Here is a 270,979-nt window from a genome sequence, read left to right as displayed (position 1 = left end):
GCTGGCCAGGAGCGGTGGCTCACGCCTATAATCCCAGCACTTTGGGAGGCCGAGGCAGGTGAACCACAAGGTCAGGAGTTTGAGACCAATCTGGCCAACATGGTGAAATCCTATCTCTACTAAAAATACAAAAACTTAGCTGGGCATGGTGGTGGACACCTGTAATTCCAGCTACTCGGGAGGCTGAGGCAGAAGAATTGCTTGAACCCGAGAGGTGAAGATTGCAGTGAGCCGAGATCACGCCACTGCATTCCAACTCAAGCGACAGTGCGAGACTCCATCTCAAAATAAAAATTGAAATTAAAAAAAAATTTTTTAATTAATGAATGCCTACTTCTCTCTATGCCAAGCCCTGTACCATGTGTTTCTCAGCCTACTTATTTTAAATTAAATTAGGCTGCACATAGGCTGGGCGTGGTAGCTCACACTTACTTGTACTCCCAGCACTTTGGGAGGTCCAGGCGGATGGATCACTTGGGGTCAGGAGTTCAAGATTAGCCTGGCCAACATGGTGAAACCCCATCTCTACCAAAAATACAAAAATCAGCCGAGCATGGTGGCGTGTGCCTGTAATCCCAGCTACTTGGAAGGCTGAAGCAGGAGAACTGCTTGAACCCAGGAGGTGGAGGCTGCAGTGAGCCGAGATGGTGCCACTGCACTCCAGCCTGGGCGACAGAGCAAGACTTCATCTCAAAACCAACAACAACAAAAATGAATCTGCATGTGAAACCCATAGGGAAGGTATATTATTTTCCTTATCTTAGGGATAAGGAAACTCAGTCTCAGAGAAGAAAAATTGTCTTAAGTTGATGCTGCAGGTCACAGGGGAAAGCAGAAGACCAGGGTGCCACTGCCTCGCATCAGGAATGAGAACAGGTGTTCCACATTGACGGCTGATCCCACAGTCAGCCTGTAAAAAGAAGTCCATCATCAAACACGTTTTTAAGAAACAGTATATAATGGTCCCAGGTTGGCAACTCTTCTCAATGATGAACAAATTAAAAACCCTCGCCCTGCCAAAGTACTACAGCAAACAATCCTATAATGGTGTTTCCCAAACTTACTTGGCCATAGAATTCTTTTTTGAACAATTTCTATTAATATTTTTTGTCATAGATTGAATTTGATCTCCCAAAAAAGAAGTCCTAACCCGCAGCACCTCAGGATGCATCCTTATTTGGAAATAGGGTCATTACAGATATAATTAGTTAAGATGAGGTCATACTGGAGCAAGTGGGCCCTTACTCCAATGTGACTGCTGTCCTTATAAGAAAAGGGCATACAGAAAACAGCCATGTGACAACAGAGTGATGCGTTTACAAGCCAAGGAATGCCAAGGATGGCCAACAGCCCCCAGAAGCTGGAAGAGGCATGCAATGATTCTCCCCTAGAGCTGCAATAGAGAACATGTCACTGCCAACACTGTGATTTCAGACTTACAGCCTCCAGAACTCTGAGACAATACATTTCTGTTGTTTTACGACACCAGTTTGTGGTACTTTGTTATGGCAGCCCCAGGAAACCAATACAATTCTGAAAAGCTACTATTTCATAAAACAAATTTTGAGACACATTAATCTGGCCATGTGAAAATGAGCAAGTTTGTTAATTACTTTGTGCCTCTGTTTTCTCATCTGTAAAATGGGAATAACACCTCTCCAATGAGGTCATTCTGAAGATTAAATAAGATACATGCGGAAGTATTTAGAAGAGTGTCTGAAACATAACAAGTGTCCATAAATAACAGTTATTCCTCATCTTCAAGGCAAGTCTCCATTATCCTAGAGCTGATCTTTTTCAATGATAAGTTCAACAGAGATGATAAAAGTAATCGTAGGGCCAGATTTTCCTCATTACACCAGTCAGTGTTCTTTCACTGCTATCAACAGATAACAACTCTGGCTAATAGAGGCAAATAGGAATTTACTGGAAGAGAATGGGGTGAACCACGGACTGAAGGAAAAATGAAGACTGGGGTCTTTGAAAGAACAAGAATCAAGGCAGTTGTGGGGCTCCAGGAAGCAAGACACCAAGATGAAAGTTTTGGACTCTGTGGTAGTCTCCAGGGATCAGGCCTCTGATTGGCATAACTTGGCCTAGTGCTCCTCTCTCAGGTGTCTGAAGGGAGAAGATGTGAACCGACAGCCCCAGGAGGACCATGCTCAATTTGGGAAGGGAGGTGTCCTCTAAAGTAAAACCAAGTTGCTAATAACAGTAGAAGAGATATGGCCCCTAGGAAGGCAAAACTGACAGACATCCACAACAGCATCTGAGGAGTCAGAAAAGTTAGGGGAAAGAAGAAGTTCTGTTCTTGGGGTTTTCTGAGAGCTTCCTGATTACCTCTCCTCTTCCCGCCAGCTGTTTCTAGCCAACAGTCACTGCCCCTGTATTTCCCACTTTTCATTTTACGCTAACATACATTACACAAACTTGTTGATGGCTTCTCATCAGTTTCTTATTGCACCAAAATTAATTAGAAATTATTATAAAATATTGGGGGCTGAGAGTACAGGAATCAACATTTGATGGCACCTGAGCAAAACAGGAAGAAATAAAAGGGTAATTTTCTGTATCTGCATTCAAACAAGTATTTTGCTATGTCTGTACAGTCAATGGAAACCACTCATAGATTTGCCAAGTCTGATTTCATACCTATCTCCCTTTGTTTAACTGACCAAGTGACTTCTAATTTGGAACGTTTTCATTTTCTCCATTTTTCTTATCCTGTCATGATAGGAAGGCTTTAAAGAATCCTCATTCAGAAACCTCATATTATTTTTGAATGCATACCGTGTAAAAGCACCCCCTGCGTTCTGAATAATTCATTTCAAGAAAAATAGTATTAAGTGCTTAATATATGCCAGGCGCCGAAATAGGTGGAGGGGTAAAAACGTCTTGCCACCAAGGAACCTCCCGCATTTGTGAATCTGCTGAACGGCACCATTGATGGATTCGATGTTGCCGCCTTTACCCCTTTTCCTCCTGCCACGTGTCATGGCGCCTGCTTAGCGACACCTAGTGGTCAGGAAAGAGAACTGTCTGAATCAATGACGCCGGTTAGGACTTCCTCTCAACAGTTTCAGCAAGTGTTTTTCTGCTGTGTCAGATCCTCCTCCCAGATCAGATCATTAGAAGCTCTTCCAATATCTTTCTTATATATGTGTGTCTAGAATTACCTTTTTTTTTTTTGAGACAGAGTCTTGCTCGGTTGCCCAGGTTGGAGTGCAGTTGTGCTATCTCCACTCACTGCAACCTCCGCCTCCCAGGTTCAAGCGATCCTCCCACCTCAGCCTCCTGAGTAGCTGGGATTACATGGACGCGCCAGCACACCCGACTAATTTTTGTACTTTTAGTGGTTTCACTATGTTGGCCAGCTGGTCTTGAACTCCTGATCTCAAGTGATCTGCTGCCTTGGCCTCCTAAAGTTCTGAGATTATAAGTATAAGCCATCGCACCGAGCCTAGAATGACTTTTTAAAAATCTCTTTCTGTACACATTTGATCAATAACCTTGGAAACATTATACTTGTAGTACATTTTATTGCTGTAAGGGAAAGTTAAGACTTTTGAATTAGCAAAAATGATTACTGAGCATCTCCAGTGGAAAACTATACATTTTTTTACAGCACACCTTTCTAACTTATTTGTTTCTATGGAGTTTGTGTCTTTTCTTGTCTTGGAGTTATTTCAGAACTCTGTAGATTTTAGATAAATACAAATAATTCTTGTCTATAAACATGCAAATAAATCTGACTTATGGAAGTTCAGTAGACTCCACCTCACCCCACACCCTCACTCCACCCCACCTTCCATGGAAAAAGCCAATTTTGTGTCCATTGGTAAATTAAGTTCAAAGTTACCTTACTCTATATAAATTGGTCTTTGACCTTTCCTTTGAACCAGTTGTGACCTTTGGCTAGTTTCCCCTCTAATTCATGACTTAAATAAAATTTTGAGATGTTTTCATTCTATTATATATGAGTCATAGTTTTATCTTTTTAAAATTTATTCTTTAGCATTGGTAACACAAAAGAGACATTAAATTTAGCTGAGAAATATCAGAACATCTCTAGTGCTAAATATAAATTAAGTAAAAGGTATCAAAACCTGTGAGAACAGTCTGAGATGTTACCCTACTTGCAAGCTAACAAGTCAGACTGCCAGTTTCATGGATGCTCACAGAAGACGCAAGACTTCTGGAGTTTTGGATGAGACAAAGAACTTTGCTACTCACAGCACTGTGTAGTTTGTTTGTTAACAGTGATGGCCATGAAGGCAATTGAAGGCTGGGATCCAAGCTGTGTCTAGCAAGTCCCCAGTGCTGCACTCCAGCACAAGTCAAGGCTGCCCTGGGGAAGAGGTACCTTTTTCTTGTGTACAATAGTACCCTCCTCCAGTTAAACCCTGTGCTCATGGAGTTGCACCCACCCAGATATAATGAATCTAAAATTTACTCTACTTTTTATTAGGACTCAAATGATAGTGGGACAGTGAAAAAAAGGTCTCCCAGGAGAATCTCTGATCAGCCTATGCACTGGGAGGACAGGGTGGGGCCGTGGGAACTTCACGCCATTTGCAGCAGAAAGAAGCCTGGTCTCCCCTATTTCTGGGTGGTAACCTGGGATTCAATCTATGAGATGGGGGCCTGTTAACAGGAACCCCTCTTGCTTTGCTGAGAGAGTCTTTTTCCTTTTTTGCCCAATAATTTCTGTAGCCCCTCACCCTTCAAAGTGTCTGCATACCTAATCTTTCCTGGTTGTGTGACAAGAATCTAGTTTTTTCCTACAACAATAGGAACAGGAACAGACGTTAACGTCAATTCTAACATTGAAATATAGAGATCTGCCTCTTGAAGGACAAAGAGTAAACAACAACAAAACTAGCCCTATGAAAAGCTGACAGCTGCAAATGCAACACATTCATAAAGGAGCTGGACCCCATATGGAACAATCATAACATCATATTTTTTTCTCAATAATCCCCATTCTGACAATCAGGTTTTTCTTCTGTCCCTTGGATGAAATCTTAGGCAGGTTTCCCAGATTTCCTAATTCCTCTTAGCCTTAATAGAATCCAGATCAGTCTAATTTCTATAGAACTCTAGTTATAACACTGACCAGCCTCCAGAGAAATCCTCTCCTCAGTCTTCCCAATCTCAGTATGCAGCAGTAGCCCAGCAGTTGGCTTACCTAGTAGAACCTTTTTACCCCATTAGCAAGTCCTACGTGAATGGTGAATGGTTTAACACAGGGGTCAGCAAATCACAGCCTGCAGATGATATTCCCCTCTACCCTTTCTTTCTTGTTCATTCTTTGTCCATGAGCAAAGACTTGTTTTTCCATTATTAAATGGTTTTAAAAATCAAAAGAAGAATAACATTTTGTGACACATGAAAATTATATGAAAATCACATTTTAGTGCCATAAATAAAGTGTTCTTGGCCGAGTATAGTGGACCATATCTGGAATCCCAGCACTTTAGGAGGTCAAGGCAGGCGGATCACTTGAGGTCAGGAGATCAAGACCAGCCTGGCCAACATGGTGAAACCTCATCTTTACTAAAAATACAAAAATTTGTCAGACATGGTGGCACACACCTGTAATCCCAGCTACTTGGGAGGCCAAGGCAGGAGAATCACTTGGGAGGCCAAGGCAGGAGAATCACTTGAGCCCATGAGGCAGAGGCTGCAATGAGCTGAAATCACATCACTGCAGTTTAGCCTGGGCAACAGGGCAAGACCTTGTCTCTAAATAAATAAATAAGAAGTGTTCGTGGAACACGGCTGTGCTTATTTGTCTCCATATTGTCTATGGCCATTTTCACACTACAAAAGCAGAGTTGAGTAGTGTGAGTTGTGACAGCAATTATACGACCCACAAAGTCTAAAATACTTACTATTGTGCCTTTCATAGAAAAACTGTGCTGACCCCTGGTCTAGAAACTCATTCAGAATGTAAAAGTATTTGACACTAGTGAGTTCCTTTCTGGCCTGGAGCTTCCGGCAAAACTCCAAGATCTGGTCTGACATATGGCTACAAATTCAGTAGTTCAGAAGGAGAGCAGAATGGAGCTGCAGAAAACCAAACTGACAAATCGGAAAACTAGCAACAAAATTTTCCCGGACTCACAGTCAATCTATCATATATGTTTGAAGACTTTTCAAAAAGACATTTTCATGTGTTTAAGGGCTTGGAAAGTATACACACATATACCTTTTTCACTTTTTAGAAAAAGAATTTGATGAACTATATGAGCTAACCAAAAAATTAAGTACTCAAATTAACCCTAATCATTTGCAGGAAGAAACATCAGTAAGAAGCCTGTTCCCTCACACCCAGAGAATGGGATCTGGCAAAATAAATATATATATATATATATTTGAAAGTCCGTTTACGGAAGAGTTAAGTTGATTCCTACTCTCTCACGACCAGCACAGCCCAATGACTGGCCCACTCCTGCTGTAATAAAAGAGGAAAGGTTTAATTTATAGAGCAATGGTTCTCAAATTCAAACATTATTGGTCTCAGGACCCTTTTATACTCTTTTTATTTTTATTTATTTATTACTTTTTTTTCTTTGAGGCAGGGTCTCCCTCTGTCCCCCAGGCTGGAGTGCAGTGGTGTGAGCTCAGCTCACTGCAACCTCTGCTTCCCAGGTTCAAGCGATTCTCCTGCCTCAGCCTCCTGAATAGCTGGGATTACAGGAGCCCACCACGATTCCCAGCTAATTTTTGTATTTTTAGTAGAGACGGGGTTGGTCTCAAACTCTTGACCTCAGGCAATTGGCCTGCCTCAGCCTCCCAAAATTCTGGGATCACAGGCATAAGCCACCGTGCCCAGCCTATACTATTAAAAATTGTTGAGGACTCCCAAGGAGCTTTGGTTTACATGACTTCTACTTATTGACATTTACCAAGTAGAAATTTAAAACTGAGAAATTTAAAAATATTCACTTACTCATTTAAAAATAACAATAATAGCCCATTACAAGTTAACACAAATAACATTTCTTGATCAAAAATGTTTTGTTTTCTAAAATAAAAGTAATCGATGAGTTATACTGTCTTACATTTTTTTAAAGCATGTTAATGTCTGGCTCAATAAATCATAGCTGGATTCTCATAGCTGCTTCTGTGTTTGAACAGTTGTAATGTGTTGCTATGGTTGAAGTAAATGAAGAAAATATGACCTCACACAGATACGAAAAAGTAAACAATATTTTAATAGTCTTTTGAGATAATTGTGTATATTCTTACAAACACACCAAAACTCAACATTTCTAAAGGTTAGTCATGATGTAAAATTTAAAGTTATATCAATAAACTTTTGGTATGCTATTATCTAAATTATTGACCTGCCTTGCACTTCAAATAGATTTATGTTATCTTTGCACCATTTAGTAGGATCATGCATTGATCATTTGAAAAATATTGGCTCACCAAGTTACACGGATCTTCTAAATATTGATGGCTTATTCCACAACATTTTTTAATCACATTTTTGAAAACATCATCCCCAATATCATAACAATAATATTAAATTATTGGGAAACTGCCAAGATTATGGTAGCAAATACAAGTTTTTCAAAATTCTAATTTTCACTTGAAAGTTTGAATCATATCATTGGCAACCAACACCATTTGGCTGAATTGATGGGGTCATTTTATTCATTTTCAAGAAAATGTCTACCAAATACCCAAGTCTGAATAGCTAGATTGCCATTTCTTTCAAGCAAAAATTGTGTTTCTACAAAAAAAAAAAGTGGCTAGTTCAGCTCACAGCTCCAAGAATCACACATGTATGTTTTTCCTTTGGATGTTATAATAACACAGAGTATTATAAAGACATGCACCCAAGGGTAAAGATTTCATAAAACTAATAACTTTTACTGCATCTTCAAGGACATTTCAAAGTTTACTTGCTTTTTTTTTTCCTCTCTGACTGAATCGCAGTGAAAATTACACAATTTCTGCCTTGATTTGTGCTAAGGTGTCAGCAATTTTACTCACCATTTTTTTTGCACTGTTGGTGCAAATGTTGACATCATTAAAAAATCAAATAACATCTTGGTATTATTTATGATAATAGTTTTGACCTCTCAGACTCTTGAGTCTCAGAGCCCCTGAGGATACTTTGAGAACTGCTCATTTCAGAGATACTGAATAAGAAAGACAAGAGAGGATTCTGAGGAAACCACCACAGCTAAAAATGGAGATAAAGCACATATAAAAAAAGAGGAAGTTTGCACACCGGACAGTGAGATGGTCAGCTCACCTCCTCTTCTTGGGTGGGGCATGTTGGCAGCCAGGCCAACACCCATCCAGCAGATGATTGGGGTATACCTTCCTTGGGAAACAACTATCAGATATGAACATTGAGAAGGTCTCCAACAAACGATCAGGTTTCTGCCCAGTCAGCCACTGGGAGCAAGATAAGTTGAAAAATACCAACCACCCGAGCACAAGTAAGACTTTTAGTACCTTATTTCTGAACATGAATGGCATCAAGAGATAACTAGGCACGAGAAGAAAACCATTAAGATGAAGCTAGAAATGAAAACAAACAAGCAAATCACAAAGAACCGTGTGAGAAGAACATTGCAAGGAGCAAAAGAAAAACATCTATTTATTATAATTAATAACCTCAGAGAGTTAACAGCATTTATTGCACGAGAACTGGAAACATAATATTATATACATTCTTCTGTAATTTTTTTTTGTTACCCAATATTACATTCCTAAAGTTCAAATATCACAGGCATTATGTTGGTACATATAGCTGTATATGTATTCACTCATTTACACCTCTGTATAACATTCTGTTCTGTGAATATACCCAAAATTATTCATAGTTCTCCTATGAATAGACGTTTGAGTTATTTCCAGTTCTTTGTTTTTACAAATGTTCATCCTATGAGCATTGCCCTCTTGTGCCTATTTGCTCTCATTTATGTTGGGGATATAGTGAGGACTGGAATCACAGTGTCTTTTTTTTTTTGCCCAGGCTGGAGTACAAATGACATGATCTCAGCTCACTGCAACCTCCACCTGACAGGTTCAAGTGATTCTCCTGCCTCAGCCTTTCCAGTAGCTGGGATTACAGCTGGCTGCCACCATGCCTGGCTAATTTTTTGTATTTTTAGTGGAGATAGGTTTTTACCATGTTGGCCAGGTTGGTCTTGAACTCCTGACTTCAGGTCATCCACCTGCCTCGGCCTCCCAAAGTGCTGGGATTACAGTTGGGAGCCATTGCGCCCAGACCACAGCATCATATTTTACAAGGTAACAACCACCAAATTGTTCTACAAAATTAACACATTTATTCTCACATTAGTAGGATTCTTGTTGTTCCACATTTCTAACAATTAGTATTGTCAGACTTATAAATTTGTGCCAATCTAGCGGAGATAAAATGGTATCTCGTGGTTTTAATTTGTCTTTTCTCTAATTACCAAAAATTATTTGCTTATTAGCTGTCTCAGCATGAAAGTGGGTATTTGTGAAATAAAACACAAGCTTATCCAAAATACGTATATTCCTCTCTCATGTGACAAACCTCTAAGGCCAGAACCACTGTACAATCTGTGGAGCCAGATCCCCTCAATCTGGATGCCTGGTTCCCACCATAAGGTAAATTTTCTTGAAGGGTGCCCATGGTACAGAGCCTGAAATCTCTTTTCACAGAGATGATGTATTCTAGCAGCACCTTCCCCCACGTTCTCATGTTTTCCAAAGTAGAAGTGGGTAGGGGGCAAGCTGTGGTGGAGAGCAAAGGAAAAGAGGTTCTGTTAGATGCAAGTGACTTACAGACTCAAATCTCCCATTAGACGCTGACCAGTGCAGTGATGGCATATTGTACTAGGATGCTCGTTCAGGTTTAGGACAGAGAAAGGGAGCATTCTAAACTAAACCACCGCAGTCAGAAAACTGGGCAGGTCTGTAAAGGAGCCTATAAGTCCTGAGCAAAAAGCTCTGTGACTCCATCAGTTCCTAGCAAGGTCTTCCCAAGCCCACCTTGACTTTTACCTTTCTTTTATCTTTCAAGAGAGGCCCTCAAGATAAAAGAAAGATGCCTTGGAATTGTAACATGGAGAAACATCAAGGGCTTTGGACTCAGACAGACTTGCATTCAAATTCCAGCCCTACCTCTTATCCTGGGCAAAGGACTTTCACCTCTTTGAGCCTCAGTTTCCTCATCTGTGAAATGGTATCTATTGCAGAGAGCAATCATCACTACCTCTAGGGTCATTGTGAGGATTAAATGAGATCTTGAGTAATGCCTGTGATGGGGGCAGTATGGAGGACTGGTGAATATCTTGCCTGGGTTCTAACCCCAGCTCTGATATTTCCTAGCCATGTGACCTTGGGCAAGTTACTTGGCTTTTTTGTGACTCAGTTTTCTTGTAACACCAGGGTAATAATAGTTCCCCTCCTCATAAATTTACAATGAGAAGTATATGAGGTAGGCTGGGTGTGGTGGCTCATATCTGTAATCCAAGCACTTCGGAAGCAGAGGCAGGAGAATCACCTGAGGTCAGGAGTTTGAGATTAGCCTGGCCAACATGGTAAAACCCCGTCTCTATCAAAAATACAAATATTAGCTGGGTGTGGTGGCACATACCTGTAATTCTATCTACCCAGGAGGCTGAGTGAGGCAAGACAATCGCTTGAACCCAGGAGGCAGTGGTTGCAGTGAGCTGAGATTGCACCACTGAGCTCCAGCCTGGGCAACAGAGTGAGACTCTGTCCCCCGCACCCAAAAAAAAAAAAAGAACAAGAAGAAGTAAATGAGGTAGTACGTGTACAACTCTTAGCTGAATGTCTGGTAGATAGTAAGTATTTTGTTAATATTAGCTATTTTTTTAAGTTAAAACACAAATGACAGCCTAGAAAAATATTTAAAATAAGTATAAAATACAAAAAGTTACTATTTATAACACAGGAAAAATTCCTACTACAAGTGATACATGGAAAGAAAATCTAAGAGAAAAAAGTGGACAAAAGACAAGAAAACTTATTTTACGAAAGACATATAGATGGCCAATAATGATGAAAAAATGTCCATCTAACTAGTGATTTTTTTTTTTTTTAACTTTAAGTTCCGAGATACATGTGCAGAACATGCAGGTTTGTTGCATAGGTATACAAGTGCCATGGTGGTTTGCTGCACCTATTGACTCGTTCTCTAAGTTCCCTCCCCTCGTCCCCCACTCCCAACAGGCCCTGGTGTGTGTTGCTCCCCTCCCTGTGTCTGTATGTTTTCATTGTTCATCTCCCACTTATGAATGAGAATATGCAGTGTTCAGTTTTCCATTCCTGTGTTAGTTTGCTAAGGATGATGGCTTTCAGCTTCATCCATGTCCCTACAAAGGACATGATCTCTTTCTTTTTATGTCTGTGTAGTATTCCATGTTGCATATGTACCACATTTTCTTTATCCAGTCTCTCATTGATGGGCATTTGAGTTGGTTCCATGACTTTGCTATTGTAAACAGTGCGGCAATAAACATATGTGTGCATGTGTCTTTATAGGAGAATGATTTATATTCCCTCGTAGACTCTGGATATTAGACCTTTGTCAGATGGATAGATTGCAAAAAATGTCTCCCATTCTGTAGGTTGCCTGTTTACTCTAACGATAGTTTCTTTTGCTGTACAGAAGCTCTTTAGTTTAATTAGATCCCATTTGTCAATTCTGATTTTGTTGCAATTGCTTTTGGCATTTTTGTCATGAAGTCTTTGCCCATGCCTATGTCCTGAATGGTATTTCCTAGGGTTTTTATGGTTTGGAGTTTTACATTTAAGTCTTTAATCCTTCTTGAGTTAATTTTTCTATAAGGTGTAAGGAAGGGTTCCAGTTTCAGTTTTCTGCATATGGCTAGCCAGTTTCCCCAACATCATTTATTGAATAGGAAATCCTTTCCCCATTGCTTGTTTTTGCCAGGTTTGTCCAAGAGCAGATGGTTGTAGATGTGTGGTGTTATTTCTGAGGTCTCTGTTCTGTTCCATTGGTTTATATGTCTGTTTTGGTACCAGTACCATGCTGTTTTGGTACTGTAGCCTTGTAGTATAGTTTGAAGTCAGGTAGCATGATGCCTCCAGCTTTGCTGTTTTTGCTTAGGATTGTCTTGGTTATACAGGGTCTTCTTTGATGCTATAAAGTGTTTTGTTTTTCCTAATTCTGTGAAACATGTCAATGGTAGTTTGATGGGGATAGCACTGAATCTACAAATTAAATTACTTTGGGCAGTATGGCCATTTTCATGATATTGATTCTTCCTATCTATTAGGATGGAATGTTTTTCCATTTGTTTGTATGCTTTTTTATTTCCTTGAGCAGTGTTTTGCAGTTCTCCTTGAAGAGGTTCTTCACATCCCTTGTTAGCTGTATTTCTAGGTATTTTATTCTCTTTCTAGCAATTGTAAATGGGAATTAATTTATGATTTGGCTCTCTGCTTGTATATTGTTGACGTAAAGGAATGTTTGTGATTTTTGCACACTGATTTTGTATCCTGAGACTTTGCTGAAGTTGCTTATCAGCTTAAGGAGTTTTGGGGCTGAGATGATGGGGTTTTCGAAATACAGAACCATGTTGTTTGCAAACAAAGGCAATTTGACTTCCTCTCTTCCTATTAGAATACACTTTATTTCTTTCTCTTGCCTGACTGCCCTAGCCAGAACTTCCAATACTATATTGAATAGGAGTGGTGAGAGAGGGCATATTTGTCTTATACCAGTTTTCAAAGGCAGTGCTTCAAGCTTTTGCCCATTCAGTATTATATTCACTGTGGGCTTGTCATAAAGAGCTCTTATTATTTTGAGATATGTTCCATCAACACCTGCTTTATTGAGAGTCTTTAACATGAAGCGATGTTGAATTTTATCAAAGGTCTTTTCTGCATCTATTGAGATAATCGTGTGTTTTTTTCTTTGGTTCTGTTTATGTGACGGATTACATTTATTGATTTGCATATGTTGAACCAGCCTTGGATTCCAGGGATGAAGCTGACTTATCTTGGTAGATAAGTTTTTTGATGTGCTGCTGGATTCAGTATGCCAGTATTTTATTGAGTACTTTTGCATCAATATTCACCACAGATATTGGCCTGAAGTTTTCTTTTTCTTTTTTTTTTTTTTTTTTTTTTTTGTTGTTGTTGTTGTGTCACTGCCAGGTTTTGGTATCGGGATGATCCTGGCTTCACAAAATGAGTTAGGGAGGAGTGCCTCCTTTTAAATTGTTTGGCATAGTTTCAGAAGGAATGGTATCAGTTCCTCTTTGTACCTCTGGTAGAATTCGGCTGTGAATCTGTCTAGTCCTGGGCTTTTTTTTGGTAGGTAGGCTATTAATTACTGCCTCAAATTCAGAACCTGTTATTGGTCTATTCAGGGATTTGACTTCTTCCTGGTTTAGTCTTAGGAGAGTGTATATGTCCAGGAATTTATCCATTTCTTCTAGATTTTCTAGTTTATGGGCATGCAGTTGTTTACAGTATTCTCTGATGGTAGTTTGTATTTCTATGGGGTCAGTGGTGATATCCCCTTTATCATTTTTTATTGGGTCTATTTGATTGTTCTCTTTTCTTCTTCATTAGTCTAGCCAGCAGTCTATTTTGTTAATTTTTTCAAAAAACCAGTTCCTGAATTCATTGATTTTTTTGCAGGGTATCTCTATCTCCTTCAGTTCTGCTCTGATCTTAGTTATTTCTTGTCTTCTACCAGGTTTTGGGTTAGTTTGCTCTTGCCGCTCTAGCTCTTCTAACTGTGATGTTAGGGTGTCAACTTGAGATCTTTCTACCTTTCTGATGTGGGCATTTAGTGCTGTAAATTTCCCTCTTAACACCATTTCAGCTGTCCCAGAGATTCTGGTATGTTGTCTTTTTGTTCTCGTTGGTTTCAAAACACTTCTTGATTTTTGTCTCTATTTCATTATTAACCCAGGAGTCATTCAGGATCAGGTTGTTCAATTTTCATGTAATTGTGTGGTTTTGAGTGAATCTTAATCCTGAGTTCTAATTTGATTGCACTGTGGTCTCAGAGACTGCTATGATTTCACTAACTAGTAATTTTTTAATGCAACTTAAAACAACAAGGATGTGTTATTTGTCGCTCTTCAGACTTGGAAATTTTTTCATATTGGTAAGAGCCTACAGACACTCTAATATATTATAGTGAGAATATGAATTAGTAAAAATCTCTTTGGAAAACAATGTGTTAGTACCTTTCAAAATTTTAAATGCATGCTGTGAGACAGATCAACTATATGTCTTAAGAGTCATATACTTCCCAAATTTGCTTATCCCTGAAAGAACAACTGCAATGATTCTTCTAACAAAAGTCCACTTGTTCTTCAAGATTTCACTTGTGATCTGCACTTCAAATGTAATACTCTAACTCCCTTCAAAATCCACCATGGGATTATTCATCTTCTTTAAATTTATGTTCAATAGTGGAACTTAATCTATTTTTTCATTTGAAAATCTAAATCAAGGGTTGGAGGATTACTTACCCATCCATCTTCCCTCAACATGTTCCTTTGCCCTTTATCTCTCTTCCATTTGGCTGTTCCTGAGTTATACCCTTTACAATAAACTGGTAAATAGGTAGTATTTTGCTGAGTTCAAAAAATTATTAATAAAAATAAAGGGTTGGTACACCTTTTCTGTAAAAAGCCAGATAGTAAGGCTGGTCATGGAGGCTCACACCTGTAATCTCAGCACTTTGGGAGGCCAAGGCAGGTGGATCACTTCAGGTCAGAAGTTCCAGACCAGCCTGACCAACATGGCAAAACCCCATCTCTAATAAAAATATAAAAATAGCCAGATGTGGTGGCATGTGTCTGTAATCCCAGCTACTCAGGATGTTGAGGCATGAGAATCACTTGAACCTGGAAGGTGGAGGTTGCAGTGAGCTGAGATCATGCCACTGCACTCCAGCCTGGGCGACAGAGTGTGACTCCATCAAAAAAAAAAAAAAAAAAAAAAAAAAGACAGTAAATATTTCAGGTGCTAAGAGCCACAGGTCTCTGTTGATACAACTTAGCTCTATTGTGGCATAAAAGCCACCATAGACAATACATAAATGAGTGAGTGTGACTCTGTTCCAATAAACATTATTTATAGACACCAAAATTGAGTGTCCTATAATTTTCATGAGTCACAAAACACTATTTTCTTTTGATTTTTCAACTATTAAAAAATGTAAAAGACATTCTTAGCTCACAGGCCATACAAAAAGAGGTGGCAGGCTAGGTTTAGTCAATGGCCCATAGTTTGTCCACCTCTAATCTAATGGTTGGAATTCCTGCTTTGATCAAATTAAACAAATGGGGTATAGAACGATCCTTCATTTTCAACTCTAGACAGCAACAGAAAAATCCTCAACTAAATTTCTAACCATTTTCTCAGTATTTCATGTGCAATATGCATATATTACAATAAATACAACAAATGTTGTTTTGTGGTTTAGGGAAACAGCTGGCATCCCTTAGAGGTTAATCCAATTCTAATATATTTGTAAGTATATTTGTATATTTTGGAGTGGTTTTGGATTATCAAAATGATACAAACGTGTGAACGTTTCAAATAGTACAAAAATGAATAAAGTTAATATGGAAATGAAATAGGGTGAATTAATGTCTTCTGTTAAAAATGGTGATTTTATATTTCAAGAGGGTAATTTTCATCATATCAGAAGAGGTAAATGCCAAAATATTAGAATTACCTCCTTCCATCTGCATGTGCACAGAAGTTTGCCTGGAAGGACGCACACAAAGCCATTACCCTGATACCAAATGTTTCAAGATATGGGAGGAGAAGGGAGGGTAAGGCTTTCACTTTATACTTAAATCACTTCTATATTGTTTGAATGTCTTACAACATGTATCACTTCAATAATTTTTTTAATTTAATAAACATTCATTTTAGTGATTCACCCCAACTTGTCAAGTACGTGGTAGGAATGCAAATTCATCCCACCATTTCAGAGGGCAACTAAAACAGTACATACCAAATGCCTTAAAAACTACAAACCCTTTTGCGAAGCAATCAGGACTTTGCCTCCTAAGGAAATAATTGTTGCTGTGAAAACAAAATAGCCATGAGGATGTTCATCACAGTATAGTTTATAATAACAAGAAGCTGGAGGGAAAATCTAAATATACAAGAACAGATGATTGGTAAATGAATTATTATGTATCTAGAATAAAATAAAAGGCATTCAGTAGAAGTGGAAAAATAGGACATGAGCCCATTGATGGCTTTAATGTGCTGATTTTTACAAAGCAAACTCATAACTTGTATTATGCTGAAAAGGTGTTTCTAGTCCTGTGATGATTTAGGTGCTGTGGAATAAATGGTCAAATTTTTAATAAGAGCATGTTTAATAATGGACCATAAGCATTTCAATAGTAACACTATACAATGTGGGTGATTTTGTGGCATAGCTTTGGTGTCCAATTAACAGACTGTCGAACTAATAAGAAAGTGTCCTCTGCTTTGGTGCGGCTTCAACACACTGAAGGCTCCAGAGGACCAAAAAAACTTTGTAGGAGCTTGGCCCATCAACACTTCTGCTGGAGGCAGCACCATCAACCTGGACTCCAACTTGCAGTTGGAAGATGTGCTCTCGGGGCAGACATCAGCACCCAAGAGCATCAGCCATCTGGCATCTGCAGCCTGGATGCAGCAGAATCCAGGCATCACTGGCTGCAGTGGCCACACGGCTGCAGGAGAGAATCATAAGGAAGGGCAATAGGGGAAACACATAGAGACTGACAGAATTAAGTTCATGAGTCCATGTGAGTTATCCGCAGAAACTCCAAAACACATAGGAGACCCAGAAAGGGCACCAGAGTTGCCATCACAGAAGATATGGGCAGAGCTCTAGAAAAACCATGTGTAACTGTTCTTGTGATGCTAGATTTTCCACAGACTTGCACGGCCAGGGACACACTGGATCTATATCTACATCATGGTCACCAGATACTGATGGTATCTTCAATCTCCAACTTGTTCAGACAAGTTCTTTCCTAAAATGGGCTTCTTAGGATACAGCTGCTTGGAGTTCCAGTTGTCACCCATCCTTCTTACATTTCCTACCCATGTCCAGATGAGCTAACTAGCATTAAGTGTAGCTGAGGTCACTGAAAAGATTTTTAAATAAGCTATTTTAAAAGTTACTGACATCATCAGCTCAGAGCTGTTATTCCTGGCTCAGCACAACCTCCTCTCTGCAGCAGTGGCAGTCCTTGCTGGTTACTGCCTGGCTGCGCTGCGCAGGGCATGGAGCTGGATGTGGTGCCCCCAGCGCAGAGGGCTCTCACGCCCTGTAGCTTCCCACCTCCCTTAAAAAGTGGAGGAAACTGCTTCCCAATGACATTTAGACCAAATGAAATGTCAGATTACAATTCAATTCTGAGAATATTTTGACACTCTAAAGTTTAGAAATAATATGAATAATGTGTATACATTTTATTCTGATTCAAGTAGGCTTCACATTTCTTTAAAAGACACTAGTCTCGTGCGTAGGGGAAAAGGTAAAATCTGAATTTATTTATATATTTACCAAATAACTTTGGAAAGAGAGATTGGACTAGATAATATCTAAGTTCCAACCCAACACCTAGATTCTGAAATTCTATAAAAAGGATTCATTCACATTTTGTTTATTTTTGGATAGTTTAATCTTGTTCAAGCTCATAGTTTATAGGCTATTCAGAACAATAACAAAAGAAAAATAATTCACTTCTTCAAGGGAGGGACAGATGTCAATGCATCTAAGGCTTTTGTTAATCTTCCAAATGTTATCAACCTTTTCAAAAATTAAATGATTCTTAAGACCTCGATCAAAATGAATCCACAGTAATAAGAGCTAATGGGTATTGCTTACTATCTGTTGGCATTATGCTAAACCTTTTACTTATTTTTAATCTCATCGAATCCTGCCAATTTAATGAGGCAGCTATCATCATTATCATTCCTGTCTTACACATAAGGCAGCTAGAACAGAGAAGTTAAATAACTTGCTCAGAGGAACTCAGCTTATTTGAGTAACAGTAGGCCCTTGATCCAGGTCTGCCCCACTCCAGAGCCTGCAAGCTCCAAACAACACCCAGCATGCCTAGGCCCCTAGGGTGTGTTCCTTGGCAGCCAAAAGAAATCAATCATTAAATTAACATCAACTCCCCAAAAGAGCCACATTCCCACAGGATAAACAAAGCTTCTTTGACTCTTGATTCTCAGAGAAAAAAAAACTGCTTCCTGTGTATTTCATATAGAAGGCACTGAAAAAAATAATCTCTAAAATAAATGCAGTCTTAGATTTTGTACAGCCATTTAAAAAAATCTCTCAACAGATCCTAAGTAAGGAAGTAAACGCTCAACTTGAGGAAGGCCGAGACGGGGAGCAGTGGCTCACGCCTATAATCCCAGCACTTTGGGAGGCCAAGGCGGGTGGAACACCTGAGGTCAGGTGTTCAAAACCAACCTGATCAACATGGTGAAACCCCATCTCTACTAAAAACACAAATATTAGCTGGGCATGGTGGCATGTGGCTATAATCCCAGCTAATGGGGAGGCTGAGGCAGGAGAATCGCTTGAACCTGGGAGGCAAAGGTTGTAGTGAGCCGAGATCACACCACTGCACTTCAGCCTGGGTGACACAGCGAGAGAAAGAGAGAGAAAGAGAAAAAGAGAGAAAGAGAGAGAGAAAGAAAGAAGAAAGAAAGAGAAAGAAAGAAAGAAGGAAAGAAAGAAAAGAAAGAAAGAAGGAAGGAAAGAAAGAAAGAGCAAGCCCTTCTTCTGATGGGTATTAAGACAATAGGAGTCATATATAAAACTCTCTAATCATCTGTCTTTCAAAAATGAAACTGGAAAAGGAAGAAGAAATACACACAAATCTCAGATGAATATCCTTTAAAAAATCCTCCACATAAATCGTTTTTCATCACAGTGCTTAGGATAAAACTTGAGCAGCAATAGGTTTGAGGTTATAGTTTTTGGCAAAGCCCTAAAGTGTGCATATTCTATGTGGCCAGTAAAGAGTAAATATGTATGCCTTGAAATATAATCAAGTTATTATTCAATAAATAGTGGAATTGTAAGGATAGTCAAATGGGAAAAACAGATAAATTTAGATTTTATATCTTATACCTTATATCAAAATAATTCTAGATAGATCAAAAATGTAAACATTAAAAATGACATCAGGAAAGTTCTATCCAAAACCACGGGATAAAATTATTTTTATAATCCCATAATGGTAGATTAAATTGCAAAAGTAAAAAAGTATGTGTGAGTAAAACATCACCAGCAAAGTAAAAAGACAAATGTCAAATTGAAAAAAAAAGATTACAGATCATGGACAAAAGGCTAATTTCCCTAAAGTACTATTCATACAGAGAAATATGATAAGGACGATAGAAAATGAAAAAAGGACATGAAATGACAGAAAAGAGAGTTCAAATGATTCTCAAGCTTGTGAAAAATGTATGAAGCCACTTATAATAAAAGGAATGCACAAAGGAATGATGAGATGCTGTTCTTCACATATCAAATGGTTCAAATGCAAAACTTAGATTGTACCCGGTGTTGACGAAGGTCAGGGAGAGTTGCTGTGACTACTCTCAGAAATACAAAATGAAACAACTCTGCAACAGGAAATTTGGCAGTATTTACCAAATTATAAAAGCACATATACTTTGACTCAGCAAATCTGCTTCTGAGCAATTGTCTCATGGATATACTTAGCTGTGTGCAAATGATAAATACACAAGTATTCCCCTCACTAAGGTATAAAGCAGCACCTTCCATCATCCTCTATGTTCTTCTATTTTATTGACCATCATAACATTTATGATTACTGTCTTTACGATATACTTGGCTTTGTCGGTATCCCCATCAAAAGTATGCAGGTGACTAAAGGGTAAACTGCAGGCCTGCTTGGAGAGATGACCCTGGAATTTCCTTCTCAAAGCATAATTTCCTTGCATAAATGTCAAATAGTATACACCATGAGTTAGTTATCTGTCTTGTTTACTGGGGAGCTGCAGAGTGGCACTTAAGTCTTGGGCCTAGGTAACTGAAAGCATATCAAAAGACAGGGGGAGTATTAGGGAAGCACATTTTTGTTTCAAAATGAGTTACACATACCTTGACCTGGTTCATGGTAATGGCATTTCCAGCAAGCAGTTTTTGGATCACTGATGAGGCCAAAGATGTCTGCATGCTGTTTCCAGTCAATAGAGTAAACTTAGTGTTAGACTCAGTCCCATTGTGTCTTACTGGTTGGATGGCCAGTCTGAAACTGAAACTACTGCTAATGATGGACAATATATCATTAGGCAGGCTGCAACGCCAGTGTCTAGAACAGGACCTGGCACATATGAGGAACTCTCGAAATCATGTTTAAATGATGAATGAACTAATGAATGAATTAATGAATACACCACTATGTGAAAAAAGGCAAGGTCCCTGCCCCTGCCATCCCCTCCTCACTGATATCTGCCCTGCAAATCCAGCCAGGCTCCCCTAACTCTGATTGCTGCCTCCTTAACTTGGTGAGTCAGCCAGGCTCTGTTTCAGTTCTCCTTCCTGCTCGGTGGCCCTGAGTTGGTTTCTGACAGTGAGCTGCAACCATCACAGGGCTCGTCATATTGATTTCCCTCCTCTCAGGTTTCGTAGTCCTATGTTGCCTGTTGTCCACTGTCTGAAAACAGTTGTTACATACACTTCTTCAATTTTCTAGTTGTTTGTTACAGGAGGGAAGTTCTAGCAGCCATTAAACCTTCACTGGAAGAAGCACAAGAAAATAATTTTTTTCTTCAAAACTTCTCCAAGAGTGATAAAGAGCATCTCCAAGGTCAACTTAAATAGTATTGTGGTCATGTTAAAAACATACATGTGCACACACACACACACCCCTAACTCTCATCTTTTAGAGGTTCTATTGAAATATTTATGAACTAAGTAATAATTTTGGGGATTTGCTCAAAAATATAGCCAAGGGTGATGGTAATTCTTGAAGTTGAGTGATGAGTTCAGTCTATTTTTTCATGTTTGTAATTTTCCATAATAAAAAGTTTTCTTAAATTAATTTATAGGAATCTCTATGTTTATTGGCCATTAAATGACTTCTACTGTGCCCATTTGGTAAGAATGAATGATCTGAGAGCAGGTGTTTGATGCTAGAAAGGGGCGGAACACGCAGGCACAAGGTGTGAAAAAGAAAATGAAGGGAAGGAAACTGAAAAGCTAACAGCAATCTTTAACTGCTATAATTTATCAGTCAGTTGACTATTCCTCAGATAAACCCAGAGATCCAGAATCCAGTGGTATGCCAAGCTCACAATTGGTTCCTCACTACTACCTTGTAGCTGGCAGGCAGCAGAAACTCTATCCAACACCACGTTGTTACTGCCACCCTGGCTGCCTGGTCCTTATTTTTAGAGAGTGAGATTTTTACAAATTACAAAAACCAATCTGTCCTGTCACAGACTCCTTCTAAAATGAACCTGGATCGCCATGGTAACAGCAGAGGCAGGCAGGCAGTAAAGAAGGAACTCATAGTTTGTCACAGCTACAAAAAACAGGTGAAAAGCAAAAGTCAGATCCATCCCTTAGGATTCACTCCAAAATGCTCTTCAGTAAATGCTCTTGAGAATGCAAATTCCATCTCTTCTCAACCTCCTTGTCCTCCTCTATAGAGCTATATTTATAGAGCACCTAATCTATGCATCCCAGGAAGGTATCATCATCTCCATTTTGCAGAAGGGTAAATTGAGGCAAAAAGAGGCTAAGAACCTCTGTAAAGTCTAATAAATGTCAAAGCTGGGATTGAAACCCATGTCCATCTAGTACCCAGGCTCATGTTCTCTCATCTCTGATCCTGTAGTAGTTAGCATTTGCAAGTGCTCATCCAGAAATTGTTCATGGAAATCCTTGTGTCACTACTAATAAAATAAATACAATGAACGATATAATAAAGGCAAAGGTAAACATAAAAATTAAGTGTAAGCATTTAGAGGTCCAGAATGTTTTAAGAACTCATAATTCTCTCTCAAATTTCCACCAAATAATAACTTAATATTAGAATATAGTTATAAGGGAAAGATCTCTTTCCATTATGGGAACCAAGACACATAAACAAGGAATGGGCCCAACAAGCAATATTCTAGGACATTAGCTGGGCGCAGTCGCTCACGCCTGTAATCCCACCACTTTGAGAGGCTGAGGCAGGCAAATCACCTGAGGTCAGGAGTTCAAGATCAGCCTGACCAACAGGGTGAAACCCCATCTCTACTAAAAATACAAACATTAGCCTGGTGTGGTGGCAAGTCCCTGTAATCTCAGCTACTCAGGAGGCTGAGGCAAGAGAATTGCTTGAGCCTGAGAGGCCAAGGTTGCAGTGAGTCAAAACTGTTCCACTAAACTCCAGTCTGGGCAACAGAGCAAGACTCCATATCAAAAAAAATATATATATATATATATATATACATATATATATATATTTTCCAGGACATTAATCTACCTGTCGACCTAATCATAAGGATAAATAAAAATCATAGTATTCAGCTCAAGTTTTCTCACATAACTCCTCAAATGAGCAGTACAATGTCAATCAGTCACATACTTTTTCAGTGCCTATAACAAATCCTTTAATTTAAAATGTTTAAATGTGGTAGAGAAATGCATATTTATCATCTCATACTGGTTTCTAGGGAAGATGTTTTTGTTTGTTGCTATTATTCAAGGATCTTGTTTGCTTAGGGATTTTTTTGTTTTGTTGAACATAAAATTGCTATCTTCAGTATAGTTGCCTTGAGTATCAGAGAAACTAAGCATGTCTTTTTTTCTTACCAGTCAACACAGATCACAGTACACTTCACCTCTGGTTGCCAGAATGTAGGAGGGCAGGGGGTGGGGGAGTTGTCCCCACACACCAAGCAATCCTTCAGCAGGCACCAGCTAGCGTCCTATAATTTAATTCAAGTCTGACATTATCTACCTGAGAGTCAGATCCCACAAATTAAGGGCTCATTCCCACAAGACTGCACCCCACTTCACGTGCCAATCACAAGTCTAGTTATCCACAATTTCTGTCCAATTTGGCTACAAATTCGGGATTCCAAGTTGCACCCCCTCCTCGGGTTTGATTAATTTTTTAGAATGGTTCACAGAACTCAGGGAAACACTTACTGACATTTATAGGTGTATCATATAGGATATCACAAAAGATTCAAATGAACAGCCAGATGGAAGAGATGCATAGGGCAGGGTATATGGGAAGGGGAGTGGAGCATCCAGACCCTCTCTGGGAATGGCACCCTCTAGGCACCTCCATCAGCTTAGCTCCAAACCCAATCATTTAGAGATTTTTATGGAAGCTTCATGAAATAGGTGTGATCAATCATTAACTCAATCTCTAGTCTCTCTCCTTCCTGGAGAGTAGGGGAATAGGGTTAAAAGTTCCAAGTGTCTAATCATGGCTTGATCCTTCTGGTGACCACCCCCAACATCCAGGAACCCACTAAGAGTCACCTTACTAGAACAAAAGATGTTTCTATCACCCAGGAAATTCCAATGGACTTAGGAGCTCTATGTCTCACACTATTGTTACTCTGGAACTTGCAAAGGTCTTAGAAGCTCTGTGCCAGAAACTGGGGATAAAAACCAAAATATATATTTCTTATTATAAATCACAATATGATATCATACTTAAAGACAGAAATTAAAGGAGCTGTGGAAAAAACAACATGGCAGGAGGCTGCTGCTGCAGGATATCCACCACGAACTACCACTGCGGCTGATGATTTTTTTTTTTTTTTTTTGAGACAAGGTCTGACTCTGTCACCCAGACTAGAGTGCATTGGCATGATCACAGCTCACTGCGGCCTATACCTCCTGGACTCAAGCAATCCTCCTGCCTCAGCCTCCCTACTAGCTGGGACCACAGGTGTGCACTACCATGCCCGGCTAATTTTTGTAATTTTTCTAGAGACAGCATTTCACCTAGTTGCTCAGGCTGGTCTTGAACTCCTGGGATCAAGCGATCCACCCATCTCAGCCTCCCAACGTGCTGAGATTACAAGAGTGAGCCACCATGCCTGGCTTAATGAATTCTAACTATGTTTTAGTCTTCATATCATTTATTCAAGATTTAAATTCCTAGAAAAGATCCATGCCTTACATCATACACAAAAATTAACTAAAAATGAATAATAGCTCTAAATATAAACACTTAAACTAGAAAACTTGCAGAAGAAATAGGCAAAAGTCATTGTAACCTTAGGTTAGCAAAGGTTTGTCAGATACAACAAACTCATGATCAATAAGAAAGACAAATTGAAATGCTGAAATCCTTCAAAATGAACAACTTCTGCTCCTTGAAAAGCATCATCAAGAAGAAAAAACAAGGCATAAATTGGGAGAAAATAGCTGCAAGTCACATTCTGTGTTGAATCTAGAATATATGAAGAACTCTCAAAGCTATATAATAAAACACAAACAAGCCAGTACAAAACTGGGCAAAATAAATTAAACAAACACATTATGTAGATTGTATGATGCCTCTGCATCTCCAGGGATGTCCACATCTTAACCCTGGAATTTGTGAAGCTGTTATCATTCAAAAAGGGCTTTGTAAATGTAACTAAGTTAAGGATCTTGAGACAGGGATTATCCAGGTGGGTCTAATGTAGTCATGAGTGTTCTTATCAAAGAGAGGAAGGAGGGTCAAGGTCAGGAAAAGGCAATGTGATGATGGAAGCAGAAAGGGATTGGAAGATAATATGCTGCTGACTCAGTCCATCAGCCAAAGAATGCAGGTGGCCTCTGGAGGCTAGAAAAAGGCAAAGAAATTGATTTTCCCTTCAAGCCTTCAGAATGAACACAGCCTTGCCAACACTTTGTTTTAGGACTTCCGACCATCAAACTGTGTGATACTGCATTTATGTTTTTTTAAGCCACTAACTCTGTGGTCATTTGTTACAGCAGCAATAGGAAACGAGTAAACATTTCACCAAAGAAGATATATATGTTACAAAATAAGCACACGCAAAGATGTTAAACATCGTTAGTCATTAGAAAAATGCAAATTAAAGCTATGAGATTCCAATGCACATCTACTAGCATAGCTAAAACTTTTAAACTGATAATGCCAAGTACTGGTGAGGATGTATTTGAGATTTCCACAACTGGAAATCTCATATATTGCTGGTTAAAATATGAAATGGCACAGAAATTTTAAGAAATAATTTGGTAATTTCTTATAAAGTTAAACATATACTTATCACATTACCCAAGAATTCCACAATTTACTTATCATTCCACTTAAATGATAAGTAAAGCTAACCTAAAATTCTATGAATAAACATGAATGTTTAGAGTGCCTTTATTTATAATTGTCCAAAACTGAAAACAGTTCAAATGTAATTCAACTGGTAAATGGTAAACAGTGATATATCCACACTATGGAATACTATCCAGCAATAAAAAGATACACACTAACATGGATGACTCTCAATTGCATTATGCAAAGTGAAAAAGCCTCAAAGGCTCATACTGTATGATTCCACTTATATGACATTCTGGGTGAGAAAAAATATAAAGACAGTAAAAATATCTATGGTTATTTGGACCTGAGAATGGGAGAAACAGTTGACTACAAGGCATGAGTGTATGTGGGGAGGTGATAGAGATGTTCTATATCTCAACTGTGGTAGTAGTTACATAACTGCATGTGTTTGTTAAAACTCACTGAATTGAGTATCTCACTGCAGTATATTTTACTGTTTAAAAATTATACCTTATTTTTTAGTGGAGGGAAGTGAGATTAAAACCAATTCCGAGTGTGTATAGATCTAAATGTGAAAGGGAAAATGAAAGCTTTAATGAATAAATATGGGGAAAGATATTTAAGAACTTAGGTTAAGCAAAAAGAAATATATAAAATTAAGAAATAAAATTATATTAAGATTGGGAACTTCCGTTTATCAAAAGACATCACTGGGGAGAAAAAATACAAGTTACAGAGTGTGAACAGGTAGTGGGAATATATTTAGCCAACAAAGGAATCATATCCAGAATATGCAAATCATTCTTACAAATAAATAAGATAGACTTTTTAATTTTCAAAAGACACAAACAGGTACTTTTTACAAAAGAGAATATTTTAAAGTCCCACTAAATTTATGGGGGAAACAATCCCATTAGTCACTATGGAAATGTAATTTAAAATCTAGACATAAAACCACAGTGAGATACCATTACTCACCCACCAAAATGGCTAACATTTCAAAGATTAGCAATCACAAATGTTGACAATAATGTTGAGGAACTGGAAATTCTTGTACACTGATTGGGAGGTATAAATTAGCAAAACAATTTTGGAAAGCTATTTGGCAATATTTGCTAAAGTTGAACATTTGCAAATGCATCTATATGTTCACAGAAGAAGAAAAAAAAAACCTGTATAGAGTTCATCACTGTAGTGAAACAGCTTACTTTCCCTCAACAGTAAATAAATATACCAAATAAATCATGGTATTTTTATTCAATGGAAAGGCTAATAACATATTCATGGACAGACAGCTGCCAAACACAGCAACAGGAATGAATCTCACAAATACACTTATCAAAAGAAGCCAGACAAAAGAATTCACAGATTCCATTCACACAAAGTTCAAAAACAGGAAAAACTAACTCATGATGTTGGACATCAGGTTGGTGGTTATCTTTGGGAAGGAATACGTGAGTAATGATTAGGGGAGTTTGGGGGACACTATTTTATTTCTTGATGTTAGTGATAGTTACATAGTGAGAATTTATCAACCTATACCCTTACAATTGTTTTACTCTTTGGATGCATTGTATAACTCAATATAAAAGCCAAAAACAATTCTAAGGGAATCCTTAAGGACATAGAAATATTGAGAACTATTACATTTTAAAATACTACCTTAAGGCCGGGCGCGGTGGCTCATGCTTGTAATCCCAGCACTTTGGGAGGCTGAGGTGGGTGGATCACCTGAGGTCAGGAGTTCAAGACCAGCATGGCCAAAATGGTGACACCCTGTCTCTCCTAAAAATAAATAAATAAATAAAATAGCCGGGCATGGTGACATGCTCCTATAATCCCAGCTACTTGGGAGGCTGAGGCAGGAGAATCTTGAACCCAGGAGGCAAGGGTTGCAGTGAGCCGAGATCATGCCATTGCACTCCAGTCTGGGCAACAGAGTGAAACTCTGCCTCAAAAAAATAAAAAATAAAAATAATGAAAATTAAAACACTGCCTTAAAACAATATGGACAGGATGGTCTTATGTTTGTTGTTTTGGATGGCTCATCATTTTTACCTTGTTTTCATGGGAAAATAACTGTCCCCTTACAACCGCCCCCCACTCCCGCAAATGTAAACATACTCCTTTGGCCTGGGTGCCTGCCCTTGTCACATTCCATGTATTCACGAGATTTCCTAATACAGCGCTCCATGCCCACTAATAAGCACCTTTCCTGGGATTTTACATCTGGAGTGTAACCATTCAGGAACAAAGGTTGTTTAAAGATAAAACAACCCTAGGAGGAGTCCTAGGGAGATTGTCTTTGATTTCGGTTGCTGACAGCAGAGGGCCACCAAGGTTCCTGTGTATTCCGTGGCCTGAGCATTCTGCTTGATTTGCACAAACCTCTGTAGTATTCTTCTAATAAATACTTTTCCTGTGGTGGTCGCCTGTGATCCCAGCTACTCAGGAGGCTGAGGCAGGAGAATTGCTTTAACCCAGGAGGTGGAGGCTGTGATGAGCCAAGATTGCACCACTGTACTCCAGCCTGGGCAACAGAGCAAAACTCCAGCTTAAAATATGTATATATATATTTTAAGTATATATATTTTAAGTATATATATATACACATATATATATAGGAAATATAAAATAGCTATGGATGAAATGTTTATGTATATACTTAAATATATATACTTTTTATTGTTTAGGTAAGTCGGAGTCAATTTTCCTTACTGGCAACCAAATAACAGTAATGCAGTTGGGGCATGGCAGTAGGATATAGAATCAGATAATATACAATAAGATTTTTAAAGTAACAGTTGCTTTTCATTTTCCTTGACTGTATTTCCTACAACAAATAATGAATATGTATTATTTTTATAATATGAAAGGATAATAAAACTATTTTTACAAGCAAAATTAGAGACAGAGATGGCACCAGGCATCTAGAATGAGGTAGTTACCCCAGATGAGCCCTTAGTGTATATCTGACTTTTCTGAAATTTTTATAAATATCTCCTCATACTCTTTAGATTGTCTTTTCCCTCCTTTATGGTGTCTTTGATGAACAAGAATTCTTAATTGTATACAATCCATTTTAATAATTTTTTCTACTTTTTGATTGGTTTTTTTGGGGGTTGTTGTTTTTTTTTTTGTTTGTTTTGTTTTTTTGAGAGGCCGTTCTGATACATTGCCTACTGATGGATTGTGGTCAGGTAAGAACAACATAATCATCCTCATTGATGTGTAGGTCACTGTATGGCTTTTTTCTTTGCTTTTATCATGTAATGCATATACAGAGTAGAGCATAAAATGTGTAGTTTAAAGAAAAATGATGAACTGAATATGTGTGTAACCACTCAAGTCAAGAAACAGAATAGTTCCAGCGTCCTAGAAACCCCATGTGCCTCTCTCCTCCATACATCCCTCCTTCACCCACTCCCAGTGATTATAGCTATCTTGATTGCATGATAATCATTTTCTTGATTTCCCTTATCATTTATGTGCACATATAAACACACAAATGAAAGTGTACTCTAACCGGTATAATAATTTACTTGTTTTTGAAATATATGGGATCCTATTATTTTTATTCTTGAAGATCTTGTTCCTTTTGTTTAGTATTGAGAGATGCATTCATATTATTACATGTAGGTCTAGTTGGTTCGTTTTCATTAATGCATGGTACTCTATTACCCATAATGTATCCATTCTACTGCTGGTGGATGGCTGATTCTTTCCCCAGCTCTATAATGGTATTTGGAAGTGAATCACTGCTACCTGGTCTCATTGAATTTTAAATTATTTTTATAGCTACCTTAGCATATTTTATAGTCTCATGACTGAGCTATCTTTGGGGCTTCATCTTTTATTTCTTTAAACATTTCATCCATAGCTATTTTATATTTCCTATCTTGTGTTCCAGTAACTGAAGTCATTAATGGTCTAAGTGTGTTGCTTATTTTTTGTGTGAAATCTTATTCTTTTTTCTTCTATATGGTTTTGGTGATCTTTGATGACGAGCTGATATTTTGCTGAAGTTTATCTGTTGAAAAATGTATAGGCTTAAATTAAGAATTATTCCTCCAGAGATGATTTTTATTCACTTTGTCAAGGAGTTGGGGGCTGTTAACAAACCTGCAAACACTTTTAATCTATATTTGCAGCACCTGGGATTTCAAACTTGTCCCTTCCCCCAACTTCCCTCATCTTACCACTGGGCATCAGCTGAGTTTATGAACAGCAGGACTGATCTCTTAATTTTGTTTGCCCCCTCTTCAACTCTGCCTTCTCAGAGGTACTCAAGACTCACTGGATGTCTGTTGTTATTGTTGTTGTTGTTGTTTTCCTTTGGAAAGCTTCCTATTTTCTGCGATACAAGCAACATCATAAAAATTAGGTTTTGTGTTGGTTCAAGCTGTTTGGTAAGAGGAGAACTCTTTAAGGCTGTATGGTTCACCATCATGTCAAAAGCAGAAGTCCCAAGAGAATATCTTTTGGTAGGTTGGTAAGGCATTAAAGGCCTTGTTTAAGAACAATACATGGAAATTATTCTACTAACTAAACCATACTTTTTTTTATTGAGTAAGGTAGGCAAAACCTTGAATCTCCTTAGTTGAGGTCAAGAGGTGAACTTGGATCAGAGAGGATGTATGGAAATTTGGGGATGAGAAAGAAGTGAAAAGAGATAACTGGAAAGAAGAGCAAATTCAACCGGATATGTTTGACTAAATTTCTGCTGTTCAGTGAGGAATGTGCACAAACTAACCACAAATATATCCATTTGTTAAGAATAATGTTGTGAATTGGATCTATGTTTGAAGAAGTGATGCTTTTAGGTAAGTGAAAGGAAGAGCTGGGATTTCCCTACATTAGGTTGATACCTGAAGAATGAAATTTACCGGCCTTATTATTTTAGTATCTTGCATAGATATCTTCATTATGTTAAGATTTACTGTGAGTCTCTTAGTTTTTATATGATACTAATATAAAAATCCATTTGAAGAACATTTTGTCTTTTGTAAAACCACATTTCAAGATAATAGCCGTTAAGTTACTTTATGTACCTTACACAAGAGCCCACACATGTCCAAGATTTCTCCTTAAATTCAGTGCCAGGAAAACCCTAGTCTCTTTAGCAAAATATGTTTTCTTTTTTTCAGACTAAATAACCCATATGTTTCCTGTTTCAACTTTCCTCCTTAACTCCCAGAAACCTTAGAGCGAAATTCAGGCTCAATTGTGGTAATCAACAAATTCCAGGTGCCTGGTTGTGTGTCTGTCTTCGATCCTTGTAAAAGTAGCTTTATTATCCATTCATTTGATATTATAAAAATAATACATATTCATTATTCATTGTAGAAAATACAGACAAGAAAAATTTTAGAAAGTAACTGTTACTGTTAAAATCTTAGTATATATTCTCTGATTATACTGCACCCTGACCCCAACTCTACTGTAATTATTTGACTGCCAGAAAGGAAAATTGGCTCTGAATTATTAACAATAAAAAATATTTATTAGAAGAATACTGAGCTCGATAGAATAGTGTGTGCCTGTAGTTCCAGCTACTTAGGAGGCTGGAGGATCACTTGAGATGGGGAGTTGGAGTCCAGTCTGGGCAACATAGTGAAATCCCATCTCCAAAAAAGAAAGAAAGAAAGAGACAGAGAGAAAGAAGAAAGAAAGGAAGGAAGGATGGATACTGAAAAGCTGGTATTATTCAAATAGAATGCCCAGACCTCAGAATGCACACGAATCTTGATGACCCACAGCTCCCAGCTCCCCTCATGAAAATCATAGACAATCTCCTTACAACCCTGTCAATGGCTGACTCATCTCCATACTACATTTTTCCCTGAGTGACAGCCAGCACAAAGCACTGTATTCAGCATTTCCACTAAGACCACATGGAATAGGGCAAGGCCAGACAGTTAGTACAAATGAGTAAGAGAATGGTTCTGCCACCATAAAAGTGGGGTGAATAAAAGGGGATATTTCGAACCCCCTCTCTGAGCTGGGAAACATCTTGGGTTTGTCATATGCCTATTTTTTTCTTCTTCCTTTCTGGTCATGACCAGGGTTAATGAATTTATGTTGCTTCAAGAAAGGACTGAGGGGCTCATTGTCTTGGTGGATTTCCTGAGTGGGCCTCAGTTGCTGAGGACCATAGCTGTTTGTTGCTTCCATTGTTCTTCCTGCCCTCATCCCACCAAAAATGGCTGGGTCTTCAGAGGAAGGAAAACAAAGAGTTCACAATGAGCAGAGGCCATGATACCCCTAAGTTCGTTACACATAATTACAGCAAGATCCAGGTTGATTATATTTATTTTAAAGATTAATAGTAGATGGTGTGCATCTGTTCTAGACTCTTAACAAGTGGCACATGACAGGAAATATGTATGGTATGTATCTAATGCAATATTTCTCAATACTTATGGGAACAGTAATTGATGGAACACTAGTGCCCTCAGTGAAATTAACATTAGTTTTGAGGAAAGAGTTTTGGCAGTTGAAAAACATTTAGAAAACATTGCATACTAAATTATATTTTCAAAAATTTAGTATAAATATATATTTGGCAAATATATATTTAATTAAAAATATAATTTAGTGAAATTTTTGAAAATATAATTTAGTATGTTTACCATATCAAACTAAAGGCTTTACAAAGTTCTAGTGTTGTGTGTGTGTGTACACATACATATGTATATACACATATATGTTAATATTTTTAAATTTTGGATTTCCTACAATTACTTGACCACATATCATTTGTCATGGAACACCTAATAATTCTTGTGAGACCGATGTTCTGTTTAAATAGTTTATGAAACATTGGTTTAATATTTTAGAGATACTTAATATTACAAAATGTGTCCAAAATTTGACTGTGTTTCAATAAAACTTTATTTGTGGACACTGAAATTTGAACCATGTAGTTTTCCCATGTCATTAGTATAGTTATTGCTTTGACTTTTAACCAAGCATTTAAAAATATGAGGCCAGCTGTGGTGGCTAGACCAGGTGCAGTGGCTCACACCTGTAATCCCAGTACTTTGGGAGGCTGAGGCAGGTGATCACTTGAGCTCAGGAGTTTGAGACTAGCCTAGGCAACATGGCAAAACCCAGTCTCTACCAAAAATACAAAAAAAAATGAGCCAGATGTGGTGGTGTGCATGTGGTCCCACCTACTTGCAGGGCTGAGGCTCGAAGCAAGAATGGCTTGAACGTGGGAGGCAGAGGTTGCAGTGAGCTGAGATGGTGCCACTGCACTGCAGCCTGAGTGACAGAGTGAGACTCCATCTCAATAAATAAATAAATAAAGTGTGAAACTATTCTTATTTCATGGGCCATACAAAAATAGGCAGCCTTATTTGGCCCAAAGGCCATAGTTTGCTGACCCCTGTTTTGAATATTTGTAGAGCAATGATCGCATACACACACACACACACACAGTGCTGTTTATTCAAACCAAAATATGTCTATTCTGTTGGGCTTTCTTGTTAGGAATATTATGGATTTGACCTGGCATTTCTGAGGAAGAACAATCTTAATGAATGCTTTTGTGCCTGTGGTACCCAGGCTCCAAACTGGCCCCCAACAATCCCCGCCTGCTGGTCGTCAGTGTAGTCCCTTGCATAGTCAGTCCTCTCCCACATTGCAACAGCCTACAGTACAAACGGTAATATGCCACTTCTGAGATGAGCTTATAAGACTGCAGCTTCTGTCTTGAGTGCATGCTCTTCCTCTCATTCCATCTCTGCCATGTCATGTAGTAAGGCCCACGTGGCAAAAAACTGAAGACTCCAGCCAACAGACAGAGAGAAACTGAGACCTGCTATCACCTATGTGAGTGAACTTGGAAGCAGATGCACCAGCCCCAGTGGAGCCTTCAGAAACTGTCACCCCAGCTAACAGCCTAAATGCAACCTCATGAAAGACCCTGAGCCAAAACCACCCAACTGAATGCCCCTGGACTCTTGAACACCCAGAAACTGTAGGATAATAAATGTTTGTTGTTTTAAGCTGCTAAGTTATGGGGCCACTTTTTATGCATCCATAGCTAATGGTGCCTATGTTAGAACATGATCTATTGGATTCCTAACACTAACTACTGGCATATTGCTAATCTCAAGAGCCTTCTACTCCACCACATAGCCCAGTCCCTTGTCTGGACACCCAGTCTGTGAACATTGCTGTATCAGACACTCCCTGAAACGGAATCTTTGGAGTGTCTATGTGTAACCTATGGAACTAGCAAAGGAAGAGGGGGGAATTCCCTGCACATTATTTTCCATAAAACACTGGTCAGATTTTCTGAATCTTGTAATACAATAGCATCTTTTCCCTCAAGAAAAAAAAGTAAGTTTATTCACTGCTTCCTAACTTATTTATGTAACTGCCCATACTCTCCTTATTCACACTTTTCAGTATGTTCTCAAACATTAGTTTTAGGCCAGCTCCAGTAGCAAGACCAGGTGCAGTGGCTTACACCTGTAATCCATAGATAACGTTGCATAGAGTGCAATAATGATATATTGCACTTCACTTTAAGTGACAATTTGATCTTTAGGAATTGTGCTTTGTTTTTCATCCAGTCCTCTGATTTTCCTCTAGAGTACACAGTCTATTCCACCGTTTATTACTTCTTACTTGTCAGTATTATAAGTCCTGTGATTATTCAAGAATGACATTTTGTAAAACATAAGGCAGGACAAGTAAGAAAATAACAGTCACTCTGCCAAGCTAATCACATGATCCCAACAGCAGCTTAAAGCCAGACCAGTCATCATTAGCAGGAAATCTGATTGTATTTTGTAATTTAAGGGCACTGGGGTTTCTTAATGTCAACAAATACCTCCCATACATTTAGCCATGTGATGGGGATTGTGTATGCTACTTCAGTGTGGGGGTTCCAGGCACCTAAGCATGTGGCCACACATGTGGATATTGGGAGAAGAGGCTGGGCGTGGGAAGTGGGAATATCCAGATTCCCTAACTTCCCTTATTCAGTTTGTTTCTTAGTTAATCACAGGACTCTAGATGTAGAACAAACTTCAAGAGACTGTTAAAAACTCCCATCTTGTCTTTGAACACCATAACTATGTCTTCTGTAAAATTAGACAGGGTTACAGTTATTTGACTAATACAATAAGGGTTATCAGTGATGGTGGGTTTGGCAGGAACTGTGCTCAGAGTTCAGGCACTGGAATTGGACCATCTCAGCTCAAATCCCACCTCTGTCATTTATTATTGTTTTTATTTTTAATTTTGTCTTCCTAGAATCTTCACTGGTCCCTTCCTTGGGAAATAGTACCCCCTTTTATAGAGCCACGATTCTCCCTTTCCACTCATTTGGCTCTAAAGTTTCTAGTTCTGGTTATTCCTGAGGTCCAGCTGATCCTTTCCATCTCTTGTGTATTGCTTCATCAATTCTTTCTTTTGTCACATAATACACCCAGGTAATCATCCCCTAAGCTTGTTAGAATTGAATTTTTATATTTGAAACCACTTGCAAAAGAATACTGACTAATTCAGCTGTGCTAGGTTTTGTGATCTATATAAAAGAAGAGGAAATTATAGTCTGATTGAAACATAAGACATACATAGAAGAAAAAATAAGAGAATCATGTAAGATAGTATATAAATATAATTGTTAGGGTAATTAATTACTAATTATCTGGTGGTATACTAATTGGTTTGCAACATAATTGCATTTAAAAAGCAATATTGCATCTGTGGAAAAATATTAAAATTGCCATAACACCTGCATATTTTAAAACATCTGTTAGTTAACACCATCTGCTAAGCATTAAACCCCTCACCAATCAGATACAACCTACTGTGCCACAGCCTGACATTCGGCCACTGTTCTCTAGAAATCTAAGCTATATGCTGCTGTTGAACATCTAAAAGTTTATGTGTCATTAAAATAACCTTAGTAATCAAAATGTCAGCATCTTAACAATGTTTGAAATACTTGAACATGTTTGAAATATTTGGACAATTAGTAAAATGGGGGGAGAGGCACACATTAAGCAACCTGAATCATTGTCATTTGTGTTTGAGTAAAAAAAAAAAAAAAAGAAAAAGCATTATGGAAAACTGTTTTTCTTGGAAAAGAGAAGGATATAACAGATTGGATCCATTACAGGAGACTCAGGAAATGGCCCTTGTTTGGTTTGACCTACACTAAACAAAAAATATTTGCAGCCTTAAGAACAGAAGATAACTTTAATGTGTTATTTTGCTCAGTAACCATATTCATACAATATCATTAGTTTTTCAGAGAACACACTGAAGAAAATGGCAATGACCAGTGGCTTGGTCCAAAACATGGAAACCTTGTTTGCAAAGACTGAAAAATGACAGCTTTGTGAAGTTGCTCAGTGTGAAGATGGGAAATGATGGTGTTGGAGAAGCAGAGAGCAAAAATAAAATTGAGATCAATATTTCAGACCATGGTTGGAAAATACAGAACTTAAAAAGACAATTTGTTCATTGACACATTCATATGACATGGACCTCACTGTATTATTTGAAAACCAAAGAAAACTTTGCTATTTTTTTGGTTGAGCAATTTTTGTAACATTTTGCATTCCTAAAAGTAGCTGTATCATTTTTACCTTTGAAAGAAATCTACACAGTGAAAATATACCCTAAATATTAGGTATATTATAAATATTATACTTATTTTGTGCTGGGTATTTTACTAATTCTATTTTTATCATGAATTTGGATTATCCAGGCCACTTTCTCTTCTCCCAGTCCTCCATGACCCCCAGCATTTTGATAATTGAAAGTTGCCCATACTATGATTGCTGTAGGACTTCAAAGGAATTGAGCATTGGTGGGAGCTGGACCAGTCAGTGATAGCTTCAAAGAGAAGGAAGAACTTGACCTGGGCCTTGGTGAAGGAGAAAAATGACAAATAATCTTGAATAATTAGTGTATCTGTTCATTCACTGAACCAATATTAGGCACCCCTATGCATTGGGATCAGTTCTAAGTACTGAGAATATAGTTATAAACAGAATAGAATCTCCATCTTAAAGCTATTTTTATACACTGGGGTTGAAGAGGGGAGCAGGGGTGGGGAGCACAATATACAAGTAGACAAGTTTCTTTTGTAATTACAGTTGGTGACAAGTGCTCTGAAGAAAAATTAAGGGAGTGAGGACCTGGAGTGTGATACAGGCGGAGAAATACTCACAATAGACTGTAAGGGGAAAGAGCGGGCGAGGGACGGACATCAGGATGCCACATGCAGTGTTCTGCATGGGGGTGATAGTGGCCTGCACGACCGTGGTAACAGTGGGAATGGTGAGAAGTGCCTGGAAACAGCTTGCTTGTGAAGAACTGATAGGACTTCCTGATTGATTGGATGCAAAGGGTTAGAAAGACAGGTATCTGACAAGGTGCAGTGGCTCACACCTGTAATCCCAGCACTTTGGGAGGCTGACATCGTGGGTCACAAGGTCAGGAGTTCAAGTCCAGCCTGACCATGATGGTGAACCACAGTCTCTACTAAAAAATACAAAGAAATTCACTGGGCGTGGTGGCACGCACCTGTAATCTCAGCTACTCGGGAGACTGAGGCAGAGAATTGCTTAAACCCAGGAGGCAGAGGTTGCAGTGAGCCAAGACTGAGCCACTGCACTCCAGCCTGGGTGACAGAGCGAGTCTCCGACTCAAAAAAGAAAGAAAGAAAAGACAGGCAGGCATTAAGAATAAAACAATAATTTTACCTGAGCAACAGAGTAAACTATGGTGCCTTTGACTGAGATAAAAAAAACCCCGGCTGGGTGCGGTGGCTCATACCTGTAATCCCAGCACTTTGGGAGGCCAAGGCAGGTGGATCTCTTGAGGTCAGGAGCTTGAGACTAGCTTGCCCAACATGGTGAAACCCCATTTCTACTAAAAATACAAAAATTAGCCGGCATGATGGCAGGCGCCTGTAATCCCAGCTACACAGGAGGCTGAGGCAGGTGAATTACTTGAACCTGAGAGGCAGAGATTGCAGTGAGCCATGATCACGCCACTGCACTCCAGCCTGGGTGACAGAATGAGTAAGAAACAGAATCGCGCCCGGCCTGATGCCTGTCTTTCTGACCCTTTGCAGCCAATCAATCAGGAAGTCCTATCAGTTCTTCACAAGCAAGCTGTTTCCTGGCACTTCTTACCATTCTCACTGTTACGACTGCAGTGCAGGCCACTATCACCCTCATGCAGAACTCTGCAAAAAAAAAAAAAAAAAAAAAAAAGTAACTCTCAGGGAGAATGAGTTTGAGGTTAAAAAAGAAAAATCAAGAATTCACTTTTGGCCATGTAATGCTTGGGACACCTATTAAACTATTAGACACATAAGTGGAGACATTCTGCCAGGAGGTGGTTATGTGAATCTGGAACTTAGAGGAGATGTTTGAATCTGGAGATATAAAATTAGAAGTATTGGTGTGGTGGTGGTATTTAATACAGACATTTCCACCTAATGTAAGGAGAAATTTATGTTCTTTTTCCGTGGAACCCTAGCCAGCCTCATAAAAGGAGTCAAGAACAGAAAAAGTAGAAAACGTCTCCATGTAATCTAGTTTTAACTGAGTATTTACTTACATTTGTGGAGAAAAAGTGAGTGGGACTGTCCTGGTCATTCAGGACAGATAACGATTATGCCGGGAAACAGCAAAAGTTTTATTTGGAACATAAATTGCTATGCTAAATTGGCCCAGAACAAAATACAAAACTGACATTACTATCACTATTGCTGGACCAAGTTGTGCACAACTGTATAAAGAGGTAACCAGATCCCCTAAGAGTCTAGCAGACAAATGAGACCTATTGCTCATTGCCATGGCTACAAAATCCTTTGGGCCTAAGGGAAGACTTAGATTCTTCAGAATTGGTCCAAGAGGATGGCTTTGTCTTTATGACTAGCAAATGTAGCCAGGAAAGAAAGCCCTAATATAAATGTAAAGTGTACCTGGCTGGGCACAGTGGCTCACACCTATAATCCTAACACTTTGGGAGGCTGAGGCAGGTGGATCACTTGAGGTCAGGAGTTTGAGACCAGCCTGACCAATAAAGTGAAACCCCATCTCTGCTTTAAAAAATACAAAAAATCAGTCCAGCATGGTAGCACATGCCTATAATCCTAGCTATTCAGGAGGCTGAGGCATAAGAATTGCTTGAACCTGGGAGGTGGAGGTTTCAGTGAGCCAAGATCGCACCACTGCACTCCAACCTGGGTGACAGAGCTAGACTCCATCTCAAAAATAAAATAAAGTAAAATAAAATAAAATATGAAGGGTACCAGTTAAGATCTCTAATGCTAAGACATTCTGAGGTAGGCAAAGGAAGGAGTCAAGCCCATCATAAATCATTGACACTAATTTAAAAATAAAAATAAGAAATAACTCCTGCATGCTGGGCTTGGTGGCTCATGCCTGTAATTCCAGCACTTTGGGAGGCTGAGGCGGGTGGATCACAAGGTCAGGAGATTGAGACCATCCTGGCCAACATGGTGAAACCCTGTCTCTACTAAAATACAAAAAATTAGCCAGGTGTGGTGGTGCACACCTGTAATCTCAGCTACTGAAGAGGCTGAGGCAGGGGAATCGCTTGAATGTGGGAGGCGGAGGTTGCCGTGAGCCAAGATCGTGCCACTACACTCCAGCCTGGGCGACAGAGCAAGATTCCATCTCAAAAAACAAAAAACAAAAAACAAAAAAAAAGGAAAGAAAAGAAACTCCTGCAGATGTTAAGCTGTACCTGAATACAAACATGAATAAAAAGGAAAATACATTGTTAAATGTGCTGGTATTATATTATGTATATGTGTTTGTATAATCCAAACCCAGGACACATTATGACAACACATGACATAATTATGTGTATATAAATATGTATGTGTATAATTCAGCCCCAGCACTCTGAACTACTCTATTTTCATATACATGAACACAACTATGTCCTGTGTCCTAATGCTAACCGCGTTTTGAACTCTGTAATATGAATTCAGCAGAGACTGGAACAGCAAACATGGAATTGTTGTTAGCACAATGTCTTAGTCTGTTCATGCTGTTATAACAAAATACCTTAGACTGGATAATTTATAAACAACAGAAATTTATTGCTTATAATTCTGGAGGTTTAGAAGTCCAAGGTCAAGGCACAAGCAAATTTGGAATCTGGTAAGGGCTCACTACCAACTTCCCGCTGCATCCACACATGGCAGAGGGCAAACAAGCTTCCTGAAGCCTCTTTTACAAGGGTACTAATCCCATTCATGTGGGCAGAAGAGCCCTTATGACCTAATCACCTCCCAATGAACCCACTTCTTAATACTATTGCTTTGGGGATTCGTTTTCAACACAGGCATTTTGGGAGAATACGAGCAGTCAGGCCATAGCATTTGATTCCTCTGAATGACAACTAAGTCCATCATTCACTTAGGCTCAATTTCCCAAGTTTCAAAAGAACGATAATAAGCATTGTCCATTAGATAGACAATGTTTAAGATCACCAATCTGAGGTAATAATTAACAAATCTACAAAAAGACTGAAAGCACTAGATACCTTAAAAAATATACAGCAAGAAGTGAATTAACGCAGGAAGAAAAAACCAAATACCGCATATTCTCACTTGTGAGTGAGTGCTAACCATTGGTTACCCATGGACATAAAACAGTTTTTCAACCCTTACCCCTCTCCCTCCCTCCCTGGCTAGTAGTCTTCATTCCATAGGTAATGTAATGAAGCTATAAGTACTGTAATAGTACTACTAGCTGGGGAGAGAGGAAGAGGGTCAAGGGTTGAAAAACTAACTGTGGGATACTATACTCAGTACCTGGGTGATGGGATCATTTCTACTCCAAAACTCAGCATCATGCAATACTCCCAAGTAACAAACCTGAACTAAAGTAGCTATATATTCAGTAAGTATACTTTTAAATAGAAAGAGTTACAATGTGTTGAGTGTCTATATGGGCCTGATATTCTTGCATGTTTTATATAATTCCATTGGTTCTATAAGCATCATCTATGCCACCATCATTTTACAAATGAAAAAACTGGGGCTCCAAGAGCATAAAACAGCTTTGTTCAAGGTCGTGCAGCTTGTAAGCCACAGATCTGGCAATACAAACACAGATCCATCAGACTCCATATTCATATTCTTTGCACATATGTATCAGTGATGATAAATTTTCCAATTACTTTTATATTTATTGCTTTTGTTTTAAGACATTACATTGTATGGTCCTGAAAATGTTATTCCTAGTGGATATTGCCTAGCATTAGTAACACCTCATATTTGAAAAGTAACTTATTTTTTCAAACATTTTCCATTTCCTCATTTAATTCTCACAATGTTGGGAAGGAGGTATTTTAATCCTCATTTTACAAAGGATGAAAATTGAAACATAAAGATGTTACATTCTTTACATAAAGAAACTAAAAAGTAGCAGAGTTAGGTTTTATTTATTTTTATTTTTATATTTTATTTATTTATGAGATAGCAATCTTACTATGTTGCCCAGACTGGCCTCAAACTCACCAGCATAAGTGATCTTCCCACCTTAGCCTCCCAAGTAGCTGGGACTACAAGAGTGCACTACCCAGCCAGGCTAGAAACAGGGTTTTGTTTGGTTTGGTTTTGTTTGGTTTTGTTTGTTTGGTTGGTTTTTTGGAGTTTTTTTTTTTTTAGCAGTCTCACTCTGTTGCCCAGGCTGGAGTACAGTGGGGCAATCTTGGCTCACTGCAACCTCTGCCTCCCAGGCTCAAGCAATTCTAATGCCTCAGCATCCCAAGTAGCTGGGACTACAGGTGTGTGCCACTATGCCTGGCTGATTTTTTCTATTTTTAGTAGAGATGGGTTTCACCATTTTGGCCAGACTGGTCTTGAACTTCTGGCCTCAAGTGATCTGCTCACCTCGGCATCCCAAAGTGCTGGGATTCCAGGTGTTGTGAGCCACCATGCCGGCCTTAGAACCAGGTATTAAAACGGAGCCATCGTCCTCCAAGTCCAACACTCCTTTCCATACACAGGTGGAAGTTGGCTTGATATTGTGGGGTTGCTAAACAAAGTTTTGGAAAAAAGGCAAAACTTCCAAAGGCTTTTGAATGACCCCAAAAAGATACCCATCCTCTTTCCACTACTCATACAACAGAGAAACTAACATTAAGTTTACTGTCTAACCCTCTCATTCTTTTAAAAGTGCTAATCAAAACATACATATTTATATACTTTTTAAAATTTTCATTGTTCTAAAACACTAGCGATGCTACTTGCAATTAGATCTCTTTTCATCATTCTAGGTAAATCACATTCTAGGTAAATCACTAATTAATTTTAAAGATATTAAAGAATTTACATATGGACATGATTAGACGACAACCATAAGTCAATTCAACAACTATTTCTGGAGCACCTACTATATGTCAGACACTGTTTTGTTCATGCTGGGGAGACAGTAACAAAACAGACAGACAAAATGCTTGCCCTCAGGCTTGGTTTCCCAGCCACTCCACTTTTATCATTAACAGTTTTTGCACATGTGTTTGCCAATGCAACATATATTTTATTATTTTGATAGTTATGTACCTTTCTATAGTATGGATATATAAGAATTTATTCAGTCATTTATTTATTGGTTAACATTTCATTTAGGTTTTATTTTGATCTTTGCAACCAACGTTGCCATAAATACCCATATTAAATATATATTACATGTATAGCTTATTATTTCTTTTTTAAAAAAAGCAGTCTAAGTTGGGTAAACAAAAACTGTCAAGCAAACCCATTCCTACCCATTTGTTCTCACTAGCCCTTCATTTCCCAGGTGTCCTCCCTGGCTCTGGTACTATCCACCTGGGTGGTGCTGAAGCAGGTGCTCACTCTGCTCTGGGAAACCATTCCCAGTACAACCCTCATACCCTGAGTCTCTCCTTGCCTCCAAAACTCAGCTATCAACCGACTTCTGCCACAAAAACTGTCTAATCACTCTTAATATGCAAATAACTCTGCGGTGTCTCATAAGGTGCCCTGCCAATAATACTTCGACCCATCGCTCCTCTTGGCCATTGTCACCAGTATGCCTTAGGCTCATGCCAGTTGCCTTTTACAGGGTTAATAGCTCACCCTTCGAAATCTGTGTAAATATATGTGATTCATTACTTATATTTATGTATATGTCACTTTAGAGGCGAGCATACGTATAATGCAAATAAACACCCACAAGAAGATGTAACTCCTTGGATATGGTTATTTTCTTTCTCTTGCATGCATTCCTAATCCAGTGTGGCTCCATCACGCGGAATTGCGCCTTTCCTTGGCCATTTCTCCTAAGCTTTGGAAAGACTCATATTTCCTTAAATTTGAATCAACAGCTAGAGGTTTCCTGTCCCGCTTCCCGTCTCTCTTTCCCCCTCTCAGCCTCCGCCCGCCTGGCTGCCGCCGTATCCGCGAGCAGCAGTGTTCACCTCGCGTAGTTGGCGGCGGCGGTATCCAGATTCCGGTGGTCTCGCTCTTTGGCATAGTGGTCGCTTAACCCCAGCGCTTTCCCAGTGCCTGCCAAGCCTCTCCCCTCCTCCCGCCCGGAGCTGTTCTAGGAGGAGCCTAAATGTCCGCTTCCCCAGCTGAAGGGGATTGTGGTGCGTAAACAGGATTAACTCCCTCGCCCCCAGCTGCGCGGATCTGCGCGGCGGCCTGCGGGCCAGAGCGAGCCCTCGGGTGCACGGAGGGCGCCGCACAGGAGCGGGGGATGGGGAAGCGCGCGGCCTCGGAGTCGTCTCTTGGACTCGCTTCCTTGCCGAGTGGGGAGGGGGGCCACAGCCTCAGGAGCTGCTGCTCAAAAGCCCCGGCGGACGGCGGCGACGGCGCGGGTTCCTAGCGGCAGCCTTCGCTCCACCACCTCCCTCACCCTCCCCGCGCTTCCTCTCCGCCCCTCGCGCTCCAGCCACTCGGCCGCAGCCCGCGCTGTCCTCCGCCCCCCGGAGCCGCCGCGCCAGACCCTCGCCCAGACATGGGGGACCTGCCCGGCCTCGTGCGCCTCTCCATCGCGCTGCGCATCCAGCCCAATGACGGCCCGGTCTTCTACAAGGTGGACGGGCAGCGCTTCGGCCAGAACCGCACCATCAAGCTGCTCACCGGCTCCTCGTACAAGGTTGAGGTGAAGATTAAGCCCAGCACGCTGCAGGTCGAGTGAGTGAGGGGCGCCAGGTGGCAACAGGGTCCCCCTTGGGTTTCAGGCTGAGGACCGAGGCCCCCGAGACAGCCCGAGCCTCTCGGGGGCCTCTGGCCTAGAGCGGCGCCCCGCGGGCTCGGGGGTTGGGGAAGAGGTCATTCCCTGTCCGCCTTGGTCCCCCTCCTTCCCTTTGGCTTGTATTCCTCCATTCTCGCTTCCCTCCACCCATCGCGGTGACCTCGGTGGGTTCTTTAAAATTGGCGACAAGAAGCCAGGATTTTTGCTTGTCTCTTAAAAATTTCTCCTGCCTTCCGTCCAGGCTTGGGCGCAGATCCGCAGGCGGTCGGGGTGGAGCAGATGGGAGAGGCTCCCCAGGGTTCACTACAGCAATCCCAGCCCTCCTGCGCGAGGTCCAGGCGTCCCACCGGGTCTGCCGCAAGGCTGAAGGAGGGAGAAAGGAGGAATGAGGTGGAAAGGCAGGGGAGGGGTGGTTACTGGGGCTCCCTGGGGGATGCTCCACAGTCTTCCGTGGCTGGGACCCTGGGGTGGAGCAGCAGGCACTAGTAAGAGAGCGGCCGCCCCTTCTCGGGCCTAGTTTCACGGTTTTCCATGACATACGCTTTTCTTTTTCTCCTGAGTTGTCTGTTCAGCCTGGTGATGGTGCCTAGGATTAGCAACATCCCCACAGCAAAAGGATGTTTGGTTTATCCATGGCAGGGATGATCTCTTCCCAGCGACCGCTGGATGATGCACCCCAGCAGACCTCTGGCGGGAAAGTGTGTGGGAGCATGCAGTAGCCTACCGGGAAGAACTGCGGGTGGAGTCCTTAACCTCTTGCTTCTACCTAAGCATTGTGTGAAGTCTAGTCTGCAGAGAGAAAATAAACCAGCATTTATTAAATCTACCACATGCTGGACATTATTGAGGGGTGGAAGGACTTTGAATTCATCAGATACCACTTATAGTTTACATTTTAATTCAATAAATTTGTTAGCTTTCGAAGGTGCCAAGGACCTAGAACCAAATCTAGATGGTTTCTGGTACTCCTGGTCCATCTATTTGTCAGCATCCCCTACAGCTCCGTGCACCCTTCATTCTCATATTTCCCAGAGTTCTGTGCACCTGGATATAATCCAGGCTTTTCCTTTCCCTTTCCTGCTAACCTTATCCCTGGAGTTATCTGAGTTATCTGTTCTATATTCCCTTTTTTTTTTTTTTTTTTTTCCAGAGTAGTCCTCTAGTGTTCAAACTAATCTAAAAGTTAATTTGTTATGAACAAAACTATTTTTTTCCAGTTACATTTTAATGCTATTAAGGATTTTTCAGCTCTAACCCAGTGGTTCTCAAGCCTGACTATATCTCAGAATCACCTGAGGGCTTGTTAAAACACAGATGCTGGAGTTCTCCCCAGAGTTTCTAGTTTAGTCTATGGTAGGGCCTAAGAATTTGCTTTCTAAGGTCTGCAGGTGATGCTGATACTGCTGATCCAGGGACTTGGCTTTGAGAACCATTATCCTAACAAAAAAGAATGATGCCAGTGAGTGTAGAAGGCTTGAGGCACTCTAAATCATAGGACCCCCTGATTGTTAGAACAGGAGAAAAAAAAATTACAGAATGAGTTCAGTATTCTCAAGCCTACCTGCATATTAAGATCACCTAGATAACCTTAAAATAAATTTACCAGTGTCCAAACTACATCCCAGGCCAACTGAATCCTAATGTCTGGGGCTGGGGATGGATAGGTTTTTAATGCATAACTAAAAAGGAGAAGCACTGTCTCCTGAACTTTCAGAACTTTCTTGAACTCCACAATGTCCCCCTTAGCCAAACCCTGTAAGTTTCCTGCCTAGAGTTTTGGTCCAGAACAGGATAGGGTGCCTAGGCTAATTCCAACCATATGTGGTCAACTCAAGTCTATTGCAGGAATATTTCCATTGGCGGTGTGCTTGTCCCACTGGAGCTGAAGTCTAAAGAGCCTGATGGGGACAGAGTTGTTTATATGGGTACATACGACACAGAAGGTGTGACCCCAACCAAGAGTGGAGAACGGCAACCCATCCAGATCACCATGCCGGTAAGGCCTGCTTGGGGGTATAGGAGTGTGCTGCCAAGGAAAATGGAAACCACAGAAACAAAACCAATCACCATCTCCCTCTAAGAAAAGGTATATTGGGAGCCAATTCCTGTGAAAATTAAGTTGTGAATTTCCTTCAAGTATCTGGTGGAGAGAGAACTACTTAATTAATGCTCTTTTGCATGACAGACTGACCATATAGATGCTGAAATGATACCGTAAGTAGAAGCAGATGATTCTGCAAGAGACATTGCCATTCCCAGTTACAGTCTACATCAGAACTGGTTTAGACAATTGGCCGTGAAAAGTTTCTGATTCCAAGTAGGCCACAATCTCCTGGCTCTGAGAAAGTTTATTTGAATTACATTTTCCTACATAGAGCTAAAAAAGTGCCATGGGAAATAATACACCTCTTAATATCTAGTCCTTCCAGATATTATATATAATAAAATGATATACCCTGGTAACATGGCCCCAAGTAAGAAAAAACAAATTGGTAGAAAAGATAGAGTCAAGACATAGATTTAACCCTATTTGCAAACATAATAAATAGATGATGAAGTAAGCTTGCTAAAGCATAGGAAAAGGAAGGTTCACCTAAACTGCTGCTTGCAAACTGGGCTGCCTTTTCCCTCTGCAAGAACAGCCTTCAATTGTCTGCCCTCTAGCTTTATAGCAACTGTCACAGGGGTGCTCAAATATCAGTATACATAAGAATCTCCTTGGGAGTTCGTTTAAAATGCCAGTCCTAGGTTCCCCCTCCAGTGATCTTAGCTCAGTAGAGCTAGGGTGGGGACAAAGAAACTCTTGGCAAGCATACCAAATCCTGAAGGGGATGGTCTGGGGAATGCACTTTGAGAAACACCCATCCAGCCTTTAAAATATTAAGTGTTCACAGTTCCCAATATACTTTTAAAAACCACAACTGGGCACGGTGGCTCATGCCTGTAATCCCAGCACTTTGGGAGGCCCAGGCACGTGGATCCCCTGAGGTCAGGAGCTTGAGACTAGCCTGCCCAACGGAGTTCAAGACCAGGCTGCCCAACACGGCAAAACCCCATCTCTACTAAAAATATAAAAATATTAGCCAGGTATGGTGGTGGGCGCCTGTAATCCCAGCTATTTGGAAGGCTAACCCAGGAGAATCACTTGAAACTGGGAGGCGGAGGTTGCAGTGAGTGGAGATTGCACCACTGCACTCCAGCCTGGGCGACAACAGCAGAACTCAATCTCAAAAAAAAAAAAGTCATAAAGAAATAATCTAGCAGCTCATCCTTTTGCATCCAATGTTTGAACTATTTTTAGAAAGTGTTCTGTTGTTCTATTAAAGAACCTTCAACAGAGAAAAATACAAAAATGGGGAAATGTGTAATTCCTGCAAGAGAGCAGTATGTTAACATGTCAATGAATGTTCTTAGAAAGTTGTTTCTATGTCTTTGAATATATATGTGTGAGCCTCGGCAACATAGTGGGACCCTGTCTTTAAAAATTTTTTTCTTATTAACCTGGTGTGGTAATGCCACACCTGTAGTGCCAGCAACTTGGGAGGCTGAGGCAGAAGGATCACTTGAATCCAGGAGGTTGAGGCTGCAGTGAGCTATGATTGCACCACTGTGCTCCAGCCTGGGTGACAGAGTGAGACCCTGTCACTAAATATATATATGAGTATAATTCCATATATATACTTTTTTTCTACTTGTATACATCTTTCGATGTCAAATATATGCCTATATATACAGAATGTATGTTAAAGTCTGTATGGGTACTGTATTTTACGAATGTATCAAATTATCCTCAGCCACTTATGGCTGATCATTTCTATTTTTCAGTATTATAAAGAAAACCACATTACATATCACTCAGTACTGCACAATTGTCTAATGTATTCTTGATTCCTAGAAGCAACATGCATGTTAAGGCATTTTATCAGACTACCTCACTGACCTCCAGAAAAGCTAGGCAATTTACATTCCTATCATTTGTATTTAAGTATCCATTTCTGTCTGCACTAGGTATAGTTTGTCATTTTTACATATTTTTAACCTGGTTGAAATACTTTAATTTTTACTTACGTAATCTGAAATCTTGACATGTTCATCTACTATTTGTATTTTTTTCCCTGGATTATATGTTCATAGTTTTCACCCATTTTTCTGCTTAAGTGTATCTTATTGATTTTTTTGAAAAATCTTTATAAATTTCAAATAGTCATTTTTATCACATCTTGAGTGTTCATTGAATATTTGCATTTTTACTTTGTTTACAATACAAACTATAAATTTTGTAGTCTAACATGTTAGCCTTTTCCTTTATTGTTTTGCAGTTAAGATCCAGCTTAGAAGCTTCCTTGACTCTCAGATTGATTAATTATGTATAGACATATACACAGTGGCACTTGTGTATTTTAATCTGAACTTTCATGGTTTCATTTGTTAAACTTTAGATGAATTGCAGATTTAGAATTATTTCAGTTCATACTTCCATATTGGAAAGTGTTTACCCACAATGTCCTAATACAATTATTTAATCTATGCTTCTCCAAAGGTTCATTTCATAGAAATTTCTTATATGGCAAACATTTTGTCTCCTCCTCTACTTTCTAATCTATTCCATTGATCTGTCTAAATGCTGCATTGGTTTAAATACACTGTTTTTATAATATGTGTCCATGTGCTTTGTAACTGACCACCTTACTGAACTTACTAAAATTTTTCAGCTAATCATCTTGGGTTTTTCATATAGATGGTCAGAATGTGAATATAACTGTCATTTTTTTTCCTGGTCATATTGCATTGTCTAATGTTTCTAGAATAATGTAGCAGTCAACTATTACTATTAGCAGTAGTTGGTGATAATTTATCTTATTTGACATATTTGATGAATTACCTAAAGTAATAAACTTCCAAATACTAAATGTTATTTCTTACAGTAAGCTCTACTTAAACAATTTTTTTTTGTTTTTGTTTTTGTTTTTTTTGTGAGATGGAGTCTTGCTCTGTTGCCAGGCTGGAGTGGCACGATCTTGGCTCACTGCAACCTCCACCTTCCCTGCCTCAGCTTCCCAAGTAGCTGAGACTACAGGCATGTGCCACCACACTCGGCTAATTTTCTGTATTTTAGTAGAGACAAGGTTTTGCCATGTTGGCCAGGATAGTCTTGATCTCCTGAACTCATGATCCGCCCACCTCAACCTCCCAAAGTGCTGGGATTACAGGCATGAGCCACCATGCTCGGCCTAAACATGTATTATTAATGTTGCTAAATTCTATAGGCTCTTTTATTTAGAATTTTTAGATTTTTAAAAATTTGCTTGCTTGATCATTAAATATTTAAGCCTGTAATCTCAGCACTTTGGGAGGCTGAGGTGGGTGGATCACGAGGTCAAGAGATCGAGACCATCCTGGTCAACATGGTGAAACCCCGTCTCTACTAAAAAAAAATACAAAAAATAAGCTGGGCATGGTGGCGCGTGCCTGTAATCCCAGCTACTCGGGAGGCTGAGGCAGGAGAATTGCCTGAACCCAGGAGGCGGAGGTTGCGGTGAGCCAAGATTGCGCCATTGCACTCCAGCCTGGGTAACAAGAGCTAAACTCCGTCTCAAAAAAAAAAAAAAAAAAAAAATTGAGGATTTCCTGTACATCAGGGAAATGAGGGAATAGTGGTGAACAAAATAGATATCCCTGGTTTCATAGAGCTTCTGATCTAGAGGGTGGAAACATACTTTATACATGATTATCAATAATAAGGCAAATAATTGCTAATATGAAAAGTATAGTGAAAAAGTAATGCTATTAGAGTATATACCAGAGGTCTTATCCTGGTCCAAGATTTGGGGGATGGTTTTTTTTGAGAAAAAAATGAAGGATGAGTAAGAATTAGGGGAGGAAAGAGCTGCAAAAGTCAAAGGCTAGAGACAGCATGTGTTTTAATGGATGAGAAATCCAACATAATGGATAAGAAACCCAACGTAGCTGGCACAGGGTGAGGCAGAGATGGTAAAGATAAAGCCAGAGAGGTAAGTAGGGGTTAGATGATATAGAACTTTCTTGCTACTGGATTTACCCTAATGACTATGGGAATTCATTGAAGTTTTTAATTCAACTTTGAGATATGATTAACATAGAATGCACCAACTTAATAGTTACATAGGTTTTGACAAGTAGATGCTACTATATATTCACCACCCCAATAAAAATATAGAACACTTCTATTACTCTGAAAATTATTTGCAGCGAATTCCTCCCAACCTAGCCTACCCTGATCTTGCCGTCTCCATATGTTAGTTTTAACTATTTAAGAATTTCATGTAAATAGAATAGTGCTGTTTGACTTCTTTCACTTAGTATAATGTTGAGATTCATCTATGTTGCACATATTAGTAGTTGGTTCATTTTATTGCTGGGCAGTACATTATGTTGTGTGGATATAACATACAACATAATCCTTTACCAGTAAATATCCTTTACCAATAAATGGACATCTGGGTTGTTTTCAGCTTTTGCTATTATGAGTAAGGCTGCTGTGAACATTTGAGTATAAGTCTCAGTGTGAACACATTTTCATTTCTCTTGAGTAAATATCTAAGAGGACAATTGCTAGAAGTATATGTTTATCTATGTAAGAAATATCCAGACTGTTGTATCATTTTGTATATCCGCCAGCAGTGTATAATAATTTTAGTTGCTTTACATACTCAGTATAGGTCAATCTTTTTAATTTGGAAATGCAAAAGACCTAGGAGATCCAAAACAATCTTGTTTGATCTATATTGTAGTCCTTAAATCAGGTAGCATAAATATTCCAGCCTTGTTTATTCAAAGTTATTTTGGTTATTCTAGATCCTTTGTGTTTTATATAGATTTTAGAATGAGCTTGTCGGTCCCTCCAAAAATTGGGATATAGAGTTTCCATTAAATCTATAGGTCATGTTAAAGATACTTGACATCTTAATATAGAGTTTTCTATACCATGAACATGAAATATCTCTTATGTCATCTTTAATTTTCTCTGTAATATATTACAATATTTCCTCTGAAGACTTTATACATATTTTGTTAAATTTCTTATTAATTATTTCATATTTTTTAATTCTATAAATGGAATCTTTGCTGCTATATGGAAATAAAATCAATTTTTGTATATTGGTTTTGAATCCTGAGACTTAGCTAAACTCACTCACTAATCTTAATAACTATTTTTGTAGGATCCTTAGGATTTTCTAAATATGCTATCATGTCATCTGTAAATAGTTATTCTCTTTCTTTCCAATCTGTATTCTTTTTATTTATGGCCTACTTGCAATGGCTAGGACCTTAGCAGTATGCTGCTAATTAGAAATGGTGAGAGTGAACATTCTTGTCCCTCAGTGTGAGGGAGAAAGCATTCTGTTTTTCAACGCAAAGTATAATAATACGATTCTTTATTGTAAATCTTTTTATCAGGTTAAGGAAGTTCTCTTCTATTCCTGGTTTACTAATTTTTTTATCATGAATGTATTATAACATGTTTTCAAATAGTTTTTCTGTATCTTTTGAAATGATCATAAGGTGTTTTATTTTTTATTATTTTTATGGTAGTTTAGTTAAAATGCTTCTTCAATGTTAAAATAATCTTGAATTCCCAGGTTAAATACCTCTTGGTCATGGTTTATTCTCTGTATGTACAGCTGTATTTGATTCATTAATATTTTATTGAGGATTTTTGGAATCTGTGTTCCTGGAAGATGCTGGTCTGTGGTTTTCTTTTCTTATAATGCCTTTGTCTAGTTTTGGGTATTAGTAATGCTGGCTGCATAAAATGATTTGGAAATGTTCACGCTTCCATTTTCTGGAAGTTCATATAGAATTGACATTTTTCTTAATGTCAGATGGAATTCACCAATGAAAGCAATAGATTATACTTTATTTGAAGACTTTTTATTACAAATTCAATTTCCTTAATAGATATTGGGCTATTCAGGTTTTATGTCCTGAGTTAGTTTTGATAATTTGTCTTTGAAGTCATTTATTTCAATTAAATTGTCAAATGTATTGGCATAAAGTTGTTTATAATCTCTGCCATTCTTTAATGTCTTAGGATCCAATGTCTACTCTTTTACTCTTTCATTCTTTTTTTTTTTTTTTTTTTTTTCCAGAGACAGAATCTTGCTCTGTCTCCCAGGCTGGAGTACAGTGGTGTGATCTTGGCTCACTGCAACCTCTGCCTCCCAGGTTCAAGCAATTCTCCTGCCTCAGCCTCCCAAATAGCTGGGATTACAGGTGCACACCACTACACCTGGCTAATTTCTGTTTTGTAGAGATGGGGTTTTGTCATGTTGGCTAGGCTGATCTCGAACTCCTGACCTCAGGTGATCCTCCTGCCTTGGCTTCCCAAAGGACCTGGATTACAGGCCTGAGCCACCAGGCCTGGCCTACTCTTTCATCCTTGATATTCAAAATTTTTATTTTTTCTCCCCTCTGATTAGTCTAGCTAGACATTTCAGTTTTATTGGCCTTTTCAAAATCCTAGCTTTTTTTTTTTTCACATGCTTCACTCTGTTTTTCTATTTCATTGTTTTCTAATCCTGTATTTATGTCCTTCCCTTGTTTGCTTTGAAATATTTTAACTTAGGTATAATACATATACAGTAAAATGATCCATTTGTAGGGTTCTGCTTGTCAGTAGTTTGGTTACGATACACCTGAGTGGTTTTTTCCCCCTTGGGGATCACTGAATTTCTTGAATCTAGAGGTTAATGTTTTCACCAAAATTGGAGTATTATTGTCCATCGTTTTCTTAAATACTTTAATACTCCATCCTCTCCTTTCTTTGTAGGACTCCAACTAAACATATGTTGAAAAGCCTGGTATTATCCCATAAGTCTTTGAGGCTATGTTCAATTTTCTTTCATTTTTTAAATGGATCTCCAGATTAGATCATTTCTACTGGTGCATCCTTATGTTCACTGATTCTTCTATTTCTAGTCTTGTGCTTATCTTCTAAATTCTATTATATTTTTTAGCTCTAGAATTTTCATTTGTCTTTTTTGTAGTTTCAATTTCTCAAGATTCCTTATGTTGGCTAATAGAGGCCATGTTTTCCTTAATTTATCTGAGCACATTTGTAATTGATGGTTTGAAATATTTAATAAATCTAACACCTGGCTCTAATTAGAGTAAATTACTATAGCCTGACTTTTTTTTTTCTTGAATATGGGTCACACGTTAGGTTTCATTACATGTCTGGTGATTTTTGGCTAGAAATTTAATATTGTGGATAGTTTATGACTCTAGTTTCTGCTTTGTTCTTCTGAATATTACTGGTTTTTGTATTCTAGTTGGCAGTAAACATTTCTGTACTCAAACTTCAAATTCTATCTTCCAGCAGTATGCAGCAGGTGATCTCTTTGCTCAATTTTTACAACTTCCAGTTGCTGCTTTTCTAGCCTGACCTCCTTTTGTGCCCATGGAATTTAGCAGTCAGCCAAGGAACTAGACAACTTATACTGAGATTTTTGGATATACCCACCCTAAGGTTCCCCTGTTTCTCCAGCTGCTCTGCCAATCCAAAACTCTTTACTCTGACACCTCAAACCAGTAAGGCTCCTACTTCTGAGATTATGAAATATTCTCAAATTTAAATAAATAAATAAATAAAAATAAAGCACCTATTAATCTTATTCATCACAACTTTGTCTTTCAAGGATTGACTCTTTGCTGGTTTGTCTGCTTTTTCAATGGCCCCTGTAGGGTGTCCCTGTCTTACTATCCTTGATATGCAGTTAGCTAGGGATTATAGCCGAGTTTATAGTCAGATTTGGGGTTCTATTCCTTCTGCAGATCTCTTTCTTCCAGGATTTTCTACCTATATTTCCAGCTTCTCTGCCAGTCCTGATGCTGTCTTCTGCTGCTTCCAACAGATATGACTGTCATTTTCTCCCGCCAGGCCTTCAAGGGGTTGAGTAGTACCCTCAGGCAAAAACGCCACAAATAAAATTCTTAACTGTTGCAGGTGAATTCTTTCAAGGGTGACTCTCTTCTGGCTTTGGTCCCACTTTTAGTCACTTTCTAAGATCCTCAAATAGCTTTTGTTTACATTTGTCAGATTTTATAGTTGTACAAGTTTCACTCAACTCCATTCTACCTTTACTCCTCTTTTTAAAAACCTTTCAATGCATGCATTCTAGTTTCTGGTAACGTGATAAGATAAACACCTTAAAATCACTCTAGTGGCCAGTGTTTAGATTAGAAAGGGAGACAAAAAGGCAAAGAACAATTAGAAGGTTTTTGCAGTCTTAAATTTTGGTGTTAGGGTTAATAGCTTTGCGAAGTGAATTAGGAACACTTTTTATAGTTTATGCTATGAAACAATTTACATAGCATAGGAGTTACCTGTTACTTAAAAGTCTGACAGAAATTTTCCTTAAAAGTCAAGACCAAAAGTCAAGGTACTTGGAAGGAATGTCTTGAACTCTCAATTTGGCCCATGACTTTTACCTTTTGGGGGTTTTATTGAGTGACTATAATGTTTTTCTGAGAAAAACATCCATTTCTATGGAATTTAAAAATGTATGTTCAGACCTCTAGAATTAAACGCTATTGATAGACCAGTTAAGCCATCAAAAACAACACCCTTAAACAAGTTTAGAACCACTTTAACTGAGTTGCACATTGACATTGGGCTTTCAAGAGTTATGAAAATTTGCTCTAAGAAATAGCTGTGTATAAACAGCTCACAGCTAAATGCCCTAAATGGTCCATGTGGAGTGTTTTTATTTTTATTTTTGTTTTGTTTTGTTACAAATTAGAGCTAGGAAGGCTTTTTAACTTTTTTTCTTCTGAGAAACTGAGATTGTTTCTCTCCCTTCTAATTATGAGAATGATTTAACTCATTCTTTTTCAGACTGCTTTCTGAAGTCTGGGTTCACCTGCGATATTTCAGTGCTCACTGAAAGGGGCAGGAAGAGGGCAAGCACCTCTCTTGTTCATCTAATCATGTGCTGCCTTATTGGATAGAAAACAAAAAAAGTTCTACTACAAAAATGTTAAAATCACTGATAATGACAGTCTGTTTTGTTTTTTTAATTTTTGCACCAGCAACCAGACAGCCCAGCACCAAATCTAAACTCAAACCAAGCATTATGTTTAATATGCTTATATTATTTTCCAGACCATTATTATGTGTATATTTCTCATTTTATATAAAATGCTAAACACCATCTTCTTTGTAAAATGTTATACACACATACACACACATATACATATATAGGTGTGTATATATATAGGTATATATATATAGGAGTGTGTGTGTGTGTGTGTGTATATAAAAAATCTGGGCCACAGAGTGATATCAATGAATATGTAGTTAGACCATATGTACAATTTTATAACATTTTGACAAAACCGTAACAATGAATATGTAGACAATATATACAGTTGTATAACATTTAATGTTAAATAATTGCAACTGTAAAAAATATATATGTGAAGGTGATCTGAAAATGAACTAAATCAAAATGTAAGGATTACTGCCACCTCAAAACTTTGCTCAAATTTATGAATCTTATTTCACTTTTTTAAATCATGCAAATCATCTAAGATGCTGGGACACATTCCTAGCCCTCCCCTCCGTACCAACCAAAACGGAATTCTATAGGGACTTGAATGGTCTTCTGTCCTGTTTGGTGTGATCATAAATGACAGTATTTGAGAATCTGACTTTCTTCAATAATTAGCTACTGCAATACCCTTAAAGGTACATTTGTAAACTTTATATCATGTTAGAGCTAAAAGTGCTCTTAGAGATCAGATAGTGGAATACACTTTGCATTGAAAACTTAGGCCCACCAAGTTAAGATATGTGTAAGACCACACAGTTCATTATAGGTAGATAGTATCCTGATATCTTTTATTTCCCCCTTTTTTTTTTTTTTTCAAGACATAGGATCTCACTGTTACCCAGGCTGAAGTGCAGCAGTGCAATTATAGCTCACTGTAGCCTTGATCTCTCAGGCTCAAGAGATCTTCCCACCTCAACCTGCTGAGTAGCTGGGATACCAGTGCGTACCGCCACACCCAGCTAATTTTTTTTTTTATTTTTTGTAGAGATGGAGTCTCTGCTGCCCAGGCTGCAATGAAGTGGCATGGTCCTAGCTCACTGCAGCCTTGACCTTTGGCAAGCGATCCTCCCACTTCAGCCTCCCAAGTGGCTGGGACCAGAGGCACGCACCACCACACCCAGCAAAAGATTTTTATGTTTAGTAGAGACAAGGTCTCTCTATGTTGCTCATTCTGGTCTTGAACTCCTGGCCTCAAGTGATTCTCCTCTCTTGGCCTCCCAAAGTGCTGGGATGATAAGCATGAACTACTGTGCCCAGGCTTGAAACTTCTTAACTTCCAGTTTCAATTCTGACATTCTGGCTTTTCTCAGGCATCCACACTGATGACATTTCTCTTGACGAACTCTGAAGAATCCAGGGACTTGCTACTTAATTGATTGGATTTACCTGGACATGTCAAGTATTGTCCGAGAGTGTGGTGTCTACATTTTTTAATACATAAGCTTGAAATGTTGGTGACTAAAATGTCATCAGATTGTGCTGGCTATCTGAAGGCTTCAAAGACTAGAATAAAAATTTGAACTTAACACAGGAGCTGCTGACTTAATCAGAAAACTTATATTTTCAATCATTTTCTTTATAATCAGCCTATTAGAAATAAGATACAAATAGATGACCAATGTTCAAACCAAAAGCTGTATGATCAGTGTGGGGAACAATCAACTATCAATCAGCTGCTGCTTCAAGATGTGGATCTTTCCACAAATTCAGTTTCTTCATTAGATACAGGTCAACTGATAGTTTGTGTCTTTCAAGGAAGAACATGTCCATTTTGTTGAAATTATTAGTATAAGGTTTTCCTACTTTAAGTTCTATAGGATCCATAGTGATGTTCTCGTTTTCATTCCTAATATTCATAATTCTTGCTCAGTTTTGTTAGGGGTTTATTAATTTTAAAGATATTTTCAAAAAACTAGATTTTAGTTTCATTCTCTATTGTCTTTATTTTCTAATTCATTGACTTCTGCTGTTTATGATCTTTATTTCCTTTTTTTTTTCTGAGACAGAGGCTTGCTCTGACATCTAGGCTGGAGTGCAGTGGCGCAATCTTGGCTCACTGCAACTCTGCCTCCCTAGTTCAAGAGATTCTCCTGCCTCACCCTCCTGAGTAGCTGGGAATTACAGGTACCTGCCATCATACTTGGCTAATTTTTGTATTTTTAATAGAGACAAGGTTTCACCATCTTGGCCAGGCTGGTCTTGAATTCCTGACCTCATGATCCACCTGCCTCAGACTCCCAAAGCGCTGGAATTAGAGGCATGAGCCACCACACCCAGCCTCTTTATTTCCTTTCTTTGTTTTATTATATAGTCACCAAACTGGCTAAAATTGAAAGGACTGCCAATGCCAAGTGTTGAAGAGGATATAGAGCAATTGAAATTCTCATTGGTGGTGAGAATATGAAATGGGCACAATCACTTAGGAAAAGTTTAATAGTTTCTTATAAAGATAAATGTACTTTATAAGACCTAGAACTTTTAGTCCTATATATTTAGCGAAGCGAAATGGGAAACATTTACTAATAAAACCTCAAACAATACAGGAATAGAAAGCCTTGAAACTCAGTGGAAATTGATAGGTCACACCACACTAAAAGTCACAGATGCATATTTTTACTGAATTTGTTTACTAATAAAGTAACATCATGTTTCTATTAATAGTCAATGGATTTCTAAGTGATCTTATTCTTGATTAATTTCATGTCTGCAGTAGAAGTAGGTGGCATGGTGAATAGAAAGAAGTACTCTGGGGATTCCATGCCAATGGGTTGTAAGACCACCAAAATTGTTTAAAAACAAGCTCTTCAGATTCCTCATTTATTATTGAGGACAAGAGATGAGTCTCTTCTCCTTGGAATCAGATGCATTCTCTTCCACATTAGTTGTGAAGTAAAAAGTGGATCCAGGCTTGCAACTTGTAAGAACACTAGCAAATAAAATGTCCAGGTAGAGTGTCTGTCTCCACTGGGGCTGCTAAAACAAAATACCATAGATTGGGTGGCTGAAACAACAAACATCTATTTCTGAGCTCTGGAAGCTGAGAAGTCCAAAATTCAAGGCACTAGTCTGGTGAGTACCCTCTTTTTGGTCCATAGACACTTTCTTGATGTATCTTCACATGGCAGAGAGAGAGATCATCTTTCTCATGTCCCTTATAAGGGCACTGAATCCATTCATGTGAGCCCTACCCTCATGACCCTCATACTTCCCAAAGGCCCTACCTCCAAATACCATTATAACTGGGATTTAGGCTTCACCATAGGAATTGGCACGGGGGAAGGACATAAACATTCAGTCCGTAGTAATGTCCTAAAGCATTCTATCTGTGACAATCATGTAATTTCTCATTCAGAAAGAAAAAAAACTGTCCACTATAACCATTTATATCAGCAGTTTTGTACAGTGACAAATAGCTCCTAGCTAGGAATTAGGAGACCTAGGTTCTTGTCCTGTACCTATCATTAACTGGCTTTGGAGTATAAACTGAAGGAAAGTTATTTAATCTCTCTGAATCTTAGTTTTTTTCCATCCATAAAATGGTGATAACAAAACCAGGCACAAGATTAAGGTGGAATGATGTATGCAAAGGTATCACATAAAATAGAGTGTTATACAAATATACAAAATTATACCTGTGCATAAATTATACCACCCAAGAGCCTGCCTGGGTAGATTTTCCTTAGAAGGGACATATGGCCGAGGAGAGAGTGAAGAGCCTGTATAGTTGTTCCTGTTCTTTAAGAAGAATGTCAGCTTTCAAGACCCCATCTGTTCCTAGCCAGACAAGAAGAAATTCTGAGCCAGGTAGTAAGAGGCCCAGGAAATAGAGCGCCAAAAGAAAGAATAGGAAGAGGGCTAATGGGAAGTGTAAACAGCTAAGGCATGGCGGAGAGGAAGACATATGCATAGTTACATTTACTTCAATGTGACCTTGGGTCCAACATTAATAAAAGAGAAACCAAACTTGAAATATTAATACGAATACTTAAAAATCTCCTATCTTTAGCTGTGACTGTTGCTATCAGCAGATTTTAACTTTGGTCCCTTTGTTACTGAGAATTCTCAGATTGAGACTTTTTAAATTTTATTTAGACATAAGCCTTATGCTTTTCTTGCATGTGGTTGTAATCAGCTTGGTGAGTTTTTTATTTCTGTAACCAACTTTTATTTCAAAAAATAAAAATCTCAGTATTGTTTCTCTCACTTACTTGGCATGATTTTAAGTTGCTTCCTTCAAAAGATTAGCTGGAGACTGGGCAAGGTGGCTCATGCCTGTAATCTCAGCACTTTGGGAGGCTGCGGCAGACAGATCATCTAAGGTCGGGAGTTCGATATCCGCCCGACCAACATGGAGAAACCCTGTCTCTTCTAAAAGTACAAAAAAATTAGCAGGGCGTGGTGGTGCATGCCTGTAATTCTAGCTACTCGAGAGCTTGAGGCAGGAGAATCGCTTTAACCCGGGAGGCAGAGGTTGTGGTGAGCTGAGATCATGCCATTGCATTCCAGCCTGGGCAACAAGAGCAAGACTGTCTCAAAAAAAAATATATATATATATATTAGTTAGTGTTTGAAAAGTATTATAATAAAATATTTTTAGTATGAGGTTTATATTTCAGTATATATTTTATTACAAAACATTTTTATAATTTAGAATTCAAATGTTAATTGAACTATAAAATTCAGTTGCACTTAAAGTGTGCAATGCCTTGTGCTGATCAAAAATAAATAAATCCTCTTTAAAAGTCTTGGTGAACTATAAAATGAGATTTTTATTTATACATACCACCACTAACCTATTGTGAACAAAGTCATATTATCATGAGAATGTACATATTTTTAATAGAATTTATAAAATCTCTTGGGCTTGCAGGCTATGTATATTGTTGTAAGATGATAAATCCATTTCACCATTTTAAAAAATTCTGATTTTAAAAGTAACATTTATTGTAGAAAAATCTGAGTGAAAAGACAGAAAAATTCAATTTATTTACTTAGAAGGTAATATTTTTCATTTTATTTTTTCTATACATCTTACCTTACATATTTGAGCTCAGAATATATATAAACCATTCCAATTCATCTTTCTTTTAACATTGTTGTAAGCATTTTCTTGAATCATCGACAAGGCTAAATTCCTTTTTAATGGCTCTGTAAGTTTATCATATGGATATGCCACCAAGTTTATAGATTTCTTATTACTAATTACATTTGAATGTTTTTCCAGGTGTTAGTCATTTTTTCCTTTCCTCCTCCTCCCCCTCCCCCGAGACAGGGTCTTGCCCTGTTGCTCAGGCTGAAATGCAGTGGCAAGATCTCAGCTCACTGCAACCTCTGCCTCCTGGGCTCAAGCGATCCTTCCACCTTAGCCTCCTGAGTAGCTGGGACTACACACTCCCATGCCAAGCTAATTTTTAAATTTTTTGTAGAGACACGGTTTTACCATGTTGCCTAAGCTGGTCCTAAACTTCTGGGTTCAAGAGATCCTCCCATGTTGGCCTTCCAAAATGCTGGGATTACAGGCATAAGCCACTGCGCCTGGCCTATTTTTTTCTTTTTAATGAACTGTTTCAATTTTTTTATTTCAATGTTCTTAGTAGTACTTACTAATAATACATATAGTCCTTTATATTAAGGATAATGACTATTTGGTAATACTTTTGGGAAATATAGTTTTGGTTTCATGTTTTTTTCTGGTTATAAAAAGTAATCATTAAATTTTGAAAATACAAGTAAGCACATAGAAGAAAATGGACAGGGTGCAGTAGCTAACGCCTGTAATTCCAGCACTTTGGGAAGCCGAGGCGGGTAGATCACTTGAGGTCAGGATTTCAAGACCAGCCTGGGCAACATGGTAAAACCCGATCTTTACTAAAAACAGAAATTAACCGGGTATAATGGCTCAGGCTTATAATCCCAGCTACTCAGGAGGCTGAGGCAGGAAAACTGCGTGACCTGGGCAGCAAAGGTTGCAGTGAGCCAAGACGGCCAAGCCTGGGTGACAGAGCTAGACTCCAAATCAAAAAAAATAATAAAAATTTTTAAAAATTTAAAAAACATAGGAGAAAATAAAACATATTCCATCAGAATTTCTAACATTAAATATATCATAATTATATATAATTAATAATATATACAATTATATATATTATATATATATATTTAAAACTCACATATGGTTTTGGATAATGTGTAATCGAAGCTGAAGACCTAGGCATGGGCTCCTGACTTCTAAGTACTCAATGTTTAAGAGTTAAAGTAGGGCCTTGAACAAACAAACGCTTCCAATGAAATATTTTTTATTATCACTTTGAATGAAATATTTTCCTCCATATTTTACATATTTATATTTGTCTATAAATATTTTATATATTTATATAAATGTATTTAAATATTTAATAAATATATGAATTAAATTTAAATTTAATATAAATTTATTAAATTTATATACATTTATATGCATATATATGCATATAATATATAAATATATACTATAATATAAGGTGGAATATATATATTTTTGGAGACAGGGTCTTTCTCTGTTGCACAAGCTGGAATGCAGTTGCATGATTATAGCTCACTGCAGCCTCAAACTCCTGGGCTCAAGCAATCCTCCTATCTCAATCTCCTGAATAGCTAGTACTACAGGGTGTGCCACCACACCCAGCTAATTTTCAAATATTTTTTGTCGAGGCAGGGTCTCACTGTGTTGCCCAGGCTAGTCTCAAACTCCTGGCCTCAAGCAATCCTCTCATCTTGGCCTTCCAAAGTGTTGGAATTATAGGTGAGAGCTGCCGCACCCAGCCAAGTATAATTTTAATTGAATTAATACTTCATGTTCTTCATGGTACTCTGCTTAGTTCATGTAACAATATAAAATAAAAACTTTATTAAATACTTTACATTTAAAAATACTACATAGTATTCCATCTGTAGTGTTGCATTGTTTACTACTATAAACTTGGTGATGTTCTTAAGATAAATTATAAATGGAATTGCTGGGTCTGAATGTACTCACACCTTTAACTTCATACAAATTATCCTTCCAAAAGGCTAATTCAATTCCCATTAGCAGCATTTAGAATACCTATTTTCCTACAGCTCACTAAAAATGGATATTTGTTTTTCATAACTTTGAGGTATAGTTTACATGTAATAAACGTACTCATTTTGAGCATTCAGTTCAATAAGTTTTGACCAACATATATGTACAGCCATGTAACCACCACCCCAATCAAGATGTAGAATGCTTCCATCACCCCCAAAAAGTTCCCTCTTGCACATTTGCATCAATCCCCCTTCTCATCCCGGGCCCTAGATAACCATGGATGTTTCCTGTCAATGTAGATTACATTCTGTCACTACGTACATGGAATCATGCAGTATATATTTTGGGGGGCTGGATTATTTTGCTCAGCATGTCTTCGAGATCCATCCCTGTTGCTGCTTGAATCAGCATGTCTGTCTTTATTGTTCAGCAAAAGGCCATTTTATAAATATACCAAAACTTGCCTATCAACAGGTGAATAATTAAACATTTGGGTCAATTCCAACCTGGGGCTATTGTGAATAAAGCTGCTATACATTTATATAGGTCTTTAAGCCATGACTCTCTAAAAAGAGATAATTCATTTTGATACCCAGGAGGTCTGTGGACTCTAGGTATATCATCCACTATTTCAAATCAAGCAGATTTCCCAAAGGAAAGCCCAGATCTTGTTTTGGGATCAAATTAGCAGGATGAGGCAATGGTGCAAGATATAATTTTGAGAGCATCTTGGAAAGCTCTCTGGGAAGCACCTGATCACCCTCCTCCTGTATCAGCAAGAAGCATAAGACTCCTAATGCTCACTGCTTTCCTCTGTCCACGTCTTCTGGCTCCTGACAAGTCTAAGAATCCTGCCAAGTCAGTCCCTGTCCCCTCCCCTGACAGGGGAGGGTCAGAGGAGAAAATAACGACAGGCATCATGTGGTTTAATGCCAGATCCCCTAAATAGCTCCAGAAGGCAGTAGCAGGGTCAGGCTACCCCACAGGCCACTTCAGCATCTGCCCAGTGGCCTCCAGGGTATTCCATGTCCTCAGCTGCAAGAGAAATGTGTACTTTCTGCCTCAGGAGAGTTCTGTGCAGTGATTTATAGGGCCTGCCTTCTGGAAGTAGAATGCAAACTTCTTAAGAGCAACAATCCTGCCTTATACAAATTTTTATACATGCAAGGTACATGGTAGATACTCAAAAATGGTTTTGGATAATGTATAATCAAAGCCCAAGACATAGGCATGGACTCCAGATTTGTAAGTGCTCAATGTTTAATAGTTAATGTAGGGCCCTTAACAAACACTTCCAGTGAAATGTTTTTGGTTATCAATTTCAATGAAATACTTTTCTTGGAATTGAAACTAATGATGGAAATTATAGCTTAGGTAGATGTATTAAACATTTTATTTTGTACCACTGTATTTTGAGAAAGAAAACAAAAAGCCAGTAAACATTATTCCTTGTCTTGCCTTCGCCCCATCTTTCTGTAGCAGGGACCACTTGGGGGGTGAGAGTGGGGGTTTGTTTTAGAGACAGAGTCTTGCTTTGTTGTTCAGGCTGTTCTGGAACCCCTATCATCCTGCATCAGCCTGGGATTACAGGCATGAACTGCACCTGGCCAGAAGGGGCCATTTTAGAGCAAGCTTTAAAATTCTAAGGTTTTTTCTGTTTTGTTGTTTGTGTTTTGTGTTTGTTTTTGTTTTGAGATGGAGCCTCGCTCTGTCACCCAGGCTGGAGTGCAGTGGCATGATCTCGGCTGACTGCAACCTCTGCCTCCCGGGTTCAAGCAATTCTCCTGCCTCAGCCTCCCAAATAGCTAGGACTACAGGCACATGCCACCACATCCGGCTAATTTTTTGTATTTTTAGTAGAGACAGGGTTTCACCATGTTAGTGAAGATGGTCTCGATCTCCTGACCTCATGATCCACCCACCTCGGCCTCCCAAAGTGTTGGGATTATAGGCATGAACCACTGTGCCCAGCCAAATTCTGTTTTCAAAAAATTAAACTTGAAAAACAGATAAACTTTGGAGTTATTTTTATTAAAAGCAATACAAAAAGCAAGTGCCATGCATGCAATGGGAATCAGATTTTACAAAGAAGAATGGTTTACAGACAGCTTTTTATGAAAGCATCTCCCATCATAAAGGAGGGAGATAGGCCACTAAAGGAAAGGCTTCCAAGCCTTGCAGACCAAGAGAGTCTTGACTGGGTCTGCTTGATTATCCAGGAGCTTCATCACTAATGTTAGCTCTCATCTATTGCTTGTGGCAGAATGAGTTTTTTATCAAGCGTGTTTCTCTTCCCTCAGTTCACAGACATTGGGACCTTCGAGACGGTGTGGCAGGTCAAGTTCTATAATTACCACAAGCGGGATCACTGCCAGTGGGGAAGCCCCTTCTCCGTCATTGAGTATGAATGCAAGCCCAACGAGACACGCAGCCTGATGTGGGTGAACAAGGAGTCCTTCCTGTGAAAGTGGCTCTTTCTGATGCTGCTGGACAATCTTTTAAGAAACCTACTTTTAGATAAGCCAGCACAAGCCTTAAACAAGGCATGCCACACCACTGCTGTTCCCCATCTGGTACTGATGACTTACTAGCCCTGGTTATTTTGAAAGTGTAATTCCCCTCTGATCCAATATCCTTCACGTACAAGATGGTGATGTACCACCCCCAAGAATATTCCCGTCCGTATTTTGTGCTGGTGTTCCTGCATCCAGTTGTTCTCGGTCATGCTATTGGCCACTCGTGACTGCAGTTCAGTGGAACTGGCAGGCTTGTCCTACTCTTGACCATTCTACTGACTGACCTTGGTGTTTTGTTTCCAAGTGAAGTGATTCCTCCTTTTTTTTTCCAATGTTAAATTTAAAAATAACAACGTGTATGGGTCCTCCCATGTGTAATATGGTAATATGTAACTTGCAGTGTTTGTCAGCTTTCAAAGCAGGCTTTGTGAAAATATAATACAAACAGCAGTGAATGGGACTCAAATGTTGTGCTTCCTATAAACAGCTCAGCTTTTTAATGGAAGGATGATAACAAACTAAAAGGACAAATAGGTACGTATTTATAACGTATTAAAACTCTTTTAAGTAACTTAAGAGTTACTTAAGGTATTGTGCAATGGCCTAGTAGAAAGAGCGGAAAAGCATTGCTGTGGACCACCATTAAAGTGACAGGAGTTGTAGGGTTACCCCTCTGACAAGCTTCCATAGTCTTCAGACATCCACATTTATGGCATCCCTATATTCTTCTTCACTTGAACTTTGTAAAACTGTGTATGGACCTGTAATCAACTTTTGATATTTCTTAATAAAGACATTGAAAAATCATGCCCTGACTTGCATTCTTAATTTGGCCAATAGCTATCTAGCAGGTGGATCCCTGCTCTAGGCCAGCTCCACTCAGGCCTGTATGCTACAGGATGACGGGGATGTAACCGGAGTAGAATTAGCATACCTATTCATGGATCAAGTTTGACGTTTTAGCAGGATTGCTCCAGCCAAGTTTAACAGGGCTAGCACAGGCCCAGGTGCTTGGTGGGCAATCAAAAAATGCTTGTCCCTATCTCACTCCATTACTCTTTCTGTGGTGACCCCGCCTCTGTTGGTCAGCTATGTGGCTCAGTAGCAGGAGAGCAATGATGCTAAAATAGTGTGTGTACATCAGGGTTGAGACCTCCTTGCCTACTTCCAGCACCTGGCACAAAACCCATATACCATATACTTTAAGTATAAATTCCATAATAAGGAAAGAAACTTCCTCTTGAAAAGTAACATACTATTTTCCAATAATATTGTAATATTTACTTGAGCAGCACAAATTCTGTTGTGTTGGAAAAAGTTGGTTGGAGATTGTTTGTTTTTGCTACCTGTAAACCCTTCTTATAAGACAATGCAAGCTGCTGGGAGTATTTTAAAGAGTTGATTTATTTAGAACTGAATTTGAAAGGCTGGCACTCAACACCTTTTCCACCTCCAAATAGCTTACCTGCAATGATGCTGTACAGCCACCAGGGAACAGCAATGCCTTGCCTTTTGGGGATCATAAATGATGTTAAAGGGAGTGTAACATGTTTCTCAATTTGCTTGTTTTTCAAAAAATAAAGCCTTTATTACAATTGTTAAACGTTAAGTACTAACCCATTCCTAATTACTATTTTTTAAAACCAACACTCAATTATTTGAACAGACATTGAGATATTTAAAACAATGGATTTACTACAGAGGCTTAAGTTTTCTTCCAGAATATCCAGTAGAAATGCAGAGTGATTAGAAGGTTTAAAAAAAAAAAAGTGAGAACTACACATTTTAATTTAACATTTATTAATTTGATTAGTAAATATTTTCACTTGTGAAACAGGTTTCCAAGCCTGTGCCTCATCTACTAGAGACTGAGTATTTGTGTTGAGGGTGGAGGCATTATCATGACTTTTGCAATAATCCATACTTTTTAAAAATAAAAGCTAAAGGCTTTATTTCGAGTTTAAAATGAGTCAAGGCAGGCATGGAGGAAGCATGTTCTGGGATAACTGTACACATTCTCCCACAAACGAGCCAGAAGATGAGCTCTGGCCGAGCACCTGGAGCATGAGTCCCAGTCACATCCTGGATGGTCACTTCACCTTTCTCTGTTCAGTTTGCTTACCTCTAAAACAGAGTTAGACTAGTAGAATTCTAAAGCCTTTTAAGAGTTGTGTGTACTTCTATTTTATGCTCCTTTTTTTTTAAAAAAAAAAAAGGAATTTGTGTGTGCATATGTGTGTATGTTGTATGTGTATGTGTATGTGTTCCCTTAGGGCCAGAAGTAAGGTTGAATCAAGGGAGGTAGGGAGGAGATGGAGATGAAGTAACAGAAAATCTTAACAGCTAATCTGCACGTTAAGTGATCTCTCCTGGCATATACTGTTCTACTTATGATTGGATTCCAGCCCAGTCTCTCTGGCTACTTCTCACATAGCTCTCCTCCTACTCCAAAATTTGAGTGCTCAGCTATATCGAGCTGCTGAGTTGTAACTTTGCCCCTTAGCCATCTGGAAGGGCTATTTTTATACAAGTTGTAGCCACGTCTTTCTACCTCCAAGCATCAGATGGCTACCCAGAAGCTTGAGGAACTAGGCCATCCTTCCAATTATGATGATGACTAAAACACTTTTGAACAGGTGGAAGAATAGAAATGCCTTGAGTTTATATTTTGTGACACTTCACTTATTGAGAAGTCACTTATCCAGCCATCTAAACTATCTGGATCACAGTTAAGAACAGAAAACATGCCAAAAAATAAAGATCCCTGTCACAGATGTCACAAAGTCCATTCATTAAAGGCTTGGGTCTTCTCTCAAGGCCTCACGACTCCTACTTTAGACACAGTTCTAATGTGTGGGGTGATCTGGTTTCTGACTGTTATGAAATTGGAAGTAGAACAATTAGAGGGAAGAAAACAATTTGTAGAGGTAAATATACTGAAAATATTCTTTTTTTCAGAGAGGACAGAAAAAAATATAAAAAGCAGACAAAATAAGTCAAAAGAATAGTAGATGGGGACATCTCTATCCTGTAGGTACACAATCCTGTACTAAACCACAGTAGTTTCTGTAGATCAAATAAAACTTGATAAACATAATGATAGTCCTGATTCATTTAGAAAGAGGGCCCATTATCATCAGCAATGTATCATGGTTTAGTGTTTAAAAGCTCAGATTCTCCACCAAGCATGGTAGCTCACACCTGTAATCCCAGCACTTTGGGAAGCTGAGGCAGATAGATTGCTTGAGGTTCAGCAGTTCAAGACCAGCCTGGCCAACATGGCAAAACCCCATTTCTACTAAAAATAGAAAAATTAGCCAACATGGTGGCACATGCCTGTAATCTCAGCTATTTTTTTGGGAGGCTGAGCCAGAGAATCACTTGAACCCAGGAGAAGGAGATTACAGTGAGCCAGATCACACCACTGCACTCCTGGGTTTCAGAGTGAGACTCCATCTCAAAAAAAAAAAAAAAGTTCAGATTCTGGAGCCAAAATACCTCAATTTAAATCCTGTCTTAGCTGTTTATTAGCTGTGTGGTCTAGGCAAGTCACTTAATACCTCTCCGCCTCAATTTTCTCATTTGGAGAATGGAGATAATAGTATTTACCTTGAAGAATGGTTATAAGGATTAAATAAGTTAATGTACATTAAACCTTTGGAACAGTTCCTGGCACATAACATCATTATTTGGTACATTTCAATTAAAAAGAAAGGAAGGCCAGGCACGGTGGCTCATGCCTGTAATCCCAGCACTTTGGGGGCCAATTCAGGTGGCTTGCTTGAGCCCAGGAGTTTGAGACCAGCCTAGGCAACATGGCCGAACGATGTCTCTATGAAAAACACAAAAATTAGCTGGGCACGGTGGTGTGCAACTGTGGTCCCAGCTACTCAGGAGGCTGAGATGGAAGGATCTCTTGAGCCCTGGAGGTGGAGGTTGCAGTGAGCTGAGATCCTGCCACTACACTCCAGCCTGGGTGACACAGCAAGACTCTGTCTCAAAAAAAAAAAACAACAAAAAACGGAGGAATACATTTTCAAACAAAATTATTTAAAATGCCAAGAGAAAAACTAAAGGAGTTTTTAAAAAAAATTATTTTCCTAAAATATTCCACAAATGGATTTCAGTTAAAGGCCAAAGGTTATACTCTATTTTGATGCTTGGAAAGATAACATTTTTAATTATTTTAAAATAGTTTAAAATAGTATATTTTAAAATATACTATAAAGACTTCCTTCACAAACAGGCATCATAACATCTCTTAAATAACGACCCAGTTTTGAAGAATATACAAATATCAGGACAGAATCAGAAAACTTAAGATTTTCTGATTTAAAAAGTCAAGGTCAAGAATGATGTCAATTTCTCTTGTTATTTCTTTTAATCCTCCTAAAAGCCCTGTGAGGTAGGCAGCATATGTCATATCTCCATTTTTCAGAGGAAAAGTGTCTCAGGAACTCAAAAGTAAGGCTCAAATTTAAACAGCTCATTTTATAAGAAGCTACTTTAATTGATCTTCAGTGTTCTCATTTATGAAATGGTGATAATAACATTCACTTCACAACATGTATTAGGATTCAATGGCATATCACATGTAAAGCTCCTTGTTTTTCTTCTCCCCATCACTGTTCCCTTGAAAAATGTACTTCATTTAAAATCACCTCATTACCTGCCCACTCTCCTGCAGTTTTTGTTTTTATAACTTGGTAGTTTTGCCTTAATTTGTTTGCAGCCTAGTAGGTAATTTGTTTTTTCCAAAGAAAGTTGCTGTAGATACATTAACATATATATATATATGTATATAATATATTACATAATATATATAATAGATATATGACTCAAAAATTGTTGCCAACAAACAGAAGTATTCAGTTGCTAGAAACTCATTTGCCTATAGTTCTTTTTATAGCAATTACTTGCACATAATCTTTTCTCTTTGAAGCCATGTTAACTACTGTTTGAGCACTAGCTAAGACTAAAATTTTTCCTTAACAAGTAGAGTATTTCATTCCCCACCTGCTAACAGATGAAAAATACAATATTTTTGGCTCTAAGCTAATACTTTAACAGTAATCCTGACAGGCATTCTAGTCTCTGGCCACAGTGAATTTCTTATTCTCCTGCAGATCTACCAAGTCCAAAGCAGTTTCCTTGCCACTGCACAGCCTGTTCCTCTGCTTGGAATGCCCTACTCCATTTCCTACCTTGCAAACGCCTTCAAGTGCCAGCTTAAATGTCATTATGAAGTCTTTCCTAACTCCTCTAAAATGTTGAGTCAATATAAATATTGAAATATTGTTTACTCAAATATTTTATTATCCGATTTCTGAAAAGCTTTATCACCCTCAGCCTAACTTCTGCTTTTCTTAAGATCTCTGGACAGCTTCCACATCTTCTTACTGGCTCAGGGAAAATGAGCTGACTCAACAAAAAGGTGATGAGATTCTAGAAAAAGCTGGCTGGCTGGCTGGCTGGCTGGCTGGCTGACCGGCTGCAAACTAGGCAGTGAGAAGTTTGTAATATGTTAGCCTTTATGGGGTTAGTTCTCCGGCTCCCTTTAAAGAAGACTGAAAGAAGGAACGTGGATGAGAAAGAAGACGTTTCTGAATTTTCTTACTGACATTGCTTCCAGTGAATTTGCCTTGCCACATTTGTATTATTAACGATGATAGTCCTAAGGTATGATATTCTTTGAAGTTTATGAAGTTGTTTATTTTCATCAGGTTAATCACTTGTGCTGCTTAGCAAATGTTTCCAGCCCTCCCCCATCGAGGCACATGATAGAATCTGACCTCCTTGGCCTGGGCTAGGGCCATGTGCTGGTAGTTCTGGCCAATGAGTTGTAAGCAGAAGTGACATGTCATTTCAGGCTGAAATATCCAACAGTCTGTGCAATGCCCAACAGGACTCTCTTTCCCTTTGCCATGGCAAACAGCCATTTTCAAGATGATTGATCATCTTAGGTCTTGGAGTGAGAAGGTACGGCATGGAACCCTAGCCAATTTTGTTGGACCCATAGCATAAGTGAGAAATAGACTTTTCTCCCAACATTTTACTGTGAAAAATGTTGAAATGTATAGAAAAGTTGAAAGACTTGCATAACGAACATTCCCATACCTGGAAATCACAGTTTCACCTGGATTTCACAATTAACAGTTTGCTATATTTGCTTTATCCCTTATCTGTCCTCTATGTTGTATCAATCTGTCTCTTTTTTTGGCTGGAGAGATGAACAAGAAACTCTTGTATAAACCATCACTAAGATTCTGGGGTTGTTCATTACTGCAGCATAACCTTGCCTTTCCTGATCCACATCTGGGGAATCCAGACCACTTACTCTCCTTTTCTGCTGAAGACAGTGAAGTAAAACTTCTCCAAAAAGAAAAAAGTAACTGTTCGAAGTTGGTTCTAAGAAATCATTTCCTGCCAGGGAAAGTTAGAAGTCACAAGGTGGATTAGGAGAAGGATTAAACCATCTTTTTTTTCTCCCATGGTATTAAAAAATAAGATAAATTATGACTGACCTAGTTATGATGAGGCTGTATTTGGAGGTAGAGAAATGAATTAAATGGGGGAAAGGAAAGACAAAATTAGCATTCATTGACTATCCTTTGTATGGCAGACATTTTATATATATGATCTCATTTAATTTTCAAAACCACTCTGAAAAGTATATATGATTTCCATTGTTAAAATAAGACTATTAAGCTCAGAGAGGTTAGGCTACCTGCCCAAGGTCACACAGCTAGTGTGAATAGAGGAGACAGAATGAAAATCCAAATCAGTATGACTCCAACAGTCTTACCCTCCTCTAGAAGTTTACAGACCCTTAGCCTCTGACAGCCAAGGGTATTTCCTCCCCCTGAAATAACCATCTGAAGGGAGACTATGACCCAAGAGATAACAATGGTGTTAGAGGCAACCTCCCTCCATGCTTGAAGCAGAATTTGAAATGTCAAAATTATTTGACAAAAAAAAAATATATAAATATATATATTATATATTTATTTTTATATTGCATTTTAGGTTTTGGGGTACATGTGAAGAACACGTGAGATTGTTGCATAGGTACACACGTGGCAGTGTGATTTGCTGCCTTCCTCCCCTTCACCTAGACAAAAATATTTTTGAATGTTCAGAAGTTAAACAAACTTACTAAACATAGGAGCACTGTGAATTTCCCAAAACTGAAACAGCTGGTTTTTCCTTTACCTTTATCAGGTAGTCACTTTCTTTGACAAAAACATGTATTTTAAAATACTACTATTGTTTTTTTCCAACTCAAAACCCAGTTGGAATTTTGATCTTTTCACAGTTTATTTATCAGGCTTGTGTTTTGGTGTGAAGTATATCTATATGATGCGTGTATGAATGTGAGTGTTTGTGTGTGTGTGTGTGTGAAGGTCCTTAATTTCTCCAAATCTAGATGGTTACACTTTTAAATGTATTTCATATGACCATACTGAAAGTTTATTTTCAGAATTTTCATGGCTACAAGCTAATGATTTTGGATTCATGTTAGTCTCAAAATAATGGGTATGGTAGACATAACTTTAAATTATCAGGCTTCCACTCAGGGAGCTATCCTGGGGTAGATAGCTCTTGCTTGACAGGCTAGGAGGGGACAGCTAACCAAACTTGCCTGGAAAGACAACATAAGTACCTATATAGGTCATGGGAATTTGTCTTCACCCTATTGAAATAATCTAACCCTGAATGACAAGTTTCTTCAAATAATTGAACACAGACTATCTTTAACTTTTTTATAGCATTTAACCTTTCCCTGGAGATTTTTATGAGATTAAAGCCTTAAAATAAAGCTTGGATACACTCAAATGGGTAGCAGGAGGGAGCTTTCTGGGGTGATGGAACTGTTCTGTGTCCTGATAGCAGCAGTGGTTGAATGAATCTATACATGTATTAAAACTCATATGGGTGTACACACATGTGCATGCGCACATACACGCACACATACGTCTGGCGGACATCTGCTGCCTAAAGGTTTTGCCTTTCTTTTCTTTTCTCTTTTCTTTCTTTTTTTTTTTTTTTTTGAGACAGTGTCTTTCTCTGCAGCCCAGGCTGGAGTGCAGTAGTACGATGCTGTCTCAAGTGATTCTCTCACCTCAGCCTCCCAAGTAGTTGGGACCACAGGTGCCCACCACCACGTCCAGCTAATTTTTATATTTTTTGTAGGGACAGGTTTCACAAACATTCTGCCTTCTCATCAAAAGCCTAACCCACATTTACCATTGTCTCTGCAAACTCCCTTAAGATTGATTGTCTGAAGGCATCGCTCTGGCCAATGTGGTCCTTGGCAGTTTTGCATTGTCTAGAACCTGTGAATCTTTTTGGAGCTTATCTATCTTGGGAGGGAGATTGTCTTAGCAGACTTGAAGGCAGGAGTGGAAGCCACCTGCTGAAGACAATAATGAGCATTTGAGAGGGTGGGTGGGGAAAATGAGACAGAACAGAGGGGAGGGGGCTGGGAGGGATCCCACTCCCTGGCTCCGTTCCTGCCTGCGTCTGGTGCCCCAGGAGTTGCTCTTGAGCAATGCCTCCCTAATGAGTTGGCGTGAACTTGTGCTTGTTCCTCCCTCAGAGAACAAGGGAAGACAGGCTTAAAGCTGCTAAAACGCTTGGAGAACATCCAAAGAGAAGCTTGACACAAATGCAATATATTAGTGAAAACAGCTTGGACCTAGCTAAATAGTGACTACCTTAACAAAACAAACATATGCGAGTTGATGACAATTGTCCTTACAAAGAAACAATCTAGCCCTCTACACAGAACTTGATGCTTCTTTATAGACTTCAGGGAATTCGCTTTACTGTGTGTGTGTGGTTTTTTTTTGAGACAGTCTCACTGTGTCCCCCAGGCTGGAGTGCAGTGGCGTGCTCTTGGCTCACTGCAACCTCTGCCTCCCAGCCTGAAGTGATTCTCCTGCCTCAGCCTCCCGAGTAGCTGGGACTACAAGCATGTGCCACCATATCCAGCTAATTTTTGTATTTTTAGTAGAGATGGGGTTTCACCATGTTGGTCAGGCTGATCTTGAACTCCTGACCTCAAGAAATCTGCCTGCCTTGGCCTCCCAAAGTGCTGGGATTACAGGTGTGAGTCACTGTACCTAGCCAACTGTGGTTTTCTCAAACTTATTCTGAAAGTAAATCTATTTATTCTCAGGTGTGCCTGGAACAACCACCCCAAGGGATCTCTTATAGGCAAAAGCACACTCTTCAATGTGTGCCATCTTGAGGAACAAATGCTCTTTGCTTTTTTTTTTTTTTCCAAATTATTTGCTTTGCATTCTAGGGGAGGGCTTCTCACAGGTCATCAGAATTATTGGGGATGTTTGTTAAAATGCAGATTTCTAAACTCCACCTTTTTAGACCTGTTAAATGGAGCGAACTCTCTGAGAGTAAATCCAACACATCTGCATTTTAATAAGGACTTCAAGTGATTCTTATCATATTAAAGTTTGGAAAACACTACCCTAGGGTTTTCTCACTGTACTCCTTCTTATTAAATTTCATTTATTCATTCAGTAAGCATTCATGTGCCAGGTCTCTTGGGGGCAGGAGATGGAAATAGAAGTGTGATAAGTAATCAAGTTGCTTATAGCCAAATAATTACAATAAAATGAGATCAGTGCTATACTAGAAAAGCTACAAAATACATCAAAGCAAAGAGGAGGAGCCTGTGGGAGTTGGAGGCAGCTTCATAGATAATATTTGAGCTGCTTTCAGGCATAGAGAAGGAACTGCAGGATATTGGCATGTGAAAATATATGATCCACTCTGGAAGAAGGAACTCTGTGGCTGGCGCATAGGGAAGAGAGACGCATGGGATGGGGCGAGGCTATGAGGAGCCTTCTACACACGTTGCGCAGTTTAAGTTTAGTTCTACAGAAAGTGGGAACCAGAGGAAGTTTTTAAATATAAAATGATAGAATGATATTTGAGTTATGAAACAATCTTCCTGGAGGCAGTTTGGAGGTAGGAGATGAGAACAGAGTCTTCTGCAGTGGTGATGTGTGGGGAAGCTAAATGAGGATGATGGCAGCTGGGGTCTCTGAGGCGGAGTAACAGACTGTGAGAGGACAGGAGGGAAGGAGGAGGTGGGAAGCTGACCATGTCTGATAAAGCCTAGTCTGAGTCAAAAACCTCATCCGGGGAAGGCATTTTCAATAGCCAGATAATTCTTCCAGCTCAGAATCTGAAAGCAGACCTGATACTTGAGCTTATGAGCCAATCCTAGTGTCTGGGTCCATTAGCAATAGTTTCTACTGTGTTATAGAATAAGTTTAAAAATATTTGTTAAGTTAAAAACATCACCCCATAAAATATATGATTAGATAATTCCATTTATGTTTTCAAAATATTAAGCGCCTAGAAAGAGAGAATGGCGGGGAGAGAGAGGCTGAAATTTGAGGAAATGCATAGGAAAGGCAAGATTACCATTAATAAGGAAGAAGAGTGCAGTTGGGAGAGACTGGAATTTAAGGGCCCTTGACAATTTACTCTGAATTCTTGTCCATGTTTCAATTGTTTTAAACAATAAGTTTTATTGATGCATTTGTTTTAAAATGTGTTAAAGCAAATTTTTAAAAAGATGCTTACACATCTTCTTGGCTACCACTAGGTGGTACTAGTGGCAGCACAGATTGGACAGCTTTTACGCTCCCTGTGTTCACCCATGACACCTGCATATCCATCGAATTTTAAACACCTTCACATGGGTCTAACTTCTTAACTTTATAGATTAAAACAAATACCTTTGCCAATTATTATTAGCATGTGTCTTCGGAGCTTAGGGGTCAAGGTCCACAGACTATTTTTCTTCCTTCTTAGATATGAGGTAGTATTTTTCTATATTTAATTTGTATCAAAACATTTACAAGTATAAAAAAGTGTTCTTTCTGCATCAATCTAAGTTGCACATAGTTTGGTTCACATATATCTAGATATTTCTCAAGCTTTCCACTTTACAATGATATTCCCAAGCCAAATCTTAATCACATGTGTAAAAGTAATGAAACTGATGGCACCATTCACCTGTGCTCCCTAATTCCAAGACTAGGCTTTTCTTTCCAACCACTTACCTTTAATTATCTTAGACTGTCATATTTTCCATTACCTCAATTGACATGGCAGGAGACAAAAGTGTTGCCACATGTTCTTTCTACACACACCCATGTTTACTGCAACCCATGATAATGCGGCATTTGTGATTTCATTTCTGGGGACTTTTTTCCTTTTAAGCAGGGCTTATTGCCTCTTATATCATGGAATAGTCTGAACTAGCTACTGTATTGTCCTTTGTACAAAAACAACACTTCATTCCAAAACAAGATTCCCAATACTGGAGTTTTCATAGTCTAGAAGGGACACAGTGAAAACACTCACATGATCTCCTAAGGATACCCATGGGGCCAGCCTGGCACACACAATGCTACTCAGTCCTAATAGGTGCAAAGCCAAGAGGAGCCTGCAGTGGCTCTGACTTGGCTAAGACATCCTCCTGGTTGTAATCCTCACTGAGTATAGTGTGATTCTTCATCCTCTTACCCCACTCCATCCCCAAACCCCGACACCTCCAGCAGGGGCACTTTGCAGAGTCAGTCTTTGGATGGAACCCAAGAAGAAACTGACCAAGGTTATTGAGTTGTATTTGACACTCCCTGCATGGCCAGTTGAGCCACCAATAAATGCTAGAGAAGAAAGACAGGAACATTCCATGCATAGGATATTAGATATTAAATAGATATTACAACTACCCATTATTAATAATAATTTAGACTACTTTTGTTTGAGACAGTATCTTATGCTGTCGCCCAGGCTAGAGTGCAGTGGCACAATCTCGGCTCACTGCAACCTCTGCCTCATGGGTTCAAGAGATTCTCATGCCTCAGCCTCTTGAGTAGCTGAAATTACAGGTGTCCATCACCATGCCCAGCTAATTTTTGTATTTTTAGTAGAGATGGATTTTCACCATGTTGGCCAAGCTGGTCTAAACTTGGGAACTCAGGTGATCTGCCTGCCTTGGCCTACCAAAGTGTTGGGATTACAGGTGTGAGCCACTGCACCCGGCCCTGAAGACTACTGTTTACATCAACTGTTGCTGTTTGTCAAGCCCTGTGCTAAGTTCTTCATATATTTTATCTTACTCAATTTCTTCAACCGCCCTGAAAAGCAGTAGTATTGCTACCATTTTACAAATGTGAAAACAGGGGCTTGGAAAGGTTCAATCGACACGCTCAGGTTTATCTATTTTCAAACCTTGTCTTCTTAATTCCTATCCTGTTCTGAAGACAGTTAAGGGCTCTAATTGTTCAGAGGACTTTGTACATCCCCATTTAATAGACTACTGAGGACCTTTACGTTTTTCCCCCTTTTCCCTTAGTTCACTATTCTTTTCAAAGGAGAGAGACAAGGTCAAAGCAAAATAGAAAATGTAAACCTATCCATATGCTTTGTACTGATATTCAGCCTTAGTTATACATTTCTTTGAATACAAAAACTATACTTTTCTATTACATTTGTCTCCCTTCAGCACCTCCCATGATGTTCCACCCACAGCAGTTTCTCAACACTCTGTTGCTTCAGTAACTGGCTCGCCCCTTGTTCACATTTGGGGTCGAGAAGGTTAGTGATAGGATATAAATCAAAATTTTTGCTTTTCTGTAGGTCAAATTATTTTGACCATCTGTTTTCCCTTACCATGAATCCCTGAAAATTAAAAGTATATTGATCTCCAAATTGAAATACTGTATTATTAGATGAATCTAATTTTATTAGCTGAGTTTAATTTTATTGTTTTGAGAAAAACCAAGTGCTTGGTTGAAAGTTGTAAACAAGAATAAATCTATCACAACCTTCTCTTTTCTAAGAACTATGAGCTGGAAATTGTTTTAATGATATAATGAGGTAGGGACTTCTGTGACAATTTAAAAGCCTGATTTATAATCACTTTTATTTTCAAAACAATTTTTTTTCCACTTTTTCTGCTACCCCTGAATGAACCTGGCTCTGCTTCTCCAAATTCAATGATGTCAAATTAGCAGGCAGCAAATTCGAGACTGCACAATTCCCATCAGCTATTAGCTAGGGAGATCTTTTCGTCCCCAAGGTCTAAGTTCAATTCTAAGGGTATGTTTTCTTTTGGACCTAAGTGGTTATTTCCTATTAACAGTAATGGGTTTTACACATGAACGTACAGAAGCTGTATACCCCTAAGATTTGCCCAAGCATCAATTTCATGAGGCCAAAGTAAACACCTTTTTTACTTTGGCACCCTTCCCCTCCAGGTTAGGATAAGTGTTGGCACCTGGATAAGATTCTAAATGATGAAATGCCAATGCATGTTGCTCCTGCATATGTCATCTAAAGTACGTGGCTTTTAAAAATGGATGCCTTTCTTCTCTGTTCCATGCTTGGCCCAGCAAGCCACTGTGACCCTCACAGAGAGGTGAAAAGACATTTTTAAATAAATATTTTCCTAATGTGTTAGTCTGAAATGCTTGTATCCCCATCTACCTTCCATTGATTTGATCAGTATCAGATACTCAGATATTGTGAAATGAAAAACAGGTGTGAAAAAAAGAGGACTGAAATATGAATAACAAACTGTTCAAGACGAGACAGCCAGTTCTAGAGAGCTGGCCCCACTTGCCTAAGAGGTGTGTACCAACGCCAAATAAGCCAAAGGAAGAGGCACACTTGTTTATGTAGTATTTAATAGGCCCCAGAGGGAAAGGGAAGCCTGCTGAAACAACCCCCACCTTTTTTTTTTACTTTAAAAAAATACCTGGCACATAATATGTACTATGAAACGATCTTGCCTAATTTGTTTCAGGTTCTTTATTTCATGTCACTCATGATTTAGAAAGGTCTCTAAAATGTGATGATTATTAAAACACTCATTTGCCAAGACTCTTAAAATATATTCTAACAGCTTTAATCCTGTTGCAGATAGAGCTATCGGTAGCAGCAATTAGCATGTATTTAAATCCAATAATTTCTGCATAAAAAGGACTTTACTGACATTTATAAATTCTTCCTCTGAAAAAGGAGTGAGAAATAATGTGATTAATAGTGAGATGAAGACTCTTTCATTTCTTCTGAAATTATGTTTAAGGACATAAACAACTTGCCCTTTTCTCTGCTAGTATTAACCTACAAAACACAAAAAGTCAATTCATGTTTACCTTTTCAATACTGTTGGCCTCAATTCCTGACTCAGGAAATAATATAAAGCAGTTCAACTGGTTTTGTCTTTTTTGAGAAACTAAAATTAAAATCTCAGGAGTTATTTAACTCTAAACAGAAAAGAATGTAGTCTTTCAGAAACAGTCATCAGAGCATTTTCCAAATGTGTAGACCTCTTAAACTTAGTACCAATCTAAAATAGAAAAGAAAAGGAAAAAAAGGTCCTTTTAAAAAAGCGTGGCCGGGTGCGGTGGCTCACGCCTGTAATCCCAGCACTTTGGGAGGCCGAGGCAGGTGGATCACGAGGTCAAGAGATCGAGACCATCCTGGTCAACATGGTGAAACCCTGTCTCTACTAAAAATACAAAAAATTAGCTGGGCATAGTGGCGCATGCCTGTAATCCCAGCTACTCAGGAGGCTGAGGCAGGAGAATTGCCTGAACCCAGGAGGCGGAGGTTGCGGTGAGCCGAGATCGCGCCATTGCACTCCAGCCTGGGTAACAAGAGCGAAACTCCGACTTCAAAAAAAAAAAAAAAAAAAAAAAAAAAAAAAAAAAAGCGTGTGTGTTTTGGGATTTTTGTTTTTGTTTTTACATCTTTCTCTAGTTGCAACTGGAAACTGTAGGTTTTATTCTCACCTTTCAGCTACTGGCATGTCATAATCTCCTCTAGTGAATGACTACCTAAATTACTATACCCACAAATATTCTAGTGGAAAATCATTTGCAAGGCTTATTTTCAGAAGTGCACTGCAGTACCTCAATGTTGACCAAATTCAATTTTATTTTTCTGTATTACAGCTAACAGTTTCAAAGTGTTATTTTATACCTCACAACTCCAAAAGTATGACAGAAAGAAGCTTATACATATGCTAAATAAACCAGTATTGTAGTTTAGTATGAAAAAAACAAACTACCCAGTGATGGCGAATTCTGTTTTTTATGCTACTCCATAGTGATAGGCAGCCTGTAGCATTTATTCCTGGCTAAGAAAAGTGATGTTTTGGAAAATAAAATTTGGGTGAATGTGTGTTATGCTGGCTCTTGACACATTCAATTTCTTTTTGTTTTTTTAAAAATCATAAGCCATAGTCCAGTTATCAAACTTTTAGTTTCTAAAGAATTGCACTCGGTGTTTGTCAAAGTTAACTGGGTTTAAATCAACACAGCTAGTTCTGGTTTATTTCTTGGATTCTTCTAATCACAAATTTCCTGATTAAATGAGTAAATGCACAATATTAACTGAGTGCTAGAATGAGTAAATTGCTCATACATTGTATTATCCATTATACAACATTCTATACTAGTCACTGATGAATCTATGACTGGGAAGAGTATTATGTTTCAGCCATTAAGTCCTTATTGAGAGTTCCCTATAAACTGAGGAGGTAGGACAGGAGAGGAGATCACAAAATAATTCCTAGATTACTTAAAGTAACAACTATTGGGAAAAATTTTAAAAGTAAAGTCACAATAAAAAAAACAACTCAATTGTCTGCATGGCCAGGTGTGGTGGCTCACACCTGTAATCCCAACACTTTGGAGGCCAAGGTGAGTGAATTGCTTGAGTCCAGGAGTTCGAGACTGACCTGGGCAACATAGCAAAACCTCATCTCTACTAAAAATACAAAAAATTAGCCAGGCATTGTGACATGCCCCTGTAGTCCTAGCCTCCTGGGAGACTGAGGTAGGAGGATCACCTGAGCCCAGGAGTTCAAAGCTACAGGGAACTGTGATTGCGCCACTGCACTCCAGTCTGGGCAACAGAGTGAGACCCTGTCTCAAAAAATAAAATATAAAAAAATTACTTATCCACTTAAGGGAGAAATCTGTTTTATTTTCCTTGTTGCTTTCAGTCTTCATTTTTCTTAATAAATTCCATTTTTAAATTCATCTATAGGAACAATTTGAAGCTGACTAAGTAAGTGTAGATCTAACTGATTGAAGTGTTAGCATTACCAACACACTATTTGTCATTTCATGTCCTGGAAACAAAGAGCTAACATTTGGGAATTGGGGGTCTCAGTAGTATACATAATCCACTCTCTCCTCATAAAGATGTCAATCTAAAGGGAAGCAGAAATGTTTTTATCCATGAAGAATGAGACTCTTCTTAAGTTATAAACACACAGGACTCAGATTCCAACCTCCTGGGTTCCTTTTTCTGGCTCAAGCAACTTCTTCTACACATCCCCAGGGTGAGTTGCTTGGTCTCATGGAATCTTAGTCTCCCTGCCTGTTCAAAGGGGAGGAAGGGAAATAATGTGTTTACCACAGGGGTGTTGGTTAAATTAATTAGTATTTATTATGTGCTCCATTAAGGTCCTCAGTGATATATAACTTAACATTTACATGGCACCTGATCATTGCTTTAAGTTTTGAAACAGTCCTTGGTTTTTCAACCCATGCAAGAAATATAACAAATCTTTATACTTCCAACAGTAGGATTAAGCATAGGAATATTTTAACTTTTCTTTTCTTTTCTTCTTTTTGATATGGAGTTTCCTTCTTGTTGTCCAGGCTGGAGTGCAATGGCGTGATCTCGGCTCATCGCAACCTCCGCCTCTTAGGTTCAGGCCTCCTGAGTAGCTTAGATTACAGGTGCCCGCCACCATGCCCAGCTAATTTTTGTATTTTTAGTAGAGATGGGGTTTCGCCATGTTGGCCAGGCTGGTCTTGAACTCCTGACCTTGGGTGATCCAACAACCTCTGCCTCCCAAAGTGCTACGATTACAGTCGTGAGCCACCATGCATGGCCCATTTTAGCTTTTCTAAGAACAATTATTTTCCCGGGGTGAAAATATTAGTAGGTTACAAAAGCTTATTTCCTCAGCTTTAGGCTATGAATAGAATAGCTTTAATTTATAGTTGATAAAAGCCAAAGGAAGAAAGTGTTATAAAAGCCATTTTAATGGCTTATTCTGCCATCTTTGGTGGCATTTTAAACTACTCACAAATGAAGGAAAATCGGTTCATCTATTTTACAATTATTTAATTCTAGCATTTAAAAGAAACCCAAGAAGTCATTTAGTTGAACTCCTTTGCCTACAATAATAGTACTAAGCACCTGCTTTTCAAAACAACATTCTCATTTTATAGATAAGGAAACCAAGGTTCAGTGAACTTAAATAACAGTGCAGAGACTCAAACCCCAAATGCCATTCTTTCTCTGCCACCTCAGACACGACCAAGAAGTTTTACTTAAAGATGCCCTCTACAGATAGGAATTTCTTCACTTCTTTATCCCTATTCTCTCTCTTTGAACTTAAAAGTTAAACAAAGATTTTTTATTTTATTTTATTTTTTTAAGAGAAGAGCTCTCACCATGTTTTTCAGGCTGGTCTCGAATTTCTGGGTTCAAGCGATTCTCCTGCCTTGGCCTACCAAAGTGCTGGGATTACAGGCATGAGACACTGTGCCCGACCTAAACCAAGATATTCTAATGGAATCTCAGTTTTACCCCAGAGAACTTATGAGTGCCCCCAAATTATCAGTTAAAAGTTACCTTGAAAGACAAGTAATTTTAAATCATTCTTAAAAAACACTTCTACAAATTTTTTTGAAGAAATAAAAGCTACACATATCCTTTTTTTGAGAATTATTCCACTCAGTTTTAGTGATTTTTTAATACCAAATTAAGATGAATACTATATAGTCAGAGGCTTTTTAACTTTGTATTGAAGTATGTGGTTTCCCCTTATCCATGGGGGATACATTCCAAGACCCCCACTGGGTGCCTGAAATGGCAAATAGTACAGAACCCATATATACTGTTTTCTTCTATGCATGCATAACTTTTTGATAAAGTTTAATTTATAAATAAGCATAGTAAGAAGTTAACAATAAAAAAATGGAATAATCATAACAATATACTGTAATAAAGGTTAATGTGGTCTCTCTCTCTCAAAATATCTTGTTGTATTGTATGTTGGGCAATTGAAACCATGAAAAGCAAAACCATGGATAAGCAGGGGGCTGGGGAGACTACTGTATAAACAGAAATAAAGTACACTTATTTTTTGAAGTATCTAAAATCTATCTCATCTTCACTTTGTAATAAGACAAGTACATATCATTGCCATTTCACATCTCAGAGGAACGTACTATGTGTACTTATGAACTCTAATAATAAATAAATTAGCCTACATATCTATGAGTGCTTTGAAAGTTTAAGCTCCATATTTAAATTAAAATATTATTAGTAAAGTATTATTATAACTGTGATTTCATTTTAAATGATAACGATACATTTTCTTATGGCTTTGGGCAGCAGGCAAGAAAAAATAAACATAATGTTTAAAATTTAACCTTAGGGGCAACATAGTAAGACCCCCATCTTGAAAAAAATAAAAAACAATTTACTGGACTTGTTGGCATGTGCACGTAGTCCCTGATACTTGGGAGGCTGAGGATGGAAAAGTGATTGAGCCCAGGAGTTCAAGGTTACAGTGAGCCATGATCATGACATTTCACTTTAGCCTGGGTGACAGAGACCGTGACACTTTAAATAAAAACTTTGTAGACATCTCTGTATGCTATCATTGTTTTTTTAAACAAATGATTATAACCCACATATTGTATGGATGTGTATAAAATTTTGTCTACAAAATTTACCTCTAAATAAACTGCATAAATCATCTTTCTTGTCCATTATAGAAAAAATATGGTCTTAAAGTCCAGAAGGACCCAAGTATTTGAAATAGTAATTCAGAGAAGTCCATGTCAAGTTGATATCCATCTTTTCCTTTAATTTTGACTCATTTATTTCTATTTAGCATTCACTGACAACTAAATAAATGGAGAGACCTTGGCTAATTCATACCACTGTTCTAAGATAGATAGTAAATATCAGACCCTCAACTACAGAGGCTTTATGATGCTGCTGGCCTGAGAACATATAAGTTATTGAAACATTCTCCCTGAGCAAAGGTGTTTTTTTAAATTGCAGTTCATTGCACTACTCATCTCTAGACAGTGAATTAGCTCAGCCCTACCTTTAAATTGGGCAGAAGGACATAGGCCACTAAATGTCCGGCTCTATACCAAGACTGTAATTAAACAAAAACAAAATAGCCATTCCTCACATACCTCAAAAGACTAATGAGGGCTTAATCCCTATTCTCAGCGTCTATTGTAGCAGGAACAAGAGCTGAGCAGCCTTCTGGGTATTGAGTCTCAGCGGTGTAGTTCCCTCTTGATCACAAGGCTCTGGTACCACTAGCAGAAAACACCCTGAGAAGATTCCTGAGGGACCGAATTCAGGGCTTTTGTCTGCCTGGTGAAAAACATAATTCTTTTCCATCAATCCCCTTAGGATTTTTCCCCATGGAGTAACATATGACACCAAACTAACCCCACTGAAGAATGAGTTAGCTGAATGAGAAAGAAAAACAATATCTCATAAATTTACTGACTTTGCAACCTCAACAGTTTGAGTTTAATGTGCTATCAGAAGTTGATTAATTATACTCTTTCAGAGTCGATCCCCATTTTTACCAATACAGCACTGAAATGTGGCTATAAGTTTTCAGGAAAAAAAAAATCACATTTTTAAAGTGTATTAAATATAAATGCAGATATTAACTAAAGAGATCATAAAAATTTTCTTATCTAAGACCTTTGTTGAGAATACCTTATTTATGAAATTTACTATAACCCAATATGATGATTTACTTAAATCATTTGATTTTCTAAATTTTTTTCTTTAGAGTTGAAATTTTTACACTGTCTCAGACCTAAAAGAAATTATTTACATGGAAATACATTTTATATTTTTAAAGATTAGGTCTTGCTATGTTGCTCAGGCTGGTCTCAAACTCCTGGCCTCAAACAATCCTCCTGCCTCAGACTCTCAGTGGGTTGGGATTACAAAGGTGAGCCACTGTTCCTGGCTTACATGGAAATATTTTTAAAGGTCTCCATCTTATAAACACTATATAGCTCCAGAACTTAAGCAACAACAACAAAACCCATCAATTAAAAAAAAGATCACCTCCTTTGAGAATAAAAGTGAAAATAATTTTTTTAAAAGAAGTTATGGGGTAAAGGGTGGATAGAAATTGGAATGATTCATTGATCACGTAATAAATTTTTCCTGCTAAGTCAGACAGGAATTCTATTAGATTGATACAAAAGTAATTGAGATTCTGCCCTTACTTTCAATGGCAAAAACTGCAATTACTTTTTCACCAACATAATACGTCAGAAGATAAAAAGCTATTCCAATTTCCCTTAAAAATGCATGCTGATACTTTAGCAACTCTTATGGTAAGAAAGTGTTTTAATGTATCTAATAATAATAATAAAGAATAAAGGGTCATTATCAGCACGGAAAACTCAAAAACTAAATTTATAGAGCAACTAAAAATAAGAAAACAGAACATCTGTATGAATCTATTTCAGAGATGAAGTCTCTTGACTATTTCAAAAGTATCGGTCTCTCACACACTCACTAGGTTTCTTTAACTTCCCTAGTTACATAACTGATTCTGTGACTTGTAAACAAACAGCCCCATTGCTTGACAATTCTGGATCTGTGGGTTTGTACTGCTGTTTCCCTGTGGAGGCTGAGAGCTGCATAATGATTTATTCTTTCCCCACTCCCTGCCTTCTTTTCCTATTTTGCACTCTCTTTCTTTTTTTCCTTTTTGTCAAAGTCAGTTTAAAAAAATCCCAGGGAACTAAATGTGAAAACAAACGTGTTATTAAATTGAGGCCACCAATTTAAACACCATAGGCACAAGAAATGCAAAACTTGAGGGTCTCATAGTCAGATGAGCTCCCCACAGGGAGACTGTAAGTATGTATGCAGTGTTTTTCAGCATCCCCTGGCCTCCTAACCATATGCTTTTGTATAAGGTAGCTTTGATTCCCCTGATTTCCCATGCATGAAACACTTGCTGGTTTCAAAGAGAGCTCTGTATGCAAAAGACACATGGGGGTGTAGTTCAGGAGGAGAATGGGGGTAGTAGGCAGAATGTGGGTGAACTAACATTTGAGTCTGTGTGTTAATTCCAGTGCTACCTTTTGCTTTTGCTGGTATGCCCCAGTTAAAACTTTGATTGCTGGCAAACTGAAGCTTTCTAAATTGGTTATTAAACCTAATCAATTACCTATAATTAAAATAAATCTCATTCCTCCAGCGAGAAGTTAGATTTCAGATTGGTTGTTAGGTTGTAGATTTGATTTATTTTTGATACTGTACATTAAGAATGATTTATAATATGAGGTCTTGTACCATGCATTTACCATTGCTGTGTTGCTGATAGAATCTTCAAGAAAATTATTATTACATAATAATTTAATGCATGTAAAGTACATATAGGATAAATTAAGTATTTTGAGTTTTAACGATTTAGAAAATCATTTGGTCTAGGTGACGAAAGACAACAAGCCTTTAAATATCTTCAACAATTACGTAAAATTTACCACTAGTTCTCCTTTTGTGTTTGCTATTTTAGAAGATCTTTATGTCTAAATATATCCAAACCATTTTCTCTCCCATTTATCTTCTCTTCCTCCATCATTCTGAGCATTGAAATAATTTCTATGCCAAAGAATCTCTTGAAAATTAAAGTCTAATCTACTAGTGATCTTTTTTCTGGAAGGAAGGAAGGAAGGAAGGAAGGAAGGAAGGAAGGAAGGAAGGAAGGAAGGAAGGGAAAAAAAGGCCCCATGTACATATTCTTAAATTCGCTGCATCATAGCAGAAATAAGGATCTTTTGAAAGTGCAAAAGGCATCTTTGAATGCTGTCTTTGGAGGTTTTGTCTTATTCCCAGGAATAAAAGCAATTTGTGATTGAGAGATATTTGCTGATCCTTTTTAGAAAATTTTATTTTTTATTTTTTTTTTTAGAGACAAGCTCTTGCTCTGTCACCCAGTCTGGAGTGCAGTCGCACAGTCATGGCTCACTGCAGCCTTGAACTCCTGGGCTCAAATGATTATCCTGTCTCAGCCTTCCAAGTAACTGGTGATTACAGGCATGCATGATGATCCATTTACCCGTCCTCCCTTTTATAGCTGTGAGCCACTGTGCCTTCCCATTTTGTGGTCGGGCTCCATGGCTCACAGCTGTAATCCCAGCACTTTGGGAGGCAGAGGTGGGCAGATCATGAGGTCGAGAGATCAAAACCACCCTGGCCAACATGGAGAAACCCCATCTCTACTAAAAAAATACAAAAATTAGGCCGGGCATGGTGGCTCAAGCCTGTAATCCCAGCACTTTGGGAGGCCGAGGCGGGTGGATCACCTGAGATTGGGAGTTCGAGACCAGCTTGACCAAAATGGAGAAACCGTGTCTCTAAAACCGCGTCTCTACTAAAAATACAAAATTAGCTGGGCGTGGTGGCACATGCCTATAATTCCAGCTACTTGGGAGGCTGAGGCAGGAAAATTGCTTGAACTCAGGTGGCGGAGGTTGCAGTGAGCTGAGATCGCACCATTGCCTGGGCAACAAAAATGAAACTCCGTCTCAAAAAAATTAAAAAAAAAAAAAAAAAGCTGGGCGTGGTGGCACGCACCTGTAGTCCCAGCTACTCGGAAGGCTGAGGCAGGAGAATCACTTGAACCCGGGAGGTGGAGGTTGCAGTGAGCCGAGATCAAGCCACTGCACTCAAGCTGGGTGACAGAGCGAGACTCCATCTCAAAAAAAAAAAAAAAATCATTTTGTTCTGGGAGCTTTTTAATATTGGTATATTATTTAGATTTATTTTTTAAATATATGTTCACATGTATATTTTGAATAAGAATGCCTGATTCACTCAGACATTGATTCATGTGATTCGGGTTGGAAATTCAGTTCTGTAGCCAGAAGACTAAAATGATATTCTGAGGTAAAATGGTTGCTGAGCCCAAGAAATTAAGATGCTCCTCTGTGTTCCTCTTAAGAAGCTGCAGTTGGACCTTGCCTGGTTTTGCCCTGCCAGGTTTCAAAAGGTCTGCTGGAAACAGTAGAAGCATAGACCTTTATAATTGGAAGGAATGAAGCTTAGCCTTCATTTCTTCTAAGCTTCTCATTTTAGAGATGAGAAAAATGCATCCCAGACAGGGACTGTGATTTTGAGAGGAGTGTTTTCTATTTTTTCTCTTCTGGAAAAATTTTAGGGGCTGGGTCTGGTGGCACACGCCTGTAATCCCAGCACTTTGGGAGGCTGAGGCAGCTGGATCACTTGACGTCAGGAGTTAGAGATCAGCCTGGGCAACATGGTGAAACCCCGTCTCTACAAAAAAATACAAAAATTAGCCAGGTATGGTGATGCACACTGTAATCACAACTACTTGGGAGGCTGCAGCATGAGCTAGGGAAGTGGAGGTTGCAGTGAGCCAAGATCGCGCCACTGCACTCCAACCTGGACAACAGAGTGAGACCCTTTCTCAAAAACAAAAGAAAATGTTTTTGTTAAAGTGGAGGTCTGGCTTTGTTGCCCAGGCTAAAGTGCAGTGGCATGATCATGACTCACTGCAGCCTCAAACTTCTGGGCTTAAGCAATCCTCAAGCCTCAGACTCTAGAGTCACTATAGGCATGAGCCACTGCACTGGGCTTTTTGCTCATTTCAAAAAGCCATTTTTAATTCAAGTTCACATTAAAAATATTTATATTCTACCAATGGACTAGGAACCCAAAATGTGTTGTGATTGCTCTATCCATATGGTGGAGAAATTGGGGCAGAGTTTTAATTTGTTCCCCTGAAAGGACTGAGAAAATGCAAAGCAAAATACAGAACAAAACTTAAAGACCTGGATTTGATTCACCAACCTCTGTATTAATAAAACACATTATCTGATTTTAAGAATGCATTAACTACTTCCTGCCATAAGAAATTCCTTCCAAAAGAAGGGTGAACAGGCCCAGGTCGGAAACGGAGCAGGTCAAAACTCCCGTGCTGATCAGTAGTGGGATTGCGCCTGTGAATAGCCACTACACTCCAACCTGAGCAACATAGTGAGACCCCGCCTTTAAAAAAAAAAAAAAGAAAGAAAGAAATTCCTTCCATAAGAACCCTCTTATTTTTAAGAGACCAGATCTCACCATGTTGCCCATGTTCAAGTACAGTGGCTATTCACATGCACCATCACAACATACTGGAGCCTTGAACTCCTGGACTCAAGCATTCTTCCTGCCTTAGCATCCCGGTTAACTGAGACTACACATCTGCACCACTGCACCCACGTCGGGGCCCTCTTTTCCATTTTATAAATTTGATAAACAAATTAGTGATCTTAATTCAAACACATTTGAAAAAGCTGAAGAGGAGAAATCAGATTTAAAGAATGAATGTTAAAATACCAAAATAGGATTTAATGATGTTTAGGACTAATCTTCATCCAGCCTCTGTGAGCGTTTCTGAGGGATTTGTCCTTCAAGTAAACATCCTATATTAGCTGATATTTGATACATTTTGGAACAATGAAATAAGCTAACTGCATTGAATTTAGTTTTACACATCACTCCTCCTTAATTACAGGTTTGTTATCCTACAACTGTGTTACTGTGAGAAGGGCATCTATATGATGTTCTACTCAATCCATATATAGAAGCCACAGCACCACAAGCACAAAGTGTTTCTTTTGAAAACTGTAAGCGACTTAAAATATATACACTCCCTAATTCTGAAATATACAAATCAAAATAGAGATATATTCTTAGGGTATCAAAGTCTGGAGTTCCAAATTCGGAGGCAAATTTTTTTATTCATACAAATTTGGGGATATAAGTGTAGTTTTGATATATAACAGAGTGGTGAAGTCTGGGCTTTTACTGTAACCACCATCCAAGTAGTGTATGCTGTACCCGTTAAGTAATTTCTCATCCCTCACTCCCCTCCCAACCCTCCCATTCTCCCATGTCTCTAATGTCTGTTATTCTATACTGTATGTCAATGTGTACACATTTTTTAGCTCTCACAAATGAGAACATGTGGTATTTGACTTTCAGAGTTATTTCACTTAATGGCCTCCAGTTCCATCTATGTTGCTGCAAAAGACATGATTTCATTCTTTTTTATGGCTAAATATACATATATAGCTATACACTACATTTTCTTTATCTAATCATCCATTGATGGAAACTTAGATTGATTCCATATCTTTGCAATTACGAATAGTGCCAAAGATACCTACAAGTGCAGGTATCTTTTTGATATAATGATTTTTTTCCTTTGGGTATATATCCAGTAGTGGGATTGCTAGATCAAATGATAGTTTTATTTTTAGTTTTCTGAGAAATCTCCATACTGTTTTCCATAGAGGTTGCACTAATTTACATTTCCACCAACAGAGCCTAAGTGTTCCCTTTTCTCTGCATCCTTGCCAATATCTGCTTTTTGTTGTTGTTGTGTTTGTTTTATAATAGCCATTCTGAGTTCCTTGTAGATTCTGGATATTAGTCCCTTTTCCGGTGTATGGTTTGCAAATATTTTCTCCCATTCTGCAGGATGCCTGTTCACTCTGTTATTTCTTTTCTTTTTTTTTTTTCTTTTTTGAGACAGTCTTGCTCTTGTTGCCCAGGCTGGAGTGAAATGGTGATCTCTGCTTACTGCAACCTGCGCCTCCCACGTTCAAGAGATTCTCCTGCCTCAGCTTCCCAAGTAGCTGGAATTACAGGCATTCGCCACCATGCCCAGTTAATTTTGTATTTTTTTTAGTAGACACAGGGTTTTTCCATGTCAGTCAGGCTGGTCTTGAACTTCCGACCTCAGGTGATCTGCCCACCTCAGCCTCCCAAAGTGCCGGGATTACAGGCGTGAGTCACTGTGCCTTGCCTGTTACTTCTTTTGCAGCGCAAAAGTTTTTAGTTTAATCAAGTCCCATTTGTCTATTTTGGGTTTTGTTGCATTTGCTTTTGAGGTCTTAGTCATGAATTCTTTGCCAAGGCCAATGTCTGGAAAAGTTTTTGTTTAGGTATTCTTCTAGTGTTTTTAAATTTTCAGGTCTTACATTTAAGTATTTAATCCATCTTGAGAATTTTTGTATATGGTGAGAAAGAGGGTTCCAGTTTCATTCTTTCGCATATGGCAATCCACATTTTCCAGGCACCATTTATTGAATACTATGTCCCTTCCCCAATAGTATGCTTTTGTCAACCTTGTCAAAGATCAGTTGGCTGCAGGTAAGTGGCTTTACTTCTGAATTCTCTATATTGTTGCATTGATCTATATGTCTATTTTTATACTAGAACCATCCTGTTTCGGTTACTATTGCCTTGTAGCATAATTTGAAGTCCAGTAATGTGATACCTCCACCTTTGTTCTTTTTGCTCAGAATTGGTTTGGCTATTTGGGCCCTTTTTTGGCTAATATGAATCCTAGTATTTTTTTTCTAATTATATTAAAAATAAAGTTGGTATTTTGATAGGAATTGCATTAAATCTGTAGATTGCCCTGCTTTGGGCAATACGGCCATTTTAACAATATTGATTCTTCCAATCCATGAGCATGGGACGTTTCCATTTGTTTGTGTCATTTACAATTTATTTCATCAATGTTTTGTGTTGAGATCTTTCACCTTCTTGGTTAAATACGTTCCTAGGCATCTCGTGCTGGTTTTGTTTTGTTTGTAGCTATCCTAAACAGAACTGACTTCTTGATTTGATTCTCAGCTTGCTACTGGTGTATAGAAATGCTACTGATTTGTGTACATTGATCTTGTATCTTGAAATGTTACAAAATCACTCATTAAATCTATGAGTCTTTGGAGGAGTATTTAAAGTTTTCTAGGTATAAGATCATATTGTTAGTAAATAATTTGACTATCTCTTTTCAAATTTGGATGCCTTTTATTTCTTCCCTTGCCTGATTGATCTGGCTAGGATGTCATAGGTATGTTGTTTTTTTAAAAAAATATGTCACATTTTAAGGGTGATTATAAGTACCTACATCGTCATTGTAAATAAATGAAAGCTTGCCATGCTAATATTCTGATAATCAACTGCAGTCTGTTTCTATTTAGGAGCAACTTGCTTACTTTGATTTAAAAACTTCCCTTACCATTATAAATTAAGAACAACTTCAAAATGTGGGTACCACCTCAAGTAAAAGAACCAACCTGATTAAAAGTTCCAAATATGAAATCTGTTTTAAATGAAATTTGTGTCTAAAACCAACGTATCACCATAGTACAATTTATTATCATCTATTCTTTAAAGAAAGACTTTCAAAAAAATTAAAATGGACTTTTTGAATAGTTACCAGTTAAGGATAATGTTGTTTTGAGGAAGAAGGTATTTCTTTTAGCTTTCTGTATTGGAAAGTGTGAAATAGAAATGATAATGTTAGGCCGGGCATGGTGGCTCACACCTGTAATCCCAGCACTTTGGGAAGCCAAGGTGGGTGGATCATGAGGTCAGGAGATAGAGACCATCTTGGCTAACATGGTGAAAACCTGTCTCTACTAAAAATACAAAAAAATTAGGCCAGGTGTGATTGCATGCACCTGTAATCTCAGCTACTCAGGAGGCTGAGGCAGGAGAAATGCTTGAACCCAGAAGGCAGAGCTTGCAGTGAGCCGAGACCTGGCCACTGCACTCCAGCCTGGGCGACAGAGCAAGACTCTGTCTCAGAAAAAAAAAAAAAAGAAGAAATGATAATGTTAAATAAAAGGTAATGAAAAGTTTCACATTTCAAAAATCACTGAGATCTCTGGCTTTGTTCAATAATGATCGTATTAATAATAAATAGTAAGTAAATCATTCCTTTAAAAATAAAGGCTTTAACCTATAACATGACCTCACCCACAGCCCAAATGTTCTAGTAGCCTTTCCAGATAAGAGAAGGAAGAGGTCTGCACAAAGACCAAAAAAAAACAAAACAAAACCTCTTCCTATTCTGTTTTCTTATAATATGTTTCCTTTTTCAGGCTCTTTCATTTATGAGCTGCTTATTGCCTCTTTTGTTTTCTATAATGGGCTTCATGGATTTCATTAAGAGTAACAGCTAAACTTGAGAAACTGGAGATACGAGTAATAAAAACTGATTTTTAAAAACTTTTTCTTCCCAGATTTTCATTTCAATACCTTATACTCAGATTTTCATTTCAGCTACTTCTCAGATTTTTATTTCAATATTATATTTTATAAATACAACACCAACTTTGAAATAACAAAACAGTATTATGCAGGATTACATGTTCAAACAATGGGACGAAAACCATAATTGTGGCCTAAACAAAAAATGATAGTTTAAAAATTCATTTTCTTACTCCACATATCTCCTTCCCACGTATCTTGGAAATACACTTATTTATTTATTGAATAAACATTTTTGTAATTTCTTAAAAATTTACTGCTGCATATTATAATCTAATGAGTAGAAACTTGTTTAGAAACAATAGATAAAACTGTATTTCTGCCATTTCTATATAATAGCCCAAAATGTTCTAAATGAGAAAATGTTGGTGAATTTGTGGTCATGAATGTCTCAAAATGTCTCCGTGACTTAATTGTTTTGACAAAGTCAGAGAAATTGGACCATTATCTTTCTCATTGTAACTTCTGGGCTTACTGGATGACAGACAAATTGCCTAAGTCATTGGTAGCTTTAGTATGGCCTTCTGGGACTATTCTTTATGGAGCAAATTGGCTATTATTTACACATGGTTCTGAGGTTTAGGTTCAGGTACCTTGAACAATTGTCACCAGAGCTCTCCAAAGCTTAATGCGTTATGTGAACAAAAGATTTGATGAGAAAAACACTTACAAAACGGCATGATCCTATTTTATTTAGAAAAGAAAACGAAATGTATAATGCGTGTGTACACACACCTGCACCCTCCCCTCCCCCATTGTTATGCACTAAATGGCAGTATAACATAGTGGTGAAAAGCCTGGGTTTTGGAGTCACACAGACCTAGGTTAAACTTCTAGCCCCAGCACTTAATCTCCACTCTTCTTAGACTCAGTCAACTGAGAAGACTTAAAAATAGCACATGGTAGGGCTTCAAAGTGCTTAAAATTGTGCCTTTAAAAACTATGAATACTCATATCCATGCTCTTCCAGCCATACCTGTGATTCTTCATTCCATGCTAACCAGCCAGGCTCAGATCTCTCAATGCTTCTCCACCAGTGCTGGGTCCTGGAGTATGCTGTTGGGGTTCAAAGTCCTTAAACTCAGTATTCATAGTATCTAACCTGCCTACCTATCACTATTTAAACATAGGTCTTTTATAGCCAATGCCTATGTTACTCTATTATAAGAACATGCCCATCTCCACCACTTCTGAGACTCTTCTCATGACCTAAACTTCATAAATCATTATTCTTAAACACATAACCTTTGAACACCAGGATCTTTTTGTTTGGGTCTCCAAAAACCAATCTTTTTCTCAAAGCATCTGCTAAAGGCAAATAATTCAACATCTTTGGTGTCCAGATTAATGAGGTTTTATTGTACACTTAGACTATCCATTACTTAGACCTTGAATATTTACGTATTTAGGTTTAATTTAAAATCAATACCATTATGCGATGTTTCACTTTATGCAATCTCTCTTTGATATACCATTAAGAAGTGTTTCTTGGCCGGGCACAGTGGCTCACGCCTATAACCCCAGCACTTTGGGAGGCCAAGGCAGGCGGATCACAAGGTCAGGAGTTTGAGACCAGCCTGACCAACAGGATGAAACCCTGTCTCTACTAAAAATACAAAATTAGCCTGGCATAGTGTGCACGTTAGTCATCCCAGCTACTCAGGAGGCTGAGGCAGGAGAATTGCTAGAACCAGGAAGGTAAAGGTTGCAGTGAGCTGAGATTGCACCACTGTACTCCAGCCTGGGCGACAAAGTGAGACTCTGTCTCAAAAAAAAAAAAAAAAAAGCTGGGTGTGGTGGCTCATGGCTGTAATCCCAGCACTTTGGGAGGCTGAGGCGGGCCGATCACAAGGTCAGAAGTTTGAGTCCAGCCTGGCCAACATGGTGAAACCCCATTTCTACTAAAAATACACAAATTAGCTGAGCGTGGTGGCACATGTCTGTAATCCCACCTACCGGGGAGGCTGAGGCATAAGAATCTCTTGAACCTGGAGGTGGAGGTTGCAGTGAGCCAGGATCACACCACTGCACTCCAGCCTGGGTGACAGAGAGAGACTGTCTCAAAAAATAAATAAATAAAAAATAAGAAATGTCACATTTAAAGAAGGACCATAGGGTCTAATGCTTCTCAGTTAGAAGAAAGGTCTTTCTTCTATAACATCAAGCTAGTTTTGTAATGAAAAGTAGATTACAACATATCACGGTGGGCAATACTCTTCGGTTACAATTTATCCAATTACATGACATGGGGAGGTTCTGTTCAGTCAAAAGGAGAACTCTGATTTTGTGAGGAATTGAAAATTGAACACGCTCTTTAAAATCAAAGAACATGTGGAATTCACTGAAAAACAAAACTTACCAAACATTTCATTTTTATTCAAAAATATACAACTTTAAATATTTTTCTTAGAAATGCAACCAACTTCCTCATTCTGATAAAATGTTTACACAGCATTGTAGACAGCACAATCGATTTTAAAGTGGTTTTTGTTACCTACTTTCTGCAAATAAAACCATCCTCTGGCTCTTGGGTAGATCCACTATAATTACTAATTTCAGCGCTTTACAAGATCTCATAAAAAGAAGCAAGGCTAGAAGACTGGGTTGGAAACGGTTAAGTTGAGGATTTCTAAGCTCAGGATTTGACATTAGAGTAGGCAAGAAAGGAGGAATGATGACCAGAAAGCATATAGCTTGAACACAAGTTTCTGGGAGGACGTGAGTGCGATTGTTATGCTGGAGGCTCTACTGCTTCCGCACTCTTAACACCTCACTATTCCCCATTACTTTTTGCAAAGTCTTTTTTTTTTTAATTGGCAAAGCATGCCTATTCAGATGCTGATACTAGGAAAGGACACAAGTCCCTGCTAATTGTAAATATACTGATAGTAAAAGAAAGAATTATTTCTTCTTAGGCAGGGTAACTAATGATTACAGTGATGTCTTGGAACTAAAATGAGCAGCAACTTTGATATAAAATGGGAAAAACAAATTAAAACTAAGCAAAATCACCACCAACAAAATTTGTGTCTAAAGTGGAATGGGCCCTGAAACTTCATTGCTTTGGAATATAGGTAATTTGCATCTGTGTCAATACCTCTCTTCCTTCAGATTTGTCACTTGAGTGGTTAAGAAAACTCTGATTTTGTGAGGAATTCAACATGCTCTTTAAAATCAAAGAATATGTGGAATTCACTCAAAAAAACTTATTTATCAAATATTTCATTTTTATTCAAAAATATACAATTTTAAATATTTTCTCAGAAATGCAACCAACTTCCTCATTCTAATAAAATGCACAAAATGTATCCACAGTGCAATTTTCAGCTCTGACCTTGAGAATTTTAGTGCTAATTTGCCATTTATGCAAAAATAAGTACTTACAGTATTATAAATTTTATATATCTTATACACATATATAAATTATTTTCAAAAGGGCAGATTATTTTTAAAGCACACTAATTAATTTTAGTGATAAAATGTTGAACAAGGAGGCATGGCTCATTTTCTATATCTTAACAATTTATAACATCATATATACATAAATTATAGGTATTTATTTCTACAACTGTATTTCTTCAAAATATACCTTTTTGATTACTCTATTTCCTGGAAGAACAGCATTATAATGTGCTAGCGAATATTTTAAGTTTTTTTCCAACAAGTTTGCCCCAAAATAAAAAACAAATGTATATGATAAATTTAATTATTACAAAGAGAACTGATATAAGCAGTCAATTCTTTTTTATAAAAGATATTTCTAATTGAGAATATTGAACAAGGAAAAATCTATTCTACCAGAAAAACAGAAGGAATCAATTACCTAAATTGTAAATCAGACTTGTAACTATATTTAGTTATGATGTTACTTTTGTTGAAGCAAATCCTTCTATTACATTTATAGAATGTAGATACAGAGGAACAATGTTGCAATTGTTTTTAGGTACAAATGAATGGCTGGTTTTATTTTTTGTCAATTACTTAGGGTACCAGGGAGAGAGAACAATATGATATAAAATTTTGCATAATTTTGAGAATGGTGTATGTGCTTGGATAGAGAAATGCTATAACGCAATGTATATGAAATATAGAACATTTTATCACCAGATGCATATGTGGTTTATGTGTGCAACTGGTACAAATTATAACGAAATAACACATGCAGTTGACCCTATATTATATGACATTTTCAGACCATATTATCTTCAGCTGTTTTTTTAAAAAAAATCTCTGAAGATTTCATTTGTCAGTTGTATGGGTAGTTCATTATGTGGCCTTAATGGAGTATTTGCATACATTACTTGACCCTTCATTGAAAAAGTGATTGATAAATTAGTTTTGCTTATTTTTATGGTCAAAATGAAGTTTTCAATGGATTGTATTAGTTATTCAATAGAAGATAAAGCAGCCAATGTCAACTAAGACTTAATTAACCCATGCTTTGTAAGTAAAAAGTTTTTATTAATTTACTATTTTACCTTCAAGTCTAGCCATTAAATATATATGCAATTTTCAGCATAGAAGTAGTAGATTAATAATAAGAAAAAAACTAGTTCTTAATTAACTAGGATACCTATATATTAAGGATATGAGCTCCTTAGTTGTCATTCATATGTTGTATTTTCTCCCATATACAGGATGAAAAATAAACTTTAAAAATGCTACAAACAGAATCAAAAGTCAAACTATAAACTTGGGGGAATCATCCTAACAGATGTAAGGGGATCATATCCTTTATATACAAAAAGTTCTTATAGACAAATTTCCCCAAGAAAAATGGGCAATAAACAGGTAAGTCACAAAAATATATTCTTAATAGTTGGTGTAAAAGGTCAAAACTTTGGAAAATGTTCAATATTACCATTAAACCAAGAAATGCAAATTAAGATTAGTTACCACTTATTTAAAAGCCTGTATTTAAAGGAAACATCAATATACAGTTTGTAAACCTGTGGGAAAATGGGTGCTTCTGGTAGAAATATACAGTGGCACAAACTTTAATAGAAAATGTTTATTCCTGGTGGGTGCAGTGGCTCACATCTGTAGCCCTAGCACTTTGGGAGGCTGAGGAAGGCAGATTTCTTGAGCTCAGGAGTTTGAGACCAGCCTGGGCAACATGGCAAAACCCCATCTCTAAAGAAAAAGAATACAAAAGTTAGCGGTTATGGTGGCATGCACCTGTGGTCCCAGCTACTTGTGATGCTGAGGAGGGAGGATTGCTTGAGCCCAGGAAGCTGAGAATGCAGTGAGTTGCGATTGTGTCACTGCACTCCAGCCTGGCCACAAAGTGTGACCTTGTCAAAGATATATATATATGTCTGTAATAGAAAAACACTGAAAACCACCAAAATCAAAATTTATAAGGTATTTGTTAAATGAATTAAGGCATATACTAATATAGTTGGATATAGAAAATTAAAAATATTCTAAAAGATGTGAGGACTATTTCCCAAATATTAAGTGGAAAATATTTAATAAAACAGTAATTTCCAATTAAAAAACTGTATCTCACCAGGCCGGGCGCGGTGGCTCAAGCCTGTAATCCCAGCACTTTGGGAGGCCAAGGCGGGTGGATCACGAGGTCAAGAGATCAAGACCATCCTGGTCAATATGGTGAAACCCCGTCTCTACTAATACAAAAAATTACCTGGGCATGGTGGCGCGTGCCTGTAATCACAGCTACTCAGGAGGCTGAGGCAGGAGAATTGCCTGAACCCAGGAGGCGGAGGTTGCGGTGAGCCGAGATCGCGCCATTGCACTCCAGCCTGGGTAACAAGAGCGAAACTCCATCTCAAAAAAAAAAAAAAAAAAAAAAAAAAAAAACTATATCTCTATACAGTCTATATATGATTGGCTATACATCCAAATATAAATAATGATTATGGCATTATGACTAAAGATGGGTTTCCTTCCTTTACCCTTTTCCATATTTAAAACATCTTCTATAATAACCATGTTAATGATCCAATAATGTTTCCCCTAAGGATATTTTAGAATTAAGCTATTCCATTTATGCCACTAAACAATTACCCAGTGTCCAGAGTCAGGCAAAAGAGAGAACAGGCTTGCTTAAAAATAATAGCGCAATGTTCAGAATATTTTCTTCTAGTGGAAACAACAGAAATAAAAGACAGGCAAAGGCAGCTTACTAACGCCCAATATATGGCCTCAGTGTCCCCTGCTCTGTATATATCCCTACCTAGAAAATGCCACCCTAACTTACATTCTCGTCATTGTTTACTCATAACTGAATGGCATTGCAGTGGCATTGCCTCCTTATTCCCAAGAGGAGTCAGTGAGGCCTGTCATCCAAAACCAATTAGTCCCTGTACATGTAAATTATAGTCTGAAAATAATGTTCCCTTATCTAGTGGTCAGCCTGATCCTGGAATACATACCTTTTCAAATAACAGATGAGTTAATGAATAAATATTCTATGCCAAACCAATCTTCTTTGACTAATTTATTCATTTTCTTTCCTTCCAAAAATAGCTTGTACTCTTATCTTTTCTTTAGAAGCCACAGTCTACCATCAAAGCTCCCTGAGAAAAATTTTGACAGTTGAAAGAACTGGATTCGGTATGTTCAAGCACAAAGTCCTGATTCAGTATTAAGAAATGTTATTTTTAGATATAACATAAAACTGAAATCCTAATCCTTTATTTATTAAAGATCTCTTAAGAATTGTTGTGAGATGACCCAAATGTCCCTTACTACATGCCCTATGCATTTTAAAATTTTTTTATACTGTTCTGATTGCTACTTGAAATCTGTGGGTAAACCGTGAAAATTGGATTACAGATAAAAATAAAAATCTTTCATGAAAACAAAGTACAATTTCTGAAGTAAATTAACTGTTAAGGTTATGCAGTTGCTAAAATATTTTTATGAATTAAAAATTTTCTATTACATTTGTTGCAACATATCTTTTTGCATTGTAATATGCTTGACACTTTTTAATAAATAATATATGCATTTTGGTAAAAGTACTGACAATATTTTTTAACATTTGTCTTCAGTTTCTCATATATATAAAACCTAATGTATGTATTCTGATATTAGTATGTTTTCATTAGCTTGAATATATTTTTGTTTTTTTAAAGGGGTTTCAGTTATGTTTGTTCAAATTGTAAGAGCACTTAAGGTAGTTTAAATTAACTCATTATATTTGAAATGTGCCTACCTTTATAATAAACAAGCATTATATTAGTGGTTGGTGATGAATACTTTGAGGCAAAGGACTTACATGAGTACTGCCCAATGGAACTTTCTGCAACGTCCAATACAGTAGCCACTAGGTATGCAGCTATAGAACACTTGAAATGTAGTTCACAAGACAGAAGAACTGAATGTTTATTCATTTTAATTAATGTAAGCCTAAATAGCTTAAAGTGGCTATTGACTACCATATTAGGCAACTTAGACTAGATGACTAACCAAAACTCACACAAAAATGGCCTGGATTGGGCGTGGTTGCTCATGCCTGTAATCCCAGTGCTTTGGGAGGCCGAGGCTGGTGCATTACAAGGTCAGGAGTTCAAGACTTGCTTGGCCAACATGGTGAAACCCCGTCTCTACTAAAAATACAAAAATATTAGCTGAGTCTGGTGGCACTCGCCTGTAATCCCAGCTACTAAGGAGGCTGAGGCAGGAGAATGCTTGAACCTGGAAGACGGAGGTTGTAGTGAGCTGAGAGAGCAACAGAGGGAGACTCTGTCTCAAAAAAAAAAAAAAGAAGGCCTGGAGCCAGAGGTGAGATTAGAACGAGGATCTCACTCTAATCTCACTGATTCATCTGTGGAGCTAAGCATGCAGATTTTTTTTTTTTTTGAGACAGAGTTTCGCTCTTGTTAACCAGGCTGGAGTGCAATGGCGCGATCTCGGCTCACTGCAACCTCTGCCTCCTGGGTTCAGGCAATTATCCCGCCTCAGCCTCCTGAGTAGCAGGGATTACAGGCACGTGCCACCATGCCCAGCTAATTTTTTGTATTTTTAGTAGAGACAGGGTTTCACTGTGTTGACCAGGATGGTCTCAATCTCTTGACCTCGTGATCCACCCGCCTTGGCCTCCCAAAGTGCTGGGATTACAGGCGTGAGCCACCGCGCCCGGCCAATATTTTTGAGTGCATATGTGCATTAGTGAGTCAACAAGTATGACAGATAGGTATTCTCTAGTGCCATACTTGTTTTACATTTACATTATATTTTGTTATGTTTAAGATGATATAAAGTCCTCTTAGTAAAGTAGTAAAAGAGAAATGCTATGGAAGTTCAAATACTCAGGCTTTTTCTTGGTATTCACTTTTATCTGCAAGAAACCAAATAAATAAGACTTTTAATTCAGATAAACAATGTCATGACATAATCTAGGACACCTCAATGGACACCTCCATCTGTCTTGGTCCTCTTTGACCACACTGCTGGACGCCCCCAGCCACACTGCACTAGCTGATGTTGATCAATCTTTGATCTTGAACTCCTCCCTTTCAGCTTCCAGGGTATCCTTATTGGGTCTCCTATCCCTTCTGGTTGGTTTGTCATCTTTCCTATCACTTCTTTTTTCCTTCTGCCACTGAAATGTAGATGCTCCCTTTAGTTCTGCCTCGACCTGGCTCTATACTGTTTACACCCTCTCATCTCTGTCCTCTCTCTCTTGATTTCAAGTCATTTTTATGTAGATTATTATCCAAATGTAATGTACTCATATATGAAAAAATAATTAGCATAAAAGAGAATAAAGCTCATTATGTAAAGAGCGTTAAAAAACTGTGTTTAAAAACACTGTGTGTTTTTCTTCCAACACACAAAATTAGATGTGAATGCAAGAGGTTTAGGAATTAATCTTAGGAAGTCTTTTTTATTTTCCTTTTCTTTTTGTTTCACTGTATAATAAAGAAACAACTTATGTAACCAATTTATCACATAATTTTTTTTATTAGGAAATCCTTCCTAATTTAAAAATTGTCCTAATTTGTATTTCATCTAAAAAGTAAGTGATAGAAGGCTTTATTTTGATCAAATTCAATATTCTTAATTCTCTTGTGGGAATTGGAAAAGTTATACAAAGCCCAAAATTTTAAAAGTAGTTATAGGTACAATTAAAGAGAAAAACCCATCTAGTACTTGGAATACATTTTTTTTCTAAATGCATCAATTCACAGAGACACATATATTTAAGAGTATTATTTTCTACCACTGAACTTTTAGTATTATGTATACAGAATTTCAGCAACATTATAATTTAAGTAGGCTTTTTGCAGGAAGGCCATTGTTTACAGAACTCTTTGTGAAATGGTTTCTATGGAAAAGTGAGTTTCCAAGATGGAATTTAGTTCCTTGGCAAAAACCTCTGCTACTTAGCAGGAAGGGAATGACCCACTTCTCTTGGCATCTCAGGTGCCTAGGAGCCCTTTCTCAACTACACCCTGGAGCAGGGGGCTAGCTTGCATCCCTGCATTCTCCTCACTACAAACAAGAATTCTGGGAAAGAAGGTGATCTACTCCCCATGCAACCTCAGTGCCCATTGAGAAGGCAATCTTGTGGTATGGAACGATGTGGGAAAAAGGTACGAAGTATTCCTAAACCTGGAATTCTTAACCTGGGGCATGCATTTTATCTAAGAAGAGAGGTTGAAGTTTACTCTAACTTTCTGTTCTGAAAAGGAACAGATACTGCTTTCCAGTGGTTTTAACTGACTTTCATTTTTAATTGGCATTTTTTTCCTATATACAAAAAGAATAGAAAAATCAAACATAGTTTCTAGTTGATGTTAGTAAATATAATCATTATTAAAAGTGACTATTTGGGGAGTAATACTCTAAAGAATACCTTAAACTGCAGAAATGGTAATTTGTCTCTTCTGCAACCCTTAAATATTATATATAAATTAATGGCACTGATCAGTCTTTTAAGCGTAAGGCAACTTTCTCAATGTCACTATTATCTTAATGGTCTACGGAGGAAATAATATCCTGTGACATTCTAACTTCCTAAATTGTGGAGACACAGAAGCCTGAGGCTGCCTATGGTCAAATATGACTGTAAACATTACCCTCTTTTTCTTTTTCTTTTTTTTTTTTTTGATATAAAGTCTTGCTCTGTTGCCCAGGCTGGAGTGCATTGGTGGTGCAATCTCAGCTTACTGCAACCTCCACCACCTAAGTTCAAGCAATTCTCCTGCCTCAGCCTCCCGAGTAGCTGGGATTACAGGTATGTGCCACCATGCCCAGCTAATTTTTGTATTTTTAGTAGAGACAGGGTTTTGCCATATTGGCCAGGCCAATTTCAAACTCCAGAGTTCAGGTGATCTGCCCACCTTGGCCTCCCAAAGTGCTGGGATTACAGGAGCAAGCCACTTCGCCTGGCCTACCCTCTCTTTCTTAAAAATTTATTCTCTTTTCATTTTCTTTCTACCTAGCAGCTTTATTTTTATCTCTGGGTCCTTTATTTCTCCTATCACTAATTAAATAACACATTTGAAGATTTCATTTTAATCTCTCTTTTAAAGTTGATTCCCACATCTCTATTCCTTTCTAACCTGTACTTTCAACTTCTATTTGGGTGCTTCCACTGGGATAGCTCATCAGCAACTCAAACTTTGCATCTTTAAATCTAAACTAATCTCTTCTCACTCGAGAGCCAAACTTCTGACTTCTCCATTTCTCTTAATGGTAACACTATTTTCTGTCATCAAAATTACAACTGGTCACCTTTTACTTCTCCCTCTCTGTTCCACACATCCACTAAGTTGCATAGTCAGTCCATTTTTCCTTCATGTTGCTCATATTCGTTTTTCCTTTCCTCTGCCATGGTACTCCTGATCACCTCATGCCTACCTGTTAGTAATTCTTGTAACTGGCATCCCTGTCTTAACTGTTTCTCCATTCGATTTAGCTGAAATAATTCTTCCTTATAATCATTCTAAGAGCTTGTTAAATTTTCTAGGAAAAATAAGCCATAAAGATATATCCTTGGGAGGCCAACGCGGGCGGATCACAAGGTCAAGAGATCGAGACCATCCTGGCCAACATGGTGAAACCCCGTCTCTACTAAAAATACAAAAAAATAGCCGGGCATGGTGGCACGTGCCTGTGGTCCCAGCTACTCGGGAGGCTGAGGCGGAAGAATCGCTTGAATCCAGGAGACGGAGGTTGCAGTGAGCCGAGATTGTGCCATTGCACTCCAGCCTGGCGATAGAGCAAGACTCCGTCTCAAAAAAAAAAAAAAAAATTGTCCACTGCCTCTTCATTTATCTAGTTATTTTAAAACATGTATGCTTTTAGCAGGGCTAGTTGGTACACACATATTTAAAAATAGGTCTGATTCTGCAGGACTATTTGGTACCTGTTCCCACTCATACTAAGCTTTATACCAAAATTTAATGGAAAGAGACAAAAAGGAGAATGACTACTTATCACACCTTTTTCCCCCAGCCTTGGGGGGAAAACTTATTAAAGCGCATTTTGGATTTACTTTTTCCTTTTTTTTTTAGACGGAGTTTTACTCTTGTTGCCCAAGCTGGAGTGCAATGGAAAGATCTACTTACTGCAACCTCCGCCTCTCAGGTTCAAGCGATTCTCCTGCCTCAGCCTCCTGAGTAGCTGGGATTACAGGCGTCTGCCACCACGCCTGGGCTAATTTTTTTGTATTTTTAGTAAAGATGGGATTTTACCATGTTGGCCAGGCTGGTCTCAAACTCCTGACCTCAGGTTATCTGTCCACCTTAGCCTCCCAAAGTGCTAGGCTTACAGAAGTGAGCCACCCCGCCTGGCCAGGATTTACATTATCTTTTTGGATTCAGACTAGTATAAATTGCCTCAACAAAAATTATTTGCCACACCAAAATTATGGGTTACTTTAAACCCACTGTATTCCATACAGCTCGAATTCCTTCTTAGTACATACCCTTTAGTCAAAATGTGATTTTTCACTGAAAATGTCCAAGGGACACAAACAAATGCAGTTAACATGATTACCTCTGGTAAGAGGAGAGAGGAAGAATCTTTTATATAGTACTTTTTCTTAAAAAAGCAGGTCTTTGATAAAAAACTAATTTTAAATAGTATACCTGGAAAACATTACACGCATATAGCTTAGGGACTTTTTCCTAACTGTTCTGTAATATATTAGTATCAAATAGCAACATATTTAAATCAAGAAACTTGTGGAAGAAAGTGTCCCTTCTTGGCCTTTCCTTGATACATTCACTGTGTGACACAGCTTATGTCTAAATTCTTTTCCTTATTCATCCTGACACAGAAGCAAAGTAGCTTCTGAAGGGGGAGAAATAGGGAGGGAGAGAGAGAGGCACACACACACACACAGAGAGGGGCACCATTTACCCCTAGGGCACATCGCTGGGTGTTTATTAGAAAAAAATGCATGCTTATGATTATGGAAAAATAATTACTACAAGAAAAGAATAAAGTTCTCATGTTCTCTCATGTAAGGAGCATTAAGACAACACACACACACACACACACACACAATGGCCTTTTATAAAACGACTCAAAGGCTTAATCAATAAGGAGTTTACGATCACTCAAAAAAATCCTCATACACCCACCCACACACCCACCCACCCACACACACACAAGCGCGGGGGATTATCAAGGCTTGTAAAAAGGAATAACTGGTTAAAATAGTTGCAAAATGTTTCCTTCCTTTACCTTATCACACCTCTCCTACCAGCTTTATTTCTTCTCTCGAACATAAAATTTCCTCCTTATGCTTTTCTGGACGTCATTTCCTATTGTAGCCTGAATTTTCTGAGAAGAGAATTGCCACAAGAGTGAATAAACCTATACTAAAAGGATAAGCGGGCAATCTACATTTGAGTACTTTTTTTTTTTTAAACAAAGACCGATGGACCCCGCCAAAGGGCAGTCTGGACGGTTTATGGGAATGCAGAGCTGGGTGGAAAGTCTTTCTGCGAGTGGGAAGCAGCCCTCGTTTGTCCAGGTTCTCCCCATGCCTCGAGCTGCGGCCAGCTTTGGCTCACTTCCCTGTCTTTGCAACCTGGTTCCTGACCCTGCCAATTCATATTACAGATGGGCCTGCGGGTGCTGCACCACGGTGACAGCAGTCCTGACAGTTCTGTAGTAGATCCAAGTCTGTACGCGGATGCACAGATACCTTTGACTGCCTCTCGCCCCAGGACTTGGATTTTTCCAGTTTTTTTTGTGTGTGTGCGGCGTCCGGGTGGTTGTGACACCCTAAGACCGCTCCTCTGCGCCTCCTCTCCCGCAAGGCTTCCACTCCAGCGCCCAAGTCCCCTTCCATTCGCGCACTCCTCAGGCTTCCTCCCTCCCGGGCACCCTCGCATTTCCTCCTTCCCCTCCCAGACTTGCCTTCCTCCCCGGCCGCCTCCAGCCACGTGACAGGAAGGGCTCCGCCACGCGACGTCACCGACGTCCGCGCCCCCGTCCCCTCTCCCCGCACGCAAGGGGCGGCCGGCGGAGGGGCGAACGTGGTCCGCGCGCTCCGCGCTCCCCAACCAGAGCTCGCCAGAGCGCCGCGGCAGCCGCTGCTGAGCGGGGCGCGCGGGTTCCCGGATGAGCGGCGCTCGCAGAAGCCCCGCCTCCGCCGCCAGTTCGCGCGCGCCCCCGCCTCCGCCCCGCGCGCCGCAGCGCTCCGCTCTTCCCTCCCTCTTTGCCCTCCCCCTTTTTCGTGCCTTGAGGTTGCGGGTCAGCGCAAGCCACTGCAGTGAGTCCGTCACGGCTTCGGCGCGAGCGCGAGCCCGAGCCCAAGGCTGCAGCCCCTGAGGTGCCCAGCCCTCTTCGCCCCCTCTCCCCCTCCTTTCTTCCTCTCTGCTTCTCCTGCTTGTCGCCGCCGCTCCTCCCGCGCTCTCCAGCTCTGAATCTCGACCTTAATTTATTTCCTTCTGCCCTGCCCGGTCCCTCGCGTGCCCAGTCACCCGGCCGGTGAGGGCCCCGCGGCGCCGCTTCCCCTCCCCCACGCGCGCCCCCTCCCCGCCGGCGACCCGAGGGCCGCAGCTGGGCCCCCGCCGCCGTCGCTTCCTGCGAGCCCGCCTGAGCGCGACACTTCTCCGAGCCAGCGAGCCGCCGACCCGCCGAGCAAAATGGTGAGACCTTGGCTTCCTCGATGCACCATCCCTCCCTCGCCAGCCGCCGTCAGGGTCGGGTGCGGGGGCGAGCCCCGACGCCCCAGGTCGGCTGTCCCCCGTGGAAATTTCCAGAGACCCGGGTCCGGCCGGAGCCGCGGCGGTTGCGGGCGAACTCGCAGCGGCCCGGGGGCGTCGGCGGGCGGCGGGACGACTGGTGACAGGACGGCGGCGGGGCCCCAGCTCCCGCCCCCGCCCCTGGCCTCTGCGGGGCGCCCCTCCGCCGCTCTGCCGCCGCCCCACCCCCGCGCCGCGGGTCCCGCCCGGCCTCGACCCCCGTCTGCACCCCAGGCCGTCAGCCCGGCGCGCTCCCTATCTCGCGACCCTCCACGTGGAGCCCCCCTCTCCCCTCCACACACACACTTTGTTTTTCAAGTTCGAGGGTATTCTGAAATCCTATGGAAATAACAGTATGTGGCAAATGGCGCTTTACATAAGACCCACTTTCTCTCCAGAGCTGCTGCTTCTCCCACTCACTCCTTTTTTCCCAGCAGTAAGTCTTGGCAGGGAACCCTGCCACTCACTCACTTCCCCTCTCCTGCGAGCGTCGATTTTGCTGCCCTGCGCAGCCTTGCGGGGTTTCTTTTCGCTGCTGCTTTCCTCGCTGCCCTGGCTAACCGGAAAGGTCCAAGGTGTATATTCGCGAAAACACACGCGAACTTGGTCTCGGAGAAATGGGGACGCTTATTTTTTCATGCTGCTTTTACTACCAAAGGTTTTTCCATTTTCTTTGTTACCTTCGTGTGTCTCTCTCTCAGAGTGGTTGTTTTTGAATCATGGCGATTTAAATTTGTCTTTCCTTACCCTTACATTAATCCCTAGGTAGAATTCGCTGCTGTAGTGTTTCAGACCGACGCTAGGGGTGTGTCTCCCGCCTCTGTCGCTGTAGCCAAGAAATCAGCGACGCCCTTTTAGGCTGTTACCTTACCGGTTCTCTCGCTCGGGGAAGCCCTTGTCGTTAGTTTCCTCTTTGTAATCAAGAGTTGTGTACACAGTAGAGAAAGTTTGGAGTGCTATTCCGTGTATATCAGATGCTCCATCATGTGATTCGGTTGTTACTCTTTCCCTAAAAGTCTTTCAACAGTTGTCAGAAGACTTAAACTGGTTGACGTTTGGGTAATTTCTTGCATCTTTTCACCGTATGGTATCCCACCCTGTATGTAGAATTTAAGTGTTTCAGTATATATGGTGGATTAGTGAAGACAGAAATGGTGTTGTTTACAACTTAAAATCGATTTGGTGGTTATAGGGAGGAAAGTGAAATTAGAATGTTCAGATAAGTCAGCTTATATTTGAAATACAGGGCAAATGAGTAAGTGCTTATTGGTGCATTTAAAACCCAGATTAGGAGCAAACTTAAATGATTGCTTTTGACGTGTAGAGAAAGTTTTTCCCTGCCAACTTTTCGAGGCAGATAAGAGGTAGCTTTGGCCCCAGAAAGTCACAAAACAAATTAGAAAGATCATAGCCATTCATGATATAATCTTTTTGTTAGCATAGTCTTTTGAAGTGAGGAATTACATTTCAGTGCTTTTAAAAGAATTTCCTTATGCACATACTTTACTTGAAGGTCAGGATCTTCAAGATCTTTGTTCATTGCAGGGAATGTTTTTACTTAGGTTTATAAACACATACTGAGGAACAAAGAGGGTAGGAAAATTCTAGCTTTTTGTTGTTTATATATTATATAGCGAAGTGATATGGTTTCCAAACAGTAATTCCCTTGCGGTGCTCCCCTTCTGTGTATTTTGAACAACAGACTGAATTTGGGAGATTCTCCTTTAGCTCTTAAATTTCTTTTCCTGTTACTCTGTTTTCTTGTCTTTTAAAATATTTTACGGTGTATCAGACGATATTGTTTCCTGCCAGGTCATTATGTTCCTTTTCTTTCCAGTTTCCTTTTCAGTATTTATTTTCTGATTTAACTGTTGGCTCTTTTTTTTCCTCTCTCTCTTTCATCCTCCCAATAGCGTTTCAGAACCTACGTTATTCATGTTGGCAGTGGCTTTCCAACTTTAGGGTTATTTTGGTCTGTTGAATACAGTACTGGTTTGAAAGTATCAAGACCATACCCGTAACTCAGCTTTGCCATACGGGATGTCGATTAACTCAAATAAATTAGGCTTTGGGGTGATCTGGTTAATTGAACATACAATTCTGAAAACTTTCACACCCTTTGGAAAATCTCTGTTAGAACTCTTACTGTTATTTACATTTTGTCAACAGCATTTACAGTATTTGTGAAATATCACTAGTTCAAGTATGGAGAAAGTAAAAAGGCTTGTAAGATTTAATTGAATCTCTTAAGGATCTTTTCTGACAGGTATTAATTTTAGTTGGTGCCTTAAAAGTAGTTTATTTCTTTTTCTTCCTGAAAGTTAAAGTCTTCCCCTCCCTTCACCCTTATTTGAGTTTTAAGTTGTTAAGCATGCAGGGAGAATGAATGTTATATGTAAAACAAATTGTGTAAATACTGAGCTCCTAGGAATTTCCCCTGAACCAGGTGTTTTATATCCGTTTTTGTTGAAATACATAATGTGGATTTTGTTCTGGATGCTTATATGAACATAATATAAAGGTAATTGTTTGACATTTTGTTTCTTAAGGAAACCTTAAATTTTATAAAGGCCTTATATATCTTTGTGCTTTTAAACTTTAAAATTAAGTTTTTTTTCGTCTCCGTGATCTGTAACTAGAATTTAAAACAAATTTATGGTCATCTATAACTGTATGTAAAGTTTTACACAACATATTCTAGTTCAGATTCTGTGGCCAAAGCCACTTTTTCGTTTTAGAAAAAAGCAAGGAGCCTGTCTTACAACCAGCAGAATTAACTTCACAATCTGTCCTGAGAAAATTTATCCACTCATTTTGTTCAACGGTGAATGAGAAAATTAAACTGGCTCAAGGTATAAGGTTAAGAAACTGACTAAGGATCAGTCAGCAATGAGAGGGACAGACAGGTATGGAAGGATCAGGCATCTGTTGTAGGATAGTAAGGCAGTATAAGGAAGTCAGCTTGGGCCAGGAGGATTAAGTCAGACCATGGGCCCAGAGTCTGGGGCGAGCAACAGGGATTCCTTCACATAAATAAATACTTGTAGATTTTGTTTACTTGTTATTGTGCTCTCTGTTGTGGAGGATATTACAATGATTAAGGCATGTTTCCTACGTTCATTTCGGTAGGGAATGTAAGACAAATGCCAGTAACTGTGAAATAAGTTAGCATATGATGAGTGTCATATGAATAGTACACACAAAGCATGATAGAAATTTAGGAAGGAGCAAGATCATTTTCACCTGGGATTAGGAAAAGTTTTATGAAAGAGGTGACAATTTATTTGGGTCTAAAAAGATCAGGATTGCAGGAGGCAGAGTTGGAGGCATCTAGAAGAAGGCACTTTAAATTCTAAAGGTAGGAAGAGACAATGTATATTTGGAGCACTGATTCTTAAAAAATAGTTCTGAACCAACAGCAACAACATCATCTGGAGACTTGTCAGGCCCCACCTTGGAACAACTGAATCCAAAACTTTGGAAATGAGCCAAGCAGTCTAAGTTTTATAGGTCTTCCAGGTGATTGTGATGTAGGCTAAATTTTGAGAACCACTGTTTAGAGAATAGGAAGGAATGTGTTTGTTTAAAGTTTAGTCAAGTGTCTCTTTAACTAGCACCAACTGTATGTACATAAAACATTATTGTTATCTCCAAGGAAATTAATCAAGTAGAGTTAAGAGAGTGATTATGCAGTGTGATATGTTCTATTAAACTAAACATGGGATGCTGTAAGATCGAGCACATGACAGGAAAGAGGCTTAACCTACACTGGGGATGAATGTCACTTAAAGAAAGCTTCCTGGAAGACATGGTGCCTGAACTGAGTCTTAAAAGGATGAGTAGCCAATGAGGAAGGACACACCACATAGAGAGCTTCTGTTTGAAGTCATGGAAGCATGAGCTGTACAAGCCCTTCAGAGAACTATAGTATTAGTTTAGCATGGCTGGAGAGGAAGGGGGTAGTGCCTGGCGGATTGACACAAAATCATAGAGGGGTTTGCATATCATGAAGGAGTTAATCTTTCCCCCACTAAAAGCAGTGGGAAGTTATTTTCAAGCAGGAGAATGACATTGTCTCATTTACTTTTTTTTTTAGAGACCATTCTGATGGCCGTGTGGATAATGGGATAGTTAAATCTAGATATGGGGATTAAGAAATAATTACAGTAATTTATGTGAGGCAGAATAACGTGAAAGAATACAGTAACAATGCAGATGGATAGGAGGGACCCTATAGGAGATATATTTAGGTGGTAGAAGAAACAAGTTGGTGACTATTGGATTATGGGGAAGAAAAGAGGTGGTGAATTCTGCTTTGGGGGTTTCTGGTTTTGGATAACGCTATCCACCCAGCAAATATTTATTGAGCACCTACTTGGTTAAGGTTAGGTTTTAGGGATACATGGGGGAATACTGTTCCTGTCCTTGAGAAACTTCGAGTTTGCTGGGATGACTGTTGTTTCATCTCTAGTTTTTTATCATTTGATAATTAGTGCTTGGGGTGCTGTGTTGCAAGACTCCAAGTTAATTGGATAGAGTGCTGTGAAATATTAACAGTGCCTGCTACATACATATTATGATCTAGGAGATAGCTGAAAGAACTTGATAGCCTGGAGGTAGAAAGAGGCACATATGATGTTTGAGCAGTGATTCCCAAGAAGTGGGTCCTGGACTGACAGCATCAGTATCATCTGGGACCCTGTTAGAAATGCACATTCTCCTAGGAGATGTAGGAGAAGAAGATTTTTGGGGAGTGATGAGGATTTTTATTTTTGGACATGTTGAATTTAAAGGAATCACGAGTTGGCTAGGCGCACTGGCTCATCTCGACAATCCGAGCACTTTGGGAGGCTGAGGCCGGCGAATCTTGGGCCCAGGAGTTTGAGACCAGCCTGGGCAACATGGTGAATGCCCACCTGTACAAAAAAATACAAAAATTAGCCAGGCACAGTGGCACACGTCTGTAGTTCCAACTACCCAGGAGGCAGAGGTAGGAGCTTGGGAAGTGGAGGTTCCAGTGAGCCAGGATTGCATGACTGCATTCCAGCTGGGTGACAGAGCAAGGACTCTGTCTTGGGGGAAAAAAATAGTAATCTTGGGTCATCTAGGTGGTTATGGCCAATACGTAATTGACTATCCATATCTGGAGCACAGAGGAGAGATTTGGGACTTGAGTTAAAGATTTGAGCATTGTCTGCATTTATATTAGGTAGTAGTTGAAGCCATGAAACTATGAAATCCTGTGGAGAGAGACTATAAAATGATAAGTAAAGAGAATGAACTCTAAAGATGGTGCATATAAAAAGGCAGGTAGAGGACAGGAGCCTGTGAAGTTTTTCAGTGAATAACCAGAGAAATAGTTGGGAAATGAGCAGGATTATGCCAGATTGAAAGGAGTTTTAAAGAGGAAGGAGTCAGCAGTGAACAGATACTGCAGAGATCAAGAAAGAGAAACTAAAGATGTCTTTTGGAGATAACAAGAGAGTTTCGATGACTTGGGCAACAGTAGTTTGTTGTAATGATGGCAAGGGAAGCCAGGATGTAGTAAGTTGAGTAATAAATGAATGGCCAGACATTGAGTTTAGACTGTTCTTTAAAGCTTTTAGTAGCAGAGAGGATGAAAGCTAGAGAATTTAGTTTGAGGAAGGATTTATTTCGGGATTGAAAGAAAAAGTCAGTAAAAAGGGAGAGATTGTCTTTTGCATGTTTTCAAAGGGAAAAGAGAGGATTATTGACAACTTAATGTCTCCAGGGAGGTAGGAGGGAGTGTATGAATCTCCATAGACAGGAAAGGAAATTTTTCTCATCCTTTTAACATTAAAGGGAAGGAGAAAAAGATGAAAACTATTATGTAGGTCATATAAGAGTTTAGACTGGAAAGGAAGTCGTGTGTTAAGTTGTAAACGGTTTAACTGTTTAAGTTTTGTCCCATTGGGGAACCATTGATTAATCTGGAAATAAGATGCTGGGTGATTTGGAAAGGGTGCTGTAGGTGAGGTGAGTTCCACAAAGGAATACCGCTTTGTATATTACAAATATGAAGTTACAAGGATTTGAAAGCAAGTAAAAATGGAGATATTTTACATACAGAGTTGGAAAGAGTTAGATACTTATGATGAGGAAATAGTCATGAAGGATGACCCAACCTGGTGATTAGATATAAAGATAGCACATTACTAATAAAACAGGAAAGTATGAGTGAGTTGCTGGTTAAATGTAGTGTTTAGAAGAAGGTAAGTTTGGTTTTAGATAGTTGATTTGATAGGCTTGAGCCGCCATTGTACTGTAATTATTTAACAAATGTGATAATATACTTGGAAAATAAACAGAATACTTTTGTTTTCTTTTTGGAGACAGTATCTTGCTATGTTGCCCAGGCTGGAGTGTAGTGGTGCAGTCTCAGCTCATTGCAGCCTCCACCTCCTAGGCTGAAGCCAGCCTCCCACCTCAGGCTCCCAGGTAGCCAAGACTGCAGGTGCATACTACCACACCCAGCTAATTTTTGTATTTTTTGTAGAGACAGGGTCTTGCCATGTTGCTCAGGCTGATCTCAAACTCCTGAGCTCAAGCAATCTGCCTGCCTCGGCCTGCAGAGTGCTGGGATTACAGGCATGAACCACCAGGCCTGGCCTAGAAATAGAATCTTTGAGTCAGCGGAATAGCTGATGGGTTAGTTGTAAAGATGAAGATTAAGAAAATACTTATGGAATTAGTCATTAGAAGAATATTGATAATTTTTAAGACTAACTTCTGTCATGTTCTAGGTGGCAAACATAAGATTGCAGGAGAATGTAAACTCTGTGAATGCAGAGACCTTGTCTTTGTCTTTTCATAGTTATAGTCCAGATACTTGGTATATAGTAGATATTAAGTACAATTTGAAGAAGGAGTCTGTGGAGTAAAGGAATAGGTGCTCATGGGACATTGGAGGCAATGAGCGTCAGTTCCTCTTTTTGAGTCACTTATGAAAGAAAGACAAAGGATAGTTAACTTCTGTGGTTTACAGTTGGAGTAAGTTATTTTTGGGATAAGGGAAAGATGTGGATATTCTCGAGAATTAGAAAAACCAGGAGAGGGAGCTGTAACAGTGTGATTAATGGAATGAGCGCTAGAAGAGTTAGAAGAGGATAAAAGGAAAGGATAGACGTTAAAAGAGAATAAAAATCAGAGTGAAGAGAAATAGGCCATGGCAACAGATATGTTTTAATAATGGAGTTCATACCAGGTGGCCTAAATCGTCTTAGTTATCTAGGGATAATTTGAGGCAAGTTCATTTGCTGAGGTTGACATTGAGGCTGAGGCAACTGGGGTAGTTTTGAGGGGTGAGGGCTGTGGAAGAGGATTATGTTACCCAGTTTGGGGGATTGTTAGGCAGTTAACAAGGTAATAAACAAATATAACTGAATAGTAAGCTAGGACCTAGGAGAGGGCAGCAGTGGGTCAGAGACCTAGGAAATGAATCTAGAAAACAGGGATTTTAACCAAAAAAGAGCTTAATACTTTGGCAGTCTTTGCTTTAGTAACTCAGATTTATTTGTTCTTTTGATCAATTTACATAGATCTAAAAGGAACCATTTTTTGAGTTCAGCTTTTATGGAAGGGAGATCGTGTAGTTTTAGGTCTGTATTTTTAATTTTTTTTCCTACACTACATTAATATATTCACTTAAAAATTCAAATGCTACTGAAAGTAAGTTTCAAAACGGAAAGTTTCCCTGACCACCCCTCCCCCAGTATTAAGTTTCTTGTTCATATATTTGTCCAAGAGTTTTGTGTGTGGGATTTTTTTCCCTCTTTTTTTTTTTTTGGCCTCTGGCAGCATATGGATTTTTTTTATAATTTAGTTCTTATTAAAAAGATTGATTGTAAAGGAGTTTTAATTATGTTACTTATTACAAACTGTCAGTGAACTCATAGTTTACTCATTATATAATCAGTTGTATTCCAAAGTATTTGGTGGCATTTTAAATGTAAACAATGAGTCAAGAACAATTGGTAATTCTAACTAGGTAGCAGTTTTATAATGATAGAGGTTGTTACTTTAACGAGGGTCTGAACTATGACCATGTTCTTAAGAAATTACTCTGGGGACAACATTTTACTAGAACTTTTTTTGTACCTATTTCTACCTAATATCTTATTAAACATTACGTGGATAACAAATTATTGAATTAAAAGAGAAAATGACCTCTGAAGTATAATGAATAAAGCATCTTTTCAAACTCAAGCTTGAATGATTAAAATTTCTTCCTCATTTTTACCCTTCAAAATAAGCCTTTTCTTCAACAGCCTTCATCTATTCTTCCGTTTCTGAATTTTCTCCATAGACTCCCATATCTCCTCAGTGTCTGTGAGTTGACAGTATAATTCTAGCTAATTTATGGGTCTGGTGCAGGAATAAAATTTTGATAAATGAAATGTGTTCCTGGGTTTGTCTTTGGATTTTATAGTCTTGTACTGTGAAATATTTAAAATATTTGAAGATTTCTGTAGGAAATCTTTTGAAATTTAGCACTAATAATTTAAACATTTCATAGATGCCTATAATTTTCTTCCTCATTAGAGTTTTGTTTTGTTTTTTAAACTGGCCCTTTCTCATAAGTAGTAGAAAGAGGGTATCCCAAAAAAACATTTCTGTAGATGAGATGTCACATTTACTTTTTTTTCTGGTGGTGGTAAAATCACTCGTGTTGGCCAGCTGTCTTTTGCAAACAACACAGTGTTCATTTTTATTTTTATGTTAGAATTAGGTATGCACTTTAAAACCTAGTTACAATAGGATGAAGTATAGCAGTCTACAAAAAGGATGAAACCTTTACCCTTGGCCCTTTTTAGCACTATCCATTAGTACTTTTACTTATTCTTAATCTGTCTAGTTTAAGGGATGGTTTTCTTTCATATCCTCCTGAGTGTAATGGCATAAGCAAGCCCCTGTCTTAGGCATGCAGTAAGCTGGCATTGTCTAGTATTTCTTGTGAGGCAATCTTTAATAAAAATTGGAATCTCAGGAAAAACACATGATACTGGGTAATAAGAGAAATCTGTACTTATATATTTGTTCATGGTGCACCCATGTTTCCTAACAAATACAGTTTCATGAATTATAAACTAACTTACACTCTTTCTCAAGGAAAGAGTGAACTTATAAACACAGGAATACTTCAGCTTTGTCTCTCTGTCTGGCAGTCATGATGCTTTTACCTTGCTTCTAGACTGTTACGTCTGTTTGTGCATTTCTTGTTTTTCAGTCCACCACAGTTCAGTGATGTTTAATTCAGCAGACACTAGCTGTATGTGGTTGTTTAAATTTTAATTAATTAAAATTAAGTAGAAGTATAAATTCAGTTCTTCATTCACATATACATTACAAGTACACGATAGCTACATGTAGCTAGTGGCTACTGTGTTAGTGTAGATAAAGAACATATCCATTGTGGCAGGAATTTCCATTAGACTGTACTTACCTGCAATGATTTTATACCGGCATTTTAATGAAACTTACATGGGCAGTAATCTTTTTGTGTGTGGGGGGGTTAGTGGCGGGGAACAGAGTCTTACTCTGTCGCCCAGACTGGAATGCAGTGGCACAATCTTGGCTCACTACAACCTCTGCCTTCTGGGTTCAAGCGATTCTCCTGCCTCAGCCTCCTGAGTAGCTGGGATTACAGGCGCACGCCACCACACCCGGCTAATTTTTGTAATTTTAGTAGAAACGGGGTTTCACCATGTTGTTCAGGCTGGTCTCGAACTCCTGACCTTGTGATTGGTCCGCCTTGGCCTCCCAAAGTGCTGGGATTACAGACGTGAGCCACTGTACCCGGCCACATTGGCAGTAATCTTCTAATTAGCAGCATGAGATTTGGAGTTGGGAAGATCTGAATTTAGATTCCGGGTCTGCCATTTATTAGCAATGTGACCTTGAACAAATACCATAAGCTGTCTAGACCTTACTTAGTGCAGTACATATGTATATAAAGTAGGAATAACAACACCTCAAATTGTGTGGTAACATTATATAGTTGGCCTTCCATACCCATGAGTTCTGCATCGAATCAAAAATAATAGGGAAAAAAATCAATAAAAAACAATGAAAACTAATACAAATAAAAATATAGCATAAAAACTGTTTACATTGTATTAGATATTGCGAGTAATGAGTAATCCAGAGGTGACTTAAAGTATATAGAAGGATGTGCATAGATTACATTCAAATACTCTGCCATTTTATATTAGGGACTTGAGCATCTGTGGAGTTTGGTTTCTAAGGGGGGGTGGGCATGGGGAAATGGGACCAGTTCCCAGTGGATACTGAGGGACCACTGTGGAGTGTCTGGAGATCCCATTAGGTATTCATTAAATGCGTTTGGTTTAACATATTTCTTCTTTGTAATGTTGGACCTTGCCAGGAAGTCTTGAAATTCTCCTCTTGTGGCTTCTGTGACCCTTTCTCCTATTGCTAGTTATTAATCTACCTCTCTGACCACTTTTAGTCTGTTTCCAGCATTTGATCTGAGTTTAGTCCAAGACTCTCTCAACTATGATTGTATAACTTGCCCATTTAAAATTCTGGCATTATAAAGACTAAAATCTTTAACATAGCTCATAAGACTCCACAAATTCTACATCTGCTTACTTCTGTCTCTTCCAGCATGTTCCTGCTTTGTTTTCTACACCCTAGCCACTTGGCCTTGTGTCATTTACCGAGGATCATTTGCTTTATTCCACCATCCAAACCTTTGCATATGCTACTGAAATGCCTCAAAACTCCCTCAGTTAAGTGGGAGCCACAAACTCCCAGAGCAGATCAGGTCATGTTCTATGTTATACTCTTTTAGTACCTTTTAAGTTTCCTTTGTAGCACATAATTGATTAGTTTTGAGGTGTTTGGTCGCTTTCTGTCTCCCCATGATTTAATGTGAACTCTATGAGTATGGGCATCTTGTCTGTCTTGTTTTACATCTGTTAAAAGGAGAAAATCAGACAGAGTCCCACTCTGTCACCCAGGCTGGAGTACAGTGGCATGATCTTGGCTCACTGCAACCTCTGCCTCTGCCTCCCGAGTAGTTGGTATTAAAGGCGCCCACCACCACGCCTGGGCAATTTCTTTATTTTTAGTAGAGATGAGGTTTCATCATCTTGGCCAGGCTAGTCTTGAACTCCTGACCTTGTGATCCACCCACGTTGGTCTCCCAAAGACTATAGGCATGAGCCCAGCCCCCCCGGAAAAAAATCTTTATACAAGTTCAATTTAGCAGAATTTGAGAAAGAAAAATTGGCGTATGGGATGACTCTCAGAATCAGAACTGATCTAAGAACTTCATCCAGCAACATGGTCAAGTAGTATTTATGGATAGAAAACAGAAGTCAAGTATGAGACAGAAGTGATGTACAGAGCTTAATTGGTTACAGGTCATTTGCCTTATTTGAATCTTTGGTTGCCTACGATTGACTGACTCTCAGCTGTCGTAATTGACTGAGACTCACCTGTGTTATAAAATTACAGATGCTGCTTGACTTATGTTGGGGTTACATCCTCATAAACCCATTGTAAGTTGAAAATGCATTGAATACACCTAATGTACACCTTAGCTTAGAACACTTGCATTAACCTACAGTTGGCAAAATAGATAACACAAAGCCTATTTTATATACTCATGTAATGATTATTTATATATTCATGTAATTTATTGAATACTGTACTGAAAGTGAAAAACTGAATGGTTGTATGGGTACCATCCTAAAGTTGAAAGTCGTTAAGTGAAACCACTTTAAGTTAGGGACCATCTGTGTACTCTTAGGTTTTCAGTTGGTTTACTGAGCCAGGATGTAGCTATGTAAGGACTCAAGTACAGAGGCATCCGCAGGCCAAATTTAGGCTAATTTAACAACTTTTATATACCACTGCTGCTGGCATAGGAACCTACATATTATAAAAATTCAGTAAATATTTGTTGAGTAAATGCACACATTCCTCTCCGCCCACCCCAAAGTTTCATATATTTCCTGTGTACTGATGATTCATTCATATATTTTAGCCCACATCATTCTGTTCTCCAGTCCATAGTTCTGCTTACTGGATACTATCTAAATAAGGATGTTTCTAAGACACCTCAAACTCAATGAAATATAACCAAAATCACATTCATTTATCTTCTTCATATTGATGTTTCATTAGTCTTTATTATTTTTTTCTTAATGGAAACAGTATCTATCCATGCACTTTTACCTGGAAACCTTGTACAGTCATACTTTTTCATCTCTTCACTACTAAGTCTTGGCAGTTATCAGTTGCACTTCATATACTGTTTGTTTCTGTAACACAGATTGACTTATATTCTATCAGTAAACAGGGAAACATAATATTCCCAGTGTATTAATGCCTTATGCCACCAAGTGGTGGTAGATAAATTCAGAAAATACTAACACAGCTGAAAGCAGCAAGCTACAGAATATGGTACTGTATGCTGTCCATTTAGTCCACATTTTTCCTCTTGACTCATATTGGCTATTTATCTGTGTTGGAACAATTTACTGCACAATTCTCCTAGATCTTTATACATTTTTTCCTTGTTTTATTAACTTTGCTTCAAATGCCCCTTACACCTTTTTCTGTTACTTTCATCTTTACCTTTAAAAAGTCTTTTATTATGTTTATTATTCAGCCCATCTTTATGTTAATACTTTTAATAGGATTTTGTTGTTGTTAGTACTGTGGTTACAAAGTTGGATAGGTTTTAAGTGTCTGTTCTGGACTGAATTTTCCTTAAGCCATGTTATTTTTAATGGGTGGTTTTAAGAACATGAGGTTTTTTCAGGAACATAAATACCATGTTATATAGCAAACATGTCTTTTCATTTAGATCCCCCAGTGCCTCTTGAATCAGCTGCTGCGTCATCCCTATTGCCACTGACATTGTCGTGCTTCCATTTGTTTCTCACTTGGGCTATTTTGATAGCCCACTTAATACTTTTTTCTTTTTACCTGTAGTTTCTTCTTCATTCTGCCTTACATATTGGCATGAGAGTTTTTCTTTGGATGTAGAAATTTTGTGTCAGTGCTTTCATTTAAAAGTCAGGGCTACATCTTCCAGAATTAAACATCTAAACTGTTTTGCTTGACACTCATGCTCTGACCCTTATTTCTAGCCATCCTTATCCTGTAATTAGTTCAAACTGTAGCTTTCTCAAATGCCTCATCCTTTTTCACTTGTTGGTGCCTTTGTACTCTTTCTTCTGTCTGAGTGTCCCTCCTCTTTCTCTGTCTGGCAAACATCAAGATCCACAGTGGCATTCTGTGAAAATATTCCCAACTCTCCCAAGCAGTTAATGGCCATTTGTAAGTAACGTTCACTGTCGTTCATTCCATGTTTCATTATATTTGATTGCCTGCCCTCCTAAGCTGTCGGCTCCTTGAGGGCAGTGGATGCATTTTTTTCATCTTTGTAAGTGTAGTCCCTGTTGTGGTATCTGTCACCTAATGCAGAGGTGCAATGGAGCTAAGTTATATTTATTGTCTAGGACTAGGAAGACCTTTGCAAGTCCTATAGATAAATGTTTAGAAAACCCCCAGTGCGTTAGGCACAAATGGGAGAGCTACCAGAAAGGAAACTGCTATTGATTTAAAGAGAGCTGCTTTTATGCTTCAGAATTCTTGTTACATATCTGAGTAGAGACTTAGGTGTCAGGGTGTTACTTTCATTCGTAAAGGGTAAGTAAGCATTTTCGTAAATAAAGGAAACTCAAAATTTATGAACAGTGGTTACCTAAGCCAATTTATCATAACCTTTTTTTGTTGTTCTGGAGATTCTAGAACAGTTAATAAAGTGTTTGTGCAAGTCTACATCTTTGATATCCTTCATTTAGCAAACATTTAATATTCACTTACTGGGTATATCAAACTTAATTTTACTTAAAGATGAATGAAAAAAAGATATAGCCCCAGAAACTTAGCATGGATTGAGTCAGGTTTGTGGAGAAAAATATTACAGTAAGTGCTTCAGTAGCTATTAGAAAGCACTAGATTTCTTCTGGCTACTCTGCTTGTCCTGTTTGAACTTAACATGTAGCAGCTGTTTGGGCATTTTATTATTCATTCTGATCACATTGCTCATGGAATTGTATAATGTCAAGTAATTGTTCAGTGCTGAAAGAATACTATAATTTTGTTGTTGATTACATTGCTTTTCAGTAAATTTAATTGATATGAAAAGTAATGTGGTATGGTAGAGCAAGATTGGGATGTGGATTTAGAAGGCCTGTTTGGGAGTACTCTAAATTTAAAAAAAAAGTTACATTTGTAAAATGACCACAAGATTGCCTGATTCACAGTTCTTGTGAGCATTGGTGTAGGTAATTAAGATGTTTGATAAATTGTAAAATTCTGTTTACATTTTTTAAAGAATCAGTTGTATTACTGGAAACCAGTATGTAGTATTCTTGGCAGGTCTAGGTTTCATAATTCCAATTTCTGTGCAGCCCATTGTCAGAAATGTACTGATTAACAAAGTGGAGAATGTATCGGTATTTTTGGCTACAAGTAACAATACCTAACTAAAAGTGACTTTCATAAGCAACTTGTTATTTCACAGAATGAGAAGCTCAGAGCCAGAGAGTTACAGGGTTGGTTCAGCAGTTCAGTTTCATCAAGGACATAAGCCCTGCTTACTTTAAAGCTCCTTTGCATGTCAGCAGAGGGCTGCCCCAATTTTAGACACCATCATCTGGCCAAGGAAGAGCAGGGACTGCTTCCTTAATATTTATTAGGGAGCAAAACTTTCTAAAAAGTCTCATAGAAGGTTTTTCATTAGGTTTCATTGTATTCTCAGTGGCTTTTCCGTACAAGAAAAAGGCCACATTTGTTACTCTGGCATTTAAGTTTTTATAACGTGGCCCTAGGTTATCTTCCATCACCAGAGTCTAGGCCTTATGATAGTAAAAACAACCTCATCAGTATTTTATTAGGTACTCTGAATAAGGTCCCAGATTACTGATAGGATTGTGAATAGTAAAACTGTATCTGGCCTCTGATGTTATACTGACCTCTACCCTTACCAGTACATAGCTATCCCCTCATGTTGTCATTCTCCTCACTGGAATAATTGAATTGGCTAGTTTACCATAACCAAAATTCTGCTTCCTCTCTGAAGGTTATATCTCCCCTGAAGCTCTATCAAGTGAAGCATAGCTGTCCATTTTAGGTTAGGGGTAATTAAGAGTTGCTGGCATTGATTTAGACCATCAGTTGGAAAACTCGTTCTGCAAAGGACCAGATAATAAATATTTTAGGCTTGCGAGCCAAACAGTCTGTTGCAGCATTTCAACTCTGCCATTGTAGCGTGAAGCAGCTATAGACAATACATAAACGAATGAGCATGGTAGCGTGTCAGTAAAACTTTGCAAATGCAGGTGACGGGTAGTTTCTTAATATATAGTACCAAAACTACAGGCAATGAAAGAAACAAGATAAATTGTACATTACCAAAATTAACAAATCTAAGCTTCAAAGGACAGAAAATATAAAGACAATTCACAGAAAGGGTGAGTTTCTCAAAATATATCTGATAAGAAACTTCTGTCTAGGATATATAAATAATTCTTATAACTCAGCAATAGAAAGACAAATAATTTAAAAATGGACAAAGGATCTGAGTAGATATTTCTCCAGAGAAGATATGCAAATGTCAGTAGTGCATGAAAAGATCCTCAACATCATTAGTCATTAGAGAATTGCAAATCAAAATGTCAATGAGATAACACTTCACACCCACTAGGATGGTTATAATAAAAAAGACTGATAAGTATTGTTAAGGATGTGGAGAAATTGGAATCCTCATACATTGCTGGTGGGAATGTAAATGTTTATAACTGCATTAGAAAATAATTCTCAAAATGTTAAACATAGAGTTACCATATGACCTAGTAATTCCATTCCTAGGTATATAAAAGAAATGAAACATGTGAAATGAAGTGAAAAACTTGGACATGCATGTTGATAATAACGTTATTCATAATAGCCAAAAATGGAAACAGTCCAGATGTTTATTAACTGATGAATAGATAAATATGGTATGTCCATATGAATGAAATGTTCGCCAGTAAAAAGAAGTGTGTTAATACTTGTTACAACACATTAGATTAACCTTGAAGATACAAAGTAGCCAGTCATAAAGAATCATTTATTGTACAATTCCATTTGTATTTAATATTCAGAATAGGCAAATATGTAGAGCCAGAAAGTAGATTTCTGATTACTTAGGGCTAGGCTGAGAGGGAGTTGGGGAGTGACTGCCAGTAGATGCAGACTTTTTGGGGTAATAAATATGCTCTAAATTTGATTGTGGTGATGGTTGCACAATAATAAGAGTGTACTAAAACCGTTGAGTTGTATACTTTAGATGGATGGTTTGTATAGTATATAAATTATATCTCAATAAAGCTGTAATAAAAACAAAACAAGTGGTAGGCTTATTGACCTGGGGCCATAGCTTGCTGACCCATAATAGATTCTTCATTTTTCCTGCTAAGCCATTTATTTATCTGTTCTCATTGCTGTCTAAAATCTGTCCCATTACTCAATTTTTCATTCAAACTTTAAGTACTTGTCTCACACTTTCCCTCTGTGTTCCACTATCACTTTTCATCTTTATGGACATTTCAGCTTGAGTGTTTGTTGACCACCTCCATTTTACTAACCTTTAGTTTTCTCTCTACTTGAGCTATTTCCTGTGGCCATAGTCAATATGGTGTCTTACCATCATCTGACCTGTCCCGTTGCTGGGACTTTATTTCCTATTTTGAGATTACTTTCTCAATTATAATTATTGAAAATGCCATACATACAAGATTTTCTGGTTTTTGAGGAGGTTATTGTATATGTTTTTAAATTAGAAAGTAGTACCAAATTATTATTGCTACCTGCAATAAGTTGTTGGAAACTTTCCATGTAATAGTATTTCACATTTTTCATCCATTTATTCCTCTTCTCAGCTGTCTTCACCTATCTCATACCCTCTCACTGTCATGTTTCTGTGATTGTGACTGCTGTTTTAGATATATGGAAGACATTTAAAATTGCTATGCCAAGTGTGAGTTGGCAGTAACAAGCCACTTGAATTTAAGTGTTCTAAGATGAGAAGAAAATGGCTGTAATAACTTCTTGCTCCTCTTGTATAATACAGAAAGGCTATGGCTTCATGATATGTTGGTAAGAATGTTACGGGATTTATATTAGCTTGAGTTCAAATTTGGTCTCTACCACTACCAGCTGCGTGACCTTGTGCAAGCTGCTTAAGCTTTTTGATACCTCTGTTTACCCAGGGGATTGTTTGGAGGATAAATGAGATAATGTATGTAAAGTCTCTGATAGAATGCTCAGCATGTAAATGTTACTTCACAGTTTTTGTATTGAGTAAATGTTAACTTCCCTTTTTTCCATTCATATTTATAGTCACAGAGTTAACTTTTAAGGATTACTTTCTACATCCATTAGTTTCTACCTAAAAAAGTCTTTGAAACTTGAGAAAGCAACTTAGTTTGAAAGAAGTCATTGAAATTTCAATTAGTTTATCCGAGGTAACTGAGGGATTTTAGAACTTAAAGAATAGTAGAAAAGAAATTACATGCTTAGAAGAAAACCAGAAGAAAAAAGTTAACAGATTTTTTTTGTTTATAGACTTAAAAAAAAAAATCTCTGCTTTAATAAAGCATTTGCCATGTATTTATTGCTATTTGGAAAGTATACCGTTGGGAGTAAGGTGCTAATCTTGAATATTTGGATTTATTAATTGATTGCTTATAGTGCACTAAGCAGTTTGTAAAATATTATTCTTACCTTTTTGGACAAAGTAGTCCAAAAATTTGAGAATTTACCTAAATGTTGGGAGTCTCTTTCCTAGAAAAATTGAGGGTTGGCATGCAGAGGAAGATTGATGTGCAAGTGGACTATATCTAAAGCTTATGCACCAGTTGTTCTGAAGTCAATATGTTTTCCCAAAGAAATAAAAGGGATTTACTTAATAAGTACTTAAAAAGCATATTTAATGATAATTCAAAAATATTTATTGTTTTCTCTGTATCATGATCTGAAGAGTAAACAGAACACCCAAGTGCTTTGCTATATGGAGCTTGCAATGTAGTGGTAAGGTAATGAGAAACTGATGCCATGTGTGGAAACATCTCTTTGCATTTAATTTAGGTCTTCTTTTTCTATAAGAGAGAGACTCAGAATAATGTGGTCTGCTTTTGTGTGTTCAGTAAATAAGAAAGTACTTGTGATTTTATATTATAGTAGATCAGCAGTTCCTTTTGAAAACCTCACTTCTTAAGGTCATTTTAAAGATAGTTTGCAGGGCTAAAGTTGGTAATTTGTCTAGCAACCTACATAGCTTGTAGTTGTTATAGAAAAAAATTAAACTTACACCTTGCTTTTAGTATGATTTATAGTAAGTCTGAACCTACCAAAAAATTGGAAATAATTTTTGTTTGTCCCTTTTGCTACTCTTAACCCTTTCCTACTTAAGCATTTTTCTATTTGATTTCCAGAATGTTGCTAGAGTATGAATTCTTGTAGTAAAATATGTATATGTATATTTATAACAGAATATACATCCTTATAAGAAAGCATTATAGAATAATATAGACTATGACAGAGCCATAGTTGAATACTAAAACTTTTAGAATAGAGGCCAAGCGAGGCTCATGCCTGTAATCCCAGCACTTTGGGAGGTCAAGATGGGTGGGTCACCTGAGGTCAGGAGTTCGAGACCAGCCTGGCCAACATGGTGAAATCTCGTCTCTACTGAAAATACAAAAATTATCCAGGTGTGGTGGTACCTGCCTGTGATTCTAGCTACTTGGGAGACTGAGGCAGGAGAATCACTTGAGCCTGGGAGACAGAGGTTGTAGTAAGCCAAGATCGTGCCACTGCACTGCACCTGGGTGACAGAGTGAGACTCTGTCTCAAAAAACAACAAATTTTTTTAAAAGAACCATATTTAACTGGTTCTCTTCCTTTAATTAATTGCTTTGTCTTTAGTGAATTTCTCTTTTTTAATTCTTTAAATGTGATATTCTACTTGTTTTGATGCATTGTCCATTTTTTATTAACTTTTCCTTGGATGAGAAAGGTTACCATTTCTCTGTATGCTGATAATTTCCAAAGTTGTATCTCTAGCCATGATCTTTCCCTTGAATGCAGATTCTCTGACTACTTGCTGGATATGTCTACCTGGATATCTGTAGACCCCTACAATTTCAAAATTGTATGTTTGGGGGAGGGGGCTAAAATTCTGCAATTTTTATACTTTGATTATACCTAGCATATTGTATTGCACATGAGCATTTTCCACTTTCCTTCTCATTAATAGTTTCATAGAAGGGTACAAATAGTAGGCTCTTGTCCTCTTTGCATGTACAAAAAATACTTCAGAATATCCATAAAACAATATAAACAGATACAGATTTATATATTAAAAGTTCTATTTAGGCAGCTCAGTAAAAGGCTAATCGTGTTAGAGATTAATTGTAGTGTGAAATAAGAAGTAAATAAATTAGACTACATTACAATTAAGGACTTCTCTTCATCAAAAGATACTATTAACCATTATCCACTAAAAGGATATAGAGGTCCTTGGAGAATAGGTGATTTCCGGACTGGGGCAGGGAAAGTACAGTGTGTGCTTGGAACATCTTGTGCCAGAAGTTACTTCTCTGGAAGTGCTCAGAGAATGATGTGGATATGTCAAAAGGACTCAGGGACCAGCCTGAATAGGAGGGACTACCACTGGCCCTATGTGGAATAATTTAGGCATCAAATTAGATAATACTGATAAATGATTATAACCCATTGACAGAAAATCCATGAATCTACACTAAAATATGTAAATATACACATTCAGAAATGGAGAAGAAAGAAAAACCACTTTATAGGAGGAAGTCAAGTCATAAATGTTGAAAGAATGTTGGAATTAGAAAGTTAAAATATGGCAGTTACTTGATACTTGAGTTACTTATTGTTCTATAACTATTCCAAAGTGTAATGGCTTAAAATGACACACATTTGTTATTTCACAGTACATAACGGGCTTAGCTGGGTCCTCTGCTTCATGGTCTCACAAAGCTGACATCAAGGATTTGGCACTGGGTCTGCAGTCTAATCCAGAGGTTTGACTGGGGGATGGATCCACTTTTACACTGACTTATTGGTGGTTAGCAGCATTCAGTTCCTCATGGACTGTTGGCTGGAGGCCATCCTCAGTTTCTTGCTTAATAAACTTCATCAAAGTATGCAAACTGAGAAAGCAATAGAAACTATTAACAAAATAGAAAGCACAGTCTTCTATAACCTAATCACAGAAGTATCATCCCCTTTGTTATTGTCTTACTCTGTTGGTTGAAAGCAGGTTGCACAGGGAGGGGGGATTACACAAGGCCATGAACACCAGAAGGTAGTGTTCATCCTAGATGCTGCCTATCACGGCAGACATCATTAATATAATTGACTCAGGCAAAAATCATCAGTGGATGTTAAAATCATGGGTAGAGTTGAGGAGTAACTTGGATATTTACATAGTCTGAAAATATCTTCTCACAATATACTAAATTCAAAAGGGGAAATAAAACTTTATAGTACAGAAACTCAGCAGACACAACTAAGTAATCAAAGGTAACATTACCAGTAATGAGAAGAATCAGCATTATCTGCCCTTTGATAGTTGGGGAGAACACATTATCACTCCTCTGGTCTTCTACAAAGAAGTGTATAATCTGTATCTGTATCTAAATAAGAGGAAGCATCAGGCATACCTGCTGAGGGGCAGTTTATAAGGTAATTGGCTAGTACTCTTCAAGTGTCAGCTATGAAAGACATACAGAATGAAAGCCTTGTCATAATTTAAAGAGAGACATGGCAATTGTTTTTGTTTTTGCTATAAAGAATACTATGGGACTTTTTTCGGGGGCGGGGGAAGACAGTCTCAGCTCTGTCACCCAAGCTAAAGTGCAGTGGTGTGATCTCAGCTCACTGCAACCTCTGCCTCATGGGTTCAAGCGATTCTCATGCCTTAGCCACCCGAGTAGCTGGGATTACAGGCGTGTGCCACCATAGCTGGCTAATTTTTGTATTATCAATACAAAATTTAACGGGGTTTGCCATGTTGGCCAGGATGGTCTTGAACTCCTGGCCTTAAGCAGTCCTCCTCCCTTAGACTCCTGAAGTGCTGAAATTACAGGCATGAGCCACCGGGCCTGGCCAGGATATCTTTTTGATATGTGTTACAGGATAATATAGAATATTATTATAGAAATATAATAGAGGCTAAGTGTGATGGCTCACGCCTGTAATCCCAGCACTTTGGCAGGCTGAGGTGGGGGGGATCATCCAAGGTCAGGTGTTTGAGACCAGCTGGGTCAGCATGGTGAATCCCTGTCTCTACTAAAAATACAAAAATTAGCTGGATATGGTGGTGCATGTCTGTAATCCCAGCTACTCAAGAGGCTGAGACAGGAGAATTGCTTGAACCTGGGAGGTGGAGGTTGCAGTGAGCCAAGATCGCACCGCTGTACTCCAGCCTGGGTGACAGAGCAAGACTCTGTCTCAAAACAAAACAACAAAAAAAGAGAACTGTAATAGAATATTAGGACAAATAGAGTAGTTGCATAGTCTACTGGTTCTGTTGCTGTATGTGTTTTCTTTTTCTTTGATAAATTTCTCTTTCAGTTCTTTACACGTTGATATTCCCTAATGGCAAAATGTAAATAAGATTTTTTTGTTGTTGTTGCCCAGACTGGAGTGCAGTAGTGCGATTTTGGCTCACTGCAACCTCTGCCCCCCAGGTTCAAGCCTCAGTTTCCTAAGTGGCTGGGATTATATGCCCGGCTAATTTTTCTTTCTTTCTTTTTTTTTTTTTTTGTTTTGTTTTTAGTAGATACGGGGTTTTGCCATGTTGTCCAGGCTGGTCTTGAACTCCTGACCTCAGGTAATCCACCTGCCTCAGCCTCCCAAAGTGCTGAGATTACAGGTGTGAGCCACTGCGCCCGGCCAAATAAGATCTTAAGATTAGATTGGCAGTTTTCAGAGTGGTTCATGGATACTTGGGGATCCCCAATACACTTTCTAGGGAGCACACGAGGGGAAAACTATTTTCATAGTAATAGTAAAACAGTTTTTGTTTTTACTGTGTTTTTATTTCTATTGATGGTTCAAAAGCAATCATTAGTAAAACTTGCTGGTACCTGAGCATGAATCAAAACAAACACCATACTTTACTAGAAGTTATATTCTTCATTGCTGTGTACTTGTGGTTTTAAAAAAAACACCAGTTTTGCTTAAGAATATCACTGATAAAGCGGTATTTTATTAAATCTCAACCATTAATTACACAAATTTTAATATTCTCTATGATGAAATGATAAAACTATAAAGCACTACTTGTACATATGAAATTGTAATAGTAGTTTTGAGGAAAAACAAGCACTTGTGTGATTTGTAAGCTGAACTAGCTGCTTTTTTTCATAGAATACCAAAACTACTAGAGAGAACAACTAATACAATCTATTATTCACACTGGAGTATTTGGCACACATTTTCTCAAAAATGAACAAGCCTCAGAGAAAACAACTGACATATATGAAACAAGAAAAAAATAGGAAACCTTAGCAAAGAAATAGAAGACATATAGAAAGACCAAAACCTAAAATGCAATAAAAAAAAAGACCAAATCGTAATTTTAGAACTGAAAAATATAATAACCAATACAGTAGCCCAGTGAGTAGGCTTAACAGCAAATAGAGCAGACTGAGGAAAGATCAGTGAACTAGCAAGTAGAAGTAGTTACCCAGTCTGAACAACAGAAAACAGACTGAAAAAAAAAAAATCAAAGTCAAACTTATAAAAAGAAGATAAGTCTTTAAATCAGCACGAGAGAAATGACACTTCATGTAGATGGGAAAAACAGTTCAAATGACATCCTCATGTCAGTGTAAATGCAGAAATCCTTAAAACATTAACAAATAGAGTTAAATAATACTTCAAAAGAATTATACACCATAATCAGTTATGATGGTTTTATGAGTGTAAGGCTGGTTCACTATTTGAAACTTAGTATAATCATATTAACAGGCTAAAGAATAAAACCCAAGACAAAACAAAAACTTGGAAAAATATAGAGGGAAATGTTCTCAGTTGGATAAAGAACATCTGTGAAAGTCTATAGCTGACATTATACTTAATGGCAAAAGACTGAGTACTTTCTCTGTAAGATCTGTAACAAAGCAAGGATTTCTGCCCTTTTCAGATAGTACTGAAAGTTCTAGCCATTGCAGTAAGGCAGGAAAATAATATAAAGGCATACAAATTGGAAAGAAAAATGTATCCTATTTGCAGACGTTATGACTATCTACATAGAAAATTTTTAAGAAATCTACAAAAATATAACATAGTACTAATTAATAAATAAGTTCAATAAAGTTGTGCACAGTAAAAGATAAACACAAAAATTGTGGTTAACATTAGGTAGTAGAAGGAAAAACAGGAGTGGGGGTAATTTAGGTGTCATTTAGTAGGAGATACATTTTAACTGTCAAAGTAAGTAATAGAATCTTTAAAATAGTTAACATGTGCTTTCAGACATTTGCTGGATGTATTCAAGCAAGTTATAGATTGTAATTATGGCAGCATTTATCAGACTAGAAATTTTTAGTGTTTTTTTCCTCCTAAAATCATTAAAGAAGTTTGGATCTGTCATTGATATCATTGGTTTTTATTTCCTGTTTCTGTTATTTGATCTTTTCACTCCCTGTTGGCGACATTCATGCATCTATGGTTTCACACCTTTTGCTTTGTATTTCTTAAGAATAAGGGAATCTGCTCTAGAACAGTTACTAAGATGATCAGTGACTTTACCCTAGAAAAAATTAATTCATTATAATCACATTAATTGGGCAGTCGTCGAGCTGTCTTTCAGCAGGTAGAGTCATTTGGATTGATTCCTAAAATAACTTATTTTTCAGGTTCATGTTATTCAACATTTAAAAAATATTCTATTACGATTGTTAGTTTTGGGATCAAATCAGTAGGAATCAGGAAAATATTATCTAAAGAAATTTTCTGGCAAAGAAATGAAAAAAACTTGGATCTCTTTGGTTTAGAGTTACTTTGATCTTAAAGTGACAAAGTTTGAGAGAATAAAAATACATTTTACAGATATATTCTGTAAAGCTTTGAATATTTCAAAGGATATGCAGGCAGAATATTTAGACATTTATCTTTATCTAGTAGACTTTAAGAGATGACAACATTTCCTTGTTTGGTTATAGACTCTTTGTGAACTGTAAATATTACTTCAGTATTAGAGTACTGTTTGCTTATTTAAAATGTATACAGATCCAAGTGTTTAATACTCATTATGAAAAGTGAGCATCAAAATAAAAGAGAAAATCTAAAGTGCTTTAATAACTGGACTTTTAAGAATTCAGGTCTTCTAATGCCCTTACTAAACCTTGTACTTTAACACATTGATGCTTAAATGGGACTTAAACTGTTCCAGACTTTTACCATGCACCTAATCAAATTCTTCCCTTTAAAGTAAATTTAGGACAATGTTAAATCTGACGAAGGATATCAAAAGGTAATAAGACAGTTGGTACCTTCATGGAGTTTAAAATCAGGGAAGGAGACTAAGGGATGAATTATAAATGTCAAGATTACTATAATTGTAAATAGTTTTTTGTTTCTCATGATTCTGTAAGATTAATCTGGAAAATATTACTTGCTATGGACATGTTACCTTGAAATGTGTATGTGTCTTATAAAGATAAATCCATAGAGTTTTTGAATTTTGAATAATATGACAGGTGTGAAACTTTATTATTTTAAAGAAAGTGAGATGGTTTCTTAACTGGAGACTTAAATTATGTATTAAGCAATTGCGTTATACTTGGGACTAAAGCCCTTAATATGTTGAGTTTTAAAAATTAGCTTTATTGAGGAGGTACAACTTACCTATAATAAAAACTAACTAGTTTTAAGTGTACAGTTAATGTGCCTTGATAAATGTATATAGCTGTATGGTCACCATAGTCAAGATATAGAATAGGTCTGTCACCCTAAAATGTTACCTGGTACCCTTTTACATTCACTTCCTGCTCTCCCCCTCTAGCCCACAGCCCCTGAACTTTCATTTACTATAGTCTGTTTTTTGTAGCATTTATAAATGGAACCATACAGCACATAGCTTTTTGTGCTTTCTTTCACTTAGCATATTGCTTTTGAGATTCATTTATGTTGTTGGGTGTATTAGTCTTTTACTATTCGTTTCTGAATAGTACTCCATTGTCTGGATATGACAGTTAATCTGTTCACCAGTTGAAGACATTTAGGTTGTTTCCAGATTGTTCTATCAAGAATAAAACGGAATAAAGCTGCTGTGGACATGTGAGTACACATTTTTGTGTGGACATGTTTTCATTTCTGGTTACACTTTAAGAGTGACACTCTTTTCTGAAATGGTGGTAGAATTTTGAGTTCCCACTAGCAATATATAAAATTTGCATTTGCTCTACATCTTCACCAATACTTGGTATGTCAATAGTTTTACTTTTAGCCACATACACTATGTGTCTGGATATTAGTTTTGTGTTGCTGTGTAACAAATTCCCATAAACATAGTGGTTTAAAACAGCACTCATTTATTGTTTCATAGTTCCATAGATCAGAAGCTCACCACTGCATGACTGAGTTCCCTTCAGAGTATCACAAGGCTGAAATCAAGGTGCCATCAAGACCGAGTTCTCCTCTGGAGGTTCTGGGGAAGTCTGCTTTCCAAGCTGTTCAGGTTATTGGCAGAATTTAGCTCTTCACTCTTATGGATTGAGCTCTATTTCCTTGTCCCTGTTCACTCGAAGTCACTCTCATCCCCTCCAGGCTGCCCGCATTCAATGCCATGTGGCCCCTCCACTTCCCTTGTGTTGAATTCCTCTCCTGCTTTGACTCTCACTTTCACCTTCTTAGACCACAAAGGGAAAATTGCTTTTAAAGGGCTCTTACAGGTCAGGGCCACCTGGTTAGATCTTATCCAGAGGTTGTTGACTTGGGACCTTATACATGTGGAAAATCCTTTTGCAGTAGTAACTAGATTAGTGTTTGATTTAGTAATTGGAGAAAATGTGTGTATGCAGGGAGTTCAGAATTTCAAAAGGCTATCTAAGATTCTGTCCACTACATAATAATTTAATCTGCATCTTCAGTAACATTTCATATGTCCATTTTTAAATTGTAGCCATATTTATTATGCTAGTTAGATGTATAGTAATAGCTCACTGTGGTTTTAACTTGCATTTCTCTAATGTCCAATGATGTTAAACATTTTTTCATGTGCCTGTTTGATATTAATCATATCTTTTGTTGTGAAATATCTGTTCAAGTCTTAATGTCTTTTTTTTTATTGCATATTGCTATTTAGTTGTTGTAACATCATTTGTTACAAAGTTGTTTTTTTTTTTTTTTCTGCCATTTAATTACCTGGAAACCTTTCTTGAAAATTGTGTGTGTGTGTGTGTGTGTGTGTGTTTGTTTACTTTATTCTGTTTTCATTGATCTTTGTTTTTACACCAGTACCACTCTTTTGATGACTAGCTTTATAAATTTTTTTTTTTTTTTTTTTGAGATGGAGTCTCGCTCTGGTGCCCAGGCTGGAGTGCAGTGGTGCGATCTCGGCTCACTGCAACCTCTACCTTCCAAGTTCAAGTGATTCTTCTGCCTCAGTCTCCCTGGTATCTGGGATTACAGGCACCTACTATCACGCCTCACTATTTTTGTATTCGTATTAGAGATGGGTTTCACCATGTGGGCCAGGCTGGTCTTGAACTCTTAACTTCAAGTGATCCTTCTCCCTTGGTGTCCCTGAAGTGTTAAGATTACAGGTGTGAGCCACCGTGCCTGGCTGTAGTTTTCTTTTCTTGTAATATTGTCTGATTTTGGCATCATAGTAATGCTGGCTTCATAAAATGAGTTCAGTACAGTACCTTTCCTTTCTGCTTTCGGAAAGAATTTGTGTAGGATTGGTATGTTTTTGGACTTCATCTTTTTCATGACTCTTTCTAGCATTACGAAATGTATAATTCTCAAAATGTTTACATTTAACTCTGCCATCTTGCTATTTACTTTCTTTCTAATTTTTCTCGTTAACGTTTTGTTTCTTTGTACCTGCCTGCCTTTCTTTGTATTGAGTATTCTTTCCTTCTGGTTGTATTAGTCAGGGTTCTCCAGAGAAACAACCAGTAGGAGATCCATATGTCTGGAAAGATTTACTATATGGTATTGCCTCACACGATTATGGAGGCTAAGAAGGCTCTTCCTGCTGTCTGTAAGCTAGAGACCCAGGAAAGCTGGTGCTGTAGATTGAAGGCATGAGAGCTAAAGAACGGATGGTATCAATTCTACTCTGAGTCTGAAGGCCTGAGAACCAGGAGCATTGAGGAAGGAAAAGCTTGACTTTGCAGCTCAGACAGTCGGGCAGAAAACTAATTCAGTCTTCTGCCTTTTTGTTCTATTCAGGTACTCGACAGATAGGATGTTATCCAGTCAGTGTTTTACTTAGTTCACCAGTTCAGATGCTAATCTCTTCTACAGACACGCTAGCAGATTCTGACTCAGAAATAATGTTTAGCTGGAGATCTGAGTATCCTTTGGCCTAGTTAGGTTGACACAAAATTAACCATCACAATGATACCATTTTATTTTGTCTCCTTTTAAAAGTTGTTTTAGAGTTTACAATACACATCTTTAATATACCATGCTGTACCTTCAAATAATGATACAGTATTTGACAGCAGTATCCATCCATTTTTTTCTCTGTCCTTTCGTGGCTGTTGTCATATGTTTACTTTATATACCCTGCAATACATTATTTTTGTTTTTAATAGTCATGTTTTAAAGACATTTAAAAATGAGAAAAATGTCTTTTATACTTACCATTTCTGATATTCTTCATTTCTTGGTCTAGATCCAGATTTCCATCTGGTATCATTTTTCTTCTGCCTGAAGTAATTTCTTTTGACCTTTTTTTTGGTATGTTGGAGCCTAATCTTTTTTTTCCAGTTTTTGGTTATCTGGAAAAAGCATTTGCCATAATATTTGAAAGATACTTTGCTGGATATAAAAACTGATAGTTTTTTTTTTTCTTTAACACTTTAAACAGATTCCATTGTTTCCTGTCCTTGGTGTTTCTAAGAACAAATATGCTGTAGTCATTTTGTCATATGTATGTAGTTTATCTGTTTTCCTCCCTGGTTATATTTAGGATTTTTTGTGTCACAGCAATTTGATTATTATATGTGTTTTTTCATGTTTCTTCTACTTGGAATTCATTGAACTTGGATTTGGGGATTTAAAGTTTTCATCAAATTTGGAGGATTTTGAGCCGTTATTTCTTTTTTTCTTTTCCTTTTTGTTTTTTAGATGAAGTCTCGCTCTGGTGCCCAGGCTGGAGTGCAGTGGCATGATCTCCGCTCACTGCCACCTCTGCCTCCCGGGTTCATGTGATTCTCCTGCCTCGGCCTTCCGAATAGCTGGGATTACAGGCGCACACCACCACACCTGGCTAATTTTTGTATTTTAGTAGAGATGGGGTTTTACCCTCTTGGTCAGGCTGGTCTCAAACTCCTGACCTCGTGATCCACCCACCTTGGCTTCCCAAAGTGCTGGAATTACAGCCGTGAGCCACTGTGCTGGGCTGGCCATTATTTCTTTAAACAGCATATAAAACATTTTATTGACTTGAAATTCATATAACAAAATCTTTATAAAAGTGAACAGTTCAATGACTATTTATTTACAAAGTTTCGTTTGGTTGCCCAGGGTGGACCGCAGTGATACACTTATGACTCACTGCACCCTTGACCTCCCAGGCTCAAGCCGTCATTCCACCGTACCCTCCTGAGTAGCTGAGACTATAGGTACTTGCCAGCATGCCTTGCTAATGTTTTTGTTTTTGAGGTGGAGTCTCGCTCTGCTGCTCAGGTAGAGTGCAGTGGCATGATCTCTGCTCACTGCAACCTCTACCTCTCAGGTTAAAGCGATTCTACTGCCTCAGCCTCTTGAGTAGCTGGGATTACAGGCACCTGTTAACTATGCCCAGCTAATTTTTGTAATTTTAGTAGAGACAGGTTTCACCATGTTGACCAGGCTGGTCTTGAACTCCTGACCTCAAGTGATCTGCCCGCCTCAGCCTCCCAAAGTGGTGGGATTACAGGCATGAGTCACCATGCCCAGCCTTTTTTTTGTATTTTTTGTAGAGATGGTGTTTTGCCATGTTGCGCAGGCTGGCGTTTAGTACATTTTAAATGTAGTGCAAACACCACACCTCTGTGTCATTTGAAAATACTTTCATCACCCTGAAAGGAAACCCCATAGCCAAAAATTGTTCGCCATTCCCCCCGCCAGCAACTAGCACCTACCAATCTCTGCATTTTTTTCTGTGTATTTTTTTATCAGTGTATTTCTTATAAATGGAATTATAAAATATGTGGCCTTTTGTGTCTGGCTTCTTTTACTTACCATAGTGTTTTTAAGGTTCATCCATTTTGTAGCATCCTATTATGTTTTATATTGGATGTCTTACATTGTGAATTTTATGCTGTTGTGCTAGATTTTGTTTTATTCCTTTAGAGTGTAAGAATATGTCATATACTTAAGTTACTGAGACCCAAATTTGATCTTTCTGAGACTTGCTTTCTATCTTTCTTAAGGTAAGTCCAGAACAGCCTTTAATTCATAGCCAGTATAGCCGTTCTGAGGACTGGACCCAGTTCTCTGTGTATTTAAAAGTTTCTCCACTCTGGCCCATGAGATCATGAACTATTCCTAGCTCTGTGCAAACTCCCAAAAGTTATTCAACCTGTTACTAGTTCTTTTCCTGGACTTGGGAAGTTTCCTCTCAAACTTATGCAGAGACTTGGAGGAGACTTTTATGCAGAAGATCTCCAAAGGTCTCTCATGCATCTCCCTTTTCTAAAGTATTCTTCCTCACATGTTTAACCTCCTTGGCCACCTGAATTTCATGCATCTCTGACTTTTCAATTCGGTAACATCACAGGACTGTGTTTCTGTTCTCCCTTCCTGTGCTGCAACCTGGAAACTTTCTTCAGATAGCAAGCTGGGACATAGATCCTAAGGGCTTACCTCTTTGGTTTTTTTATGTAGGTGATCACAGATAATGTCTGAAAAATGTTTTTTGATACATTTTTTCTGATTTACTGTTTTTTTATACTTGTAAAGTGGTTTGTATAGCATTTCTCCTTCATGGGCAGATGTTACTGAATTTTTAAATCAGCATTAGTATAAGGAAAGTCTATCTTGAACTTTAGGCAAATGGATTTATTTATGGACCTCATCATCAAGTGATCTTGTCAGTAACTTGGTCATGTGGTAGGATGTTTGAATTCTTCAAGCTTTCTTACATAAACTGAAAACATGTTAGCTTTAGAACTTTTTTGATATTTAGATATAATTTTATGGTTTTGTTTAGTTGAGTGGTTCTCTAAGCAGTAAATGTCAATACCTTATTAGGTGTGTCTGTCACAGTATCTATCATTATTTTAGTATTTCCCAACCCTAGACTGGAGCTATCAGCTAGAAATTCACGGTAGAACTAATTTACCTTCAGAAATGCATTTTTTTACAGTTAATTCTGATATAATAATTTACAAACTGATGTGTATTTTTTGTTTAAATGTTGTTATGCATTAGGTTCAGGGATCAATAAACTATAGCCCACAGGCCAAACCTAAATGAAACAATTACTGATAAATGTAATACTCCCAGGTGGTAGCTTAAGAAGCTGACCATGAAGGGGTAGGGAGAGAGGTCTAAAGGGGAATCTCCAAAACTCCTATTTTTACTAATGACTAAGCATGAGGGAGACTGAACGTGGAACAAAATTATGTTGGCTGTACTGACAAAATTATATTGCCATGTTTAGCTTTGGTTTCTTTTTTAAAATGAAAGGTAATCTATGAAGACATTCTTGCTGTAAAAGTTCAAGCAATACAGAATTGGAATAAAAAGCGGGAAGTGTAGGGTAGAGATGATGGTGCTGCTTGGGAAAATGACTACAGTGATAGGAGTTCTCTTAATTAAAGGACTTTACTTAGTTTTCTAAAGAGTGTTGGTTTTTATCCTGAAGGCAGTGGAGAGCTATTGAATTTTAGCAGGGATGTGATGTGGTCAGTTTGGGACAGATTGTGGTTGCAATAATGTTTTGTATATATGGATTCCAAGTTTAGGAGCGAGATGAGATATTCCTTGTTAATGGAAAAGTCCTTATGAGCCTGGCCTGGTTGGTTCTTGGGTCTTGTGGATGTTGTTTAGTTGGGAGTGATACAGATAAATAGGTGAGATAGATGGTATCATTTATAAAGAATTGATAACACTGTAAAGGTCAGTGGGCTGAAGAAACAAGGACCTAGTTTTAAAACCCTGCTTGAAACCACCGCATAACTGCTTTTTACCTGCACTTATATAAATCAGTAATGGTACTCATTAAAAAAAAAAAAAAATCTCACAGTGACAGTGTAAAATTTAGTAAATAAGATACCAGTATGCTCTTGAGAGTCTTGCAAGAAACATACTAAACTTTTTAGGTGGTGTGGAATAAGAAAAAAAAAAGCGTTAAGAAAAATTAAGACAAGCAAGTGTGTGTAAGGCAGTGAAGATAAGAATCATGGTAAGGATATTAAGATCAATTAAATAATGTACAAAATAAGCAGAAATCTGTCTCTATTAATAATATCAAGCTTTATTAATGTTTGCTTTCTTTTATCCTCACTTTAACATATATTTTATACATAAGGTGACCCAATATTAAATTAACCAGATCTGGAAAAATGCAGTTATCTGCTGTAACTTGCAAGAAAAAGACTAGTTATTGGCAACATGTCAGTTAATCGAATGTGATTAGACTTTAAGTTTACATAGGATTCAAGGTACGTTGAGTTTGAAAGCCAGATAGTCATACTAAAAAAATTTTTTAGGTTTTCAGTAGCTTCCTAAGATATATATTTAAATATTCCAATGTTAATTGTACCCTTATATTAATAGCAGTTGTATACTTACTGTAATTTAATTGCTAGGCAGGGTCAAGGTTAGATAATAGAATATAGGATGCTTGGTATTCAGTTTACCACTGAACTTTAAAAACTAAATGTAATTACTTATGTTACTTTTAATTATGTAGACCTTTTTAAAGATCTTAATGATTCTACCTCTGTGAGTCTGTTATACTACTTGTGATTTTTACTGTTTTCGATTTAGAAGTACTTTTGCCGGGTGTGGTGGCTCACGCCTGTAATCCCAGCACTTTAAGAGGCTGAAGTGGGCAGATCACCTGAGGACAGGAGTTCGAGACCAGCCTGGCCAACGTGGTGAAACTCTGTCTCTACTAAAAATATAAAAATTAGCTGAGTGTGGTGGTGCACACCTGTAATCCCAGCTACTCGGCTGAGACAGGAAAATTGCTTGAACCAAGGAGACAGAGGTTGCAGTGAGCCGAGATCATGCCCTTGAACTCTCCAGCCTGGGCAACAGAGCAAGACACCCTACCCTCCCCCGCCGAAAAAAAAATAAAAAATAAAGAAGTACTTTTGGTTCCACTGCTAATCAAATGGTGTAATCTTGCACCAGGTATTTGACCTCCCTGGACCCAGTTCCCAGAGTTGTTAAATGTAGGCATTGACCCAGGTCTGTAGTTTTCCTAGAACAGATTTTTTTCTTAAATATATTTCACATAAAATCCTAGTATAGAAAACGGATAGTTGGTTTTACTTCTTTTTAATATATAAATTAGGAGTTCAGATAAATTATATTAAATTAAGATCTATTCCTGAAATAAAATTTTGTATTAAAAGAAAAAATTGAAATGGTTTTCAAGTGGCTGGCTGTCAAGTTATACTCACCTTTCCATTAATATTTTTCTTATGTAGTTGCTCAGCATATAGGAAATTATGTTTCAATGCAGGGAAAAATGTTAACAGGTTTCTGTTTTTATCTTTTTAATAGCTCATTTTGTAGTCTCAGGAAACTCTTCAGTTAGAGTTGGCAAGGGAGTTTTTGTTCTAAGCTCTATCGAAAAATCAGTTTACCTAGCAAGACGAGTTGGAGCATTGACAGTCCCTAATATGTTAAAATTTGACATATAATGCTGGGCATGGTGGCTCATGCCTATAATCCCTTTTGGGAGGCCGAGACGGGTGGTTCACCTGAGGTCAGGAGTTTAAGACCAGCCTGGCCAACATGGTGAAACCCTGTCTCTACTAAATATACAAAAATTAGCTGGGCGTGGTGGTGGGTGCCTGTAATTCTAGCTGCTCAGGAGGCTAAGGCTGAGAATTGCTTCAACCCAGGAGGCAGAGGCTTTAGTGAGCTGAGATCGGACCACTGCACTCCAGCCTGGGTGACAGGGTGAGACTTTGTCTCAAAGGATAATAATAATAAATAAAATTTGATATATATTTAGGATTTTGAAAATATTTAAAATATATTGCAGTCAGATGTTTGCATAAATCCTAAGTGACAGAACCATAAATCAGAAGGGTTGGATTTAAGAACTCTTTCTACAGTGTTATTTGTTTTCTTACCTATTTCTAAAAAATATAAATGTAATTTATAGATCTTATTATTAGTTTATGGCTTAATTCCCTATGTTCTTTTGACTTAAAAATATTTAGTTTTAATTTTTTAAATAAATTTGTGCCTATTTTATGACTAATTATTTCTTTTTTTCCCCCCAGGGAAATGAGGCAAGTTATCCTTTGGAAATGTGCTCACACTGTAAGTCAAATATTCTTGTTATTAAGAGCTAGTTTTATTCACACATCTCTCTGTGCATGCGTGTGTGTGTATGTATCATATACCTCTATAATGTATATTTACTCTGTAGCAATGTTACCTTTTAACTATTTAAAATGGATAGTGAATTTGACATATAGTCTTCTTATGTTACCAGAGTAGAAGCTTTTTTTTTTTTTGAGACAGTTTTGCTCTTGTTGCCCAGGCTGGAGTAGTGCAATGGCACCATCTTGGCTCACTGCAACCGCCGCCTCCTGGGTTCAAGCAATTCTCCTGCCTCAGCCTCCGGAGTAGCTGGGATTACAGGTGTGCACCACCACTCCCGGACAATTTTTAAAAATATTTTTAATAGTGACGGGGTTTCTTCTTATTGGTCAGGCTGGTCTTCAACTCCTGACCTCGAGTGATCCACCCGCCTTGGCCTCCCAAAGTGCTGGGATTACAGGAGTGAGCCACTGCACCCAGCCAGGAGCATTTTTTAAATAGACATCTTTATTACTAATATCTATACTGCGCTGTAGTTATAAATAAACCCCAAAGTCTCAGTGGCTTAACCTAACAGAATTTTTTCAAGCTGAAGGTTCAAAGTGGATTTATAGGAACTCTTCTCTTTGGTGACTCCTCAGTGATCCAGGCTCCCTTGTCTTGGAAAGCCATCATCTCTAATGCATAGTTCCCAAGATCACTGAGGAAGAGGGAAATTCAAGGACCTGCAGGCAGTGCTTTTATTTGCCTTGGCCCACAGATGATTTATATCACTTGTGCTCATATTTAATATTTATGGGCCAGAACTAGTTATGTAGCACCATCAAACTGCCACTGTTTGGGGCTGAAAAGTATAGCTTTCCATATTTTATGGAAGAAGTGACATATAAGGCACACAACATTCATTAAATCCATCCAAGTAATAAGGATAGTAGCTGACAGTTCATTTTTTGATCCTCTCCCTCCTCCCACCCTCCACCATCAAGTAGACCTTGATGTCTGTTGTTCCTATGTGTTCTTGTTGTTTAGATCCCACTTAAAAGTGCGAAGATGTCTGTTCCTGTGTTTGCTTAGGATCATGGTGTCCAGCTGCATCTGTGTTGCTGCAAAAGATATGATCTCGTGTTTTTATGGCTGTGTAGTATACCATGGTGTATATGTAGCTCATTTTCTTTATCCAGTCTACTGTTGATGGGCATTTAGATTTATTCCATGTCTTTGCTATTGTGAATAATGTAAATATATGTGTCTATGTGTCTTTATGGTAGAATGATTTATATTCATTTGGGTATATACCCAATAGTGGGATTGCTGGGTCAAATGGTAATTGTTTTAAGTTCTTTGAGGAATAGCCACACTGCTTCCCACAATGAGTGAGCTACATTCTTACCAGCAGTGTGTAAGTGTTCCCTTTTCTCTGCATCCTCACCAGCATCTGTTATTTTTTGACTTTTTAGTAATAGCCATTTTGACTGGTATGAGACAGTATCTAATTTGGTTTTGATTTGCATTTCTCTAATGATTAGTGATGTTGAGAATTTTTTTCGTATGATTATTGGCTGCATGTATGCCTTCTTTTGAAAAGTGTCTGTTCATGTCCTTTGCCCACTTTTTAATGGGTTATTTGGTTTTTTGCTTTTAGGTTTAAATTCCTTAGAGATTCTGGATATTAGACCTTTGACAGATGCATAGATTGCAAATGTTTTCTCCCATTCCGTAGGTCCTCTGTTTACTCTGTTGATGATTTCTTTGGCAGAAGCTCTTTAGTTTAATTAGGTCCGATTTGTCAGTTTTTGTCTTTGTTGCAATTGCTTTTGGCGTCTTTGTCATGACATCTTTGCCAGATCCTGTATCTAGAATGGTATTTTCTAGCTTATCTTTCAGGGTTTCTATAGTTTTAGGTTTTACATTTAAGTCTTTTGTCTATCTTGAGTTGATTTTTGTATATGGCATAAGGAAAGGGGTCCAATTTCAATCTCCTCCATATGGCTTGTCAGTTATCCCAGCGCCACTTATTGAATAGTGGAGTCCTTTCCCTATTGATTGTTTTTGTCAGCTTTGTTGAAGATCAGATGGTTGTTTGTGTGCAGCATTATTTCTGGGCTCTCTATTCGTTCCATTGGTCTATGTATCTTTTTTGTAACAGTACCGTGTAGTTTTGGTTACTGTAGCCTTTGCAGTATAGTTTGAAGTCAGGTAGTGTGATGTCTCCAGCTTTATTCTTTTTGCTTAGGATTGCCTTGGCTGTTTGGGTTCTTTTGGGTTCTTTTGGTTCCATATGGATTTTAAAAGAGTTTTTTCTAATTCTGTGAAGAATGTCATTGGTAGTTAAATAGAAATAGCATTGAATTTATAAATTGCTTTGAGTAGTATGCAAGTTTATCTCGTTGTATTGTGCTTTGACTTATTGTACTTTGCAGATAATTGTGTTTCTTACAAATTGAAGGTTTGTGATAACCCTATGCTGAGCAAGTCTGTATCTCCCATTTTCCCAGCAGCATGTAATCACTTCCTGTGTCTGTGTTGCATTTTGGTACTTCTTATTACCAAATATAATCAATATTTCATACTTTTACGTTACTTTATCTATATGGTGGTCTGTCGTTAGTAGTCTTTGATGTTACTGTTGTAATTATTTTTGGGGCAGCATGAACAGTGTCCATATAAGATGGTGAACTTAGTCCAGTTGTCTGTGTTCTGACTGCTGTACTCACTGGCCATTCCCCCAACTCTCTCCCTTTCCTTAGGCCTTCCTATTCCCTAAGACACAACAGTATTGAAATTAGAGCAGTTAATAACCCTACACTACCCTCCAGTTGTTCAAGTAAGAAAGAATTACACATCTTTAATTTTAAATTGGAAGTTAGAAATGATTAAACTTACTGAGGAAGGTGTGTTGAAAGCCCAGATAGGCTAAAAGCTAGGCCTCTTGTGCCACACAGTTAGCCAAGATATGAATGCAAAGGAAAAGTTATTAAAGGGAATTAATAGTACTAACTCCAGCAACCAAACAAGTGATAAGAAAATGAAACAGCCTTTTTACTGATATGGGGAAAGTTTTATGGTCTGGATAGAAGGTCAAACCAGCCACAACATTCCCTTAAGCCAAAGCCTAGTATACAGCAAAGCCCTAACTCTTCAATTCTATGAAGGATGAGAGAGGTGGGGAAGCTACAGAAGGAAAGTTTGAAGCTAGTGGAGGTTGGTTCTTCAAGTTTAAAGGGATAAGCCGTCTCCATAACTTGCAAGGTGAAGCAGCAGTGCTGATGAAGAAGCTGCAGCAAGTTATCCAGATGAAGGTGGCACTGACTTTCCTCTTGGGGACCAGTGCAACTGGTGATTTTAAGTTACAGCCAATGCTCATTCTAAATCTACTCTGCCTGTGCTCCATAAATGGAACAACAAAGCCTAAATGACAGCAGAACTGTTTGCAGCGTGGTTTACTGAATATTTTAAGCTCACTGTTGACACTTACCTTTCAGAAAAAAAGATTTCTTTCAAAATATTGCTGCTCATTGACAATGCAGCTAGTCACCCAAGGGGTCTGATGGAGATAAACATAGAGACTAACGTTTTCATGCCTGTTAACACAACATTCATTCTGTAGCCCATGGAGTAAGGAGTAATTTCAACTTTCAAGTCTTTCTACTTAAGAAATACATTTTGTAATGCTGTAGCTGCCTTAGATAGTCATTCCTCTCATGGATCTGGGCAAAGTAAATTAAAAACATTCTGGAAGGGGCCAGGCGCAGTGGCTCACACCTGTAATCCCATACTTTGGGAGGCCAAGGTGGGTGGATCACTGAGGTCAGGAGTTTGAGACCAGCCTGGTCAACAGAGTGAAACCCCATCTCTACCAAAAATACGAAAATTAGCCGGGGATGCTGGCACATTCCTGTATTCCCAGCTACTTGGGTGGCTGAGATATAAGAATGGCTTGAACCTCTCAGGCGGAGGTTGCAGTGAGCAGATATCACACCACTGCACTCCAGCCTGGGAGACAGAGTGAGAAACCCCGTCTCAAAACAAAAAAAAAAAAAACAAAACAAACCTGGAAAGGATTCACTATTCTGAGTTTGCCATTAAGAACATTCTTGATTCATGGGAAGTCAAAATATCAATATAAACAAGAGTTTGAAAGAAGTTGATTTCAGTCCTCATGGATGATTTTGAGGGGTTCAGGGCTTTCATGGAGAAAATAACTGCAGATGTGATAGAAGGAGCAAAAGAACTAGAAGTGGAGCCTAAAAATGTGGCTGATTTGCTGCAATCTAACTTGAACAGATGAGGAGTTGCTTTTTATTGGTGAGTAAAGAAAGTGGTTTCTTGATATGGAATCTACCGGTGAAGATGTTGTGAACATTGTTGAAATGACAACAAAGGATTTAGAATATTCCATAAATTTGGCTGATAAAGTGGCAGCAGGGTTTGAAAAGATTGACTCCAATTTTAAAAGAAGCTCTACTGTGGGTAAAATGCTATCAAACAGCATTGCATGTTACAGAGAAATCTCTTAGGAAAGTAAGAGTCAAATGATGTGGCAAAACTTTATTGCTGTATTATTTTAAGAAATTGTCACAGCCACCCCTATTAACATTGAAGCGAAATCTACCAGTAGCAAAACGATTAGAACTCATTGAACGCTCAGATGATCCTTAGCATTTTTTAGCAATGAAGTATTTTAAAATTAAGATATATATATTGTTTTTTAGGCATAATGTTATTGCACACTTTATAGACAACAGTAATATGTAAACAGCTTTTATATGCACTGGAAAACAAAAAAAATTCACGTGGTTCCCTTTATTATGGTGATCTGGAAGCATTATATATACTGACTGAGCATCCCAAATATAAACATCTGAAATCCAAAATGCTCGAAAAGCATTTCTTTTGCATGCCATGTCAACATTCATATTTCAGAACATTTTGGATTTCAGAGTTTTAGATTTGGGATGGTCAACCTATATGAGATTTGATGGCCTCATTTTGTAATATGGCTTTGTAAATCATTTTTAAACTTAAAAAAATGGTGATATATATGACCAATTATCCATAATCTTTCCATCCCAATCACTATTTACATTTTATTCTGCTATTTCCTCCCAGACTTTTTTTAATGATTTTTTTTTTTGACGGAGCCTTGTTCTGTCACTCAGACTGGAGGGCAGTGGCATGATCTTGGCTCACTGCAACCTCTGCCTCCTGGGTTCAAGCAATTCTCGTGCCTTAGCTTCCTAAGAAGCTGAGATTACAGGTGAGTGCCACCATACCCGGCTAATTTCTGTATTTTTAGTAGAGACGGGTTTTCACCATGTTGATCAGGCTGGTCTTCAACTCCTGGCCTCGAGCAGTCCACCTGCCTTGGCCTCCCAAAGTGCTGGGATTACAGGCATGAGCCACTGCACCCGGCCGTTTTATGAATTTTTAATATAATTAGGATTATATGAAGACATGTATGTTTCTATTTTAAAACATGAAATAAAATATTATATCTAGAATAGTGTTAGAATTGACCAAAACTAGACCTAATTACCACCCTGTAGACCAGGAATGTTGGTAAACTACTGCCTGCCAGCAGTTTTTATTAATAAAACATAGACATTGGAACATAGCCATGCCCATTTTTCTGTTTTCTGTGCTACAGTGGCAGAGTTGAGTAATTGCAACAGGAAATATATGGTCAACAAAGCTTGAAATATTTACCACCTGACCTTTTAGAAAAAAACTTTTTGAACCTTCTTGTAGACTATAATGGCCTTCTGGACTTGAGAACTAATACTTGTGTCACTGCTGCACAGCTAACTTACCTCCAAAATCTGGTCAAGACAGAAGTTACAAACTGGTACTCTGGGTATTATGTAGATCTGTAATACTTGTCTCTGGTAAAGTCAGTGAGTCTCAGGGTGTTTGTGTGTGTGTGAAAGTGTGTGTGTGTCAGTGTGTCAGAGTTTTGCTCTGTGTGTGTGTGTGTCAGTGTGTCAGAGTTTTGCTCTGGTTGCCCAGGCTGGAGTGCAGTGGTGCAGTCTTGGCTCACTGCAACCTCTACCTCCCGGGTTCAAGAGATTCTTCTGTCTCAGCCTCCCAAGTAGCTGAGATTACAGGCACCCACCACCATGCCCGGCTAATTCTAATTTTTGTATTTTTAGTAGAGATGAGGTTTCACCTTGTTGACTAGGCTGGTCTCAAACACCTGATCCCAGACGATCTGCCTGCCTTGGCCTCCCAAAGTGCTGAGATTACAGGCGTGAGCCACTGTGCGCAGTAATGAGTCAGTTTTATAGTGTCTCTAGAATTCAAAGAGTTTCGCTAAAAATTGAGCCTCTACTTACCGTTTAGTTTGAACACGTGACATGAATTATTCCTCCACTTGCTAGTGGAAAGAAAGAGGTGCGGAGGTCTGTTAGCTAGGCTTTAGGCTGCAATAGAGTTGAGATTGGTTGTTGCTAGTATAACTCCAATGGGGTTGAAGTACTAGTACATTAATTTTTTATTTCTCAGCCAAAGAACAGAGGTCTTGAGGGAACCATAGTTCTCAGATTTTTTTTCTGCTCATTCTTTAAATCAGCGACTGAGGGCCAGAGAAAAATGTCTTAGGGCAAAAGGCAGATGGATGTTCCCTTATGTACATCTGGGGATGGCAAAAGTCAAAGTTTTTTATTTGTTGGGTAAGCATTTGAAATATATTTCATACACTGTTAAGGCTGCCCTCTTCAGTTAATCCTCAGAACTTAGTAGTAAGTCTTCTTTCTTACCACTTTAATTTACACTTTGATTAAACTATTGAGCCTTGTCACTAAAGATCTATACTTGTCATTGTTCAGCCAACTGTGAATCCATCTAAATTATTTGTCTACTATATTTCTTTTTTCCTGTTTCCTGTTTGATTCACTAGAATGTGATATGCTTTTTTTTTTTTAAAAAAAAAAAATCATATTTTACTTAGGGTTTGGATCAATTTCCCCATAATGACCTTTTCCACATTAAAACTGCCACTTTTTTATTCAGCCACACATTGTATTTTATTTTTAAACAAAACCTCTTTACTGTTGGAAGAGCTTAGTTTTATTTAGTTTTGTCTGTGAATAGTACTGTCTTACAAGATTATTAAAATCAATCCTTGACACACTTCACTATTCACTATTTATACTTTTCTATTTAGGCTAATTCCTGTTGTGCCTTCTCATCCTTTCCATGCCTAGCTCAAGTGAGTGTTCTCTGTTTGGCCTTATTCACTTGCCCCAGCCTCAGTGTCCTCTCAACTTTTCTTCTTTCAGTGTAAAGTTGTTTGTGCTCCTTTTTAAAAAAGTTAACAGGACTCTAAATTATATGATATAACATACTGTATTCTTTCCTGTGCCACACAGATAAGTAAGCACTTAACCAAGTATGCACAGATTAGCCACTGGGAAAAAGGGAAATACATAGATTATTACAGTATGAGTAAACTATTATGAGAACTAAAAACAAAGGTTCTAATGAAGAAAAATTACCTTTGGTTAAGGAAAAGCTTCATGGAACGGGTGACTTTTGAAAGTTGTGTAGGATTAGAATGTGGATTCATTCTTTGACCTGCATAGTCATTTCTTTCAGTCTCCTTATATGTTATCCAGAACATCAACATTCTACTCACACTTGTCTGCATTACCTGCTTTTAATAAATGATTTTGCTCCTAATGCTTGAGAAAACTAGGGACTGAGAAAACTTGGGGATGATTTAAGTGTTGGCCTCATTTCCCCCTCACTTCTACCTGCCACAAGAGAAACTTGCCTGATCTCACATTTAATCTTAACCTCCTTTCCTTCAGTATCAGGCCTCCTTTATTCATGGTTAGCCCTTCCCCTATGCTTTTGATCTTGTGCTGTCTCATCTCTAGGATCTTTGTTAAATTTCTTCTTTTTCCCATATGTCTTCAGCTTCTTCCTCTCTTGTTTATAAACACAGTCACCTTCTCTTTGATTTTGATTCTGCATTTATCTTGCAGTTTCTCTATTCTTTCCCATATTTGAACCTCTTAAAGAAGAACATATACAATAAGCTTTATTTCCTTATTTCTGCTAATTTCTTGGCCTACTTCAATCTGGCTTTCAGCTGCTATAACTACACTGACACTACTATCAAGGTCATTATCAACACATTATTTGATTGCTACATCTGGATTGATTTTTAAAACCTACAAAATCACTTGTGACCTTTGGGGAAATTCGAACACTGACTATTTGATACCAAATAATTAATTTTTAGGTGTGATAATGTTATGGTGTATTATGTTCAGAGTTTTTATCTTTTAGAGATAATAACTGATTAGGCTGGGTGCAGTGGCTCACCCTGTAATCCCAGCACTTTGAGAGGCCAAGATGGATGGATCACCTGAGGTCAGGAGTTCGAGACCAGCTTGACCAACATGGTGAAACCCTGTCTCTACTAAAAATACAAAAGAATTAGCGGGGCATGATGGTGCATGCCTGTAATCCCAGCTAACTTGGGAGGCTGAGGCAGGAGAATCGCTTGAACCCAGGAGACGGAGGTTGCAATGAGCTGAGATCGTGCCATTGTACTCCAGCCTGGGCAACAAAAGTGAAACTCCGTCTCACACACAGCAAAAAGATAATACTGGCTAGTTACAAGGAAATAATATGTCTTGGATTTGCTCTAAAATAACTGGGTAGGATATAGATAAAATATTTCTCATGTTTAATGATTGAAACTAGATAATGAGCATATGGAATTTATTATACTCTTTTGTTCAATCTTTGTGTGTGTTTGAAATTTTCTGTTATTGAAAAGTTGGGGCTTTTTAAGTAAATGTAAAAAGGGAGAAGGAAGTAACTAAGTAAAATCAACAAGAAATAACTAGTTACAATTCAAATGGCACACAGACTTCTAAGTTTTAATAAGAATAAGGCTATTTAAGCTAATTTTCACCAGTAAAAGAACTGGGACTTTGACAGTGGGAGCATAATGCCTAGCATAAAGCAGATGCTGAGTGAATATTGGTTGACTGGATCAGCTAGCAAGAGCCCAGAGCTGTATTACATAGAGAACTCTTTGGATAATTTTAAAGGCTGTACCTTTGGGAAAACCTGGTAGTTACTAGTCACCCTATTTGTTTTCATAAATAATAACCCATATTGGTATGATGCTTACCATGTCCCAGGAACTATTCTAAGCACTTTATATACAGTAATTCTTTTAATCCTCACATTAGCCTCAGGAGAGGGGGCACTATTACTTTCCCCATTGTACAGATGAGAAAATAGAAGCAGAGACCTTAAGTAACTGGCTTAAGTCACACAGCAGGTGAAGTAACAAAGCCATGATTTGATCTTAGGCAATCATCTTTCATAGTCATATTTTTAATCACAGTATTATATAGTCATTCTTTAGTAAATCTTACAAGATTAATGTTATAATTGTCTACATGAATAATTCTAGGCAAGACTAGATTTGTCTAAGACAGTAGGTATTCTGAGATACATACATACATATATATATATATATATATATATATATATATATATATATATATATATGTATGTATTTTGGTCATTCAGTTCAGTGTTGGATTTTTATCAGATTTATTCTAGGCCATTGTGACTTTTTTTCTGTCTGTTGGCTAACCTCTCTGGACTGGGAAATGTGTACTCTGTTGGGGTGATTTGCTCAAACTTGAGGCGTTAGTTCTAACTTGGCATGATAACTTGGAAAAGTGACTGAGTGCAAGATGTTACTTTAGATAATTTAAGCAGAGGACTAGATTGGGGCACAGTTGAAAGTAAGAGTGGAAAATCAGATTCAACTAATTGTTGATAAAGCTGGTATAATTCTGAATGGTTTAGATAAAATTAGTAAACACAGGGGCTGTTTTGTAGACTAATCTTTTGATTTCTCTAAAAATGCCAAGGGACCTGGACAACTCATAAAAAAAAAAAAAAAAGAAAGATTTCTCATCTTTCTTTTGTTAGAAGATCTCCTAAGAAGAGCTTGGCAGACTGAAGGAACCTCTCCCTTTGCATAATGAACTACCAGTAGAAACCTTTCTAGCCATTAGAACACTGTTTCTGTTTTTAGTAAACAGTGTCCCATTTAAGCAGTTTTGTTGCTGGTGTAAGTATTTATAGGTGATGTGAAAGTTTAAGCGTAATAATTTTACTTTACTGTTAATGTCTGCTCTTAATGACGTCTCAGAGAGGTTTGCTGTTTTGTTTTGAAAACAGAAAACGTTTTCAGAGAAAAAGATTACCTGTAGTTAATTTTATTTCCTCCTTCATTTCAGCTTTTTTGTTTTGTTTTGTTTTGTTTTTTGAGACGGAGTTTTGCTCTTGTTGCCCAGGCTGGATGCAGTGGCACAATCTCGGCTCACTGCAACCTCCACTTCCCAGGTTCAAGCAATTCTCCTGCCTCAGCCCAAGTAGCCGGGGTTACAGGCATGCACCACCATGCCTGGTTAATTTTGTATTTTTATTAGAGACAGGGTTTCACCATGTTGGTCAGGCTGGTCTCTATCTGACCTCAGGTGATCCACCCACCTTGGCCTCCCAAAGTGCTGGGAGGCATGAGCCACTGAGCCTGGCCCTAAAATGCCATTTATTAAAATATTGTATGCCATTAATTTTGAAGTTGACTTGTGCATTTGTTGCTTTAGATTAACATCTTCATGAATGTATCATACAGTTAATGTTTCTTAGACAGTTTACCAGCTGTCATTTATCATTTACTTGGTAATTTAGTGATCTGAATTCTAATTTGTTTCACCTAGTCACTGAGAATTACTTATGCTTTGCCTGCTCTCAGTAAAGCATTACAGTTAAGGAATGAAGAGAAGAACAAGAGGTTTTCTTAAGTATAGTACATGAACTTACATACTTTGGATTACCTTGTTTTACTGTTAAAGACCTTTTTCTAAAAATCCTGGCCAGGCATGGTGGCTCACACCTGTAATCCCAGCACTTTGGGAGGCCGAGGCAGGCAGATCATGAGGTCAGGAGTTCAAGACGAGACTAGCTAACATGGTGAAACCCCATCTCTACTAAAAAAAAAAATACAAAAATTAGCCGGGCATGGTGGCTTGTGCCTGTAATCCCAGCTACTTGGGAGGCCGAGGTAGGAGAATTGCTTGAACTGGGATCCAGGAGACGGAGGTTGCAGTGAGCCAAGATCACGCCACTGCACTCCAGCCTGGGCTACAGAGCGAGACTCCATCTCAAAAAAAAAAAAAATCCTTGGATTGTCAGTATATTTTAAATATTTCAAGTTTTTAGACAAGTAGTCTTCTTTAAGAAAAATAAAGGACTGGCCAAGTGCGGTGGCACACACCTATAATCCCAGCACTTTGGGAGGATGAGGCAGGCAGATCACCTGAGGTGACCAGCCTGGCCAACATGGTGAAACCCTGTCTCTACTAAAAATACAAAAATTAGCTGGGTGTGGTGATGGGCACCTGTAATCTCAGCTACTTGGGAGGTTGAGGCAGGAGAATCACTTGAACCTGGGAGGCAGAGGTTGTAGTGAGCCAAGACTGTGCCATTGCACTCCAACTTGAGACAAGGTGAGACTCCATCTCAAAAAAAAAGAAAAGAAAAGGACTGGCTTTATTTTCTTTATTCACACTGTCAAATTTTGGTGCTGTGGCAGCACTAAGAAATTTGTGGTTTGAGTAATGAGGTTCATGACATATGGTAATTTGGTTAGCTGACACAAATTTAAATAATTTGAAGAAGTCAGTTACTTTAGCTAGTGAAAAAGCCTAGCTATCTGCCTAGCAAAAATAAAACTTCTTGGATTTTTCTCAGAATGTTAGCGCAAAAGATAAAAGATATGGAAAAATGTGCAAGAAAACAGTGACTTGGAGAACACAGAGTGATAGCGTCTGACTGAAAGAAATTTCAGGAACTGTATTAGATAAGATAGAAGGGGAAATAATCAGTGAAATAATAGGAGAAATTTCTCTTACTTGAAAAATTGAATCTTTCCGTTAAAAGCATTCAAATTGCCACGATCAGATGAAAGAACATCTATGTTTAGTCTCAACTTTTGTAATTTTATAACTTCAAGAGTTAAAAAAAAAAAAAAAAAAAAACCTAAAAGCCTCCAGACCCAGAAGTTGTTACCTAGAAAGAATAGGAGCCCTCTGACATTGGACTTCTTCACAGCAGCAGTAATTGGTAGAAAGCAGTGGACTACTACATTCAAAGTTCTGTGTTTCTAATCCGGAATTTGATACCAGCCAAATGATAACTCAAGTGTGAGAACAACAACAACAAAAAAAGACATTTCCCAAAATTTAAGGATTTGGGAAGGTTAACTTACATAAGTTCTTGAATATGTATGCAGCAAAAGGAAATAGGAGTTCAAGAAAGAGGATGAAATGAGACCCCAGAAACGAAATTCCTAACACACCAGTGAAAACCTCAGGAAAACAACTATGCCACAGGCCTAGAAAGCAATTGGTTCAAATTCAAATGAGATGACAGAGTTGTCTGAGAAGAATGTTTTCAAGAAGAAAGTAAAAACCATTATATGAAATATGTGGTGGAATTTTTTAATGTTAAGATAAAGTGAACAACAAAAAAAACTGAGGGATGCAGTATAAGATTCTTGGCAGTAAACCACATTAAGCTTTGGAGGAGCCATACGTGTAAGTAAGTCTTGAATAATGGAGGCTAAAAGTAAAAGAAGACTTTTAAATATGCATTCTTTTGTGGATTTTTTTTTTTTTTTTTTTTTAAGGAAAATGGGGTAGGGAGTGGAATGTGGTACAAAGCTGAAGAAAAATGCTACTAACATTCAATTGCAACATCACATAGGAACAGTAGATAAAATAAGAGGAAGATCTGGAAAATGTGATGTAATGGGATGGGATTAGACTTAATTTATAGAACAAAGAAATGCTTTAGGAGCCAGATCTTTTGAATAAGATATGTTGTTGAACTAGGCAATATACATTTTAGGGTTTTTTTTTTTTTTAAAATAGTATGTCTTTAAGCAGGGTTATTAATAACAGTGAGAATACTCAAAGATGTCTTTTTATGATGCTATAAATACATTTTTATTAACTTACTGTTTATCTTGATTTGAACCTTTTGAATAAGATGTGTCATTGAACTAGGTAGTACACATTTTGGTTTTAAAAAAAACAATTTCTTAAGGTTATCGATAACAGTGAGAATACTCGAAGGTAAATTTGTATGATATTATGAAAACATGATTTTCATTAACTTACTGCCTATATTTATTAGAACCATAGTGTGGATAAATCAAAAAGAGGAAAAACAGTAACACACAGGCCTTCAGCAGGAAAAATGATAATATACATGTTGAGAGAAGGGTTAGAAAGGATATCTTAGAAATACATGATCTGATTTTTATCTCCCTGGAGTGGGAAGACTCTTACTGTTCTCTTTTCTCCACATTTAGCCCAGAAATGCAGGTTGGGGGAATAGCAATGGTGCATGGTATCTCTTAGCCTAAGGCTCGTTGGTAACTCCTCAGATGTAACTAACATAGGAAAAGAAATTATATCAGAAAGTATTTCAAGAAATCCCAGTCACCTCACTTTGTCATCAAACTTTATAACATTGAGCAGCTTACCTAACTCTTTGGGTCTGTTTTCACATCTTGAGTTTTTCGTCTTCTAGGTTTCTTGCAGCTTTTTACATTACATGGCTTTTCTATGCTAGATTTTTCTCACGAAGCTCACTAAGCTCTGAAAACAATTCTAAGAATGTATTTTTAGGATCGTTATAAGTGTTTTGTGACATCTTTGGACATCATTCATTGGGTGAGTTCTATCTAGTGTGTTGGTGATTTTTAGTCATTTTTTAAAAATGTAGGAGGAAGTCAATGGTATGTGGTATTTATATTTTGAAGAAGGAGCGTTCTAGAAAAGAAAACACAATCACAGTATCAGTAATGAAAGCACTGAAATCCTTACAGATTCTTATAGATATTAAAAGAATAAGAGAATGTTATAAACAATTTTATGCCAATAAATTTCATACCTTAGATGAAATGGACAAATTCCTTGCAAAACAAATTAATAAAACTGACAGTAAGAGGAAATAGAAAATCTTAGTAGCCTTTTATCAGTTAATAAAATTGATTTCTTATTTCAAAATCTTTCTACAAAGAAAATACTAGGGCCAAACGGCTTTACTGGTAAATTCTATCACATTTAATGAAAAGAAAGAAAGATATACACCCAGTAATGGGATTGCTGGGTCAAATGGAATTTCTATTTCTAGGTCCTTGAGGAACGGCCACACTGTCTTCCACAATGGTTGAACTAATTTACACTCCCACCAACAGTGTAAAAGTGTTCCTGTTTCTCCACATCCTCTCCAGCATCTGTTGTCTCCGGATTTTTTAATGATTGCCATTCTAACTGGCGTGAGATGGTATCTCAATGTAGTTTTGATTTGCATTTTTTCTAATGACCAGTGATAATGAGCATTTTTTCATATGTTTGTTGGCCTCATGTATGTCTTCTTTTGTAAAGTGTCTGTTCATATCCTTCGCTCACTTTTGAATGGGCTTGTTTTTTTCTTGTAAATTTGTTTTAGTTCTTTGTAAATTCTGGATATCAGCCCTTTGTCTGATGGGTAGACTGCAAAAATTTTTTCCCATTCTGTTGGTCGCCGATTCACTCTATTGACTGTTTCTTTTGCTGTGCAGAAGCTGTGGAGTTTGTTTAGGTCCCATTTGTCTATTTTGGCTTTTGTTGCCAATGCTTTTGGTGTTTTGGTCATGAAGTCCTTGCCTATGCCTATGTCCTGAATGGTTTTGCCTAGATTTTCTTCTAGGGTTTTTATGGTGTTAGGTCTTATGTTTAAGTCTTTAATCCATTTGGAGTTAATTTTAGTGTAAGGTGTCAGGAAGGGGTCCAGTTTCTGCTTTCTGCATATGGCTAGCCAGTTTTCCCAACACCATTTATTAAACAGGGAATCCTTTCCCCATTGCTTGTTTTTGTCAGGTTTGTCAAAGATCGGATAGTTGTAGATATGTTGTGTTGCCTCCGAGGCCTCTGTTCTGTTCCATTGGTCTATATCTCTGTTTTGGTACCAGTACCATGCTGTTTTGATTACTGTAGCCTTGTAGTAGAGTTTGAAGTCCGGTTGTGTGATGCCTCCTGCTTTGTTCTTTTTGCTTAGAATTGACTTGGCTATGCGGGCTCTCTTTTGGTTCCATATGAAGTTTAAGGTGTTTTTTTCCAGTTCTGTGAAGAAGGTCATTGGTAGCTTGATGGGGCTAGTGTTGAATCTGTAAATTACCTTGGGCAGTATGGCCATTTTCACATATTGATTCTTCCTAACCATGAACATGGAATGTTTCTCCATCTGTTTGTGTCCTCTCTTATTTCGTTGAGCCGTGGTTTGTAGTTCTCCTTGAAGAGGTCCTTTACGTTCCTTGTTAGTTGTATTCCTAGGTATTTTATTCTCTTTGTAGCAATTGTGAATGGCAGTTCGTTCTTGATTTGGCTCTCTTTAAGTCTGTTATTGGTGTATAGAAATGCTTGTGATATTTGCACATTGATTTTGTATCCTGAGACTTTGCTGAAGTTGCTTACCAGTTTCAGGAGATTTTGGGCTGAGACGATGGGGTCTTCTAGATATGCAATCATGTCGTCTGCAAATAGAGACAATTTGACTTCCTCCATTCCTGTTTGAATACCCTTTATTTCTTTTTCTTGCCTGATTGTTCTGGCTAGAATTTCCAGTACTATATTGAATAGGAGTGGTGAGAGAGGGCATCCTTGTCTAGTGCCAGATTTCAAAGGGAATGCTTCCAGTTTTTGCCCATTCAGTATGATATTGGCTGTTGGCTTGTCATAAATAGCTTTTATTATTTTGAGATACGTTCTGTCAATACCTAGTTTATTGAGGGTTGTTAGCATAAAGGGCTGTTGAATTTTGTCGAAGGCCTTCTCTGCATCAATTGAGATAATCATGTGGTTTTTGTCTTTGGTTCTGTTTATGTGGTGAATTATGTTTATAGACTTGCGTATGTTGAACCAAACTTGCATCCCCGGGATGAATCCTGCTTGATGATGGTGGATAAGCTTTTTGATGTGCTGTTGCATTCGGCTTGCCAGTATTTTATTGAAGATTTTTGCATCTATGTTCATCATGGATATTGGCCTGAAGTTTTCTTTTCTTGCTGAGTCTCTGCCGGGTTTTGGTATCAGGATGATGTTGGTCTCATAAAATGATTTGGGAAGGATTCCCTCTTTTTGGATTATTTGGAATAGTTTCAGAAGGAATGGTATCAGCTCCTCTTTGTATGTCTGGTAGAATTCGGCTGTGAACCCATCTGGACCTGGGCTTTTTTTGGGTGGTAGGCTCTTAATTGCTTCCTCAACTTCAGACCTTGTTATGGGTCTATTCAGGGTTTCGACTTCTTCCTGGTTTAGGCTTGGGAGGATGTAAGTGTCCAGGAATTTATCCATTTCTTCCAGGTTTCCTAGTTTATGTGCATAGAGTTGTTTGTAATAATCTCTGATGATGGTTTGAATTTCTGTGGAATCTGTGGTGATATCCCCTTTATTGTTTTTTATTGCATCTATTTGATTATTCTCTCATTTCTTTTTTATTAATCTGGCTAGTGGTCTGTGTATTTTGTTGATCTTTTTGAAAAACCAGCTCCTGGATTTATTGATTTTTTTGAAGGGTTTTTCATGTCTCTATCTCCTTCAGTTCTACTCTGATCTTAGTTATTTATTGTCTTCGTTCTGTAAGGACACATGCACACGAATGTTCATTGCAGCACTGTTTACAATAGCAAAGACCTGGAACCAACCCAAATGCCCATCGATAATAGACTGGACAGGCAAAATGTGGCACATATACACCATGGAATATTATGCAGCCATCAAAAACGATGAGTTTGTGTCCTTTGTAGGGACATGGATGAACCTGGAAACCATCATTCTCAGCAAACTGACACAGAAAATCAAACACCGCATGTTCTCACTCATAGGCGGGTGTTGAACAATGAGAACACATGGACATAGGGAAGGGAGCATCACACACTGGGTTCTGTTGGGGGGAAATAGGGGAGGGACAGCGGTGGGTGGGGAGTTGGGGAGGGATAGCATGGGGAGAAATGCCAGATATATGTGAAGGGGAGGAAGGCAGCAAATCACGCTGCCATGTGTGTACCTATGCAACAGTCTTGCATGTTCTTCACATGTACCCCCAAACCTAAAATGCAATAAAAATTAAAAGAAAAAGAAGAAAAGGAAGAAAGAAACCCAGTCTTATCTAGACTCTTAGAAAATAGAAGTTAGCATTATTACCTTGATGGTAATACCAAAGACATTTTAAGAAAATCAATATGGAATATAAACCAACATTATTTGAGAATATATGTACAAAAAATCATTTAGTATTTGCAAGTCAAATTCAATGGTGTGTAAAAAGGATGATACAACACAACAAAGGGGATTTTTATACCAGGAATGTGATTTTAACATTCAAAAATTAATGTAATTTACTATTTTGACAAAATAAAAGAGAAAAAAAAAGGGAACTTCCTCAGCCTGATAATGGGCATCTATTAAAAAACCTTTGCTTTGTTCATACTGTATCTAATGGTGAAAGGCTAACCGGTTTCCACATAAGATTGGGGAAAAGCAAGGTTTTTCACTCCTGACCACTTCTAATCAACATCGTATTGGAAGTCCTAATTACTGCATGGTCAAGAAAAAGAAAAAGACATTGAGATCGGAAAGGAAGGATAAATTTTTTTTTTTTTAATTCTCAGATGACGTGGTTTTATATATATAGCAAATGTTAAGTTACCAAAACTGATAAGTGAATTTGGCAAGTTTATAGGATACAAAGATAATATACCCAAACAATAATTTTTTTTTTCTTTTTTTTTTTTTTTTGAGATAGAGTTTCGCTCGTTATCCAGGCTAGAGTGCAATGGTACGATCTCGGCTCACCTCAACCTCTGCCTCCTGGGTTCAGGCAATTCTCCTGCCTCAGCCTCCTGAGTAGCTGGGATTACAGGCATGCACCACCATGCCCAGCTAATTTTTTTGTATTAGTAGAGATGGGGTTTCACCATGTTGACCAGGATGGTCTCGATCTCTTGACCTCATGATCCACCCGCCTCGGCCTCCCAAAGTGCTGGGTTGTAATTTCTGTATAATAGTAAAGAACAATTGAAACTGATATGGGCTGGGCACAGTGGCTCACACCTGTAATCCCAGCACTTTGGGAGGCCAAGGAGGGTGGATCACCTGAGATCAGGAGTTTGAGACCAATCCGACCAACATGGTGAAATCCCCATCTCTACTAAAAAATACAGAAATTAGCCAGGCATGATGGCATGTGCCAGTAATCCCAGCTACTCGGGAAGCTGAGGCAGGAGAATCGCTTGAACCTGGGAGGCAGAGGTTGCAGTGAGCTGAGATCATGCCACTGTGCTCCAGCCTGGATGACAGAACAAAACTCCATCTTAAAAAAAAAAAAATGAAATTAACAAGTAATATGTATAATAGTGTAAAATATTCAGGTATAAGTTTAGCCAAATTATTTGTTAAAATCTGTACACCAAATTGCAAAACATTATTGAAACTTTAAAAGACCTAAACAAATGAAGATACATAACACATTTGTAGATTAGAAGACTTGTTACAAACATGTCAGTTCTACTCAGCCTTATCTGTAGCTTCTTCAAGACCTTCCCAATCAAATTCTTAATATTTTTAAAAAGTTACCAAACTAATGGTTAATTCCATGTGGAAATGCAGAGGTCTTAGAAGAGTCAGAGTTTTAAACAGAGCAAAGTAAAAGGACAGCTCCCAGATTTAAAGATTTATCATAAAACAACACTGTGGTATTGGCATAAGGTAGACTAAAAATAAATCAATGAAACAGAATAGAGGGCCCAGACTCCAGACTTATTCATTCATACATACACACACACACACACACACACACACACACACACACGTGTATATATACACATATATATATGTATATATTTTTTTCCCCAAGGGTGCCAATTAAGGGGAGCTTTTTCAACAAAACAGCTGTTTTTCTGTATGGAATCTGTCTTTCTACATATACCATATATTTAAAAAGCATAACATGGATCATAGATTTAAACATAAAACAGTGGAATGTCTAAAAGAAAACATAGGAGAAAATCTTCACGAACAAGGATGGCCAGAGACTTTGAGTACACACAAAATATGAATCATAAAGAGAAAAAATTGGGTTTCATCAATATTGAAAGGTTTTGCTTTTTAAAGTACACCTATGAAAAGGCAGCTCACAGACTAGGAGAAAATATTGTTAGAAAATAACCTAACAAAGGACTTGGATCAGTATATAGAGAATTTCACAAATCTTTTAGATAATGCTTTAAAAAAACACAATTCATTAATAAAAATATATGAAAAAATAGATAATACCACATGTTAGCAAGGATGTGGAGCTACTGAAGTAATCATATATTGTTGATGGGAGAGTAAAATGGTACATTACTTTGGAAAACTGACAGTTCCTGAAAACTTAACCTGTCACCCAGCAATTCCAGGAAAACATTTGTTTACAGAATACACATTAATATTTTTAATAGCTTTACAGGAATGTCTTATCAACAGATGAATGCATAAACAAATTGCGGTATATACATATAGTGGACTATACTGCTGTACAGTAAAAAGGAACAAACTTACTGACACATGCAACAACATGGATTAGTGTCAAAAGCTTGGTGAGTAAAAGTAGATAGGCAGAAGAGTACCTACTGTATGATTCCGTAGACGTGAAATTCTAGGTAGAATTTAGTTATAGAAAGAAGAGTGGTTGCCTAGGGTGGTGAGGGAAGGGTGTTTCACTCCAGAGGGGCCCAAGGGAATGTTTAGGGGTAATGGAATATTATTTTATCTTGATTGTAGTGATGCTTCCATAGGTAAATGCATTTGTCAAAACCTGTGGAACCACATACTTAATAATGTTTATCATTTGAAGGTCAGTTATTTCTCAAGGTTGGTTTAAAATTTTTTTAGCATTTTTAGGCCAGGTGTGGTGGCTCACACCTGTAATCCCAGCACTTTGAGAAGCCAAGGTGGGCAGATCACCTGAGGTCAGGAGTTCAAGACCTGATTGGCCAACATTGTGAAACCCCGTCTCTATCAAAAATACAAAAATCAGCAGGGCATGATGGCGCACGCCTGTGATCCCAGCTACTCCAAGGCTGAGGCATGAGAATTGCTTGAACCCAAGAGACGGAGGTTGCAGTGAGCCGAGATCACACCACTGCATTCCTGCCTGGGTGACCGAGCAAGACTCCATGTCAAAAAAAAAAAAAAAAGGCATTTTATTACAATTTGATACTACTTTCGTTGGTGGTAGAGTGCTTTCTTTGCTTTGTTGATTTGGGAGTCAAACTATTCTGGGCAGAATGTAAATATTATACTTCTAGTTGGTACACAACAAGGCCATTATAAAATTGGAGAATTTTTTTTGGAGCTCTTTTTGAAGGTTTTATCTACTGCACCTCCTGGTGGATGTTACTTCTCTTTGGGGTCACATGAAAATACAGCCATTACCTTTGTAGGAGATGTCTTTATAAAAAAAAGACTCGTAAAGCTTTTAAGTTAATCTTCATGTTGAAAAACTTCTGAGTAACTTCTGTTGATAACACTAGGAGATTTTTTTCTTGTGTTGGTCTTCACAAGAGTTATTCAGTACAAGTTTCTCCATAGATAATTTTGCTGTGTCCGATGGCTTTTTTCCAGAATACCTCTAAGAGAGAAATTCTGGGGTCCTGTACTGGAGTAGTATTTTCTAATAGTTTTCATTCTATAATATAGTTCTAAATTTCTTGCCATACAAAAGAGACTGGGGAGTCGTTTCTTAGAAATAATATGTATAGTTGGGAGAAGCCTTGAGCATATTATGGTGCCAGAAATTAAGGAAGCACTGAAAAAAAAAAGATTGCTGAAAAACCGCATAGGAGCCAACCTGAAGATCTGAAGACCAAAGCTGGAACAATTTGACTAACAAAATAAATAATGATAGTATTGGATTCTAATTCAGGTACTAAAATACTCATGAGTCCATGCCCATGGAGAAGGCACTAGTTTTGGTTTTGTATTTTTTTACAGAAGCACCCCAGTTAATGTAGAAAGAAAGAGGGGAAAAGAAAATTATTATTAGGCAAATACTACAGTAATAAATGTGGCAGACAGGATCCACTGATGGATGCCGAAATTAGGTCAGAGTTTGAGGAGAAAAGAGTATTTGTACAGAGTATTTCCCTGCTCCCACCCCAGGATATTTTTTTAACTACAAAGGAAAAGATAGTAGATTTATAGTGGAGAAATCTGGCAACCACCACCTTGGCCAAGTGACCAAAGTTAACATCACTAGTAATAAGACATATTGATGTCACGAGCCCCTTGATACAGTCTACTGGAGGACACAATATCATTTCTATGGTATTCTTACCCCAAATGCCTAAGTGCATTCTAATCATGAGAAAACAGGAAACTCAAACTGAGGAAAGTTTTACAAAATACTGGATCAAAAGTTTCAAGGTCGTGAAAGACAGTTAATCAAGAGTTGTCACAAATTGGAGCCAAGACATAGGAGAAAGTACAAAAAGGTTACAAAGATTCTTGAATATTCTTCAGCCAACTTCCCTTAATGTTAGCATCTCACAGAATTATAGTACAGTTATCAGCATCAAGAAATTAACATTGGCTAAAGAATATTAAACCACATATGTGAGTGAGAAAAATGATGAACCTTGTAAAGTGTTCTTTTTCTTTTCTAGGATTCTCTCCTGGATCCCACATTACGTTTAGTTGTTTCTTTCAAAATATTGTTGTTAGAATTTAGAGAGACTTGCTTTATTTCATTTTAAATCACTTGATGTATTAATAGGTAATAAGTTATTTATAAGTAGCTATTAAAAGAATTTCCTGATGAAGCAGTAGTCTTGTTGCTGTTTTTTACTACACAATTATTGGGAATTGGCTAAAATTTGAGGAAAGTTTTCTTTTTCTACCATTCTGTTTATTTCATTTCCTTTTCATTCCAAAAATCTTTAGCATCATCTAAAACAGTTTACACTTCTTTAAGTTGTTTTTACTTTTAATCCCAACGGATTAATCCCAAGCTGCCAGTTGGATAGCAGCTTGGTGTGTATGTATTAATAGGAATGCTTTCAGAACCAGAAGACGGTGGTCTCTTCTTTACTATTTTGAAGTTTCTTATATTCCTTTTTTTCTAAATGAGAGAAATATATAAATGTAATAAAGGGAGATGATTTATGTTTCATCATCTGAAAGGATGATAAATGAATATATAACCTTTCATTTTTATTAGTATTATATTGCTGCAGTATTAATATGTCCAGTTGAAAATATTAAAATTTCATGTAGCAACATGAGCCCTCTAAAAGCAAGTTCTTAATACTTTTATACAGTAACTAATGTTACTTTTATGTAGTAACTAATGTTACAAGATTTTTGAAGTCACTTGTTAAGATGAGTTACCATGTAAATTTCACATTTATCCTTGAGAACTGTGAGAGTGCATTGATCAAGGTAGTCTCAACAGTCTAATTTGTTTTCTGTATAAACAGTCCACCAGTTCCTTATTAGTAACTTTTTATACTTTATAAACTCTGACTAAAATATCTAAGTTTTTGCCACCTTGCTTAAATTTTAGCTAACAGTATATGGCTTTAGAAGATTATTTTAGTATTTTGTCTAATATAATTTCAATTGAATGTGTAGGCATTTTCAACTGTTAAGGCATTCCTCCCAAAGTTGTTTTTCCAAAAAGTAGAAAAATAACATGAATTTCAACCTGGCAAAACATATGAAAAAGAGTATCTCTGAGTCACAAGATGAGTCAAGAGGGTGAGGTTTGTTTGTTTTTCCTTGTCCATCTCTTTTAAGGGAATATGATCCTAAGCAATAGGAAAAAAAATATATTTAATGAAAGGTGTCACCGAAAGTTGGAATTTGTTCTTCAGTATTTAACAGGTGCTACGTGCTGATCTTCTATGAATATACTGAAACTAAATTTAATGGTGCTAGCAAGATGGGTTTGATCTGTGTTTGGAGATCTGTTCCCAATTTGTAGGTGATTGCTAATGCTAATATTTCAAGAATTAAAACTCTGTTTCATGCTCTAATATCCTACTGAAACACAGCAACACTGCTGGCAAGTGGAGGTATTGAAATAACTGCTTCTCCGGTGACAGTAATGACCAAATAAATCATTTTGTTTGATACCTAATATAACTGTTTTTGCCATTTGTTTCTGAAAGCTAACTTCCTTAGATTTTGGCTTTAAAATTTTTTCGTGGTGTTGCTTTCCAAGCTAGCCATTTAAAAATATTCTGGATATTTAGGTATGGATTCCTCTAGTTGCTCAGCCTCAACTAGATAGTAAATATTGAGTATTTAGTCTGTCTGACTCATCATTGTAATCCTAGTTGAAAGGAGGGAAGGGAGATGAGGAAATGAGTGGTTGGAGAAAAGATACTGCCTCCTTACACACTGCACTGGCTTCTTTGCTCAAGGTCAGTTTTAGCTACATGGGGTATGTGAGAATGATGATGAATATAAAGATTAGGTACAGCTTGTTCCCTCCTAGTCATATACTGAAGGGACTTTTTAAGAAGTCATTTATTGTCAAGGTAAAATGTGATCACTGGCACATTGCTTTGCCTTTGAGGAAAGTTTTGACTGCTCATCCAGAACAGGTATCAACTACTTTATAATATTTTGTAAGATACTAAAACAAGAGAAAGTAAATAAATTTTTAACTACTGCTTCTAAGGGCTTTTGCCAGAGAGTGAGGTAATGATACAACTATAAGATAAATCATTAGAAACAATTCCCTTTCTTTTATCAGAGAAAAATTGATAGATGTCTCATAAATGGAGAATTCAGGAAAGGACAATCCAGAAGGGGGTTTATAAGGAAATGGAGGTATAAAATCTATAGCAGAGTTGTACCAAAAGCGTTGTCGCCAAAGAAAAGGAAATGGAAAAAGAGATAAGATGGATGTTTAAATTGAGGCTAAGTATTGTCAAGGGCTTTAGACTTTTTAATCCTGTTTGTATTAGAAAGCCACTAGAAAATGTAAAGCACAGGAGCTAGCCATTTGGCTGAATTTGCCCTTTAGAAAGATTACTGTTGGCAGTGTAAATAAGATGGACTGAACCATCTTTATTAAATCAAATATATTTATTTGATTTAATGATTCTTTATTCTCAAATATTCCTAATATTTTTTATTCATTTATTAAGACTGGAATGCTGTCTTCTGGATTAGAGGATTTTTCTGAGTAACTAAAACATAATCCTTTAAGTGCCTTAATTTCATTTGCTTGATAACTTTTTAAACTATAATTTATGTCCCAGCATCAATATATAGACTCTGATAAATAGTTTGCATAAGTATTATGGTACTACATTTCTGCTTTTTCTCTTCTCATTAATCATACAGCCCAGAGAAAATGATCCTGATTTGTCCACTTAAAGTGTGTGGAGACACGGTCTTTTCTCATCCACTCATAATAGATCACCTTAGTGATCTGTGTTTAATTTTCACATCATCTTTCCTAGTCTGTGGTTGTAAGCTAAAGCAAACTAAAGATTGGAAGAAGAAAATAATCTTTGGCATATGTGTGAAAAATTAAGGCAAGCATGGAGAGAGTAGCTCTTCAGCAAAATCTATGAACTTTGAGAAACTGTTGTGAATGGTTTGCTGATTGGTACTTGGTTAGCTAGTGGTTTTACTTTAAATACTGATGACATTTTAATAAATTTTAAATTTGAAATACTTACTAATACTGACTTAAAACATTATTAAACCTTATTATATGCCTGTTATATGTGATGCTCAGAACACCAATGAAAAAGTCATGGACTCTGCCCTGAGGTGAAGGAGACATGTAAATAATAAGTGAAAGCATTTGTAGGACTTTCATTATATTTCTTCTCTTTCAAGAGTACGGGTATGTCATTTCATAGATAGAAAATGGGAAAATAAGATTTATTTCAACAGTTTCCTTTTATGTCACATACTCCATTGAAGAAGGAATACTCTAATAGAGGGATGAAATGCTTTATGCAGTTGATGTGCTTATGAAATGTTTATTTGAACTTTTGTTCAGATTGCTTATATACATTCATGTGCTATATAATAATTTTTGGTCAGTGACTGACCACACATACACAGTGGTTCCATAAGATTATAATGGAGGTGAAAAATTCCTATTGCCTAAGGTAGCCTAAGTATACAGAGTTTATAAAGTCTGCAGTAATGTTCTAGGCCCTTACATTAACTCACCACTCATTCACTGACTCACCCAAAGCAGCTTCCAGTCCTTCAAGCTCCTTTCATGGTAAGTTCCCTATATAGGTATGCTATATTGTCATACTATACTTTTACTGTGCCTTTTTAATGTTTAGATATGTTTAGATACACAAATATTTAACATTGTGTTACAGTTGCCTACAACATTCAGTACAGTAACATGCTGTACCGATATAGCTTAGGTGTGTAATCGGCTGTACCAACTAGGTTTGTGTAAGTACACTCTCATATTCACACTATGATGAAATCTAATGATGATGCATTTCTCAATATATCACCATTGTTAAGTGACTCATGACTGTGTATGTATTTTTCTGTTTGCAGCAGTATTTAGATAAATTTTTCATTAAATCACAGGATTTCTGATACATGTTTTCCAGAAAACCTCACATGCCATGAAATCACATCTGGGACAAATATGGATAGAGTAGGCCATTCAAATTATGCAGCTTTGTAACAGTAATAACATAATAATGATATTAAAAATACAAGTACAAATTAACTCCTTACAAATAAAACACCATACACAGCCCATCACTGATGAGCCTTAAATGGGGGCTTGGCTTCTTTTGAGGTATGGTACAGGTTCTTGAAGTTATTTGCTTTAGTAGAAACTACTTTTCTACAATTTAATAGTGAGGCCAATATATAGCTGCCTTTATTAACAGTTTCTGGGGGTAAGGGATAGCGTAAAAACAAAAGAAATTGTCTTTACAACTTTATCTGTGTCGTTAGTTTTCACCAGACACCCTAGCAATGATAGAAGCCTTGAGCTTCTCGAAGCCACTAAACTTGTTTTCTCTAAATGAAGGCACCTCTTTGCACTATTTTTTTCATAAGGTCTTCATATATGAGGTTTTTGGTTTTCATTTGTGTGTGTGTGTTTTTAAGAAACTTGCCCCGATCCCTTTATAACATACTGTGAAAAATCCCTGTGAACCTATGAAATTTCTATGATTACTGAAAATACTATTCTCCTTCCTCTTTACCAATTATGTGTGAACTAATTCATATTAGAACACCCATCTTGCAGCTGTAGTTTTTACTTTGATAGTATAGATAATTGTCGTTCTCCATTTTAATATAATTTATATTTTAAAATACATACTTTAATTATTATGTTCTTAAAGTGAGGATGCCTTATATTTAAACTTTCAAAACAGCTTGTATTTCTACTCTTTTTTAGCGTTGTGGGCCATGATACATATATACTCATGGACAGTATAACATTTACCTCCTTAATTTTCTTTTTAAAAGCTGTTGTATTTAATATATGTTTATTGATTGATTGCTGGAATGCATTAGCGTGATCTTGGCTCACTGCAAACGCCACCTCCCGGGTTTAAGCAATTTTCCTGATTCAGCCTCCCTGCTAACTGGGATTACAGGTGCATGCCACCATACCCGGCTGATTTTCGTATCTTTAGTAGAGGTAGGGTTTCACCATTTTGGCCAGGCTGGTCTTTAACTCCTGACCACTAGTGATCCGTCTGCCTTGGCCTTCCAAAGTGCTGGGATTACAGGCGTGAGCCATTGTGCCTGGTCTGGTGTATTTAATTTTAAAAATATATTTGTAAGTGTTATTTCTGTTAAGTCATGATCAAAATTACTTATGTGTATTAGATATTTTAAAGAAATGAAAATGATGTAATTCAGAAGAAAACAGTTTAAACCTGTTTTTTCAAGAATGTATATAAGAGATCTGACACTGACTTTTTTAGAGTACTTGCAAACTAATGTAAACATTTCTTTTTAGTTATTCTTTCTCTTTTAAAGTGTTGATAAGTGAATTTTGTTAGCTGTTTGGTTGTTAAGTAAAAGCTGGCTTATTTGCTCATACTTGCAAAGTCTCTCTGGAAGAATATTCAGGAAACTGGCAGCATTGCTTTCAGGGGAAGGAAATGGATATCTCGGGGTGGGAAGGCAGGGAAACTTTGAATTTTGAATACCCTTTGGATTTTGAGTCATTAACTATTAGAAACAAAGTCAATTAAAATTTAACAAGAAAAATTAAAATGAAAGTACATAACAGAGCAGAGGTTGATTCAGCCTGTCTCGTAGAACCTCCGTGATCAGCTTAGCATTGTCAGTCCTGAAATATCTTGTGTGACCTCCATGATCAGCTTAACATTATCAGGCCTGCAATATCTTGAGACTCAGCATACAGCAGATGTATGTAATGGCAGATGCAAACAAACAGAAAGGTAACTAAATACAAATATTTATGTTGTACTTACTCTATTAGAAGAAATTAGTCAACAGTATAATATATACCTCTTTTTATCAAATTGGAAATTAAACTGTTGGATAACTTTTACATTTTATTTCCTCTATAACTATTATTAAATTTTTTCAAAATCTTGCTACTGCCCATTAGAAAGCATTTGGGAAAATTTTTTTAAATTCTTGCTACCTTTTTTGTTTGCTTTTAGTTGATGCGGATGAAATTAAAAGGCTAGGAAAGAGATTTAAGAAGCTTGATTTGGACAATTCTGGTTCTTTGAGTGTGGAAGAGTTCATGTCTCTGCCTGAGTTACAACAGAATCCTTTAGTACAGCGAGTAATAGATATATTCGACACAGATGGGAATGGAGAAGTAGACTTTAAAGGTAAGAAAGTCATTATTTTTTTTTAAATCTCAAGTTAGATAACCTATGTGTATTCCTACAGCTCTGTGTAACAACAAAAATGTGTTTATATTCCTTGTGATCTTACAATAATAGATTATGTTAAAACCTCAACATCTGTGGCATATGCACTTTAATGAACTAGGATCTTTCACTTTGTGGTTCGTAAATAAGTTGTTCTTTAGGATAATCTACCAAAAAAGTCGGGGAGACTCAGTATTCCTTTCTTTTTAGAAAATTAATCTCACTTGAGGGCAATACTATATTCTTATATTCAGTATGAGAAGTTGCAATTTCTTTTCTTTCTTTCTTTTTTTTTTTTTTTGAAATGGAGTCTCACTCTTTTGCCCAGGGCCGGAATGTGGTGGTGTGATCTTGGCTCACTGTAACCTCCACCTCCTGGGTTCAAGCAATTCTCCTGCCTCAGCCTCCCGAGTAGCTGGGATTACAGGCGTGTGCCACCCACGCCTGGCTAATTTTTGTATTTTTAGTAGAGACAGGGTTTCACCATGTTGGCCAGGCTGGTCTCGAACTCCTGATCTCAAGTGATCCAGCTGCTTCTGCCTCCCAAAGTGCTGGGATTACAGGCATGAGCCACTGTACCTGGCCAGTTTTTTTTTAAACAAGCCAATAAACATTTCACTAGGGAATTGACAATACATTCTGTTATTTTAGTTTGGAGAACAGAATTATAAGTGGAAGGATATAAAACTGATTATGATTTAGTGCTTATCAGGCAGTGAAGAAAAATGATTTTTTGTCATGAAAATTCTAACAGCATATTTAAGTGATTTACAATTTTGGAACAGAAATCCTTTGTACTTTACACTCATGGAAAGATAAACACCTCCATGTTGTAAAATAAACACATACTGTTGAAATGAAAAAAAAAAAAAAAAAAAACCTAAGTTACTTTTGTTGTGTCGGAATAATTGATAGTGTTTTTTTAAAGTTCCTTGTTATAGTCATATTCCAAGAGAAAAGAGTTTAACAAATTAAAGAATATGTTTTAAGTGTTCTTTTGTCTTGCACTTAACAGATATTTGTTCAAATTGATTCACCTTAGAGAACTCCAAGTTCAAATAAAAAATTACAGAGAGACCTTGTTTGTTGAGGTTTCAAATTTGGCAATTTAATTTTTAAATGTTGCTAGTAGTACTTTTGTTTTGCAGCACGGAAATATCCTTTTGTGGATATGTAAGGTATATATGTTTTTCTGTGTAAAAAACTGGAAGTTCTGATTTGTGAACATTTTTAACTCTTATTCAGAATTCATTGAGGGAGTCTCTCAGTTCAGTGTCAAAGGAGATAAGGAGCAGAAGTTGAGGTGTAAGTATTTTTCTTCACTGACTTCATTCTCACTCTTTTACACTACCATCATTTCATACTGTATTATAAAATGGTTTTTAAAATAATGAAAAAGATGTCTTTTTATTTGAGATCCTTAGACATAACAGAAATTTTACGTGCTGGTGAAAATCCTTTTAGGACATTTGCACCTACTATATTTGAATAATGTGTCATTGCTGCTTTTAGTTGGATAGAAGGAAAACAATTTCTTTCTACTGAAAACAGCCATATAAGCTATATACGTAATTTAAATAAGAGATTTTTTAGTGAAAGTAAGAAGAAATGTTCTAAAGAACTGGAGAGGGTGGAGTTGTTATTATACATATTTTTTTTCTGTGCAGAAACTGAAGCTTAGCAAGGATAGTTAACTTACTCTAAGCTATACTAAATCGGCTCAGGTAGTCTTCACTCCAAAGCCCATACTTTTAATCAACGACGTTAAACCGTGCCTAAGGACAACTCTATATTTAGGAAGGAGACATACTCATAATCATAATTTTGACATTTGTCAATTTACCATTTTCTTTCTTATTGAACGCATTTACTTGTGATTGCCTTGTAATTGCAATTGATTTTCCTTCCCTTTTTTTAGTTGCTTTCCGTATCTATGACATGGATAAAGATGGCTATATTTCCAATGGAGAACTCTTCCAGGTATTGAAGATGATGGTGGGGAACAATCTGAAAGATACACAGTTACAGCAAATTGTAGACAAAACCATAATAAATGCAGATAAGGATGGAGATGGAAGAATATCCTTTGAAGAATTCTGTGCTGTAAGTACAAAAGAGATAGTTCTTCCATTAGTTATGTTTCAGCAACATATTTTGAAAAGCACTTAATAGATAATTTCATCTATTTTGTCCTAAAAATTTATATATTTCATTTTTCCTAATTGCTCATATTGTTTTGAAATATGTTCTTTGTTGTAATTATTAGTAATTAACAATTATTATTCTCAAGAATTAACATTCTCAGTGATCCTCTGATCAAATGCCACAAGTATACCACTTTACTTACTGTTGGTAGCCCCTCAAATTACAACTAGGTTATACTCTTCAGATTCATTTAATCACTCATTGCTTCTGAACAGAAGCACAATCACAACCACTTAGTTTCTCTTCTCTACCTCTGCCCTAAAAGCAAAGATAGCAAAGATACTAGCTTTTTTGATGTGTTAGAAGAATTTTAAACTGCAAGCTAGAGATACTAGAGTAAACTAGAGCATATAGAGTAGAGACAAAGATAACAAAAAGTTTTGAAATTTTTCTGTTAGTAATGATTAGATGTCTCTATAGAAGGTTTTCTTCCTCCTTTTTAGTTTTAAATTTAAATCACACAAGGAAAAACAAGTCAGTTTGATAGTTGTGAGTTATGCAAGAACTGACATTTAGCTACTTTGACCTTTAAGTAGAAGTTCATACTATCCTAAAACAAAAACCATCTTTTTATTTTGTTTTTAAAAAGTAGGGTGGCACCGTAGTGTAAAGAACAGACTGCATCTTTTTGGAAGAGTTTGGATGGGTTTGAGACTTAAGACACTGAACTACTCCCGGGGGGCACTACCGCAAGCCTTTGCTGTCCCTTCCATTTCGCCTCTTTCACCATTGCCAAGGATCACTGAAGGACTCCTGTGGACTGGCATATGGTTAATTGTGACATGAGACCAGGCTGGTTGTGCCATAATAAATAGCCAGTTTTCAAAAGAAAGAAGAGAAATTCTAAGCCTTAGGGGAATAAAATAAATGGAAAGTTCTTAGCTTCAGTGGTATTAGAAGAGGGGATATATATACACACATATATCTTTTACGAGTATGTATATATTTATATATATATAAATGTAGTAAGTGTACCACATCAGTGGAAGGAAATTAAGACATATATTTTATATATAGAAATAATGCTGTTATCTATATTGAAAATATAAGCTAAGTTTTGAGTTTATTTTCCAGTGTTTATTTTAGTTTAAGTTTTTTTTTTTTTTTTTTGAGATGGAATTTTGCTCTTGTTACCCAGGCTGGAGTGCAATGGCGGGAACTTGGCTCACCGCAACCTCCGCCTCCTGGGTTCAGGCAATTCTCCTGCCTCAGCCTCCTGAGTAGCTGGGATTACAGGCATGCGCCACTATGCCCAGCTAATTTTTTGTATTTTTAGTAGAGACGGGGTTTCACCATGTTAACCAGGATGATCTCAATCTCTTGACCTCGTGATCCACCCGCCTCGGCCTCCCAAAGTGCTGGGATTAAAGGCTTGAGCCACTGCGCCCGGCTAGTTTAAGTTTTTGTAGATAGGGATCCTGCTATGTTGCCCAGGCTGGTCTCCAACTCTTGGCTTCAAGCGATTGTCACATTTCAGCCTCCCAAAGCATTGGGATTATAGGCATGAGCCACTATATCTGGCCTCCAGTATTTGTAATCAATTACCTTTTGCTTGTATTTTTTTTTTTTTTTGAGATGGAGTCTTGCTCTGTCACCCAGGCTAGAGTGCAGTGGCACAATCTCGGCTCAGTGCAACCTCCACCTCCCGGATTCAAGCGATTGTCCTGCCTCAGCTTCCCGAGTAGCTGGGATTACAGGTGCCCGCCACCGCGCCTGGCTACTTTTTGTATTTTTACTAGAGACAGGGTTTCACCATTTTGGCCAGGTGGTCTCGAACTCCTGACTTTGTGATCCACCTGCCTCAGCCTCCCAAAGTGCTAGGATTACAGGTGTGAGCCACCACACCTGGCTGCTTTTTGCTTGTATCTTTAAGGGGCATAGTTTATGAGGGGAGAAAAATGTTCATTGTGTGTTTAAAACCAGCTTTTCTAAACATTGATCAAGCACTTGTACTTTGATTTCATTGAATTCTTTTTATTTTGACTTCTCAAGCTATAGCAGTGAAAGATTGGAAGTTATTTTAAAAGATTGCAAACTATAAATGTACTTTAAAATTTTCAGAGTACTTAACATATACAAACAATATTTACAGATGATTAGTGATAGACTTAAAGTTGATGGATTGAACCAATGTATTTATTTTCACTTACTCCCCAAACTACAATAAAATGAAATGAATTAAAAAGAAAGGGTATGAACTCACAAAAATGAGCAGAGAAGACAGCATCTAAATTTGGTAATTTAGAAAGTCGAATGGTTAACTAACTTAGCAGAATGATTCTAATCTCTATCAGTTTGGAAATCTGAGAACCAACCTAGGTTATAATGGAGAATCCATGAAAGGTTCAGAAATTGATGGCACGAGCAACTGGAAGTGAGGATGAAAGTGAGGTTAAAAACAGAAAGATTGATTAAAGTCTGTTTTAAGAAGGAATTGGAACACTAGATCTCCTTCCTTCCTCTGTTCAGCTGGACAGCTATCTGTCCTGCACTCTATCAAGAGACTGGAGAGAGTCTCCAGGCTGGGAAACGTGAGGCAGAGATGGGGTGTATGTGTTGGGAAACTTAAGTGGATGGTAAGCGTATTTGCATATTGACATCTCTGCCCTTCTTCTGTGCCTGACTTCCTGACTCCCTAGTGGCTGGACTTACACTGTCTAGGCAAGAGATGGGAAAGAGCCCTCTTTAGGAAATCTTATCTCCCCAAAGAAATGGCGCTACCAGATCACTCAAAGTATGGCTCTCAGTCAACAGCCCCATCATGTACCCAGAGTTCCAGTGCCCTTTCTACAGAAGCAAAGCCAAGTATCACAAGACACTGAAAGAAACCTCTATGTATGGAATATAGAGATGAAACCAAGTCCAAAAAAATAAGTTTAAAGCAAACAGATTAGGCAAGAGCAGTAAAAACTTTAAAGGCAAAACTGAAACCTGTCATTATCTTCGGGGATAGTATGCATGTTGAGCTTTTGAAACAGAAGTTGGATAATATATAAGAGAGCTCTTGGAAATGAAATTTTAGAGTCATACTACCTGAATGCTAGGGTTTCCAGAAGGAAAATGAAGGGAAAGAAATCATCAAAAATTAATCAAGAAAATACTCCAAAGCCAAAAATAATGTGTTTTCTGAGAGGGCTTATGGAGCATCCAGCATAGTCTGTAAAAATAATCTGGATCTGGGCACACTGTTATGAAATATTGTTGAAACAGTGGGAACAAATAACTGGTACTACAGATTTCCAAAGAGCTAGGGTGGTAGGGTGGAGGGGTGGGAGGGGGCTTAGTATAAACAACCAAGAGTCATAATGGCACCAGATTTCTTAGTAGCAGTATTGAAAACTCAGAAGAACATGGAGCATTTTGCCTTTGCAATTCTAAGCGACAGTTATTTCCTACTTAAAATTCTCTATAAACTCAAATTAAATGGTAATAGAAAGACACTTTTAGGTATGTAAGGCCTTCTCATTTTGGAAACTTCTGGAAGATGTGCTCCAATGCAATAAGGTCGTAAATCAAAAAGTAGAGAATGTAGGATCCAGGAAGCAGAGGGTCCAGCATGAGAGGGAGGGGCCCTCAATATGATGAAGAGAACCAGAGATGATAGGCCTAGAGACAAACAATCTAAAGTACAGCAGGTTGGAAGGCTTAAAGAGTTGCTTCAAGACAATAAAATTGATAGAATTACATAATATTTTTAGTTGAATGTACTTAGAACAAAAGTTAGGGGGTGAATTGTAATTAAGTAGAACACCCAGCAAAGGAAAGATCAGTTATTAACTGGTACCAAACAAATGTGCAGGAAAGAGAAAGTAATCATAGTATATAGTTGGGTGTGATGGCACGCACCTGTAGTCCCAGCTGCTTGGGAGGCTGAGGCAAGAGAATCGCTTTAACCTGTGAGGTGGAGGCTGCAGTGAGCTGAGATTGCACCACTGCATGCCAGCCTGGGTGACAGAGCGAGGTTCCTTCTCAAAACAACAAAAAAAGAAAGTAATCATAGTATATGGTTCTGTTTAGCTGTATTGCATAGTTATAACAATGAGAAATGCTGGGGTTTTCGTTTTTTCCTTTGCATTAGAGACCTGGTTTCACCATGTTGGTCAGGCTGGTCTTGAACTCCTGACCTCTAGTGATCTGCCCACCTCAGCCTCCCAAAATGCTGGGATTACAAGCATGAGCCACCACACCCAGCTGAAAAATGCTGAATTTCTAATGAAAATAAAGATAAAGCCATTGGAATGGTACAGAGTTTGGGAAGTGTATAGGGTAGAAGATAGAGGGGAGAGAAGTGTGTGAAAGCTAAAAATCTTCCTCTTCTTTGGTGGATAGGCAGTTACTTGGAGACCTGGAGGTAAATAGTGAAAGTCGGCTGAAAACTTTAAATTATTGCCACTACATAAAAGCAAATAGAGAATGAGGGCAGGGTGGCAAACTGCTTTTTCTTTCACTGCAGGAGTTGTAGAATTAATTGGCTATTTATGCTTTACTTTTCAAATAAAATGGCTATTTTTTAGTTTGAATTAAATAATTCATATACAAGTGTACATAACAGTATGGATTAATCTCACAAGCAGAAAGTTGAGAGAAGCCAGACATGAAAGAGATTCCCTTTATAAAATATTCGGAAGCAGAAAATAGTAGCTACTGGTGTGTGTGTATGTGTTGGGTGGGAGGAGGGGAGATGTCTGGTGACTGGAAGGTCTGGATGCTGGTTATTGGGTGTTCACTTTGTGAAAATTCATCAAACTGTGGACATTTACCTAGCATTCTCTTTATATAGATTAAATGTAATAAAACATTCCCCCCAAATGATAAAGATATTACACTTTCACATTACCATGTCAGTATTTACTGAGATGTATGTAGCTACATGTATTTGACTCTACAGAAAAATAGTATGCAGAAATGTTTATTCACTTGGTACTTTTAAAAATTTCTAGAACAGACTGAGTGATGCACATATTCGAATGTGAGGACAGTTTTGTGATAATGTCTGGTTATCGTGTAATGTTAAACGAGTGAAGTGTAGGGCTGACAAACTACAGAGCAAACCAGACCCTGCCCATGGCCTGTTTATGTCTGTTTTTCAACTAAGAATTATTTTTACCTTTTTAAGTGTCATTTTGAAAAAAAAAATGTGAAAGAAACTACATGTAACCTACAAAACTTGAAATATTTGCTGTCTGTCCCTTGTACAAGAATACACACAAAAAGTAATGTCTGGTTATCCTAGGAGAAAGAAATGACAATTCTACCTGGAGGTCACTCAAGTTTTGTTGTTTTGTTTAAAAAGTCTTTAAATTCACCTTCTGAGTATAGCTAAAGTAATATTTTTTTAAAATTGTAGTTTGACGAAGTAGTTAGACCACAAATGAGGAGTTTCTCAAAACATTATTAAGCTTGATTTGTTCCTGTCTGTTGCAGGTTGTAGGTGGCCTAGATATCCACAAAAAGATGGTGGTAGATGTGTGACTCTTATCAGAGTACCACCCAACACTTTTGCTTTCTTCTCCATCTCTGAAGATCTGCTCAAGACGTCCAGCAATGCTCTCTGTGTATTTAAATGGAAGTATTTTTCTCTGTGAAGCCACATTTTCCAACATGAGCCTCATGAAGCCAACTAAGTGTTATTGAACTCTAATTCTCTCAATAACTCAGTGTAGCACTTTAAAGTCTGAAGGACAGCACCATGAAAAGAGCATATCAATGTGGTGGAGAAAGGGAAGGGGTTGGCTTTTTAATTTATTTTTCTTCATCTTTTATAACAAGAAAGTATCTATATATACATATGTAAATATTTATATATAGATATATGTAGCTTTCTATATATGTAGTTGGTTGGCTTTAATTTAATATACTTGATTCAGAAACAAAACAATAGAGTACAAAAGTGCCAAGCAGAACATAAAACGTCCTTACTTTTATTTCACACAGTTTTATATATAGATAGAAGACTGTACAATTGGAGCCGGGTGTTTAGGCCAGCTATTTTCCTTTTCCTGTGCTTTCTCCTTTGAGATTGACAAAGCATTTGTTAACGTCCTATTATTTACCTTAATTACAATTTTGTAACAAAAGAGTCTGTAATTTTATTTATACTTATGAATATATTTCCAGGGACTACTTCTCATTGCTGAGCAGCTTTTAATACACCTCTGCTTGAGGAGAAAGTCTAGTTCATTGCTACTGCCAAGAGCTAGTTCCTGTGTTCATATAGTAACTGCACAGTGCTTATGGCTGCTTCATTTTGTTACTTTGTAACTAGGAGCCATTGCATTTATTAAATGTCCCTCAGTAGTGTAAGTGCTAGTTGTGATTTTATACATAAAGGCCAGAAGCTGTCTGAGGCAATCATGGTTTATTATATGTATCACTTACTGAAGAATACCTGAAGTGATCATGTAACCGCTTAGAATATCCATTTGTTTGATTACATGGGTAAATAATTTGTCATTAAACTTGTGTTTGAATCATGAATTTCCCTTCTGTGTTTCAAAAGACTTGCAGCTAATCTAAAAAACTGGTGATATTTAATATGCATGTATCTAAATACCCACATATATTTGTGGTTTAAATGTGAGAAATCTTGCTAATCTATATGCCACAGAAGAGCAAAATTTTATCCAAATTTACACCTCTTAAAATTTCTTCACCATGAGGGATAGAGAATGCATGATGGTTTTTTAAATTTGCCCATATAATTGGTAATGGATGATAACTTAATAAATTTGTGTGATATAAAAGTAGTGTTATCATGTTCTACCATTTGATCTTATTCCTTTCCTTTTCTGCAAAGGTACTATTGGCTTGAAGAAAAACATTTTGGTTATCTTTTTATGACAGTAGTCTTTCCCTTTATAGTTTTTCTATAAAAACTGGTTTTAAAATCAGTGGAAAAGGGCAGGTTGAATCAAGGTGACTGAATCTGAAATTGAGCACACCTGCCTGCCATCGCTGTTCCTTCAACTGAGTGCTGCACATCATGGGCTCTGTCTGTGAGAGAAAAATCCCGGTGCTTGGTGTCCTTGCATGACATGGAGTTTTGCATGTAGATCAATTTAAAATGTAACTCTTGTTTACATAATTTGCATAATTTTAAAAGATAAAGTTGCCAAACTTTGGAAATGTTAATGTTCATTCAGACTGAAAATCTCCACTACATGTAACTTTCTTCCTCTGGATCAGTGGCATGGCTTATAATCCCAGCCAGTGGTTTGAACTGTTCCAGTGTCAACTGCCATGTGCTCTGCTTCAAGGGGGAACTAGTCTTTTGTGAATTTTTTGTACATAAGTATTTGTTACAAATATTTTAGCAAATGCTTTCTATTTCTCTTGCTTGTGCATATCTTGGCTGGCGTTACAAAAAAAAAAAAATAGTGCAAACATTATTTCCTTACCAGGGAATGAGGGTTCTTCTTTTTTTTTTTTTTTTTTTAGTTTGTGTGTGGGGGTGGGCAAGGGAGGGGGCAGTTTATGTTTAATGTTTAGTTTTTCTTCTGCATGATACGTCATGTTGTGGGATCTTTAGAAAACTTCATACTGTATGAATAAGAAAATAAAATATTTGAAACTTGCTTGAATGTATTCAGAGGTCTTTGATGTCCTTCCATAACAAGGAGAGGCATTTTTCCCCTAGTCCTTTAAATTCTTAAAAACAGTCTGATAAAATGACATTTAATCTTTCTATAAAAATCTACAAATTCCTGTAGTACTCCCTGCTGCCCCCATGAATTCCCTTACCACTCACCCTCTCTTTGCTCCAGCCCTGTTAGCCTCCTGTGGTACTTGGAGTCTTCGGTTTGCTTCTTAGGCCTTTGCACCATCTGTCCCTTTCTGCCCCTTTTCCTTCCCCGTATCTCATAGTTAATGCCTTCACAGATGTTTGTTCAGCTATGTCCTAGCTCAAAAGGAACTGTCCTGGCTACCTTATTTAAAAATACAGATATGCTTGGCTCTCCTTTCCGCTATTATTTTTCCTTCTTCAGGGGCATTTATATTTTTATCTGATACAGTTTACTTACGTATTTTGTCTTCCCTGACTACTGAATAAAACAAATGAAAACTCCACAAGGGTAGTGGTTTCTTGTTCACTGATAGCCCCAGCCTAGTTGTCCAGAATTTTAGCTCTTAGTGTTTACTCAGTAAGTACTTAATAAATTAATTTGATACCCTGTTTATGTAGGTTGTGATTTTATAATAAATGCTATTCAGTACTTTGTCATTGCATAAAAGGTAAAATCGGTATTTTTTGAGATTTCATTTATTCAATAACTTGGCTTTCATTTATTCAACTTTACAGTCCCTACTACATGTCCGGCATGTGCAATAGGCACTTGAAATGCTCCCGCAAATGACATCCCTGGCCCAGATGAGGATGTTTTATATCCAAAACATCTGTATTGCCAGGTATGCGCTAGTTACAATGGGTTCTGTGACTTGTTAAAATATACTGGGGTATAGCTGTGTGTGGTGGCACGTGCCTGTAATCACAGCTACTCAGAAGGCTGAGGCAGGGAATTGCTTGAACCAGGAGGTGGAGGTTGCAGTGGGCCGAGATCACACCATTGCATTCCAGCCTGGGCAACAGAGTGAGACTCATCTGTTGCCCAGACTGGAGTGCAAAAACCATCCCAGGAGTAAAGGTTTGTTAAGCCTAAGCAAGTAGATGGATTTAAGCACTCAAGCTTTTTTTTCTCTTTGAGACAGGGTCTTGTTCTGTTCTTCTGGGCTGGAGTGCAGTGGCATGATCACAGCACACTACAGTCTCAATCTCCTGGTGTCAGGCAGTCCTACCTCAGCCTCCAGAGAAGCTGGAACCACAGATACATGCCAGTGCTTGGCTGTTTTTGTTTTGTTGAGACAGGGTATTGCTATGTTGCCAGGCTGGTCTTGAATTCCTGGGCTTAAGCAGTCCTCCCACTTTGGCCTCCCAGTGTCAGGATTACAGGCTTAAGCCACCGCACCCAACTCTTTTTTTTTAAACCTACTTCTAACAGTTGTAAAAATAGACAAGATGACTATCCAAGGAGCATGAGCTTTTTTTTCATATCTACCATCTTATTCTAGGTGGCATGAGAGTTCAAGCCCAGATTTTCTGGAGGGAGTGACTAGGAGGAAACCCCATGGGTCTCCTCCCTTGTCAGCCACAAATACCTAAGAAAATGCTCTTCTCTCAGGCCCATACCCTCGGCAATGTATCAGTGAATATATATATGTAAAGTATATGTCAGGAATTGTACCTAAAAGGCCTTAGGATGGCAGGCAGACACAATAATTACAACATAGCTTGACAAGTGCCATAGAAACAAGGTTGGAAGTTTCAGACTTAGTGTCTTGGCCTTAGAGAGGGTTTAATTGAAGTTATTTGATCCAGGTTGTTAAGATCAACTGCCAGTATGACAGTCAAATTTATTACCTCTACTCCTTTCCATCCCGAGTTAGTTGGGTTCCCCTCTAACGTCTCTCCCTTTCAAAAGCCCCAAGTAGTACTACTACTACTGGGGAACAGGAGATACAAGCACTTAACTAAGTGGGGCAGGGGAGCAAAGCAAGTTCTTGAAACAAAGTTCAGCATTCCAAATCTTAGCAGCTGCTAGGAAAATATATTTGCTCTCTTGTATTACAGTTGTAATTACACAAGAAATAATAAAGGATAAAGGAAGTAATTTGGGCAATGCCAAAATGTTTCCCTTTAATACAGAGAACCCGTATTTTCCCAACTGAAATGATGCTTTTAACTTCCTGCCTCTGTTCCTTGAAAGTTGATTCAAAACATTTATGGTTACCTAGCAATGGTTCAATACAGTCCATGTGCTTGGAAAACCTGATTGAAGGCATGGACCCATTCCCCAGGAAAGTATACTAAGTAGTCACAGTTTTGAATATAACTTCCTGGGTGAAGGATAAAGGTAGGCAAGTACTTCTGGAAACCTGTACAGACTCAGAATAAAAAAGTCCCAAGTATTTGTCTTTTACAAAAAGGTATGAGTAAAGGGATCTGGTATCACTGTACACATCCTTGCTCCATGCTGGTGTTGCCAAAGGATAAAAATAATAATTTGAGGTGGGACATATGCAGCAATTTTCAGTTGGATTCTCAAGTATTTTGCAAAAAAAGCATAAATGAACAAATTTCCCATGCACTGTACAAACTATCTTAAAACAGTGGCACATTTAACTGACACAAAGGAAACAAGCTTAACAATGTTTTAGTTCTTACGTGAACTTTCTAATACTCCCATCACCGACGCTTACGTCTTCATCAAGGGTTTTAGAGATACACAAGAGAATTATCAGTCACGTTTAATTAAGTCACTTCCATTTTACAATGCATAAAATAATCATATACTATTTAAACAGGCAGAAATGAGCAAATCTGCATTTATAGAACATAGTTTTTTGGGTGAGAAAAACATTCTTTTATCATTTCACCTTTACTACGTAGAGGAAACAGACTTAGGATGGTTCTAACTTATTTTTCAATTTTAGAATTATTTATTCAGTGGAAGCCATACTTCAAGTACCCACACAAACATTGTTTTTCACTTTCAGTGTAATCTTCAAAAATTACATGAGATATTCAACACTATTATAAATAGGCTTTGTATTAGACAATTTTGCCCAACTGTAGGCTAATGTAGTGTTCAGAGCAACTTTTAGGGTAGGCTAAGCTATGATGTTCAACTTTTGGTATTTTCAACTCACAGTGAGCTTATCTGGACATAAACCCATCATAAGTTGAGAAGCATCTGTATATCCAACATTGGTTATGTATACGTTCTTTAAATGCTCATTTTAAAAATAAAACTTTATTCACATCAACCCTGTGATGTAGTTCTTCAGTTTTTAAAACTGCAAAACAGGTTCCAAGATGAGCTCTTACTGACTCACACAGTATAATACAGCCAAAACAACTGCTTATGACCTCTCAAATATTCATAAATCAAGGCTGGGCACGGTGGCTCATGCCTGTAATCCCAGCACTTTGGGAGGCTGAGGCAGGAAGATCCCTTAAGGTCAGGAGTTCGAGACCAGCCTGGCCAACATGTGAAACCCTATCTCTACAAAAAATTAGCTGGGTGTGGTGGCAAATGCCTGTAGTCCCAGCTACTAGGGAGGCTGAGGTAGGAGGATCACTTGAACCCACAAGGTAGAGGTTGCTGTGAGCTAAGATTGCATCACTGCACTCCAGCCTGGGTGACAAAGTGAGACTGTCCCCCCCCACAAAAAATTATTCACATCACCAAGTATTAAGGAGGGGTCATCATTCAGAGAGGTTTTTCTAAGATAATCTATTAAATTACAATTTATAAAGAAGAAATGTTTATACATTTTTATAAAGTTATGAATTTATAAAAGTATAAATTCACATAGAGCTGTTTAAACAAGAAGTTTCCAAGAGGATTATAAACTATGCAATCTGCTGTATGTGATTTCAAAGAAATGATAAATTATATTTAATGTGCAGGTATAATAATAGAATCAATTTTTGATATTTAAATTATCCTAAAACCTGTTCATTGTGAATACTCTTAAACCTTTCTTTTCTGTTTATGCTTCTGGCTGAGAATGGAAGAAAGGATGGAGGCTTCAAATGACTGCAATTCTTCAGGTGGTTTCTTGTGACCACTCGTAAAATATTTTTCTCCACAGTCCAAAGGCAAGATAAAAAGTCTCTGACTGGAACTCAGAATCGATCTGCTGATCTGCTAGCCACAGCTCGAATATTTCCATAAACCTTGGAAGGAGGATTTCCTGCAAAGCGGGAGGAAAAAAGTATATATACAAATAGACTCACATTTACAGAGCCTACAGCTATCCCTCAATGTCTAAGGAAGACTGGTTTCAGGACTCCCACAGACATCACAATCCTTGGATGCTCAAGTAGTCTCATATATAAAAAATAGGCACATTAACTACATACATCCTCCCATATACTTTAAATCATCTCTAGATTACTTATAATACCTAATACAATGTAAATGCTATGTAAATAGTTGTTAATACTGTATTGTTTTGAAATCTGTATTTTTTTTTGCCATTATTATTATTTTTTTCTGAGTCTCTGATCTGCCGTTGGTTGGATCTGCAGATGTGGACCTTGCAGATACAGAGGGCAGACTGTACATGAAAAAGGGTCTAGAACTCTAAAAAGAACAGACATTTTCTTTAATTGGAAATTACAAAAAAAAAAAAACCTTAAAGGAAATAATACCCAAATATTCTCCAAAAACTATTTTAAACTTCTAGGATCAAAAAGCACTGAGTTGTCAAAATATTTCAAAAAGAAGCCAATCACTGAGACCCGAGAACCAGGGAATCCCACATGTTTTCTGAGCAAGCCGCTAAGATCCTGTACCTTATCAGAAGGTACTGACTTTGCTGCAGAATCAAGAAAATGGGTTAAGTGGATCAATTAAATTGCCTGAAGCTGTTCTGCAGCTCCTTTGTTGAACCTAAAATGTGACGTTCCCTTCTATTCTAGAATGGTTTTTCTCTGTAGCTTATCAGGAAAGCAGCAAAGATTTAAGCAATATTACCCAATAAACACTTTCTCTTCTCTTGCAACAAATGGAATCTAAACAAAAATATTTCTACTTCTGGTCTGGTGCAGTGGCTCACACCTATAATCCCAGCACTTTGGGAGGCCAAGGAGGGCGGATCACAAAGTCAGGAGTTTGAGACCAGCTTGGCCAATATGGTGAAACCCCGTCTCTACTAAAAACATAAACATTAGCTGGGCGTGACGGCATGCACCTGTAGTCCCAGCTACTCAGGAGTCTGAGGCAGAAGAATTGCTTGAACCCGGGAGTCAAAGGCTGCAGTGAACCAAAATCGTACCACTGCACTCCAGCCTGGGCGACAGAGCGAGACTGTCTCAAAGAAAAAAAAAATTTCTGATTCTTTCTCTAGGCCCACATTTGCCATCTCCCAATGGTGTCTACTTGCTATCTTTAATATTACCCTAATTACCCTAAACTGCTTTGCAAATGTAGTTTGACTTCCAAAATTAAAACGACAATGAAAGAAACTGCTATTACCCAAGATTAGGTTGCAAATTGCAGTTCTTGCCATCTTGATGTTTTGGAAGGAGCCAAGGATGTGAACTTTCCTGAAAGAAATAAAATGAGACAAATTAGTGGCTGAGATGCCGTGACTCATACCTATAATCCCAGCACTTTTTGGGAGGCCAAGGTGGAAAGATCGTTTGAGTCCAGGAGTTTGAGACAAGCCTGGACAACATAATGAGACCCCATCTCTACACAAAAGTTAAAACAGATGGGCATGGTAGCACGTGCCTAGAGAGTGCCACTACATGCCAACCTGAGTGATAGCAAAACCCTCTTTAAACAACAACAAAAAAGACACATTATAAACAAAAAAGCATTTACTTACCTAAGTCCTGTACTCCAGAAATGCTGGCGATGGCTGCACAACTCCACAAATATACTAAAAACCACTTTTTAAAAGGGTGAATTTTATGGTATATGAATTGTATCCCAATAAAAAATTATTTGAAAAGGCAATTTGTTTTAAAGTAAAGTCTGTGAAGATTCTTAGTTAATGATGGCTCCCAGCCTGCGAATGCTTTATGTGCCAGGCTTTCTATGCATGCCCTCATTTAATCCTCACATGACCTTTATCAGGTGACGTTATTCCTGTTTTACAGATCAGGAAAGAAGTTTGTAAGAAATCAAAAAGCCTGCCCAAGACGACACTCTGGCAGAGCTGGTTAGTGAATACCCAGAAAAATGCAGTACTGAACTCAATTTCAACACAATTGGTTTTCAACTGCACAGAGTTTTCTAAAGATTATCTAAATTTCTTCAGGGGTCTGAGGATCATCCAGACCCTTTTAATGGGCATTCTTTACTGAATGACAAAACTGACGATACAGTTTTGCCTTTTTGAGTCCATATTCCAAACTGTTTTCACTATGCCCTGCAAAACAGTTAGCAGCTAAAGCTTCTATATCTTCAACCCCTGTTAATATTCCCTTCACCTTCTGGTTTTAACTAAGGCCAGTTCTCAAGTGGTGGCCAGCTTTTCCTCCACAAACCAGGTATCTCTGGGCCTAGGGGAGGAGCAGGTGCCTTGGCTCCTCATGCCACATCCAGACCACATGCTCTCCCTCCTGCCTCCCTAAAAACCCTCTGGCTTTGGATCTGCTCTCAGGCCACATCACCTACCACCCTGCTTGGCTGCGGTCCTCACCTGCCCCTGCAGATCGATCACCTGTGAAGAGGTCTGCTCCTGGCTCACTGCCTTTCTCTTGCTATTCCCATCACCATGCTCGATCATGTCAATACCCGTGAAGATGATAATCCCAATATGCCAGCCTCTCGGGTCCTTGATATCCTTTATGCCAACAAGGGGTCTTGTTTTCCACCCTACTCCAGCCTCTTACATCCATGGTCACACCCTGAACTTGGTCAATACCAAAAGCTGCAACCCCTCATAATTTCAATTTCAAACATCCAACTTTCTCTCTACCACTTTCTGTCATTCCAGCTCATATCAACACCAATAATCCTTTACTCCCACCAGGACCTCCCATCTATGGATCCTACCTACCTTCATGCCCCTCGCCCCCTCACATCCCACCTCCCTTCCTCTATTCACAATCACCCAAAGAGTTTCTATTCCTTCAGAGTAAAAGCCAAAGTCCTTATGATGACCTCAAGGCCTTATCTATCACTCTCCACTCTCTTCCTTTTGTACTTAGCCAAGCTCCTTGCTCACTGGCAACTGCCAGATGTGCCCTCAACTCAAGACCTCTGTGCTTCTCCCTTCCTCTGTAATGCTCTTCCTCCAGACACCTGCAGATGAACGGAACAAACATTCACAGATGCTCCTTCCCCAAATTCCACTAAAATGACAATTAAAATATGAGAAGGAGAAAGTGATAACAGTAACAAAATCCAGAAAGATTTTGGAAAGTAGATAGATGAGATGGAACTGACTGTGCAGACCCAAGTCAACTGATGTCAAATCAGCAGTGGGAATATCAAGAAGCAGAACTCCAGGACAGAGACTCCAAGAGCCAGGGTACTCTAACACAGAGGGGCCAAGGGCACAGGGAATCCAGGATGATGGCTGTGTAGCCAGAATGCAGGCAGACAACATGGGGGCGCTTTTGGAATAGATGTCTCCAGGAGAGGTTTCTCAAATTTTAGATGCATTCGAATACATCAAGAGGAGATACAACGTCTAGCTTCTTACTGAATTATGAATTAGTACACTGAAAATGAAGAAAGCACATAGACACATAAGAGTTACTTCCTCAAGTGAAAACAATGCTGCAAAAGAAAGATAAGGCAGTCACAGTGTTTTACCTGGCTCAGCTGTAAGTACACTGAGCACTGATTTTTGTTTTCAGGTAATACTCAACACTAATCTAACAAAAACCACAAGGGGACTATCAGGAGGACAGAGAGGAATAAATCGGAGTGTCAGAAAGGCTGAGTGTGTATGGTGAAATAAGGGGGTGAAAGACAGCTAAATCTTCATTTTTCATGGTAGAAAGTCAATAGTGAATCTAAAAAATAAAACAAGAGGCTGTACATGAACAGAATATCTGAAAATACAGGATAATTTAGCTAAAATAGTTGAAATTGGTTCCCCTGAAAAGGGTGAAATGGAGGTAGGCAGCAGAAATTTTTGGCTTTTTCAAACTACGTATATGTTTAACTTTGATTAAAATTATTTAAAATAGAGCATGAAAGATGAGGAAATAAAGACAACAAGAACAGATAAAGTGGGAATAGTTTTGCCGCAGAAAGAACCAAAGTAATGGGGCAATAGTTGGAAAGGAATGGAGGTTTCAAGACACATAGGCAACATCATTTCCCATCTGCTATACTAAATATGCCTGGAACCAATTATTTTTAGTTTTCTATCTGGCTCACATTATATTTTGCCAGGTTATTAGCAACTCATCAAAAATAACATTTATAGGTACATAACAGCCCATCTTAACAGCTTTATTATAATTAATATAAACTGTTAAACATGGATTTTCTAACTAGCCTGTGTATAGCAAAAGCAAGAGACAGTACATCTCTTCATTTCAAGTAGTTTGTAACTCACTTTGTAAGTAATTCAATAGCAACATTATTCATCATAGCCACAAACTGAAAACAACCCAAATATCCAGCAACTGTGAATGGATGAACAAAATGTAACACAGCCGACTTTTGAACAACGCAGGTTTGAACTGCACGGGTCCAGTTGAGATTTGAAAAAATTCAGAGGAGCTGAGTATTGTAGAAATGTCCAAAAAATTAAGAAAAAGCTATGTCATGAATGTATAAATTGTATGTAGGTACTAGTCTATTTTATCATTTACTACCATAAAATATACACAAATTTATTATAAAAAGCTAAAATTCATCAAAACTTACCCACACAAACACATACCATATATGTTGCCATTTGTAGTCTAGAGAAATGGAAACAAATGCAAAGATGCGGTATGAAATCATAACTCCATAAAATTAACTGTAGTGCATACTGTACTGTAATAATTTCACAGCCACTGCCTATTGCTCTGCGGTGACCTCAGGTGTTGTAAGTATCCACTTAAAATGCCATGTGATGCTAATCATCTCCCACAAGCAGTTTTGACTCTCCAATAAATTGTCTATCACGGTAAAAAGTGATCTCTCGCCGTTCTTGCCTATTTTTAATCTTTAATGCAATATTGTAAGCTTTGAGTAACACCATGAACCCACACGAAGTGCCACTAGTGCTGTTGGAAGTGCTCCAAAGAAGCACAGAAGTCATGACAGTACAGGAAAAAGCTGAATTGCCTGATACATACTGTTGTCTGAGGCCTGCAGCCGCAGCTGCCTGCCACTTCAAGATAAATGAATCTACCATAGGACCACTGTAAAATTCATGAAAATTCATGAATCAAAAATTCATAAAATTCATGAAAAGGAAATTCATGAAGCTGTCACTGCAGCTACAACAGCAGATGTGAAACACCTGCAGTTCTGCCAAATTCCCCTTTATCTTATAAAACAAAAATAAAGCCTCTAAGCAAGACAGAACAGACCGTGGCAATAAAATATCAAATTGTAAACAAGACCTAAGACCACCCAGGCAAGGGTTAAGCCACACACCCTACACGTAAGGAGTAAACATTCTAACTGCCACAGATATTTTTCTTTTTCTCTAGCAGCTTACAAGCACTGGCCTTGTGATAAACAATATTAAAACAATAACAGCTCACCAATAGCTGGATACAGATAGACCCCAGCTTCCCTCTTCCCATGCCCTGTTCTACAAGCCATAACTACAGCTTTGAATGGACAAGAGACTTATTCCAGTAACATTCTCCTAATAAGAGGCCACTGACGATGGACTGGTTCTACCTGCTTCCAGAGGCAATGTATTCAGTGCCTTCCTGTCCCTGTCCCTACTTCATCTTGTAACATACAGGGTCTAACTGTCATGTATTTTAAATGTTAAGTCTCCACCTCACAGCGACCAGAGGTTGTATGTTACATTTATTCAGTATACATGCATTAGGACCTCTCTTATAAATATTCATAGCTCCTCCTATAACCTGTTAAATTAAGTATACTTGGCCCACCCATTCAGCATAAATCCCTGTCTCATCCTTTCCTTCTTCAAAGTGTCTGCTTTTGGTCTCTGCTGAAGGCTACACTTCCCAGCCTGTCAGAATAGCCACTCTGCAGACTGCAACCCTTTATAAGAAATAAAGTTTCTTCTCCGAATTTATAGATTTTGTGATTCTTTTGTTGACAATCTAAAATTGGAAATGTAGCTTTTATGTGGGTGCGGGATTGTTCTAAGAAAGACATGTCTATAGACTCTAATATGATTGAGAAAAAAATGAAGTCATTATGTGACAACTTACAGAAAAAGGAAAGTAAAAGATCTAAAGCTGGAGAACTTAATGCCAGCAAAGGATGGTTTGATAATGTTAGAAACATATGGCTTTAAAAATGTCAGGCTAACAGAGAAGCAGCTTCTGGTCACCAAGGGGCAGCAGACGAGTTCCCAGATGCCATTACGAAAATCATTGAAGAGAAATAGCATCTGCCTCAACAGGTTTGTAGTGAACGTGAGAAGTGTCCTGTTCAGGAAAAAAATGTCACAAAGGGCAATTATTAGTAAAGAAGAGAAGCAAGCACCAGGATTTAAGGCAGGAAGGGATAGGCTAACTTTACTGTTTTGTTTAAATGCAGTCAGGTTTATGATCAGGACTGCCCTTATCTATAAAGCTGCTAACCCCAGTCTTTAAAGGGAAAAGGTAAACACCAGTGGCCTGTCTTTTGGATGTACAAGAAGGCTTGGACAAAGAGAGCTCTTTTTCTGGATTGATTCCATCGATGCTTTGTCCCTGAAGTCAGGAAGTATCCTGCTAGTAAGGAATGCGTTTTAAAGTTCTTCTGATATTGAGCTATGTCCCAGCCACCCACAATCCCATGAGTTCAATGCTGAACTCATGGGGTTCTGGGTGGCTGGGAGAAGAAGGCAACAAAGTTGTCTCCTTGCCCCTAAATAATTCAGCCTCCAGATCAGGTAGTCATGAAGACCTTTAAGGTTCATTACACACAGTACTCTATGAAAAATACTGTCAATGATATGGAATAGAACTTGAAAGAAAGAACATAATAAAAGTTTGGAAGGACTAAGCCACTGAAGACACTGTCATTATTATGGAAAAATCTGTGAAAGCCTCATGTCTGCAACTATAAATTTCTGCTGGAGAAGGACATGTCCACAGGTTTTATATGACATTACAGGATTTATAACAGAGCCAACCAAGAAATTATGAAAGAGACAGTGGATATGGCAAAAAGTGAGGGGTGAAGGGTTTCAAGATATGGATCTCAGAGAAATTCAAGAGCTAACAGACACACCAGAGGAATTAACGGAAGACAACTTGATGGAGGTGAGTGCTTCCAAAGCAGTGCCAGGTGATGAGGAGGATGATGGAGAAGCAGCAGCGTCAGAAAGGGTGACATTAGACAATTTGGCAGAAGGTTTCTGATTATTTAAGATTCTTTTGATGTCTTTTATGACAGATCCCTTTATGATATGGGCACTGGAACTAAAACCATGGAGGAGGATTGGTACCCCATAGAGAAGTGAAAGGATAAAAAAGTCAGAAATTATAATGTATTTCCATAAAGTTCCAAAATATGCCTGCCTCTTCTGCCTCCCCTTCCACATCTTCCACCTCTGCCACGCATGAGACAGCAAGATTAACCCCTCTTCCTCCTCCTCAGCTTGTTCAACATGAAGACAAGGATGGAGACCTTTATGATGATCCACTTCCACTTAATGAGTAGTAAATCGATTTTCTCTTCCTTATGAGTTTTAATAACATTTTCTTTTCTCTAGCTTACTTTATGAAGGAGTGCAGTATATAATACACATAACATACAAAATATGTGTTTATCAATTGTTTGTTATGGGTATAACTTCCGGCCAGCAGCAGTAGTTAAGTTTTGGGAGAGTCAAGTCATACATGGATTTTCAACCATGTCAGAGGTTCAGCATCAGTAATCCCTGTAATACTCAAGGATCAACAGTATACCTATGCAATGAAATAGTACTTGCCAATAAAAAGGAACTACTGATACACGCAACAAAATGAAGGAATTCAAAATAATATGCTAATTAAGAGAAGTCATACAGCAAAGCCTATATAGTATGTATTTCCATTTCTGTGAATTTCTAGAAAAGGCAAGATAAAAGTGACAGAAATTAGAGCAGTGGTTGTCCCAGAACAGGGTTGGGGCAGGCAACTGACCATAAAGATGGACAAGGGAATTTTCCAGAGTAAGAGAACTGTATGAGTGTCAGGGGATTACAATATATAAACATTAGCCAAAAACTCATTGAACTGGACACTTAAAACAGGAGAATTTTACTGTATGTAAATTATGCCACAATAAACTTTTAAAAAGTTGGTTCAACTAGTAAATTTTAGGTTAATACTTATAAAATTTACCAGTGATAAACTTAATGACATCATAATTTCATTGGCAAATCAGTTAAATCAGTTACAGTTTTGGATTTCTAAATTCTTTTTTTTTTTTTTTGAGACAGAGTCTTGTTCTGTCACCCAGACTGGAGTGCAGTGGCTTGATCTTGGCTCACTGCAGTCTCTACCTCCAGGGTTCAAGCAATTCTTCTGCCTCAGCCTCCAAAGTAACTGGGATTACAGGCATGTACTACCACCCCTAGCTAATTTTTTGAATTTTTGGTAGAGACTGGGTTTCACCATGTTGGCAAGGCTGGTTTTGAACTCCTGACCTCAAGTGATCCACCCACCTCAGCCTCCCAAAGTGCTAGGATTACAGGCATAAGCCACTGCGCCCAGCCATGGATTTCTAAATTCATAAAAGCTTTTAGGGCTACTCAGCCAGTCCATGACTTAGTGATGACTGAAGATTTTTTTTTGACTTTATAATTGTGCCGAAGTGATACACATTCAGAATGCTCTTCAAGTTTTAAAGAGAAGTATCCTAAGTCAAAGTATCCTAAGTATCCTAAGTCAAAAATGAACTTTTGACTTAACAAGATCTTTAATTTATAATAGGTTTGTCTGGACATAACTCCACCATACAGTGGGGAACATCTGTATATGGATTTTTAAAAATTAATTAATTATTTTGATATAGGGTTTCACTCTTGTCACCCAGGCTAGAGTGCAGAGGTGCCATCATGGTTCACTATGGCCTTGACATCCGGGGTTCAAGAAATCCTCCTACCTAAGCCTCCTAAGTAGCTAGAGCTATGGGTGTGGACAATCACACCTGTTTAATTTTTATATTTTTTTGTAGAGATGGGATCTCCTTATGTTGCCCAGGCTGGTCTTGAACTTTGAGGTTCAAGCAATCCTTCCTCCCACCTTGGCCTCTGTGCTCAGACTACATATAGTATTTTTATTTTCATTTTGTGAGAGTCTCAATCTGTCACCCAGTCTGGAGTACAGTAGCATGATCATGGTTCATTGCAGCTTCAGCCTCCTGGGCTCAGAAGATCTTCCCACTTCAACCTCCTGAGTAGCTGGGACTACAGGTGTGGGCTGCCACACCCAGCTAATTTTTGTATTTTTTTATAGAGAAGGGGTTTTGCCAAGTTGCCCAGGCTAATCTCAAACTCCTGAGCTCAAGCCATCCACCTGCCTCACCTCCCAAAGTGCTGGGATTACAGGTGTGAGACACCATGTCTGGCCATATTTTTAAATGTGGTGTGCATTTCCACATTTTTGAAATTTCTAGTTCAAAACAGCTTCTCCCAAGGCTCCCTATTTCTGACTCTAGGCTCAATCCATAAAAGATCAACAATATAACCATATACCTGGCTTCAGGTAAAGAGGGCCACCAATACAGTAGTATAGTTATCCTTAAAGTATAAAGAATGTATAAAATTTAGATTCTATATAATGATGAGTCCTTCAGTGTAGAGCAAAATTGAGATATTAAATGAAATTATTTCAGGATTTAGTCGCAGGCAGATCCCTCCTCCTCTCAGTCAACTGTTCAGTTTCCTAACTTCATAGTATTATATAATCTCTGAGCCATCTGCCAGTAAGATCCCCAACTGGAAACACAGCAGCTTCAACCTCAGACAGGGGTAATCCCAGCTTCACTTCTGGCACCTTTAAGCCCCTATCATCTTATTTATGTTTACATATAACTGCTCTCTAGCTTTGCCTAATGTACGATATTCCCCTTCCTTTTATAAAAGGTGAAGACTCATACTGGCATTTGAAATACTGATTGCTTGTTCTCCCCTAATTTAATAGATTCCCTTGAGATTTTATTTACTTATTTATTTATTTTTGGGAGACAGTGTCTCGCTCTGTCACCCAGGCTGGAGTGCAGTGGCATGATCTTGGCTCGCTGCAACCTCTTTCTCCCAGGTTCAAGGGATTCTCCTGCCCTAGCCTCCCAAGTAGCTCGGACTACAGGCACATGCCATCCATGCCCGGCTAATTTTTGTATTTTTAGTAGAGATGGTGTTTCACCATGTTGGCCAAGCTGATCTTGAACTCCTGACCCTAGGTGATCCTCCCGCCTTGGCCTCCCAAAGTGCTGGGATTACAGGCGTGAGCCACTGTGCCTGACCTGAGATATTATTTAAATCTTCATCTGTAATAATAATTTCTTTTAATAGCATTTCTAAACATTTCCTCATTGCTAAATGAGAAAAGGATATATAATTTTTGAAATTTCCTCAACTTAAGCCTCTTTCAAAGTTGGTGACTATTCACCCAGAGGAATACAGATGATTCCCAACTTAAGATGGTTCGACTTGGGATTTTTCAACTTTACAAGGGTGCAAAGGTGATACACATTCAGAATGCTCTACTTCAAATACATACTATTCTGTTTTTCATTTTTAGTACAGAATTCAATATTTAATACTCTGTCATAAAGTAGGATTTGTGTTGGATAACTTTGCCCAACTGTAGGCTAATGTGTGTTCTGAACACATTTATGATAGGCTAGGCTAAGCTATAATGTTCCATAAGTCAGGTATATTAAATGCATTTTAGACTTACAACATTTTCAATTTACAATGGGTTTATAAGGAGCATCTGTACTGACAAATATTTAGCAGCAACATTATACATAAAATACAACTATTCTGTTTTAAAACAAAAGATCAAACACAAATTACGAAAATAATTTTGTCAAGATTAGATACTTACACATCAGCCAAAACTATCCGCGTCCGTGTCACATTCTCTATGGTGAATTTGGTTTTTCCTCCTTTGCCAGCAATTCTTCCGATTGCCCTGGATAGATGGTCTCCCTTTAAGGGTTTAACTAAACAAGAAAAGCAAGACCTCAGGAGGTCATTCCAGTGCACCACCCACTTCCACATAAAGTTTAATCATAAACTAAATTTCCCTAAATAACACAAGTATATATATATTTATTTTATTTTTTTGAGATGCAGTCTTGCACTGTTGCCGGGCTGGAGTACAGTGGCACTATCTTGTCTCACTGCAACTTCTGCCTCCCAGGTTCAAGCAATTCCCCTGCCTCAGCCTCCCAAGTAGCTGGGATAACAGGCGGGTGTCCAGCTAATTTTTGTATTTTTAGTAGAGATGGGGTTTCACCACGTTGGCCAGGATGGTCTTGAACTCCTGACGACATGATCTGCCCGCCTTGGCCTCCCAAAGTGCTGGGATTACAGGCGTGAGCCACCACACCTGGCCAGTATATATGTTTTTAAAAGTTGCTAAAAATACAGCTTAATTGATGCTATTAGAAAACTGAGAGTCACATCACAATACAAAGTCAGCGACACAAGACACAGCATTTCACAGGAAAAGACCACCACATACTCACCATCTGTAATTTCAAAAGACTCTAGGAAGAGATCATCCAACCTGATGAGAGCAAGTGCATCCTATAATATAAAAACAAACACTGTGAAGCCCCTTCCACTTGCACGCCTGAGAAAGAGTCAAGTGCAAAGCTCTATGGAATTAAATAGAGCTAGAAAGCTATTTTTTTTTTTGGAGACAGAGTCTTGCTCTGTTGCCCAGGGTGGAGTGCAGTGGTGTGATCTCAGCTCACTGCAACCTCTGCCACCCAGGTTCAAGCAATTTTCCCACCTCAGCCTCCCAGGCAGGTGGGACCACAGGCATGTACCACCATACCTGGATAAATTTTTTGTATTTTCTAGGGAATGATAGAAAGTGTGAAAAAAGAATAAAAAAAAGAAGGAAAATAAACTTTTTGTATTTTCAGTAGAGATAGAGTATTGCCATGTTGGCTGGGCTGGTTTCGAACTCCTGGCCTCCCAAAGTGCTGGGATTACAGGCGTGAGCCACTGCGCCTGGCCTATTTTATTATTTTTTTCAATGCCTAATCCACTGAAATGTTCACACTGAGTATTTTTCAAGTCCTCATTTTAGATGTCATGGAATTACTCACCTCCACCTGAAAGCCAAGAATAAAGGCTTTCACAAAATCAGCTGCTTTTGTCAGAGCACTAACATCCTTGGTTTCTTTACAAGTCTGTTAAAAAACAAAAAAGGGTATAAAATACAGTTGAGAATCAAATAGAAAATGTTCTAACAAAATACTAGAAATGTCCTTTCTCATTATTAGAGAATTTCCTTCACCACCACCGTCTCCCAATATATTCTGTATGACACAGGTTCTAGAGGGGTAAGTGCAATATTTCATTTGCAAAACAAGACCTTTCCAGCTCCAAAGCTTGGCCGTTCCACTCAAAGAGTGTCAAATAACTAACTGCACTATATGGTCAGATTTTGGGGTTAACAGCAAGACTCCTCTAGCACAACCCAATCTCTCGCATTCTGAAGGACTTCTACCTTCTGCCTATCCCTTCAATGCCCAAGCCTGTCCTAACTCTCTTTTCCCTTGAGGCAGTCTTCTCTGGGAGTCCTGACTTAATCTTCTGACTTAGTTATCATTTATATGCTGATGTTTCCTAAATCAACAGCTCCAGGCCTAACTACCTGCACACACTGACAGGGGAAATCAAGAATGATTGAAGTACTGATCTTGTCATCAAAGTTTATTTGATAAATGCAGGAATAACTGTCATTCATAAAATGCCTACCATTGTAAATAACATGTACTATAAATAACACGCTTTATACACCATAACTCTAACCTTCACAAAAACCTGGAATGTTAAGTGATACAAATACCTTCATATATGAGGAAACGAAAGTACTGGAAACCAAAAAAAGGTAAGATTCAAACACAGATCTGATTCTAAAACCGTTATTTCCACTATCCCATACACATCCACAATCTAGTTGAGGAGACCACATATTCAACAAATTTAAAACCATATGGGCTTGTGTAATGGGAAAGTCCCTGAGGCTTTCACATTTAAAACTAGACCCTAGTTCCAATCCTATATGTGACCTTAGGCAAGTCCCATAGATAATTCAGGTCTTGAGTTTTCTCATCAGTAAAATAAAGAGGTCAGAGTGGAAGATCCTGAGTGTTCCCTACTAGTATAATAGGAAGTTTCTCTTATTAGCCTGATATTTCCCTTATTAGTTTATTGGCCAAGTTTCCTCACATCTTTAAGATGGGAATATCCTGAAGACTAAATAATGTAGAGCACGCTGCAATACCACTGTGTGTCTGGTATATGGCAGCATTAACAAATGTTAGTGGAATCCAAAGTGATGATTCTGCAAGAAATAGGACAGTGAAGCACATGAAAAGTTTAGGCACTGAAGATATGACTGAAAAATGGACATACCATAACAGAGAAAGAACTTGAGGTAGATCTGGAAAGATTCTGGCACTGAAGTAGAAAGAGAAAGGAGTAGGGAGGAGAGGACCTCCTTCAAAAGGGCAAAGCCATTAAAAAGTATGGATGTAAAAAAAAATGGTGAGAGACAAATTTGTGACTGGATCTCCTATTTGAAAGGCAAGTTAAGTCAGAAACTTTTTCCTTTAGAAATGTTGAAGATGCCAAGATGTCATAATAAAAGCACTGTGGTCTGGGAAAATTAATCTGGCACTGGCAGATTGATGAGTGGAGAAAGGAGAGACTTAAAACAATGAAGTAAGGGAAACCTACAAGGAAACAAGACTCCTTGGCAGGAAACCATAAAAGCCTGAATGAGAGGGAATGGCAACAGGGACAAAGAGGAGTTACTCTGTCTTGTTCTGTGATATTTTAAACTTTATCAACTATTTAGAATAGTGCCTCTTTGTTCCATTATTATATTCCATTAACAGAGATGAGACTATACCAGTCCTGATGATGGTATCAGAATCCTTAAAAAGGAAAATATAATTAATTTTGGTTATTGATTTTGGCATGAAATTGGCACCCTAAAAAGAAAGCCCATAGTAAATTAATTTTAAATGTCTATTTCCTGGATTGACAGCATGGAATTTAAAATATATATATATAGGCCGGGCATGGTGGGTCACATCTGTAATCCCAGCACTTTGGGAGGTCGAGGCGGGCAGATCACCTGAGGTCAGGAGCTTGAGACCAGCCTGGCCAACATGGTAAAACCCAGTCTCTACTAAAAATACAAAAATTAGCTATGTGTGGTGGCGGGCTCCTCTTATCACTGAGCCAAGATCTGGCCACTGCACTCCAGCCTGGGCGAAAGAGCAAAATAAAATATGTGTATATGTGTGTGTATGATCATGTGTGTGTATATGTATATTTATATATATTTATATATTTTTTTATATATTTAAATATATATTTTATATTTATATATAAAAAAATATGTATCATATATATACATTTTAAAGTCCATGCTGTCAATCGATAACCAAAATTAATTATATTTTCCTTTTTAAGGATTCTGATACCATCATCAGGACTGGTATAGTATGATCATACATATATGTATAATCGTGTGTGTGTATATATGTATGATACATATATGTATGTATATATATATACACACACACGATCATACACATATATACAAATAACCTGTGGCTTTTTTTTTTTTGAGACAGGGTCTCACTCTGTCACCCAGCCTGGAGTGCTATGGGGTAAACACACACACATATATATACGCACATACATATATGTATATATGTACATATATATACACACACATATATGTACATGTTTCTTACCAAAATAACACATTTTTAAATCAAGAGTACCATTAAAATACAGTCATGCACTGCATAATGACATTTTGATCAATGACCAACTGCTCACACCATGGTGGTCTCATTACAGTATAATGAAGACTATACAGAAACCTGTTATATGGCACTGGATACTGGCAATGCAGATCAAGTAGGTGAAATGATTGATATTCAGTAATGGTGCTGGGACATGTGGTTTTCCATATTAAAAAAAATACATAAACAAATATACACATACCACCTACATTTGTGTTAAGTACACTCTATAAATGTTTGCACTAGGACGAAATCATCTAACAAAACGTATCTCGGAACATATCCCTGACGCTGACTGTATATACTTCTTACAAAGCAGCAAGTACTTATGTTCATTGTTTACTTATATTTATGACAATGTCTTTACTCGACCTTTCTCAATTTGACATAGAACATTATAAAAGATATACAGAAGCAGAACCAGTATTTTGGTATGATCTCCGAACTAACTTACAAATTCAACTAATATTTGTATCAAATGCAGATTTTGAAGGCATTTGGGAAGTTCAAACTCAATATAGTAAATTTTTAAACTGGACAAAAACCATTTAACAGAATACGTCCCATTAAGTAAAGTCTATTCAAGCCTTTTCATCTCTGTAGGAGAGAAAGCCTGGTGTACTGGGAAATGGCTGAGATTTTCCTTACCCTGATTTCTACATTCCTTGATTTCAAGTTAAAGCGTATCTGAAGTCCCAAATGTTCCACAATAGGAGTAAATATCTTCATCCAGTTTTCTTTTAATGGTGTGTATCTGTTAGCTGGGACTGGAATTTTCCTTGTTTCTTCTTTCCCACTCTGTAATAAAAGAACACACAACTCAGGAAACTATGGAGGGATGGTGATGGAGTTGTAAAATGACATTTGATCCACAAAGGGCTTCCTTTAACCGAACTAGTTACACTTCAAAGAATCACTTCTTTCAGCAAAACAGCCCCCCGCAGCTTCGACATAGCCCAGAGGCCACCGGCTTGATTGGCCTGTGGCCCTTGACTCGTCGCTGTCCCATGGTCCCAGCCACATACCAGGAGCCCATCACCGCAGAGGGGCGGGAAGACGGGCCTTTTCACCGGCCTGGCCTCTTCTGTGTCCATAAGGCCCGCATCTCCGCCCTCTCCCGTTGCGGACAGCTGTTCAGCCTGCCGTTTCTTCGCCCGCCGGCCACCCTTGCGGGTGACCTGGGTAAAGCCCTCCTCTGCCCCGGCGCTCTGTGCTTCCATTTCGGATTCCAACCCTGGGATTCTTAAGGCACTTCCGGCTGAGACACGTGCGCTGCTGCACAGCGCAAGAGCCAGCCTCCGCCAACCACCCCCGCAGCTCCGCCCCTTTCCTAAAACGCCACAGGTCGGGGACCTGCAGAATTTGGGGGCGGGATGGAAAGGTGTGTGTAGGCTGTCCTAAGATATGCCTGATGCTCATCGTCTCACTCCAGCCACGCCACTCACAGCCCAAGTAGTTTGTAATCTCTAATATGTATGTATGCTAAAGGCAGTGGGTAAAGGCGCTAAACAAATTCGTTTTGTTGTGAAGGAACATTCTGTGCGGTCGCAGGAACGCATCTGGCATTATCCGGAGATAACTACAGCCAACTTTCTAGGGCATCTGGGGTAGAGTACGGAAAGCAGGAGGGACAAATTGCCAATGTTTGGAGTCTGGTTTCCAGGTTGGTGTTTTGGGGGGCTCTGGGTGTGGCGGTTGCCGGAGCTGAAATCGGCTGGACCATGTCGGCCTTCGAGAAGCCTCAGATCATCGCCCATATTCAGAAGGGCTTCAACTACACGGTGTTTGACTGTAAGTGGGTGCCCTGCAGCGCCAAATTTGTGACCATGGGCAACTTCGCACGGGGCACCGGCGTCATTCAGCTGTACGAGATCCAGCACGGGGACCTGAAGCTGCTTCGGGAGGTGGGTGCCGGGTGAAGCATCTGGACTGCCGTTGGGGGCGAGTGCGGATCCTGGGATCTGCATTTCTCTTTGCCAGAGCCTTCGTCCAGCGTCCCCACAAAGCATAGCTTGAGCCGCGCGAGACCAGAGAAGCTGACCGCCGAATGAGGAATGTTTCCTACTTAAAATGTTTATGCTCATCCGCGGGCTAGTTCCTCCGCGCCCAACCCTCCTGCCACTCCCAGTGCAGTCCGGCCAGAGCGGGCACCAGGATGCCTGCAGTATAGTTGGAAGAGGCAACCTAACACATTCGACAGGTATCAGTTGAGTGCCTGGTATTCCCAGGCCTGTCAGTGGCAACGTCGCCGATCTCATGGAGTTTATTTTCTAGTGAGAGAGATACTCAGTTCAGTAATCAAAGCAACGATATGTAAATACAAACTGAGATGACTTGTCTCACACAAAGTAACACGGTAACGGTTCTCCGAGAGTGAAAACAGATTTGGGATGTGTAAAAACAGATTTTGGTATGTGCAGAAACTAACTAGGCCAAACAAGGAGTAAAGGACAAGGTTTCCAGAGCTTCTGCATATGCAGAAGCTCAGTGATGGGAGTAAGTTTATCTCCTTAAGAAACTAGAGGGGTAAGCAGGAACCAGACATTACAAGATCTGTAGGACATTGAAAGGATTTATGCCTTTTTTCTAAGAAAAATGGAAAATAATTGAAAGGATTTAAGCAGGGTGTGGCAAGATTAGGTTTACAAGTTGATTACTAGCGAAAGAATTAGAGAATAATGATCACTAACATTTTATAGCTGTTTATAGTTTCTAAAAAGTCTTGATTTAGGTTACCTAAAAGAAAAAAAACGATCAGTCATAATCAGATCAGGGTTGTAATAGACTACAAGTGCAGGGAAGGTTAAGAACTCTGGGGATCAACTTGGAGGAGGTAGGGACTACACTGGTAGATAAAGGATGAATACAGTTGTTTGGACTGGTAAGCCTAGAATAGAAAGTGTGTAAGACCCCATCCCACTTGAAATTTCCCTGAATAACAAACATGAAACATGGCCTATTCCTTTTTACCTTTCCTTATATTGTTCATCACTCTTAGGGTCCAGTAACCTGTGGCTTTTTTTTTTTGAGACAGAGTCTCCTTCTGTCACTCAGCCTGGAGTGCTGTGGTGCAAACACAGCTCACTGCGACCTCCACCTCCCAGGCTCAAGGGATCCTCCCACCTCAGCCTCCAGAGTAGCTGGGACTACAGGTGTGTGCCACCACACCTAGCTAATTTTTTTGTACCTTTTTTTTTTTTTTTTGGTAGAGATGGGGTTTCACCATGTTGCCCAGGCTGGTGTCCACCTCCTGGGCTCAAGCAGTCTGCCCGCCTCAGCCTCTCAAAATGCTGGGATTACAAGAGTGAGCCACCACACCTGGCTACCTGTTGCTATTCTAATGTTCAGTTCAGATTATCAAATATATGATGTCCTTCCTGATTTCTACACAAAGTAAAATTTCTTTATATTGCATTTGGGGTTGTTTTTGTTTTTTTATTGTTGTTTTCTTTTTTTTTAGAGATGGTGTAGTTCTGTCACTCAGTCTGGACTGCAGTTGCATTGTCATAGCTCACTGTAGCCTGGAACTCCTGGGCTCAAACCATCCTCCTGCCTCTGCCTCCCAAAGTGCTGGATCAGGTGTGAGCCACCATTTAAAAGAAAAGGCATTTAAAGGATTTTCGCCGGGCGCGGTGGCTCACGCCTGTAATCCCAGCACTTTGGGAGGCCGAGGCGGGTGGATCACGAGGTCAAGAGATCGAGACCATCCTGGTCAACATGGTGAAACCCCGTCTCTACTAAAAATACAAACAATTAGCTGGGCATGGTGGCTCGTGCCTGTAATCCCAGCTATTCAGGAGGCTGAGCAGGAGAATTCCCTGAACCCAGGAGGCGGAGGTTGCGGTGAGCCGAGATCGTGCCATTGCACTCCAGCCTGGATAACAAGAGCGAAACTCCGTCTCAAAAAAAAAAAAAAAAAGGGATTTCCTTTTTTTATTTTTTTTTGAGACAGAGTCTGGCACTGTTGCCCAAGCTGGAGTGCAATGGCATGATCTCGGCTCATTGGATCCTCCGCCTCCCAGGTTCAAACTATTCTGCCTCAGTCTCCCTAGTAGCTGGGATTACAGGCGCCTGCCACCATGCCCAGCTAATTTTTTTGTATTTTTAGTAGAGATGGGGTTTCACCATGTTGGTCAGGCTGGTCTCGAATACCTGACCTCAGGTGATCCACCCGCCTCAGCCTCCCAGAGTGCTGAGATTACAGACTTGAGCCACTGCGTCTGGCCATTTATTCCTTTTTCAAAGAAAATGGGACATGATTGAAAATTTTTTTTTTTTTGAGACAGGTTCTCACTCTTGCCTAGGATGGAGTGCAGTGGCAGGATCAGGGCTCAGACTTGTGACTTTTTAAAATAAGAATAGGCCTGGTGCAGTGGCTACGCCTGTAATCCCAACACGTTGGGAGGCAGAGGGGTGGATTGCTTGAGCCCAGGAGTTCAAGACCAGCCTGGGCAACAAGGTGAAACCCCGTCTCTACTTTTTGTATAAAAAAATACAAAAATTAGCTGGGCATAGTGACATGTGCCTGTAGTCCCAGCTACTTAGGAGGCTGTGGTGGGAAGATCTCTTGAACCCAGAAGGTCAAGGCTGTAGTGAGCCATGATTGCACCACTGCACTTCAGCCTGGGTGACAGAGAAAGACCCTGCTTCAAAAAATAATAAAATAAGAATATATGATTTGTACGCATTTCAAAAGTACACTTACTCCATCAAGTGGAGTAGAGTGCTTTGTCTTTTGTAGAGACGCTAGGGAATTTCAGCAAATTTTAAAAAGATAATTTTCTTTTGTAGCAAAAGTAATATGTATTTATGATAGAACATTTAGAAAATATGATAGGAAAATGAAGAAAATATCACTCATAATCTCAATGCCAGGAATAACCAATAAGTGTATTTTCACCTGGATCCTTTGGGTCTTCTTTTTTTTCTACCACAAATAATCTGAGAACACTGTATTTCTGGTACTGTATTTCAAGGTACTGTGTTTAACAAGGACCAAAGATATTTAAAAGTTGAGTCCTTTCTCCTAAAGAGCCTACTGTCCAAAAAGAGGATAAAACTAATGCAAGAATACCTTTAAGAACTTACATTGTGTTTGGCTGCTCTGGTGAAATGGAAAAGAATATAGGTTAAATACTGGTGTAATAACTCCCACTCTTTACTATGCATCAGGATCATATGAGTGCATTTTGTGCTGTGTGTGTGTGTGTGTGTGTGTGTGTGTGTTTTAAAACATTTGTGCCTTTGTCCCACCCCTAGAAATTCTGACACAGTGGTACATATTTGTTGCATCTAGAGTAAGGTTTAGAAATTAGAATTGTTTTTTAACTTTTGCAAGGTGATTCTAATGAGTCTCAAGGCTGAGAACTATTGAGCTAGATGGGTCATTTATGAAAATATTAGAAAATAGACTTGATTTATCATTATAGAACTACCCCTAAGTCACGCGCTCCAAAGCTCATGCATCTTTGTTCTTTTTTTATTTAAACTTATCACTGACTTGGAGCTCACAAAGCCTGTGCATCTAAGAAAAAAAATGTAAAGGAAGCATATCAGTCTTTGTTGAAGTCTTTATCTTAGTTCTGAAAGGATAGACAGGGAATGGAGGGCAGGGCCTCTGTGTACAGTTGAGCAGTTTTTTGCACCATACAAAGGTGTCTGTCTGGCTGAGTAATCAAATGTGAGCTAAAAGCTCTTTTTCCTTCATCAAGGCTTACATGTGTAAGACTTCATCAGCCTATAAAGGGCAACTTTTTTCTAATTGGCACAAAGATGCCATATGGAGTAGGGATGGCCCTGAAAAATGGAATCACAGTTGTAGGTGTTTATACTATAAAAAATAGCAATAAGCTAATAAAATTCCACTTTTTTAGCCCCTGTGCTACTGAATTTACTGCCTGTTAGCATTTGGTTGGCTAGATCTTTTAATGTTAATTAAGTAGTGCCAGGATGTGGAGGAGGAAATACTGACAAGCTGTACTAGACCCACCCACATACGGAACAAAAATAGCTCTCACAGGAATTATTGATCTTGAGCTTCTTTAATCATTTTGACTTCTTATTGTAGCAAAGAAAATGAACAGCTAGGTCAATTATGACCATCATTGATGGTCATTTTCAGTATCATATAGCAAAAATTGTTAGTATATACTGATTTTCTTTGTTGAACAATTTTTGCAAGATAAAGCTTCATTTTTTAGCCATTTTTAGCCAATTAGTTTTCTAGCAAGAAAAATTTTGAGTTACCACCAACTTCTTTTCATCTTTCTTTTTCCATAGATACAGTATCTAACGGGGCTAAGAGGGAACCCTTTGGTGAACTATGAAAAATTAACTTCACTAGTGTCCTCTTAATTTAGCTATTATTATCATTTCCATAAATATCAGAGGAAAGAGGAAACATGCCTACTTTTGTAAGTCCATTTGGCAACAGAGCTCAGCCCTTCTGAGCAAAGTTCAGTCCTCAGTGCACACAAATGATAAATGTTAGTATGTTTAATATGTTCATAATACATTTAATATGTTCAAAATATAAAATTTGAGTTTAATTTGCTTCTTGCACAGCAGACCACTAGTGTCTATAAATATCTTTGTGTTTCTTTAAGAAGAGAACAAAGAACATGAGGGAAGCATAATATCATATATTGATATCTTGTAAAGATATGAATGAAGGTAAAAACGAAAGAACAGCCATCTGAAAGTAGGTTTAATTCATGCCATGTACCGTTTACTTCAGCAATCAAGATTGAACATTTCTGTGATACTTCCAGTGACTCTCAGGTTTACAGAATGGAGACTCCAATAATAAAATGCTTATTTAATCGATTTATATATAAGCCTGGAGGCAGCCTGGTTTAGAAGAAAAAGCCTGGATTCTACCTGGCTCTTGGGACCTTAGTCACTCAGTGCTCTGAACCTGTTTTGTCACCTTGAAAGTGGTATTCTGAACACGTAGTTTGCAGTGTTGTACATATTAAAAAGAAAAGGGGTGGTTTAGACTGGAAGAACATCTAGAACATATCTGATATGTAGGTGTTCAATAGATGGATGCTATTTTCATGATTGCATGTCAGTGACACCAGAAACTGAACAAACATGTTTGTCAGAGCTCTGGCACATGAAAGTATGGTAGAAAAGGGAGAAAAAATAAAATGAACTCGAGCCCTGGTTTGTCTGTCTCTAGTGTTAGGGCTGAGAAATTCATGGACAGTCATTTATACCTTCATTCGACAAATGTTGAGTGCCTGCTATGGGTTAAAAAAATTAGTCAAGGCCCTGCTCTCATGGTGCTCACATTCTAGAAAGGGCATCATAATTGCATGAATAAAATAATTTTGTTGATAAGTGTAATAGATGATTAAACAAGGTAAGTGACAGTAATCTAGGGATTCTTCTTCAGATTGGAAGGGCAAGGAAGACCTCTTTGGGGATGTGGCGTTTGAACTGAAATCCAAATGAAGAGAAGAATAGAGGCGTGGTGACCTGGGGAAAAGCAGTCCAGGCAGTGGGAATAGCAAATGCAAATGGCCTGAGTGGAAAACACCTTTGCAAGCCTGAAGAACAAAAAGCAAGCTGACTTGTGTGACTGGAATTAGTAGAGAAGGCTGGAAACAGGAAATGAAGTCACACAGTGGCAAGACCAGATCTCAAAGCGCTTTCTTTGTGCCTTTTATATACCACAGGCCTTGGTGCCACTCCTATGAGTCTGTGCTTCTCAGTATAGATACATTTTACTTCTTTCCTTTATGTTAGTAGTAACGACACACTTTTAGAAGAGATGCAGTGACAAATGTGAAAATGTATAGAGCCTATCGTGTAGGTTAGTTGTCCATTTGGTTTCTTTCCTTTGAAGGTAGCAATTCTTGGACATGCACAGGTGTCAAAGAATCTGCACATTACATACTGTCTTTTGGAACATCATAAAATATTGGAGTAGTCAGTTCTATCTCTGCACAGGGAAGAGATTTTCAGCAGAAAAATCTGACTCTCTCTCTATATTTATATATTCTGACTATATATATGTATGTATATATTCTGATTTTTACATCACAAGTAACCACACAGTTTTTTAAAAGTTTTTTTTTTTTTTTTTTTTTTTTTTTTTTTGAGGCAGAGTCTCTCTCTCTCTGTCGCCCAGGCTGGAGTGCAGTGGTGTGATGATCTCGGCTCATTGCAACCTCCGCCCCTTGGGTTCAAACAGTTCTCCTGCTTCGGCCTCCCAAGTAGCTGGGATTACAGGCACCCGCCACCACGCCTGGCTAATTTTTGTATTTTTAGTAGAGACAGGGTTTTGCCATGTTGGCCAGGCTGGTCTCAAACTCTTGACTTCAAGTGATCTGCCCGCCTTGGCTTCTCAAAGTGCTGGGATTAACAGGCATAAGCCACTGTGTCTGGCCCAAAATTTTTTTACTGATGTTCGTTTGCTAGTATTTTCTACCAGGCAATCTAAGAAAATTATTTTTTAAAAAACATTAAAATTTGAGAAAAACATATCCATCAGCTTTTGTTCTTGGTGAATTTTCTAATTAATGTATTATGTTAGTAACAGATCAGTGTGTTCCAGGAGTATAGTTTGAGATTCTCTAAAGGATCTAAAAGTGAAAGTTGGGTAAAACAACAACAGGGAGGAAAGTTTTTGCTTCCAGGTTTTTATAACCAGCAGTAAAATTTTAGAAGACTGTAGGGACCAAAGAGCGTTGGTTAGTTTTTACCGCTTCCATGGCCTAGGAAGCATAGAAACCCTCATCAGAGGTTTTAGGGGATGACAGTGGAATTCAGGGAAGCAAAATGCTTTAGCTGGTTGGGGGGAAGAAAATGGGCGACCAGTCTTCCCAATGCTTCTTGGAGAAAAATGTTCCCAGCGAATTGGATCAATAAATGATGCAAGCTCTCCACAGCTCCTAATCCCCTGTCTCCTGGAACCACATTGCTGTGCATGAGGACCACCAGCTTCTTATCCTCAGAGGGTCTGCCTCCACCCTCTGCCTCAGAAAATGGAAGCCATTATCAATGGCTTATTGCTGGCAAGACCCAGGTTTGATGTGAGACCAAGGGGAGGGAGGGGTGGATAGCCATTTCATCAGTTGGCATAGGTTGGAACTCTGAATTAATTTCACCATAGAAATTGTGCCCTAATAGTGATTAAGTGCTTTACCACTGTTAATATATTAATATATTCTTTCAGGTGCTTTTATTTGGGGAGAGGGGAAAGGTGAGGAAAACAAAAATTGTTTCCTCATAACATAACATAAGTTAGAAACTGTGTGCTTTGGTAAGTTGACAAAATTTTGATCCTCTGTGTGATCCTTTGCCCCATTTGAAGATACTCTTCTTCATAGTATTGGGAAAAAATGGGAATAAATGAGTATTAATATTCTGGTGCAGAGAATAACTGATGCCATCTCAGACCACTTGTGCATTAAAAAGAAAAGCATTCTGTGGTTCTGTGCTTCTCATCAATAGGGTCTTTTACAAACATGTTACTGTAGGTGGCTGATTTCATTTACTAGACGATTCTGAGAGGGTACGAATGCTTTTAGACTTGGCCACATAGTAACTGCTAATTTATCCAGATCCCAAACAATGGGAAAGTTCAATAGTCTGGGAGTTTCCAAAGCCCTATACCATATAATGGTATCTTTTGAATCAGAGAAAAAAAAGTTGTTATAGTTTGTGTTAAGTGAATTTTATTTTGCTCTTGAAAATTGCTATGTATACCTTATATGGATAATATACCCTCTATGGAAATGCCTGGCTAAACACTGGAAGTGACAGGGAAATTATTTTTAAAATTAGTTGAAACAGGTCAACCTGGGAAGGATGAAGAGAACTGACAGGTTACAAGGAAAGATGTCCTGGAAACTGGAGAACACTGCAGAAGGAATAAAGTTTATCCAGATGTATTGTTAAGTGAAACAAATCAAAGGACAGCGTACTATGATCTGCTTTGTATTGAAACAAAAGCATGTCTGTTTGTAAATGCATAGAAGATCTAGAACTTGCCAGGTGCGCTGGCTCACGCCTGTAATCCCAGCACTTTGGGAGGCCGTGGTGGGCGGATCAAGAGGTCAAGAGATCAAGACCATCCTGGCCAACCTGGTGAAACCCCGTCTCTACTGAAAATATAAAAATTAGCTGGGCGTGGTGGCACATGCCTGTAGTCCCAGCTACTCAGGAGACTGAGGCAGGAGAATCACTTGAACCCATAAGGCAGAAGTTGCAGTGAGCTGAGATCACACCACTGCACTCCAGCCTGGCAACAGAGCGAGACTCTGTCTCAAAAAAAAAAAAAAAAAAAAGATCTAGAAGGTTGGGGATTACTTCTGGAGAGTGTTAAAGGGACTCACTTTTCCTTCCATCCTTTTGTTTGAATTATTATAGGGATCAGGTATTACTTTTATAAACATTAAGAATGTAAAAATGTAAAAATTGTTAGAGTCTAGGAGGAATAGTTTTTCCCTGTTGAGGCTGACAGTCAATGGGAAGTGTTATATGGCAAGAGTGTGGTGTGGGGCAGATGTCAGTGGCCTCATCTAATTACAGATTCCAGAGATCTCAGGCGCCAAGGCAGCAGGAAAAGCAGTTAGACTGTAGGAGGGACTTCGGTAACGTGGGCAGGTGGAGTTGGAGGTGGGAGGGGCCGTGGAGAAATAAAAAAACATCAGGAAGTAAAAGAAGGTGAATGGAAGACCCAGGGAGGTGTGGGAGTAGTATAATGAGTGTATATTTTGGAGGAACCAGATAGGAACTGATATTTGAGTTGTAAGCTTTTTGAGGGGCTGGCCAATCTCATTCATCTTGTATCCTCCTTTGCCTAGTTCAGTGACTTGCGTATAGTAGGAACCATTAAATGCTGAATGTTGCATGAGTTGGGCAAATCTGTAAAGCTCTGTGCTTTGGTCTCCTTTTGTGACAGGAGGGTATTGTATTAGATCCTTTCCAAGGACCTTTTTGACTACATGATCATCTTCACTTGATTTCCATAAGCCTCATACCTTAAATAATGTATCAGTATGTGGTTGTTTTACTGATGTGATTATATGCGATACTTGGAGCAGTAGCCTTATAGAGTAAAAAAAACCTCAAAAGATTGGCTGACCCATGCTAATAGGAGTGCCTTGGTACACACAGGTTTCTAAATCTCTCTGCATTGAAAAGGCCTCAGAGAAAGTGGAACATAAGCATCTTCAGTTTATAGGATTCTGCAGGGAAAACTATAAGAGACACATAACATTTTTGTTCCTGTAGCCATCTGGAAAGATAATATCTTCATTATGTTCTCATTTCTGCTGAGGATCTTAAAGAATTTCACATGAAACTTTGATATTTGCATTAAAGATGGTAGAGCTGTCAGCATTTGAATGTCTCAGTGAGAGGAGAGGAAAGGCAAATTAACACTTTCTTTTTGACAGTTACATTAAAAAAAATGACTAAAGGAAAAAGCTGATCATTTTCATCAGAAGATGTTTTAATTGCCTTTTAGATTATTTAAGTGCCATAATAGAGCCATAAATATGGTATTAATAGATTGTAAATATCTGCTTACGTAAATAACATATCCTGTCTTCCTCCTTTCTATCAAGATTGAAAAGGCCAAACCTATTAAATGTGGAACATTTGGTGCAACATCTTTACAGCAGAGATATTTAGCTACTGGAGATTTTGGTGGAAACGTTCATATATGGTAAGATGATTTAGTCAGTATTCAGACAGATGAGATAAGCAATTTATTTGATAGTTTCAATACTCTTTCTCTGAAAGAGAGGATTTTAATTTTAAAGTCTTTCCATGTTCAATTTTAGCTAAAAATATGAGAATTGTCTCTTAATATATATTTCTATGTTATTCAAAATCCATTAAAAAATACTAACCTATTTTTCTTTAGATGTTTTGGATAATATTATCAATACGTATTTTCACACATGCTGTTTGGTGCTAGCATTTAATGCCATGTATTTGTAAATAAAGATCTATTCCCCCTCCTTTAAAAATACAGTATATAAAAAGCACATGAATAACACTGAAAAATTAGATATTGTTTATATTTCAGCAAGAGATTTAGCACTGCAGAAAGTTTGTTTTCTTTTTTTTTTTTTTTTTTTGAGATGGAGTTTCGCTCTTGTTACCCAGGCTGGAGTGCAATGGCGCAATCTCAGCTCACGGCAACCTCCGCCTCCTGGGTTCAGGCAATTCTCCTGCCTCAACCTCCTGAGTAGCTGGGATTACAGGCATGCACCACCATGCCCAGCTAATTTTTTTTTTTTTAGTAGAGACAGGGTTTCACCATTTTGACCAGGATGGTCTCGATCTCTTGACCTCGTGATCTACCCGCCTCAGCCTCCCAAAGAAAGTTTGTTTTCTAAAGCTTTAACATCTAAGCACAACTTCTTAGAAACATATCTGTTGAACAAATCCAAATAAACTTGTTTTGAATGCAAAATCACAATTCTGCCAAATGCCTTTTTCATGTTTCACCTAGAGTTATTTCTTATTTAAAGTGGAATGAATTGAAATTCCTTTTTAATTACTTTGCAGGAAAAGCTATTAATCATTTAAAGTATACAGCAGTATTCTAAAATATGGAGAAAGTTCTAGTGTTCTAGAAGAACTATCTTCCCTGCATCATGTTTTCTAATATGAGCTTTCTTGATTCTAACTTAGAACCTGCTACTTTATAATCACATTACTTTAACATATTTATCTTAGAATCATAACATTAAACAAAATGAAACTATTTTAATTTCTCCTTGTTTTAACTCAGTAATAATTAGAATTTATTCATTAGTTCTTACATGCTTCGTCATATGCTTCGAGAGATACGGGGAGAGAGGCAAGTTTGAATGCTATTTTTAAAAGTAAATGTATTTCAACACAAGAGTATTCAAAATATTAAATAGTACCGTTGACCATCTTTCTTTCTTTTTTCTTTTTTTTTTGATACGGAGTTTTGCTCTTGTTACCCAGGCTGGAGTGCAATGGCGCAATCTTGGCTCACCGCAACCTCCACCTCCTGGGTTCAGGCAATTCTGCCTCAGCCTCCCGAGTAGCTGGGATTACAGGCACGCGCCACCACGCCCAGCTAATTTTTGTATTTTTAGTAGAGACAGGGTTTCACTTTGTTGACCAGGATGGTCTCGATCTCTTGACCTCGTGATCCACCCGCCTCGGCCTCCCAAAGTGCTGGGATTATAGGCGTGAGCCACCGCGCCTGGCCCATCTTTCTAATAAATACAGTTTCCTAGTATAGTACAGATATTACCAACTGACTTTTGTTGATAAATCTTATAATTTCATGTTAAAAATGTTTTAAAGTCAAAAAGAAAACAAAAAGAAAAACAAAAAAAGTTTTAAAGTCTATAAAATAGTAAAATAGTTACTTCAAGTAGAACCACATCTTAATCTCTTGATTAGTTCCTAATGATGGTATAAAGATAAATGTCATCTCTAAACTAGGTTGAAATATCTCAATTTTTTTTTTTTTGAGACAGAGTCTCACTCTTGTTGCCCAGGCTGGAGTTCAGTGGCGTGATCTTGGCTCACTGCAGTCTCCACCTCCCGAGCTCAAGCGATCCTCCTGCCTCAGCATCCCGAGTAGCTGGGATTACAGGCGCCTGCCACCACGCCTGGCTAATTTTTGTATTTTTAGTAGAGATGGAGTTTTGCTGTGTTGACCAGGCTGATCTCTTAACTCCTGACCTCAGGTGATTCACCCACCTTGGTTTTCCAAAGTTCTGGGATTACAGGCGTGAGCCACCATGCCTGGCCACCAATTTTTGATTAGTAAGGTTTTACTAATAAATCTTGGCCCAATAATAAATTGGGATTGTATTTCATGAATAGCCACATTCACTTAAAAAATCCACAAGTTATTGAAAACTGAATTATTAAGAGAAATGTAAATAGAAGTTCTAGTAGAAAAGCAAAAGAAGGGGAGAAATGGAGATGGGCAAGAAAAGGAATGTGTGAGGATCACCGAGTCAAGCCATTCATTGCCCAGCAGTGCAGATGTAATACCTTCCTGAATGCCTTTCTGTGAATTGACCTATTAGACAAACTTCAGCTAGTCTTGCAGTAATACGTATTGTTACCAGTACAATGACACATAGAAAAATATGTTAGTAGATGAAAATTGGTGTGTACTTCAGTGGGAAAATAGTATATGATAAAGGAAGAAATGTGTACAAAGTGAACACTACTCATATTTCATCGTTGTTTTTTTGAGACAGAGTCTTATTGTGTTGCCCAGGCTGGAGTATAGTGGCACAATCTCAGTTCACTGCAACCCCCGCCTCCCAGGTTCAAGAGATTCTCCTGCCTCAGCATCCTGAGTAGCTGGGATTACAGGTGTGTGCCACCACACCTGGCTAATTTTTGTATTTTTAGGAGAGATGGGGTTTCACCATGTTGGCCAAACTGGTGTCGAACTCCTGACATTTGGTGATCACCTGCCTTAGCCTCCAAAGTGCTGTGATTACAGGCATGAGCCACCACACCCAGCCATCCTTTAAAAATGTCATAAGATCCAACTACTGAGGCCTACTTTTGAAGAATTTTATATCACTTTGAATTTAAACATGTATTGTAGATAGAAATATACTAGCTGCATTTTAACAAAAACCTTTACATATTTGGTGGATGGAATTTCACAATGAGTGTGATGATTTAGTAAGGCCAGCTAACGGTGTCCATCCTGTGTTCACTTCCCATACTTTTGTAACAGCCACTAAAACCCAGAATTGAAAAAAACCATCCTGAGAGCCAGCTCCTCAGATACATGGTTGTTGTTGTTTTTCTTTTTTCTTTCTTTCTTTTTTTTTTTTTTCTGAGACAGGGTCTTGCTCTGTCACCCAGGCTGGAGGGCAGTGGCATGATCTTAGCTCACTGCAGCCTTGACTTACCTGGGTTTTACTCTATATTTGAAGCAGTATTTTTTCAGACTTCAATGTACCACAGTCATTGTTTTTGAGACCCATCTGAGATCCTGATTCATTATGTTTGGGGAGGAGCCCGTGAGTCTACATTTATTAACAAGCACACCTGGTAATTCATCTGTGGGGGTCTTGGATAGATTGTCTTTGAAGAACACTAAGTAAAGTGAGCTCAGGATTGGAATTCCAAATTGAATGATGACAGTTCTCATTGGGGGCTTGAAAGAAGTTGAAATGGAGAGAAAATTTCAGAAGTACAAATAAATGTGTAAACTATCTTCATAGCAAAACCCTAATTTCTAAACAAAAAAATCTAACTATATCTTTTTAAATTTTAGTAGTGGATTTAAATGTTTGAGACATGTGGTGTAAAAACCTGTGTTTGTTGTTTAGGAATTTAGAAGCTCCAGAGATGCCAGTATATTCTGTAAAGGGCCATAAAGAAATTATAAATGCAATAGATGGTGTAGGTGGACTAGGAATTGGAGAAGGAGCACCTGAAATTGTGACTGGCAGCCGTGATGGTGAGTCAATGTATTCTATGTATTTTATTTATTTATTTTAATGGGAATCTCTATGTAACAGTACGTCCTCTCTGAGTAAAAATCCCCTTCAGTCACCTTGACTCCCTAAATCTAACAGTCTTGCTTCTACTTCTTTAACAGGCAAGTTTGATTGCTTGTCCCTTGATTGTTTTAGACTTTCGGGTATTTTGAGATAGATTCATAGCACTTAATACTGTTTTAGTGTTGAACTGGTTCAACTACTAACAATGATGGTTTCCTCTGAAGCTTGAAGGATTTAAAATGTCTTTACAGGTGTTTGAGGCAGCTGACAATATAATGTGGGTGGCAGCTTTTTATTTTCTTTTTTTAAGAGGCAGAATTAGTACTTGTGAAAATTGTCATATTGACAGCTGGTTGAAAACTGAAGTTCTGTGATCCATCCACTAAGCATTATAGACAGTTGCAAGGGCACCAGCTCAGCTCTTCCACTGTGCAGTGACCAGCAAAGGCCAGGTCTTTTGGTGTCCAAAGTGGTACTGCATGACTTTAAGAGAGTCAAAAATTTTGTTGTTTCACAAGGGGTACATGAGAAGTTTGGTACCTATTGTAATTGATTTGGCCAATTATTTAGTGGCTGCTCAAGACCATGAGGAAATTGCTTTAAAAGAAAAATAAACATACAATTTTCTAATGGGTACTAAAGAGCAGCTGTGTTTTAGAAATCACTTATTTTTTTAATCATAAAAGCAATATTGAGTATAGAGGGGAAAAATAACATTCAATCTACCATACTACCACAACCATTAGATTCTTTTCCTTTTAGGTCTTATATATAATTTTGCATAGTTGTAAGTATGAATATGAATTTATATCTTAGAAACTTCTTTCATTTAATGTTTTGTCATATGCAAATATTGCTGTTTCCACAATTATTTTAATGACTATATAATATTACATCATATGACTGTTCTTAACCATTCCTCTATAATAAGCATTTGGTTTGCTTTTTTTGTTGTTTTATGAGAGTGGCTTAAAAATAATGAGTAAATGAGTATTGTCATATATATATATATCTCTTTTGGAATAAACGTTGTATGGTTTTTTAAAAAATGTATTGGGCCAGGTGCAGTCACTCACACCTATAATCCCGCCATTTTGGGAGGTTGAGGCAAGCGGATCACTTGAGGCCAGGAGTTCGAGACCAGCCTAGGCAACATAGTGAAACCCTGGCTCTACTAAAATACAAAAATTGGCCACATGTGTTGGCATACACCTGTAATCCCAGCTACTCGGGAGGCTGAGGCACAAGTTTTGCTTGAACCTGGCATTTGGAGGTTGAAGTGAGCTGAGATCATGCCACTGCACTCCAGTCTGGGCAACAGAGTGAGACTCCATCTCAAAAAAAAAAAAAAAAAAAAAAAGGAGAGATCCAAGATGGCTGATCACTAGCAGCTCGGGCACCTAGCTCCCAGCAAAAGCGCAGAGAACGAGAGGACGCCACACTTTCAGACGAATATTTGTTGCTCACGGACCAAGAGATTCCCAGCGGAGGAGCCCCACGGGTCGCCAGGGCGACTCTTGTGGCCGGTGCGGCGGTTTAGCTGGCGCCTTAGAGCGGCAGTTCTTGGTGCAGAGTCCGGAGATTCCCGGGCAGAAAAGCACCATCAATCTTAACACTGCTGTTTTGGCCGGCACAGTGGATTGCTCAGATTTCAGCGCTGGGAATGAACTAGTTGGACGTCTGCTCAGAGACCTAGTTAGAAAGTCGGTAATCACAAAGACAACAGAGGGATAAATATATAATGGAGGGAAGAAAGCAGCCTAAAAAGGCAGAGAATACTCAAAATCAGAGTGCCTCTCCCTCTACAGGGGATCGCAATTCCTCATCAGTAACGGAACAAGGCTTAATGGAGAACGAGTGTGTTCCACTAACAGAAGCAGGTTTCAAAATGTGGGTGATAAGAAACTTCCGTGAATTAAAAGAACTTGTTCTAACCCAATGCAAAGAAACTAAGAACCTTGAAAAAAGGTTTGACGAAATGCTAACGAGAATGGACAATTTAGAGAGGAACATAAGTGAATTGATGGAGCTGAAAAACACAACACGAGAACTTCGCGAAGTATGCACAAGTTTAAATAGTCGATTTGATCAAGCAGAAGAGAGGATATCAGAAGTCGAGGACCAGCTCAGTGAAATGAAATGAGAAGACAAGATTGGAGAAAAAAGGATGAAAAGGAATGAGCAAAGCCTCCAGGAAATATGGGACTATGTAAAAAGACCTAATCTACGTTTGATAGGTGTACCTGAATGTGACGAAGAGAATGAATCCAAGTTGGAAAATACTCTTCAGGATATTATTCAGGAAAACTTTCCCAACCTAGCAAGGCAGGGTAATATTCAACTCCAGCTAATACAGAGAACACCACAAAGATACTCTTCAAGAAGACCAACCCCAAGGGACATAATTGCCAGATTTATTAGGGTTGAAATGAAGGAGAAAATACTAAGGGCAGCCAGAGAGAAAGGTCAGGTTACCCATAAAGGGAAACCTATCAGACTTACAGCAGATCTCTCAGCAGAAACCCTACAAGCTAGAAAAGAGTGGGGACCAATATTTAACATCCTTAAAGAAAAGAACTTTCAACCCAGAATTTCCTATCCAGACAAACTAAGCTTTATGAGTGAAGGAAAAATTAAATCTTTTGCGAACAAACAAGTACTTAGAGACTTCACCACCACCAGGCCTGCTTTACAAGAGCTTCTGAAAGAAGCACTATACATATAAAGGAACAACCAATATCAGCCTTTCCAAAAATATATCAAAAAGCAAGAACATTAACACAATGAAAAATTTACATCAACTAATGGGCAAAACAGCCAGCTAGCATCAAATACCAGTATTAAACTTATATATATTCTAATTGGATAAAAAGCCAAAACCCATCGGTATGCTGCATCCAGACTCATCTTACATGCAACAATACACAAAGACTCAAAACAAAGAGAAGGAGAAAGATTTACCAACAAAACAGAAAGTAAAAATAAACAAATAAACAAAAAGCAGGAGATGCAATTCTCGCCTCTGATAAAGTAGACTTTAAAGCAACAAAGATCAAAAGAGGCAAAGAAGGACATTACATAATGGCAAAAGGATTAATGTAACAAGAAGAGCTAACGATTCTATAGATCAACGAGACAGAAAATTAACAAGGACATTCAGGACTTGAACTCAGACCCAGAACAAGTAAACTTAATTAGAACTCTCCACTTCAAATACACAAAACATACAATACCACCTCACACCTATTCCAAAAGTGACTACATAATTGGAAGTAAATCACTCCTCAGTAATCGCATAGCATTTCATAGGTTTAAATGAAATATTGGTTGGCTGTTTGTTTGTTATTTTCTTCCCTTATTTCTTCCTGACTACATAATTAAGGATAATTATCGGTATAAAAGAGGTTTTCAAAACTCATTACTAAATTGCATCCTAGCCTGGGCAAGAAAGCAATACTCCCATTCTCTCTCTCTCTTTCTCTTCCTTTTTCCTCCTCTTCTTCATTCTTTTTTTTCTTTCTTTAAAAAAATAAAAATAAAAAATAAAAATAAATAAACAAACAAAAAAGTTTAAAATTTATTGGCAAATGTTCTAAAGTACATATTTATAGTCAGCTACAGTAGATGAGGTAGATTTCCAGTTTACCCCATCAGCGATGATTTTCTTTTTCTCCTTCCTTATTTTATAGACAAAATGGTATTTCATTCCAACTTGTGTTAACTTTTTTCTCTGTTTACTAGTTAGTTTTATTTTATGAATAGTCTATGTTCTTTGCTTATTTAACTATTGCAGACTTACTATAAATCTCATCAATTTGCATAAATCCTGTAGAGAAAGATAATCTCTTATCTCTAGATATGGGATTTTTTTTTTCTGTTTAAAAAAAGACTTTTGCTGGGTGTAGTGGCTCATCTCTGTAATCCCAGCACTTGGGAGGCTGAGGTGGGAAGATGGCTTGAAACCAGCTTGGGCAACTTAGGGAGATCCCATCTTTATAAAAACTTTTAAAAATTAGCCCGTCGTGGTGGTGTAGTCCCAGCTACTTGGGAGGCTGAAGTAGAAGGATCTCTTGGACCCAGGAGGTCGAGGCTGCAGTGAACCATGATCACACAACTGGATTCCAGCCTGGGTGACAGAGCAAGACCCTGTCTCAAAATAATAAATAAATAAAAAAAGTAAAGCAGCCTCTTAATGATCAACTTTATTTTATCCCTGGAAATATATCTAATGTTGTACTCCACCTTTCCTGAGTTATTTTCCTTTTAAGCATTTTTTTTTGTTGCCCTTTTCCTATTCTCTCTCAGGTACATGCCTTTGAGCCTTTATATTACATGCATTTGCTTTTCTTGTAGGTAATGACACTATTTTAGTAAGTAGTCCCATAACATGAATTAAAACAAGGGGGCTGAAATTAAATTGAGAATTTATTTGTTAATTTTATTTGACATTTTCCTTTTCACTATTGCCACAGGAAAATTAATTGTATATGAAGTAATATTCTAGGCCGGGCATGGTGGCTCACACCTATAATCCCAGCACTTTGGGATGCTGAGTCAGGTGGATCACCTGAGCCTGGGAGCTTGAGACCTGCCTGGCCATTGCAGTGAAACCCTGTCTCTACTAAAAAAAAATACAAAAATTAGCTGGGTGTGGTGGCATGCACCTGTAGCCTCAGCTACTTGGGAAGCTGAGGCAGAAGAATGGCTTGAACTGGGAGGTGAAGGTTGTAGTGAGCCAAGATCACGCCATTGCACTCCAGCCTGGGTAACAGAGCAAGCAAGACTCAGTCTCAAAAAACAAACAAACAAGAATAGAATTCTAGAACTCATATAAGAAACCATTAATTCGAAATTAGAGTGTATACATGCCAATGGTTAAATGGGTAGTAAGGAAAAAAGTAAAAATTAAAACAACACTGGTATTTTCCCTAATAAATAACACATTTATTTTAGGCTCACGATTTGAATTCTCTAACATTCACATTTGCCTTGTCAGTCATCACTTGTAGGTAACTTAGGAACATTTGTTGGCTTTTCTGTGTATCTGTTAATTTGGAAATCAAGTCAGATAGTCACATATGGGTTATATCTCTGATATTAAATACAACTTACCCAATTAGAAGTCAAAAGAATGTGAATATTTTCACATGTCAAAACATCTGTCATATTGCCAAAAACACAGGAAGCCATAGAAGAATGTAGAAAAGAAACATGATCGTTCAGTTTTGAATTTTTGCCAACTCACTTTTATGCATACCAGGAACTGTGAAGGTGTGGGACCCAAGGCAAAAAGATGATCCTGTTGCTAATATGGAACCTGTACAAGGAGAAAACAAGAGAGACTGTTGGACTGTGGCATTTGGTAAATTATTGAAGAATTCTTGCTTTTGAATTATCAGATGGTAAAAAGCACAGTGCGGCAAGAAATTCCTAGTAGTCTCTTTATAATCTGTTTTGGGCCGGGCGCGGTGGCTCAAGCCTGTAATCCCAGCACTTTGGGAGGCCGAGGCGGGTGGATCACGAGGTCAAGAGATCGAGACCATCCTGGTCAACACGGTGAAACCCCGTCTCTACTAAAAATACAAAAATTAGCTGGGCACGGTGGTGCGTGCCTGTAATCCCAGCTACTCAGGAGGCTGAGGCAGGAGAATAGCCTGAACCCAGGAGGCGGAGGTTGCGGTGAGCCGAGATCGCGCCATTGCACTCCAGCCTGGGTAACAAGAGCGAAACTCCGTCTCAAAAATAAAAAAAAAATAAAAAAAATAAAAAAAAATATATATATATATAAAATCTGTTTTGTCGGTTATTCTAATAGTTTACTAAGGCAAATATACGTGGTGGTTAATGTTAACCTCTGGGGCCTGGGTTTGAATTCTCACCTGCTACTTATTGGCTGTGTGGCCTGGAGCAAATTACCAAAGTTCCCTGTTCCTTGGTTGTTTCATTTTTAAAATGGAATTAATAATAGAATTTACTTAGTTGTGTTGTCATGAAGATTCAATAAGTAAATTACATGTAAAGTGCTAAGAATTGTGCTTATTATTATGTGTTTCTGTTTAATTAGATCATATTGACCTAATTTAAAACCAAATACCATTAATGGGGTTAAGCCAAGCCTCAGTGCAAATGGTAACCTAACAAATCATACATTACACTGTATACAGAGTATGTTTATTTTCTAGAAAATAGTTTGCCATTACAAAATTATTTCTTATACATTCTGATAACTGTGTTCCTTTATTAATTTACTTAAAATGAACATTGATTTTGTAAGATGAATTGACATTTGTCCTTTGACATGGTTTGGATCTATGTCCTCACCAAATCTCATGTCAAATTGTAATCCCCAGTGTTGGAGGTGGGACCTGGTGGGAGGTGACTAGGTCATGAGGGCAGAGTTCTCATGAATGGTTTAACACATCCTCCCATATACTTTAAGTCATCCCTAGATACTACTTATAATACCTAATATGATGTAAATGCTATGTCAATCATTGTTGTATTGTTTAGGGAATAATGACAAGAACAAGAAGTCTGTACATTTTTAGTCTAGATGCAAATTTTTTCCCAAATATTTTCGATCTATGGTTGATTGAACCCATAGATGTGTGAACCCATGGATAGGGAGGACCGAAGGTAGAGGAGAATAATAGTAGGAATAGCCTTAGAGATGGCTCAGGACCATGGCTGGAGGTGTTAGGATGGCCTGAAGATAGTTCTAAGTTTTTGACAGTTTTTGCAAGGAAGAGATGAAATCTGAGCTTTAGGAAAATGAACTAGTGGTATTTAGTGGGAGTGATGAGTGGCACAGGGAATATGAGTTCAGGAGCTCTTTGCAGTGTTCCAGGGAAGACCTAAGTTACAAGCACTGAGAAGGGAGCAGAGTGGATGATTCAGAAGGTAATATTATGCAGAATGCATAGAATTTGGCAATTTTTGGGATATGAAGAATAAAGAAAAAGATTATGTCCAAGATGACTGAATTTTCAGGCTGATTGTGAGGTGAATGATGTCATTAAATGAAAAAGATTCTACAAGGGGTGGGATAGTTTGTAAGGCGAAAGGTAAGGTCATTTGGGGACATCATAAGTTTAAGACGATAGTGTACCATCTAGGTGGGGCCCACAGTAGAAATACAGGGCTGGAGTTAATGAGAAAAACGAAGTTAGAGACAGTAGAGAATGAAGGCATTGGGATAAGATGCCCAGATAGCCTAGCACAATGACGGGGCCTCCTTCTCACTTAACACTCTTTCCTCAGCAAGAGGTACTTGGAAAAAAATCCTTGAATTCCAGCAGGATGAGTTTAACTACAGATTATACACTTACTTCAGGTATGATGATCCACACTACTAAAAATATGTCATAGTGTGCTACAGCTTATTTCAGATTTCCTTTTAAAGATGGAATCACACCAGAACAACATTTTTCAAGATAAATTAGTTTTAAAGTTTCTGTTTGCATTCAAATATAGTTACTGCCAAGAAAGCAATAGAAGTATAACCGTGTTTATTCTCCGAGACCCCTCTGTGCTTGAACTATAGTTGGCCTGCTAGTCTTTGCAGATAGAGCATAAAGCATTTTCTTTAAATTGAATTCAGTAAACGCTTTCACATATCCCTTCAGTATGGAATTAATAGCGAATGAGCTTATATTAGTCCACTTTGCATTGCATTCCTTAGTTACTATAAAGGAATGCCTGAGACTGGGTAATTTATAAAGAAAAGAGGTTTATTTGGCTCATGGTTCTTCAGGGTATACAAGAAGCGTGGTACCAGTATCTGCTTCTGATGAGACCCCAGGAAGTGTCTGCTCATGGCAGAAGGCAACGGGAGCAGGCATGTCACATGGCAAGAGAGAGGGGAGGAGGGAGGTGCCAGACTCCTTAACAACCAGACCTCATGTGAACTAGAAGAGTGAAAACTCACTTACTACCGCAAGGACTGCACTAAGCCGTTGACAAGGGATCCAGCCCCTTGACCCAGCATTTCTCATCAGGCCCCACATCCAACATTGGGGATCATACTTCAACATGAGATTTGGAGGGGACAAATACCCAAATTCTATGAGAGATTTAAACAAAACAAAAAACTAATGGATACCGCATTAATAATCTTGGTGTCCTGTCAAGATTGATAAGATGGGATTCTACCCGATGTGATTTTAAGGTCTGATTTAGTATAAGTTAGGTGTGTAGATTTTTTTTTTTTTTTAGCAACCTTTGTAAGGATGCATTTATAAGAATGTGAAATGTTGTGTCTTGATATCCAGGCAATGCTTATAATCAAGAAGAACGTGTTGTTTGTGCTGGCTATGACAATGGGGATATCAAACTATTTGATCTCAGAAATATGGCATTACGGTGGGAGACAAACATCAAAAATGGGGTAAAGTACATGCTGATGCATTTCGTTTCTCTGAGCACGTTTCCATTCACCTCTGAACTACTACAAAAGGAACACCCCTCTATTAACTCATCTCAGTCAACCCCTCTACCAATGGTTCTTAACTTTTTGAGGCCAAACCCATTTGAGAATCTAACGAAAAACCTGGATCCTCTCTTCAAAAAGAGAGCTCACACCCACATGTGGTATGTACAATGTTGGGGGAGTCACCAGCCCCTTCAGCCTGTCTGCAGACCCCTGTGGGCCATGTAGTAAGAGATCAAAATAAGCAAGTAAAAGGCCTTTTTATGCTAATATCAGAAAGCCTGAAACAGTAGTCACCTCCCCAGACACTCTCAGATTATTGGTTTCTGAGTTGTACACCTTTAGCAAAGAATGTGTTTCCCTCTTGTTTTCTACTGTCAGCCTTGACTTAACTGTTAAATAATGTAAAAAGTTAAATAATGATTTCCCAAAGGCATCCACTGAGCATGGGAACCCAACATAGTTTTGTTGATCTTACTAATGGAGAAAAAAATTTTTTTTTTTGAGATGTAGACTTGCTCTGTCACACATGCTAGAGTGCAGTGGAGCAATCTCAGCTCACTGCAACCTCCACCTCCTGGGTTCAAGTGATTCTCCTGCCTCAGCCTCCCGAGTAGCTGGGACTACAGGTGCACACCACCATGCCTGTTTAATTTTTGTGTTTTTAGTAGAGGCAGGGTTTCACCAAGTTAGCCAGGCTGTTCTTGCTCTCCTGACCTCGCGATCCACACACTTCGGCCTCCAAAAGTGCTGGGATTACAGGCATGGGCCACCATGCCTAGCTGGAAAAATTTTTTATGGTAAAAGTTAGAAAATGATGGTTAGAGTATTTTCACATTATCTGATCATTTTAAAGCTGTTTTACTTAGTATAAAAGAGCCTCCTGAGTAATCCTGACAAGACAACCAATAATGAATATTCTCTGTTTTCAGGTATGTAGCTTGGAGTTTGACAGAAAAGACATAAGTATGAATAAGTTAGTAGCCACTTCCCTGGAAGGAAAGTTCCATGTTTTTGACATGAGAACACAGCATCCAACCAAAGGTTTTGCCTCTGTTTCAGAAAAGGTAAATATGAGGGAAATGTCTTTCTATGAAGAATGATAGCTTGGTTTAGACTAATAAATAGAATTAATCACCAAGGTTTCTTCCAGGTCTTTATGTGAAGGGAGCTATTTTTGATATATTCCTGTGATATCTTGACAAGTTTTTCTGTACAAAGAGTACTTCCCCAAAGTTTATCAACTTTAGACTTCTTGATTATAATAAAGATCTCAGTTAGGTAGGAATCTTATTTTGTAGTTTAGAAGCAATTAGAAGAAACCTAGCTGATGTTAGGAATTTGATCAACAAAACCCACCCTGGTGTTTCCTAATAAGTATATAATATTTGTGTTAATACCTGGTTATATACTTTTCAAAATATGACTGTGTATGTGATATCATTTCATTATACTTTATTTTTATATTCCAGTTTGCTGTATTAAATGAAATTATTTAACACACTGAGTACTGCGATTAATGTATAGTAGATGTTCAAAAATATTTTATTTACTTACGTATACTTTGCCTTGCATTTGAGGTAGCTGAGAAGGAAAGATGGTGTTATAGCATCAGACCAATGGACAAGGAAAGCAGGACAAAGGGAAAATACTGCTTTAAAATAAAAAGATCATTTCTGGACTGGTGGGATTACAGAAAATTCATACAGAAAGGTCCTGTCATTTATAGGAAATTGATTGGAAATGTGATTTGAGCTTCCTCAAGTAGAAAAAGAAAGATCCATTACAGATTCTTTGTTTCAATAAGATTAAAATATACAAGTTGCTCAGGAAGTTAGAATGTACTCCTTTGCTTCTCTCTCTCCTGTTGATTCAGTAGGATTTCTTGAACTGTCCTATTTTGTCTCATTATTATTATTGTGTGTAAAATACTATCACTGCTTTATGAAAACTAAATTCTTAACAAGCTAGCGATAAATTAAAATATTGATTTGCTTTTGTCATTTCAGAATATATTAAGTATCAACAACATAGAGCACTTTACTAAATTGTTCCATATATAATTTGCAACACATATTTCATTACCTATAAATTATAGTGTCATCTCCAGTTTTTTTTTTGTTTTGTTTGTTTGGCTTTTTTTTTTTTTTGAGACAGAATCTTGCTCTCTTACCCAGGCTGGTGTGCAGTAGCAGGATCATGGCTCACTGCAGTCTCAAACTCCTGGGTTCAAGTGATCCTCCTGCCTCAGCCTCCCAAGTAGCTGGGAGTACAGGCACATGCCACCACATCTGGCTAATTAAAAAAAATTTTTTTTTGTAGAGACAGGGTCTTGCTGTGTTGCCCAGTCTGGAATTGAAGTCCGGACCTCAAGTGATCCTTCTGCCTCGGCCTCCCAGAGCGCTGGGATTATAGGCTTGAGCCACTATACCTGGCCCAAGGTATAGTTTTTAAAAAATTATATTTAGTTAACCCAGTAATTACTAAATCTGCCAAATAGATGACTCTGATGTATTTTAAGAGGTCATTTCTCCCCTTGCTTTTTGTGTTTTTCTCAACTTCCTGAAGAAGAAGGGAAGTTTAAGCTACAAAATAAAATATTTAGACAGCTTGAACCTAATCACTGGGAGACCGTTACCCACTTAAAATGTGTGTTTTGAGATAAGATTTTTTTTATCTGCTAATGATTATTCTCTCAAAAGACGATTGAAATCAAAGGTCAAGACAAATCACTCACTAAAATTTGGTATACCATGATAGCGAGCCCCACTGCTTCTGCAAAGCAGCAGCCATTCATTTATTCCCTCCCTCATTGTTTCTCTCCCTCCCTCTGTCTCTGTCTCTCTCCTAAGTTCCCCCTAGTTAATACAGTAGGGCCAGGATGGATTTACTGTCTGCTATTGAGGTGCTAACGAACTGTTAACCCTCCAGTTGCTGGTTTTTAATCTTTTAGTCTAATGTGAATGATAAAGGCCTTAGCTTATTATGACCATAAACATTGTCTATAAGTCCTCATGGTCCTTATTTTGAAGACTGGACAAGTCAATGGCAATAAATGGAAAATAAGGCTCTGGAGCTATTAGTTCAAATTCAGTCTATAAGAACTCTATACTTATTGCTTAGTTTTGCCATGAACCTCAAACTGTTCTCAAAACTAAAGTGTATTTGTTTTCAATTCGGTCTAAAAAATATATACAAAAGTATATATTTTTGTATTTTGAGTATTTTCCCCTTCAGAATGAACTAGAGGTATTTAAATATGTAAAATCTATTTTCATAATGTATTTGGTACTATAAACTTAGATGGACTTTAATACCTGTCTTTTTTTAAATCCAGCAATAAAGAAAAATGATGCTTGTTATAATTTCTTATGTGCTCCTGTATCTCTATAGCCGTTATAAAGAGATTTGCCAGAAAATAACCTTAATTACTTTTATAACCATTGAAATTATAGTAGTAAACCTTCTTTATTTGGAGGATTTCTCTTCCAGGGCACCATTTAGCATATAAACCAGTTGTGTGCCTCTCGTTCTGTTTAGGCTCATAAATCTACTGTATGGCAGGTCCGACACCTGCCGCAGAACAGGGAGCTCTTTCTGACAGCTGGAGGCGCCGGCGGCCTTCACCTCTGGAAGTAGTAAGTCTGCCAGTGCATACTGCTCCTTTTAAAGTTACCTGTGGGTGTAAAGTAGGATTAGATTGAACATTTTTGTCCTTTTTTTTTCCTGCTTTGACTTAGTTCCTTTTGATATGTTTTAAAACTTCATGGTGTTACATAACTTGTTTTCTAAGCATTTCGTATGGCTATACTTTATACTTAGTAAATATTAATCTTCTTTTAATATATTAAGTATATTTATCATTTTAGTTGTGTCTTCTAAGTATGCAAAAGTTGGCCCAAGACTTTTATCAGTCATTATCTTGAAGTGATTAGAACACTCACTGCCTCTAAAGATGGGAATAGGGTTCCTTGCCTCAGTTTAGATAACATCATTGTGATAGACCCCAGCAGAGCCTGAGGCTCCTGATTGGTCTCCAGGAAAGACCTTATCACTGAGTTTGCTGTCTGCATATCTAGGCAGGGTGAGTTACAGTGAAAGCTGTTACTATGCATGCTACTCTCTTAATCCCAAGGGCACTAACTTAGTAGATACTAGATCATTTAAAAGGTCTGATATCCTTGCTCAGGGTTGGTCTTTGAAAAGGAAAAAAAACAAAAGAGAAACAAAAACTGAAGGTCTGATAAAAATTGTGAGTTAATGGTATTTCTGAATACTTTATTACCAAAGCAATATGTACTTGGGGAAAAATTACATGTTTCTTAAACATCACTCAGGAAAAAAATAGCAAGCCCATAAAAGAAGGATATTTCAAAAATAAAGTTTAATTAATAATATAAGAGGAAAAACACCATCTTCAATATATGTGGGACTTTTACATTTACAAATTTCTTCTCTGTTAGCTCCTTAGAGAAGCTGGAAGGGGTTCTGAAAAACCGGGCTACAATTGGAAGGTACTTGTCAAAGTATTGTGTGCAGAGATATCGCTGACACAAAAAACAGAGTGAACGCTTTATTTCATTTTATTTTCTGACAGAGTCTCGCTCTGTTGCCCAGGCTGGAGCGCAGTGGCGTGATCTCACCTCACCAGAGCCACCACCTCCCAGGTTCAAGCGATTCTCCTGCCTCAGCCTCCCGAGTAGCTGGGATTACAGGTGCCCACCACCACACCTGGCTAATTTTTGTATTTTTAGTTTAGGCAGGCTTTCACCATGTTGGCCAGGCTGATCTTGAACTCCTGACCTCAGATGACCTACCTGCCTCGGCCTCCCAAAGTGCTGGGATTACAGGCGTGAGCCACCGCGCCTGGCCAGAGTATACGCTTTAGATTGAGACACTATGATTATGGCAAAACCCTGTCTCTACTAAAATTACAAAAATTAGCTGGGTGTGGTGGCACACATCTGTAATCCCAGCTACTCAGGAGGCTGAGGCAGGAGAATTGCCTGAACCTGGGAAGTGGAGGTTGCAGTGAGTCGAGATCACAGTACTGCACTCCAACCTGGGCGACAGAGCAAGACAGAGCAAAAGAGACTTTGTGTGTCTCAAAAAACAAACAAACAAAAAACCAGTATGGTTTCTGTGAGTGAAAAGCAGAGAAAAGGCTTGAGGAGTTCTGGGAGAATGCTGGGTAGAGAGAGCATTTGCTACTTTCCCTTCTCCTAGCACTGTTGCCCATTGTTCTTCCCTGATTCTTCCACTCCAGTCTCCTCCCCACGTTAGGCTCTGCCAGTCCCCTTAGTGAAGCCATGTGGTGGCACGTCATATTTTACTTGGTGACCAAACTCTCTAGGCTGCTTACTTGAAGAACTAGTCCCAGTTTTTGTTGTGATCCACACATGAATTTGTATTCCATGACAAACAAACAATTCTGCAGCTGGAATTTTTTACTACAGTGGATTTAGTTCTATCAGTAAAGTTAGGTCTGTATGGAAATTCAAAGTTTAGCACAATGTAAACTTTACACCTAACCAGAACAGATGTCTAGTCTAATCTTCAAATTGGTTTGGAGTTTTGCTGTCAAGTATTGTACCAGCAAAGGGAATTGGTTTAAGTAAAATGATATGTAGCTTTATTTTCATTTGCCAGTCTGCCTTGGAAGTAATGCAATTAAATTGTAAATATTTATTGCCCACTGAACCAAGAGCTCCTAGAAGAAGTTATCTAGTTATTCACAACTTGTTTTTTGAATGAAAAATCCCAACATGCTGATTTTTTTTTGAGTATTTGAATCATACACACATACGCTTTTAAAACTTCAATAGATGATCTGGAGAGTTTAAAAAATCTTTATGTTATCTTTTGAATACTAAATAATTGCAGCCTCTGCCAAGAGATATATGAAAGAAGTCTGTATTTAAACTGTTTATTCATTTCAATGTTTTATTTCTTTTAATCAAAATGATTTGTAGGGTTTGAGAGGAAGAGAAAATAACAGATCATCCGCCTGTAGATTCTTCTTTCATTTCCATTCTGCTTCTGATTTGCTTTGTGCTTCTTACGTTCTTGGCCTTTGCTAGCATTTATGAAATACAGATGTTGTCATAATTAATAACTAGTAGGTTTTAAAAGGCCTTCTGAGGAGTAATACTTTTGTATTTTTTTAGGATCACATCTCCATTGGGGAGAAGTGTTTTTTTTCCCCCTTTTCAAATCAGATTAAATAGGATTTATGCCTTTAACCCTCTGCTTTTCTTACTTTATAAATTTGTATTTTCAGCTGAAAAAAATCAAATATTCTCAGAACCACTTTTTTCTTTTTTGAAACAGTTACATTTAGGTTTAACATTCCACCCTGTGACACCTTCCCATAGAAGTGGTACACGAAAGGTCCTTAGGCTTGGATCTATGTAATGGATGGAGCTCTGGGGTTAGAAGCTAGGGTCAGTTTTTCATTCTGAAAGTGTTTAGATGAAGTTCTACAAATGTTACTTACAGCCGTTGCCTTTGCACATTGTTTGCCTGTGGTATCCAGCAGTCTAAATCTAGAGAAAAGTTACATTAAATAAAAGATTATCAAAAGCATTGAGTAAATGTATTAAAGAATGCTAGATCAACCTAGAACTTTCATATATTAAAAGAGAAAATATAGATACATGCTGAACAGAAATGACTTTTAAAAGTTTTCAATAGAACTAATAATGCTCTTTTATAACACATTTTAGAGATAGGATTGATGTTGAAATTAACTCTTTATTTGCAAACAACTCAATATTAGAAAGATTTTTAAAGTATTTATTAGTCCCAGTAACCAACTGAGAAATAGAGTCATTGAAGTATATGTATAGAAATAAAATGGTGAAAGCTAAGATTTATGCCCTTTTACCATTTTGATCTTGTTTTCAGTGAATACCCTATTCAGCGGTCAAAGAAAGATTCTGAGGGAATAGAGATGGGAGTCGCAGGTTCTGTAAGCCTTCTGCAGAATGTTACGTTGTCCACCCAGCCCATTTCAAGTTTGGATTGGAGTCCAGATAAAAGGGGTCTCTGCGTCTGTAGCTCATTTGACCAAACGGTGAGAGTACTGATTGTTACAAAACTCCATAAAATTTGACTTCAAGACTTTAGACTTGAAACCTTCCAGAGGAACTCTCATAGAGTTTAAGACATGTTCTGGGATCCTCTGACCATCATTGAACAAAGCTGGATTTGGCTGATGACAAAAGGCCCCAGACACAAGCCTCTGGGCAGCTGCAGCCTCTCTCGGGTGTGTTTGCCGACTTGCTTGCTGCTGCACGTGGGTGTCAGAAGCACCAAGTAAACTCCCTCCGGGTCAGTTCTTTTCTTCTCCCTTCCATTTGTAAGTCAGTAGTTGTTTATAATTAAACATATTTTAAATGTGTTCTATGTCCCTGAAGTTCCATATTTTATCTTTATGCTTGTGTTATGTTTTACTGTCTATAATGTTGTGGTGGGAATAATTTCATTTGTTTTAAAAGAGTTTGCCTTGGGAAAAAATTGAATTAACTTCATAAATACATTTTGGGAGATTTCATTGTCAGTAAGTTTCTGGACATAATATTATTGTATAAAATATCAAAATGACACTGTTGATCTAGGTTTGGGTAATTATTTTCAGCAATTTAATTCATAAAATGAAATGCTATGATTTATAAAGAGTGCTTTTTTATGTAAAATACAGGAATTGAATTGGTGAAACTTTTGGTTATTGACTGGTAAGTGATGGTGAAATGTACAAGATTGTAGGGGTTTTGTAGTCTTGTTTTTGGTCAAACTTTATAAATGCATTTTAAGAATAAACTTCTGTTTTTGAAATCTACAGAAGCTTCGATTCTGTTATCTTAACAGTAGTAATAAAGTTAACATTGTCACATCATTTTGCTTTATAAATGCTTAATTAGTAGTTCTGAATTCACTTTGTTTCTTTAATGTTCACCGTATCTTTAGCTAAGCCTTTGGAATTACTGACTTATCACACTTTCATTAAGCACACCCTCCCCTGCTCCATTCGAGACAATGCAGCCACCTAAAACATTCATAATATGTAAAATGTATGTGATTTCAGGGGATCGTGGAGAGTCACTTGTTTGGAATATTAAGTTAAGACAATTAAGGATTTTTTTTTTTTTTTTTTTCAGTTTCCCAGTGTTTTATAGAACAGTGCTGTGGATATAATTATGAAAGTAAAAATTAAATTGAACTTTAAAAACGCTTCTCTCTGCTGGTTTTTTTTTTAATTTACAAAGAAAAAAATCGGAAAATTTGTGGAAGTCTCTCAGAATATTTGTATTTGGTAATAGAGCCAACAACAATAAATACCTGTATTTTATTAAAACTAAGATGTCATTGATACCACTGATGCTATACCATTCAAGAGAACAGAGCCAACTAAAACATTTATAATATATAAAATTTATGTGATTTCAGGGAATCATGGAGAGTCACTTGTTTGGAATATTAAGCTGAGAAAAGCATTTTTTTCAAATGCTAAAACAAACACAAGTTTGTTTACAATTTTTTTCTTTTTTTTTAATATGGAGTCTTGCTCTGTCACCCACGTTGGAATGCAATGATAGGATCTCGGCTGACTGCAACCTTCACCTCCTGGGTTCAAGCAATTCTTCTGCATCAGTCTCCCGAGTAGCTGGGGCTACAGGCATGTGCCACCATGTCCCGCTAATTTTTGTATTTTTAGTAGAGAAGGGGTTTTGCCATATTGGCCAGGCTGGTTTCAAATTCCTGACCTCAGGTGATCTGCCTGACTCAGCCTCCCACAGTGCTGGGATTATAGGTGTGAGCCACCGTGCCCAGCCCCAAATGTTTCATAGAACAATGGGATATAATTATGAAAGTAAAAATTAAAGTGAACTTTTTAAAAAAGCTTATATCTGCTTTTTTTTATTTGCAAAGAAAAAATGGAAAATTGGCCGGGCGCGGTGGCTCAAGCCTGTAATCCCAGCACTTTGGGAGGCCGAGGCGGGTGGATCACGAGGTCAAGAGATCGAGACCATCCTGGTCACCATGGTGAAACCCCGTCTCTACTAATACAAAAAATTAGCTGGGCACGGTGGCGCGTGCCTGTAATCCCAGCTACTCAGGAGGCTGAGGCAGGAGAATTGCCTGAACCCAGGAGGCGGAGATTGCGGTGAGCCGAGATCGCGCCATTGCGCTCCAGCCTGGGTATCAAGAGCGAAACTCCGTCTCAAAAAAAAAAAAAAAAAAAAAAAAAAAAAAAAAGGAAAATTTGTGGAAATCTCTTAGAACACTTGTATTTGGTGATATGAGTCAACAACAATAAACACCTGTATTTCATTAAATCTAAGATGCCATTGATACTACTGATGCTAGACTGGTATGATGATCTGCTGGCAATGAAACTATGATAAAATGCTTTTTTTTCCAAATCATTTAGTGTTTGCTTTATTGAGTGTTCTTTTAATTTTATTTACACATGATTTTTTTTCCATTGATTATCACTTTTGTGCATCCTTAAAAAGAAAAATATATACAGGAGACCATTATTCTAAGTGAAGTAACTCAGGAATGGAAAACCAAACATTGTATGTTCTCACTCATAAGTAGGAGCTAAGCTGTGAGGATGCAAAGACATAAGAATGACACAGTGGACTTTGGGGACTCAGGGGCAAAGGATGGGAAGGGGGAGAGGGATAAAAGACTACAAATCAGGTTCAGTGTATACTGCGCAGGTGACGGGTGCACCAAAATCTCACAAATTACCACTAAAGAACGTACTCATGTAACCAAATACCACCTGTTCCCCCAAAACTTATGGAAATAAAAAAATTAAAGAAAAATATATACAAAATAAATTTGGTATGATATTCCTCAGATTCCTCCATATTTAGAGTTTAATTCTTTTAAATCACCTTTTGAATTCAGAGCCATCAGTGTTCATGTTTTTCCTTATAATATTGTCCTTTGTGCATAAAAGTCTTGGGGATGCGGCATTTCTTTAAAACATGTTCAACTCATGTCTTCAGGGTTTTCTTTCAATTCACTGATACTTCTTCAACATGTTTTTGTGTACACATACATGCATGTAGGCAGTGACAATTGTGGAGACCACTGCCTGCTGATCATGATTATTTCGGTTGTCTATTGCTGTATAGCAAACCACTGCAGACCTTCATATCTTATAACACTAATGATCATTTATTTTGCTGAGGAGTCTAGGATCTGGGCAGGGTTCAGCAAGGAAGGCCCATCTATGCTCCATGTAGTGTGAGGCAGGCTGCTCTACTAAAGGCTGGTGGACCTGCTTCCAAGATGGCACTCACATGACTTGCAAGTTGGTGCTGGCTGTTAGCTGGGACCTTAATCAGACCTAAGAAGCAGGGGCTGAGCTTACCACATGGCATGGGCTTCCTGAGCATGGGCCAAGTTCCAAGGGTGAGCAACCCAAGAGAAGGCCAAGCAGAAGCTATCTTGTTTTTCCATGGCCTAGTTTCATCATTTACTGAGCATCACTTTGCCACACTCTATTAGTTGAGGCAATTACAACCTCCTGTCCCGAGTTCAAGGGGAGGGGAATAAATTCTATTTCCTTTGTGTGTGTGTGTGTGAGAGACAAGGTCTTACTCTGTTGCCCAGGCTGGAGTGCAGTGGCAACATCATGTCTCACTGCAGCCTTGAACTCATGGGCTTAAGCAATCCTCCCACCTCAGCTACCAGAGTAGCTAGGACTACAGGTGTGTGCCACCATGCCCAGCTAAATGTTAAACAATTTGTAGAGATGAAGAAGTAAATTCTGCTTCTTGTTGGGGTCTTGGCTAAGTTCTGAAAGAGCATGTGAGCCAGGCACAGTGGCTGACACCTGTAATCCCAGCACTTTGGGAGGCCAAGGCAGGTGGATCGCCTGAGGTCAGGAGTTTGAGACCAGCCTGGCCAACATGGCGAAACCCCCTCTCTACTAAAAACACAAAAACTAGCTGGATGTGGTGGTGCACCCATGTAATCCCAGTTACTCGGGAGGCTGAGGTGGAAGAATTGCTTGAACCTGGGAGGTGGAGGCTGTAGCGAACTGAGATCGAGCCACTGCACTCCAGCCTGGGCAACAGAGCGAGACCTCATCTCAAAAAAAAAAAAAAAAAAAGCATGTGAGACTTGAAATACTGTGGCTATTTTTGGAAAAGACAATCTAGTGCAGTGATTATAAGATGCATCCTGGGCTGGGAGCAGTGACTCAACACCTGTAATCCCAGCACTTTATGAGGCCAGGGGAGTGGATCATAAGGTGAGGAGATCAAGAGCAACTTGGCCAACATTGTGAAACCCCGTCTCTACTAAAAAACCAAAAATTATCTGGGTGTGGTGGGGCGCACCTGTAGTCCCAGCTGCTCAGGAGGTTGAGGCAAGAGGATTGCTTGAACCTGGGAGGCGGAAGTTGCAGGGAGCGAAGTTCTCACCACTGCACTCCAGCCTGGCAACAGAGCGAGACTCTATCTCAAAAAGAAAAAAAAAAGATGCATCCTAATTTCAAAGATGCATAAATGGGCAGAAGGTTGTGCCCATTCGAATTGATGAAATACATTACTTGGAATACAAATACTCCTATCCCACCCATCTACATACACCCCTCTCTGCCCCTAATTTATTGCAGACATGACTAATCAATCACGGCATTCATTCTCCCTGAGCCTCACAAGCTTTATCACACTCTGCTAGGAGCCACTACCAACTGCTGGCAAGTGAGATAAAATTTATTTACTCTCCTGAATCTAGAGAGCAATACCCTGTGAAAAAGGTGGCCTCCTGGACCGGGAGTCCTTGGACACCCCTCTCCCCCAATCCTTTGCCTTGTGTTTCAGTATGTAAAGAAATGATGAGGCTCTCCAGCATTAGACCGTGTAAACCAAACTGATGCAAAAACCAAAATGGCATTTCATTCATAGGTAATGAGGGATGAACCCTTAGGTACCAAAATGCCTGGGTTTGCCAACTGAGAACCTTCTTTATGTCCATTTGTCTGAGGTTCTGCGCAGTTAATTGTTTTGAAGTCTTTGTGAGAGAGTGGAATTAGAGACAGGCGTTGACAGTATTTAAAAATAATGCATCCAGGCCTTAGGGAAGCCTAAAAAAAAGTTTTTCAGAACAGTGAAGCTTTAGGCTATTGTGCAATTTTTACTGCAAATTTGTTTCTGTTCTTTAACATACAACACTTTGCTAGGTGTGGTGGTAAATTATAGAACGTATGAGTAAGGGATTTCTGGAATAATTCTCATGGGGTGGCCTGGAACCTTCTAGGGAAATGCTACTTTGTAATGACTTTTTTTTCCTTTGGCCACCAGACTGTCCTCTAAAGTTAGTGAAATATGCAGGCTTTGGATATGAAGCTGACTTGCGCAAGCTGATTATAATATAGCAGTCTGCAATCAGGTATTATGGCTTGTTTGAAAAATATGTGGGCAATTGGCTTTTAACTATGTTTTTATTGTTGTTGTTGCTGGTCTATGAACTCCTGACCTCATGATCTGCCTGCCTCGGCCTCCCAAAGTGCTGGGATTACAGGCGTGAGCCACCGTGCCCGGCCCTTTTCTTTTTTTGATTAGCTAGGTGTGGTAGCACATGCCTGTAGTCCCAGCTGCTTGGGAGGCTGGGGCAGAAGAATCACTTGAGCCCAGGAGGTTGAAGCTGCAATTAGATATGATCATGCCACTGCACTCCCTCCTGGACAAAAAGAGAGACCCTGCCTCAAAAATAAACAAATAAAGCAAATATTGACTGGTGATTAAAATGATAAAATAATGATAACACAAGTAATTGGGGGAAAAAAGTCCATCTTACCTCTGGCCTGTTTTCTGAAGGCATTGCTATTGATTAGGGTTAAGTTCAGCTGCAGGTAACTGAAAGCTCAAAATACAGATTTTTTAAATGTCTCTCATCAAAACTGGCTGCTCTAGCAGCTCCATGGTGACCAGGCACTTGCTGCCCTCTGTCTTCTTTCCCCACCAGTCTCATGATGTATCTTTCAACTCATCATCCAGTGTGCCTGTTCTAGGCCGAACCATCACATCCGCATTCCAGACATCAGAAAAGTAGGAAGAGTAAGAAAAAGAACACCCAGCCACTTTGAAGAACACTTTTGCTTGAATCCATTGGTCATGATTTAGTCATATGGTCACACCTCTCGCAGTGAGACTGAGAAGGATAAACCTGATTGTGTGCAGTGATGTACCCGGCGGATGGGAGTTCTGCTACTGAAGAAGCAGGGAAATGGACGTTGGGAGGCGTAACTGGATTCCGCGGCGGCCTCACAGAGCAGTCAAGTACAGCCGCCCCGACTGCGTTCTCCCATGAGGTGAAAACCAGGGTGCGATCAATGCATGCTTCTTTAGGCTAGATCTGGGTCTTGGCATCCAATACTCCCTTTTGGCAACTGTCTCTTCTCCATCAACTGTTGTCAACCAGACACTGTGGAATCCCTTGTTTTTCATAGTTACTTTTATTATCCTTTACGTGCACCAATGCAATCCCAGCCCCGTACAAAAACAGGAAAAGAAAACTCCCCCTTAACACTCAAATTGATCTTCTATACTTCATTTCTCTTCTTGGGAATTTATTTTTACTTAATAATAATTCCTTTTAAATTACAAATACCTTTTTCCACTCAGGGGCAGTGCAAAGTCACGTGCAGTAGAACACGAAGGGCGCAGCTTAGCTCATGCGTGTCCATAAACTCAAAAAAGGAGCTTGAAGGGGGAACAGTGTCTTTATGATTTGGCGTGTCTTGGTACCTGCTTAAAATCACTTTTGCTTGTGATTTAGCTGGATTCACTTTGTATATATACAGGAAAAAAAAATTTTTTTTTTCTAGGAATGTAAGGGTTGTCCAACACACAAAATGATTTCATCCTTTTCTGCACGAGAACAGCCAAAAAACTTCTGGCAAATACGCAGCGTTCGTGTGAGACATGAAATTCAACGATGCCGAGATACATCAGGTGCGCCTCTTCTTGACTCGCAGTGGATTGTCTTCCCCTGAGAAGGAGGCCCTCCTCCAGCAGCGCGATCCGAATCCCAGGCCGTCCTTGCAACCGAAGACCCAGTGGTGCGCTGCCCCCTTGTGGGAGAGGTGGACATTGCAGACCTTTCATCACAAGAAAACGGAATTTGTCTTTTTTTTTTTTTTTTTGAGACGGAGTTTCGTTCTTGTTACCCAGGCTGGCGTGCAATGGCACGATCTCGGCTCACCGCAACCTCCGCCTCCTGGGTTCAGGCAATTCTCCTGCCTCAGCCTCCTGAGTAGCTGGGATTACAGGCACGCGCCACCATGCCCAGCTAATTTTTTGTATTTTTAATAGAGACTGGGTTTCACCATGTTGACCAGGATGGTCTCGATCTCTTGACCTCGTGATCCACCCGCCTCGGCCTCCCAAAGTGCTGGGATTACAGGCGTGAGCCACCGCGCCCGGCCGAAATTTGTCTTTTAAATGCATCTGGAAAAATCAAGCCTGTTCAATCCCCAGGAGGCAAGCAAGCCAAATTGGACCTTGAGAAGGACATTATCTTACAGAAATGCCTTCCAAAAATGTTATTGTGTTTATGAAAAAAACCCACTTTATATATAACAACACTGCATAGCATGCCTATGCTTGTTTTTACACAATGGATTTTTTAACCAAAAGTTGGAACGTTAGATTTATTATAGATTCAATCTGATTGGTAACATCACAAGAGCTGACTTCCAAGAGAAAATATTTGGCTTTTTATAAAGTAAGGGATTATTTTGTAAAGTAAATAGTACCTACCTCTGTCTCCCACCAACAATTTATTCTGTAAGTTCTGATTTTAATGAAGTATTTCTCAAAGTAGTTACCATCATTTAACTTCCTGCAGGAATTCTAGAGTTTCTCCCCATCTTCTTTGCTCCAGACTCACATGGGATATAGCCACTGTTTTTAAAAGTCATTTCTGCACTACCACATTAGTGAGTAGCAGCCCTCCACCTGCCCACCTTTGGCGTATAAAACACACAGCTAAAAGAAGCAACACACCGGGCATGGTGGCTTCCGCCTGTAATCTCAGCACTTTGGGAGGCCGAGGCGGGCGGATCACCTGAGATTGAGAGTTCAAGACCAGCCTGACCAGCATGGTTAAACCCGTCTCTACTAAAATACAAAATTAGCAGGGCATGGTGACACATGCCTGTAATCCCAGCTACTTGGGAGGCTGAGGCAGGAGAATCACTTGAACCCAGGAGGTGGAGGTTGCGGTGAGCTGAGATAACACCATTGCACTCCAGCCTGGGCAACAAGAGTAGAACTCCATCTCAAATAAAAAGAAAAAAAAAAAGCAACACAAAATAAACTGTGATCAAAAGAGACTCACTATCCTCTCTCTCACAGGAGGCTGAAGACACTCACACTTCCTCCTTTTAAGTCTTCAACTTTTCTTCTTTATCACACCCAAGGCTTTCATAGCTGGTCAGAACGTCAGCGCTGGAAGAGGCCTGCGAGACCACTGCGCTCAATTTCTTCATCTGAAGATGGACCCAGGCCCTCATCTCCTGACCCCCTCATCCAGTGCTGTTCTCCTGCACCTCCCTGAAGAGTTTCAACACTCCATTCCCTCCAAGAAGCCAAGCCGGGGCACCTCTAAATTGAACAAGCCAGAAGCCGAGAACTCTATGCAAACAACACCACTGCTCAGAGGTGATAAGGGTAAGCAAGTAAACCACCAGGGAGAAAGAGAAGCAGAGTTTTGGCTCTCACCACCCTGGAGATAAACAAGTGTTTGATCTGGGCTGAGTGCACATCCCTTATCTGGTGAGAGATAACGTTCACACTCAGAGGGAGTCTGTGCTTGCAGCCAACAGGTTTGGAATCCTGCTGAGCACTGACCTGGCCGGCACACGGGCTGAACCAGGGCTCAGGAACGATGGACCAGGGGAAATTTTGTTACCACCCAGGGGGAAAGAAGGGGTCCTCCTGAACTCCTGAGAGCTCACAGGCTAAAGAGTCCTAAAAAACAGTCACAGAAGCCTCAGCTAGGGGAGTCCTGTTGGCCACAGTCCCCACAAATCTGCTATGGGCCACTTAGGGCATGTTATGAATTTTCCAATCTGCTGCATAAAGCTTCCTAGGAAGAATGTCAGAAGCCTTATTCTCTTGCTCACTGTTGAGGCGATGGAAGCTAAAGAAAGCAGTGTATGCCAGGCACTGTGGCTTACATCTGTAATCCCAGCGCTTTGGGAAGCCACAGCAGGCAGATCACTTGAGGCCAGGAGTCTGAGACCCGCCTGGCCAACATGGTGAAACCCCGTATCTACTAAAAATACAGAAAATTAGCTGCGTGTGGTGGCATGTGCCTGTAGTCCCTGCTACTCAGGAGGCTGAAACAGGAGAATTGCTTGAGCCCAAGAGGCAGTGAGTTGTAGTGAACTGAGATCATGCCACTGCATTCCAGCCTGGGTGACAGAGTGAGACTGTCTACAAGAAAAAAAAAAGAAGGCAGTGAAGAGTAAACTCAAAGGGAAACCAGCACGGTGGCCTGTCTCTAGAGAGTCTTGATCAGGATCACCTTTATAAAGATGATAATGTTGACAATAAGAATAATAATAGCTGCTAATATTTGTAGAGCAGGAGAGAACACAGGAGCCTGAAGGGGAGAAGGGGGCAAGGGTTTCCACACACCCTCACCACCGCCTGTTACCTTCTCACAGCAGCAGAGCAGCAGGTTGCCTCCCCAGGCCCACTCTCCCCTCCCACCTCAACAACAGGAGCCCATGTTAATCACAGCACACAGTAAAGACTGTATTTCCCAGTCTCCCTATCAGCAAGGTGTGAACACCGTGGAGCATGAGGATGGGCCTGTCGTCCAGAGGTGGTGAAAACAAAAGCATAAGGAGTCTGGCCCTGGCGATTTGGGAGCCACCATACCTGTCCTAGGCTGTTTACCTTGACGACTTCGACAAGAGACAAAAATACTTGTTTCTTGTTTAAGCCGATGAGAGTTTAGGGCTTTCCTTGTATGCATGGATGACTGTCTTCATCTATTTTGTGATGCTATAAAAGAATGCCTGAGACTGGGTAATTTATAAAGACAAGATGTTTATTTAACTCATCCTGCCTCACAAGACAGTGGAGAAGGTCAAAGGGGAAGCAGGCATGTGAGAAGAGAGGGAAAGCTGAAGGGCTCCTGACTTTAAAACAACCCACTCTCGGGGGAATCAATCCATCCCTACGAGAACTAGTCCAGTCTCACAAGAGACAGAACTCACTACTGAGAGAACAGCACCAAGCCATTTATGAGGAGTCCACTGCTATCACCCAAACACTTCCCACTTGACCCCATGCCCCAACAGCACCACGTCAGGGCTCAAATTGCACCATGAGCTCTGGTGGTGACAAAGCAGCTGTATCTAAACCACAGCAGATACCTAATCCTAGCTACTAGCTACTAACTTGTAAAAAATTTGTACAGAGGGGAAACAGGCTTGGTAAAAGTAAATGACTTTGCCCTAAGACATGCAAATATCACCTGGCAGACTTCGGTTTTGAATCTGTCTGTCTGATCCAAGACTTCATTTTTCCAGCACAGTCCATACTAACAAATGTAATTGGAACACGCATGTATGTGGTGCTTTATAATTTGGAAATATTTTCATATACATTATGCGATGTGTACAGTTTTGGAATTTTTTTGGCTGCAAGCAACAGAAATAGACTCTGAATAACTTATGAGAAGACTCTTAGGAAGATTTAGGGTAGCAAATTAGGGATCAATTAGAGAAGCAAAACTAGGGATTTCTTTTTTTCTTTCTTTCTCTTTCTTTCTTTTTTTTTAGATGGAGTCTCACTTCTTTGCCCAGGCTGGAGTACAATGGTGCCATCTCGGTTCACTGCAACCTCCACCTCCTGGGTTCAAGCAATTCTCTTGCTTCAGCCTCCCAAGTAGCTGGGATTACAAGCACCTGCCAGCACGCATGGCTAATTTTTGTATTTTTAGTAGAGATGGGGTTTCACCATGTTGATGAGGCTGGTCTCGAACTCCTGACCTCAAGTGATCCACCTGCCTTGGCCTCCCAAAGTGGTGAGATTACAGGTGTGAGTCACCAAACTTGGCCTCTTTTCTTTTTTTAATAATATAATGAGTTTATATTTACTACAGTACTTCTCATTAGGAGGATGTTACTCAGTTAATATAAAGTTGTTTTCTTAACATTAAATCTCTTTTCCATGTCAATGTCTGTAGTGTTTTTTTAATATTAAATCTTTTCTGCATTTCAATATTAGATACACTGAATACATTTTTCTAAACATTGTTCCCCAGAGATAAAAGTTTCCCTTTTTGGCTGACTATCTGATACCTAAATACAATATTACCTTGAAAGGCAACAAAACAAAAAATCTAATAAAACTGTGGAGAAAAGACTCCTCAGTGATTCAGAAGGCAGCAATTATAACTGAACAGTGGTGATTTCCTAAGATTCTGGGCAAGAACTTCCTTCTTCCTATTTCACATGCTTTGAGAATTCTAAAACTGTGAAATATTACTTCTGTCGATTTCAGCCATCTTACTTCTTTGACCTCCTTTCTAAACAGCAAATGCAAATTATAGGCTGCATTTTTCAGTGCAGTATTTGTTGTAAAGAAAACATTTTTTAAAATTTTTATAAATGTATCTGTTTGTTCCCATTTCATGGAAACAATGAAGAATGTAAAACTCCCTTATTTACCAATTCTTAGAAACTTTCAGACTCCAAAGCTCAGGTTTAGCCTCGATAGCACAAAGGTTTTCAGGGTGAGATTTGATTCAGTAAGCCCTTCAAAGTCACATCTGTCCGTCTGTTTTCTGCATATACCTTCAAGCAAGCACAGATGCCTGTCATGCTGGGAACCACACCTAACAAGAGAGTGATTGCATCTCGGGCTTCAACTGCCTTAACAGGCAGCATCAAAGACGTGACAGCAGGACTAAGGACGACTGTGTTGAAACTGAAGTCATGATGCTGGAATCTTGAGGGCTGAAAGTTCCAGAGACATGGGATATAGAATTATATTTGACTTGAAATTTTCCCTTCCTGGAGCTCTGGATACTGCGATTAAGATGTTCCAAGTGACACTGCCTTCCAGTAAGCAGCCATAACAGGCATCAGCACCAGGGATTTCTTACCAGGGTTTGATCTTACCTACCTGTGGGAGCTGCTGACACAGTTTATGAAAGGCTCCTGTCCTCAGGTCTGATGCTGGAGCTTCCGCAGAGCAGGCAGCTGGGCCAGGGAGATGGGTGTAAGGTGGGGGTGAGCAAGAACAAGCTGGAAAACACCTGCTAGAGACCATGAGGATGAGTTGAAACTGTGCCTCTGATTTGGGTGGCATGGGTGTCCTGCAGAAGTCAGGATCCTTCATCACAGACCTAAGCAGTCCCGTCTGGCTCAGAAGTCGGGAAAGCTGAAGGAGAATCCTGGGAAGGGTCGAGCAGCTGCAGGCTCAGCCCCGCCTCCTGCTAACATGGTGAGCCAGCAGAAAGTGACAACGTGTGCAAGCTACAAAAACTGCTGCTGCTTCACTTCCACTCTACAAATCTCACCCCAGGAGCTTCCACGTGGCCCACCCTAACTGTAAACATACAGGGAAGTGAATTCTGGGAAATGTAATTCAGCCTCACCAGGTTGGCATTTAGAAAGCCACCTCAGGTAGCACATGGAACTGAAGGGAAAGCTCAAGAATCAGGTTTTGGACAGGAAACTTCCTTTCCAAGGAAGCTGGGGGTCGGTGTGGCAGATGGGCACTCATGCTCTAAGTCTTTGAATTGCCTCCGAGTTTCCTCCTTGTACTGCTCAAATTCGCAGGGCAGGGTCCAGCTGGCTCATGTGGGTCATGTACTTACTCCTTGGCCAGAGGAGGGTGGACACTTGGTTGACTTGCAATATCATTGCATGCAATGCGGGAGTGGTGGTCCCCCAAAGACTAATCAAAGCGCTGTCATGAGAGTGAGGGAAGTGGATGCTGGGCAGGCAGACATGATGAATGCTCACCGCCCCTGTGAATGCTACAGAGTAGGGAGGCAGGAGGCACTGAAAACAAATTTCGCTGCTGCTCAGGTTCATTTCTAGCCTTACTCTGAAGTCAAACTTTTGGAGAGTAGAGACAACATGTTTCTCATACTCTTCCCAATACCTAATCATAACAAAGGACTGACGTTTAGGGTGGAGATAGCAAAGTAGCCCCAGAATCAGGGCTTCTGGTTACCACTCTTCTTTCTGTCAGGGGTGTGTGTGTGTTTGTGTGTGTGTATGTGTGTGTGCATGCACATGCATTTTCTAGAAGGGTACACAACTTTTCAGATGATTGAGTGACTCCCTAGAGGTTACCACCTACCTCTTTAGGTTTGGTGTACCTCTGCAATTCTGTGTGTTCAATCAATTGATATTTATCAAAGATGCACTAAGAAGCTGTGTAGTGTAGTAATTAAGTTTGGGCTCTGGAGCCCAGAATGCCTGAGTTAAAATTCTGATTCTACACTTCCTAGCCAGTTAAGGAAGTTCCTCAACCTTTTTATGCCTTGCTTTCCTCATCTTTAAAACAGGGGTAATGATCATAGTTACCTCACAAGTTCGTTGTGAGGGTTTAATAATTAGTGCATGTAATGGTCTTAGGGCTGTGTCTGGTACACAGTATGTGCTCAACACAAATTTATTTACTATTTCCCAACATTGCTTCAGGATCTGTGCAAGTGTGGGATGCAATCTTATCTTGAAGAACTTAAAATTTAATCGAAGAGACAAGAGCAACAAGAGCCAACATCTGTGGCATTAAGTGTTAAATTGTGTGGTGCCAACATGTACAGGAATTGAGAAGGAAGCAGAGCAGTGAAGGATGAGGAAGCTAAGGATGGCTGAACAGAAGGGAAGAAGCCTTGGCCTGGGCTGGTGGGATGGCGGGACAGGCCAGGGGAGATCACTTGGAGTGAAGATATTGATGATGGGAATGCACGTGGCATGTTGGGAGAAAGATGACATAGTGGAAAACAGAGGACACTGATCACAGAGTAAGAGCCTGTGGTTTTGTTAGTAATGACTTTTTGGCTTCAAGACAGAGGAATCCAACTCACATCGGGTTAATACAAAAAGAGGAAGTGTGAAACCGTGAAGTGCCGGGATAAATTATCTTCTGGCATGGCTGAACCAAAGGTTCAAACTCAAATCTTGCTGGCGGGGCAGTGTCTCTTGGAATCTTAGCTCTCTTTCCTCTGGCTTTGACTGTATTCTCTTTCCTTTGACTGTATTCTCAGGCAGGCTCTCCCTATATGGTGGCAAAGGTGACTGGGTGTGTATCATCCCAGCTGAGCAACCCCAGTGGGCAGAGAACAATTCCCCCTGCCCCCCATCTGTTTCTGCAAAAGCCTTGGGATTGAGGCTCATTGACCTGGCTGGGTCACCTGCCCATCCTTGAGCTAATTGTGACCATCAGGGACAATGAGTGTTCTCATTATTCAGGCCCAATCATGAGCCCACAAATTTCAAATAACTTAGAGAGCACTGGGGTAGTTCCCACAGCAAAGTGAGGCTGCCACCACGAGAAGGGGAGCTGACACTGGGCAGGTGAGAGCAGCAGATGCCTTTAGAGGGCTCAGTCCCAGCCCAGCTCTTCATGAGCTCTAGATCTTTGGACAGGTCATTCATCCTTTGCAGTCCTGAATCTGTAACCTGAAAAACAGGCTGTAGAGAGTCTCCCAATCAAACAGGATAAGGTCTGCATAGGCTCTCTGAAGAGATTGAGCCTCCTACAAATCTCAAGAGCCATTAAGAGGAGACCAGCCTTATGTCAGTTTACTGAGAATGATGGTTTCCAGGTTCATCCATGTCCCTACAAAGGACGCGACCTCATCGTTTTTGATGGCTGCATAATATTCCATGGTGTATATGTGCATAGTTTCCCTGTCCAGTCTATCATCGATGGGCATTTGGGTTGGTTCCAGGTCTTTGCTATTGTAAACAGTGCTGCAATGAACATTCGTGTGCATGTGTCCTTATAGTAGAACGATTTATAATCCTTTGGATATATACCCAGTAATGGGATTGCTGGGTCAAATGGAATTTCTATTTCTAGGTCCTTGAGGAATCGCCACACTGTCTTCCACAATGGTTGAACTAATTTACACTCCCACCAACAGTGTAAAAGTGTTCCTATTTCTCCACATCCTCTCCAGCATCTGTTGTCTCCAGATTTTTTAATGATCCCCATTCTAACTGGCGTGAGATGGTATCTCAATGTAGTTTTGATTTGCATTTCTCTAATGACCAGGGATGATGAGCATTTTTTCACATGTTTGTTGGCCTCGTGTATGTCTTCTTCTGCAAATAAATCAAACACCGTATGTTCTCACTCATAGGCGGGTGTTGAACAATGAGAACACATGGACACAGGGAGGGGAGCATCACACACTGGGGTCTGTTGTGGGGAAATAGGGAGGGACAGCAGGGGGTGGGGAGTTGGGGAGAGATAGCATGGGGAGAAATGCCAGATATAGGTGAAGGGGAGGAAGGCAGCAAATCACACTGCCACGTGTGTACCTATGCAACAATCTTGCATGTTCTTCACATGTACCCCAAAACCTAAAATGCAATAAAAAAATAAAATAAAAACACAAAACAAAACTTTAGTTCATATAGCAAGACAACCTGAGTTTCAATACTGTTTCTGCTAATTACTAAATGTATGATTCCTGGCAAAAAACCTAATGTCATTTCACCTCAGTTTCTTCTATAAAATGGAAGTAATAATAGTACCTACCTTATAGGCATAATGTGAAGATGATTAAATATTTCAATGAATTAAAAATGCTTAGAAGGTTGCCTGAAATACAGAAAAGACTCCATAAATGTTAATAAATATGATATCTATTGGTTCCTTGATGTTATCTTGTTCTTTGTGAGTATATACAGAGCTATCCCATCTTTTGAAAAAGTTGTGTAGTGTCTGATTTTATTTTCTCCATCTCCTTCTGTTTGACTTTTTAGTTGATTTTATTTTTTTAATTACAAACTGCTGCAGTAAATATAATTGTGTGTGTGTGTGTGTATATATATATATGTGTATATATATAGTTTTACAGTTGAATAAATATGTCTATATTCTAAAAAATAAAAAAATAAAAAAAAAGAGGGGGGAGACCAGCCTGATCAGACAAGAAAGAACACTTAGAGCAAGTAGATGTGTGTGTGTTTATTTTGTTTTGTTTTCTGAGCTGGAGTCTCACTCTGTTGCCCAGGCTGGAGTGCAGTGACTCGATCTCTACTCACTGCAACCTCTGCCTTCCAGGTTCAAGAAATTTTCCTGCATTGGCCTCCTGAGTAGCTGGGACTACAGGCATGTGCCACCACATGCAGCTAATTTTTTGTAATTTTAGTAGAGACGGGGTGTCACCATGTTGGCCAGGCTGGTCTTGAACTCCTGACCTCAGATGATCCGCCTGCCTTGGCCTCCCAGTGTTGGGATTACAGGCATGAGCCCCCGTGCCTGGCCTTGTTTTGTTTTTTGAGACAGGGTCTCACTCTGTCACCTAGGCTGGAGTGCAGTGGTGCAATCATGGCTTACTGCAGTACCTCTTAGGTTCAAGCAATCCTTCCACCTCAGCCTTTTGAGAAGCTGGGGACTACAGACATGAGCCACCATAGCTAATTTTTTATTTTTTCTATAGACAAGGTCTCCCTGTGTTGCCCAGGCTGGTACTGAACTCCTGGACTCAAGCAATTCTCTTGCCTTGGCCTCCCAAAGTGTTGGGATTACAGTCATGAGCCATGACGCCCAGCCAGAGCAAGTATGTGGGAAATAAAGTGCCTAAGAGGCGTGTCACAGAACCCTGAAGAGGACACAGAAGCAAAGGCAATGGACTCCTCAAGGGCAGGAGTACAATGGCGTGTTCTCGGTTCACTGCAACCTCCGCCTCCCAGGTTCAAGCGATTCTTCTGCCTCAGCCTCTCAAGTAGCTGGGACTCCAGGTGTGCGTCACCACACCTGGCTAATTTTTGTATTTTTAGTAGAGACGGGCTTTCACCATGTTAGCCAGGCTGGTCTCGAACTCCTGACCTCTGGTGATCCACACGCCTCAGTCTCCCAAAGTACTGGGATTACAGGCTTGAGCCACCCTACCCTGCCCAGGCTCTGTTACTCCTGGCCTCAAGTGATCCTCCTGCCTCCTACAGGCATGAGCCAATGTGCCTCACCTCATGTGCTGTTTTTTTTTTTTTTTTTTTTTTTTTTGAGACGGAGTTTCACTCTTGTTACCCAGGCTGGAGCACAATGGTGCGATCTCGGCTCACCGCAACCTCCGCCTCCTGGGTTCAGGCAATTCTCCTGCCTCAGCCTCCTGTGTAGCTGGGATTACAGGCACGCGCCACCATGCCCAGCTAATTTTTTGTATTTTTAGTAGAGACGGGGTTTCACCACGTTGACCAGGATGGTCTCGATCTCTTGACCTCGTGATCCACCCGCCTCGGCCTCCCAAAGTGCTGGGATTACAGGCGTGAGCCACTGCGCCCGGCCTGTGCTGTTTTTATTTACCAGGAAAAGTGGGATTTGGTGTGGAACTCAGAACTTACTTGTCAGGCACTGTCTACAACACCCAAGTGAGTGAGTCTCATTTAGCTCAGAGTGAGACTATGACCACACTTAGCTTAGAGTGAGACCACCAGGCGTTCCTTGTGTAGGAGAGGGGTCTGTGGAGGGAGATGATGTGCCGTTACAATGGTCAGCCAGAAGGATCTCATGAAAGAATATGAGGAGAGTCATTCCTGCCCAGTCCTCACCAGGGACAGGTGCAGGCTCAGCTGCCAACAGAGACCCATTTATCTTTAGAAGTCTATAGTCATCACATTTATTCAGTAGCAATATGGATTGTTGGGCTAAACAGATCATAACTTAAAACGGCAGTCTCCCAATTGTGCCATTGGTATTCATCACTGTAATAAAATTGTCTAATTGAAAAAGCTATATTGACAAACCAACAAGCAGCACATTGATTTAGCAGCAGATTTGAATTATTAAGTCTGCAATTTTTAATTCCATAGAACAGCTACATTTTTCATTAGGTAGACCTTCTCTTAAAAGGAGCTGAAGGGTTATTTTGGAAAATTCCTGACGCTGAAATAAGGATTGCTTCAAGTATGGGAAGATTTGTGGGCTCTGAAAAGCCATGTGTTTTTTTTTTTTTTTTGTATGTACTGGAGTGTGTGTGTTTGTGTATTTGTGTAGACTGATTTCCCTAGATGATCTCAGCCAAAAATGAAAATTTAAATTTTGCTCTACTAGTCCTGTGGACTGAGATCACCAATTGGGAAAGGATGAGGAGTCAATGTAGAAGGCCACCTACCTGGTTGCACTGACCCATGCAGAAAGAACAGCCACTGTGGTAGTGAGCAAGGGCACTGTGGTGACAGTCCACAGCACATGATGGGGACCACAGCAATGACTCAATGAGACTGGTGTGTTGTTCATGTGATTGAAAGGGACGCTGTGTTATTTAGGAGCTGCATTCACCTGCACGTAGCAGGTGCATGAAAGACCTGGAAAATAATGGGTTAATTCTCCCATATAATAACAGTCAAGCTGTAGGTAGTCTCAAGTTGCATAGTGGCTCTCCATGATTCAGCCTCCATTCTTTCTCCTCCACCACCCCTATCCTCAAGATCATTTTATGCTCCATGATGACTGCAAGGTCCTTGCCATCAAACCACTGAGGTTTGAAGAAGGAATAAAGGTAGAAGAATGGAAAGTGGCACATCATCCAGTAAGTTGCATTCCAGCACGCCCCACACAACGCTTTCATTTATAGTTCGGTGGACAGAAGTTAGTCCTGTGATTACACTTAGCTCAGGGTGAGACTACGAAACGTTGCTCTTGGTTAGGCATACCACCACTCTGAAACAAAATAGGGATTCTTTCAATACAGAATTCGGGAAAATTAATATTAAGTTGGCATTAGTAGTCTCTGTCACAAACACATTACATTAGCATGGGTTTTGGGGGAGACAAATTGGCAACATCCATCAAAATGTTAAATATGAATACCCCTTGAACCAATAGTTTATCTTTACAGAATCTTTCTATAAATTTACTTACAAATATGTACACATATACCAGTATATATATGCTTATTCTAGCATGGCAGTATTAATGATATCAAAATATTGGAAACAACCCAGAGGTCTATCAATGGTAAAATTGTTTAATAAATTGTGGTATGTACCACAGAATACTATTCAGCTCTGAAGGAAGAATGAGGCGACTGTAAGTACTGAAAGGCAAAACGGCATATTATTAATGTAAAAAGCAAGTTGCAGAGTGATAGTATATTTCCCTTAGTAGAATTTTATTATACACATCCCTGGGGATGGGTCAGAATCTTTGCAGACAGAGGAATGAACTCGTGTAATTTGAAAGACGTCCCAGAAACTCTAAGAGAAAATAATAGTAATGAGTGCCAACCAAATTCCCAATACAAATAAATGAGTGAAAAGTTATCACATAAAAAGTGGTAACAGTCTTGTTTTCAGAAGAGTTCTGTTTGTACCAAGCTTGCATCAAAGTATTGGATGGGTCAATCAGACATAAAGCCTTCGTAGCACATCTAATGATTAAACTGGGATGGGAAGGGCGTCAGTGCCACTTCTGGGTGAATGGTGAATAAGCCTCTGAAGTAATACTCCACTACAATGGAATACAATCAGATTATGACATTTTTAAAAACATATATTGAGCTCTTACAAGAAACAAAGGGAAATTTCTAATGTCAACAAAACAAAATAAAACAACATGCAAACATGCACAGTAGGCTAAAGCTAGAATTAAGTGGTAAGCAAACTGCAAAGCTTGGAGAATAAATGCCAATGTCAGCCACAAGTGAGGGATTGGAAGCTCAGCTCTGAGGCTGCTGCCAGGTCCTATGCCCTAATTAAGGAGGCTAAAGCTGTCCCCTGTTGTTAGCATGCATAATTCCAGAAATATAAATTCAAATTCCTTTTGGAGGAAGGTGTCATTAATTTAGGCTTTCAGGATTCCCATTATGTGAAACTAAATGAATAATTGTAATTAAAAAATTTCCAAATATACAAAGAAACAAAAGACATAGTGATTATATGAGTTAGGACCAAGTTTAGCCTCAAACAGCAGAACAAAGAAATAATGGTGGCTTAGACACACATAGTTTTATTTGTTTTCATCTAAAGGACATCATGAGGTAGGTGTTCAGAACAGATTCCTCAAAAATTCATCAAGGACCTGTTTCTTTGAATTCTCCCAAATCTGTTATGCTCCTTGTTCTTGTGACCCACGATGGCAGCTAGAGCTCCAGTACTCACATTCTAGGCCACTTGTGGAAGGAAAGGGATGAAGGGCGTGCCTATTTAAAAAACAAAACAAAACAAAAAAAAAACCATTCTGAAAGTTTCATACAGTACTGCCACTTAAAATTTATTGTCAAAACTTTAACCACAGTAGACTGGGCACAGTGGCTCACCCCTGTAATCCCAGCACTTTGGGAGGCCAAGGCGAGTGGATCACTTGAGGTCGAAAGTTCAAGACCAGCCTGACCAACATGGAGAAACCCCGTCTCTACTAAAAATACAAAATTAGCTGAGTGTGGTGGCACATGCCTGTAATCCCAGCTACTCAGGAAACTGAGGCAGGAGAATCACTTGAACTCAGGAGGTGGAGGTTGCGGTGAGCGGAGATCACGCCATTGCAATCCAGCCTGGGCAACAAGAACAAAACCCCATCTCAAAAAAAAGGAAAAAATTTCATCACAATGATCATATCTTGATGTGAACAAAAACTATGGAGTTTTAACTGGCCAGCAATAAGCCTGACTAAAAATTAGTATTTTCATGACTAGCAAGGAAGTTGGAGAATGGGTATTTGTTGGCAATTGAGAGTCTCTGCTAAATAATGGCACCCCCAAATATCTAGGTCCTAATCCCTGGATCCTGTGTATTACAAGAACAACTTGAGACTGTAACGTCCCCTTTCCTCCCAAGTTGGGAAGGTGCCGAGAGACCAAAGAATGATTTAGAGAAGTCCTGCTTGGAAAGTAGATGAGTTTGTTAAGATGTACAGAGCACTCCTGAGTGGCAGCAGAATAGCTCTAGAGATCTGTGCCACCTCCCTTCTCTAAGCTGCTTTTAAGCTAACTTTCTGGCTCTTTGCTACTGTGTTTGCGTGATGATACTGTTTTCTTTGGTAGGTTCTCACATACTCCCTGGGATGTTTAGGCTCTCAGGGTCACCTGCTCCACAGCTGGGTACCATGGCCATGCCTTACTATCTGGCCTTCAGGGTTTAGGCAGCAGGCACATACTTTTAGTTAACCTGGTGGGGGAACCTGTCACTCTGCACTGTTAGTATCACCTTACATAGCAAAAAAGACTTTGGAGATGTGATTAAGTTAATGATCTTGCAGTGAAGAGATTATTCTGTATTATCCACAGGGGCCCTAGATGTAATCACAAGGGTCCTTACAAGAGGGAGGCAGAGGGAAGTGTGACTATAGAAGTAGAGGATGTTGACCAGGTGTGGTGGCTCATGCCTGTAATCCCAGCACTTTGGGAGGTTGAGGTGGGAGGATCACATGAGCTCAGGAGTTCAAGACTGGCCTAGGCAACATAGCAAGGCTTCATCTCATTTTACAAAATAATAACAATAAATAAAAGAAGTAGCAGATGCAAGAGGTTGGAGTATGAAATGATGCAAGGAAGAGGCCATGGGCTGTGGAATGATGGAAGCCCCTAGAAGCTAGAAAAGGCAAGGAAACATCATTCCTACAGCCTCCAGAATCAGCCTTGACTTTAGCTCAGTGCTTTTGGACTTCTGGCCCCAAACTGTATGAGAATAAGTTTGTGTTGTCTTAAGTCACCAATTTGGTGGTAATTTGTTACAGAAGTCACTAGGAAACGAATATATGTTGAGTGTCAGCTGAAACCAAAAACAGATATAGACCCACAAGCCACAGATTTTAGACATTGTAATTATTAGACACCTGGCATTTTTAAGGAAAATTTAAAGATAAAAAAATATCTACTTAGAAAATGTGCATGGAAGAGATGATAAAGTGATCTGGAAAATCAGAAATGGCATTCATTTTCTGGTTTGAAATGACATGAAGAAATGAAAAATTATAACATATATATGTACAAATAATTTTTATAATAAAAAAATAGAGATGAGGTCTCACTTTGTCACCCAGGCTGGAGTGCAGTGGTGTGATCACAGATTACTGCGTTCTGCTGCCTTGAACTCTTGGGCTCAAGGGATCCTCCCACCCTAGCCTCCCAAGTAGTTGAGGCTACAGGCACATACTACCACATCTGGCTAATTTTTTTATTGCAGAGAGGAGGTTTTGCCTTCTTTCCCAGGCTAGATTCAAACGTCTGGGCTCAAGCGATCCTCCTCCCTTGGCCTCCCAAAGTGCTGGGATTAAAGGTATAAGCCACCACACCCAGACATAACTTAGATATTAATAACACAACGGATTGGTTAAACAACAAATTTGAAATTGCTGACAAGAAAATTGGTGAGCTATCAAAAAAAGTAGGAGAAATTATTGTTAGTAGTGGATAGGGACATAGGGAGATAAAAAGTATGATAGAGAAGTTAAGCAATACAAAAGATAGAATGGACAAACAGAGGAGAGACAATATTTGACATATCATGGATTAAAATTTTCCAAATATGATGACAGCCATGAATTCACAGCTGTAAGGAGACCAATATATACTAAGCAGACTAAAATTCCACACCTAGACACATTTTTGTACAATAGAACAAAATACCAAAGGCCAAAAGAAGATCTTAAAAACAGCCAGAGAAAAGGATCACTTAAAAAATAAAAACAAGTTGGCTGACAGCAGAATTCTTTTTTTTTTTTTTTGTGACAGCAGACTTCTTGACAAGCGAAACTAGACAACAATAGAATAATATCTTCAAACCGATTAGCATACTGTGTTCCAGGAAAGGTACTTTCCCAGGAAAAGGACTAAATAAAGACATCTTCAGAGTAGCAAAGAATGAGATAATTTAAAATCAATGGTTCTTAATTAAATGAACTTCTAAAGGATGTAATTCAGGAGGAAGAAAAAATATTCCATTAGGAAGTTCAGAAATACAAGCAAAAACGAGGAGCAGAAATGCTAGGTGTTCAGTCTGGGTCCTGTTGCTCACTGCAGAGAAGGTCAATCACTGAGGCAACAAGCACTGCCAGGGAAGAAAGCTTAATTAAGTTGCCGCAGCAAGGAAAAGGGGAGGTAAGTCTTAAAACTGTCTTCTCAGCTGACTAAAAGTAGGGATTTATATAGCAGGGAAGAAATGTAACTACATGTGGGGAAACAGGAATTAGGGAGAAGTATGGAAGCAGTCATGACAGATGAGGGATCTGGTGTCTTATTGTCTGGACATGGTGATCTGGTAAGTTTCATTTCCTGATACTATCTAGGGGGCCTGAGGGTCAGTTTCCTGAGAAAGGAACTCAGAAGACAAATGTAAATTTTGAGCTTTAAGACCAGGAGGGTCAATTTCTATGTCTATCCAAAGACCATAAGCATCAGTTACATGGGGATATTGGTCCAGTTTCAGAGAAACCCAGTAAACATGAGGGTTAAACTGAGGTAAATGCAAAAAAATACTGTCTGGGTATGACTTATAATAACAATAATAATGTACAAATACAAATTGAAACCAAATGAGATATCATTTTACTCCCACTAACTTAGCAAACACTAGAAAGCCTGACAGTATCTATTGCTGGTGAGTATGTGGAACAATAAGGACTCACAACGTGACTGAAGAGTGTAAATGTGTAAATGAGTATAAACACTTTGGAAAATAACTTGGCACTATCTCATAAAATTATGCATGCTTTACCACCATGCAATACCCCAGGGAAATTCTTGCACATGTGCACACTTTAGCAAGTTCAAGAATGTTTATAGCATCATTGCTTGTAATGGCAAAAACTGGAAATAACTCAAATGCTTCTCAATGGGAGAATGTATAAATAAATTGTGATCTATTTGTACAAGTAATCCCTAATAGTGAAAATGATCAAAGTACAGCTAACTGACATAATATTGACAAATTTTAGGTAAATAACATTGAGTTAAAAAAGATAAGTCACAGAGATTGTGTATAGAAGATTGACCCCACTTTATGGAAGCTCAAAAAACAAGCTAAAACTAAAATTTTAAGAATATTTACCTATGTGGTAAAAGCTATTTTATAAAACCAAGAGAATGATAAACACAAAATCTAAAATGATGGATCCTGCTGGGGTAGAGAGAAGAGGGGATGAGCAGAGGCACACAGGTCACTTCAAAGGTATCAAAGAGTGACAGTTCTTAAGTTGCACGATAGGTTCATGAGTGTTTATGTTATTATTATGCTTTATAACTGCTGTGGTTTAGATATAATTTGTTTGTCCTCACCAAACCTCATGCCCAGTGTAGTACTGTTGAGAGGTCGGGCCTAATGGGCAGTGTTTGGGTCGTGGGGGTGGATCTCTCATGAAAAGGTTAATGCTCTCCTTTGAGAGTGAGTGAGCTCTCATTCCATTAGTCTTCAAGAGCGCTTTTTGTTAAAAAGAGCCTGGCACCTCTCCTCCCTGCCACTCCCTTTGGCCTGCCACTGCTTCCTCCTCTTTTTCCATGTGATCTCTGCACATGCTGGATCCCTTTTACCTTCTGCCATAAGTGGAGGCAGTCCAAGGCTTTCACTGGAAGCCAAGTAGGTGTCAGTGCCATGCTTCTTGTACAGCCTGCAGAACTGTGAGCTAAATAAACCTTTTTTCTTTATAAATTACCCAGCCTTAGGTATTCTTTTATAGCGACACGAAACAGATGAAGACAATAACATATGTGTATATATCAAGTATTACATAAAAAATAATAAATAGTGGGAGTTGTGAGGCTGGCTTCCAAGTCAGAGTGTCTGGTTGTCAGTCCTGGCACTACTACTTAAGTGGTTGTGCAACCTTGGGTAAACCACTTAATCTTTTTAAGTCTCAGTATTCCCATCCTTAAAATGGGAGCAGTAATAGTTTCCATTTCATAATTATTATGAGGCTTACATAAGATAATACTCAGAGCACTCAGTAAGTGTTCAGTAAAATGTAAGGAGAAATTATTAATATTACTTTTACTTCTGAATTTACCCTCACAGTGGTCATTGTGTGTAATCAAGGTCATTGATCGTCATCTGTCAGGGTGTCAATCCACTCATCTCCACCTTCACCTCCCTAGTGCATCTCACCTTTTTTCTTCCTTCATATTTACCTTCTTCCCTCCACTCCCACCTTACAAGTAATCTCACAAACACAAACATGGACAGCATCCAGGGCTTGTCTGACAGAGCATTTAAAAATACATATATGGTTGCCAAAAAGAGGATCCTAAGCATGATAGGCCAGAATTTTCCTTGCTTTAGGGCTCAGCATATCTATTGCTTCAGAATGTGTTTGGCTGGCTTTCTTTGGTCCTTAATGAAACTCTGAGTGAGTAATGTCTAAGTGATGGATCCTTAAGGGCTCCAACCAGGATACTCAATTTGATGAAATAAAATCAACAAATATCCCTTTAGGAAGATTTGGAAGCTGATGGGATATGAATGGGTTGTGAAAATGCCTCCTTTGGAACTGGGATTCCTAATAAATAATGAATGTATAGTTGGTTAGGGCATTGTGACAAATCCGGCTACAATCCTGGCAGCAAAATCTTGAGCCTAAAGTGTTTGTTTTTATTATACCCTTGGGACTGGAGAAAAATAAGTACAAAGTTGCATTTTCTCCTACTTTTTCTTTTCCTTTTAGTTTCAGTACAGCACAGGCCAACTGCACTGGGCTTAGGGAATGGCATTTTGCAGTATGTTTCGGAGTGCTTCCCTTTGTGTTCTTCAGAGTTGCAGTTGATTTCCTTGGCTGGAAACAAGGATGAAAGGAGATGCTCATATCTAGCTGCCTCCATTCCCTGCCAAACCTAATGAAATGCAATCTACAGCATGATGACTAATGTAGTTCTTCTGTCTGTGGCTGCCGGCTCCCAACCCTTTCTCTGGTTTTTCTTTTCCCTGGATGCTGTCATTGGATCATGTAATAGATTGATTTGTGTCCCCCTAAACAGATGTTGAAGTTCAAACCCACAGTTACCTCAGAATGTGGAAACTGCTTGGAAATAGGGTCATGAAACTTGATAGGAAAATATCTCTCACCATATACAATAATCAACCCAAAATTGATTAGACTTAAATGTAAAATCTGAAACTATGAAACTACTAGAAGAAAATATAAGGAAAATGCTTTACAACATTGGGTTGGGCAAAGATTTTTTAAATATAAGATCTCAAAAGCTCAGGAAACAAGAGCAAAAGATAGACACATGAGATTACATGAAACCAAAAAAAAAAAAAAAATTGCACCACACAGGAAACAATTACCGAAGTGAAGTGACAACCCAGAGGATGGGTGAAAATATTTTCAAATTGCACATCTGGCAAGGGATTAATTTCTGAAATATATAAGAAACTTAATTCAGGAGCAACAAATATACAAAGAAATAGCCCCATTAAAAAATGGGCAAAAGATCTTAATAGACATTTCTCAAAAGAATACATACAAATGGCCAGTGGAAAAAATGCTCATCATCACTAGTCATCAAGAAAATGCAAGTCAAAACCACAAAGAAATACCACCTCATTCCAATTAGAGTGAAACAAAAGAAAACGTGTTGGCAGAGAAACAGGTATATTTACATGCTGTTAGTGATGGATATGCTAACTACTCTACTTTGATCACTATATAAAATATACATTTTGGAAAAATATCACTATATAAAAATGCATAGTACATATGTATTATGGGGTACAACTGATATTTCCAAAATGTATATGTGTCAATTTAAAAAGAAAAACAAAGGATCCAATTTTTAACATAAAATAAATAAATAAATACATTCCAGAAAATCTGTAAAGACTTCAAAGGTCTGGGGAAGATATAGAAAAAAAGCACTTACTGTACCTTTCTCAAATTAAAAACTGGGCCCTTTTTTTTTTTTTTTTTTTGAGACGGAGTCTTGATCTGTCACCCAGGCTGGAGTGTAATGGCACAATCTTGGCTCACCACAACCTTCACCTCCCAGGTTCAAGCAATTATCTTACCTCAGCTTCCCAAGTAGCTGGGATTATAGGTGTGTGCCAACATGCCCTGCTAATTTTTTTTATTCTTAGTAGAGATGGCGTTTCACCATGTTGCCCAGGCTAGTCTCGAACTCCTGGTCTTGTGATCTACCCATCTCAGCCTCCCAAAGTGCTGGAATTACAGGCGTGAGCCACTGCACCAGGCCCAAGATTTTTCACTTGAAAACATGCTAAGCCTATTCTTTGAAAAAGTAACTAACTTTTTGTTGTTGTTGTTGAGACCGAGTTTTACTTTCGTCGCCCAGGCTGGAGTGCAATGGTGCCATCTCATCTCAACCTCTGCCTCTTGGGTTGGAGCAATTCTCTTGCCTTAGCTCCCTGAGTAGCTGGGATTACAAGTGCCTGCTACCATGCCCAGCTAATTTTTGTATTTTTAGTAGAGACGGGGTTTCACCATGTTGGCCAGGCTGGTCTCAAACTCCTGATCCCAGGTGATCTACCCACCTGGGTCTCCCAAAGTGCTGGGATTACAGGTGTGAATCACCGTACCCAGCCACTAACATATTGTTGAAAACAGCTGTCTTCAACTTTTTGGCACCAGGGACTTGTTTCATGGAGGATAATTTTTCCAAAGACATTAGATTCTCATAAGGAGTACTTTACCTAGAGCCCCTGAGGGAACCTTTGATAATAGTACTCACACTCCTATGAGAATCTAATGCTGCCACAGGAGGTAGAGCTCAGGTGGTAATTCCAGTGATGGGGAATGGCTGTAAATACAGATGAAGCTTCACTTCCTCACCCACCGCTCACCTCCTGCTGTGCAGCCTGCTTCCTAACAGTCAACAGATTCATACTGGTCTGTGGCCTGGTGGTTGGGGACCCCTGGTTTAAAAGTTTAACCTATTATTTCCAGTTTGTGAACACTCTTCATTTCATGCAATCTCAGACACACCCTTTGAGAAATGTTGCATTTATTTACAATCCCTATGACCCAGTCAACACGTTGAGTATCTGAGTGAGCTTGTCCCACACCTAGGGCCATGGTGACAGTGAATAGGAGAGGATCCTGATGATGTTATCCTGGAATAAGAGAAGAAAATGTGACTGACTATGTTGCAAAACAGAATCAAGAGCCTCTCAATTACTCTTTATGCAGGAGGAGGTTTAATGACTGTCCTACCTAGATTTCATTTCTTCTTGGGTGAGGAATAACTTTCTTTCTGCAGGTAGTTGGTGGTTCTACACTGTTGTCCTTGATTGTCTGACCCTACTCGATTTATTTGTTTCTTCCTTCTTGCTGCCACTGAACCTAACCTTGTTATACAGATGTATTGTGCAGTTCTGACAAGTCCTCAGACAAAGGAGACTCACAGTTTCCCTGGGTATTGAGGAAGGAGACCCAGGCATCTGGGATCACCTCCCCCTCGACTTCCACAATGCATTTCAATAGAAGAAAAAGTAGGCCAACTGGTGCCTCCTGAATCGCCTTCCTGTAAATAACACGCTTGGTATTGGGGAAACTCTCCAGAAGACACTGTTTTTACTTAAAACAAGATCAAACCCTCACCCCACTCCTCCATCAAGAGACCAGAGCCTTTTCACATGTGACTCCTAAACCCTTTCATATGTGATTTCTAAAACTGTAAATCCAAAACCCTTTCTCTCGTGATTTCTAAGGCTGTAAACCTAAGATTCTTCCACATGTAATATCTAGATTGTAAGCCTATATAAAGGCAGAACTTTCCTTTGTTAGACGAGCTGGGTTTGGACAACTCATCGCCTGGCTCTCAGCTGTAATAAACTCCTCCTTTCCCCATTCGGTGTGAGAACTGTTTCTCACGGCCGCTCCTGCTACAGTATGGTTGAGATTTTCCATGTGTAGCTCTGTCATTTTAAGCTCAAACACAGAACTGATGAATCTACAAATTGGCAGACTTTCCCAGCCCAAATGTGGAGTAGAGCTTAAAGGAAAGGAAGATATCTCGTGTAAAGTGACCCATCTAAGAAGTAGCCAAGTGGGACTCCAGCCCAGCCCTCCCTCACCACCGGCTTCTCTTCTGCCCCATCCTGATCCTTCCAAAGGCATAGTGCCATTGCAGTTGGAAAATCATTTTAAACCGCTTAGCTATTAAAATTCTGTCTCTGAAACTTACATGAGGGTAGCTGTAATGCTGATTTTTTAAATTCAAGCCCATCTATGATTTATTTCATGCTTACCATTTGTCAGTCTGTGTGGGTTGTCCACATGAACAGTTTGTCTGATCCTTACAACTAACCTGCAAAACAGACAGGTTTAATTGTGTGAAAACTGCTATGACCTGAAAGCATTTTTTTTCTGAATGTTTTTGTTCTTAACCTCACTTAAAAAAAATTAGGCTGGGCGCGGTGGCTCACGCCTGTAATCCCAGCACTTTGGGAGGCCGAGGCGGGTGGATCACGAGGTCAGGAGATCGAGACCATCCTGGTCAACATGGTGAAACCCCGTCTCTACTAAAAATACAAACAATTAGCTGGGCATGGTGGTGCATGCCTGTAATCCCAGCTACTCGGGAGGCTGAGGCAGGAGAATTGCCTGGACCCAGGAGACGGAGGTTGCGGTGAGCCGAGATCGCGCCATTGCACTCCAGCCTGGGTAACAAGAGCGAAACTCCGTCTCAAAAAAAAAAAATAAAAAAAAAAAAAATAAAATAAAAATTAAATTTTATTTCTGTATAGATAACACATGCACAAAATTTAAAGGTATAAAAAAGTATAAAGTAAGAGTAAACCCCCCTCTCTCTCTTCTATCCATCCCTTGTGCACTCAGTTCTCCTCTCCAGAGGCATTCGCTGTGCACTGTTGTGTTTCCTTTCTTATCTTCTACAAGTGTCTCAGGCATTTGCAACATATATGTGTATATTCTGTTCCTCATGCACATGAATATATGCATTGTCCCGGATCTAGCTTTGTTTCACTTTACAAAATACTAAATATCTTGGGGATCTTTCAACCTTAGTCCAGAACTGCCTCACTCATTTAAAAAAAACACCTGTCTTTGGGTGAACATTTAATTAAGTTATAATATTTTGGTATCATAAAAAGCACAGCAATACCTATCCTTGTGTGTATGTTTTTGTTTTGTTTTGAGATGGAGTCTCGCTCTGTCGCTCATGCTGGAGTCTAGTGGAGCAATCTCGGCTCACTGCAACCTTCGCCTCCCGGGGTCAAGCAATTCTCCTGCCTCAGCCTCTGGAGTAGCTGGGATTACAGGTGCCTGTCACCATGCCCAGATAATCTTTGTATTTTCAGTAGAGACGGGTTTCACCATGTTGGCCAGGCTGGTCTCAAACTCTTGACCTCAAGTGATCCACCCACCTCGGCCTCCCAAAGTGCTGGGATTACAGGCGTGAGCCACATGCTCCTGGCCTGTATGTTTGTATTTACTTAATACTGTGTGGATACATTATTTCATTTCACACACATGTAGGCAAAGCTCATTGCTTTTAAACTAAATAAAAAATCGTTTAAAAATTAATTTAATCCTTACGCCATGAGTCAAAATATACTCTTTTTCTCAGCCCGTCTCATTCCTCAATTAGCAGATGGACCACATCATCTGAAAATGGGTCAGTTTTTGCACGGCCCAAACACATACAAAAGTATCTTAAATCTAGGTTGATTGGTAGGAGGCATGACTAAAAATCAGACTGGTTAGATACGCTGGAGGAGATTTTAGAATGAGAAATGAAATCCCAGAACCTCTGAATGTTAGAGTTTGAAGAGATCTTAAGTTCAGGTCATTTTAGATGAGGTCCTAAATGACAAACTTATCTGTGCTTGATCACAGAAAATAATTACTGGTCTACTGACTGATGGATAGATTTAAGTTTAAGGTAGTTGGAACTGCATTGTCCAATACAGCAACCACAAGCACTTAAAATAGAGTTTAAATTGAGATCTATTATAAGGAAACTACCAACAGGATTTTGAAGACTTAATACTAAAAAAAAGTATTGTCTCAATAATTTTTATATTGGTTGCATGTTGAATTGTTAATATTTCGGATCTCTTTGGTTAAATAAAATACATTCTCAAAATTAATTTCACGCCTTTATTTTGATTTTTAAAAAATGTGACTTTCAGAAAATTTAAAATTACATATGCGGTTTGCATTTTATTTCTATTGGATAGTTTGGGGTTGGACTATTTGGGAAGGGGAAACCTACTTATTTGAAGACTCACTTAGGTCAGAACAGGGAATAAATTGATTTTCTCTGTTTAACATTTATTTCCTGTCTGGGATGAGAAAGTTTATATTGAGACTATTGAATTTCATAATCTTCCCAGTATGTGTTCCTGTTTGAGGATGAATGTGGCATGCCCTTATTTTCACAGTAGCTTTTACATTCCTTGCATGCAGCTGTTGTGACTGATTCGTCAGACAACACTTCTGATTTAATGCTTATCTGACCAGTTACTTCAGAAGAGAGAGATAAAGTAGAGCATCTTCAAGAAATTGAGAGGTTGCTGTGCCTTTGCCAGTCATTCAGCCTGAGTCACAAGGTTCATCTCAAAAAGTACAGGAGGGGTCCCCAGGTACAAATTTAAAGATAAACAAACATTGCAATGGAAATGATTTTGTCACACAGCACTGTTTGTGTTTGTGTGTGTTCCTAGCAGCTTTATTGAGGTGTAATCCACATCCCATACAATTCACACACTTAAAGTGTTTTTTTTTTATTTTCACAAGAGTTGTACAACCATCACTACAACCACATTTAGAACATTGTCATCACCACAAAAAGAAACTTCTTATCTTATTTTCAGTCACTCCATACTTCCTCCCAACCTCCCCAGCCTCTGGCATCCACTAATCTACTTTATGTTCCCATAGATTTATCTGTTCTTGACATTTCAAGATCCATTCATGTTGTGTGCTTTCAAGGTCCATCCACTTTGTAGCACATGTCAGTACTCCATTCTTTTTTGTTGTTGCATAATATTTGTGGGTATACCATATTTTATTTATTCATTCACCAGTTGATGGACTTTTGAGTTGTTTATACTGTGTGGCTATTATGAGCAATGCTGCTATGAATATTCACCTACAAATTTTTTGTATCGTTTCACGTTTCATTTCTTTTGGGTACATGCCTAGGAGTGGAATCGCTGGGTCATACGGCAACTCTATGCCTAGTGTGTTAGGAACTGCTGGGCTGTTTTTCAAAGTGGCTGCACTATTTTACATTCCTACAAGCAATGCTTGAGGGTTCCGATTTCTCCACATGCTCTCCAACATTTGTTTTTTTCCTTTTGAGCATAGCCATCTTCATGGGTGTAAAGTGGTATCTCTCTGTGGTTTTGATTTGCATTTCCCTAGGGCTACACTTGTGTTTTTACAATACATTTTATCCAGTTCTGAAAATCCACTCACCAGGCTGTTTATTCAGTATTAGTACTGGGGCTCCCTTCCCTCAGTCATTAGAGCATACCGTACTTCTAGATACTTCTTACTTTCTAGATCTAGAAATAAGGTGGGGGCCCACTGCTTAGTCCTTGTTGGCCACATCGTTACCACTGCTCCTTCCTCTGCTTGGTTGTACCGTCAACAGCTTGTCTCCCATCACAGACCAAGTATTCTGCTTTCACGTGGGTGGCTCTTACCGTCCGCTCTCCCCGCACGCCTCAGCTAGTGCCCCCATGCGGCCATTGCATGCAAGTGCAGCACAGAGCCCTGCCTCTTGCAGAGACTTGCACCCCTCAGTCACTTCCCCTCGGGTGGGAAGTGAAACTACTTCATTGTGTTCTCAGAACCCCTCTCCTTTTATGAAATTTATGACAACTGATGCTTCGAGCCTATACTTTAGAAAACCTGACTACATGTTATATCTAGAGTAAGGAAATCCAAGGCTTCCATACATGAACGCTTACCCCTTGGTTTACAATGAGTTAAAGCAATAGAGATGGTGTCTTGGATAGAGTTCCTTAGGAGCAGAGTCCAAAACAGGAATTTAGATGCAGAAGATTTACTGAGAGAGTGTACTTTAGAAACAGAATTACAAAATTTAAAGGGGCAACAAGAAAGAAGGATAGGGAGAGGGAAAGAGCTGAGCAAGGTCGTTGCTTCAGGGGAAGCCTCACGTTGGTCTGATCCATAGGGGTAGACTCTAAGACAGTGCTGGCCAGTAGAACTTACTGTGATGATAGAAATGTTCTACAGAATCTGCACTGTCCAATAGCGTTGCCACTGGCTGACTGAGCACTTGCAATGTAGCTAGTATAACTGAGGAGCTAAGTGTTTAATTAAACGTAAATTTAAATAGTTAATATGGCTAATGGCAACCACATCAAACAATATAGTTATGGAATATAAACTTCAAGACAGAACTGAGGCAAGGGGGTTGGCCTCTTGTGCTCTCATTGGCTGCAGGCTGTCTTGGCCTTGGTGGGAGAATGGGGTGGGGCGTAATTTCCCTGGTAACTGTGTTAGCACCAGATGTTCACACAGCTGGGGTGGGTGCATTGGACCAAGCAAAGGGGATGGGGGTGCACCACAGCGCCTACTACAGGCTAGGTCACAACAGGGTCATCCTGACATCATATTTTAATCTCAGTTTATGGATTCTGCAAGAACTAATTATAGCCATAGAGTAACCTGAGGCCAACAACTAGCCATGCACGTCATGCAGCAGAACGGCCTTCCCAATCCTCAAAGCTCAAATCTCTGGCAAATTTTCTAATGGTTTCCTGGTCCCAAGAGGGTCTTTTTATGCATAAGCATACAAAGGAATGTAGAGAGAATTTTTTTCTGTGGGTTTCTGAGTATTAGCTTTTTCAGCCATAGAGAGGAATTTACTTGAATCAACAATATTTACTACAATCTCTGAGACGACTAGCCTCAGAGCTCTAAAAATGAAGAAAAAAGAAAATAACGTTGCTCTTCCTATCCTAAAGTATCATAGATTTGAAGTTATAAATGAGGAAACTCAAGTTCATGTTTTATTTATAGCCATTAAACTTGATTCATCGTGTTGAAAAAACACATTCAGCTTAATTTATGCAGGAATTAACTTTGGTGGAGATTAATTTTGAATCTATAGCTCTTTCCTAATGTATATCATCTCTATTCATAATTTCGGCTTGCAGAGAAGACAATAGTGAGTAAAAACAAAAACAAAAGCAAAAAAAATTCCAAAGAGAAATTCTTTGAATCCTTAAATTGAAAATAACAAAATGTCTTAAAAATGGTGCCTTAAAAATAACAAGATGTCTTCATTGGTGCAGTTAGAATTTGGAATTAATTTAATGGTTCTTTCCATTGAGTTTGGACATTTGGTACAGAGTTTTATCTGGAAATACCTGGAGCGGTGGCTCATGCCTGTAATCCAAGCACTTTGGGAGGCCAAGGCGGGTGGATCATTTGAGGTCAGGAGTTCAAACCAGCCTGGCCAACCTGGTGAAACCCTGTCTCTTCTAAAAATACAAAAATTAGCCGGGTGTGGTGGCAGGCGCTGGTAATCTCAGCTATATCTACATATAAATGTGTGTGTGTGTGTGTGTGTGTGTATTTTAGAGACAATATCTTTATCTGTTGCCTGGGCTGGAGTGCAATGGCAGGATCACAGCTCACTATAGCCTTAAACTCCTGGGCTCAAGCACTCCTCCTTCCTCAGCCTCCCAAGTAGCGAGTACTATAGGCATGCATCACCATCACTGACTAATTAAAAAAAAAATTCTTTTTTTGTAGAACTAGTGGTCTTGCTATGTTGCCTAGGCTGATCTCAAACTCCTGGGTTCAAATGATCCTCCTGCCTCAGTCTTCCAAAGCACTGGGATTACAAGTGCGAGCCACCATGCCTGGGTGATTTGGCACATATTAATACAGGACTTGATAATAAGGAATTAAGAACTCTGGAATGTTTAAACTAGTCTTATCCTTCTGCTATCTATGCCACATCTGTGTAGACTACCGTGTGTGTGTGTGTGTGTGTGTGTGTGTGTGTGAGAGAGAGAGAGAGAAGGATAGGAGAGGGTGCTTCAAGGTGGTTAAAAAATGGGGCTCTGGATTCTGCTATTTTGGGTCTGTTTCACCTAAGAGTGGGCGGAACCCTGTAGGTCTTGTCCTCTGTACCACTTTAGGAACCAAGGATGGAATCTGGCCTGTGTTTCTAGGTTGTCTGAATTCCTTGGCACCTAAATGGTGTGGTATTCTGGTTAAAGAATTGGAAGCATCAGCCTCCTGAGTGTAGAAAGCATTCGTTTCATTAATTTATTACTTTACACTGCATACTGTCATAAGGGTTTGTGATAAAACTTACAATAAAGGGGAAAATGCCAGAGGTTAAAATGGAAGAGCCTGTGGCGCTCGTATATGTGTATGTGGCATATGGATATGTGTATATGACGTACGTGTGTGCACATTGGGAGAGGAGACAGGTGGGAATGAGAGAAAGACAGCTGTGTCCAAAAAATCACAGGGAAGCCCAAAATAAAGCTTTGAGCCTCTTGGAAGTCAAGGGAAAAGGGGAACAATAGATCTCATGCCTAATACAAGAAAGTATATCAGCATGCCAAGAGGAATTGATTTTGTTTTGTTGTGGAATGTCATCTTTATTTTAATTTTTATTATTTTTATTTTTTGAGATGGAGTCTCACTCTGTCTCCTAGGCTGGAGTGCAGTGGTGCAGTCTCAGTTCATTGCAACCTCTGCCTCCTGCATTCAAGCAATTCTCCTGCTTCAGCCTCCTGAGTAGCTGGGATTACAGGCACCCACCACTACACCTGGCTAATTTTTGCGTTTTTAGTAGAGACGGGGTTTCACCGTGTTGCTCAGGCTTGCTCAGGCTAGTCTTGAGCTCCTGACCTCAAGTGATCCACCCACCTCGGCCTCCCAAAGTGCTGGGATTATAGGCATGAGCCACCTCACCTGGTCATCCTAATGTTTTTTTAAAGAAATAAAACTGTCTTCATTAAAAAACGAAAACAAATAATATAGTAGATAATGTCTTCGTTCCTTTTCTTTTCTTAGACCTCACCCATTTTGCTTGCTGATGTTACCTGCCAGACGCTGGCTGACACTTGTATAAATTCCTGATGCAGGGAATGCTGTTCAGAGCTCTTCACACTTGCCTCTACCTGTGCAAACCCTCAGGTCAGTCCAAGTGCCAGTAGGCAGGCAGAGAAAGAGACGGTGAGTTGGTCTCCACCCTTCCTATGGCAGATGACGCCCTCTCTCTGCAGTTTATTAAGGTTTCCATGACTCTTCTTTCCTCAGCCCCCAGCACTGCTGTCACCACAGCAGCCCGCGCCCAGGATTCCAGGTCTTCTCTGGTGATGGGGCATGGGTGCCAAGGGAGGGTGTCTGGCAAAAGGGCAGCAAAAAAGTCTCCCCTACATTGGGTCTTGTCTGTTCGTTTTTAATTTTAAAAATTGCAGGGGCATTCTACCTGGCCATGTGTTTTACTGGACAAAAGCAGAGAGTCTAATATTAAGTTGTTGTTCTGTGGATTATGTGACCAAGTGAGTGATTCGGTTTGCTTCTAGCCTGTGTCCTTGGCAGTTGCATGATTTAGTTCTGAAAGGGAAAACAAATCTCTCTCCTTCACCAGCGCTCCACAAAAAGCAAGGCGGGAAGCTTAGCCAAGTGCGCAAATCTCTACTGTGAACTTTTCTGCCGCATGAGGGGAATTACTGGCCCCTGAAAGCCATTGCAGACAGATAAGAAGCAAGGTTATAACACGATTTGACATGGAGTTTTGAAGAGTCTCACTTAGAAATGTGGAAAGTGCAGCTTTAGAAGCACCATTTCAGGAGATTAAGATTTGAAATTGTGTTGCTTTATCTTGCCGTTTTCTTTTCACAGGCTTTTCCTTAGGTTTTGTCGTGGAGTCCTTTTTTTTTCTTCCTTTCTTTCTCCAGTGTACACTTGAAGGTTTGCAACGCTTTACGCTTGAAGACTTGAGAAAAACTGAGTCAATTCAATCTGATCGACTTCATAGTCACTGGCTTCCCGTGCATTTGCTTGCTGTGAAAAGAAAAGCATGTGAAGAAAAACATATATTGCCACTGAAGGAATGGATCTGTCTCAAATATAATTGCTCATTTTTATCTGTCCCTTGTGTACAAACTCCTTCCAGCCCTAGCTATTCTGAATGGACACACCCTCCAGGCCACTTCCGCGCCACATCTGGCCATGCTAGCAACATCTTTGCCAGTGCCAGCGTCCTGGGTCTCTTCTTGATTCCCTGAGATCTCTGGAGCTGCTCACAAGGCTTGAGGCCCTGGGCTCTTGGAAGCTGAAACAAAACCTGAAAGAAACTCACTGGGCTTTGCAATCATTGTGCTGAAACACCTCCAGCAAGGAGCCACATCATCCCATTTTCGGGCACGTGGGTGCTGGAGCTACTGGGCTTTTTTTTTTTTTTTTTTTTTTTTTTGAGACGGAGTTTCGCCCTTGTTACCCAGGCTGGAGTGCAATGGCGCGATCTCGGCTCACCGCAATCTCTGCCTCCTGGGTTCAGGCAATTCTCCTGCCTCAGCCTCCTGAGTAGCTGGGATTACAGGCACGCGCCACCATGCCCAGCTAATTTTTGTATTTTTAGTAGAGATGGGGTTTCGCCATGTTGACCAGGATGGTCTCGATCTCTTGAGCTCATGATCCACCCGCCTCGGCCTCCCAAAGTGCTGGGATTACAGGCGTGAGCCACCGCGCCCGGCAGCTACTGGACTTCTAGTCCTGGGTTGATGGTCTTAGAGAACTTGAGATCAGATTCTGGTCCAGAGGGAAGAGTGGATTCAGTTTCTTGAGAAGAAACCAGGAAGCAATGACTGGCCTCAGATTTTCTGGAGCAATCCTGCTTTTAAGCATTTTTATTTTGTGGTCTACAAAAGTCCTTTTGTCCGTATTAGAGCATGTGTTCTAACTGCGGCAGGGTGCACATGGGGAGGTGGAGAGCTTGGGAAGATGTAGGTGTAGCAACTGACAGAAACTGATGCCGGGGAACTGTTCTGGGCAGGCCACTGTCACTATCCGGATATTGTGTTATTAAGAGGGCCACTTACAGGAACAGCGGTTGAGGCTGGTTTATCTATTTAACTCATTCTCAATCTTGTCAGCTAAACAGACATCCGGGCTCTGGTGTGTTGGTGGAGGAAGAAGAATGGGAGGATCTGGAGCTGGGAATACACATGAGGGTCTAACGCTTTGGCAGTATTGCGATGGGTGTGATGCACAGCCAGAGGCTTTCAGATGGCATTGGGGAGTTGGGATTGGAAGTAAGGGGGAAATGTAGACTCAACAAAAGGAAGGAGTAGGAGAAACTCTGCCTATTCCACTGTTTTGTTTAGGCCAACCTTAATCCCTGGGATTTAACTTCTGAATAATGAAATAAAAAAGAACAAACAGGCTGGGCACAGTGGCTCATGCCTATAATCCCAGCACTTTGTGAGGCTAAGGTGGGTGGATCATGAGGTCAGGAGTTAGAGAGCAGCCTGGCCAAGATGGTAAAACCCCGTCTCTACTAAAAATACAAAAATTAGCTGGGCACGGTGGCAGTCGCCTGTAATCTCAGCTACTCGGGAGGCTGAGGCAGGAGAATTGCTTGAACCCAGGAGGTGGACGTTGCAGTGAGCCGAGATCACACCGCTGCACTCTAGCCTGGGTGACAGACAGAGCAAGACTCTGTCTCAAAAAAAAAAAAAAAAAAATCCCAAAAAAGAACAAATAATATGTGATGATATGGATGCCAATGATGTGGCACATTGTTAGGGTCTTGGGTCAGTTCCTAGCAGTTTTGCTAGCATGCTTATTAGCAGGTGACAGGATAACTACTGTGACTCCAGAGGGTTTTGACAATCTGGCCCTGGTCTCTTTCACAATTCATCTTTGTTTACTTTCCCATCAACCCATGCTCTTGCCTTTGTGAATTCTTCCCCATTCCCAGACAATACCGCTGTGCTGGCAGTATTCTCACTGCTTAGTAGATGACCATCTCTCCCTATTCTTTGGAAAATTCTTTTTTGTTTTTTTCGAGATGGTGTTTAGCTCTGTCGCCCAGGCTGGAGTGCAGTGGCATGATCTCAGCTCACTGTAACCTCTGCCTCTTGGGTTCAAGTGATTCTCCTGCCTCAGCCTCCTGAGCAGCTGGGATTACAGGTGCGCGCCACCACGTCCAGCTAATTTTTCTATTTTTAGTAGAGACGGGGTTTCACCATGTTGGCCAGGCTGGACGCAGACTCCTGACCGCGTGATCTGCCTGCCTCGGCCTCCCAAAGTGCTGGGATTACAAGTGTGATCAACTGCGCCTGGCTGGAAAATTTTTATTATCTATTCTTCACATTCCCTGTCAAGTTTCTTTTATATGATTTTTCTAGCTCTCCAGATAAAATTTATCTTATCCTTCTCTGAATTTTTGTTTTTATTCTATTATAACATATATAGAATTATAATTATTTCATCATTGGTGTCTCTCTGCTAGATCATGTATGCTTTAAGGGAGGAGACCAGAGTTAAACTGAGTTGCCTTGCCTTACATTAAACTAAATGAATGTCTGAGATATGCAGTAGTCTCAATATTTGGTAGGTCTTTATAAAAGGGAAAGAGAATGGGAGTAGAGAAGCTCTGTCTCTGGTATTGATGTTGCATATTGGTATAAACGTGTTCATTTAAACATACACACACAGAAATATAGAAGTATTAATACTATGTGCCAGGTACTATGCTAAGAAATTTTACATGGATGTTTGTGTTTAATCCCCACAAGGGTCTCTAAGGCTGCTAATGGCATTGTCTCTGTTTTAGAAGTGAGGAAATAGAAACAAGGAAGGGTTTAAGTGATTTATCCAAGGTCACATAGGTCACATAGCATCAATTCAAATTCAGACAGTCTAACTCCAGAGCCCAAGACTTCATCTGTTATTACTAATTACCTCCCTTTATCACATCTCAGTGGAAACTGTCTTTCGTTTTTTTAGCTGTATGACTCCCACTTTATGAGCTTAAAACTCCATTTTTTAGCCTCCCTTGCAGCTAGGATGCAGGTAAGTAACCCAGGCTTGACTAAATGGATGCATCTACTATTGCCTTTGAACTGGGAGCTGGTGACACATGGAGACAGAGATGCAGCAAATCCAAAGGCACCGAGGTGGAGCAGCACCATTCAAAGTCCTGTATCTGTGGCTGCCAGTCAACCTGTGATAGCTACTGTTCAGTGTGAGGAGAGCGATGGTGGTTTCCACATTAGATGGGTTAGGTGTTGTGATTTTGGTTGTCCACCTGCCGCCTAGCTTCCCTTGTCTGGTCTCCTTTTCTAAGCCTGGTTTCAACACTGTTGAAATGCTTGAGCTATTCAACAACACAGCAACAGATGCTTTTCTCTTCTTAAATCAGCTAGAGTTATTTTCTGTTGCTTGCAGTAAACAACTCTGACTGGTATAATATCTAAACTCATTATCTTGAATATGAGACTCTCACATACATCATTCTTACCTGGAAGAAAAAACACATAAGTAACCAGAATTTTTTCAATGTTCAATAGAGCAGAGGGTGAATGTGAAGATTGTGTATCACTGGGTACAATTTCTAGTTTATCCATCTGACTACTTACTTATGATTCATATGGTAATTTGCATGGATGGTTATGGGACTTTGTAGTATATTCTTACAAAACTCATGTCCCAAAATGGGCTTTTACCTGCCAGTGTAATCTGACTCTGGGCTTTACAAATTTAATAATAAATTTTTCCTTTGAATGTTCAGAAAGAAAAATACTAAATATCTTTCTGGCTCATTATAGGCAAAATGGCTTCCTAAAATTGTAGTAGTTAAAAAATTAAGATCACAGTGGAAGTTGAATTGCTGAATTATTTAATATAAGCTGACTCATTAGAGCCTTAGCTTCTGAGATGGAAGAAAATATTCTAGTTTACATAAAGGTTACTGATAAATTCCAAGATGAAATTCACTTTGAAGGGAGTAAAGTGTTGTTACGGGTAACTAATCCCTGTGGCATAATGCAATGAAGGAGTTGAGTTTACAGTTTGACAGGGGGTTATGATTATAAGGCATTTCTGAATTGTGGGAGAGGCTACTGCTTCAGATGGTCAAGTGGTCTACTGAGATGTCAGATACTAGACAGGAATAAACTTTACAGAGGCCAAGGGTTTGACCTTAGTAAGTCTAGACATGCTAATGTGATTATCATCACTCTAATTAGATTATAAAGTAAATACAGGCTTTACAAAGCAAAGAATCCTAAGGGATTGTTATTTAGGAGATGAAGAAAAGCTGCTTCCCATCTCTCTTGAGGATGCAACAGGAAGAAATGGGGTGGTTGCAGCATAGGGATGTTGGTTTGATCAGTGGTTCTCAACTGGGGACGATTTGGCAATATCTGGAGGCATTTTTGGTTATTATACCCAGGGGGGTGAGGAGGCATCTGGCATGGCTACTGGCGTTGAGTGGGGAGATGCCAGGGTTGCTGCTAAACATCCTGCCATATGCCGGATACCCCTGTAACTAAAGAATTATCTGGCCCCAAATGTCAAAAGTGCTGAGGCTGGGAAACTCTGGGCTAGAAGTAAGAAAGAACTTGTTGAATCTGAAGCAATGTTAATGTGGGAATAAGTTTATAGGCTCAGGACTACTATGGACCACGTGAAGCATCTGCTTCAGGGAACAAAATTTGAAAGAGTGCCCCATACCTCAGTAGTCAAGAAAAATAATATTTAAAAACTCAAATTCAATGCAAAAATATCCATGGTGGACAATCTATTAAAATTTTAAATAAAGACAGGATTCAACAGAGATAGGATTATGGTAGGGAAGTTAAAATATTGTTTCTCTTGATTACCGAAGCTGTGGGCACCCCCTACCTTAAATTTTGTGCTCGAGGTAAGTGCCTCAGCTGCTTCACACTGGCCCTGGCCTGTTGGATCATCAAGGGTAGAACATCATTTTAGCTAAAGGGTAATTTGGCTTGATTATTACAAACAAGGGGTGGTCAAGCCTGGTGAAAGTAAATGAGAAGATTCAGCTCTAGAATTTTAGACTTTAGTGAATATGTTAAGTAAGGAAGCAACCCCCATGTTGAGCTGCATAGAAATTCCCTAATATGGGTTTTTAATCTCTGGGATTTATAGCCTGGCTTGGATTATCCAAGATCATCTTCATTATGAGTGGTAATGTATGGCTGACATCCCAAAGAAACATGTGGCATGGACCGTGGTCCCTATCAACATGTTTCTGTTGCAATTCAGCCTTCCAGAAAAATAACCGCTGTATGACTCTTCCATTTTACTTACCACGTAAACCGTTACTTCTCATCCTTTCCTCTTCATGATCCCACTTCACCTCAAAACCAACTTAGCATTCTTTTCTAGGCCTGATTGATATTGACAGTATTTTATATTACTTGCATCCTTTCCCCCTGCCAAAATGCCTTAGATGGATTTTTAAAGGGGAAGATTTTAAATATTTTTCCTTCTAATAGGCTTGGGGAAATTGTCTACATCTAAGTTTTTAGTTTATGTATGTGGGATATAGAGTACTTACAACATAATGCTGATGCCCTCAGAAATGCCAGATAAAAGTTTCAAAGATAATTTACTATTATGGGC

At 38.8% G+C, this 270,979-nt stretch overlaps 4 protein-coding genes across 10 annotated transcripts; 3 read left to right on the top strand and 1 right to left on the bottom strand.

The window, feature by feature from the left end:
* The first annotated feature begins 42,745 nt into the window (after positions 1-42,745).
* Positions 42,746-64,998, top strand: CNRIP1 (cannabinoid receptor interacting protein 1). Of its 2 annotated transcripts, none has more exons than XM_064364193.1 (4): positions 42,746-42,926; positions 43,232-43,444; positions 45,383-45,533; positions 63,976-64,998. In XM_064364193.1, the coding sequence occupies exons 2-4, from the start codon at positions 43,353-43,355 to the stop codon at positions 64,138-64,140; spliced, it is 408 nt and encodes a 135-aa protein (XP_064220263.1). In that variant the 5' UTR covers positions 42,746-42,926; positions 43,232-43,352; the 3' UTR covers positions 64,141-64,998. The 2 variants fall into 2 exon arrangements, with proteins under 2 accessions (XP_064220263.1, XP_012331014.1); XM_012475591.3 differs by having other exon boundaries at positions 43,232-43,476.
* A 41,088-nt stretch (positions 64,999-106,086) lies between these two features.
* PPP3R1 (protein phosphatase 3 regulatory subunit B, alpha) lies at positions 106,087-178,211 on the top strand. 4 transcript variants are annotated; one of them, XM_021671059.2, is made up of 6 exons: positions 106,087-106,502; positions 140,378-140,417; positions 168,214-168,390; positions 169,678-169,737; positions 170,351-170,535; positions 176,062-178,211. In XM_021671059.2, exons 1-6 carry the CDS (start codon positions 106,500-106,502, stop codon positions 176,107-176,109), a joined length of 513 nt encoding a protein of 170 aa, XP_021526734.1. In that variant the 5' UTR covers positions 106,087-106,499; the 3' UTR covers positions 176,110-178,211. The 4 variants fall into 4 exon arrangements, with proteins under 4 accessions (XP_021526734.1, XP_012331019.2, XP_012331020.1 ...); XM_012475596.2 differs by lacking the exon at positions 106,087-106,502 and adding an exon at positions 106,936-107,256; XM_012475597.2 differs by lacking the exon at positions 106,087-106,502 and adding an exon at positions 132,307-132,426.
* Positions 178,212-180,924: 2,713 nt separating this feature from the next.
* Positions 180,925-198,618, bottom strand: PNO1 (partner of NOB1 homolog). Its single transcript, XM_012475599.3, has 7 exons — positions 198,329-198,618; positions 197,952-198,101; positions 194,580-194,663; positions 193,989-194,049; positions 193,343-193,460; positions 183,678-183,748; positions 180,925-182,391 (listed from the first exon to the last, which is right to left on the bottom strand). The coding sequence occupies exons 1-7, from the start codon at positions 198,521-198,523 to the stop codon at positions 182,324-182,326; spliced, it is 747 nt and encodes a 248-aa protein (XP_012331022.2). The 5' UTR covers positions 198,524-198,618; the 3' UTR covers positions 180,925-182,323.
* A 289-nt stretch (positions 198,619-198,907) lies between these two features.
* On the top strand, positions 198,908-229,122 carry DNAAF10 (dynein axonemal assembly factor 10). 3 transcript variants are annotated; one of them, XM_064364190.1, is made up of 9 exons: positions 198,911-199,207; positions 208,886-208,986; positions 212,624-212,754; positions 218,058-218,159; positions 221,068-221,183; positions 222,158-222,292; positions 224,766-224,863; positions 225,689-225,739; positions 228,132-229,122. In XM_064364190.1, exons 1-9 carry the CDS (start codon positions 199,025-199,027, stop codon positions 228,337-228,339), a joined length of 1,125 nt encoding a protein of 374 aa, XP_064220260.1. In that variant the 5' UTR covers positions 198,911-199,024; the 3' UTR covers positions 228,340-229,122. The 3 variants fall into 3 exon arrangements, with proteins under 3 accessions (XP_064220262.1, XP_064220260.1, XP_064220261.1); XM_064364192.1 differs by lacking the exon at positions 218,058-218,159 and having other exon boundaries at positions 198,908-199,207; XM_064364191.1 differs by lacking the exon at positions 225,689-225,739 and having other exon boundaries at positions 198,912-199,207.
* Positions 229,123-270,979: the final 41,857 nt, after the last annotated feature.

The sequence above is a fragment of the Aotus nancymaae genome, unplaced genomic scaffold, assembly GCF_030222135.1.
Source record: "Aotus nancymaae isolate 86718 unplaced genomic scaffold, 86718_ANA_hifiasm-v0.15.2.pri h1tg000057l, whole genome shotgun sequence".
Taxonomy (NCBI): Eukaryota; Metazoa; Chordata; class Mammalia; order Primates; family Aotidae; genus Aotus; species Aotus nancymaae.
This window is presented reverse-complemented; position numbering and strand designations above follow the sequence as displayed.

What these genes read in the sequence shown, in the direction of transcription:
- CNRIP1 (XM_012475591.3), top strand. Translation starts at nt 43,298, where the DNA reads ATGGGGGACCTGCCCGGCCTCGTGCGCCTCTCCATCGCGCTGCGCATC. An exon ending in CCCAGCACGCTGCAGGTCGA is followed by an intron (nt 43,477 to 45,382) that starts GTGAGTGAGGGG and finishes AGTCTATTGCAG; the next exon opens with GAATATTTCCATTGGCGGTG. An exon ending in CCATCCAGATCACCATGCCG is followed by an intron (nt 45,534 to 63,975) that starts GTAAGGCCTGCT and finishes CTCTTCCCTCAG; the next exon opens with TTCACAGACATTGGGACCTT.
- PPP3R1 (XM_012475596.2), top strand. Translation starts at nt 106,954, where the DNA reads ATGTGGCAAATGGCGCTTTACATAAGACCCACTTTCTCTCCAGAGCTG. An exon ending in TGGAGAAGTAGACTTTAAAG is followed by an intron (nt 168,391 to 169,677) that starts GTAAGAAAGTCA and finishes ACTCTTATTCAG; the next exon opens with AATTCATTGAGGGAGTCTCT. An exon ending in TAAGGAGCAGAAGTTGAGGT is followed by an intron (nt 169,738 to 170,350) that starts GTAAGTATTTTT and finishes CCCTTTTTTTAG; the next exon opens with TTGCTTTCCGTATCTATGAC.
- PNO1 (XM_012475599.3), bottom strand. Translation starts at nt 198,523, where the DNA reads ATGGAAGCACAGAGCGCCGGGGCAGAGGAGGGCTTTACCCAGGTCACC. An exon ending in CAAGGAATGTAGAAATCAGG is followed by an intron (nt 194,664 to 197,951) that starts GTAAGGAAAATC and finishes GTTTTTTAACAG; the next exon opens with ACTTGTAAAGAAACCAAGGA. An exon ending in TTCTTGGCTTTCAGGTGGAG is followed by an intron (nt 194,050 to 194,579) that starts GTGAGTAATTCC and finishes TTTATATTATAG; the next exon opens with GATGCACTTGCTCTCATCAG.
- DNAAF10 (XM_064364190.1), top strand. Translation starts at nt 199,025, where the DNA reads ATGTCGGCCTTCGAGAAGCCTCAGATCATCGCCCATATTCAGAAGGGC. An exon ending in ACCTGAAGCTGCTTCGGGAG is followed by an intron (nt 199,208 to 208,885) that starts GTGGGTGCCGGG and finishes CTTTCTATCAAG; the next exon opens with ATTGAAAAGGCCAAACCTAT. An exon ending in AGACAAACATCAAAAATGGG is followed by an intron (nt 221,184 to 222,157) that starts GTAAAGTACATG and finishes CTCTGTTTTCAG; the next exon opens with GTATGTAGCTTGGAGTTTGA.